Below are 284,962 nucleotides of genomic sequence, written 5' to 3' on the forward strand. Positions count from 1 at the left end.
GAGCAAATGAACAATAAAACCATTTCAGTGCAAAGGTGTTCAAAGGCTTTAAGATCAACTTCAGATGTGGTCAAATTGTTAAGAACATTTGGTTTGGACTTCTACTGGAAATCTGCACTAAAAATATCTACAAATGAATACGATATTTTGAAACCTCATTAGCATGCTGCATACAAAATGTAACCTCTTACTGCTCTGTGATGTACTGGTCAAGAGCACTGGTACGTAAACGGGTTGTCTCACTTCAGCAAAGGGCATTTATCATGTAGACAAAGTTAATACAGGGCACTTACTATTGTATTGTGATTGCCCATATTGCTTCCTTTGCTGACTAGATTCACTTTTCCATCACATTATACACTGCTCATATCCAGGGGTTACGACCACCCTGTAATCCATCATTAGTGGCTGTGCTTGCACACTATAGCAAAAAGCATCGGCCTCTCTCGTGGCTGGCACCATGGGAATAAGCATAGAATGTCACTTGCTCTGATAGTGTGCAAGCATGACCATGGCTGCTGGATTTCAGGCTGGTCATAAACATGGAAAAGAGCAGTGTATAATGTGATGGAAAAATGAATCATGCCAGCTAAGGAGGCAGTATGGACAATCACAATACATTAGTAAGTGCCTTGTATTAACTTTCTCTACATGATACATGCTATTAGTGGAAGTGAGACAACACCGTGCTCTAATAGCATATCATAGTGATAATACAGGCACAGGAGGTGGGCCTGCGCCATCGCTTGTGGGTGCCATCTTGCTCTCACTCTGATGCTTGCAGTTTAACCCCTCAGATGCCACTATCACAGCATCTGAGTGATTAGACAGAGGGAAGGGTGCTCTGTGTCCTCCAATCGGCATCTCACAAATGCAATTGCTGGGTCCCAAGTACCTGGTATTGCGGCCAGGGCCCTTCTGATGGACCCCAGACGTGACATGTCTTAGTTGCTAATATATCCTGTTTTTGCTGCAGCCACAGCGATCCAATCTATTAAAATATCCTATTTTTTTACCCACAGGACAAATGCCATAAAAAAAAACTCCCAATGATGGAATTGTTGTTTTTTGGACCTTGCACCGATGTTGTACACAAGACTTTTAGCACAAAGGGGCAAGTGCAGTCAGGAGCTCTGCATTGCAAATCGTTGCTCCTGCCTGTGCCCATTCCACTGAAGCCTGACATAGTATATTGGATGCCAGGCTTTGGTAGCCTGGAGGGCACAGGCAGGAGCAGTGATGTGTGCTCCTGCCTATACAACGCTCATTGCAGCCCTACAGTAGAATCCGACATGTCAGCGGTGTACAGTTGTAAGGATTCCAAATCGCATCACATCAGGTGCCTATTTTGTAAGGAAAAACTTAGGAGGTTATTTACTTACAAATATATGTCTATATTAGGTGTATTTCTAGCGCAGATTGTGGAGCAAAGGTTCTTTATGATGCAATCTGCAACTTTTCCCCACTCACATGAGGTCTCCAAAATTGGGCGTGGGCGGGGAAAGGGCAAGGGCTGACAGGCCTGTCTCATTCATCATTTTCTATGCCTGTTTTAGGCGTAGAAAAATGTGTAAATCTACGCCAGCAAGGGAGCTGGCATTTGGAAGCAGCAGTGGATCCGCTGAAGTTATGTAGAGGCGCCGGCCTCTACATAACTTCCGCGGATCCATCGCCAGCACAGGGCCTTGTTAAGACCGGCGTCTAAAACGCCCATCCTAATATCTGACCCCCTTAGTATTTTACCCCAAAAATTTTTTAGGGCATTTTGAATAGTTTAAATAATGTTATTCAAAAGTTTAAGTACACTTAAAGTTAGGAGTATCAGAATATGGCGACCCAAAAGCAATCTTTTTTTTTTTTATAGAAAGAACATTTTAAAACATAACAAAAATCTTATAAATTTGCCATAATCCTACTGACCTGTAGAATAAAGATAAAATGTCATTATTACAGAGCAGTGAACATCGTAAAAAGAAAATTCTAATTACAATAGTGAAATTGTGTGTTTTTTTTTTTTTTCACACTGTCACTCCCCAAATTTTTTTTTTAAAAGCTATACACTTCAACTAATGCAGCCAAAATGATGCTATTAAAAAATACAACTTGCCCTGCATTAAACAACCCCTGACATGGCTATGGCTAGTTTCACACTAGTGTTAAAGCAATCCGGCAGGCTGTTCCAGCAGAGCCGGATAGTGTCACTTGCCCATCAGGCCCCATAAACCAAAATGGGATCCGTTAGGAATCTGGACGCTTCCTGGCATAAATGTCAGGATTCGGTCAGACAAAAGTCATTGCACATTTTTTATCTGGCTGAATCCCAGCATTTATACTGGGGAGTGGCTGGTTCCCATTATAGTGAATGGTCATATCCAGCTAAGCCAGATCCAGAGAACTCCGTCAAGATGTTCCTTTGCAGAACATCCTGCGAGATTGTTTTAGCGCAAATGTAAAAGTAGCCTATGTCAAAAGAAAAATAAACAAGTTAAGGATTTTGAAATGCAAGATAAAAAAAAATTACAAAAATTGACAGGCCCTAAATAGCAAACTAGGCTAAAACGGAACCTACCTGTCATGTTGTCCTATCCGAGGGTGAACCATTGATATATACAGTTGTTTTTCAGGAAACAATTCAGCATAACTTGTATTTTATTCCTTGAAAGCCCTGCTCCATATATGTCCAGTGAGCGGTCCCAATAAGTGATTGACAGATATCTCTTTATGCACAATCAAACAAGGAAGGCTGTCAATCACTTAACAGGACTGCCTACTGGACTCCTAAAAACAGAAGGAGCATAAATTCAATGAGCAAAGTCAAAAAGGGTCTTTTCCAATGCTCAACCTGAGCAGTTCCAAAATAGATCATTAAATCAGCAGCCAATTGCAGATTTCTTGTGGAAAGTAAGCTCTCACTTTGTTACCGATTCAGCATGCTGACAAATGCACGTCCTGCTATCACATGCAAAACGGAGGACCAGAAAAATGTCAGTATCCCTGAATGGAAATCAAACTCCTAATGTACTAATGTGAGCTACAATGTCATTTTGTGCCTTACTGATGTGATATGCTTGGTGTAGATTTATCAATGTATTTGCTGATAATGCAAAAATCAAACACAAAATACCTCATTAGCTGTTTTAAGTAAAAAGACATTGTATAAATCGGAATGGGATGAGGCAGAACCTCAATATGTTGCTGTATCCTAAAGGCCAAAGTCAGCTAAGGCCAAGACGTTAAAGCTTTTTTCTACAGGTTAAGGTAAAATCTATGCTATGCTTCTCAGGGTATACAATAAAAAAGAGTGTAGCTGGTGATGCTGGTGCTTGAGCCCCTGCTGCTGGATACCACGGGGAGGGTGCCTACAAACCCTTAGCAATATTTAGACATAGGACTAGTGCAGGAAATTAAATCTTTACAGGTGAAGAAAGCTCTTTTGTTTTCATTTCATATTGTTAGATCACATCAAATTTGCCACAAACTTGTTGGGTGAACATGAGTTTGGTATTTAATCTCTGAGATCTCTAAAGGGATTACATCTATTAGTATTTTGCATACTTGAAGGGGTATTCCTACTGTATGTCAAAAAGTGATTGCAAATCTGGAGCCCCCAATGATCCTGAGACTGATCCTGATTGGGGCTGGAGCACTGATTTAGTGATGCAGCCCCTTTATTATAGCTGTGTTGGGAGCTGCAGATGGCCCTAATGAAGCAGTGGTCCGGTTCCCCTACACAGCGGGTAGCCAGGGTGCCGCTGGACAGGGGAAGACTGTGAAGGGGCTCAAAGTTGAATTGGGCGGCAAACCCTTCATTCTCAATATTGGCGGGGATCCCAGAGGTTGAACCACTCCAGGTGATAAAATGATGGCATTTGCTAGTGATATGCCATTACTTTATGATATAGGACTTCAACTTTAAAAACAATCCGTTTATGGTTGGGTAGGTCATATTACAAGTGTAATCCCTAGTGTGGAGTAATGTTATGTGGCTTTATGTAAAAATTCCCTTTCATGGGCTTCCTCCATTCCTTTCTGTCTTTTTGTACTGTGAACCTTATTCCTTCTTTTGGAAAAACAATAAATATTAAAATATCCTTTAAATATCCAAAATAAAGAATTTTGACATTTGCCAAAATGATGATTATCTCTTTCTTTTACTTGTTCGAAATCAGAATCTCAGTATCCAATTGAATTGTCAGAACTTTCCTGTATATTGTGAGCATAAACTCAAATACATTTGCTATAAAAAAAATAAACATAGGCATTATATGTAATTACCATGGTGGTCCATGTCATCACATTCCAGATATATACCATGATTGTGATTGGTGAGGGTCTCAGCGGAGGGTCTCTCTTAACGGAATACCCATTTACGCCAGTGGTTTGGTACACATCCTGCCTGCGCAAAATTATTTAGGACCTTCTTGGATGTTTTGCACCCTGCAGTGGGTGCAGTGAGGCAGTGAGCAGCGAGAGTGGACGGTGTGGGACAGAGCACAGCAGGCTCCGTACATTTATTAGAATTTAGACCAGAAAACTGCCGGAGTAGTTTTCAGTTTTGGCACATGGACCTGTACAGATGTGCCACAATTATTAAATATTGTGGTTCATCTGACGCCAGTAGGGATATATTAGGAAGATAATTTATTATGAGGGTCATTTTTGAAGTCATTTTATTTCAGTGGCTGCTGTTGGCTGTGATATTTTTGTTGCAACAAATTTAAAGGGGTTTTCCTGGCTCCTGATGACCTATCCTCATAATAGTAATAGAAATATTCAGAGCAGCACTCAATACCGTGGAGACAAAATCTGGAATGCATCAGCACATCACGACCTCAAATCCACTTTGGTCCTCCTATCAATGAAAAAAAGCAAATTGATAGCAGCATCTCCAGAAGTGAAATTTATTCACAGTGGGTCCATAAAAAACATGTGCAAAAATCGTCAAAAAGGTGCAACGTTTCGACTAGCAAGTAGTCTTTATCAAGCATACATATAGAGTGAATCAGGACAATATATATATCCTACATAGTGCCGCCTCTGAGCGACATCTACCAATAGTGATTTAACATTTTTCAGACAAACACCTGTTCATTAAAACTCACCAATATGGTGTATCTTTTATGTGTGTGTCACATAAATTACCCAATGAAAAAAACACAATTCATTACCTGAAGGTGGAAGGTAGCTTACGGAACACCTGCATCATGCACATCCACGCTAGCGTTTCATTGATCCAAATGCACATGCCTGAATTGTCCTCCTATTCCCGCGAGGATGCGTAATAGTCACATGTCCCGATCGCGGTCACGTGACCGAACACATCATCAAAACATAATCACATGACTGGACATGTGTCCGAATCACGTTATTTATCACCGCTCATATGACCGCAAGATGCATCTCTATTACTATAGAAACCAACCATGAATGTTAGGCCTCATGCACACGGACGTTTTTTTTTTTTCACGGTCCGCAAAACGGATTTCCGTTGGTCCGTGATCCGTGACCGTTTTTTCTTCCGTGGGTCTTCCTTGATTTTTGGAGGATCTACGGACATGGAAAAAAAAGTCGTTTTGGTGTCCGCCTGGCCGTGCGGAGCCAAACGGATCCGTCCTGACTTACAATGCAAGTCAATGGGGACGGATCCATTTGACGTTGACACAATATGGTGCAATTGCAAACGGATCCGTCCCCCATTGACTTTCAATGTAAAGTCAGGAGTCCCTATTATACCATCGGATCGGAGTTTTCTCCAATCCGATGGTATATTTTAACTTGAAGCATCCCCATCACCATGGGAACGCCTCTATGTTAAAATATACCATCGGATTTGAGTTATATTGTGAAAAAAAGTGATGGGGACGCTTCAAGTTAGAATATACTAAGAACTGTGTGCATGACTGCCCCCTGCTGCCTGGCAGCACCCGATCTCTTACAGGGGGCTGTGATCCGCACAATTAACCCCTCAGGTGCCGCACCTGAGGGGTTAATTGTGCGTATCATAGCCCCCTGTAAGAGATCAAGTGCTGCCAGGCAGGAGGGGGCAGACTCCCCTCCCTCCCCAGTTTTAAATTCATTGGTGGCCAGTGCGGCCCCCCTCCCTCCCCTGTATTACATTCATTGGTGGCCAGTGTGCGGCCTCCCCTCTCCCCCCCTCCTAATTAAACCCCCCCCCATATACTATGGCCCCAGTTGTGCCCCCATCTTTATATTATGGCCCCAGTTGTGCCCTCATACATATACTATGACCCCAGATGTGTCCCTATACATATATTATGGCCCCAGTTGTGCCCCCATACATATATTACGGTCCCAGTTGTGCCCCCATACATATATTACGGTCCCAGTTGTGCCCCCATACATACAGTTGTGTTCAAAATTATTCAACCCCCAATGCTGTAAAGGGTTTTAGGGAATTTAGTGTACATTTGTAATTGTGTTCAGAATGAAATCTTACAAGGACTTTTTAAAGAACCAAATGCAACTAAAATGACATCAATTGTTTTTGTAATACAGCATTAAATGTTTTTTTTGTGATTTCTTCATTGACACAATTATTCAACCCCTTAAAGACTACCACTCTTAAGAACAGGGGTTTATTCAAGTGTTTTCGATCAGGTATTGAAAACACCTATGGATGTCAAGGAGCAGCAATCAAGCATAATAAGCACCAATTAGGCAGATGTAAAAGGACTGTGATACTCAACTCCTTCTAGACATTTACTGGTGTGTTTACAAACATGGTGAAGTCAAGAAAATGGTCCATGAAGACAAGAGAAGAGGTGATTTCTCTTCACATGAAGGGAAATGGCTATAAGAAGATTGCAAAGATGTTAAACATACCAAGAGACACCATAGGAAGCATCATTCGCAAATTCAAGGCAAAGGGCACTGTTGAAACGCTAGCTGGTCGTGTCAGAAAGAAGATGCTGACTTTGACTGCTGTGCGCTACCTGAAGCGCAAAGTGGAGAAATGTCCCTGTGTGACTGCTGAGGAACTGAAAAAAGATTTGTCAGATGTGGGTACTGAAGTTTCAGCTCAGACAATAAGGGGCACACTGCGTAATGAAGGCCTCCATGCCAGGCGCACCCCCTTGCTGTCTCCAAAGAATAAGAAGAGTCGACTGCAGTATGCCAAAAGTCATGTGGACAAACCACAAAAGTTTTGGGATAGTGTTCTGTGGACTGATGAAACTAAATCCATGTTTGGAGGAGGAAGAACAAGGCCTATGAAGAAAAGAACACCTTGCCTACTGTGAAGCATGGCGGGGGGTCAATCATGCTTTGGGGCTGTTTTGCTTCTACAGGTACAGGGAAGCTTCAGCGTGTGCAAGGTACCATGAATTCTCTTCAGTACCAGGAGATATTGGATGAAAATATGATGCAGTCACAAACCTGAGGCTTGGGAGATGTTGGACCTTTCAACAGGACAATGATCCCAAGCATACCTCCAAGTCCACCAGAGCATGGTTGCAGATTAAAGGCTGGAACATTTTGAAGTGGCCATCGCAGTCACCAGACTTAAATCCGATTGAGAACCTCTGGTGGGACTTAAAGAAAGCAGTTGCAGCGCGCAAGCCTAAGAATGTGACTGAACTGGAGGCTTTTGCCCATGAAGAATGGGCGAAGATACCCGTAGATCGCTGCAAGACACTTGTGTCAAGCTATGCTTCACGTTTAAAATCTGTTATAACTGGAAAAGGATGTTGTACTAAGTACTAAGATTGAATGTCACTTGGGGGTTGAATAAAACTGATAATGATGTGAGCACATAAAATACAATTGTGGTTATTTCATTATAAATGTTATGTTATATTTGTCTGACTTACAAGTGCCTCTTTGATTTAATTGTAAACAAGATGACTGAAATGATCAAAATTAATGTCAAACTGGCCAAAACACTCAATTTCAGTGGGGGTTGAATAATTTTGAACACAACTGTATTACGATCGCATCTTTGGAAGTACAGATACAAGAACTTTTGGGGGTGGACGACTTTGCCAAATATAGAAATAAGATCGTACAACACACTCAGCGACATAAAACTGAGGTGGAAAGAACCAAAAGAGATAAGTGGCAGCGGGATCTAGTAGATTACCAGACTGGCAAAATATATAATTGGCACAATCCTCAGACCCAAGGTAGACCTAGAAAGAAGAGGAACAGGAGATTTGATCAAGACCATTTTGGGTTTGGGTTATCCACAGATGAATCATCAACATCTACTTTTTTAGGCATAAACAAACAAGTCAAAGGAGGAAATGTAGAAGGGCCGGAAGGAAACACCATAGGGTTCAGAAAGGAAGTGTCCACAATGCCCTTTCCAGGACGAATGAAGGACACACAGGGAAGGACAACGAGACGGAATCAGAAGAAATAAAACATCTAGTTGTCAATATCTTGATTGCGTTAACAGATGTACAGATTGATTTATTAAGTAAGGGCTTGACATTCTGTCCCTCCACACTGATTGACTGGTTTGATATTGAACTTGATTTACAGAGGTTCTTCAGGAGATTACGTTTAAAGGGATACTTTTCAAATAATGTAAACGAAGTTATAAAATTAAATGAGCATGATAACATGATATGTCTCAGGGATTTTGATCTCAGGAAGAAGAGTAATTTTTCTCTTCCACAGAATAATCATGTAATTGAATCTTACATTTCAATTTGCCTAGATACAATAGCAATCATAAAAATGCAAGATAACAAGAATCTCACATATAATTTAACTAAATAAGAAAAAATGGCCCTGAAAGATCTAGAGTCAAATAAACAGATAACTATCAAGCCAGCAGATAAAGGGGGAGCAGTGGTGGTCATGAGTACAAATGATTACATTGGTGAGATAAAAAGACAGTTAGAGGATAAAGGGTTATATGAAGAACTCCCCAGAGATCCCAAGTTTGAGGTGATGAGAACTATAGGTGAGATTGTGGAGAAGGCGATCAAGGACAAGGTGATAGTTAAGGATTTGGGAGAATTTTTGAGGATACAACATCCAATTACTCCTTTATTATACACATTACCAAAAATTAATAAGAAGCTGAACGACCCCCCAGGTACACCTATTGTCTCGTGGAGGGGCTGGGTATTCAGCACGATTGCAATCGCCTACTTCGCAGATTTCCTATGGTGGCCCCTTCTTATATTAGGGACACAAGTCATTTTTTGCTTAAATTAAGAGAGATTAAATTGCCAGATACATTTTATTTGGTGTCCTTTGATGTAGTCTCCCTGTTCACATCTATTGAACATGAAAATGGACTGAGATCTGTTGGTGTGGTGCTGGCTGGCTCAGGGCTCTCTCCAGAGGGTGCGTAGCTTGTCTTCCAGCTTTTGGAGGTGGTCCTGAAGAGGAATAATTTCTTCTTTGGGGACACCTTCTATCAGCAGAGGCGCAGGACCGTGATGGGGTCCAATGTGGCCCCAACTTATGCTAACATCTATATGGCTGAGGTGGATGGCTGAGGTGGAGGACAGGCTGGTGTACCAATCACCATTCATGGAAAGGGTCCTGTGTTGGTGGCGCTACATCGACGATGTCTTTCTAATAAGAGTGGTACGGATGAAGAGTTGGAGACATTTCACCAATATATGTGGAGGATAACTGCCTCATGACTGCCTCAAGCAGTCATCCTCGACGTATGGTTGAGTCACTTCCATGGAGCCAACTTCTTAGGGTTAGGAGGGTGGTTTCGGATGATGAGAGATTTGATAACCGAGTGAAATAAATGTGTGACAAATTTGAGAATAGAGGTTATCCCCGTAGATTGTTACATAGATCCTTGGATAGGGTAAAGGGGTAGACAGAGAGAGTATTCTAGAGACGAACCCCAAGAAGAATGACATAACAAGGATCCCATTTGTGTCCACTTATGGCCAACACAGTGGCAGAATAGGGGCGATATTTAAAAAAGAGTGGGACATTCTACAGAAACACCTATCTTCTATTAGTGAATTTGGGGTCCCTCCACTCATGTCATTTAGGAAAAACAGTAACCTGAGAGACAGACTCATTAAGACGGACATTGGCAGTGAACGAGGAAATAAACAAACATAACTTGCTCCTCAAAAAAAGGGTAATTTCCCCTGTTTGGGATGCTGCAATTGTGGTAATATTATCAAAGGGGAGACTTTTTCACACCCATACACCGGATAAATGTACAGGGTTAATGGATATTATACATGTAGATCCCAGGACGTGATCTACATGATACATTGTCCATGTAGTTTGACGTATGTTGGGGAGACAACCATGGAAATAAGGGAGAGAATTAATAAGCATAAAAGTTCGATTCGGAAAAAAAGGCTCGACAAACCAGTGGCCAAACATTTTGTGGAGAGTGGCCACTCAATCAATCAATTGAGATTTCGAGTGCTTGATTCAGTGGGCAAACTGAGGGGAGGTAGTGAAAGGAAGATGTTTTTAAGAAAGAAAGAATTAAGATGGATCTATACTTTAAGAACATTACAACCCCATGGTTTGAACATAGAATTTAATGTAAGTGGTATTGATTAAATGTCATCATCAGTATATAGCCAATTAAGTATAATTGAGTTGATCTTAATTTTATTGTATTTTTCTCTTTTATATTTTTCTCTTTTAGATCGGGGAAGTGGCATTTGGAACACCTGTCATGCACGGGTTAACTTGTTACTGCGATGCGAGTTCTAACATTATATTTAATATGTGCCCCTAGACCGCTCAACATATGCCCAAGGAGTGGCTTAACAATGTTTGATCTACCGACCATTTCGGTATAGATGCTTTGCTATGATTCATGGTTGGTTTCTATAGTAATAGAGACGCATCTTGCGGTCATATGAGCGGTGATAAATCACGTGATCCGGACACATGTCCGGTCATGTGATTATGTTTTGATGACTTGTTCGGTCAGGTGACAGCGATCGGAACATGTAAATATTGTGCATCCTCGCGCAAATAGGCGGACAATTCGTGCATGCGCATTTGGATCAATGAGATGCTAGCATGGATGTGCATGATGCAGGTGTTCCGTAAGCTTCAGGTAATGAATTGTGTTTTTTTGGGGGGAGTAATTTATGTGACACACACATGAAAGATACACTGTATTGGTGAGTTTTAATGAACAGGTGTTTGTCTGAATAATGTTGGATCACTATTGGTAGATGTCGCTCAGAGGCAGCACTATGTATGATGTATATATTGTCTTGATTCATTCTATATGTATGCTTGATAAAGACTACTTGCTAGTCGAAACGTTGCACGTTTTTGACGATTTTTGCACATTTTTTATGGACCCACTGTAAATAAATTTCACTTCTAGAGATCCTGCCGTCAATTTGCTTTTTTTCATCTATCCTCATAATAGGTCATTAATACCTGATCAGTGAATGTCCGACATCCTGTCCCCCCACTCATTAGCTGTTCCCTGCAGCCTAAGGTGTTGGAACTTCCACAGGAAGAACAGCTCCATTCAAAATGTAGTTACTGCAGCTCAGCTTCTGTTGAAATGAATGGGTAATGAGCTGCAGTAATCCAGCATGGTCACTTCACTTTGAATGGAGCTGTTCTTCCTGTTCCATTCATAGTGCTAGTTCGAGCACCAGGGGATGCAGGGGCTGATCATGGGGGTGCGGGGTGCCTGACCCTCACAGATCAGATACCATGACCTAGCCTGAGAATATGAAAAGTGAAGTAGCGGGGCACTACATAGTGTGAGGACCACCAGTAAAACAAATGCTCAGAAGACAGTAAGGATTACCAGATGAGGTTGGGCATAATCCGGCACAATACTGCTCAGCACATACAGGTCTGAATGAGAACAGATACCAACCAGGTGCAGCTCCACTCCACGGAAACAAGGATTCCAATAGAATTGGGATTATGGCAAAAGGAAGATTCAAGAGCGCTACTCAGGTTAACTAATTTATATAAAAAATTTAAATATATATATATATACAGTATATATTGTGGGGATTCACTCTGGTAGACAGGACAAGCGGACGCAGTATGGAGACAAAGACCAGTTTGTAACTCAAAAAAACTTCAGTGTTTTATTCACACTTATGGCAACAAAACAGTACGACAGTCCATTTGCAGTTTTGGTGTTCGTTCACACCTAGACAGTTCATACAGCAACACAGTCACCTGTTATCCTAGGTGTTAGTTCACACCCGAGCGGCATTGCTCAGGACAGAGCAGACCTCCCAAACTCAGGCCTCCAGCCTAGCACACGGCTTAGATCCCAATCCAGTGATTGCCAGAGCTCCTCTGTCAGAGATAGAGGTAATCACACACCCAGCTGACACTGCTGGCTGGGTTTTTTATAGGCCAGTCAAGACCCGGCCTAGAACGTGGGGAGTAGACACCCACCCAGCACTTTGACTACTCCAAGTAAGAGCCATCCCGGATCAGCTATACAGCTATACAAAATAGCTAGGTGTCAAACAGCAACAGCTGCTGACACCTGAATACTGGCTCTTACTCCACCGAGGCCAGGAACCTCGTGACACATACCTTGCACCTTCCTACAATATATATAAATATATATATATATATATATTGTGGCAATGTGAACATTAAGGTGTTGTTTCCCCAGGTTCCAGTCCGGGACTTAGGGCATGCTCATGTCCAGGGATGCTATTTAATCCTGCTAATGGATCCTGGGTGGGTCTCACTCTGGAGAGTGTGCAGACAGAGGCCTGGTGAGGCTCTGTCAGTGTGGTCTCAGCTAGGCAAGGCTGAGGGGCCACGAGGCTATGCAATAGCCTGGACTGTGGGGGACTCAGCGACACCCAAGAACAAGCATTGAAAGGTCAGAGTCAGGAGGACTGCTAGACCACAACCCCCTCCAAAGGTAGTGCATTTGTTACAGCCTGAGGGCTGGTGGACCATATGTCTGGGGTAAGCCGCACCTGGTTCCATGTGTGAACGTTATCGTATAGCTGAGTTAGGGATACGATGTTTATTATGTTTAGGTAGAGCCCAGACGGGCAGGCTTTTGTTTTATGCCATGTTGTGTATGAAGAGTGTAAAATAAATTGCACTGTTTGGACCTGAAACCCAGTGGTTATGAAGATCCTTGTGAGAATGACCCCCGAATAAGAGGCGATCCCTTACATATGGTGGAGGATGCGGGCAATAACAGCAGGTTGCTAGGGGCAACGACCTGACGGAAAAGAGCAGGTGCTGCTGAATGTTGCCAAGGAATTGCTGTGTTTCTGTGCAGTGACTTAAAGGGCCGGAAGCCTGCTTGTTCGCTGGAGCTGGAGCAGGTGCTGCTGGAAAACTGCTGGTTAATCTGGACTTTATTTTTCTGAGGTGTAAGGTGTGCAGGGATTTAAAGGGCACAGTAAAAGAAACTGACCTGTGAAAATGGCTGCCAAATGGTGGAGCGCGTGGGAAAAGTCCTGTGAGATGGTGATCGGGGGGATCCCGCTGCTGGTTGTACTAGACTCCCGCCAACAAGTGTCTCAGGTCCTGCCCGTAATTCTGGACTTTCTGGAGAGAGGGCCAGAGACAGATGTCACCGTGTCTCTGACCTTTATAACAGACTATGGCCCTGTGCAGTGGGAGCTCTTAAAATGGGAGACCCTGGAAGTGGAGTTTGTGCTTGGCAAAGACTTCCCGTTATTTTGGCAGCTGTGGAGAGGAGAAAATGCTACAAATTGTGTACCTGGAGAATCCGATGAACAGCAGATATGTGCCGTTGCCAAGGGCAACCGTCGGGAAGACAAAGAGGTGGAGAGCGGTGCGGTTCTCAGGAGTGCATATCTTCCCTGCGACTGTGTCCGGAGTCCTGGAGAGGAAGTGCGGAGGTGCAGTAAAGCTGTTGCTAGGAGCAACCACAACCTTGATGAGTCCGCGGGAGAGAATGGCACTGCTTTACCAGAATGGTTTATTACAAAGGGTAAGACTGTTCCTGTTATTAACTATGTGGCAGACCCAGTGACAGTGAGCCGGCGGCAGGGGATACCTGCTGGTCCGGTAGGTAATAAGTCACACAGAGAAAAAACTGTGTCTGAACAGGCGGATAAGCCTGCTGTGATTGCTCCCTCGCAGAAACCTGCAGGGGAGAAGGTTTCTGGGTCGCCCAAAGAGCCGGTGATCAAAGCTAGATTTGGGGTGGTGAAAGTCAGAGATCCCATGCTAGCCCAGGTAAGAGGTAGCATGATGGCCGCCCCAGAGACTGGTAGAGTGTTACATGTTCGGGACAATTATGTGAATAATACGGACTCTCAGGTGGTTCTCACTGAGAGTGAACCTGATGTTACAAATACGCTCATACATGAGGAAATGGTGGGCCGTAATTTCCCCTTATGCTTGGAGGTTTTAAGTAATGGAGACATTTCTGCAGAGAGTGACAAAACTCCTGCAGAACCTGTACCTGTCCCTTTAAATGATAATGTGAAGGAGCTGCACATTGAGAACAAGGGTGCAGATAAGGTAAAAAGTGATGGTACCATGTTTGACGAAATGCATAATGGAAATGTGATGTCATGTGAAATATGTGATAATAATGACAGGCCTTTTCCTTTGCAGGCTGTCATTGGGGAAAAAGCTAACCCTGTTGGTAAACATGTTTCTGATATAAAAGTGTTGATAAATGTTGAAGAAACACCCCTAGGAGACCCCATTGTAGACAATGTGGCGGGGCTAGAGGGTGTACCACACGTACCAGAGGTGGATGTGCAGTCTCCACAGGTTTCTATGATTAATAAAATGTCCCAGGTGGGGATTGACTCATGGGTGCCCCTAGAGGTCAGGGTTAATAATGACACAAACAGTATAAGTGGCGTATGTGCCGTGACAGTTAGCAACTCCGAGAGTGAGGCTACCATGTCAAGACCCAGCAAAAGTAAAGTGGTTACTAGTAGCGAGTCTAGCGACCAGATGACAGTTATATCTGACGAGACGAGAGTTCAGTCGGGTGACAGCCTAGTGTCTGAAGCTCATATCCTGACAGTTGTAGATGACCTGACAGGACAGTACAGCTACAAACTTGAAGATGTTTTCTCTCGCTCCGCACAGTCGCTAGATACACTAGAAATGAAGCTAGCGGTTCTAGCAGAGCAACTGCAGGAGTCTCCAGAGGAGTCACAGAAAGAGATGAATGAACTGAAGGAACTAGAGTCACTAATAGAAGCGGAAATTCTCCAACTTCAAGAGGAACTTGCAGCTTCTGAGCGATCAAGACTTCATACAGAGCAGGAAAGAGATGAGTTGGCTGATGAGGTTCTAGACAGCGCCTCAGAAAAATCTGCTCTCTTGGAGGAGAAAAGTCATTTGGAAGCCAGGATGGCTCAACTTGATCAAGAGTTGCGTGTTCGGATGGTAGACCTGGACCACCAGAAACAAATTGTGTCTAAATTGGAGAAGAAACATAAGATGTTGGACAAGCTCCTGGCTGAAGAGAAAACCACCTCGGCCAGATATGCCGAAGAACGTGACCAAGCGGAGACTGATGCTCGAGAGAAGGCGACCAAGGCCCTCTCCTTGGCTAGAGCCCTTGAAGAAGTGCTTGAGGAGCGAAATGAATTAGAGAGGCTGAACAAGCAACTCAGAGCAGAGATGGAAGCTCTCATGAGCTCAAAAGATGCCATCTATGAGTTGGAGAAGCCTAAGCGTGCTGCTGCACAGCAGGTGGAAGAAAATGAGAAACTGGAAGAGGAAGATCCTCTGGAAGGTGCCAAGAAGTCAGAGCCTGGTAAAAGTGGGTCTGGAGATGGTGGTGCCGGGGTGCTGGCCAAGGCAGAGAAGGTGGAAAAGGTATCGGCTGAACCAGTTGATGGGGCTGATGTGCATGCAGAGGCCAAGAGTCTCATGACAGTGTGTAACCAGGACCAGGTTGCAAAAGACGTCCCCTCTGCCTACAAGGTCTTCCAAGTAGCCAGCAGCCTGCTGGGGAAGAGATATGAGGAGATGGACGACCAGTTTGCAGATCCGGGCTATTACGATGGGCTGTCTCTCCTGACTCCTCCCCAAAAGGAGTCCAGTATCTTGGGTGAGCCTCTGGAGAAAACGCCAGAAGACAAGGAGTATGCTGAAGACCCCAGTGCCTCCAACCTTGATGCGAAAGGGAAGGAGGAATTAAGAAAGCAAGGATATGATGCCATGTCCCTGAATGGTGAGAAGGCTAATAAAGTAAAGGAGGACACCAAAGAGACCAAGGCCAAGGAAGCTAAGGCCGAGCTCTTGAAGTGGGAGAAATCCTTGGATGTTCCAGAGATCAAGGGTAAAGCCGAAGTGGGGAGAGGCAGTGAAGAGGCAGAAGACCCTGAAACTGAGGCACCATCTGAGGAAACCACTGCTGGAAAAGAAGCGAGCGGGGGCAAGCCAGCTCTGCTGACGGAGCTTCGCAAAGACAAGAAGAAAAGGCCTAAGCGTCTGCAAGAGCCAGCGAAGTCAAACAGAGAGTCGGTCGTTTGCATAAAAATATATTCTGAAGGGAGTTCCAGAAGCCGAGATCGAAATTCTAAGAGTAAAGGAAAAAGAAATGTACGATCTACTGTTAAAATAAAGAGACAAAAAGAGGCAAGTCATAAGAAGCGTGCTCGGCTGAAGCAGCTGTGTAAGTCAAAGAGCGAGAAAGATAAAAAAATAAAAAGAGAGGGTCTGCCTGTCACATGGACATGGGAACATTGTAGACAATGTCTCTTGGGCAAGATGTCAGTGTGGGTAACAAACCAAGCACTGATGGCATGGGTCTGGCAAAATAAAGGGAAGCCTCTGACCCTGACCACATCTTCCAGGGGGAAGGTTGAGCCAGGCGATGGCAAGAAAATGCGGATGCCCTGTCACGAGCATCCAGTTGGTACATGTGTTCACCCCCACAGTTTTGAACAGAGGGGGGGGATATGTGGCAATGTGAACATTAAGGTGTTGTTTCCCCAGGTTCCAGTCCGGGACTTAGGGCATGCTCATGTCCAGGGATGCTATTTAATCCTGCTAATGGATCCTGGGTGGGTCTCACTCTGGAGAGTGTGCAGACAGAGGCCTGGTGAGGCTCTGTCAGTGTGGTCTCAGCTAGGCAAGGCTGAGGGGCCACGAGGCTATGCAATAGCCTGGACTTTGGGGGACTCAGCGACACCCAAGAACAAGCATTGAAAGGTCAGAGTCAGGAGGACTGCTAGACCACAACCCCCTCCAAAGGTAGTGCATTTGTTACAGCCTGAGGGCTGGTGGACCATATGTCTGGGGTAAGCCGCACCTGGTTCCATGTGTGAACGTTATCGTATAGCTGAGTTAGGGATACGATGTTTATTATGTTTAGGTAGAGCCCAGACGGGCAGGCTTTTGTTTTATGCCATGTTGTGTATGAAGAGTGTAAAATAAATTGCACTGTTTGGACCTGAAACCCAGTGGTTATGAAGATCCTTGTGAGAATGACCCCCGAATAAGAGGCGATCCCTTACAATATATATATATATATATAGACAATGAAAGTCCGCAGCACTCCTTGAAAAATAAAATGTGCTATTTATTCACACATATCAAGTGACAACGTTTCGGTTCTCTCACAGAACCTTTTTCAAGTCAGGTGAAACATAAAGTGCAATAGTGCTAATATACAGGGTGGGCCATTTATATGGATACACCTTAATAAAATGGGAATGGTTGCTGATATTAACTTCCTGTTTGTGGCACATTAGTATATGTGAGGGGGGAAACTTTTCCAGATGGGTGGTGACCATGGCGGCCATTTTGAAGTCGGCCATTTTGAATCCAACTTTTGTTTTTTCAATAGGAAGAGGGTCATTTGACACATCAAACTTATTGGGAATTTCACAAGAAAAACAATGGTGTGCTTGGTTTTAACGTAACTTTATTCTTTCATGAGTTATTTACAAGTTTCTGACCACTTATAAAATGTGTTCAATGTGCTGCCCGTTGTGTTGGATTGTCAATGCAACCCTCTTCTCCCACTCTTCACACACTGATAGCAACACCGCAGGAGAAATGCTAGCATAGGCTTCCAGTATCCGTAGTTTCAGGTGCTGCACAGCATAGACGATTGCCTTCAGATGATACGAGATGTGCAGCACCTGAAACTACGGATGTTATATTCATAACATCATGACAGTGATATTAATTACAAACTTTCCATGATAATAGTGCATGTAATAAAGTGCACAGTGCGTTAAAACCATGTACATAAAAATGTACCTTGCTGGGAGATTGGACTTTATGTGTAGCAAACAAGGAGGATGGCTTCTTAACTCGCGGAGATGCACGCTGGTTCAGCGCATCTACCCCTGTCCAATGCGCATGTGTCAACCCTTACTCCTCCTATTGGGTGGTACATAACTGCTGCACGTCACCAAAGGCGGAGACCAAACACCACAGCGTCAGGTATCAATGCAGTGTCGGCACGCTCAGCACGCCTCACGTGCCCGCGGACATGTCGTCACCGCTACCCGCCGTGCTTCTTTTGCCTTTTCCACCATTTTATCTAAGGGCAATCTTTTGGGCAGTGTATATATCTGTCATCCTCCTTATTTACACTACTTTGTATGAGACCAATCTACAAAGCAGCATATCGACTTCCTGATTATTCACTTATATCACACAATAATACAAAAAATCACATTGTGGCATAATTAGTCTGGGTAACTTCCACTGGATCCACCTAGCACAGCATTCTGGACATACATAGACATGAGCAATAGAGGACAGGGCACTAACCCACCATCCCCCCAGTTACCCTAAATTCAACATTTAAACCTTTGGGCTTCAATGTATCTAAATGAAAAATCCATCTGAGCTCATTTTTCTTTAATATCGTTAACCTATCGCCCCCTCTTTCTAACGGTTTTACATGGTCTAAAATCATGAATTTCAATTCATTTTCTTTATGATTTTTTTCCACAAAGTGTTTTGACACCGGCAAGTCTTTTCTTTTGTTTCTGATGGATTGTCTGTGATTGTTTAACCTGGTTTTCAGGTCACATGTAGTTTCACCTACGTAAAGCATTTTGCACGGGCACCATAATACATATATTACCCATAATGAATCACATGTAAGGTAATATTTAATGTTAAAAGTTTCTCCTGTGTCTGGATGTGTGAATACTGATCCCTTATGCATCAGTTTGCAATTCACACATCCCAAACATGGGAAACTCCCTGTACGCCTCATTTTCAAAAATGTTTGCCTTAACTGGCCTTTTTCAGGCAATCTTGAGTGTACCACTTTGTCTCTGACATTCCCTGCTCTTTTATATGCCATCATAGGAGGGTCTCTAAAGGCCGCTATTGTAGGATGGCCACTTCTAAGTAGCCCCCAATGTCGCCTCACTATACGTTCAATGCTTGGGCTCAACTCATTATAAAATGACACAAAAGGTAACCTTTCACTTGCCTGCTTCTGTTTTGTAATTAACAGTTCATCTCTAGATATTTTTCTTGCTCTATCAGCATGTCTATGGACCAGGTTTCTAGGGTAGCCTCTGTTCACAAATGACTGCTCCATATTTTTTAGTGCCTGGTTCATATTATCTTCCTTATCTACTATCCTCCTCACTCTCAGCATTTGGCTGAATGGTAAAGAATTTACCATCCTCCTCGGATGTCCACTTGCAAAATGCAATAGTGTGTTCTTATCAGTTGGTTTAATATTCAAATCCATATGTATTTGCTCGTCCTCTATATATATCCGAGTATCTAAGAACTGCACCCTGTCTTCTGATGCCGTTAATGTAAATTGGATCTCCTTATCAATGGAGTTCAAAAATACATGAAAGTCCACAAGTGCCTCCATGGTGCCTGTCCAGATGAGGAAAATGTCGTCTATGTATCTCCACCATGTCAAAACCTGGTTGAAGTGGGGAGATACATAGACAAGACGCTCCTCAAATGACCGCACAAATATGTTTGCATAGGTACACTGCCCAAAAGATTGCCCTTAGATAAAATGGTGGAAAAGGCAAAGGAAGCACGGCGGGTAGCGGTGCCGACATGTCCGCGGGCACGTGAGGCGTGCTGAACGTGCCGACACTGCATTGATACCTGACGTTGTGGTGTTTGGTCTCCGCCTTTGGTGACGTGCAGCAGTTATGTACCACCAATAGGAGGGGTAAGGGTTGACACATGCGCATTGGACAGGGGCAGACGCGCTGAACCAGCGTGCATCTCCGCGAGTTAAGAAGCCATCCTCCTTGTTTGCTACACATAAAGTCCAATCTCCCAGCAAGGTACATTTTTATGTACATGGTTTTAACGCACTGTGCACTTTATTACATGCACTATTATCATGGAAAGTTTGTAATTAATATCACTGCCATGATGTTATGAATATATGTAGGACGTTTTGTCGTCCCTGTTCACATTGACATGGTGCAAATGAATGAATTGTAACATTCCTATAAAGGGGAGTGCACGTTTTTTATAGGTTGATTAACCACCTCCGGACCGCCTAACGCAGATTCGCGTTCCGGAGGTGGCAGCCCTGCGCAGAGTCACGCATATACGCGTCATCTCGCGCGAGCCGAGACTTCCTGTGAACGCGCGCACACAGGCGCGCGCGCTCACAGGAACGGAAGGTAAGAGAGTTGATCTCCAGCCTGCCAGCGGCGATCGATCGCTGGCAGGCTGGAGATGTGTTTTTTTTTAACCCCTAACAGGTATATTAGACGCTGTTTTGATAACAGCGTCTAATATACCTGCTACCTGGTCCTCTGGTGGTCCCCTTTGTTTGGATCGACCACCAGAGGACACAGGTAGCTCAGTAAAGTACCACCAAGCACCACTACACTACACTACACCCCCCCCGTCACTTATTAACCCCTTATTAGCCCCTGATCACCCCTGATCACCCCATATAGACTCCCTGATCACCCCCCTGTCATTGATTACCCCCCTGTCATTGATCAACCCCCTGTAAAGCTCCATTCAGATGTCCGCATGATTTTTACGGATCCACTGATACATGGATCGGATCCGCAAAACGCATACGGACGTCTGAATGAAGCCTTACAGGGGCGTGATCAATGACTGTGGTTATCACCCCATATAGACTCCCTGATCACCCCCCTGTCATTGATTACACCCCTGTCATTGATCAACCCCCTGTAAAGCTCCATTCAGATGTCCGCATGATTTTTACGGATCCACTGATAGATGGATCGGATCCGCAAAACGCATACGGACGTCTGAATGAAGCCTTACAGGGGCGTGATCAATGACTGTGGTGATCACCCCCCTGTCATTGATTACACCCCTGTCATTGATCAACCCCCTGTAAAGCTCCATTCAGATGTCCGCATGATTTTTACGGATCCACTGATAGATGGATCGGATCCGCAAAACGCATACGGACGTCTGAATGAAGCCTTACAGGGGCGTGATCAATGACTGTGGTGATCACCCCATATAGACTCCCTGATCACCCCCCTGTCATTGATTACACCCCTGTCATTGATCAACCCCCTGTAAAGCTCCATTCAGATGTCCGCATGATTTTTATGGATCCACTGATAGATGGATCGGATCCGCAAAACGCATACGGACGTCTGAATGAAGCCTTACAGGGGCGTGATCAATGACTGTGGTTATCACCCCACATAGACTCCCTGATCACCCCCCTGTCATTGATTACACCCCTGTCATTGATCAACCCCCTGTAAAGCTCCATTCAGATGTCCGCAGGATTTTTACGGATCCACTGATAGATGGATCGGATCCGCAAAACGCATACGGACGTCTGAATGAAGCCTTACAGGGGCGTGATCAATGACTGTGGTGATCACCCCCCTGTCATTGATTACACCCCTGTCATTGATCAACCCCCTGTAAAGCTCCATTCAGATGTCCGCATGATTTTTACGGATCCACTGATAGATGGATCGGATCCGCAAAACGCATACGGACGTCTGAATGAAGCCTTACAGGGGCGTGATCAATGACTGTGGTGATCACCCCATATAGACTCCCTGATCACCCCCCTGTCATTGATTACACCCCTGTCATTGATCAACCCCCTGTAAAGCTCCATTCAGATGTCCGCATGATTTTTATGGATCCACTGATAGATGGATCGGATCCGCAAAACGCATACGAACGTCTGAATGAAGCCTTACAGGGGCGTGATCAATGACTGTGGTTATCACCCCATATAGACTCCCTGATCACCCCCCTGTCATTGATTACACCCCTGTCATTGATCAACCCCCTGTAAAGCTCCATTCAGATGTCCGCATGATTTTTACGGATCCACTGATAGATGGATCGGATCCGCAAAACGCATACGGACGTCTGAATGAAGCCTTACAGGGGCGTGATCAATGACTGTGGTTATCACCCCATATAGACTCCCTGATCACCCCCCTGTCATTGATTACACCCCTGTCATTGATCAACCCCCTGTAAAGCTCCATTCAGATGTCCGCATGATTTTTACGGATCCACTGATAGATGGATCGGATCCGCAAAACACATACAGGCGTCTCCCTGGAGCCTTCCAGGGGGGGGTGATCACCCCATTCAGACTCCCTGATCACCCCCCTGTCATTGATCACCCCCCCCTGTCATTGATCACCCCCCCCTGTCATGCTGCACTCAGATGTCCGTATGATTTTTACGGATCCACGGATACATGGATCGGATCCGCAAAACACATACGGACATCTGAATGGAGCCTTACAGGGGGGTGATCGATGACAGGGGGGTGATCACCCCATATAGACTCTCTGATCACCCCCCTGTCATTGATCACCCCCCTGTCATTGATCACCCTCTGTAAGGCTCCATTCAGACATTTTTTTGGCCCAAGTTAGCGGAATTATTATTTTTTTTTCTTACAAAGTCTCATATTCCACTAACTTGTGTCAAAAAATAAAATCTCACATGAACTCACCGCACCCCTCACGGAATCCAAATGCGTAAAATTTTTTAGACATTTATATTCCAGACTTCTTCTCACGCTTTAGGGCCCCTAGAATGCCAGGGCAGTATAAATACCCCACATGTGACCCCATTTCGGAAAGAAGACACCCCCAGGTATTCCGTGAGAGGCATATTGAGTCCATGAAAGATTGAAATTTTTGTCCCAAGTAAGCGGAACGGGAGACTTTGTGAGAAAAAAATAAAAAATATCAATTTCCGCTAACTTGTGCCAAAAAAAAAAAAATTCTATGAACTCGCCATGCCCCTCATTGAATACCTTGGGGTGTCTTCTTTCCAAAATGGGGTCACATGTGGGGTATTTATACTGCCCTGGCATTCTAGGGGCCCCAAAGCGTGAGAAGAAGTCTGGTATCCAAATGTCTAAAAATGCCCTCCTAAATGGAATTTGGGCACCTTTGCGCATCTAGGCTGCAAAAAAGTGTCACACATCTGGTATCTCCGTAATCGGGAGAAGTTGGGGAATGTGTTTTGGGGTGTCATTTTACATATACCCATGCTGGGTGAGAGAAATATCTTGGTCAAATGCCAACTTTGTATAAAAAAAATGGGAAAAGTTGTCTTTTGCCAAGATATTTCTCTCACCCAGCATGGGTATATGTAAAATGACACCCCAAAACACATTCCCCAACTTCTCCTGAATACGGCGATACCACATGTGTGACACTTTTTTGCAGCCTAGGTGGGCAAAGGGGCCCATATTCCAAAGAGCACCTTTAGGATTTCACAGGTCATTTACCTACTTACCACACATTAGGGCCCCTGGAAAATGCCAGGGCAGTATAACTACCCCACAAGTGACCCCATTTTGGAAAGAAGACACCCCAAGGTATTCCGTGAGGGGCATGGCGAGTTCCTAGAATTTTTTATTTTTTGTCACAAGTTAGAGGAAAATGATGATTTTTTTTTTTTTTTCATACAAAGTCTCATATTCCACTAACTTGTGACAAAAAATAAAAACTTCCATGAACTCACTATGCCCATCAGCGAATACCTTGGGGTCTCTTCTTTCCAAAATGGGGTCACTTGTGGGGTAGTTATACTGCCCTGGCATTCTAGGGGCCCAAATGTGTGGTAAGGAGTTTGAAATCAAATTCTGTAAAAAATGACCAGTGAAATCCGAAAGGTGCTCTTTGGAATATGGGCCCCTTTGCCCACCTAGGCTGCAATGATATTCAAACTATGGAGGGAGGGGGGTCTGCCCCCTGCTGCCTGGCAGCACCCGATCTCTTATAGGGGGCTATGATATGCACAATTAACCCCTCAGGTGCAGCACCTGAGGGGTTAATTGTGCAGATCACAGCCCCCTGTAAGAGATCGGGTGCTGCCAGGCAGCAGGGGGCAGTCATGTACACATTTCTTAGTATATTCTAACTAGAAGCGTCCCCATCACTATGGGAACGCCTCTATGTTAGAATATACTGTCGGATATGAGTTTTCACGAAGTGAAAACTCATCTCTGAAAAAGCTTTTATGCAGACGGATCTTCGGATCCGTCTGTATGAAAGCAACCTACGGCCACGGATCACGGACGCGGATGATAATCTTGTGTGCATCCGTGTTCTTTCACGGACCCATTGACTTGAATGGGTCCGTGAACCGTTGTCCGTCAAAAAAATAGGACAGGTCATATTTTTTTGACGGACAGGAAACACGGATCACGGATGCGGCTGCAAAACGGTGCATTTTCCGATTTTTCCACGGACCCATTAAAAGTCAATGGGTCCGCGAAAAAAAACGGAAAACGGCACAACGGCCACGGATGCACACAACGGTCGTGTGCATGAGGCCTATGAGTGTATGAAATCTGTTCCAAAATAATCAATTGAAGGTCTGATATTTCTTTATTGTGAACTGACAGAAAGTGTCTTGAGACACTGTGATTTGTGACACCCTATGTTTTATCTGTGTTTATTCATGTGTAATTGCTTTCTCTGTATCACATACTGGAGGCTGCACAAACATTGCAGGAGATAAATTACAAAAGTGCTAGAACAGTTTAAAAAACTTTTTTTCAGATAAATTTCATCTGCGGACTAGGAACAAAAGGAGGTATCACCATGGCTAATGTTAAAACAACTCAGACATGTTAAAAAATAATCCAGCAGCAGTGGCCGTGCTTGCACACTATAGGAAATAAGCAGTAGCCTATGTGCACTCCCATGATCCTGGCCACCAGAGAAGCTGCTGCTTTTTCCTATAGTGTGCGAGCACGACCACCACTGCTGGATTACAGGGTGGTTGTAACCATGTGGTTGTAACCAGGGGCGTAGCTAGAAATGCATGGGCCCCATAGCAAAAGAATTTTATGGGCCCCCCCAGCCCCCACATATCTATCGGGCCTCCCACCACCCCTTCCAGAGCTCCCACGCAAACACGCAATTCACCTACCGCACCCACCTCCTGTGCATACAGTAGATGTTTTTTTACCTTATTTTTCTTTTCATGGGAATGGGTCCAGGCCGCCAGGAAGGGTCGGCCGGGGGAGGGGGGAGAAATGTGACACACAATAGGCTATTTCTCCCCCCCCCCGCGCCCGGACGGCTCTGGCCCCATCCATGATCACATCATTACCCCCTATTGTGTCATATTTTACACACCTCATTCCCATGGCACATCATTCCCCCCCTTCCCCCCGGCCGGCCCTTCCTGGCGGCCTGGCCCCATTCCCATGTCACATACAGTGACATACTCAGAGTACAGACATTTACATTGTGCCCCCCGGCCCTTCCTCCAGGCTCCATCATGTCAGTGTCACGGTCACACAAACTAGCGCCAGAGCAGAGGCGCTCAGGATTAGCACGGCATCAACCCCCCCCCTAAAAAAAATTTAACACATTATTGATGCTGTGCTAATCCTGAGCGCCTCAGTGTGTGCGCTAGCTAGCCTAGCGCTTTGCGCTCACATGGCCCTGGCGCTCATCTCATCATTTTGAATAAATTTTAAATCATATGATCATATTAATTATTATAAAATAACATTCAAAATTCAATTGGAACCTACCCTAACAAGTCCTGACCCCTGTCCAGTCCTGAAAGCCTGCCGAGTGCCGTCTCCTGCGCTGCTGCTGCTGCTGCCAGAGTGCCAGTGTGCGTCTGTCCGAAGGTCTGACTGACTCTGCTGAAGCCTGAATATATATGACTGACTGAAGAATCATGATCTGATCTAATCTGACGATAATTCTGATTCTGATTCAATTTCTTAGCGGGCGCGGGCAGCGGCTGCCGTCTGACTCAGACAGCAGAGTCAGACCTCAGACGGCAGCTGCGGCCCGCGCCCGCCAAGAAATTGAATCAGAATTATCAGATTAATCTGATTAGAGCTGCCTGTGTGACTGTCTACTCACGCGCCCCTGTGCAGGTCAGGTGACTTGAGTTGTCACTAGTAGTGGCAGCCAGAGCGGCGCGCTGCTGAGCCAATGAATGAATATCTATCATTCATCTGTGATCATCTAGCTCTGCCTGCCTAGCTGCTGCTGCTATGTTGCCCTGACTACGAGTACGGCCGGGCGGCCCAGCCAGCACACAGCCGCACTCGCTCACACAGGCTGGGGGGTGATATCTGTTGCCCTGACGATAGCATAGCTGCATAGTGCCGAATCTGACTGGCGCCAGTGCGGCCGGCGGGACCACTCCCTCCCTAGTCCCTTCACAACAGGTACCCCCCCACCCCCCCCCCTGGCCCGGCCCCGCCCCCTCCACCGCCTGAATCCGCCTCCTGAGTCCTCCCTCTAGTTACTAGGAGCCGGAGGAAATCTTTCCTGCACTGCGGCGCTGGTGCCAGCCTGGCTCCGCCTCCGCTAAGCCCCCGTTCCGGCCCCCTCCACCGCCTACCTCATGTTCTTCTTGTGCGGCAGTGCGCCCCGGGCCCGCCTGCTCCAGGCCTACAGTACTACTCCTTCCTTAGTTCCTTGGCTTCCCCCCAGCCAGGCCCGAGCCGCGGACCGCCCACTACACTGGGCGGCCGGTCGGGCCTGGCTGCCTGTGTGTATTAATAAAAAAAAAAAATATTTTTTTTAAAAAATGATGCGGTCTGGACGGGCCCCCAGTGGCGTAGGGCCCCATAGCCACTGCTATGGTTGCTATGGCGATCCCTACGCCACTGGTTGTAACCATGTGTTGTTAGGACTCAGTTATGATGAATATTGATGAACGATGATGGCAGCAATCCTCGGTTCTGTTCCAGAGATGAAGCTTTATTCCGATTATCCTGGAAAGTGGATTGGTCGTCGTGGGCCAGTTGAATGGCCCCCAAGGTCTCCCGATCTGACCCCCTTAGAGTTTTATCTTTGGGGTCATCTGAAGGCAATTGTCTATGCTGTGAAGATACAAGATGTGCAGCACCTGAAGCTACGGATACTGGCCGACTTCAAAATGGCTGCCATGGTCACCACCCATCTTGAAAAGTTTCCCCCCTCACATATACTAATGTGCCACAAACAGGAAGTTAATATCACCAACCATTCCAATTTTATTAAGGTGTATGCATATAAATGGCCCACCCTGTATTTATTACCAACTGATTAAATGGCCTCCAATGTTAGATCCATGTAATGGCCATGTGTCAATATCGTATATCATACATATATAAAAAATATGTAATATACCATTACCATAGAAACGAGCAGTGTATAATGTGAAAATTCATCAAGCCAGCAAAGAAAGCAATATGTATAATAACAATACACTAGTAAGTATCTTGTATTAATTTTGCCTAATATTTACATAATAAATGCCACTTGCTGAAGTGAGACAACCCGTTTAAACTTCTAGCAAGAGTAGCAAAAAGAAAGGCACAGCTAGAGATATATGAAAAGATGCTCTAGAATTGTTATTACACGGAGAATGCTATTAGCTACTAAAACAGACAGCTGCTCTTTAATAAATGTCCTCCTGTGACTTTTGAAAAGGTCACACAAATTGTTGCAATCTTATTTCAGTAAAGGGGTGTCCTAGAAAGTGGAGTAACATCTTAAGACAAATGTGTTACACTTAAAGATGCACCAAATGTATTAAACATCCCGTGACATTAGATAAATTTGGCACAAATCACGGCAACACAGATTCCTGAAAAACTGACTATAAAAATTCCCCTTACGATATATATCACTCTGTAAGTTTTCATGTCATTTTTGTCTGACTGTACTGTTTTTTACTAGTAACCATTCACCACATGTTTGTGTCACCGTTCTCTAGCTTGGAGTGAATCACACAAATAGTATTTCTTCTAGACTGCACCTTCCTCATAATTCTTCTGGCGGACGGCTGAGGAAAAACACTTCCTTTTTACCAGAGAGTGGCTTTTACTTTATCCTACTTGTATTGTAAGTATTTTTTATAGATAGTTATTTTCTTGTTCTTAGCCTAAGGCCTCCTTCACACGAACGTGTGCGCCCCGTGGCCGTGTTGCGGCCTGCAAAATGCGGGTCGAAATGCACGAACACAGACCCTGGGGCAGCCGCAACGGATCGCGGACCCATTCACTTTAATGAGTTCGAGATCCGCCCGTTCCGCAAACAGATAGGACATGTTCAATCTTTTTGCGGAACGGAAGCACGGGACGAAACCCCACGGAAGCACTCCGTAGTGCTTCCGTAGGGTTTCATTCCGTGCTTCCTTTCTGCACCATTCCGCATCTCCGGATTTGCAGACCGATTGAAGTGAATGGGTCCACATCTGTGATGCGGAATGCACATGGAACGGTGCCCGTGTATTTACGGTCGTGTGCAGGAGGCCTAAGATATAGCTTTTAAGGTTTATTAAATACTTTATTTACAAGTGCCTATACAGGCATTAAACCTATCTTGCCCCAGGAAAAATTTTAATTAAAACGTCACTTTTAGGCCTCATGCACACAACAGTATTTTTTCACAGTCCGCAAAACGGGGTTTCGTTGGTCCGTGATCCGTGACCGTTTTTTCGTCCGTGGGTCTTCCTTGATTTTTGGAGGATCCACGGACATGAAAAAAAAGTCGTTTTGGTGTCCGCCTGGCCATGCGGAGCCAAACGGATCAGTCCTGACTTACAATGCAAGTCAATGTGGACGGATCCGTTTGACGTTGACACAATATGGTGCAATTGCAAACGGATCCGTCCCCCATTGACTTTCAATGTAAAGTCAGGAGTTAATATACCATAGGATCAAAGTTTTCTCCAATCCAATGGTATATTTTAACTTGAAGCGTCCCCATCACCATGGGAACGCCTCTATGTTAGAATATACCATCGGATTTGAGTTAGATCGTAAAACTCATAGCCGACAGTATATTCTAACACAGAGGCGTTCCCATAGTGATGGGGACGCTTCAGGTTAGAATATACTACGAACTGTGTACATGACTGCCCCCTGCTGCCTGGCAGCACCCGATCTCTTACAGGGGCTGTGATCCGCACAATTAACCCCTCAGGTGCCGCACCTGAAGGGGTTAATTGTGCGTTTCATAGCCCCCTGTAAGAGATCAGGGGCTGCCAGGCAGCAGGGGGCAGACCCCCCTCCCCTTCCCAGTTTGAATATCATTGGGGCCAGTGTTCGGCCCCCCCCGCCCCCCCCTCCCTCCCTCTATTGTATTATCATTGGTGGCCAGTGTGCGGCGCTCCCCCCGGCCCCCCCTCCCTCTATTGTATTATCATTGGTGGCCAGTGTGCGCCCCCCCGCCCCCCCTCCCTCCCTCTATTGTATTATTTTCATTGGTGGCCCAGTGTGCGGCCTCCCCTCTCCCCCCCCCTTCCCGATCATTGGTGGCAGCGGAGAATTCCGATCGGAGTCCCAGTTTAATCCCTGGGGCTCCGATCGGTAACCATGGCAACCAGGACGCTACTGCAGTCCTGGTTGCCATGGCTACTTAGCAATATTAGAAGCATCATACTTACCTGCTGCGCTGTATGTGACCGGCCAGGAGCTCCTCCTACTGGTAAGTGACAGGTCTGTGCGGCGCATTGCTTAATGATCTGTCACTTACCAGTAGGAGGAGCTCCCGGCCGGTCACAGACAGCGCAGCAGGTAAGTATGATGCTTCTAATATTGCTAAGTAAGGGGAGGCCGCACACTGTGCCACCAATGAAAATAATACAATAGAGGGAGGGGGGGGGCTGCACACTGTGCCACCAATGAAAATAATACAATAGAGGGAGGGCAGCTGGGGGGGGGGCGCACTGGCCACTAATGAAATTAAAACTGGGGAGGGAGGGGGGTGTGCCCCCTGCTGCCTGGCAGCCCCTGATCTCTTATAGGGGGCTAGGATATGCACAATTAACCCCTCAGGTGCGGATCACAGCCCCCTGTAAGAGATCGGGTGCAGTCATGTACACAGTTCGTAGTATATTCTAACTAGAAGCGTCCCCATCACTATGGGAACGCCTCTTTGTTAGAATATACTGTCGGATATGCTCTGAAAAAGCTTTTATGCAGTCTGTATGAAAGTAACCTACGGCCACGGATCACGGACGCGGATGCCAATCTTGTGTGCATCCGTGTTCTTTCACGGACCCATTGACTTGAATGGGTCCGTGAATCATTGTCCGTCAAAAAAATAGGACAGGTCCTATTTTTTTGACGGACAGGAAACACGGATCACTGATGCGCTGCAAACCGGTGCATTTTCCGATTTTTCCACTGACCCATTGAAAGTCAATGGGTCCGCGAAAAAAAACGGAAAACGGTACAAAGGCCACGGATGCACACATCGGTCGTGTGCATGAGGCCTTATTGTCACTTTAATTAGAAATCTGAACATATAGTTAGTACCTATATTTTGACTTTACTTATTGAACCAAAATAAAAAAGAGTTAAAAAATACAGTCACCACTCCACTGTAATATACAAGTGTGGTCAATGGATCAAGAGGGAGACCAGTGCACTATCTCGCACCTCTGTCACTCTACTGGCAGTATGCTGCCATTAGCCCGCTTCCAGTGCCACTGTCACTTTAACTGAGTTGTGGGAGCGCGGTGCTGTCAGCCCACTACGAACACAGCACTCTGCATGTGCCAGGTGCTATCATACCAGTATGTGTCTCATTGTCAGTGACCACTGTAAACAGACCAGTCACGGTTTTTGATACCGTATCTAGCTGCTAAAAGATTCTAGTAATGATAAGTAGGCCAGCCGGACTACTGCTAACTAGCTTGCAGTGGAGTGATTAACTGACTTAAAAACAGAGTCTGCCCCCCGACATGTTTCACCAGATTTCTGGCTTCTTCAGAGGATTGGGCAGCAATGAGTAAACCTAGCCCACTGGAGATATATATACGTCATATTGTGATTGACAGGCTTTGCATCCTATGGACTGCGTGATACAATACCTGACAGCAGGTAGCGTCAACGATCCCACCCCCTAAATGGGGGGTGTAGCACCAATCGGTACAAACTACCTGATCTCTCGTCACAGGAGCGCCGTCATGAAGCAGGTCGCAAGCTGAGGACGTCATCAATGACATTCTGCCCACCCGATAGTTGCGCCAACACTCAGAGTATAATGACTGGTTTTGCTGAACTGCGCATGCGTGCGGACAGAGACTCCAGTAAAGGAGAGTACTGTCCGATCTGCAGCTGCGCAGACACTTAGAGCAGGAGATCTTGAACTACTGGACTGCGCTTGCGTACAGACTTTGCCTTTCTCATGCATGCAGAACTGAACTGCGCATGCGCACAGACTTTGAATCCAGCCGGAGAGAGTGTGTGCTGCACTTTGGACTAGGCACATACAATATATGTAGGTTAAGCCCTATAGTGAACTGCGCATGCGCGGACCCACTTCATCCATCATATTCCTCTTTGCCATCTCACACAATCCTGAGGGTGCCTAGTGCCATATGGCAGCTTTCCTTTCTAGTGTTCCGTCCTCAAACTTTAACACCACAGAGGCAGCACAAGTGTTCTCCACTGGATGTCTACCTATCAACACTACTGACATACAAGTAGCGTTTAGAGAAATATACAAAACTTACAAACAGTATGTGAGAGCCCAGTGGGAAGTTGCAAGTTTCGATACGTACCAACAACAGGGTTTGGTGTTTAGGGGCATGCGAATCAACATAGTCCCACATTCGCACCAAGACGATGCGACCTTTATAAAAGGTTGGCAACAACTATTAACAGAAAACTCCTTGCGGATGCAACAATATCTGCTGGAGTATGAGAAACTAGCTTTGACCAGAACAGCTAAACAATTGGAGCTAGAAATATCCCAGATCCAGAACCTCAGGTCTAACTCAGAATTTGTAACACAGGAATTGCGTCTGCAGAAGCACATTGAATCGTTTCAAACTGAAATAAAAGAAAGAAAACATAACAAATACATCAGAGACAAAAGGGACTTTGATATGGGTCAGATTTATCTCTATAAACCTAATACTGGTAATAGTCAAGCCAGAAGATATAACACCAATAGGCCGAACCCCTCTCAATCGGATTATTCCGAGTCGGACTGGTCAGGGTCAGAGAATCGTCCCAGTAAGAATCCAGTGGGGACCAAACGCAAATACAGAGCGAGAGGAGCGCCTAACCAGAGGAAGGCACCCGCCCCACAATCAGGCACAGGGACTCAAGTGGGTCAAACATGGCAGGGCCCCCAGAGATTATTCCCAGTACAAAATGTGGCTCTGACAGCGCCGTCCCCCGTCTCAATAGCCAATTCCCAACAGTACACCTCGACCTCTGGAGGGCAATTGTTACCGCCTGCACCATCTGGTGCTTTCTGTGCACCACCCATGACAATGTCCTCTGCAGTGGCATCTACGCCACTCCCCTCTTTTTTAGGCCAGGGCCTAGCCCTGAGAGACAGGGAGAAGTGGGCATACAATGTAAGGACATAGATGATCCATTGAGAGTGATCAATCTTTCCAGTTTTTTGCTGGAACCCAGGCACCTTAAGATACTTAGTAAAGGTTTATCCTTCACTCCCACTCCATCATTTGAATGTTTTGACTGGGTTAAGGACATTAATTTGTTCGCGAGAAAACTCACCCTCCATAAATCCTTTAATCAACACTCCAGAGATTTCCACCGGATGCAGGCCAAAGAAAAAGAGGCCCTGGCAATTTTAGAATCATTGGATACACACAATGAGGATGCCCAAGATCTGGTTGAGGCACCCTTGTCATCATTAAAACCACAATCCAAATATACGCCCTCATTTTCTCAATATGGGAATATAGACACCTTCGTCCAATTAGTGACAAGGGATCTTAAAACCCTTAACACTAGAATATCCACCATGCAGCGTAATTTTGAGGAGGATGAATTATAGGCGTTAGACAAACTCAGTAAAAATGATGACTTAGTAATAAAGCCCTCAGATAAGGGTGGAAATGTTGTCCTTATGGACAAACTGGATTATAAAAAGATGGTTGAGGATCTGGTCAAACAAACTGATACCTATCAAATGTTGGATCAGAATCCAACAGACAAATTTCTGGGTGACCTGAAAGTGATACTCTCTGCAGCAAAGGAAGAAAAACTCATTTCTAAAGAGGAATTTCAATACCTCTTTACAATGCATCCAACTACTTCTACCATCTATGCTATTCCAAAGGTGCATAAGCAAAGGCGACCAGTGCCAGGCAGGCCGATAGTTTCTGGCAATAATAGCATGACTGAGAATATCAGCCAATATGTGGATGACTTTATAGCACCATTTGTACCCAGTTTACCTTCATACATCAGGGATACCAAGGATGTGGTCATCAGGCTCCAGGATATACAGGTCACATCACAGACTAAGCTAGCAAGCCTCGATGTTGAGGCTTTGTACACCAATATTAGGCACGACTTAGGGATCAAAGCAGTCTCTTCCTTTCTTTCCACCAAGAGCACACAATTTAGGGCACATAATGAGTTTATTTTAACTCTCCTTAAATTTCTACTTACGCACAATTATTTTCTTTTTGACAGGCACTATTATTTACAAGCGGTTGGTACCGCGATGGATAGTAAATGTGCACCAAATTATGCTAATTTGTTTTTAGGGTGGTGGGAGGACACTATTGTCTTTACACATGATTTTTTGGACTTCACACAGCATATACTTTTCTGGGGTAGGTACATCGATGATGTACTGATACTCTGGAAAGGTACCACTGATAAGTTTCACCAGTTTGTTTACAGTCTCAACAGTAACTCTATTGGTATGACATTTGCCTCTGAGATTCATGATAACACAATCACGTTTCTGGATCTCAAACTGTTCCTGGACCCTGATGGCCACATCCAATCTGAGATTCATCGGAAACCCACAGCGACGAACAACTTACTACAGTGGAGTAGTTATCACCCGAGACCACTTAGAAAGGGGATACCTGTGGGACAGTATATTAGAGCCCGCAGGAATTGTTCGGACGATGCCAGCTTCATTAAAGAGTGTAACACTCTATATGATCGGTTCCGAGCAAGGGGATACCCTAAAAAGGTTTTGCACCAGGCATATGCCAGGGCAAGCAACATCAATCGGACGGAACTACTGAATGTAGCACCCAAGGTTTCTGGCGCACACGTTGTCAGATGCATTGGCACTTTTGACGTTCAAAACAATCGTGTGTTCCGAATCCTGAAGAAACATTGGCATGTCCTGTGGGCGGACAATGATCTAAGGACTGTCATCACGCAGAATCCCAGCGTTACCAACCATCGAGGTAGGAATCTGAAGGACGTTCTGGTCCATAGTTTCTATCGCCCTGCACCGCAAAAAAACATATGGCTAACATCTAAAATAGTGGGCACTTACCCGTGTGGTGACTGTGTGTTTTGCCCTCTTGTGAGAAAATGTCGAACATTCACCAAGCCTGTAGATGGAAAAGAATACCACATTAGACAATATATCAATTGTAAAACCAAAGGCATAGTATATGCCATCCAATGCTCGTGCCCCAAGATCTATGTTGGTAACGTCTCAGGAGTTTAGGAGAAAGATCTGCCAGCACATCAGTAGCATTAACACTAAGGCAGACACGTCCATCTCTAGACATGTAAGGGCCTGCCATGATGGAGATCATAAGGTGCTCAAATTCTGGGGAATTTGTAAAAAAAAACTAGGCGTCAGAAAAGGTGATCTCGATGCTATCCTTCTGAAAGAAGAAACTAGATGGATTTATTGACTTGATAGCCTTAATCCAAAAGGGCTAAATGAGGGATTTGCATTTACTGCTTTCCTCTGAGAATGAGGAAGAGGATTTGTGTGGCGAGTACAATATATTTACTTATCCTCATCTGTATTATTTTTCCAGTTTTCAAGTGACAGATGACACATATACATATAGAGCCAAAATTTTGAGAACCTAAACCACTGGATTTGATTATTTAATACGTCTCTTTTTGTGAACCTATTGTGCGTCATTTTGTTCTTATCACATCAGTAACAGCAACATGAATGCATCCTTCCAGTAATAACCAGTATGCTTATTATACCGATTAACAACGCCAGTTTTTTAAGTATGCAGTCGCGCTCTATATAGCATATCTTCATGGCAGGAAATTACTTATATATCATATAGCTGAAGGCATGCAGCAGGTACTGTGTTGTAATAGGGGTACTCGTGTCATACCATACTCAAATAGAGGATGACACGTAAACATCATAGGTGTATATGCAATTTGTAAGCATAGTACATATCCAGTTATGGATTTGTACGGCTAATTACCAATTTATTCTTAATACATTATATATTAGTAAATCAAGAGTTTTATAGTCTGTAGCATTTGCACCCATAAGTACATCACCATTCTCACATATTATAGCACAACCACAGGACATAATCACACGTATTGTCCGTGCCTAGTTTCAAATGGTTGCGCAGAATTCGATCGCGCAGCAGATTCTCTCCGGCTGGAGTCAAAGACTGTGCGCATGCGCAGCTCAGCAACACTGAAATATAAGTCTACACGCATGAGACTGTCAAAATATGTACGCTAGCGCAGTTCAGCAGTATTAGATCTTCTGCTCTAAGTGTATGCGCAGTTGTTGATCATATAGCACTCTCCCTTACTGGAGTTTAAGTTTGTGCGCATGCGCAGTTCACTATAGGGCTTAACCTACATATATTATTTGTGCCTAGTCCAAAGTGCAGCACACACTCTCTCCGGCTGGATTCAAAGTCTGTGCGCATGCGCAGTTCAGTTCTGCACGCATGAGAAAGGCAAAGTCTGTACGCAAGCGCAGTCCAGTAGTTCAAGATCTCCTGCTCTAAGTGTCTGCGCAGCTGCAGATCGGACAGTACTCTCCTTTACTGGAGTCTCTGTCCGCGCGCATGCGCAGTTCAGCAAAACCAGTCATTATACTCTGAGTGTTGGAGCAACTATCGGGTGGGCAGAACGTCATTGATGACGTCCTCAGCCTGCTACATGACGGCACGCCTGTGACGAGAGATCAGGTAGTTTGTACCGATTGGTGCTGCACCCCCCATTTAGGGGGTGGGATCGTTGACGCTACCTGCTGTCAGGTATTGTGTCACGCAGTCCATAGGATGCAAAGCCTGTCAATCACAATATGACGTATATATATCTCCAGTGGGCTAGGTTTACTCATTGCTGCCCAATCCTCTGAAGAAGCCAGAAATCTGGTGAAACATGTCGGGGGGCAGACTCTGTTTTCAAGTCAGTTAATTACTCCACTGCAAGCTAGTTAGCAGTAGTCCGGCTGTCCTACTTATTATTGCTAGAATCTTTTAGCAGCTAGATACGGTATCAAAAAACGTGACTGGTCCGTTTACAGTGGTCACTGACAATGAGACACATACTGGTATGATAGCACCTGGCACATGCAGAGTGCTGTGTTCGTAGTGGGCTGACAGCACCGCGCTCCCACAACTCAGTTAAAGTGACAGTGGCACTGGAAGCGGGCTAATGGCAGCATACTGCCAGTAGAGTGACAGAGGTGCGAGATAGTGCACTGGTCTCCCTCTTGATCCATTGACCACACTTGTATATTACAGTGGAGTGGTGACTGTATTTTTTAACTCTTTTTTATTTTGGTTCAATAAGTAAAGTCAAAATATAGGTACTAACTATAAGTTCAGATTTCTAATTAAAGTGACAATAAAAGTGAAGTTTTAATAAAAATTTTTCCTGGGACAAGATAGGTTTAATGCCTGTATAGGCACTTGTAAATAAAGTCTTGATAGTTGAAGGAATACTTGATAAGTGAAGTAGTGTATACAGTAAGTACATGCCAGGTCATGTTTATTGTGGAGCTATCTAGGAATCATTCCCTATGTAGCTTGCAGGCAGTGGCGTGCCAAGAGAGGGGGGCAGTCTGCCCCAGGTGCCAGCTCAGGAGGGTGACGGATGTAATGAGCGATTCCATCAATACAGATAGAAGCGCTCAGTGCTGGAGTGCAGGGGAGCTTTCACTTACTGACGCTCAGCTCCCCACGCTCCTTCCCTCCTCTAGACCGGTGCACTGAATGGTGAAAGAGGGAGCCGTCTCCTCTCTGCTTCTCCAGTCAGCCCTGCAGGCACAGATCGCGCTGCTTGCCTTTGCATAAGGAGCCTGGGAATCTGCCTGTGCACTTCTCCTACACAGTTTTTCTTATTTTATTAACAATGGGGGGCACAGAGAGGCAGGGCCGGTTTTAGACATTCTGTCGATTCTGGCCCTCCCTCACATATTTACACCCCATAAAGCTCCTCACACAGTTTTTCACCCTCATGACCCCAGAATACGCCACATGCCCCCTTCCCTCACAGAAATCAGTTCCCCTCACTCACGGCATCTGAGAGTTTCAAAAACCGGAATTGTGGCCTTCCTCTTCAGGAGGCTTTGCCCCAGCGGAGATCAGGGATAGCACCCTGTTCTAAAAATGAACCACAGCCTGAACTAGGCTTCCAGGCTCATTGTTATTATATCCCAGTTCAGGCCACTAAATGGCAGCACTGAACTGTGATATAGTCATTTCTATACAGACTAAAATGGAGCAATTTCCATAATTCTGTATAAGTTGCAATCTGATAATTGCAAGTTGTGGTCCACTTGGGGACCTAACAAAAACTAATAAAAAAAAAAAAAGGTAAAAAAAAAAAGGTTTGAAATTATAAAAAAAAGTTAAAAAGTAAAATCACCCTACTTCCCCAAAATAAAAATAAAAAATAAAAAAACATTATGGGCATCGCCGTATGTGAAAACGCCCGTACTATTAAAAAAAAGTTAGCCCATATGGTGAATGGCGTAACAGAAAACAATAAAAAAAAGGATGATTCGCCATTTTTTCATCACTTTATCTCCAAAGAAAATTCTATAAAAAGTGATCATCATACACACCCCAAAATGGTATTGTCAAAAACGACAGCTCGTACAACAAAAAAAAAGCCCCCACACCTCCGTAGACATAACTATAAAAAAGGGTCAGAATATCGCGATGATGATAAAAAAATAATTTGACAAAGTGATTCCTGATGAGGCTTCCTGAGGCTGACCTTGCTGCAGTGAGTGGCCCTGAGACTGAAGCAAGGGCCCCTTAGAGGATCAAGGCCCTGAGCAATTGCCCTGTTTGCCTTCACCTAACGCCAGCCCTGCAGAGAGAGTATTACTACTGTGAAAGGGGCACAGAGAGGGCATTACTACTGTGAAGGGAGCACAGAGAGGGCATTACTACTGTGAAGGGAGCACAGAGAGGGCATTACAACTGTAAAGGGGGCACAGAGAGGGCATTACTACTGTGAAGGAAGCGAAGAGAGGGCATTACTACTGTGAAGGGGCACAATGAGTGCATTGGGGTCCAACGCTACGCCGACCTATGCAAACATATTTGTGCGGTCATTTGAGGAGCGTCTTGTCTATGGATCTCCCCACTTCAACCAGGTTTTGACATGGTGGAGATACATAGACGACATTTTCCTCATCTGGACAGGCACCATGGATGCACTGATGGACTTTCATGTATTTTTGAACTCCATTGATAAGGAGATCCAATTTACATTAACGGCATCAGAAGACAGGGTGCAGTTCTTAGATACTCGGATATATATAGAGGACGAGCAAATACATATGGATTTGAATATTAAACCAACTGATAAGAACACACTATTGCATTTTGCAAGTGGACATCCGAGGAGGATGGTAAATTCTTTACCATTCAGCCAAATGCTGAGAGTGAGGAGGATAGTAGATAAGGAAGATAATATGAACCAGGCACTAAAAAATATGGAGCAGTCATTTGTGAACAGAGGCTACCCTAGAAACCTGGTCCATAGACATGCTGATAGAGCAAGAAAAATGTCTAGAGATGAACTGTTAATTACAAAACAGAAGCAGGCAAGTGAAAGGTTACCTTTTGTGTCATCTTATAATGAGTTGAGCCCAAGCATTGAACGTATAGTGAGGCGACATTGGGGGCTACTTAGAAGTGGCCATCCTACAATAGCGGCCTTTAGAGACCCTCCTATGATGGCATATAAAATTGCAGGGAACGTCAGAGACAAAGTGGTGCAGTCAAGATTGCCTGAAAAAGGCCAGTTAAGGCAAACATTTTTGAAAATGAGGCGTACAGGGAGTTTCCCATGTTTGGGTGAATTGCAAACTGATGCATAAGGGATCAGTATTCACACATCCAGACACAGGAGAAACTTTTAACATTAAATATTACCTTACATGTGATTCATCATGGGTAATATATGTATTATGGTGTCCATGCAAAATGCTTTACGTAGGTGAAACTACATGTGACCTGAAAACCAGGTTAAACAATCACAGACAATCCATCAGAAACAAAAGAAAAGACTTGCCGGTGTCAAAACACTTTGTGGGAAAAAATCATAAAGAAAATGAATTGAAATTCATGATTTTAAACCATGTAAAACCGTTAGAAAGAGGGGGCGATAGGTTAACGATATTAAAGAAAAATGAGCTCAGATGGATTTTTCGTTTAGATACATTGAAGCCCAAAGGTTTAAATGTTGAATTTAGGGTAACTGGGGGGATGGTGGGTTAGTGCCCTGTCCTCTATTGCTCATGTCTATGTATGTCCAGAATGCTGTGCTAGGTGGATCCAGTGGAAGTTACCCAGACTAATTATGCCACAATGTGATTTTTTGTATTATTGTGTGATATAAGTGAATAATCAGGAAGTCGATATGCTGGTTTGTAGATTGGTCTCATACAAAGTAGTGGAAATAAGGAGGATGACAGATATACACACTGCCCAAAAGATTGCCCTTAGATAAAATGGTGGAAAAGGCAAAGGAAGCACGGCGGGTAGCGGTGCCGACATGTCCGCGGGCACGTGAGGCGTGCTGAACGTGCCGACACTGCATTGATACCTGACGTTGTGGTGTTTGGTCTCCGCCTTTGGTGACGTGCAGCAGTTATGTACCACCCAATAGGAGGGGTAAGGGTTGACACATGCGCATTGGACAGGGGCAGACGCGCTGAACCAGCGTGCATCTCCGCGAGTTAAGAAGCCATCCTCCTTGTTTGCTACACATAAAGTCCAATCTCCCAGCAAGGTACATTTTTATGTACATGGTTTTAACGCACTGTGCACTTTATTACATGCACTATTATCATGGAAAGTTTGCAATTAATATCACTGCCATGATGTTATGAATATATGTAGGACGTTTTGTCGTCCCTGTTCACATTGACATGGTGCAAATGAATAATTTGTAACATTCCTATAAAGGGGAGTGCACGTTTTTTATAGGTTGATTAACTAATTGGTAACGACCATACTATGTATATATATTAGCACTATTGCACTTTATGTTTCACCTGACTTGAAAAAGGTTCTGTGAGAGAACCGAAACGTTGTCACTTGATATGTGTGAATAAATAGCACATTTTATTTTTCAAGGAGTGCTGCAGACTTTCATTGTCTGATTTCCGTCCTGAATCGAGGGATTACCGCGGGCACCCTACACTTCAAAACTTCAAGGGAGTGCTGCCAGACCTTTTCTATGGATCTATATATATATATATATATATATATATAAAGTGCAAACAGTGATATGCGTTTTGAGAGTGGATCTCTCTTTTCCTCAGACACATGTCAAACAAATCCAATGTGATTAAATACAGCATGACAGTAAGTGTCATAATTGCAAACACCAGATGGAGTGATGATTTAACACGATCAATGGTTTGCACAAAGATTGCAGGAGATAAATTACAAAAGTGCTAGAACAGTTTAACCCCTTAAGGACCTAGGACGTACCGGTACGCCCTATTTCCCGAGTCCTTAAGGACCTAGGACGTACCGGTACGCCCTATTTCCCGAGTCCTTAAGGACCGAGGACGTACCGGTACGTCCTGACTTAAAATCGGAACTCCGGCGCCGCAGGGGTTAATCGGAACGGGATTTCGGCTGAAATCATTCAGCCGGCATCCCGTAACAATGCAGGGGGGGGTCATTTGACCCCCCCGTATCGGCGATCGCAGAAAACCGCAGGTCAATTCAGACCTGCGGTTTTCTGCGTTTCCGGTCCATTCGGGTGTCCTGTGACCCGATGAACCGGAAAAAGACTGCGATCGGTGGCGTAATTATACACCACCTATCGCAGTCCGAGGATTTGGAGAGGCGGTGCTGGCCCTGGTGCTGAATGCCGCTGTCCAGGGTGCTGATTGGTGCAGGGGAGAGAGGCGCGAGATTCAAACTTCCTGCGCTCCTCTCTCCCCTCCTCTTCCTGTCCAGCACCCTGACCGTGCAGCACCGTCCAGAACGAGCTCCTGTGTCCCCCTAATCGGCATCCATCACCCTCCTGCACCCATCGCCACCCAGGTAGGTTAGGGTCAGTGAGGGAGAGGCACCGTTAGGCAGGGAAAGAAGGGAAAAGTAAGTTAGAAAAAAAAAAAAAAAAGTACTTTTATTCCAAACTTCCAAACTTCCATCTAACCCTAACCCAGACCCCTCCTGCCACTTGCCCCCCCCCCCCCACCTGCCTCCCCCCCCCACCCACCCCCCACCAGCACCCCCCACCCCCCACTCACCACCACTTTTTTTTTTCTGCGTGCGCTGACTGGCCGGCACTTTTTAGCGTCCGTCCACTGTTAGCGCATCGCCCGCCCCACCACCCCACCGACCGCTGATCAGCGTTGTACCGCTGATCAGCAAGTTTTAACTTTTTTTTTTTCTAACACTTGCCCATTTTTTTGCCTGGACTTTTTAGTACGCGAACACCCGTTGCCCCCACACACACGCACATATAATAAAGTTTGCCACACACGCACACCTACACGCACACACACCCATGGCCCACCGGATGTTCTCGGCCGAGGAGGCATACGCCCAGATTGCCTCCGACTCTGAGAGCCCCAGTGAGGATGAGGATGACCCCACATTCCTTTTGTCATCCGCATCCTCCTCATCATCATCTGATGACGATGAGCCACCAAGGCGGCGGAGACGCCGCCAGGCGGAGCCAGGGGCCCCACATGCTAGGGATCCTGTGGCCCACCCTAGTACGAGCCGCCCTGGGGTTCGTACTGGTTTCCCGGCCCACCAAATAAGTCCACCGGAGCCCCCTGCCGATGAACTTAGCTGGTGTCCCCCAGTGGACTTTGAGCCTGAGATTCCGGATTTTGCTGGCAATCCTGGAATCCAGATTCCCACAGTGGGGTTTACTGAAATAGACTATTTTAGTTTTTTTTTCAGTAACTCACTGGTGAATTTGATGGTGGAGCAGACGAATCTGTACGCCCAACAGTTCGTCGCTCAAAACCCAGGCTCAGTTTTGGCTAGACCCGGTGGCTGGACGCCGGTCAGTGCAGCCGAAATGAGGACATTTTGGGGCCTCGTGCTGCATATGGGTCTAGTCCAAAAACCCAGTGTCAGGCAATACTGGAGTGGGGACATACTCTACCAGACCCCACTGTACAGTATGGTCATGACACGTCACCGGTTTGAGGCCATCCGGAAATGTCTGCATTATTCCGATAATGCAGCATGTCCCCCCCGAAGTGATCCTGCCTATGACCGGCTGTATAAGATACGGCCGGTCATCGATCACTTTGGGGCCACATTTCAGCAGGCCTACGTACCTGGAAGGGAGGTCGCGGTTGATGAGTCTCTCGTTGCGTTCAAGGGGAGACTCAGTTTCCGCCAATACATTCCCACAAAGCGGGCGAGGTATGGCGTGAAGCTATACAAAATTTGTGAGAGTGCCTCAGGGTACACTTACAAATTTCGTGTGTACGAGGGGCGAGATTCCCGTATTGAACCCCCAGAATGTCCCCCCACTCTGGGTGTTAGCGGGAAACTCGTGTGGGACCTTATGTACCCACTGCTGGATAATGGTTACCACTTGTACGTGGATAACTTTTATACCAGCATTCCCTTGTTCAGGTCCCTTGCCGCCAGATCCACGTTCGCTTGTGGGACCGTGCGGAAAAATCAACGCGGCCTCCCTGCCTACCCCCTCCAGGTACCTATCCCCAGGGGTGAGACCCGTGCCCTTACCAGTGGAAACCTGTTGCTGGTCAGGTATAAGGACAAGAGGGATGTCCTTATGCTGTCCACAATCCACGGTAACGGCACCACCCCTGTCCCTGTGCGAGGTACCGCGGCAACGGTCCTCAAGCCCGATTGTATCGTCGACTACAATCGGTATATGGGAGGAGTTGATCTCTCTGATCAAGTCCTCACGCCATATAACGCCATGCGCAAAACCCGGGCATGGTACAAAAAAGTTGCGGTCTACTTGGTACAGGTTGCCATGTACAACTCTTTTGTACTATCCCGAAGCGCTGGCAGCACAGGGACATTCCTCCAGTTCTATGAGGCAGTCCTCAAAGACCTGATCTTTTCGGACCGGGAAAGAGCAGGCCGGAGTACCTCGGGAATTGGAGGCGCCCGGATCGTCCCTGGCCAACACTTTCCAGGTGTGGTCCCCCATACTGGAAAGAAGGGACGAACCCAAAAAAAGTGCAGAGTGTGTCACAAGAGGGGGATACGGAAGGACACCACTACTCAATGTGACACTTGCCCCGATCATCCGGGCCTCTGCATTATCAATTGCTTCAGGGAGTATCACACTTCCATGGAGTACTAAATTTTTATAATCCTCAACAGTCCACTAGAGAACATAAAACACTATGGCTCTCAGACTTTGGAGACACGGAAACCATTTTTCTTTCCCCAAAAAATATTAGTTTTAGAGCAGGCATCCTCAAACTGCGGCCCTCCAGATGTTGTAAAACTATAACTCCCAGCATGCCCAGACAACCTACAGCCATCAGCAGGGCATGGTGGGAATTGTAGTTTTACAATATCTGGAGGGCCGCAGTTTTAGGATGCCTGCTTAGTGTCTCCAAAGTCTGAGAGCCATACATATTGGGCATCGTCGCGTGCGTAAAAGTCGTCGCTATAAAAATAACTTTTGACCAAACGCCTCGGATGAACGGTGTTAAAAATATAAAATAAAAACTGTGCCAAAACACCAATTTTTGGGCAAAATTTCAATTTGAATCCATTTTGCCGGTAATAAAGCAAGGGTTAACAGCCAAACAAAACTAAATATTTATTGCCCCGATTCTGTAGTTTGCAGAAACACCCCATATGTGGTCGTAAATGGCTATATAGCCGCACGGCAGGGCATAGAACGAAGGGAACTCCATATGGTTTCTGGAAGGCAGATTTTGATGGACAGTTTTTTTTTTGACACCATGTCCCATTAGAAGCCCCCCCTGATGTAGCCTAGACTAGAAACTCCAAAAAAGTGACCCCATCTAAGAAACTACACCCCTCAAGGTATTCAAAAGTTACTTTACAAACTATGTTAACCCTTTAGGTGTTCCACAAAACCAAATAGTGAATGTAGAAACTATTTTAGAATTACATTTTTTTGTTACATTGCCTCAAAAAAGACTAATATAGAGCAACCAAAAATCAAATTTACCCCAAAAATAGTCCCAAAACAACAACCACCTTATCCCGTAGTTTCCTAGATGGGGTCACTTTTATGGAGTTTCTACTCTAGGGGTGCATCAGGGGGCTTGAAAGGGTACATGGTGTCAATAAACCAGTCCAGCAAAATCTGCCTTCCAAAAATGACGTTCCCCTTCTTCTATGTCCTGCCGTTTAGCCAAATAGTAGTTTACGACCACATATGGGGTGTTTTTGCAAACTACAGAATCAGGGCAACCCATTTTGAGTGTTGTTTGGCAGTTAACCCTTGTTTTACTCCTGGAAAAAATTGATTATATTGGAAAATTTTCCAAAAAATAGAAATTTCAAAATTGTTTCTCCATCTGCCATTAACTCTTGTGGAACACCTAAAGGGTTAACAAAGTTTGTAAACCCAGTTTTGAATACCTTGAGGGGTGTACTTTCTTAGATGGAGTCACTTTTTTGAAATTTCTATTCTAGGGGTGCAACAGGGGGCTTCAAATGGGACATGGTATAAACAAAACCAGTCCTGCCAAATCTGCCTTCCAAAACCCATATGGTGTTCCCCTCCTTCTATGTGCTACCGTTCGGCCAAACAGTAGTTTATGACCACATATGGGGTGTTTTTGCAAACTACAGAATCAGGGCAACCCATTTTGAGTGTTGTTTGGCAGTTAACCCTTGTTTTACTCCTGGAAAAAATTGATTATATTGGAAAATTTTCCAAAAAATAGAAATTTCAAAATTGTTTCTCCATCTGCCATTAACTCTTGTGGAACACCTAAAGGGTTAACAAAGTTTGTAAACCCAGTTTTGAATACCTTGAGGGGTGTACTTTCTTAGATGGAGTCACTTTTTTGAAATTTCTATTCTAGGGGTGCAACAGGGGGCTTCAAATGGGACATGGTATAAACAAAACCAGTCCTGCCAAATCTGCCTTCCAAAACCCATATGGTGTTCCCCTCCTTCTATGTGCTACCGTTCGGCCAAACAGTAGTTTACGACCACATATGGGGTGTTTTTGCAAACTACAGAATCAGGGCAACCCATTTTGAGTGTTGTTTGGCAGTTAACCCTTGTTTTACTCCTGGAAAAAATTGATTATATTGGAAAATTTTCCAAAAAATAGAAATTTCAAAATTGTTTCTCCATCTGCCATTAACTCTTGTGGAACACCTAAAGGGTTAACAAAGTTTGTAAACCCAGTTTTGAATACCTTGAGGGGTGTACTTTCTTAGATGGAGTCACTTTTTTGAAATTTCTATTCTAGGGGTGCAACAGGGGGCTTCAAATGGGACATGGTATAAACAAAACCAGTCCTGCCAAATCTGCCTTCCAAAACCCATATGGTGTTCCCCTCCTTCTATGTGCTACCGTTCGGCCAAACAGTAGTTTACGACCACATATGGGGTGTTTTTGCAAACTACAGAATCAGGGCAACCCATTTTGAGTGTTGTTTGGCAGTTAACCCTTGTTTTACTCCTGGAAAAAATTGATTATATTGGAAAATTTTCCAAAAAATAGAAATTTCAAAATTGTTTCTCCATCTGCCATTAACTCTTGTGGAACACCTAAAGGGTTAACAAAGTTTGTAAACCCAGTTTTGAATACCTTGAGGGGTGTACTTTCTTAGATGGAGTCACTTTTTTGAAATTTCTATTCTAGGGGTGCAACAGGGGGCTTCAAATGGGACATGGTATAAACAAAACCAGTCCTGCCAAATCTGCCTTCCAAAACCCATATGGTGTTCCCCTCCTTCTATGTGCTACCGTTCGGCCAAACAGTAGTTTACGACCACATATGGGGTGTTTTTGCAAACTACAGAATCAGGGCAACCCATTTTGAGTGTTGTTTGGCAGTTAACCCTTGTTTTACTCCTGGAAAAAATTGATTATATTGGAAAATTTTCCAAAAAATAGAAATTTCAAAATTGTTTCTCCATCTGCCATTAACTCTTGTGGAACACCTAAAGGGTTAACAAAGTTTGTAAACCCAGTTTTGAATACCTTGAGGGGTGTACTTTCTTAGATGGAGTCACTTTTTTGAAATTTCTATTCTAGGGGTGCAACAGGGGGCTTCAAATGGGACATGGTATAAACAAAACCAGTCCTGCCAAATCTGCCTTCCAAAACCCATATGGTGTTCCCCTCCTTCTATGTGCTACCGTTCGGCCAAACAGTAGTTTACGACCACATATGGGGTGTTTTTGCAAACTACAGAATCAGGGCAACCCATTTTGAGTGTTGTTTGGCAGTTAACCCTTGTTTTACTCCTGGAAAAAATTGATTATATTGGAAAATTTTCCAAAAAATATAAATTTCAAAATTGTTTCTCCATCTGCCATTAACTCTTGTGGAACACCTAAAGGGTTAACAAAGTTTGAAAAAACAGTTTTGAATACCTTGAGGGGTGTAGTTTCTAGAATGGGGTCATTTTTGGGAGGTTTCTATTATCTAAGCCTCACAATATGACTTCAAACCTGAACTGGTCCATAAAAAGTGGGATTTTGAAGATTTCTGAAAATTTCAAAATTTGCTTCTAAACTTCTAAGCCTTGTAACATCCCCAAAAAATAAAATATCATTCCCAAAACAATTCAAGCATGAAGTAGACATATGGGGAATGTAAAGTCATCACAATTTTTGGGGGTATTACTATGTATTACAGAGGTAGAGAAACTGAAAATTTGAAATTTGCTAATTTTTCAAAATTTACGGTAAAAATTGTATTTTTTTATGCAAAAAAATTAACTTTTTTGACCCAATTTTAGCAGTGTCATGAAGTACAATATGTGACGAAAAAACAATCTCAGAACGGCCTGGGTAAGTCAAAGCGTTTTAAAGTTATGAGCACTTAAAGTGACACTGGTCAGATTTGCAAAAAATGGCCTGGTCCTTAAGGTGAAAATGAGCCTGGTCCTTAAGGTGAAAATGAGCCCGGTCCTTAAGGGGTTAAAAAACTTTTTTTCAGATAAATTTCATCTGCGGACTAGGAACAAAAGGAGGTATCACCATGGCTAAATGTTAAAACAACTCAGACATGTTAAAAAAAAATCCAGCAGCGGTGGCCGTGCTTGCACACTATAGGAAATAAGCAGTAGCCTATGTGCACTCCCATGATCCTGGCCACCAGAGAAGCTGGTGCTTTTTCCTATAGTGTGCAAGCACGACCACCACTGCTGGATTACAGGGTGGTTGTAACCATGTGTTGTTAGGACTCAGTTATGATGAATATTGATGAACGATGATGGCAGCAATCCTCGGTTCTGTTCCAGAGATGAAGCTTTATTCCGATTATCAGGCCCAGATTCAGCAAGGTTATAGCTCTTAAGATGAATGAACATACTTATACCCAGAATGATGTTGCCTCAGTTCATCCATCTCTAACCTTCCCTCAGCCTTTCTTCTTATACCATTTTTACCCATTGACTAACATGTGGATGACATATTGGCTAGTACAAAATTCCTACCCTGATCATAAGTCTATTGGCCGTTTTAAACTAAATTGATATTCTGATAGGTTGATTGTCTAATTCTGTTTTAGTGGTGGCAGTTGTATAACTTAAAATGTGGAGGGAAAATTCTTGTCTGGCCACTTCTGTTTACACCCTAGGTGACATACAATAGTCACCTTTACTGTAAACAGAAGTTCCTCTAGACCAGGGGTGCGCCACATGCGGCCCTTGATACCATTCTGTGCGGCCCCCAACCATCTGGTAACAGACATGTATGCCTATGTCTTGTGGCTGCTTACATGTATTTCTGCCATTAGATGGGAGTCCTTGAAGTGTAACTAGACATTAATGGTATATAATGTGTGTTCAATATGCCATAAGTACAATATTTCAGTTGTTAATACACCTTTAAATTTTAATTTTGGCCCTCGTCATTGGTTCATTCTGGCAATGTGGCCCCCAACCAGGAAACGTTGTGCACCCCTGCTCTAGACAGAAACCATTATCCATTGTTCTCACAGCTGGAGAGTTTGCACTGGCCCAGAAAACCCTGAGATCTACATATTTAAACAAAAGGATTCTAATCTCACCTGTAGACATCACCTAGGAGTTGTAAACAGCTTCTGACTGTAACTATTTATTACCAACTGATTAAATGGCCTCCAATGTTAGATCCATGTAATGGCCATGTATCAATATCGTATATCATACATATATAAAAATATGTAATATACCATTACCATAGAAACGAGCAGTGTATAATGTGATGGAAAAATTCATCAAGCCAGCAAAGAAAGCAATATGTATAATAACAATACACTAGTATCTTGTATTAATTTTGCCTAATATTTACATAATAAATGCCACTTGCTGAAGTGAGACAACCCGTTTAAACTTCTAGCAAGAGTAGCAAAAGAAAGGCACAGTTAGAGATATATGAAAAGATGCTCTAGAATTGTTATTACACGGAGAATGCTATTAGCTACTAAAACAGACAGCTGCTCTTTAATAAATGTCCTCCTGTGACTTTTTAAAAGGTCACACAAATTGTTGCAATCTTATTCCAGTAAAGGGGTGTCCTAGAAAGTGGAGTAACATCTTAAGACAAATGTGTTTACAGTCAAACACACGTGCTTGAAATTATGATATGGGAGGGGGTAGTAGGAACAGACATCCTGGGGAGTGGGACGGGGGGGATAGGGGGGGAGTGGGACAGGGGGGATAGGGGGGGAGTGGGACGGGGGGGATAGGGAGGGAGGGGGGAGTTTGTCATTGATAATATTTTATTGGTTTGTTTTCTGATGTACTCATAACATATACTCATATTATATGCATACATATGTGACATGCTGAGATAATGACATGTAAGATGATACATTTTGAATAAAGATATGTTTCAAAAAAGACAAATGTGTTACACTTAAAGATGCACCAAATGTATTAAACATCCCGTGGCATTAGATAAATTTGGCACAGATCACGGCAACACAGATTCCTGAAAAACTGACTATAAAAATTCCCCTTACGATATATATCACTCTGTAAGTTTTCATGTAATTTTTGTCTGACTGTACTGTTTTTTACTAGTAACCATTCACCACATGTTTGTGTCACCGTTCTCTAGCTTGGAGTGAATCACACAAATAGTATTTCTTCTAGACTGCACCTTCCTCATAATTCTTCTGGCGGACGGCTGAGGAAAAACACTTCCTTTTTACCAGAGAGTGGCTTTTACTTTATCCTACTTGTATTGTAAGTATTTTTTATAGATAATGTTATTTTCTTGTTCTTAGCCTAAGGCCTCCTGCACACGAACGTGTGCGCCCCATGGCCGTGTTGCGGCCTGCAAAATGCGGGTCGCAATGCACGAACACAGACCCTGGGGCAGCCGCAGCGGATCGCGGACCCATTCACTTTAATGAGTCCGAGATCCGCCCGTTCCACAAACAGATAGGACATGTTCTATCTTTTTGCGGAACGGAAGCACGGGACGAAACCCCACGGAAGCACTCAGTAGTGCTTCCGTAGGGTTTCATTCCGTGCTTCCTTTCTGCACCATTCCGCATCTCCGGATTTGCAGACCGATTGAAGTGAATGGGTCCACATCCGTGATGCGGAATGCACATGGAATGGTGCCCGTGTATTTACGGTCCTGTGCAGGAGGCCTAAGATATAACTTTTCTTGATAGTTGAAGGAATACTTGATAAGTGAAGTAGTGTATACAGTAAGTACATGCCAAGTCATGTTTATTGTGGAGCTATCTAGGAATCATTCCCTATGTAGCTTGCAGGCAGTGGCGTGCCAAGAGAGGGGGGCAGTCTGCCCCAGGTGCCAGCTCAGGAGGGTGACGGATGTAATGAGCGATTCCATCAATACAGATAGAAGCGCTCAGTGCTGGAGTGCAGGGGAGCTTTCACTTACTGACGCTCAGCTCCCCACGCTCCTTCCCTCCTCCAGACCGGTGCACTGAATGGTGAAAGAGGGAGCCGTCTCCTCTCTGCTTCTCCAGTCAGCCCTGCAGGCACAGATCGCGCTGCTTGCCTTTGCATAAGGAGCCTGGGAATCTGCCTGTGCACTTCTCCTACACAGTTTTTTTTATTTTATTAACCATGGGGGGCACAGAGAGGCAGGGCCGGTTTTAGACATTTTGTCGATTCTGGCCCTCCCTCACATATTTACACCCCATAAAGCTCCTCACACAGTTCTTCACCCTCATGGCCCCAGAATACGTCACATGCCCCCTTCCCTCACAGAAATCAGTTCCCCTCACTCACGGCATCTGAGAGTTTCAAAAACCGGAATTGCGGGCTTCCTCTTCAGGAGCGCTTTGCCCCAGCTGAGATCAGGGATAGCACCCTGTTCTAAAAATGAACCACAGCCTGAACTAGGCTTCCAGGCTCATTGTTATTATATCCCAGTTCAGGCCACTAAATGGCAGCACTGAACTGTGATATAGTCATTTCTATACAGACTAAAATGGAGCAATTTCCATAATTCTGTATAAGTTGCAATCTGATGATTGCAAGTTGTGGTCCACTTGGGGACCTAACAGAAACTAATAAAAAAAAAAAAAAAAAAAAAAAAAAAAAAAAAAAAAGGTAAAAAAAAAAAGGTTTGAAATTATAAAAAAAAAGTTAAAAAGTAAAATCACCCACTTTCTCCAAAATAAAAATAAAAAAACATTATGGGCATCGCCGTATGTGAAAACGCCCGTACTATTAAAAAAAGTTAGCCCATATGGTGAATGGCGTAACAGAAAAAAATAAAAAAAGGATGATTCGCCGTTTTTTCATCTCCCAAGAAAATTCTATAAAAAGTGATCATCATACACACCTCAAAATGGTATTGTCAAAAACGACAGCTCGTACCGCAAAAAAAAAGCCCCCACACCTCCGTAGACATAACTATAAAAAAGGGTCAGAATATCGCGATGATGAGAATTTTTTTTTTTGACAAAGTGATTCCTGATAAGGCTTCCTGAGGCTGGCCTTGCTGCAGTGAGTGGCCCTGAGACTGAAGCAAGGGCCCCTTAGAGGATCAGGGCCCTGAGCAATTGCCCTGTTTGCCTTCACCTAACGCCAGCCCTGCAGAGAGAGTATTACTACTGCGAAAGGGGCACAGAGAGGGCATTACTACTGTGAAGGGAGCACAGAGAGGGCATTACAACTGTAAAGGGGGCACAGAGAGGGCATTACTACTGAGAAGGGAGCGCAGAGAGGACATTACTACTGTGAAGGGGCGCAATGAGTGCATAACTATTGTGAGGGGGCACAGTGTGAACATAACTACCATAAGGGGGCACAATATGGGCATAACTATTGTGAGGGGGCACATTGTGGTCATAACTACTGTGAAGGATTGCATTGAGGGCATAACTACTGTGAAGGGGCACAGAGAGCATTACTACTGTGAAGGGGCACAAAGAGGGCATTACTACTGTGAAGGGGGCACAAAGAGGGCATTACTACTTTGAAGGAGGCACAGAGAGGGCATTACTACTGTGAAGGGGCACAAAGAGGGCATTACTACTTTGAAGGAGGCACAGAGAGGGCATTACTACTGTGAAGGGAGCACAGAGAGGACATTACTACTGTGAAGGGAGCACAGAGAGGACATTACTACTGTGAAGGAAGCGCAGAGAGGGCATTACTACTGTGAAGGGAGAACAGAGAGGGCATTACTACTGTGAAGGGAGAACAGAGAGGGCATTACTACTGTGAAGAGGGCAAAAAGAGGGCATTACTATTGTGAAGGGGGCACAGAGAGGGCATTACTACTGTGAAGGGGCACAATGTGGGTATAACTACTGTGAAGGGGCGCAATGAGGGAATTACTACTGTGAAAGGGTACAATGTGGGAATAACTACTTGAGGGCATTACTACTGTGAAGAGGGCACAAAGAGGGCATTACTACTGTGAAGGGGTGCAATGAGTGCATAACTATTGTGAGGGGGCACAGTGTGGACATAACTACCAAAAGGGGGCACGATATGGGCATAACTACTGTGAGGGGGCACATTCTGGGCATAACTACTGTGAAGGGGCACAATGTGGGTATAACTACTGAAGGGGCGCAATGAGGGCATTACTACTGTGAAAAGGCACAATGTGGGCATAACTACTTGAGGGATTTACTACTGTGAGGCGGGCACAATGGGGGCATAACTACTGTGAGGAGGCAAAATGTTTTAAAGTATGGGTGGGTGTGTGTAAGAGAAAGGACCCACCTCGGATGCCAATCACCTTAGGCACACCACTACTTGCAGGTAAATGCATTGCATCACTAGGACTTCAATGCTGGAAGAAAATTTGTCGTAATTACAGAATATTCTTGCTTTGAATTTTGCATGAAATAATAGAACATCACATAGGGCTTATGCACACAGCTGTAATATAGCGCTATTTTACATTGCGCTATAAAAGTCCCACTGAGGTACACTACACAAGGCCTCTACTGTAACGCTCCATGTCTCTGATTTCATATGGAGGTATACAGAGGTTTTTTTGTTGAACAGAAAATGCATGCTGCATTTGAGTCTGCACAACCTGAGCCTGTATGGCATCACAGGATGCCTGCACAGCTCCATACTAAAGGGGCCGTGTGCAGGCGCCATGGACTGCAGTACAGCCTCTGTTCCAGTGTGTATGAACTCTTATGCTTATATTATGCACATGACTGCAAAGGTCAACTATTGCCCAAACTAAGCTTCTGTAAACTGAAACTTCCTGCACACAGGACAGCTTAGTAGTATCCAAATCCAGGCTGTAAATTATGATTTAGTTTGTGTACAGCTATTTGTATGTCTAAAGATTTTTGGGGAGTCTATGCTAATTACAGACGAAGCTATATTTCCAAGGTGTTGCTGATAGGAGACAATGGCCCAGATTCACCATTGACTCTGAGCCTCGAATTTGTATAGAATTTTGGTACAAAAAATAAATAAAGATGTCTTAAAAGGCATCTGTCAGCAGATATGAAACTGGATGACCTGTTCCATGTGCGCTTGGCAGCTGAGGACATCTGTGTTGGTCCCATGTTCATATGTGCCCACATTGCTGAGAAAATTTATGTTTTAATATATGCAAATGAGTCTCTAGGAGCAATGGCGGTGTTGCTGTTACACCTAGAAGCTCTGCTCTCTCTGCAACTGTCGTACCCTCTGCACTTTGATTGACAGGGCCAGGCAGTGAAAAAGTCATCACACCTGGCCGTGTCAATCAAAGTGGAGAGGGTGTGGAAGTTACAGAAAGAGCAGAGCCTCTAGGTTTAACGGCAATGCCTCCATTGCTCCTAGAGGCTCATTTGCATATATTAAAACATCATTTTTCTCACCAATGCGGACACATATGAACATTGGACCAACACAGATGCCTTTATCTGCCAAATACACATGCAACAGGTTAGCCAGTTTTGTTCTGCCCAGCAGGGTTAGAGAATCATTACAGTTCACTTTCTGCCTCATATCCGGTATTCAGATGTTGAGGTTATAGCACCATCTACCTGTGTTAAGTTGTATTACACTTTGTTTTTCCTGTTACAAAGACTACTGCTTTGTGGGTGGTGCACTGCATTGTGGGAGTGCAAAGCATTCTGGGAAAGAGAAGTCCTATGCATGTCTCCTTCTCAAACTCCACCATCCTTGTAAAAGCATATTCTTTTTACCAATCAATCAAACATATACAATCAATCAATCACATATGTATGACCTGTTGACCAATAAGCAAGTTAGACTACAAAGAACAGTCCTCTTATTTGGAAGATAGGAATGGTTTATGCTGAATGTCAGACTGCACACTGTGTGAATGTGTAAGAATGCAGAACAAGTTTCATAGATACAAATCTGCTGACAGATGCCCTTTAAACTTTTAGTCAGGCAGTCTATAGATGCATCATATTTACTTACCTCCTCCTACTCCTGGATATGGTGGGACAGTTCCGGATTTTAGTGACTGTCCCAGGATCCTAGGACAGTTGTGGCATGTCGCGATTTCTACAGTATCTGCGTCTTAGGCCACAGATACAGTGGAATACAATGGTGAAGCAGGGAGTCATCAGTTCTATGCTCCACCATTCCCCGGCCTCTGCACTCCCCAACAGCAGGAGTGATGCAATGTGGTGACATCATCACACCTGATTAGCTGAAAATGTACAGGCCCCCCTGTATTAAAACTAGAGGGCCTTCACTATACTAAGGGGGGCACTAAAGGCGCAGCACTTCTGTAAGGGGGCACTTGTTATGGACTATTGAAACAGTATGGATACTTGCTTGTTTTATACACTTGCATCACACTGCTTAGACACCGCTTAGTAGAAAAATCCTGCTTCCTGGATGTACCACCAGGCACACACACAGCTTTCCCACTATCTTGAAGATGGGAGGGGGGAAGGAATGCATTCCAGAGCCCTAGGTACATGTCAATGAGGGGGCTGCGAAGCTGCGTGATTTCGATGATTTCTTAAGTCAGCCTGATGAAAAATAAGTGTAAGATTAACACATTGAATGCTTTCTAATGCTTCCCAGTAACCAATAAATTGCACCACATTTAGTCACCTCCCACCGGGAGGGTATATTCTGTGTGAACACTTAAATAAACTTGAGATTTTTACTTTGACTCCAATGGGTGTGTCAGAGTTTGATTTCTCTGTGCACGTTAAGACAATTTTCTACTAATTTGGAGCAGTACATCAACCTACCTGGTGCCTTGACCAGATCCAAAACATTTGGCTGCCCAGCGTGGGGCTCGAAGGACATGACCCCCTGATCTAGTACCCCTGATGACCAGACGAGGAGGACCTCACTAACGGACACAGGGACTGCAGCCCGTGATAAGAGGTAGGAGTTACCTTACCTCTATGTGTCCTTTGGTGTAGTACATCCGTGCCTGTCTGAGGGTGGGGTGCCGTGTCAGCTTGGGGCGTCCTCGAGGGCATGAAAGTAAGAACCCCATGTGTTTTAAAGTCTTGATGTACTGTGTTCAAAAACTGTGAAGACTCTGTTGACAAGGATCACTGACTGAGACAAAGAGTTCTCCTATTTGCCTGTATAGGAGCGCAGAGTGTGCTTGTCCGGGACTTAATGTTTCATCAGGTCCAGTGATTACTCTATACAGAGGTCTATAGATGGCTCCAGTAGGTGCGAGAGACAATGGGACATAACGCAAGTGTCCCAAAGGGTTACTGCTCACCTGTGCAGTATGTGTTGGACAGGAGAGGAAAATTATTTATGAAAAGTCTGAGCAAGCTAGAGAAAGGATATGGTATATGTAAAGGTGGTACTTTGTGTTATACAGCATGGCAAACTTTGCTGACAGAAAAGAAAGGTAGATTAGAAGATGAGAAGTTACTGGATACAGTCTGAGTGTGGCTAGACTCTAGCAAGGAATTTGAAGAGACGGGAGCAGAGCAAAATCTTGATGAAGCTAGTGGCAGATATTATTGTAAACCTCGTAATCTTGTTGGGCTGGGGCAGCCACCGCCCTATAATGGCGCTGAGAAGAAAGGAAGTGGGTGGGTCTGTAATGTATGTTGTCAGCAAAATCCCACCTACCGAGAGACGTGTTTTGCCTGTGGTGCTATACGCCCACATAGTCACACCCCTGTAAGCCCCAGGCATGTCTTCAAAGTCCCTGCTACGGTGCCATCTTATTCCCAGCCGACACCCACAGCAGGACCATTAATCTCCTTCATCCCTGATCCTCCCGTCGCCCCTGTAGTCTCACCAGCGGCTCCGTTATATCTCATGATAAATCCAGACGGCACGTTTATGGCCCCTAGCAATTCACCTTCTGCCTCAATCATAGGAGAACAAGAGAATACAGACAGTGTTGCTGGTACTGTAAACTCAAAAATACAGACCCCTAAGCGACCACCCCCAATAGACTATAGTGGCTCCGGCACCCAACCCTTGAGCCGCCCACACCAACTCTGCTCTAGTAACAGATTAATGAATTACAAAGGAATATGCAAGCTTTAGAAAGGGGCAATTTTGAAGTTGTAAAGGAAGCCCTAGTTCTTAGTCGACCACAAGGACCTCCAAAATATGTGTCCTTTACCCCGCAGCAGTTATTCACTATAGTGAACCTGCTGCCAGAATCTGAAACCCATCCCATGCCCTTTTTCAGGAAACTGTCACAGGTACATCAAATGTATGGATGTACATGGTCAGACCTACAGAGTATTGTGGAAAACAAGACAGGGGAGTATTCTTCACTAATAATGGACCATATCCCCACCCCTATCCTAAGGGGTCTGACCTTCAACCCTCGAGATGGCAGGGAAGGAACTCTCATTCCTTGTAGACACTGGTGCAGCCCGCAGTGTTTTGTGTGAGACTGCCGTACCTCCTTCTTGGCTCACTGACATTCAATTACCCTGTTCTGGACTAGAAGGGGTCGTGCAGCATAACCCCCTTACCAAGCCACTCTCAGTCACTTCCCCTGGATTCTCCCAGACCAAAACCCCTCGGCTCAACCTTCCAGCAGGAGTCATGTCGCAATTTGTTGTCAGCCAAACATGCCCCTTCAATCTGTTGGGCTCTGATCTTCTTCAGAAAATCCAAACTAACATACAGTTCAGAGAGGATGGGACTACCACCCTCGTTACAGCCCTATACCCGGAAGAAACTTGAATCCTCATGGCATTAAAAACTCGGATACGTAGAACTACAGGTAACAGCACTCTGCTAGTCAATTGCGCAAACATATAAGCAAACACTAAAAGAATAAATGCTTGGGGGTCATACTTACTGCAAATGCAGCTAGAAGCTTTTTGCGAATATAATTGATCAAAAATATTTCGGGCCCATCTACCGGTCGTCAAGGTCGCTTCTAATCAGATGGGTCCTACTCTGACATGCCTCTCCTGGGCTTACAGCCTACAATCTGGGCAAAGTAGTACCAAGCTGCATCCTACACATGCCTCTCCCAGGTTGTGAGCCTGCAGTATGGGCTGGGTAGAATACAGCTGTACAAGCTATCTAATTAAAAGCACATGGTAAATGGGCTGGTGGTGCACGGTTCAATCTCACCACCAGGGGGAGCCACTCCCCTAGTGGCAGTGACAATGGGGAAAAAATAAACGAACCAGCACCTCCACAATAAGTGAATATAAGAACGCAGGTGCACGCTACCTTGGCTAAAACACACTTGGATACGTAGAACTACAGGTAACAGCACTCTGCTAGTCAATTGCGCAAAGATATAAGCAAACACTAAAAGAATAAATGCTTGGGGGTCATACTTACTGCAAATGCAGCTAGAAGCTTTTTGCGAATATAATTGATCAAAAATATTTCGGGCCCATCTACCGGTCGTCAAGGTCGCTTCTAATCAGATGGGTCCTACTCTGACATGCCTCTCCTGGGCTTACAGCCTACAATCTGGGCAAAGTAGTACCAAGCTGCATCCTACACATGCCTCTCCCAGGTTGTGAGCCTGCAGTATGGGCTGGGTAGAATACAGCTGTACAAGCTATCTAATTAAAAGCACATGGTAAATGGGCTGGTGGTGCACGGTTCAATCTCACCACCAGGGGGAGCCACTCCCCTAGTGGCAGTGACAATGGGGAAAAAATAAACGAACCAGCACCTCCACAATAAGTGAATATAAGAACGCAGGTGCACGCTACCTTGGCTAAAACACACTTGGATACGTAGAACTACAGGTAACAGCACTCTGCTAGTCAATTGCGCAAAGATATAAGCAAACACTAAAAGAATAAATGCTTGGGGGTCATACTTACTGCAAATGCAGCTAGAAGCTTTTTGCGAATATAATTGATCAAAAATATTTCGGGCCCATCTACCGGTCGTCAAGGTCGCTTCTAATCAGATGGGTCCTACTCTGACATGCCTCTCCTGGGCTTACAGCCTACAATCTGGGCAAAGTAGTACCAAGCTGCATCCTACACATGCCTCTCCCAGGTTGTGAGCCTGCAGTATGGGCTGGGTAGAATACAGCTGTACAAGCTATCTAATTAAAAGCACATGGTAAATGGGCTGGTGGTGCACGGTTCAATCTCACCACCAGGGGGAGCCACTCCCCTAGTGGCAGTGACAATGGGGAAAAAATAAACGAACCAGCAGTGTGTTTTAGCCAAGGTAGCGTGCACCTGCGTTCTTATATTCACTTATTGTGGAGGTGCTGGTTCGTTTATTTTTTCGGCATTAAAAACTCTTCAGGTTAACTGATTCATATGAGCAAGTGATTAAATGGCCAAAGAGAAAAGGGGAGAAGGCGCTCATAGGTGGTGGTTGACAAGTTATGTTGTTGTTTGCTCCTAGCCAGGGTGAGTGGGTTCTACTCACCTTGGTTTGGTTGTACTTTTGGTAGTACACTTCGGGTGGAGGTAAAATCGTAGGGGTGATATGGGTTGGTGCAGCCGATTATCGTCCAAGTTGACCATGGGCGGGAGCCAAGCCGCCACTTTGGTGTGAATTGTGGTATATGGGGGGAGCTCGTCTGCACTGGGTTCGTGCAGTGAGCGGATGGACACAAGGCACAATTCACAACCCAGTTGAGGATACAAATTATTTTTTATTAATTTTTTGGTTAGCAAAGACGACGCGTTTCGGGGTACGCAGACCCCTTTATCAAGTCTGTATCCTTGTCACCGTAGGCTAATTGGAGGTCACTCTTGTTGGAGGTTCCTTTTTAGGGGGTGTATGGCGGTCCGCACTGCTTAGTGATGCGGCCGTGAGTGTCCTCCTGTGGTAGCGCTTCTGCACGTGTACCCCGAAACGCGTCGTCTTTGCTAACCAAAAAATTTATAAAAAATGAACTGGGTTGTGAATTGCGCCTTGTGTTCATATGAGCAAGGGGATTTGCTGCAAACCATATTGCACCTCATCCCCAATACCCTCTGGGCCAAAGGACCCCAGGATATCAGACTCCTTAATGTCCCACCAGTCACTGTGACCCTGAAGGACACCAAGGTCCTGCCATACAAAGCGCAATATCTGCTTTCTGTCTCACAACAGGATGCTATTACACTCCAAGTGCAGGCCCTCCTGCAGAATGGGGCAATCAAAATCACTACCTCTCCCTGTAACTCGCCCCTTTACCCAGTCCGGAAGAAGAGGGAGAAGGGACAACCTTCTATTTACTGCATGGTTCAGGATCTCCGAGCTGTCAACGAGACCACTCTCCTCGAGACACCTATTGTCCCCAACCCGCACACCCTCCTCGCTGGCATCCCACCCACCGCCACTACTTTCACTGTCATTGATCTGGCCAATGCATTCTTTTCTGTTCCCTTACATGAGTTCTGTCAATTCCTTTTTGCTTTCACTCATGCTGGCAAACAGTACACCTGGACTGTTATGCCTCAAGGGGCGCAAAACAGCCCTTCCTGCTTCAGCAAGGCTATGTCCTCTGTTCTGCAACCCTGGCAGTCCGACCACCCGGAAGTGGAACTCCTGCAATATGTGGATGACCTACTCCTCTGTGCCATTTCTCCGCAAGTCTGCCTATCCATGTCTGTTTCCCTTCTCCAGTTACTGGCTTCTGCAGGCTGTCGAGTCTCAGAAGCAAAATTGCAGCTGTGTCTCCCCATAGTTGCCTTCCTAGGTCATTGTATCTCTCAAGGTAGCAAGCACCTAACTGATGCCAGGAAAAAGGCCATCTCTGACATCCAACTCCCGGAAACCCCTCATCAGCTGCAAACCTTTCTGGGACTCATCTCCTACTGCAGATCCTGGATCCTTGATGCTTCAGTCCTAATGCAGACCCTAGATGACTGTATACCCCACAATGCTACTACTCCTTTCCAGATGACAATGGAGACCAGAGAAGCCTTTCAGTCATTGAAGGCCGCCATTGCATCTGCCCCTGCTCTGGGCATCCCCAACTACAACCTTTCTTTCCGACTGTATATCATGGAACGTCAGGGCCACGCGACTGGAGTCCTTACTCAAACTCATGGTGGCCGCAATAGACCCCTGGGTTACTATTCTAAGCGCCTTCATACCGTAGCCAGAGCCGCCCCTTCCTGTGTCAGAGCTGTCCATGCTGCCAGCTCTCTTCTGGACGTCACATCTGACGTTGTGCTTGGTCACCCCCTCACTATTCTGGCTCCCCATGACATTTTTGCCATCCTCCAGCAGACTCAACCTAAACACCTCACTGCTCAGCGCCACCTCTGGCTCCAGTGTAGTCTGCTCCTGCCAGATAATGTCACCATTCAGAGATGCCACATCCTCAACCCTGCTGCACTCCTTCCTCTTCCAAGGAGGGAGTATACTGGAGATTCTGAAGATTTTATCGGTCTACTTGCTGAAGAGGATCTTCAGGAAGATGAACTATGGGCCTCAACCAACTCTCTTTACAAGGAACGAGATCATGATTGCATCACAATGATGGAAGCTGAAGTAGGGACATCACCATCAGTTCAAAACACTCCTCTGACCAATTGGACTCTCTTTGTGGATGGCTCAAGGTATGCCGATGACAAAGGGAAGTTCCATACAGGCATGGCAGTCACTAGTGAGCATGAGCTGCTGTGTGCAAGACAATTGTGCCCAGACCAGTCAGCACAGGAACTCATTGCCCTCACTGAAGCCTGCCTCATAGCAAAAGACTCTACCACCAATATCTACACAGACTCTAGATATGCCTTTGGAGTGGTTCATGACTTTGGAGTAATATTGAAAGCCCGGGATTACATCACAGCCGCAGGAACCACAATCAAGAATGCTTCAGCAGTAGTGGTTCTAATGGCCCACTCAAGTGGCAGTGATCAAGGTAAAGGCCCATACTCAAGCTGACACCTCTGAGGTCAGACAAAACACCCTAGCTGACCAAGCAGCCAAGAAAGCAGCAGTGGAAGAGAAAAGAGTCCAGTAAGACCAGATTATGGTAGCACAGGAAGACCTTGAACAGAAAGAAGTCACAGGGACCTACTGAAACAAATGCAGAAACAGGCCACTCCCATGGAAAAGGAAACCTGGTTGAAAGAGTCAGCCCTCGAAGAAGAATCTGGACTCTGGACACAAGGAAAGAGAGTGTGCCTACCCAGAGCCCTCTATCCCTTAATAGCCTCAGTGGCCCATGGGCCCACCCACCAATCCAAAACCATCATGAAAGAACTAATTGACAAAATATGGGTGGCCTCAGGAATCACCCCAGTCCTGGTAAGACATACCCAGTCTTGCCTCATTTGTGACGAGTGCAACCCAGGCAGGACTGAACCCACGTCCACCAAGTGCCTTTCCAGAGCTCTGTGCCCATTCCAAAGGATACAAATCGACAACATCCAGATGTAAATATGCCAAGGGTTTCAATATGTGCTAGTAGTAATAGTATTAATTAAGAATCACAAAAGGTAATCTTCAATTGGAATACTTTTATTTGCTGAGTACATTAAGAAGACATGTGGCAGTTTGTGTGTTAACATTTTCGGCGTGTAGGCCTTCGTCAGACACTGTGATTTTAATAGAACAAAATTCATCAAGACAGAAAAATTTATGAGAAATAACTAATAATTCATATACAAGACTGATGTAATTTAAAAAATGTCTGTCTACTTCGGAGCAGGTATTATTCTGGAGTGTTCACAATCTAATAAACAGTCACAAGTTTTCAAAATTGTCACATATTCATTGGTGGGTCATAGTGGATACCCCTAGCCAGCTGTATGTCCAGCAGGCTATATCACCACAGGCGAGAAAACACAATTGCAAGTTCTGATGCTGAGTACATAATGTGCTGCAAAACCAGAATGCTGAGTACATAATACACGGTAACAATAGAATGCTGAGTACATAATATGTAACACAGGACGCTGAGTTATACGATATAGGGCAAAGGTAGAATGCTGAGTACATACTACATGTTAAAGTCAAGGTGCTGGATACATACTATAATGTGGAACTAAGATACTGTGATCCTAATCGCAGAATAGGACCTATATGCCGGGGTGTTGACTGCGTTATTTAAGGTACCATAACTACAGTGACCATCCGGTGGTCGCCCAATCAAATTTTTAGGTACACAATATACAGTAATGGTGGCAGCTGGATCCGTGTTCGATGGAAGACCATTAAGGAAGAGGACACTTCTCCCACTTCAATATTATATATGGAACAGCAGAGACAAACAATACACCTCAATGGCAATGCTAACCTAGCAGGCAAGTGCAGTGAAGTAGTCAATAGAACTAAAAATAAAGACCCAATTAGATGTGGCGTATCCTGTTGTCCCTGATAATCTACTAAGAATTTCGTATGCAGGCCATTATCCCAATTGGTAAGACTTACCTGTGCCGCAGTCGGTAACCAGAATAAGGAGGGTGTTGACACCAAGTAGAATGGTGCATATAGCACCTAAGGAAGAAGGGTGTACCAGGCAACTGCCTGGAGCCTGCTTTATACATTGTGTGCTTACATGTTGCTCAGGTGGCAGTATCCACCTGAACGCATGTTGAAGGCGATGCGTTCCACCTACCGGAAGTGGGTCGGGCGGTGGAATGCATCAAGACTGGAAGTGCGTTCCATCCAGGCCGGAAGTGCGTTCCACCGGCTGGAAGGGGACCGTCCGTGGAGCGCACTGTGAGGCTTTGTGGCAGGTTCAATGTAGAATGAAAGGGTAGAAGGGTAAAGACCCTATAAGTCAAAATACAGACAAAGCCCATGGACAGGACAGAGATACATAAAGGGCAAAAGAGATATAAAGGATAAAAAAGAAAGAGGTGTTTAGTAGAGTGATTAATAGTCCACACTAAGGACCAGTGTAGAAAGGGGATAAAAGAATACCAGAGGATAAGAGGATACCCAAAGAAAAAGAAAAGAAAAAAGATAGGAGGTCCCATTAGAAGGATGTGTACCCAAGAGCTGGATAAAGGATACTGATATGCAGCACGTAGTCAGGAGGGAGATCAGGGGGCCTGTAAAAAAAAAAGGGGGAGAAAAACATTGTCAAAATAAATATTAACGTGAAGCCAAATCAAATGTAGAAATGAGGAGGGAGAAAGATGTTGTTATCACCAATGAAGTTACAATTACCTTGTCAAGTAGTGAGCTATGGTTATCGTTTTGTATCTAAAGTAGACTCTGTATCTCGTAATCTCTATTCATGCCCTTGGGAGTCAGGGTTTGTAGTGTGTGAATCCAATAAGCTTCCCTGCTTTTGAGTGTCTTGATCCTGTTACCTCCCCTCCGGGGTGGCGGGACTTGTTCTATCACTTGGTATCTCAATTGGGCTATGGTATGTCTGGCCTCTTGGAAATGTGCCGGGACTGGCAGTAGCAGGTGTTGATGTCGGATCGTGGACTTATGTTGACAGATCCTGTCTCGTACTTTCTGGGAAGTTTCTCCTACATATGCTAGGCCACATGGGCATTTTATGAGGTATACCACGTAGTCTGAGTCGCAGGTGAAAAAAAACCTAACTTCTATTGTTTTACCTGTGTGTGGGTGGGTTATGACAGAACCTTTCTGAATATTAGAGCACTGGAAGCAATGAAGACATGGGAAAGTGCCTCTCTTCCGAGTTTGTAGGTACACTTGTTGTGGTAAGTGTGTGCCCGGGCCTATGTCTGCTCTCACTAAGGCATCCCATAAGTTCTTTAGTCTACGGTTGCATGGTAGTATGGGATTACTGAATTCTTCCACTTTTGGGTACGCTTTTTTCAAGAGAGGCCAGTGGCTGTGGATGATGTTGAGAGCCTTCACTGTGCTAGGGTGAAAGGTATGTGCAAATGGAATTCGTTTTGAAATGTTGTACAGTTTTTGTTTCTTTTGTGGAATCTCTAAGACGTGTGTTGGATACCCCCTGTCCTTGAATCGTTGTTTCATTTCCTCTATTCTCTTTCTACAGGTTGATGGATCCTCGACTATTATGTGTACCCTTTGGAATTGGGAATTGGGAAGAGATTTCTTGGTCGCAGGGGGATGGAAGCTACTGAAATGTAATAAGTTGTTTTTGTCGGTTGGTTTATGGTACAGGTCTGTTATCAATTTGCCTGAGGGGTGTTTTGTGACTAATGTGTTCAGAAATTCAATGGAAAGTTTGTTATGTTGAATGGTGAATTGTAGTTCGGGATAAATTCTAAAGATTGTGGAAGGCCAGCAATCTGTCCTCTGGTCCTCTCCAAATACAAAATACATCATCAATGTATCTCTTCCAAACTATGCTGTGGGTCTTAAATAACTCATTAGGGTAAATATATGTCTCCTCAAAATCTGCCATGAAACAATTAGCGTAGGGCGGGGCCACATTAGACCCCATTGCGGCTCCCTGCTTCTGTAAATAAAATGAAGCATAAAGAAGTTGTTGTGTAGAACTATTCTTAGGAGACTTGTTCTCTGGGTGGCCACAAGCCTACCCCATCCGAAACCAGATAGCAACCACCACTGTTAAGAAACTAATGCAGGAAACTGTTTGTAGGTTCGGGGTACCTAAGGTCATTGAGAGTGATCAGGGCCCAGCATTCACTGCTAGTCTAACCCATGAGGTCTGGAAGATGGTAGGGTCACACCTAGCGTTTTACACCCCTTAACGACCCTAAAGCCGCGGCAAAGTTGAAAGACTGAACAGGGTGTTGAAATCAAAAATGCTGAAGATGACCAGGGAGACAGGGCTTAATTGGGTTCAGTGTTTGCCTATAACACTCTTTTCAGTTAGGCACACACCAAGGCCCCCACACAAACTTACCCCATACGAGATCCTATTTGGGACAGGGCCAAGAATGGGACAGTATTTTCCGCAGCAGCTACAAATGCATTATGAATCTGTTGCAAAATATGTCATAGCATTAAGCAAAAATTGTCTAACATACAGTACATGCACAAGTTCTCTCTTCCCTTCGAGATCCAGACTCCCTAGAAGGAAGCCACACTCTGAAACCTGGAGAGTGGGTGGTAGTCAAGAAACACATCAGAAGCATCCTCGAACCACGATAGGATGGACTTTACCAAGTGCTGTTGACTACCCCAACTTCCGTGAAGCTCGAAGGGAGACCCACCTGGATCCACGCCTCACATTGTAAAAGAGTAAAGTAAAGGCCGTCCTGACGACCCTGGAACAATAAGCCATGAGGAAGAACAAAAGGAAACGCCATTCAACACGGTTCCCCCTCCCAGCTATGATGCCGTGCAGAGATAGGGTAAGATGAATCCCGGGGTACTATCATAAGCCTTGAAATCGGGAGCTTATCTATTAGATATAAGTTGTCGCCACTGCAGGTGAAGAGGATACGAAGGGTATGCCCAGTGAATTCGTTAGACTTTAGGGATAGCCAACAATCAAGTTTCCAAGGGGGGACTGTTATGGACTATTGAAACAGTATGGATACTTGCTTGTTTTATACACTTGCGTCACACTGCTCAGACACCGCTTAGTAGAAAAATCCTGCTTCCTGGATGTACCACCAGGCACACACACAGCTTTTCCACTATCTTGAAGATGGGAGGGAGGAAGGAGCCTATTCGAAAGCCCTAGGTACATGTTAATGAGGGGGCTGCGAAGCTGCGCTGTTAGATGATTTCTTAAGTCAGCCTGATGAAAAAGAAGTGTAAGATTAACCCGTTGAATGCTTGCTATTGCTTCCCAGTAACCAATAAAAATGCACCACATTTAGTCACCTCCCACTGGGACGGTATATTCTGTGTGAACAATTACAATAAACTAGAGATTTTTACTTTGACTTCAATGGGTGTGTCAGAGTTTGATTTCTCCGTGCATGTTAAGACAATTTTCTACTAATTTGGAGAAGTACATCAACCTACCTGGTGCCTTGACTATATCTAAAACACACTAAGGGGCATTATTACTGTGTGGGGCCAATAAGGGTGCATAACTACTGGGTACTACGGATGCATAACTGTTGTGTGGGGGAACTAAGGGGACATAATTAGAAATGTGGGGGCACTAAGAGAGCATCACTGCTGTGAATGAGGTACTAAGGGGGAATAACTAAAAGTGTGGGGGCACTAATGGGGTATTCTACTGTGTACGTGAACTAAAGTGGCATTCTACTGTAAGGAGCACTAAAGCATACCCAGTGTGTGGGGGCAATAAGGGGACATAACTAAAAGTGTGGGGGGCACTGATAGCATTGCTGCTGTGAAGGGGTACTTAGGAGGAATAGATACTGTGTGGAGGGAACAAATGGGGCACAACAACTGTGTTGGGGCACAAAGGGGACTGCTGTAAAATGACACTGGGGAGAATGTATCATGATGGAACATTGATAGAAGTCCGTTTTGCATTGACTTTGAATTGGCAAAAGGTGCTAAGATTTATCAAACGTCGCAGGATCTTTCTTAAGTTTGGAGCATCTTTAAAGGGGTTTTGCCATCACAGACAATGGGGGCATATCGCTAGGATATGCCCCCATTGTCTGATAGGTGCTAGTCCCACCTCTGGGACCCGCACCTACACGGAGAACGGAGAGGGAAAAGTAGTAGAGGGCGCACTGCGCATGCGCAGCCTCCCTTCATTCATTTTTATGGGGCCGCCGAAAATAGCCGAGCACTGGCTCTACTACTTTCCCCGCTCCGTGTGGGAGCAGCGGGGAGCAGCGCTTGGTGGACGGACAGACCCTGGAAACCCTGGGTCCTCCAACCACAACTCTCCGGACACCGTTCTCTTTGTAGGTGCCGGTCCCAGAGGTGGGACCCGCACCTATCAGACAATGGGGGCATATCCTAGCGATATGCCCCATTGTCTGTTATGGGAATACCCCTTTAACCCCTTAAGGACTCAGCCCTATTTCACCTTAAGGACTTTTTGCAAATCTGACCAGTGTCACTTTAAGTGCTGATAACTTTAAAACGCTTTGACTTAACCAGGACGTTCTGATATCGTTTTTTCGTCACATATTGTTCTTCATGACACTGCTATAATTGGGTCAAAAAAGTACATTTTTTTGCATAAAAAAATTCCAAATTTACAAAAAATTGGGAAAAATTAGCAAATTTCAAAGTTTCAGTTTCTCTACTTCTGTAATACATAGTAATACCCCCAAAAATTGTGATGACATTACATTCCCCATATGTCTACTTCATGTTTGTATCATTTTGGGAATGCCATTTTATTTTTTGGGGCATGTTACATAGCTTAGAAGTTTAGAAGCAAATTTTGAAATTTTTCTGAAATTTTCCAAATACCACTTTTTATGGACCAGTCCAGGTCTGAAGTCACTTTGTGAGGCTTACGTAATAGAAACGACCCAAAAATTACCCCATTTTAGAAACTACACCCCTCAAGGTATTCAAAACTGATTTTAAAAACTTCATGGCAAATGGACAAAAAATTTTTTTTTTTTTTCCAGGAACAAAGCAAGGGTTAACTGCCTAACAAAACTCAATATGGGTTGCCCTGATTCTGTAGTTTGCATAAACACCGCATATGTGGTCCTAAACTACTGTTTGGCCAAACGGGAGGACATAGAAGGAGGGGAACACCATATGGTTTTTGCAAGGCAGATTTTGCAGGACTGGTTTTGTTTATACCATGTCCCATTTCAAGCCCCCCGTTGCACCCCTAGAATAGAAATTCCAAAAAAGTGACTCCATCTAAGAAAGTACACCCCTCAAGGTATTTAAAACTGGGTTTACAAACTTTGTTAACCCTTTAGGTGTTCCACAAGAGTTGATGGCAGATGGAGAAACAATTTTGGAATTTCTATTTTTTGGAAAATTTTACATTTTAACCCTTACTTTATTACTGGAAAAATGGGTTAACTGCCAAACAAAACTCAATATGGGTTGCCCTGATTCTGTAGTTTGCAAAAACACCGCATATGTGGTCCTAAACTACTGTTTGGCCAAACGGGAGGACATAGAAGGAGGGGAACACCATATGGTTTTTGCAAGGCAGATTTTGCAGGACTGGTTTTGTTTATACCATGTCCCATTTCAAGCCCCCCGTTGCACCCCTAGAATAGAAATTCCAAAAAAGTGACTCCATCTAAGAAAGTACACCCATCAAGGTATTTAAAACTGGGTTTACAAACTTTGTTAACCCTTTAGGTGTTCCACAAGAGTTAATGGCAGATGGAGAAACAATTTTGGAATTTCTATTTTCTGGAAAATTTTCCATTTTAACCCTTACTTTATTACTGGAAAAAATGGGTTAACTGCCAAACAAAACTCAATATGGGTTGCCCTGATTCTGTAGTTTGCAAAATAACCCCATATGTGGTCCTAAACTACTGTTTGGCCAAACGGGAGGACATAGAAGGAGGGGAACGCCATATGGGTTTTGGAAGGCAGATTTTGCAGGACTGGTTTTGTTTATACCATGTCCCATTTCAAGCCCCCCGTTGCACCCCTAGAATAGAAATTCCAAAAAAGTGACTCCATCTAAGAAAGTACACCCCTCAAGGTATTTAAAACTGGGTTTACAAACTTTTTTAACCCTTTAGGTGTTCCACAAGAGTTAATGGCAGATGGAGAAACAATTTTGGAATTTCTATTTTTTGGAAAATTTTCCATTTTAACCCTTACTTTATTACTGGAAAAATGGGTTAACTGCCAAACAAAACTCAATATGGGTTGCCCTGATTCTGTAGTTTGCAAAAACACCCCATATGTGGTCCTAAACTACTGTTTGGCCAAACGGGAGGACATAGAAGGAGGGGAACGCCATATGGGTTTTGGAAGGCAGATTTTGCAGGACTGGTTTTGTTTATACCATGTCCCATTTCAAGCCCTCCGTTGCACCCCTAGAATAGAAATTCCAAAAAAGTGACTCCATCTAAGAAAGTACACCCCTCAAGGTATTCAAAACTGGGTTTACAAACTTTGTTAACCCTTTAGGTGTTCCACAAGAGTTAATGGCAGATGGAGAAACAATTTTGGAATTTCTATTTTTTGGAAAATTTTCCATTTTAACCCTTACTTTATTACTGGAAAAAATGGGTTAACAGCCAAACAAAACTCAATATGGGTTGCCCTGATTCTATAGTTTGCAGAAACACCCCATATGTGGTCGTAAACTACTATTTGGCAAAACGGCAGGACATAGAAGAAGGGGAACGCCATATGGTTTTTGGAAGGCAGATTTTGCTGTACTGGTTTATTTACACCATGTACCCTTTCAAGCCCCCCTGATGCACCCCTAGAGTAGAAACTCCATAAAAGTAACCCCATCTAGGAAACTACGGGATAAGGTGGTTGTTGTTTTGGGACTATTTTAGGGTAAATATGATTTTTGGTTGCTCTATATTACACTTTTTTGAGGCAAGGTAACAAAAAATTTACCGTATTTTTCGTTTTATAAGACGCACTTTTTTCCCCCTCCAAAGTGGAGGGAAAAAGTCACTGCGTCTTATAAAACGAATGCGATGCAAATTAGGTGGCCATTAAACTGTTGGGTGGACTGGCGGCTTCACTGAAGGCTTCTGCCTCCAGCCCGCGCTTTCTTAAAAAGACCGCACCAGGGATGGGCAGGCTGGCGGCTTCACCTATTATGCTCCGCTGCCGCCAGCGCCTGGGACGGGAGCCCGCAGCTCCAGTAAGTGAAAGTGTTTTCCCCCTGTCCCCTCCCTCCAGCAGCCAGCCCGCACGTCCGGTGCGCACCCGGCACCGGAGTCCTCAGTTCCTGTAAGTGAACATTTTTCCCCCATTCCCCTCCTTCGGCCGCTAGCCCGCACGTCTGGTGCGCACCCGGGACCGGAGCCTGCAGCTCCAGCAAGTATAATTTTCTCCCCCCTGTCCCCTCCAACTGCTGCCGGGGGCACTGACCTGAGCTCCAGGGTCCCGGTCTTCTCGTCTATGTGCTGGATGCCTGTCACACTGTGCGCTCCAGCGACTCTGTTATTGTGCCTGCCAGCCCTGCTTCTCTCTGCTCATACATCTCCCATGTACTGCAGTGTATGAGTGGATTCCTATGGATGAGGGGGGTTATAGTATTTAATATAAACACTGTCCAGGGACTGTTCTGTAATTGGCATGTGTTTATATTAAATATGACTATAACCCCCCTCATCCATAGGAATCCACCCATGTACTGCAGTATATGAGTGGATTCCTATGGATGAGGGGGGTTATAGTCATACTTAATATAAACACAGGCCAATTACAGAACAGTCCCTGGATAGTGTTTATATTTAATCTGACTATAACTCCCCTCATCCTTCAGAATACACCAATGTACAGTACATCAGTGTATTCTTTAGGATGATGGGTGTTATAATCACATAAGTGTCATCCACAGATCCCTCATAACAGTGTGTCATCCACAGATCCCCCATAACAGTGTCATCAACAGATCCCCCATAACAGTGTCATCCACAGATCCCCCATAACAGTGTCATCCACAGATCCCCTCCATAACAGTGTCATCCACAGACCACCAATAGTTCAAAACCCAACAAAAGCACACTTTTTGGTTGAAAATATTTTTTTCATATTTTCCTCCTCAAAAACCTAGGTGCGTCTTATCATTAGGTGCGTCTTATAAAGCGAAAAATACGGTAAATTCTAAAATTGTTTCTACATTCGCTATTTAGTTTTGTGGAACAACTAAAGGGTTAACAAAGTTTGTAAAGTAACTTTTGAATACCTTGAGGGGTGTAGTTTCTTAGATGGAGTAACTTTTTTGGAGTTTCTAGTTTAGGCTACATCAGGTTCTTCTGACGGCTTCTAATGGGACATGGTGTAAATAAACCAGTCCATCAAAATCTGCCTTCCAGAAACCATATGGCGTTCCCTTCGTTCTATGCCCTGCCGTGTGGCTATATAGCCATTTACGACCACATATGGGGTGTTTCTGCAAACTGCAGAATCAGGGCAATAAATATTTAGTTTTGTTTGGCTGTTAACCCTTGCCTTATTACCAGAAAAAAAGGATTCAAATGAAAATTTTGCCCAAAAATTGGTGTTTTGGCACCGTTTTTATTTTATATTTTTAATGCTGTTCATCCGAGGGGTTTGGTCAAATGTTATTTTTATAGGGCAGATTCTTTTGGACGCGGCAATACCTAATATGTCTACATTTTAAAATTTATTTAGATTTTACACTATATTATCATTTTAGGAACAAAAAATAAATATTTTAGTATCTCCATAGCCTGGGAGCTACATTTTTTATTTTTTTTGTTGGGCGACTATCTAACGTAGCGACTATCTCATTTTTTGCGGGATGAGATGGCGGTTTTATCGGCACTAATTCGGGGTGCATGTGACATTTTGATCGCTCGCTATTACACTTTATTTTTTTTACACGTTTTTCTTCTTTCTTTTTTTTTGCAGCAGTACCTCGAACAGGGACAGGGGTGATGCGGTTACTGTGGATTGTGGACAGTATAAGGACATCCCTCTTGTCCTTATACCTGACCAGCAACAGGTTTCCACTGGTAAGGGCACGGGTCTCACCCCTGGGGATAGGTACCTGGAGGGGGTAGGTAGGGAGGCCGCGTTGATTTTTCCGCACGGTCCCACAAGCGGACGTGGATCTGGTGGCAAGGGACCTGAACAAGGGAATGCTAGTATAAAAGTTATCCACGTACAAGTGGTAACCCTTATCTAGCAGTGTGTGCATAAGGTCCCACACGAGTTTCCCGCTAACACCCAGAGTGGGGGGACATTCTGGGGGTTCAATACGGGAATCTCGTTCCTCGTACACACAAAATTTGTAAGTGTACCCTGAGGTACTCTCACAAATTTTGTACATTTTCACGCCATACCTCGCCCGCTTAATGGGAATGTATTGGCGGAAACTGAGTCTCCCCTTGAACGCAACGAGAGACTCATCAACCACGACCTCCCTTCCAGGTACGTAGGCCTGCGCAAATTTGGCCCCGAAGTGATCGATGACCAGCCGTATCTTATAGGCAGGCATTTCCGGATGGCCTCAAACAGGGGGCGTGTCATGGCCATACTGTAGAGTGGGGTCTGGTAGAGGACGTTCCCACTCCAGTATTGCCTGACACTGTGTTTTTGCACTAGACCCATGTGCAGCACGAGGCCCCAAAACGTCCTCATCTCGGCTGCACTGACCGGCGTCCAGCCACCGAGTCTAACCAAAAAGGAGCCCGGGTGCTGAGCAACGAACTGTTGTGCGTACAGGTTCGTCTGCTCCAGAGTCGTCTTTAATATTGAAGAAAATTTACTTAGGCCCCCTGGATCCCGCCTTCCCACACCTTAGCAGGCAATCATGCCCTCCACCACAACACACACACAAAAAATCCACACATCTGGTAGAGTACAGTGAATGACTGTAAATACTGCCAGTTCTGAAGACTCCAGCGGCTCAGGATCAGTGCTCTGGGCAGCTGGGCTCAGGCTGGAAGTGGGCACCGCTCTGCAGGAAGGAGACCAGGGCTCGGCTCACCCTAGCGTTACAGTGCACCCCAGCACCCCACAGTATGCAGTATAGCACCCTATAGTATACAGCAACCCACAGTATGCAGTATAGCACCCTATAGTATACAGCACCACACAGTATGCAGTATAGCACCCCACACTATACAGTACCCCACAGTATATAGTAGAGCAGTATAGCAGCCCACAGTATACAGCACCACACAGTATGCAGTATAGCACCCCACACTATACAGTACCCCACAGTATATAGTAGAGCAGTATAGCAGCCCACAATATATAACACCTCACAGTATACAGTAGAGCAGTATAGCACCTCACCGTATACAGCACCCCAAACTATACACGATACAGCCCCCCCACAGTATATAGCCCACCACAGTATACAGTACAGCAGTATAGCACTCCACAATATACAGCACCCACAGTATACAGTATACAGCCCCCCACAGTATACAGTACAGCAGTATAGCACTTCACAATATACAGCACCCACAGTATACAGCCCCACACACTATACAGTACAGCAGTATAGCACTCCACAATATACAGCACCCACAGTATACAGCCCCCCACACTATACAGTACAGCAGTATAGCACTCCACAATATACAGCACCCACAGCATACAGTATACAGCCCCCCACAGTATACAGCCCCCACAGTATACAGCACCCCACTATACAGTAGTTTACAGTATATTAGCATAACAGCCACTGTCACCTTTTTCTGATGTAATCTTCACAAAAAAAGCTCCACAGTTAAGGCAAACTTCTACAGCAACACTCCTGGTAGAAAGGACCTTGATGACCTCATATTGCTAGGTTACTGGTCACATGGTGATGATGTCATCTAAGGTCCTAGAGAATCACAACTCTAACAGTACGTTGAAAAAGGGGAGAAGACCCCAGGAGTGCCGAAAGGGAAAAGGGGGTGGTGCTCACCCAATGTATTCACAAAGACACCCCTGAGAAATAACTCGGCACAAGCTCCCGAGTACAATGGCAGAACAACAAAGAAAAATGGAGCTCAAGGTGCCAAATGGTAAATGTTGTAAATATTAAATTTTATTGTAATATAACAAAACATAATTAAAATTGCAATTACATGCATGTGATGCCAGAAGACAGGGGACAAAAGGAAGTAGGGAAAGGAAAAGACAGCGCCACCCTGGGAGGAACACAACGGTCAGAGATGCAAGAATGTATGGGATCAACGGAATGTGTATGGTATAATAACCTACCCACAGATCACATATGTATACATAGTAAATGGTGAGTCGCAAATCAACTGCAAAGACCAAACACGGGCATAGAGTAAAATATGTGGAACAAAGAGCTGTCCCTTCTATTCCTGCCTAATCGTGCCTCTCCCTCACTGACCCTAACCTACCTGGAGGGTGATGGGTGCAGACGGGGGGTTCGCAGGAGCTGGTGCAGAACAGTGCAGGTGCAGCAGCAGGAAGAGGAGGGGAGAGAGGAGCGCCGGGAGTTTGAATCTCCCGCCTCTCTCCCCGCACCAATCAGCACCAAGGACAGCACCGCCAGCACCAAGGACAGCACCACCGCCCCCAAATGCTCGGACTGTGATTGGTGGTGTGTGATCACACCACCGATCACCGTCCACCGTCCTTTTCCGGTTCATCGGGTCACAGGAGATCCGAATGGACCGGAAATGCAGCAAACTGCTGACAGGATGCCCGCTGAATGATTTTAACGTACATCCTGTTCCGATTAACCCACGCCGCGCCGCAATGTAGTTTTAAAGTTAGGACGTACCGGTACGTCCTGGGTCCTTAAGGACTCGGGAAACATGGCATACCGGTACGTCCAAAGTCCTTAAGGGCACAGCTGCACGGGACTGAACATACAGTGGAAAACCATGAAAAAAACTAGGGAAAAAATGCATGTACCAAATGCAGTTTTACGGCTCATGCACACGACCACATGGCGGTGGTGCCCATATTGCGGACTGCAAACAGTGGGTTCGCAATATATGAGCACCAGCCGTGTGAGCTCTGTATCACAGATGCTGACTCATTGACTGGAATGGGTCCGCATTTCGCAAGATACGGAGCGGTGTGGAGCAGAGGCATGGATCGAAGCCAACGGAAGCACTGCGAAGCCTGTGTACCATTAACAACCACCCTCTGTTTTCTATCACTGAGCCAGTTACTTACCCAAAAACAGACATTTTCTCCCAGTCCGAGCATTCTCATTTTATATACTAACCTTTTATGTGGTACAGTGTCATACGACATCCATTGATTCGCCATGGTCCTCATAGAAACTGATACAGCATTTTATTCTTATTTTCATTGGGATACTCTAGAATAGCATCTCTTGGAAAACCTTCAAACAGTTTACCTACGATAGATGTTAAACTTACCTTCCTATAGTTTCCAGGCTCGGTGTTTGACCCCTTTTTCAATATTGGCACCACATTTGTTAAGCACTAATCCTGCAGAACACCCCCTGTCATTATAGCCCTTAATTATCAAAAACAAGGGTCTGTCTATGACATTACTTAATTCTCTTAGGATACAGGGGTGTATGCCATCTGGTCTCTGGATACCTGCACTTTTTCCTGGGTCAGACAGGCCATTTTTAATGGGGTATTTGCTTTAACACTCTGCTTTTCATCTAACAGTTTATTTTGCTCAGTAAATACAGTGGAGAAAAAAAATATTTAATAGATTTGCTTTCTCCTCATCTCCTGTCTACAACTCCCTCATCACTCTGCAAAGGACCAACACTTTCAGGTTTAAACGTTTTACCATTTATATAATTAAAGAACATTTTAGGGTTAGTTTTACTCTCTCTAGCAATGTGGACTGAAAAAACATGGACTCAGGCATCCTTAAGACCTGGGTACAATGTCCAAACAAGTGGCATCATAAGAATAAAGATTCCAGCTCTGCAGAGCTCTTGTAGCCCAAGTCTGTGTTCTCTTGAATGAATGTGCCCCTTTATGCCTAAATTTTGTGCATTTTAAATGAAAAATGGCGCATCTTAAGCCACTCTCTTTTCCACTAAGCCACATCCCTTTCCCATTAAACCACACACCTCAATGGTGAGGCACAGTGGCTTATTCTTTTTTTGTCCCATTTGCTTCATAAATATGTCTAAAATGAGAGGAGACATTTTGCTCCAGATTTTGGGGCACAGTAGCTTAGTTGCCCATAGCAACCAATCAGAATTAACGTTTCATTTTTCAGAGATCCTTTGGAAAATGAAAGGATCACTCTGATTGGTTGCTATGGGCAACTAAGACAGTTTTCCTTTGCACTATTTTTGATAAATCTCCCCAAATAAACCATGATTATGGCAATGTGGGTCACTGAATGTACACAGATTATTTTAGTCACAGACTGATTCCCTATCACCTTAGCTCATTTGTATTAGGGCTCATGTGCACAGCTCAGTAAGGTGGCACACAGTGTCCTGATGTATAGGCCCATAGCAAGGTTAGGGTGCCATATTGCAGATACATACCACAGGGATCTGTAACTTAGCCATGTGCATTGGGCCCTTCTGCCGTTCTTACCAACTTCTTAGTTGGCAACAATCCCAGGAAAGAGGCGAAAGTGGGAGGAAGGGGCTGGTTGTGGGAGTTTCCTGGGAATTTCAGGGACAGACCTGGGGGCTTAAATGTTTCAAATTATGTATTTGTATATTCCAGGACGCTCCAGAAGAAAACTGAGACCTCCTGGGAGTACAGGCTGACCTCTTTTTTGAGAAACTACACTACTACTTCTCAGCTGCAAGTAATCAGCAGTAATCTTTTTTTAGGTAGAATGGTTCATCAAAACAAATGTGAAAACTATTTCCTTCCTTATTGACGAGCAAAGTACTGCTACTTGGCCCTCCTGTTTCCTGGAGGCGTCACGTGTGAGTTCTGCCATCCTCCAGCACTTGATACTGTCAGTGTTACTGGCAGGAGCACATACAGTATGTATAGGGTGTGGACCTGACGATACACGGCTGGAATACCCTGCAGTGAGTATATCTAAGAGTGCCTGGTCATTCTGACTGCTGACTACATATCCTGCACTAGCACATACGGCACAAGTGAAACCTGTATGCCGAGCCATACATTTATCTACAGTGTTACCGTACATGCAGTGTCTGTAGAAATAAAACTCATCTGTAACCCAAACGTGTCAAGAACAATCTTTGTGCTTTTTTGAGGAATGATTGATTCTTTCACTTGGGATACTGATATTAGAGGAATCACTTATGTTAACCCCTTAATGCTGTGGCTAGTTTTGGCCTTTATGACACAGCAATATTTTTTTGAATCTATTTTTATCACCACCATCCAAAAGCCATAACGTTTTAATTTGTTTCTCTCTTTCTAGGGGAATGAATAAATAACAACTGTGCAATGTTTTTATTGACCATTGCTTTTTATTCAGCTTTCTGGGGGGATAGGCAAAAACAGCAGTTGTGACAATAATAATTTGCAGGGTTTTTTGTTACATTATAAAACAGGAAAGGGGTTTTGTGTTTTTTTATTATAACTTTTATGTAACTTTATTTTACAATTATTGACATGCAATTTCTTGATCGTTTTTGTAATACGTGCAATACTTTTGTATAGCCTGCTGTCAACTTGCATCCTAATAATGGCAGATCTGGGGGGCCATTGAGAGGGCCCCTAGCTGCCAAAGCATCCATTGTGGTGCAAGGCAGGCAATGGGTTAACTGAAGGGTCCCCTAATAACTAAGATACTGCAGTCACTATTGACTGTGGCATCCAAGGGGGTTAAATGGATAGAACTACATGTAGACTTTTACATATTTTGCTATAGACTTTAAAGAAAAATCTGGCTGCAGTGTTTTTGACCATAAAAAACTAGTGAAAAATGCATTAAACTCTTTGTGTTAACCCAGCTTAAATATAATTTTGACAGTTGTGGGGACTTTGCTGTGGTTTTGACAAATTAAGTAAGTAGTTAGGCCTCAGCATTGTACTATTACGATCACTCTTGGTCGCCAACTCTATTACACAGCTGGCACCGCACTCACTTTGCCAGGGTCGCGCTACATCTGATCCTGACATTTTAACCCCTTAGATGCTGCACTGAACGGCTTCTCCTATTCCTTACATAGTGTAAATTCATTGCATTTTCCATCAGCCACCAGTAGGGGAAACTCAGTGCACAGAGATTGTACAATTTTTATTGTTTTCAATAGTAGCCAGATAGTGTGTTTACATAATTAAGAACTGATTGGTTCTGATTGGTACTGATTATATCACCTTTTATATTCTTTGCAATGTAGTGAGTTAGGAATAGTTACACATATAAAAACAAAACTATTGTGCTGAGAAGGCTTCATTCCTGAGTGATTATCTCAGACATATGTGCTGCACACTGGATATCCTTAAGAGGAGGGGCAGAAAGGTATAAACTTTTGTGCACAAGAACAAAGTGGAACTCACCCGAGAACATCATCCAAGTAGGATGTTGTAAGGTCTCTATCTCTCTCCATGGGATGTTGGCCATATTGTATTGTGTTGCAGGCCAGTGATTGTTATTTACTTTTACTACTTTGTATGTGATTTGTCTGTTTTACATTTTTATCACATTTAGTAAAAATATTTATTCACTTAGCCCGTGTAACCTTATTTATCGTCAAATCTTTTGAATTCACGTTGAAAGAAAGAGTTGTAAGGCTAGGTTCAAATATGTGGTGGAGGATCTGTTAGGATCCTCTATGACAGAATCCAGCAAAAATGCCTAAACACTGCAGCATTTTGCACTATTTTGACTGTCACCATAATGGAAACCAGATGGACCACATTATAGTGAACTGAGTCCCTCAGATCATCATTGGTGTCCCATCTATGTTGGATCTAGTGTGTCTTTTTCTCTCTCTCTGAGACCGGAACAGAAAAGGCTAAAGTCAACTGGAGATGTAAATCTAGCCTAAAATAAGTTTTCTTTTTGTAAATTAATTAACAGGGAGAGACGTGTCAATGTTTCCAAGCAGGGTGGGAAAAGGAGCACAATGGACTCATCTCCCTGTTCCTGGCTCATTTCTTTAAACTATGGGCCAGATTTATCATTAGCTCAAGTCAGAATAATAGAGTGAAAAAGTCGCAAAAAAATGCGCAAACGCTAAAACTGCGCACAAATTTGCGACTTTTTTCTGCTTTGCACTATGCTAGCCAGTTTTCTGAAAGTGGGTGTGTTTTCTTATGTAAATTAATCTCTAGACAGATTTACTATTGGGACTATTTAAAAAGTCGCAAAATGCGCAATTTCACTCCAGTGAGTACCATGCTTATCTAATGAGACTTTAGAACATGCGACTTTTTCGTAAAAACATGCGACTTTTTTAAAGCTGCTTACTGAAGAATAAACTGCTACCGTCAAACCACATTTATTACAGTCTTAAAGGGCCGATCATAAATCTGACTTGGCTAAAACTGACTTTAGCCATATGTGAAAGTGGAGTGAGCTGTCAGAGTAATGATAAATCTGGCCCTATGTCTTCTCTGAAATGCTGCTGTGCTTCAAAACAGAATATAACTCTCTATCATGTGAATTCATGCTGCCCATGGTTCAATGCCAGGGTTTTTTCTGAAAGTTCAGTATTGATGGCTTGTTCTCAGGATAGGTCATTAATATCTAATCGATGTGCATCTGACCACAGAGCACATCATCATACATTGTACAACAGATGTTGTACAACAAAGTCATTGAATGGGACTGAGCTACAAATAAACTATGGTGAGTGAGTGGCTTATTACGCTTTGGCCAAAATGTACACCAATGCCTCATCCAGCATAGAGGCAGGGCAGAATGCTGGTTGCAGAGTGCTATTGCATTTGTATTTTGCGTTTGTATATGTATTTCGCCATAGCGATGTGCACCTGCATACAGGGTTGTGCTGACTGAATCATCCACATTTTTTCTTTGTAGTATATATTGGAGGCGTGGCGATCTCCATGCAGTCATGCACACCTGACCAGTCAATCTGTCCTGGAGGCTGGTTTTAAAGTCAGTATAAAACTGAGTCTGCTTATATAGCACCTACCAGTAGCCATTTGGCTCCAGGAGAAGTATATAGTGGGCTCAGCATGCATGTTGGTACTTGCATCCCTGGATCCGATGAAAGCTGTAATGGCACCGGATGGGGTTAAAAGCAGAGTGTGCTTGGCGTGCATGCTGCACCTGCATTCCCTGGACTTTGTGTGGCTGTCATGGCCCATAAACAGGTAGGAACTAGTGTTAGGAACCACTCCATAGAGGCGACCTTGACGTGGTGAGTGGCTTATTACGCTTTGGCCAAAATGTACACCAATGCCTCATCCAGCATAGAGGCAGGGCAGAATGCTGGTTGCAGAGTGCTATTGCATTTGTATTTTGCGAAACTATGTAAGATGTGACTAATAAATGTGACATCACTGGCCTAGGAAGAGGCAGCAACGCTTTCTAGAGCACTGCACCCCCTTCAAAAAGCTGATCGTGGGTCGTCAGGAGTCATACCCTCATCTATCAGATACTTATGACCTATCCTGAGAACTGGCCACCAATATCGAACTCACAGAAAACCTGTGACTTAGGCCTCATGCACACGACCGTAGTTATGGTCCGCATCCGAGCCGCAGTTTTTGCGGCTCGGGTGCAGACCCATTCACTTCAATGGGGCCGCAAAAGATGCGGACAGCACTCCGTGTGCTGTCCGCATCCATTGCTCCGTTCGGAGGCCCGCAAAAAAATATAGCATGTCCTATTCTTGTCCGTTTTGCAGACAAAAATAGGCATGTCTACAATGGGCTGCCCGTTCCGTTCCGCAAATTGCGTAAGGCACCCGGGCAGCTTCCGTTTTTTGCGGATCCGCGGTTTGCGAACCTCAAAAATCGTGTGCATTAGGCCTTAGGCAAGGTCTACAGAGCTAGTCTATAAGAAAATCTGTGCAGATCTTGACACATATTTACAGCACAATCCACACCGTGTTGTGGATTTGAATTTGCAAAAATGATCCGCATGCTGGTAAATAGGTAGTCATAGCTGACTCTACACATTCCAAGTGGTTGGACCATAAAATAGACAATGTAGAACAAAGGTTTCCACGTATGTGTGTACGCCTCAGGCAACTATGACTTATCACTTTGTTTGAACAAACAAGATTGCTTTTTTAGTGAAGGAAAAAAATTCCTTCACAACTTCAATCAGGCAATCAGAATAACTTCCTGGATTAACGACCCTTCTCCAGAAATTGTAACCTGTAATATTATTACACTCCAGAAATACATCCAGGCCCCTCTTGAACTCTTTTAGTGAATTCACCATCACCACCTCCTCAGGCTGAGAGTTCCATAGTCTGAGGATGAGGATGTCCCCTCATCACAGTCCTGGGTATAAATAAATGATGGGAGAGATATTGGATGCAGTGACTATATTTACACAGAATTTGATGGAAACCAGATAATTAGTACTTCGGCTACAGATATATTACAGCCCACATTCATAGTATAATGAAGAAAGTTATTTCTGATGACTGGTATTATAAGAAAGCATGAAAACAAATGTATACCCTTAAAGGGGTTGTCTGATATAATAAAAAAATCACAACATGCCCCTGAATGGTCTAAAATAAAAATAATGGCAAGCTTACCACTTGCTCCCACACTGAACTCTGAATATCTGTGTGAACATACGCTTAAAGGGAACCTGTCACCAGTTTTATGGTGTTCTAACTAAGGGCAACATAAATAAGTGACTGATTCTCTTAGCAAAATGCTGGGTCACTTTCTTTAATTGACCCAGTCAATCTGCCAACATCTTGTATTGAAAAGCTCCAGCTGATAATGATGAGTCCTGAATATTCATGAGCTCCTGACTCTCCCCGCCCACCTGCTGCTGAATGACAGTTTTTTCCATATGAATCTGCAGCAGGTGGGCAGGGGAGTGGCTATAGCTCTGAATTAAATATACACTGGACTCAATGACATCACGCTGGACTCAAATTAGCTTAATCAAATTAGCATGCGGCATCTTTGTGTGTATATTATGTGGTAACCATCTGTCACACCAGTAAGTGAATACATCTCTGATACTTTTTAGTAGTTAATAATTGTATATAATTAGTTAGATTATAATCAAATATCCACATGACAGGTTCCCTTTAAGCAATTTAAGGCCTTAAAGGGAACCTGTCACCTGGATTTTAGATATTGAGCTGAGGATATGGGCTGCTAGATCGCTGTTAGCACATCCGCAATATCCATTCCCCATAGCTCTCTGTGCTTTTATTGTGTCAAAAAGGTTTTATATATATGCAAATGAGGCTACTAATGTTTCCGGAGCCCAGCCACGCCCACTGTGAAGGAGCGCAGCACCGCCCCGCATACTCCAAATCTACTCCTTGCTCCCTGACGTCACAAATCTAGAGCACCTTAATCTCGCAATGCGCAAGCTAGCGCATGCGCAGTGTCAGCATAGTGTTCTTTCCCTGTGCTGGTATCAGCCTCAGGGAACGAACTGTGCATGCGCTAGCTCGCGGATCGCGAATTGCGGTGCTCTAGCTTTGTGACATCAGGGAGTAAGGAGGAGATTCGGAGGATGTGGGGTGGTGCTGGGCTCCTTCACAGTGGGCGTGGCTGGGCTCAGAGTCAGAGAACGCTGGACTCATCTCACAAGCATGGAGGAGACAGGAATCATCTAAGGTTAATTTACATATCTATAAAATCGTTTTTTTGACACAATAAAAGCACACAGAGCTATGGGGACTGGGTATTGCGGATGTGCTAGTGGCAATCTAGCAGCCCATGTCCTCAGCTCTATACCCAAAATCCAGGTGACAGTTTCCTTTAAGTTAATGTTAGCGTTCATAATTGCCCAATCAGGAGGACACTAAACAACAATGGTGTGCATGTCAAGACTTAAAGGAGAAAGCCACTGTTCTCCAAAAATATAATTGCTACCCATCTCAAGTTTACGTTTTGAACCTTTAAAGTATAACTGTCGTATTTTTTTTTTTTTTGGAGTATTGGATTGTGGTGATTAATATCACTTTGGTGGCCCTATTTAAACTTTTCACTGTGTATTCAATTACCCCTTAATTCCACATTTTTGTTCCCTGTACTGCCTACTTTTACCTCTGCTTAAAATAAGGTTGCTAGGCATGGTCCGTCTATCTGTTGAAGGACGGAGGACGCAGAAGCAGGCTGCGTGCAAGGTCAGATTACTGACAGCCAGGGACTGTAGGTAAATGATTAAAGCCAGGTCCTCCCCAGCAGCTGATAACAGTGCCTGGGCTGTGTGCACTTCTCCCTGTCCCTGTGCTTGGCAGACACTCCCTCACTCAGCAGAGCTGGAGAAGTAGAGTTGAAGCAGCGCAGACCAGGGAAGGGAGATCTGCCATCTGCTCAGTGTATAAATGAAAGCAACATGTGGTAAGAGGACCCCTCTGTGCTGCAGGAGATTAACCCTTTAGGGGGGAGGGCTCTGGTTACTGACACTTTTGGGGGGCTATTGTTACTGGCTAGTGAGGGCAGGCGGGATTAGCCTCAGAGTGAGGGCAGTGGCGGCCATCTTAACTGAATAGTGAAATTGCAGTTTTATGCAGACTGGTTGCTAAGGGCTGAATCTTATTAAATATGGGGTAAGTCAGTCTAATAGTAACTGATTCTGGAATATCATGTTATTAGTAACTACATATATGAAAATTGAAATTAGGGTCTAAGTGTGACAGTTATCCTTTAAAGAAATGTGAGTTCTGTTGCATGTACAAACTGCAGACACTCGCTGTCTCAGTAAAATCAAATAAACTACTCTATGATAGACCTAGTAGAGATGTTCCCCCATATAATTAATGGAAATGTTCAGTACAAAAGGTGCTATTTGGGTGAACTTTCCCCTATTAATTGCTTTGTTATTTTCTGTGATGTTGCCATGGCCGCCTATTGCTAGAAGATGTGTTTCTAAATACTTCTCTTCCTGTTTATAAATAACCGCTGTATTGGAAACCACATTCCAATACTTGAGATTCCGTAAAGGCCTGGAAATTGTTCAACAGCGACACCTACAGCCTAGGAGAAGGAGACGCCCAGCAGAACAAGGGCAGTCTCCTCCTACTATAACCAAGTCCCCGAACATACCGGAGGACATAACGGGAGAACAGAGCAGCGCCCAGGGATAATAGTAAGTGCAGTGAGATCCCTGGGCGCTGCTGTATATGTCATGATACTTAGTTCACAATGTTTGAACCGATAAAAGGTCCTCTTTAATATAATTTTATCTATATAAGTTACAGTATTATAAAAAAGTACTGTATCCTTCAGGGTAATTTTTCAAGGAATTTTATCTAGCCAGTATTCATCTCTAGTGCCCAGAGTACAGATTATTATTACTATTATTATTTTTTTATATAGTCCATTTATTTATTTTCTTGGTAATATTAAGGGTACTGTACATGCACACAGTGCCTATTATGTGTGGATTTTTATGCCAAATACAGTTTCAGTGAAGTAGATAAGATTTTCAAAAACACAGTGCAGAAATTTTCCACTGAGACATTAACCTGTGGGACGGATTGTGAAATCCAAAGCATTTCCAGTTAGGGGTCATGCACACGAACGTTCATGTGCCGGCCGTGCCCATATTGCGGCCCGCAAAAAGCAATACACGGGCACTGGCCGTGTGAACACCATATTACAGATGCGGACCCATTCACTTGAATGGGCCCGCAATCCAAAAGATATGGAGCGGAGGCACAGAGAGGAAGGCCACTGAAGCAATACGGAGTGCTTCCATGGCATTTTAGTCCGTGCCTCCACAGTGCAAAAAAATAGAACTTGCTCTATGTTTTTGTGGTGAGGAAGGATCGCTGACCCATTCAAGTTGAATGGGTCTGCATCAGTCAGCGCAGGCCACGCGGACGGTGCCCGTGCATTGGGGAAAAAATCATTGAAGAAACACAATATGTCCCTGGGGATAACCAAACAAAAAAAATCACTGAATTGTAATAATTTCCCCTTAAAACTTTACTTTTATTTGATCTATAAAAAATCCCACATATAAATAATAATGAATGTCAAATTACAAAAAGATAATTCCACCTTGGGACTTGTTAAACATAGAAATACAAGTGTTGATGCATTGCCACCATGTGGCTACTCACGAAAGAGTTGACCACGGAATAGTTGATAATTGATCATAAGAAGTTGGACCAAAACGATATCAGTATCTCTCTTTGGTGGTGAGCCGATGAAAAACTCTGTTGCCTTAAATCAAGGAGAAAGATCCAATAATTCCCCTTTTAGGCAGTTGGGGATCTGAGCCTGTCCCTATCCATCTACGCTCACCCTGCCTAAAAGTGGAGTAATCGCCACGAAAGGGGCAGCCCTACTTATCGGTGGCTGTACCCTAATCTGTATTTCCCTTCCTAATTGATTCCCAAACAGAAAACAACTGCCTAAATGTCCTAGATGTATTATTGGAAAGTTTGAGCAGGAAGGCAAACAATCAGATCATATGGAAAATAAGTACTTCTCCAAAAATGTGAGTAATGAAAGGAAAAAGTCCCAGATGATACGAGATAATAAACACTTTGTCCTGGCGCGTTTCCCCAGTGGCAGGGGCGTTGCTATGGTCTCAAAAGATCCGGGGCCCAAGACCCAATTCTCGAAGTCAACCAATCGCCCCCTTCCCCAACCCCTCCCTCTGCAAACACTAGCACTGAAGACATTTTACTGTACTTGCTATACAGCTATACAGCAGCACGTACCATTCACATCCAGTGCCTTCCAGGTGACGTCTCCTCTGATGTAGATCTTCTCTGTCATCATCTTCTCCATTAGGTCCGGACAACTTCTTTCAGCCGCGCCCCGTCTCTGCAGAGTGTGAAACACAGACATCTTAGCTTCCTCACTTTATCTACCCCAAATACTATCCTGAAGAAAAATGAGTGCTCCCATAGTAATAGTACTCCTCATAGTCCCACCAATAGTAATTCCCTTCTAGAATGCCCTCATTAGTAATACTGCCCCCTACAGTGCCCCCAACAGTGATAGTGCTCCCCAAGAGTGCCTCCATTAGTAGAAGAGCCCTCCGGTATTAATAATGTCCTTACAGAGCCCCTAGTAGAAATAAGCCCCCCCCCCCTATTGTTATCCCAGCGGTAATAAAGCTCTCTACAGACCCCTCAGTTGTAATAAGGCCCCCCATAATGCTCTTAATAGAAATAATGTGGATCTATAAGTCCCTCCTTTAGAGCCCCCAGTAGTAATAAGAACACTTAATGTCCCCTGGATTTAAAATGTCCCCACAGTGCCCCCAGTATTTATAATACCCCCTACTGTTATAATGCTCACCCTGAAGTGCCCCAGTATTTATATCGCCCCCTACTGCTATAATGCCCATACAGTGCCCCCAGTATTTTTATTGCCCCCTACTGTTATAATGCTCCGTTTACTGTCCTCAGAAATTATAATTCCTCAGCCCCTCCACCATACAGTCCCATGTAAATAATATTATTTCCCTCCTCCGCCATAAAGTCTTATGTAAATACCATCACACCATCTCTCCAGCCCCCTCCAATAAACAGTCCCATGTAAATAACATCCCTTTCTATCTACAGCCCCCTCCAAAATACAGTCCCACGTAAATGACATCACCCCCTCCCCAGCCACCTTCAACATACAGTCCCATGTAAACAACATCACCCCTCAATATTCAGCCCCATGTAAATAACATCACTCCACCCCACTGTCCCACGTAAATAACTTCAGCCCTAACATACAGTCCCAGTTAAATAACTACAACTCCCAACATTGCTCTGCCTTTCACACTGAGTAATCTACCCCTTCATATACCTCTCCTCATGTAGCAGACCTCACCACAGCTTCTTCCCAGGACTTCTCTTCACTGCTGAGCCGTCCTCTCCTGCATTGGTCACATGATGGTGACATCATCACAGGTCCTTTCAAGCTACTGCATTTAGAACTGATCACATGGACTGTGATGTCATCACAGGTCCTTCAGCTCTTGCAAGGCATTAGATTCAATTGTATTGCCATCCTGAGGATGGCAATACAGTTGAATCTATCTGGCAGGCAGTACATTCGGGGCCTGGGACAAAACATCAGGGGCCCAGGCCCCGAATGTTTTAATCTACCAATGCCCCTGCCCAGTGGTATAAAATAGGTTCATCAGGGGACCAATTCATGTATGCACAATGGAATTATCTTTTGTAATTTGACATTTATTATTATTTATAAGTGGGATTTTTAATAGATCAAATAAAAGTAAAAGTTTTAAGGGGAAATTATTACCGCACATTGGTGACCGCAATTTGCAGTCCCCAATGCACGACACGGACGGCCATTTGTGTGCATGAGCCCTTATGCAGGTTTTCAGTTTCAATTTCACCCTTTGCAATGCAAAAGGTGAGATCTGAGGCAAATCCACATCATAAACTGTAAGAAAATCGGAAGTAACAATGAGGATTTTGGTGCAAAAATGAGTGAAAACCACCCGAACATCAGTGCAGAAAATCCACATAAGCTACACTGCTGTGTGCATATATCCTAAGGTCTCTTTCACACATGTGAGTTTTCCATCTACATGGGATGCGTGTAGTAAACACATAGAATTCAAGCTGAATCCTGATCCATTCTTTTCAATGGATCTGTACACATGAGCAGTGTTTTTCATGCATCATCTTTGCTTTCAGGAATAATTGCAGCATGTTCTATATTGTGTGTTTGCAAGTAAGTGCTCAGTTTTCTATCCCTTTCTATCTGTAGCCAGTTTAGCATCTACTGTCCATCCAGAGAAGATTTTAGACAATATTGGAGGACTAGCATATGAGTTTATATGAAAACATATGGGGGAAGGCCATATAAGACCTTATAATGCTATAATTTAGTAGTCACTATACTGTATATAATTTAGTAGTGCATTATGGCCATAACTGGGTCCGGAAGTATAATAACCTAACTCAATGTTTTCTTCATTTACAGACAGAAACCCAATGTGATCAGCATGACCGACTTTATTAATCTGTTGCATGAGATATGCAGTCAGCTGGAATCTAGCAACATTAGCGAGCTGACGTTCTTGTGCAAGGACCTTATCCCACTAAAATTTTGTAATGGAAAACAAGACACTGATCTCTTTATCATTTTATATGAAAGGTGCTATATAGATGAGAACAATACAAGTCTTATTGAGGAGCTGCTATTCTATTTAAAGCGATATGACCTACTTCAAAAACATTTTAACGTGTCAACTAACACAATGGTTGAAAGGCTGAAGAACCCAGCAATGGCAAAAATTTCCCCTTACAGGTGAGACATACAAAGATCATCTTAAGTGTTAATTCTCTAGTTCTTTAGAATGACAGCAGACATCCACAACATTCACCAATAAATGACTATTTACAACAATATCTAACATGAAATAGAACAATCTAGTATTATGGAATGGTATGCGGGGTGACGGAGAGAAACAAGAGAATGTGCTGTGTGCAAAATGAACAAAGTAGGAGCACAAATTAAATACAATCAAGGAGAGAAATAAATAAAACACAATGAAATTGTCTGTGGACAGGTAATATAGTGACATTTTGTTACCACCCCAGACCATTTCTAACTGTTCGTATGGCTCTAGCTCTGTTATAGCCCTTTTCAAATATACCTTTATGTCCAGAACAATGTCCTGCTCTTTCCCCTCCATCTCTCTCCACTTTCTAGCTGCGGCAATGTCCTCATGTTTCCGCTTTAAGGCCCCTTTCACCCGGGCGAGTATTCCGCGCGGATGCGATGCGCGAGTTGAACGCATTGCATCCGCACTGAATCCTGACCCATTCATTTCTATGGGGCTGTTCACATGAGCGGTGATTTTCACGCATCACTTGTGCGTTGCGTGACAATCGCAGCATGCTCCTCTTTGTGCGTTTTTCACGTAACGCAGGCCCCATAGAAATGAATGGGGTTGCTAGGAGACGATCGGGATGGGGACCCGATCATTATTATTTTCCCTTATAACATGGTTATAAGGGAAAATAATAGCATTCTGAATACAGAATGCATAGTACAATAGCGCTGGAGGGGTTAAAAAATAAAATACAAATTATATTCACCTTAATCCACTTGCTCGCGCAGCCCGGCTTCTCTTCTGTGTTCTTTTTTGCTTTGTGCAGGAACAGGACCTGTGGTGACGTCACTCCGGTCATCACATGGTCCGTCACATGATCTTTTACCATGGTGATGGATCATGTGATGATCGGAGTGACATCACCACAGGTCATGTTCCTGCACAGAGCAAAAAAGAAAACAGAAGAGAAGCCGAGCTGCGCGAGCAAGTGGATTAAGGTGAGTTTAATTATTTGAAAAAAAAAAAATTATCCCCTCCAGCGCTATTTGACTATGCATTCTGTATTCAGAATGCTATTATTTTCCCTTATAACCATGTTATAAGGGAAAATAATAAAATCTACAGAACACGATCCCAAACCCGAACTTCTGTGAAGAAGTTCGGATTTGGGTACCAAACATGCCGATTTTTCTCACGCGAGTGCAAAACGCATTACAATGTTTTGCACTCGCGCGGAAAAATCGTGCATGTTCCAGCAACGCACCCGCACCTTTTCCCGCAACGCCCGTGTTAAAGAGGCCTAAGGCTTCTTTCACACTGGCGTTAGGCTGGTCCGGCAGGCTGCTCCGGCAGGGAAACAGCCTGCCGGATCCGTACTAACGTTTGTAGTGATATGTCACAAATGTTGAGATGGGAAAACCCCTTTAACAGCCTCCGGACCGCCTAACGCAGGATTGCGTTCCGGAGGCGGTCGATTCATTCCTCTTCGACGCGCCAAGACGCGAGATTTCCTGTGAACGCGCGCACACAGGAGCGTGCGTTCACAGGAACGGCAGGTAAACTAGCTGATCTACAGCCTGCCAGTGGCGATCATTCGCTGACAGGCTGTAGATGCGATTTTTTTAACCCCTGAAAAGTATATTAGACGCTGTTTTGTTAACAGCGTCTAATATACCTGCTACCTGGTCCTCTGGTGGTCCCTTTTGCTTGGATCGACCTCCAGAGGACACAGGCAGCTCTGTAAAGTAGCACCAAACACCACTACACTACACCCCCCCTGTCACTTATTAACCCCTTATTAACCCTTGATCACCCCATATTAGACTCCCTGATCACCCCCCTGTCATTGATCACCATCACCCCCCTGTAAGGCTCCATTCAAACGTCCGTATGTGTTTTGCGGATCCGCGGATCCACGGATCAGATCCGCAAAACACATACGGACGTCTGAATGGAGCCTTACAGGGGGGTGATCACCCCATATAGACTCCCTGATCACCCCCCTGTCATTGATCACCCCCCTGTAAGGCTCCATTCAGACGTCCGTATGTGTTTTGCGGATCCACGGACACCGCGGATCCACAAAACACGGACACCGGCAATGTGCTTTCCGCATTTTGCGGATCCGCACATTGCCAAAACTATATAGAAAATGCCTTTTCTTGTCCGCAATTGCGGACAAGAATAGAACATGTTCTATAGGCTCTACAAAAAACGCAATGTTCGCCCGATCAGGCCTGATCTTGTGCGCACACTTGCGTTCAGTCCGCCCCACCCCAGTGACAGAATTTTTTTTTTTTCTGATCACTGCAAAAACACCATAAAATCGCTGCGGCGCTATAAAAAGATCACTTTTGAGGGGCATGGCGAGTTCATAGAAGATTTTTTTTGTCACAAGTTAGCGGAAATTGATTTTTTTATTTATTTCTTCTTACAAAGTCTCATATTCCACTAACTTGTGACAAAAAATAAAATCTCACATGAACTCACCATACCCCTCACGGAATCCAAATGCGTAAAGATTTTTAGACATTTATATTCCAGACTTCTTCTCACGCTTTAGGGCCCCTAAAATGCCAGGGCAGTATAAATACCCCACATGTGACCCCATTTTGGAAAGAAGACACCCCAAGGTATTTAGTGAGGGGCATGGCGAGTTCATGTAAAATTTAATTTTTTGTCACAAGTTAGTGGAATATGAGACTTTGTATGAGAAAAAAAAATAAAAAATTCTGCTAACTTGTGCCAAAAAAAAATATTCTAGGGAACTCGCCATGCCCCTCACGGAATACCTTGGGGTGTATTCTTTCCAAAATGTGGTCACTTGTGGGGTATTTATACTGCCCTGACATTTTAGGGGACCTAAAGCGTGAGAAGTAGTTTGGAATCCAAATGCGTAAAAAATGCCCTGTGAAATCGTAAAGATTTTCATTGGAATTTGGGCCCCTTTGCGCACCTAGGCTGAAAAAAAGTGTCACACATGTGGTATCGCCGTACTCAGGAGAAGTAGGGCAATGTGTTTTGGGGTGTATTTTTGCATATACCCATACTGTGTGTGAGAAATATCTCTGTAAATGACAACTTTTTAAATTTCTTTATACAAAGTTGTCAATTTACAGAGATATCCCACTCACCCAGCATGGGTATATGTAAAAATACACCCCAAAACACATTGCCCTACTTCTCCTGAGTACGGCGATACCACATGTGTGACACTTTTTTTGCAGCCTAGGTGCGTAAAGGGGCCCAAATTCCAAAGAGTACCTTTAGGCTTTACAGGGTTGCTCACAATTTAGCCCCGCCCAAAATGCCAGAACAGTAAACACACCCCACAAATGACCCCATTTCGGAAAGTAGACACCCCAAGGTATTCGCTGAGGGGCATATTGAGTCCATGAAAGATTGAACTTTTTGTCACAAGTTAGTGGAAAGGGAGACTTTGTAAGAAAAAAAAAAAAAAAAACAATTTCCGCTAACTTGTGCCAAAAAAAAAAAAATTCTAGGAACTCACCATGCCCCTCACGGAATACCTTGGGGTGTCTTCTTTCCAAAATGGGGTCATTTGTGGGGTATTTATACTGCCCTGGCATTTTAGGGGACCTAAAGCATGAGAAGTAATTTGGAATCCAAATGCGTAAAAAATGCCCTGTGAAATCCTAAATGTGCTCTTTAGAATTTGGGCCCCTTTGCGCACCTAGGCTGCAAAAAAGTGTCACACATGTGGTATTGCCGTACTCAGGAGAAGTTGGGCAATGTGTTTTGGGGTGTCTTTTTACATATACCCATGCTGGGTGAGAGAAATATCTCTCTATAATGACAACTTTGTATAAAAAAAATGGGAAAAGTTGACTTTTAGAGAGATATTTCTCTCACCCAGCATGGGTATATGTAAAAATACACCCCAAAACACATTGCCCTACTTCTTCTGAGTACGGCGATACCACATGTGTGACACTTTTTTGCAGCCTAGGTGCGCAAAGGGGCCCAAATTCCAAAGAGTATCTTTACGATTTCACAGGCCTTTTTTTTCTACGCATTTGGATTCCAGACTTCTTCTCACGCTTTAGGGCCCCTAGAATGCCAGGGCAGTATAAATACCCCACATGTGACCCCATTTCGGAAAGAAGACACCCCCAGGTATTCCGTGAGGGGTATGGTGAGTTCATGTGAGATTTAATTTTTTGTCACAAGTTAGTGGAATATGAGACTTTGTAAGAAAAAAAAAAAATAATTCCGCTAACTTGTGCCAAAAAAAAAAAAATTCTAGGAACTCACCATGCCCCTCACGGAATACCTTGGGGTGTCTTCTTTCCAAAATGGGGTCACTTGTGGGGTATTTATACTGCCCTGGCATTTTAGGGGACCTAAAGCGTGAGAAGTAATTTGGAATCCAAATGCGTAAAAAATGCCCTGTGAAATCCTAAATGTGCTCTTTAGAATTTGGGCCCCTTTGCGCACCTAGGCTGCAAAAAAGTGTCACACATGTGGTATTGCCGTACTCAGGAGAAGTTGGGCAATGTGTTTTAGGGTGTCTTTTTACATATACCCATGCTGGGTGAGAGAAATATCTCTCTATAATGACAACTTTGTATAAAAAAATGGGAAAAGTTGACTTTTAGAGAGATATTTCTCTCACCCAGCATGGGTATATGTAAAAATACACCCCAAAACACATTGCCCTACTTCTTCTGAGTACGGCGATACCACATGTGTGACACTTTTTTGCAGCCTAGGTGCGTGAAGGGGCCCAAATTCCAAAGAGTATCTTTACGATTTCACAGGGCATTTTCTACGCATTTGGATTCCAGACTTCTTCTCACGCTTTAGGGCCCCTAAAATGCCAGAGCAGTATAAATACCCCACAAGTGACCCCATTTTGGAAAGAAGACACCCCCAGGTATTCCGTGAGGGGTATGGTGAGTTCATGTAAAAAAAAAAAAAATTGTCACAAGTTAGTGGAATATGAGACTGTGTAAGAAAAAAAAACAAAAAACATCATTTTCCGCTAACTTGTGCCAAAAAAAAAAAAATTCTAGGAACTCACCATGCCCCTCACGGAATACCTTGGGGTGTCTTCTTTCCAAAATGGGTTCACTTGTGGGGTATTTATACTGCCCTGGCATTCTAGGGGACCTAAAGCGTGAGAAGTAATTTGGAATCCAAATGCGTAAAAAATGCCCTGTGAAATCCTAAATGTGCTCTTTAGAATTTGGGCCCCTTTGCGCACCTAGGCTCCAAAAAAGTGTCACACATGTGGTATTGCCGTACTCAGGAGAAGTTGGGCAATGTGTTTTGGGGTGTCTTTTTACATATACCCATGCTGGGTGAGAGAAATATCTCTCTAAAATGACAACTTTGTATAAAAAAATGGGAAAAGTTGACTTTTAGAGAGATATTTCTCTCACCCAGCATGGGTATATGTAAAAATACACCCCAAAACACATTGCCCTACTTCTTCTGAGTACGGCGATACCACATGTGTGACACTTTTTTGAAGCCTAGGTGCCCAAAGGGGCCCAAATTCTAAAGAGCACCTTTAGGATTTCACAGGGCATTTTTTAGGCATTTGGATTCCAGACTTCTTCTCACGCTTTAGGTCCCCTAAAATGCCAGGGTAGTATAAATACCCCACAAGTGACCCCATTTTGGAAAGAAGACACCCCAAGGTATTTCGTGATGGGCATAGTGAGTTCATGGAAGTTTTTATTTTTTGTCACAAGTTAGTGGAATATGAGACTTTGTAAGAAAAAATAAAATAAAAAATAAAATCCGCTAACTTGTGACAAAAAATAAAAACTTCTATGAACTCACTATGCCCATCAGCGAATACCTTAGGGTGTCTACTTTCCGAAATGGGGTCATTTGTGGGGTGTTTTTACTGTCTGGGCATTGTAGAACCTCAGGAAACATGACAGGTGCTCAGAAAGTCAGAGCTGCTTCAAAATGCGGAAATTCACATTTTTGTACCATAGTTTGTAAAAGCTATAACTTTTGCGCAAACCAATAAATATACACTTATTGCATTTTTTTTTTTATCAAAGACATGTAGAACAATACATTTAGAGAAAAATGTATATAGAAATGTAGTTTTATTTGAAAAATTTTACAACTGAAAGTGAAAAATGTCATTGTTTTGCAAAAATTTCGTTCAATTTCGATTAATAACAAAAAAAAGTAAAAATGTCAGCAGCAATGAAATACCACCAAATGAAAGCTCTATTAGTGAGAAGAAAAGGAGGTAAAATTCATTTGGGTGGTAAGTTGTATGAAGGAGCAATAAACCGTAAAAGTAGTGTAGTGCAGAATTGTAAAAAGTGGTCTGGTCATTAAGGGGGTTTAAGCTAGGGGAGCTGAGGTGGTTAAATGACACATTCCCTTTAATACTGCTTACCCTATCACTTCATGTCAAAAAACATTTTTAATGCATAAGCAAAACCACATACTGCCACACATAGAAGTGCACATACAAAGTTACAAAGCATGTTACCATAAATATAATACTACCAATCATAAGTAACAGTATCACCCACACTATTTATAAAATAATAGCTAGAGGTAACAGCAGCCATGCAGGAACAATCACAGGTTTATTAACATGTCCAACACATTACTGCTACGTTTTAACCCATACAACCCAAAATGCAGCTGCTATGTGTTGAATGTGTTGATAATTATTCTGATTTTTCCTGAATGGTGGCAGGAATTTTAGTGACTTTGAATCCCATTAAAAGTATGTCAGCCCTTGCTTGAAAGTGCGCTGCTATCTCACGCCATTTGTATTAAAAGGCAGCTGACAGCGCACCGCCTATAGTTCGCATATAATAGTACAGCTAATTGCCGGGCCGATTATCAGGAACTAAAGTTATCATATACACTCGTTCCAATTAATCAGCCAGTGTAAATATTCAACTGATCACCCGAAGAGTGAGCAAAACACTTGTTCATTGTCTGAAATGATCTTTCGTGTAACACATTAAATCATTGTTTCTGGGCAGCAGATAGTGCTGTGTGAACAGAGATCTACTGCCCAGAAATGATGAATTTGTATGAGGATGAGTAATGACAGTAGCCATCGCTCATCCCTATACAGTGGAGGTGATTGCTACAGGTAAATGCATCTCTTTACCTCCAGTGACAAGCAGGCAATTATCAGGAAGCAACTATTCCTTCCCAATAATTGCCTGGCAGGCCTGCCATGCAAATCCAGCGGTTAGCAAGCAATAATTCAAACTGTGACACTAATGGCAAAAAATAATGAAAATCAGCAATAACTCTTAAGCTGCATTTATACAGTGCACAGCAATCGCCTCCACTGTATAAGGACAAGTGATGGCTACTGCCCAGGGGCGGACATACCATATGTGTAACCTGTGCAGCTGCACAGGGGCCCAGAAGGTAGGGGGGCACACTGTCACCTTAAAATTTGCTTTCTGCTGCTCTCGCGTTTGGCTTTCCGTTTGTGAGATCCATTATGGGCTCTCACAAGCGGTCCAAAATGAATCAGTTTTGCCCTAATGCATTCTGAATGGAAAAGGATCCGCTCAGAATGCATTAGTTTTCCTCTGATCAGTCTCCCTTCCGCTCTGGAAGCGGACACCAAAATGCTGCCTGCAGAGTTTTGCTGTGTGCCTGACGAAGCATAGCCAAAAGGATCCGTTCTCACACACAATGTAAGTCAACAGGCACGGATCCGTTTTCTCTGACACAATCTGGCACAATTGAAAACGGATCCGTCTTCCTTTGACTTTCAGTAGTGTTTAAGACGGATCCGTCTTGGCTATGTTACAGATAATACAAACTGATCCATTCATAACAGATGCATGCGGTTGTATTATGGTAATGTATCCGTTTTTGCAGATCCATGACGGATTCGCCCAAAACGTGAGTGTGAAAGTAGCCTTATACTGTATATAATGGACTGAGCTAAGGAATTTTATTCTCAGTCATCTGTAGATGGCTAGACATCAAACGTCTCTCAAACATAAAATTTTTGTTTTTTAACCGTCTCTCAAACATAAAATGTAATTCAACCGTCTCGACGACAATTATGAGAAATTTATCAGATGATTATATAAAATAAACCCAACAATGATTAGGGTAGATACGAACCCTTGCTCTGCTCAAACTATAACCAATCTCTGATATCAGGTAGTATTGCTACACAAATTAGAAATTATCAAGCCTGATACAGACTATGGAATTGAAATGTTCCAATCAGAGATTCTCTCTGATATCAATATTGGATATTTTATTCAGTAATATGGATCTTTACTGAATAGTGATAATATTAATGTAGTATATCTAACATTACACATCAGCAATAAAGCGGGTATTTTCCTAAATATCAAGTTAATTAATTCAATAAATACTACATATAATAAAATTATACGTTACCCGAGAGTGCAAATGATATGCAGAGTCTAAGGGAAGTCAGCTCTAAAGTCTGTTCTCATCATTGGGATTTTCTCCTGGGGTATGCTTCCTTTCTTTGTTTCTCTGTGTTTTTGTGTCTTCTGACGCTCTCTGTTGTGGTCCTCCTCCCCTTCATGTGTGTGTGGTTTATGATCACAAACTTATCAGTTAGACACACCTTCCTAACTTGGAGTTTTCCAATCATTGTCGGTTAGGCGTGTACATATGATAATGACTGGGATGTCACTATATCACCCAAAATGCATTTCAGCTGTTGGTACAATGTTACCTATTCATAACTAGGTGGCACTATTGCATAAGCTACTAGCATAATCACTATTAAGGTCCAGGTCTGATTTCTCTTACATTCTATACACATAATATATGGAATCCTAAATCAGAGCTAAGGGATTATTTTTGACACATAAACCAACTTAAAAAACAGAAATTTGGGTACCATTTGAGACGTTTCTCAAGCTACTAAATTTACGGTACTGATAAGAATATAATGGACCTTGTACTCTCACAGAAATTTGTGTCTCCTCTGTTACTCCAATGGTTGATTGATTGATTGTTAGTTAAAATAACACTATCTCACTACAAAGTTTACACTTAAAATTCTTCTCATCACGCTTTAGGAGTGTATGCGTTCCTAGTGAGAAATATATAAGATAATATATGCATTGACGTATTATGAAAACATAATATTCAATAATATAATACAATACATGTGTAATACAATACATATGTCCTATTGATTATCTTATACTAAAACTAATGTTCATTATATGTATACATACATCACATATTTTCTGCTTCATCAATAGACATTAAACCGTAGGGGTAATTAGCACCAGAGAGTCTAGAGAATATCCTTATCTCAGTAATAAATCTGTAAGGAGACAAGAATGACTCTTCTCAGACTGGTACATCTACAGAAAAATTATATGAACTGTGTCCTTTCCATGAACCTCTTTCGGCCTACTTTAAAATACATACGAAATGGTGAATATAACACAACATGGCCTATTATATATCAAATCCACTATAATTAGGATATTTAGATATAATGTTATGTACCTATGAAAAAGCACAACACTATTAATCCATAAACAACTACGCTGGGAGGTAAAAGACTTGGCTGTTGATTCAGAAGGCAGATATGTCTTTGTTCATGCTCTGATTGACAATGTACAGTACACACTATTAGGTATATGTAACCCCCCACCTGGTTCTATGCAAGTACTACACCTAGCAGTCACCTATGAAGCTGCTTACCCACACTCTAGACTAATCTGTATGGGAGACTTAAATATGATGTTAGACCCCTCACTAGATCGATCAATAGACATAGCAGACCCGATAAGTGCAGGGAGTCCATCGAGGCTTAATCGTTTTCTATCTGAGTTTAGATGTATTGACCTTTGGAGGGCCAAGTATCCTGGGGACAGGGTGTACTCCTGCCATAGCGGGGGTCACAACTCCCTATGTCGACTTGATTATATGTTAGGCAATGATATGGCGATATTAAATCTCCGCTCCATATTGTACTTATCCAGAGGAATATCAGACCACTCGCTAATGCTAGGCACTCTGTTGCGTGGCAAGTCGTCAGTAATGTATCGGATGAATATACATCCGTTTTGGCTGAATCTCATGGGCTCAGTAGAGGGGACATCTTACCAGTTAAAAGAGTTCCTGGAAATACATGCGAATGAACCCAATAAAGCTCTGGTATGGGATACTTTAAAGGCTTTCCTCCGCGGGTACTTACACGCTAGCATCTTATACATAAAAAAGGATACCAGCCGCTTGGAGATGGAGATGGAATATCAGTGTAATGCACTGGAACAGCAATATATCCGTCACCCGACAGACTCTAAGAATTGCATGGCTCCAAGCAGGTAGGAGATACTTAACGATACACAGGGACAAAGCGGACAGGAAAATGTTTTTCCTCAAACAGACAGCTTTTGAGCTTGGAAATCAATCAGCTAAATTACTGGCTCAATTAGTCCGTCATAATTCACCCTCCTCAACAATATTGGCAGTCTGGGGCTCTACTGGTCAAAAATCCCGCACTCAAGAAACTATCCTTCAGACCTTCACACAATTATACCAAGAGTTATATAGATTTAGTATAACCAAATTAGAATCAGAGATAGTCACGTACCTAGAGAATATATACCTTCCTACACTTACAGCATCACAAAGTGCCCAATTAGACCTACCAATTAGTCTAGAAGAAAAAACACAGGCTATATCAGACCTTAACAACGGGAAGTCGCCTAAAGAAGTTTATGCTAAATATTCAGAGGATCTAGCCCAATAATTATTATCCACCCTCCATGCAGCCCTTAAGACAGGACGCCTGACGGAGTCTTTTATGGAGGCCACAATCATACTATTACTCAAACCTGATAAAGACCCCATAGAATGTGGTTCATACAGACCCATCACATTGTTGAACGTAGACTACGAAATCCTGACTAGGGTCTTAGCTACACGGCTGAACCGGGTGATTCTGGCATTGGCTCACCCAGATCAGACAGGATTTATGCCTGGAAAGTCCACTACTTAAAACATCAGAAGGGTGCAGGTGGTCACACAACTTGGGCATTCCCTAAATACAGATATATAACCTACATAGAAAATGCCAGACCGCTTATACTAAATTAAATCCTTTATTATAAAAATCTAAATTAATTACAAACATGATTAAAAGAAATTGGTGCAGGAGATAAAAACGACATCACTGGAGGAAACATACAGTGGATACAAGTCCATATTCATCCGACATGATTAATCATTCATTAAAGTGCATATGCGAAGAATTGGTAAATATAAAGAACATTGGACAATTACCCATACTGTGTCTCCTCCAGGGTTGGCGCCATCCTGGAGGAGACACAGTATGGGTAATTGTCCAATGTTCTTTATATTTACCAATTCTTCGCATATGCACTTTAATGAATGATTAATCATGTCGGATGAATATGGTCTTGTATCCACTGTATGTTTCCTCCAGGGATGTCGTTTTTATCTCCTGCACCAATTTCTTTTAATCATGTTTGTAATTAATTGTGATTTTTGTAATAAAGGATTTAATTTAGTATAAGCGGTCTGGCATTTTCTATGTAGGTTATATATATTTTGATGGCTGCCACAGGCTTAATCAGTTACTTGAATAAGTAATCATTGCATGATTGGGGTATATATCGGATGTTGTTATTCCCTAAATACAGATTGGGCCTTGGCCTCATTAGACGCAGCCAAGGCATTTGATTCCATAGAATGGACCTATTTGCTTCAATGCCTAAAGAGATATGGCTTCGGTCCACTGTTTCTCAGATGGATTAATCTTTTATACAGCAATCTGAGAAGCAGTTTACTAATAAACAGGGAATTATCAGAGACTATCCATCTACATAGAGGCACAAGACAGGGATGCCCCCTATCACCACTCCTGTTCGCCCTGGCTATTGAAACATTGGCCGTTAGAGTTAGAAGCAGCAATGGAATTATTGGGGTGACCCTGGGTGACAAAGAAGCCCGCGTAGGTCTTTATGCAGATGACATGATTCTATATCTTTCTTCACCCAATACTTCTCTCAGAGGAGTAATAGAATTGATAGACAAATTTGGGGAGTTCTCATGCATCAGGATTAATTGGGGGAAATCAGTGTATATGCCCCTGGGCAGAGCAAACTAGTCATGCCCTTCTCATGTGGAGAGACTGAAGGTAGTAGACACTTTCAAATATCTTGGGGTAAACATCACTAAAAACACTCTCAGGCCTTATCACTTAATATTTATCCTCTGATTGGCCATATATGGAACAAACTTCAAAACTGGAAGGCACTACCTATTTCAGTGGCAGGATGCATTAACTTGATCAAAATGATTATACTCCCCAAGGCCCTCTATGCTTTGCAACACTCAGAGGCACATATACCCAAATCAGTATTGAGAGACATAGATTCTCTGACCAGGATCTTTATCTGGGCCAGATCCCGAGCTAAGTTAAGTCTTGACACATTAAAACGTCCTAAAATCGATGGGGGTATGGCACTGCCAGATTAATATATATATATTATCTGGCAGGCCAGTTAAGGGTCATTAGCACCTGGTTCACATCTGGTGACCTGCCTATTTCAGAATATTTTCTAAAACATTACCTTAAATGTTGCACACTATGGTCAGTATTAGAAATGTCCTCTAAATTTCAAAGATCGTTGCTGCCACTGCACAAGTTGGAACAAATTACATGGAGGGACGCCAAATCACTAACCAGTTTCACTGAGGTGGTTTCTGACATACCTGTATGGTCTAATCAATGGTTACCACAGATACAGGCGGTTATGGGGGCGGAGAGATGGCAGACAGCTGGAGTTAAAACCTTGGGAGATCTATATGACCAAGGGGTGTTTATGACATTTGAAGTATTGGCCCAGAAATACCACATCCCCCGAACCCAATTTTTTTCCTATTTACAACTTCATTCAGCTATACAGAGTAAATTTCCAAGCACCAACACCATAATTGCTAAATATCCACTTATAGGGGTTGTTAGAACCCAGGGACCCAGAGGACTGGTATCGGCAATTTATTCCCATCTCATGCAAGCAAAAGTCAGTGCTAATCCTCTTGCGATAATAGATAAATGGAAAAGACAGATACCCACACTTACAGAGGAATCAATTACAGATTTATTAGAATCGCATTTACAAGTGTTGCCAGCAGCTAATAACAAAATGATACAATTATACATTATCCATCAAACATATCTCACACCAACTAGGCTGTACAGAATGGGCAGAGTGTCCTCCACGGCATGCCCAAGGTGTGGGGAGCTGGAGGCGGACTTCTGGCACATGATGTGGAGATGTAATCCGATTGCCACATTTTGGAAAGAAGTGACGTTCTTTCTATCAAGCTTATTGCCGATCCCAGTAGCATGCAATCTAGAGATATGCCTAATGGGAATATTAAACGAGGATAGTTGGGACCATTACACAACAACCTTTTTAAGGGAGTCGTTATTTTTGGCACGTAAATGCATTGCTTTGAGATGGTATAATCCCAATACGCCGAACATGTCTATGTGGAAGCAGCAAATAAACCATATTCTGCCATATATTGTATTGGTGTTCAAGCACCGTAATAAGCCACAAAAATTTGAGAAGGTGTGGGGTCTGTGGTGCGACTCCCCTCACACACAGTACCTCGAGACTACGACAAGCCATTTTAACAACTAGAGATTCCACAGGTCAGTTGGCTTAATGGGAATACCTGTAAGTATATTCAATGTAAGGCATTAAATAAATAAGGAGGCAGCATCAATGCAATAGGCAACTGAGTTAATCACAGTTTATAGGCAAATGTATGTTTTGCTTTATCTTTTGTACTAAGACGTGTATCAATAATGTATATGTCAATGTACTTCTTTTTTTGTTAATAAACAAGTTTAAAAAAAATATGTTAAACATACACTGAAAAGGGTAACAATATTTTGAACTTTTCACTTTCAGGCTCCATATCTTTCTATCCACTACAGCTTCGAACATAAGACTTCCATCATTTTATAGACAATCATCTTAGCTATTTCATATATAAATTGGACTTGCAACTATTTAGCATATGCAGGGCCGGCGCTACCATAGAGGCAAGGGAGGCAATTGCCCCCGGGACCCCGATCCTTAGGGGCCCCCGGCCCCTAGCGCCGGCCCGGCCGCAACTACTATTATATTATCTATAATTGAATAATTGATTCTCTTGTCTTGTTAGTGTCACAGTGTCTGGACTCTGACGGGCCGGCGCCGCGCAGCAGTAATGTAATTAATAAATTAAAACTAACTGGGCTGGAGACTGGAGTGTCTGGAGTCAAGTCTGGAGGGGCCCCCCGCCGGGCGCCGGCGGCCGCTGACTGTGCCTGCGCTGCGCTGCTTGTCTCTTTAAGAGATTCAAGACTGGAGCAGCAGCGGCATGCACGGCACAGGCAGGCACGTCTAGCGTCTGGCTGACGTACGTTGCCACAGGCTCCGCCTCCCCCCACCCAGAGCAGAGAACTTGGATTATTGTACTACTGCTTAAGGAGGCATGAGGCAAGGAGCAACTAGCAAAGCAAGCAAGCGGATACCATTGGCATTTGGCAGCCAGCCACAGCCCCGCCCAGAGAGCCCAGTCTGACACTCTGCCAGCAGCGCCAGGGAAGGCCCGCCGCCCACAGTCAGAAGGTAGCCAGCCCCCAGCCAAGTTCCAGTCTGGTAGGTTCTTAATTCATTGGTTATATTGTTTTGTTGTTGTTAATTGAACTGGATCGGATCCATGATCCATCCATCCCCAGTGTTTCCCACTCACTGACTTACTTAGTCCAGCGTCATCTCACCTGTCCGGGCCGTCCCAGTGTACTACTAGCCCGCCCCGCGGCCCTGGTTCTGTTTGTGTTTGGAGTCAGTTGGACTGGAGAAATGTGCATTGGGGGGGGGGGGGGGGGTAGTTACTGGTACTACCAGTAACCGCCCCCCCCCCCCCCCAAAATGCACATTTCTCCAGTCCAACTGTCCAAACAGAACCAGGGCGGGCTAGTACACTGGCACTGGGATGGGTGAGATGGTGCCTGGGATGGATCCGACCCAGTTTAATCAACCAACCTACCAGTAACTGGCCCCCTCACACCCCCCAAATGCATATTTCTCCAGTCCAACTGTCCAAACAGAACCAGGGCGGGCTAGTACACTGGCACGGGTGAGATGGTGCATTGGATGGATCCGATCCAGTTTAATCAACCAACCTACCAGTAACTGGTTGGTTGATTAAACTGGACCGTGATCCATCCCAGTCTGGTAGGTTGGTTGATTAAACTGGATCGGATCTATCCCAGCCACCATCTCACCCGTGCCAGTGTACTAGCCCGCCCTGGTTCTGTTTGGACAGTTGGACTGGAGAAATGTGCATTTGGGGGGTGTGAGGGGGCCAGTTAATGGTAGGTTGGTTAATTAAACTGGATCGGATCCATCCATCCCAGGCACCATCTCACCGTCCCAGTGGGGGGGGGCCCTTGTGGGTGGGGGGGGGGGGCCCTTATTGTTTTCCGCCCCAGGGCCCCATTTCACCTAAAACCGGCCCTGAGCATATGATTAGTTATTCAGAATCTTGTCATGTAACTGCATTGTTATTGTTTTGCTCTAAAAATCTAAATTTACATTTTTTGTTAGTATTATAAATCCACCTTTGGCTTTGAACACTGCCTGAATCCTTCTGGGCATGCTCTTGATCAGATTCAAGCATGTCTCGGCCGAAATCTGTTCCAAGGTCTCTTCTACACATTCCCAATGTTGGTGCGTACTGGTTGACTCATTTGGGTACGAATATACAGGTGAAACAAAAAAAATTTGAATATTGTGCAAAGTTCCTTTATTTTAGTAATGCGACTTAAAAGGTGAAACTAACATATGAGATAGACTCATTACATGCAAAGCGAGATATTTCAAGCCTTTATTTGTTATAATTTGGATGATTATGGCTTATAGCTTATGAAACCCCAAAGTCACAATTTTGAGGTACCCTTTGCTCAGGGGGTATGGATTAATTAAGCTGACACTTTGAGCCTAGAATATTGAACCTTTTCACAAAATTCTAATTTTAAGCTGCATTAATGCAATTCCATTTAATTTACATTACTGAAATGAATGGACTTTTGCACGATATTCAAATTTTTCGAGTTTCACCTGTAGCTTTTTCTTCAACTCTACCCACAAGTTTGCGATTGGGTTGAGGTCTGGGGGCTGTGGGGGCCAATCCAACATGTCCACTTCATTGTCTTTAAACCATTTCTTCGCCAATCTCGATGTATGCTTTGTCCTGCTGGAACACTATGTCGGCTTTTTCATACCCATAGTACTCGAGCGTACCAAGTAACTCGTCTTGTAGGATACTCACATATAGCTCAGCATTGAGACCACCATCGATGCTGGTCAAGTATCCAACACCTTTGGCTGTTAAACAACCCCATATCATCAGGCTTCCTCCATCGAACTTGACAGTTCCTTCAATTTATCAATCTGTTAGCCCCCTTTTCCTTTGGTTCTTCCAGACCCATTTGAACTCATCAGAGCCCAATGTATTGTCTTTCGTATCATTGCTCCAAATTACCTGTGTCCAATCTTCTACATTCAACTGTTCGTACTTTTTTGCAAACTCAAGCCGACACTTCTTATGATGAAACTGAAGTAGAGACTTCACCTTTTTTCAGGCCACCATTCTAGACTTGTGTAATGTGCGTCGCACGGTGCTTGCATGGACGTCTGTGATCTCACAATTACGAAGCATACGAGCCACCTCCACTGCTGTCACGACAGAACTGATAGATCTTGTGATGAGCTGACTTGTTGACTCCAATATTTTGCCTGAATATCCACCTCTTGGCTTTAAAATGGATAGATGGACTTCATTTCATATTCTTCCATGGCACATGATGCAGTTTGTCAATTTACTTGGCCGAGATACTGCTATCGATGAGCTGTATGCTGCCGTCTCTCTTTTCTTGGGAAATCTACTTCATGGCTGCTCCTGGATTCGAATCACGACCTTTCATTTGGGAATCAAGAACACACTGAGCTACTAGGGAATGTGAGAACAGGTTGGAATTTGTAGTATACAAGAAGAAAAAGATTGTTCCACCACCAGGAGAAAAACAGTAACAATGCAGTTACATGACAAGAGTTTACATATCTAATCATATGCTAAATATTTGCAAGTCCAATTTATGTATGAGCTAGCCAATATGATTGTCTATAAAATGATGGTAGTCTCATGTGCAAAGCTGTAGTGAATAGTAAGATATGGAGCCTGAAAGTCAAAAGTTAAAAACATTGTTACTCTTTTGCTCGTCAGTGTATAGCGCAAGAGGCTAATAAACTGTATACCCCATGTGGCCAGAAGTCACAAGCAGCAGGACATCTTATACATGCAGTCAACCACATGTAAATAAGGCGCAGTTTTCACAACTTTGAAAGAGCCAGGTCTATCTCCGAAACCTATTTTTTCATTAACTTCTATTAGTAAAAGAGATGCTGGCATTCCTAACCACATCATGCTCACATCACAACTGTGCCTTGTCGTAATACTTCTTAATATAGTGCAACTTTCTTATGCGCCCCAGATTCAGTCACTAAGTTTCTTCACAAGAAGCTCCTGATCACGACAAGCTTCATTTTGTGATAATGTTATTACATCCATTGTTCTAAATGAAAATTCTTCCAACTAGAAAAATTCCTTTTCTTCATTGTTTTAGACATTTGCTCTATGAGCTTGGAAACCTTGTATCAAACAGCAAACTTGTGGAAGTTAAACGGAATTTTACAGACATTCTTCCTAAAGTTACACTGGAAAAAGTGACGGTAAGTGCTTAATGTTGATATTTTGCTTCATCACTGTCACTTAGGGCCAACTATTCATATCAGCCTTCTTACTCAAATAAAACCACAAAAATGTTATTGACAATGTCTCTTCTCATGTTAAAATTACTTGGCGACTTTAAGCATGCCATTTTCAAAATGTGTGTTAAACACACCCAGGTCATATAAATTCCCCCCCGTCCCCGACAGCACAGTGCTTCATCCATGAAATGGTCGCAGATGGAAGGACAAGAGACATCTGTCCACAACCTCGGATGAAACCCACTGTGCATGCACTAGTTGCCTCAGCACTTGGAGCAGCTCCAGGACAGATGAGATAAAAGCGATCTAAAGATCACATAGTCTAGCCTCCTAGGGGAGCTAAAAAATAGGTTTTTTTTAAGTTTTAAAAAGTTTAAAAAAAATGAATTTTTTTTAAAAAAAAATCCCTCTTTCCCCAAAATTAAAATTAAAATAGCTGAACAATAAAAAAAAACCCATAAAGATCATGGGCATCACTGCATCACAAAATTCCTGAACAATTAAAGTATAAAAATATTTATCCCATAGGCGAATGGTGTAATGAAAAAAAATCATTTCTTTCATCACTTCACTTACCAAAAAAAAAATTGAATGAAATGTTATAAAAAAGTCACACACACTCCAAAATTATATCAATAAAAAGTACAGATTGTCCCACAAAAAAATGAGCCCCACATAGCTCCGTAGACATAACTATAAAAAAAAAGTTATGGGAGCCAGAATATGGCGATCAAAAAAAAAAAAACGTTTTTTTTCAGTATTAAAACACAAGAAAAACTATATAAATAAAGTATAGTTATAATCCTGCTAAGGCCTCATGCACACGACCGTTGTGTGCATCCGTGGCCGTTGTGCCGTTTTCCGTTTTTTTTCGCGGACCCATTGACTTTCAATGGGTCCGTAGAAAAATCGGAAAATGCACCGTTTGGCAGCCGCATCCGTGAGCCGTGTTTCCTGGCCGTGAAAAAAATAGGACCTGTCCTATTTTTTTCACGGCCAATGATTCACGGACCCATTCAAGTCAATGGGTCCGTGAAAGAACACGGATGCACACAAGATTGGCATCCGTGTCCGTGATCCGTGGCCGTAGGTTAGTTTTTATACAGAAAACTCAAATCCGACAGTATATTCTAACACAGAGGCGTTCCCATGGTGATGGGGACGCTTCAGGTTAGAATATACTAACAGAACTGTGTACATGACTGCCCCCTGCTGCCTGGCAGGTGCTGCCAGGCAGCAGGGGGCAGCCCCCCCCTTGTATTTAACACATTGGTGGCCAGTGCGGCCGGCCCCCCCCTCCCCTGTAGTTAACTCATTGGTGGCCAGTGGGCCCCCCCCTGTAGTTAACTCATTGGTGGCCAGTGGGCCCCCCCCCTGTAGTTAACTCATTGGTGGCCAGTGCAGCCGGCCCCCCTCCCTCCCCTGTAGTTAACTCGTTGGTGGGCAGTGGCCCCCCCTCCCTTCCCATGTAGCAGTTTAATCGCTGGGGCTCCGATCGGTAACCATGGCAACCAGGACGCTACTGCAGTCCCGGTTGCCATGGTTACTTAGCAATTTGTAGAACCATGATACTTACCTGCGAGCTGCGATCTCTGCGTCCGGCCGGGAGCTCCTCCTACTGGTAAGTGACAGGTCTGTGCGGGAGCTCCTCCTACTGGTAAGTGACAGGTCATGTCACTTACCAGTAGGAGGAGCTCCCGGCCAGACGCAGAGATCGCAGCTCGCAGGTAAGTATCATGGTTCTACAAATTGCTAAGTAACCATGGCAACCGGGACTGCAGTAGCTTCCTGGTTGCCATGGTTACCGATCGGAGCCCCAGCGATTAAACTGGGACTCCGATCGGTACACTCCGCTGCCACCAATGATAGGGGGGAGATTTTAATTAGGAGGGGGAGGGAGGGGAGAAGGCCCACTGGCCACCAACGAGTTAACTACATGGGAAGGGAGGGGGGGCCACTGCCCACCAACGAGTTAACTACAGGGGAGGGAGGGGGGCCGGCTGCACTGGCCACCAATGAGTTAACTACGGGGGGGGGGGCCCACTGGCCACCAATGAGTTAACTACAGGGGGGGGGCCCACTGGCCACCAATGAGTTAACTACAGGGGAGGGGAGGGGCCGCACTGGCCACCAATGAGTTAACTACAGGGGAGGGGGGGGCCCACTGGCCACCAATGAGTTAACTACAGGGGAGGGTGGGGCCCACTGGCTACTAATGAGTTAACTACAGGGGAGGGGGGGGGCGGCCGCACTGGCCACCAATGAGTTAACTACAGGGGAGGGGGGGGCCGGCCACCAATGTGTTAACTACAGGGGGGGACGGGGGGGTCTGCCCCCTGCTGCCTGGCAGCACCTGCCAGGCAGCAGTCATGTACACAGTTCTTTTAGTATATTCTAACCTGAAGCGTCTCCATCACCATGGGAACGCCTCTGTGTTAGAATATACTGTCGGATTTGAGTTTCACAATGTAACTCAAATCCGACGGTATATTCTAACATAGAGGCGTTCCCATGGTGATGGGGACGCTTCAAGTTAAAATATACCATCGGATTGGAGAAAACTCTGATCCGATGGTATATTAACTCCTGACTTTACATTGAAAGTCAATGGGGGACGGATCCGTTTGAAATTGCACCATATTGTGTCAACGTCAAACGGATCCGTCCCCATTGACTTGCATTGTAATTCAGGACGGATCCGTTTGGCTCCGCACGGCCAGGCGGACACCAAAACGACAAATCAACAAAGACCCACGGACGAAAAAACGGTCACGGATCACGGAAAAACGGAACCCCGTTTTGTGGACCGCAAAAAAATATGGTCGTGTGCATGAGGCCTAACCCAGAGAATGAAGGGCACAGGTCCGTTTAACCACATAGGGAACGCTGTAGAGATAAAACCTGAGAAACTGTGGCAGATCTGCTTTTTTTCCAATTCCACCCCATGTGGAATTTTTCCCTGCTTCCCACTACATTGTATGTAATATTAAGTGGTGCCATTAGAAAGTACAATTTGTCCCACAAAAAAACAAGCCCTCATACAACTATGTGAACGGAAAATTAAAAAAAGTTATGGCTCTGGGAAGACAGGGAGAAAAAATTCAAAAGCAAAAATGAGAAATCTTCTGGGACTCAAGGGGTTAATAAAAGTTTCCATAGGTAAAAATGAAAACAAGTGCATAATGTGTAATTTACATTAGTGTCACAATTATCATATAGAAACAACTTATGTAAATCAATGATGGAAATCCAATATCCACCGATCATGTAGGATAAGAATAAGTACTAGAAACATATATCAAATCTATGGAATCTATGAACATTAGATCTAGATTTTAACTGCAAAATGATTATCCAAAATGAGCATACACTTTCATACTGTCACAAAAGTTAAAAGAAGTCGCCCAAGACACCTTTCATACTGAATTGCAGTCTTCAGTTGCTGGAAGCTCCATATTCAGCTGACTTCAGTAGAGAGCTCATGGACTATGGCAACCCTGTCGTGTCTCCATTCTAATGGCCATGTGTATTAGACCTAAGCAGCTTCAAAAATGATCTCAGCAGTGACAGATATTCTGAGATCAGTGAAACCCATACCTAAGGCGTCATTCACACTGCCATAGCCGTTTCTGCGGTCATCAAACTGCGGATCTGCAAAACACGGATACTGGTCGTGTGCGTTTCTGTCCTCTGTTAGAACTGCATATTCTTGTCGGACAAGGATAGGACATGTTATATTTTTACTGCAGGGAGGAGTGGCCCCATTAAAGTGACTGGGTCTCCATTCAATCTGCAAAAAATGCGGATCGGATGCAGACTAAGGCCGAATGCACACGACCGTGTTCCACGGCCGAGAGCGGTCCGTGGTAACTCGGCCGGGATTCCTGCTGACAGCCGTGCGCTTCATGCCGCTGCTGCCCTATAGTAATACACTCGTATGATCTATACGAGTGTATTACTGTACAGCAAGGAATCCCGGCCGGGTTGCCACTGACCGCTCTCGGCCGTGGAACACGGCAGTGTGCATGAGGCCTAAAACCATGGTCGTGTACATGAGGCCTAAGGCTGTCTGCTCATTAGAGTTAATAGGGTACGACCACATGGTTTGTGCATGCAGTTTTGGAAGCCAATATTAGAAGTGGATCATAAAAAGACAGAAAACATACAGGGCAGATACAACTTTTTTTCATTTTTTTTATTTACTCCTGGCTTTGGCTTCCAAAACTGCATGCAGAAACCTGACTGTGTATCCTAGGGCTACCAGCACATGGGTGCGGGTGAACGCACATAATATCCACCAGAATTTCTATGCGGATTTATGTGTGTTTCTGCAGCATATTCGCACCAAAATCCACAATGTCACACAGCAGTTTTGGTGCAGATTAGATGCGTTTTTTCTGCAGATCTAACCCCTCCATTGAAAAGGATGAAATCCGCAGCTAAAACATAATTGAAGTGCTATTTAACCCCTTAAGGACTTAGGACGGCATGTACCGGTACGGCATGTTTCCCGAATCCTTAAAGAGGACCTTTCACCGATTCTTACCCTATGAACTAACTATACAGACATGTGGAGCGGTTCCCGGGGATCTCACTGCACTTACTATTATCCCCGGGCGCCGCTCCGTTCTCCCGTTATGCCCTCCGGTATCTCCACTCACTAAGTTATAGTAGGCGGAGATACCAGTCCCTAAGTTATGGTAGGCGGAGTCTGCCCTAGCGCTGGCCAATCGCAGCGCAGAGCTCACAGCCTGGGAGGTTATTTTCTCCCAGGCTGTGAGCTCTGCAATGCGATTGGCCAGCGCTAGGGCAGACTCCGCCTACCATAACTTAGGGAACTGAGATACCGGAGGGCATAACGGGAGAACGGAGCCGCTCCACATGTCTGTATACTTAGTTCATAGGGTAAGAATCGGTGAAAGGTCCTCTTTAAGGACCCATGACGTACCGGTACGTCATGTGTATTTCCGATGACTGCCGCCCGGCAGGCGGTGATCAGAACCCGGTGCCTGCTCAAATCATTGAGCAGGCACCTTGGCTAAATGCGCAGGGAGCAGGCACCTTGGCTAAATGCGCGGGGGGGTCCAGTGACCCCCCCGTATCGGCGATCACTGCAAACCGCAGGTCAATTCAGACCTGCGGTTTGTGGCTTTACCTGCAGTTTGCAGCGGCGTGTGGCGGTGCCATCGGGTCCCCATTCGGCTGTAGGGGGGACCCTATGGCATGGAAGGCAGCGCGATGCCTAAGGAAGGCATCGCGCTGCCTTCCGGTGACGAGCCTGTGAGATACAGCCCGCTGGATCTCACAGGCCGGAAGCTGTATGAGTAATACACACAGTATTACTCATACAGCCAATGCATTCCAATACAGAGGTATTGGAATGCTTTGTAAAGGATTAGACCCCCAAAGTGGGACAAAAAAAAAAGTGGAAAAAAAAGTTTTCCCCAAAAAATTAAAAGTTTCAAGTAAAAATAAAGAAAAACGTCATTTTCCCCAAATAAAGTTAAAAAAATTGGTAAAGAATAGGGGAAAAAAAATGGATACATATTAGGTATCGCCGCATCCATATCGACCAGCTCTATAAAAATATCACATGACCTAACCCCTCAGATGAACAGCGTAAAAAATTTAAAATAAAAACTGTGCTAAATAAACAATTTTTTGTCACCTTACATCACAAAAAGTGTAATAGCAAGCGATCAAAAAGTCACACGCACCCCAAAATAGTGCCAATAAAACCGTCATCTCATCCCGCAAAAATCATACCCTACCCAAGGTAATCGCTCAAAAACTGAAAAAATTATGGCTCTCAGACTATGGAAACACTAACACATGATTTTTTTTTGCTTCAAAAAAGAAATCATTGTGTAAAACTTGCATAAATAAATATTAGGTATCCCTGCATCCGTGACAACCTGGTCTATAAAAATATCACATGATCTAACCTGTTATCTTGCCTCAAAAAGTGTAATATAGAGCAACCAAAAATCATATGTACCCTAAACTAGTACCAACAATACTGCCACCCTATCCCGTAGTTTCTAAAATGGGGCCACTTTTTTGGAGTTTCTACTCTAGGAGTGCGTCAGGGGGGCTTCAAATGGGACATGGTGTCAAAAAAAACAGTCCAGCAAAACCTGCCTTCCAAAAACCGTATGGCATTCCTTTCCTTCTGCGCCCTGCTGTGTGCCCGTACACAGGGCCGGTTCTAGGTGAAATGGGGCCCTGGGGCGAAAAACAATAAGGGGCCCCCCCCCCCATGACACTTGATGACTTTTACAGAAGAAACTGTATATTTTGGGGCACAGTGGAGGCTATATGTGTATAACATAAACATATTTCACATGAACACTTACAGTTACCTGACCCTTGGGGATCTCGGACGCCACTTCCACACTTTGGCCGGGGGCTCGGCGGAGCTGATGTTGTGCTTTATCCTAATGAGAAAGATTTCATAATAAGGATTTGGAGAAGGGGCAGAGGGATAGCAGAGCAGGGAGAGGATGGCGCTGCTACTAGGGGGTCATACCATGGGGGAGTAATAAAGCCCATCATAATGCCCCCCCAGTAGAAATAATTCTCCTTATAATGTGCAAAAAATACCCCCTTGTAATGCCCCCAGTTGAGCTAATGTCCCCAAAGTGCTCCCATAATGTGCCAATGTAAAATACCCCTATATAGTGACCCCAGTAAATGCCCCCATAGTGCTCCTCTCCCCCCTAGTGCCCCCCATAATGTACCAGTATAAAATGCCCGATATATAGTGCACCAGTAGATGCCCTCAGTGTCCCTCATAATTTGTAAGCATAAAATACCCCTTCTCAGTGCCCCCGTAGATGACCCCATAGTAGTCCTCTCCCCCCTTCCCCATAGTACCCACCACAATGTGTCCCAGTATAAAATGCCCCTATACAGAGCCCCCCATATAAAATAACCGTTCTTTGTGGCCTCAGTAGATGCCCCTATAGTGTCACCAATAATGTGCCAGTAAGAAGTGCCCCCATAGATGTCCCCCAATCATGTGCCAGTAGCCTGAGCCCCCATCAACATGTGCCGGTAGCCATAGGCGCCCCCCCCCCTATCATGTGCCAGTAGCCATAAGGCCCCCCTATCATGTGCCAGTAGCCTGAGCCCCCATCAACATGTGCCAGTAGCCATAGGCGGCCCCCCTATCATGTGCCAGTAGCCATAGGGCCCCCCCTATCATGTGCCACTAGCCATAGGGCCCCCCCTATCATTTGCCAGTAGCCATAGACGGCGCCCCCCCCCCTATCATGTGCCAGTAGCCATAGGGCCCCCCCCCCATCATGTGCCACTAGCCATAGGGCCCCCCCTATCATGTGCCACTAGCCATAGGGCCCCCCCTATCATGTGCCACTAGCCATAGCCCCCCCCTATCATTTGCCAGTAGTCATAGGCGGCCCCCCCATCATGTGCCACTAGCCATAGGCGGCCCCCCCTATCATGTGCCACTAGCCATAGGGCCCCCCCCCTATCATTTGCCAGTAGCCATAGGGCCCCTCCCTATCATTTGCCAGTAGCCATAGGGCCCCTCCCTATCATTTGCCAGTAGTCATAGGCGGCCCCCCATCATGTGCCACTAGCCATAGCCATAGCCATCCGCCCCCCCAGTATTGTACAGAAAGAAAAAAAAAGAAAAAAAACACTTATACTTACCTCCTTGGCAGCGATGCGATGCAGGCCTCTTCCGGCCTGTGTCCCGCGCTGTGTACGGCTCAGGGGTCAGGCGGCGCGATGACGTCATCGCACCACCTGCGCCGGCCTCTGATAGGCTGCCGGTCTAGTGCCTGCAGCCTATCAGAGGAAGGGAAAGGGACACACCTCTCCCTCCCCTGCCGCACAGCCATCTGTATCGCTGTCCTGAGGACTGCGATACAGATGACTGGGGATGAGCGCTTTCACAATGGAAGCGCTCATCTCCTACTGACTGTCCTGCCTGTCTAAAGTTAGTTGCGGGCCGGCGCGAGGGGGCCCCTAAGGACTCGGGGGCCCGGGGGCAATTGCCCCCCTTGCCTCTATGGAAGCGCCGGCCCTGCCCGTACAGCTGTTTACGACCACATATGGGGTGTTTCTGTAAACTACAGAATCAGGGCCATAAATATTGAGTTTTGTTTGGCTGTTAACCCTTGATTTGTTACTGGGAAAAATTGATTAAAATGAAAAATCTGCCAAAAAATTGAAATTCTGAAATTTCATCTCCATTTGCCAATAACTCTTGTGGAACACCTAAAGGGTTAACAACGTTTGTAAAATCAGTTTTGAATACCTTGAGGGGTGTAGTTTATAGAATGGGGTCATTTTTGGGTGGTTTCTATTATGTAAGCCTCGCAAAGATTTGCTTCTAAACTTCTAAGCCTTGTAACATCCCCAAAAAATAAAATATCATTCCCAAAATGATCCAAACATGAAGTAGACATATGGGGAATGTAAAGTAATAACTATTTTTGGAGGTATTACTATGTATTATAGAAGTAGAGAAATTGAAACTTGGAAATTTTCAATTTTTTAAAATTTTTTGATAAATTTGGTATATTTTTATAAATAAAAATTTATTTTTCTGACTTCATTTTACCAGTGTCATGAAGTACAATATGTTACAAAAATGACCTGGATAAGTCAAAGCGTTTTAAAGTTATCACCACTTAAAGTGACATTGATCAGATTTGCAAAAAATGGCCGGGTCTTTAAGGTGAAATAGGGCTGAGTCCTTAAGGGGTAATTTGAAAACCACAATGCAGGTCAATTTCCACACACGGGAATCCATGGTGAAAAACCGCACATATTCCGCATCGTAGGTGGCCTAACTGGGAGGTAGTTCTGTTGAAAGTGCTGAAAAAAATATGTGGCCTCTGTTCACACAACATTTGTTGTGTGTATGCCTCATATACATATGCCAGGATGTCCCAGGTGTACACACTAATGGGGTCATTTATCAAACTGGTGTAAAGTAGAACTGGTTTAGCTGCCCATAAAAACCAATCAGATTCCACCTTTCATTTTTGACAGCTCCTTTGGAAAATGAAAGATATTTAAATGAGTAATTGGTCTGAGCTGACTCCTGAAGAGAACATTTACATGTACCATTAGCGGTTGGACATGCAGCCACATTACTACTGCACAGGTAGGTTTTAATGCCATCTAAAAAACATTTTTACTTCAAAAACGAGGTTGTTAGACATGTTCCTAAAACTGCTTATTTGACATTTATGCATTTTTCATTTTTCTCACTCTGACAAAGTATATTATGTTCTCTTTTTCCCCAGAGTTTATGGGATCTTTTCATAGAATTCGAAAAAAAAGATATGATCAGGAAAGATAATCTTGACTACCTGAAGCAGATGTCCGAATATATTGAAGATGAAAATTTTAAGGAACTCATTTTATCATATGAAAAGTCAAAAGCAGGTAAACATTGTGATATTTGTGTATATACACATATGAGACACAGTAAAAGGCTTCAATGTGTTAGACTGGATAGCAGTTAGAAATGGGACATGGTTGGGGGTCCCATGTGTCCAGGTCTGTTGAGGAAACAAAATGAAGGTTTTGCACGCAAGTGCAGTCAGTTTTGTCTGCTATTGAAGAATAACAATCTACATCTCCCAGCAATGCAATGCGTTTTTCACGGACACCCCATTCATGGGACCAGGGCTGCGTTAAAAACGCATAATATAGAACATGCTGCGATTTTTACGTAAAGCAGAGTTGATGCGTGAAAATCCACGCTCATCTACACAGACCCATAGAAATAAATAGGTCAAAATTCAGTGCGGGTGCAATGCGTTCAAGTCACACATTGCACCCGTACGGAAAACTCACTCGTGGCAAAGGGGCTGTAGTTACTAGGCAGTTATTGGCCTTAGTGACTAAGATTTTTTTTTTACTTTTTCTCATTATCGCCTTCCAAAAGCTATAACCTTTTTATTTTTTCCATTGATGTAGCTGTATAATGGCTTATTTTATGCGGGACAAGTTGTAAATTTTCATGGTGTCATTTACGGGTACACATAATTTACTTTTTATTAACTCATTCTGGGAGAGGGTGGGAAAAAACTATAATACTGTCACTGAGTTTTTACTTTATAAATTTTGCGTTATTAATAGCATAATAATTTTATTCTCTGGGTCAGTATGATTACAGTGATACTAAATACAGATATTTTTTTTATTTTATGTTTTTCTATTTTTGCACAATAATACCCTTCTTTTTTTTTAAACATCTTTTTATTGCTTTTTATTTCCAAATAGATGTATATTAATACACAAATAAAGCGATCCAATAGTCAACACAATGTGTGCTCTTCATTTGGATATAACAATTCCAGAATTACCCCTCATAACTCCCACACCCGCCCTCCCATCCCTCCCAAAGAAACTATTCCCTATGCAGCCACTCCACAAGCCTATCTCTTTTCTAAGATATTATCCCATTACGTTTCTATAAATTTTCCCTATACGATGGTTTTTCTCAGCACCAAGGGACTTAACTAACCTTTAGTTTCCGCAAGGTGCCTTTCAGATCTTCTAACAAGTACCAGGTCAAAAGTTTAAAGGGTCCCAACAGCCTTGGGTATTCCGAACACGAGACGTATTCTAGCATAAATTGTTTCGATGTTTGGAACAATTTTTTTCCAAGTATCTCTGGTTGTTTGAGAGATTCAAGCCATTTGAAATGAAAGATATGCCTGAGTTGCCCAATCACTACATCCATGTTCGGAATAACCAAGGTCAGCCACTGTGCCAACAGAGATCTTTTGGCTATCATCAGCAACTTGTGTCCTATTGGGGGAAGGCCCCTATTCCCCCTGCCCCATTTCCATGCTCATTCACATCCTCCTCTACATGTAGGATAGCTAAGGATGGTGTAATAACTCCTTGGAATCTGCTGACCCTATTCAGTATGTGTCCCACTTGCATCCAATACCCATACAGTTTTGGGCAGCTCCATAGGCCGTGATACAAGTCAGAGTTTGACAGTGTACATCTGGGACATGCTATTAGCTTATCTGGTTTCCCGTCAAATCCATAAATTGTGTGGTGTAATATTTTAATATGAGTTTCCCTCCAGTTCTCATTTATTATTGCTTTATATAAAGCCGTAAGGCCTTTACGGATGAGGTTTGTAACCTCTGTGATGCCTAGTATCTGTCTCCATTTTTTAAATAACTCTGGTCTCTAGTCCTTATCCTGGTGCTCAATGTCTGATATAATGATGTTATAGATAGTCTGCCAGTACATTTAAGAAAGGAGTCAAAATCATTAGGAGACCACTCCCGAGTCATGTCTCTGACTAAGCTTCTACCGTAATTCCTAACCTGTAAGTAGAGGGAATAGTTGGGACCTCACAGTTCCCACTTCTTTTCTACCTTGGGCAATGTTGGTTCTTTCTCATGAAATAAGTCTCTCATTTTTCTAACTCCTTTGCTCACCCAATGGCTGAAGATCTTACTATTTCTTCCAGGCTCAAAGGCTGGATTGTTTGTCAAGGGGAGGTGCTTAGAGAATTGATATGGTAGGCGAAAATGCTTGCTAATTACTTTCCATGTAATTATGGTATCTCTGAGAACTAAGGATCTCTTAAGAGGGGGCGGTGTGTAGTAGGGCCACTAAATTCCATGGTCTGGCCAGTTGTTGTTCCAGTTTTAGGTTTGAATAATATGAGGTATTGTTAACCCAGTCAAAGATATGGCGACTAATACATGTTAAGTTATAACCCAATAAGTCGGGAAAATTTAGCCCACCATGATCCTTTTTCAGTTTTAGCTTCTCCAGTGAGATTCTTGATCTTTTGCCATTCCAAATAAATCTAATAAATCTACTCTCCAACAATTGTATGTCTGCATGACGTAAGAGCAGTGGGACAGTCTGGAGGGGGTATAATAATTTGGATATACACATCATTCTAATTAAGTGACAGTCTGGAGGGGGTATAATAATTTGGATATACACATCATTCTAATTAAGTGACATCTTCCCGCTAGCGAAAGCGGCAGACTTTGCCACCTGTCTAAATCCTTCAGGATTTTGGATATCAGGTTTGGAAAATTTAGCTGATATAAAGAGTGTGGTGATCTCCCTACTTTAATACCAAGATAGGTAATGTGGGATCTAACCTGTGAAACAGCAAGGTGAGATGCCAGTTTAATTGGTCGTTTATCACCTGAGGCTAGGGACATCAGCTCACATTTAGAAGTGTTCACCCTATAGCCTGAGTAGTCACTAACACTAAGTAGGGTCTCAAATATCCTCCCTACCTGCTCCTCTGGTTTCACCAGAAATATCACTACATCGTCAGCAAATAATGCAGCCTTAACCTGTCTGTTTCCTACCTTTACTTTTCAATTATTTTTATTGAAGTTTTACAGGATATATCATACAAATAACATAACCTGCCAATGTCATAATGCATGCTTAGTAACATTATGTACTGGTACATGAAATTAGTCATATAGACACTCTATATTTTAATTTGACGTTAAGCATGACATGAGCGGTTTAGCACCATAAAGTGGCGCAGAACCAAATATAAAACAAAATATATATATACATATATAACAAAACAAAACAAACATGAGTCTTGGATATGTTCAAATTGCTAGATTTTGCGTAGTTGACGTATTCGGAGACATATCTGTCAGCCAGTTTCCCCAATGCCGTAAGAATTTGTCAATAGTGTGTTCCCTATAGGCCATAATTTTTTCGTACAAGCAGTTATTATGAACTCTAGATCTGATTTTTGCTGTTGTAGGAACCGTAGTTGACTTCCAATATTTGGTAATTGCCAATTTTGTTGTCAAGAATAAGCGGGCCACTGGGGTTAGACTATGGGCCGGTATGGTAAGTATCCTTGTAAAGAAAAGGGCCTATCGTGTGGACATTTCAATGTTAGAGCCACAAAATTTAGACGCTATGCTAAATATCTCAGACCATAATGATGACACCAGTGAGCATGACCATAGCAAGTGTAAAAGTGTGCCTCTACAACCACAACCCCTCCAGCAAAGATTTGTGACACCAGGGTATATTCTACTGAGTTTGTCTGGGGTATAGTACCATCTTAGACAGGTTTTAATTGCAGCCTTGTATAAGGAGGTTCTGCGGAAGGTGGTTGTGAGAAATTTAAATGTGGCTAACCACTCCACTTCAGGAATTGTCACTTGTAGCTCTCTGTCCCAATCAAGGAGTGGGGTGGTTTTAAGAAAAAGTTGCTTTAGATCCTAGAGCCATATAAATGGCCTAATACCTAGTTTGGTGGTAGGCTGTGTTAGAGTGGACCACAATTCAATACACTCCAAATTGGCACCACTTGATGAGGAAAATTAGATTGTAACAGATGTCGTACCTGCAAGCATTTGAAAAAGTCCCTCTTGGGGATCTCAAATTCCTATTGGAGGTCCTTAAAGGATTTAACAATACCATTATTATATAGTTGTTTGATATGTTGAATTCCTAAGGATCACCACGGACTTAGATCAGTGTTTGGGAGATACAGTTCCACAAGTTGTAAGGGGGAAATATCTACTGTAGGGATATGTTGATGTTTACTATTTTGGTGGAAAGTGCGCCAGTGGTGAACTGCAGCACTTAGTAGTGCTGGTAAGGAGGGTGTTTTGAGCGGAGAGTCACTAATGCAGTTAATAAAAATGGCTTTAAGATCTTTCGTTGGAGCTATTGCAGATTCAATTTGCACCCACAGGGTTGTAAAATCTAGTGTCCACCATTTCTTAAGAGCCTGTGTTTGGACCGCTAGTAAATAATCTAGCAGATTTAGGAGGCCTAGACCTCCTTTAGTTTTAGCTTTTGTGATGGTACCCGCTACTATCCTAGGTTTGTTCCCTGCCCACACAAAGTTGTTAAGCAGGCCTTGTGCTTTCCTGAAGAAGTTATTCTAATAGGAACGGTCCTTAAAAGGAAAGTTTTGGTAGGATTAGCATTTGGAAAGTTGCTAGTCAGCCTAACAGAGAAATTTTATATTTGCCATAGAGTAGGGTGTCTTGTTTAATCATTTCTAATAGTGGTACATAATTGAGATGGTAGAGCCTTAAAATTGATGAGGAAATAGCGATTCCCAGATACTGTATGTTATCCTGCCTCCAGTCAAAGGGAAAATCTTGCTTTAGGGATTGGAGCAAGTGGTTTGGAATATTGAGAGGGAGAATTTACGATTTAGTTTTGTTAACTTTGTAGTAGGATAGGCGACCATATTCCTTCATAAGGAAGAGGGCAGCTGGCAACGTGGTCCACGGGGAGGAAAGGGTCAAGAGTACGTCATCCGCGTACAAAGATATGCAGTGTTGTCTACCTTCTATGTGTATGCCCATAATGTCCGGGTGAAGTCTTATTGCCTGTGCTAGGGGTTCTATAGCTAAAATAAAGATCAGAGGTGAGAGGGGGCATCCCTGACGTGTGCCGTTAGTCGAGGGGAAGGACGGTACCAGAACTCGTTAACAAATACCAGTTCACGTCCAGTTCAGGCGGTCAAACGCCTTCTCGGCATCTAAAGTAACCAGTAAGGCTCCCCCCCCCCCCCACTCGGTTAATATAGTCTATCAGGTTTAAGGCCCAGCGGGTATTGTCTGTTAATTGTCTACCTTTGACAAAACCTGTTTGATCAGAATCATTTAGAGAAGGCAATACTGTAGCTAGTCTAGTTGCTAGGATCTTGGCATATATTTTTAGATCTGTATATAGAAGGGAAATGGGTCGGAAGTTTTGGGGCTTATCAGTTGGCTTTCCTGGGTTTGGAATGGCTATAATAGTGGCTTCAAGCATTTCGGCTGGGAAAGAGCCTTCACGGAATGCCTTAATAAATACTGTTGTTAGATGAGGTGTCAGTTGGTCTTGGAAGGATTTGTAATATAAGTTGGATAGACCGTCAGGGCCTGGGGATTTATGCAGGGGGAGAGAGGTAATGATTTTTGCCACTTCAGCCTGAGTTATAGAGTTAGACAAAAGGTCTCTCTGATGAGATGATAGAAACAGGAGATTTAAATTCTTTAAATATGTGCTCATTTCTGAAGCAGGTGCCATATACGTTTCAGGTGAGCCCAGGAGATTATATAATGCAGAGTAGTACTCTACAAACTGATCCGCCATTGCCTTTGGATCATAAATTCTGGTGCCACTGGCTGGGTGTATAAGGTGGGGGATTCTGGACTTTGCCGCGCGCATTTTAAGGCGACGAGACAGTAATTGTCCAGCCTTATTATCCTGTGAATAATACCGGGCTTTTATTGTTCTCAAGTTTTTCTCGTATCTAAAACTGAGGCATTCCCTGAGTTGTGTTCTGAGGGAGTGAATTTGGGTGGCTCTGTCAGAGGAGAAGGAGTTTTTGTTTAGGGATTCTAGTGATTGAAGTTGAGAAAGGATGTTTTGCAGCTTTTGTTCTCTTTGCTTTTTTGCCTGATGACCCAGTTTAATAAAAATCCCTCTGATAAAGGCCTTATGGGCGTTCCAAAGACTATAGGGGTTTGAGACAAAGTTGCAGTGCAAGCTATAATACTCCTTCAAAGCTATAGCCAGTTCTTCCTTATATACTGTGTTTGAAATTATATAGGGGCTACAGCGCCATAATGTATCTCTAATGTTATAGTTTTCTTGAATAGAGAGAGACACGGCGGCATGATCAGACCATTTAATATTCCCAATGGTGGATTTAATGGCCAGTTGCAGGAGTGATCTGCTGACTAAAAATAAATCAATGCAGGAATAAGTCTTATGCACAGGTGAAAAAAAGGAATATGACCCTCTGCTACTTGCAGTAGAGTCCACTTCTGCATCAGGCACTAAATTTAAATCACCGCACATTATTAGGTTGCCTTTTTGTACTTTTCTAACCTTAGCTAATACTTTATTGAGAAAGTAAATTTGATGTTTGTTTGGTGTGTATATGGCAGCTATAGTATATGGTATGTTATTCACCATACACACCATAATGCTATATCTACCATTAGTATCTAATATTTTTGTACTCGGTGAGAAAGCAATGGAGTTACTAAAAGCGCTAGAATAACACTCTTTGCTTTTTACGGTAGTGGGATTGTACGACATGAGGATATAGATGGTGTCGAATTCTATGGGCATCCTTGCTTACAATATGTGATTCTTGCACACATAACATGTCAGCTTTTTGATGTAGCGCCTCTGACCACATATAAGATCTTTTTTGAGGGCTATTGAGGCCCTTGGCGTTCAAGGAGATCACATGAAGAACCATGAAACATTTTTGAAATGCTTAGATCTATGAATAAGCTACTCAGGGTATACAGTCGTGGCCAAAAGTTTTGAGAATTACATAAATATTGGAAATTGGAAAAGTTGCTGCTTAAGTTTTTATAATAGCAATTTGCATATACTCCAGAATGTTATGAAGAGTGATCAGATGAATTGCATAGTCCTTCTTTGCCATGAAAATTAACTTAATCCCAAAAACACCTTTCCACTGCATTTCATTGCTGTCATTAAAGGACCTGCTGAGATCATTTCAGTAATCATTAACTCAGGTGAGAATGTTGACGAGCACAAGGCTGGAGATCATTATGTCAGGCTGATTGGGTTAAAATGGCAGACTTGACATGTTAAAAGGAGGGTGATGCTTGAAATCATTGTTCTTCCATTGTTAACCATGATGACCTGCAAAGAAACGCGTGCAGCCATCATTGCATTGCATAAAAATGGCTTCACAGGCAAGGATATTGTGGCTACTAAGATTGCACCTCAATCAACAATTTATAGGATCATCAAGAACTTCAAGGAAAGAGGTTCAATTCTTGTTAAGAAGGCTTCAGGGCGTCCAAGAAAGTCCAGCAAGCGCCAGGATCGCCTCCTAAAGAGGATTCAGCTGCGGGATCGGAGTGCCACCAGTGCAGAGCTTGCTCAGAAATGGCAGCAGGCAGGTGTCAGCGCATCTGCACGCACAGTGAGGCGAAGACTTTTGGAAGACTGCCTGGTGTCAAGAAGGGCAGCAAAGAAGCCACTTTTCTAAAAAAAAAAAAAAATCAGGGACAGATTGATCTTCTGCAGAAAGTATGGTGAATGGACTGCTGAGGACTGGGGCAAAGTCATATTCTCAGATGAAGCCTCTTTCCGATTGTTTGGGGCATCTGGAAAAAGGCTTGTCCGGAGAAGAAAAGGTGAACGCTACCATCAGTCCTGTGTCATGCCAACAGTAAAGCATCCTGAGACTATTCATGTGTGGGGTTGCTTCTCATCCAAGGGTGTGGGCTCACTCACAATTTTGCCCAAAAACACAGCCATGAATAAAGAATGGTACCAAAACACCCTCCAACAGCAACTTCTTCCAACAATCCAACAACAGCTTGGTGAAGAATAATGCATTTTCCAGCACGATGGAGCACCGTGCCATAAGGCAAAAGTGAGAACTAAGTGGCTCGGGGACCAAAACGCTGACATTTTGGGTCCATGGCCTGGAAACTCCCCAGATCTTAATCCCATTGAGAACTTGTGGTCAATCCTCAAGAGGCGGGTGGACAAACAAAAAAACAAAAACCCACTAATTCTGACAAACTCCAAGAAGTGATTATGAAAGAATGGGTTGCTATCAGTCAGGAATTGGCCCAGAAGTTGATTGAGAGCATGCCCAGTCGAATTGCAGAGGTCCTGAAAAAGAAGGGCCAACACTGCAAATACTGACTCTTTGCATAAATGTCATGTAATTGTCGATAAAAGCCTTTGAAACGTATGAAGTGCGTGTAATTATATTTCACTACATCACAGAAACAACTGAAACAAAGATCTAAATGCAGTTTAGCAGCAAACTTTGTGAAAAGTAATATTTGTGTCATTCTCAAAACTTTTGGCCACGACTGTAGATTGACCAGCCTGCCCCGCTTGTATCCCTCCCCTCCATATCAACAACATCCAAGACTACATGGTGGAAAAATGTATACAACATTAAGAGTAAATATTAGAACAAATAAAACAGAAAAATAAAATGTAACGGACAGAATACTTAGATACGGAGTATGATCGGTTACCCGAGGGGATATATAATCCGGACAAGAAGGACTATAGGGGGTAAAGTCCTGGTTGTTGCCAAGCACTGAGAACAGGCGCCATGGCACCTAAAGAACTGCCAATGTTCAGTGTTTGGTTCCTCTCTTTGCACTGACTGTGTGCCACTCAGAAGTCAGATGTGGTGGAGGAGAGTGGTGGATATCCTCTACAGATGGTACTGGAATGTTCCATGATCCCAACAGACGGCGGACCTCTTCTACGGAGACAATGCTGTACTGTTTGCCATTATGGTTAAGCATCAGCTTTACTGAAAAGCCCCATTTGTACATGATTTTGTGCTCTCGTAGGGCTATGGTAACTGGAGCTAACAGACGCCTCTGTCGTAGTGTTGCAGCGGAGAGATCCGTGTATAATTTCACTGACTGATATGGCACTGGCATCTCTGAGAACTGGCGGGCCGCTGATAGGACAGCTTCTTTGGTTTTGAAAAAATGAATACGAGCCAGAGTATCCCTAGGTGTCGTTTCTGTCAGATGTCTGGGTCTAGGGATCCTGTGGGCCCTATCTATAATCAGGTCATGGGTAGAACAGGATGGTAGTAGCTACTGCATTAGGGACCGTAGGTATTCCATAGGGTCAGAGGGGCCAATTTCTTCTGGGATCCTAAATTTTATATTATTCCTCCTGGAGCGGTCCTCCGGGTCGTTTATTTTAGCTTTGATGCGATCTATCTCTGCAGAGTTCCTCCTGGTTATCTATAAGTTGGTTGTGAGATGTGGTAAATTCTCCCATTTTAGACTCGACATGTGAAATTCTGGCGTGAAATAGAGGATTTTAGCGGAGGTAGAAGAGAGGAGAATTCCTGGTGCAGAGACGCGCCAAAAGCCACTAGCATGTCCCTCAGTAGGTTACCTGAGGCCGGCTGCTCAGAGGTGGGGAACTCCTGCAGTACAGATGAAATCGAGTGAGTAGCAGGGGACTCCAGGCTTAGCTCCTCTGATGTCTCATATTGGAACCTGGGCCACAGTCGGGAGGTGAGTTGCGGGAACCAGACTTGTTCTGGGGGATCTCCCTTTGCACAGGCGGAGAGGCCACATGCACCGACCCAGGAGATGATGATTGCGCACACGGCGACGCAGCTTCAGTCTGTGCGGTGTCCACTCCATTCTCAAAATAATAGTCCAGTCTGCCTTGCTTGGCATGGACTCGTTTACCTCGGGGTATTGTGGGGAGGTTTTTAGGAAGGATCCGGGCACAGTTTCCTTTAGTATAGCGGCTGGAAAAGAGGGGAACTTGCCTTAAAGGGGTTGGCCACTTTGTTAGCACTTATTACAACTGTAAAGAAAGTAGGGAGATATTACACTTACTAATATATCTTCTTAACCACCTCAGCCCCCAGTGCTTAAACACCCTGAAAGACCAGGCCACTTTTTACACTTCTGACCTACACTACTTTCACCGTTTATTGCTCGGTCATGCAATTTACCACCCAAATGAATTTTACCTCCTTTTCTTCTCACTAATAGAGCTTTCATTTGGTGGTATTTCATTGCTGCTGACATTTTTACTTTTTTTGTTATTAATCGAAATTTAACAATTTTTTTTGCAAAAAAATGACATTTTTCACTTTCAGTTGTAAAATTTTGCAAAAAAAAACGACATCCATATAGAAATTTTGCTCTAAATTTATAGTTCTACATGTCTTTGATAAAAAAAAATGTTTGGGTAAAAAAAAAATGGTTTGGGTAAAAGTTATAGCGTTTACAAACTATGGTACAAAAATGTGAATTTCCGCTTTTTGAAGCAGCTCTGACTTTCTGAGCACCTGTCATGTTTCCTGAGGTTCTACAATGCCCAGACAGTACAAACACCCCACAAATGACCCCATTTCTGAAAGTACACACCCTAAGGTATTCGCTGATGGGCATAGTGAGTTCATAGAACTTTTTATTTTTTGTCACAAGTTAGCGGAAAATGATGATTTTTTTTTTTTTTTTTTTTTTTTTTTTCCTTACAAAGTCTCATATTCCACTAACTTGTGACAAAAAATAAAAAGTTCTATGAACTCACTATGCCCATCAGCGAATACCTTGGGGTCTCTTCTTTCCAAAATGGGGTCACTTGTGGGGTAGTTATACTGCCCTGGCATTCTAGGGGCCCAAATGTGTGGTAAGGAGTTTGAAATCAAATTCAGTAAAAAATGACCTGTGAAATCCGAAAGGTGCTCTTTGGAATATGGGCCCCTTTGCCCACCTAGGCTGCAAAAAAGTGTCACACATCTGGTATCTCCGTACTCAGGAGAAGGTGGGGAATGTGTTTTGGGGTGTCATTTTATATATACCCATGCTGGGTGAGAGAAATATCTTGGCAAAAGACAACTTTTCCCATTTTTTTATACAAAGTTGTCATTTGACCAAGATATTTATCTCACCCAGCATGGGTATATGTAAAAAGACACCCCAAAACACATTCCTCAACTTCTCCTGAGTACGGGGATACCAGATGTGTGACACTTTTTTGCAGCCTAGGTGGGCAAAGGGGCCCATATTCCAAAGAGCACCTTTCGGATTTCACTCCTCATTTTTTCCTGAATTTGATTTCAAACTCCTTACCACACATTTGGGCCCCTAGAATACCAGGGCAGTATAACTACCCCACAAGTGACCCCATTTTGGAAAGAAGACACCCCAAGGTATTCCGTGAGGGGCATGGCGAGTTCCTAGAATTTTTTATTTTTTGTCACAAGTTAGTGGAAAATGATGATTTTTTTTTTTTTTTTTTTTTCATACAAAGTCTCATATTCCACAAACTTGTGACAAAAAATAAAAACTTCCATGAACTCACTATGCCCATCAGCGAATACCTTGGGGTCTCTTCTTTCCAAAATGGGGTCACTTGTGGGGTAGTTATACTGCCCTGGCATTCTAGGGGCCCAAATGTGTGGTAAGTAGGTAAATGACCTGTGAAATCCGAAAGGTGCTCTTTGGAATGTGGGCCCCTTTGCCCACCTAGGCTGCAAAAAAGTGTCACACATCTGGTATCTCTGTATTCAGGAGAAGTTGAGGAATGTGTTTTGGGGTGTCTTTTTACATATACCCATGCTGGGTGAGATAAATATCTTGGTCAAATGCCAACTTTGTATAAAAAAATGGGAAAAGTTGTCTTTTGCCAAGATATTTCTCTCACCCAGCATGGGTATATGTAAAATGACACCCCAAAACACATTCCCCAACTTCTCCCGATTACGGAGATACCAGATGTGTGACACTTTTTTGCAGCCGAGGTGGGCAAAGGGGCCCATATTCAAAAGAGCACCTTTCGGATTTCACAGGTCATTTTTTACAGAATTTGATTTCAAACTCCTTACCACACATTTGGGCCCCTAGAATGCCAGGGCAGTATAACTACCCCACAAGTGACCCCATTTTGGAAAGAAGAGACCCCAAGGTATTCGCTGATGGGCAAAGTGAGTTCATGGAAGTTTTTATTTTTTGTCACAAGTTAGTGGAATATGAGACTTTGTATGAAAAAAAATAAAAAAAAAAAAAATAAGCATTTTCCACTAACTTGTGACAAAAAATAAAAAATTCTAGGAACTCGCCATGCCCCTCACGGAATACCTTGGGGTGTCTTCTTTCCAAAATGGGGTCACTTGTGGGGTAGTTATACTGCCCTGGCATTTTCCAGGGGCCCTAATGTGTGGTAAGTAGGTAAATGACCTGTGAAATCCTAAAGGTGCTCTTTGGAATATGGGCCCCTTTGCCCACCTAGGCTGCAAAAAAGTGTCACACATGTGGTATCGCCGTATTCAGGAGAAGTTGGGGAATGTGTTTTGGGGTGTCATTTTACATATACCCATGCTGGGTGAGAGAAATATCTTGGCAAAAGACAACTTTTCCCATTTTTTTATACAAAGTTGGCATTTGACCAAGATATTTCTCTCACCCAGCATGGGTATATGTAAAATGTCACCCCAAAACACATTCCCCAACTTCTCCTGAGTACGGCGATACCAGATGTGTGACACTTTTTTGCAGCCTAGATGCGCAAAGGTGCCCAAATTCCTTTTAGGAGGGCATTTTTAGACATTTGGATACCAGACTTCTTCTCACGCTTTGGGGCCCCTAGAATGCCAGGGCAGTATAAATACCCCACATGTGACCCCATTTTGGAAAGAAGACACCCCAAGGTATTCAATGAGGGGCATGGCGAGTTCATAGAAATTTTTTTTTTTTGGCACAAGTTAGCGGAAATTGATATTTTTAATTTTTTTCTCACAAAGTCTCCCGTTCCGCTAACTTGGGACAAAAATTTCAATCTTTCATGGACTCAATATGCCCCTCACGGAATACCTGGGGGTGTCTTCTTTCCGAAATGGGGTCACATGTGGGGTATTTATACTGCCCTGGCATTCTAGGGGCCCTAAAGCGTGAGAAGAAGTCTGGAATATAAATGTCTAAAAAATTTTACGCATTTGGATTCCGTGAGGGGTATGGTGAGTTCATGTGAGATTTTATTTTTTGACACAAGTTAGTGGAATATGAGACTTTGTAGGAAAAAAAAAAAAAAATTCTGCTAACTTGGGCCAAAAAAATATCTGAATGGAGCCTTACAGAGGGGTGCTAAATGACAGGGGGGTGATAAATGACAGGGGGGTGATCAATGACAGGGGGGTGATCAATGACAGGGGGGTGATCAGGGAGTCTATATGGGGTGATAACCACAGTCATTGATCACGCCCGTGTAAGGCTTCATTCAGACGTCCGGATGCGTTTTGCGGATCCGATCCATCTATCAGTGCATCCGTAAAAATCATGCGGACATCTGAATGGAGCTTTACAGGGGGGTAATCAATGACAGGGGGGTGATCAATGACAGGGGGGTGATCAGGGAGTCTATATGGGGTGATCACCACAGTCATTGATCATGCCCCTGTAAGGCTTCATTCAGACGTCCGGATGCGTTTTGCGGATCGGATCCATCTATCAGTGCCCCAGTAAAAATCATGCGGACATCTGAATGGAGCTTTACAGGGGGGTAATCAATGACAGGGGGGTGATCACCACAGTCATTGATCATGCCCCTGTAAGGCTTCATTCAGACGACCGGATGCGTTTTGCGGATCCGATCCATGTATCAGTGCATCCGTAAAAATCATGCGGACATCTGAATGGAGCTTTACAGGGGGGTGATCAGGGAGTCTATATGGGGTGATCACCACAGTCATTGATCATGCCCCTGTAAGGCTTCATTCAGACGTCCGGATGCGTTTTGCGGATCCGATCCATCTATCAGTGCATCCGTAAAAATCATGCGGACATCTGAATGGAGCTTTACAGGGGGGTAATCAATGACAGGGGGGTAATCAATGACAGGGGGGTGATCAGGGAGTCTATATGGGGTGATCACCACAGTCATTGATCATGCCCCTGTAAGGCTTCATTCAGACGTCCGGATGCGTTTTGCGGATCCGATCCATCTATCAGTGCATCCGTAAAAATCATGCGGACATCTGAATGGAGCTTTACAGGGGGGTAATCAATGACAGGGGGGTGATCACCACAGTCATTGATCATGCCCCTGTAAGGCTTCATTCAGACGACCGGATGCGTTTTGCGGATCCGATCCATGTATCAGTGCATCCGTAAAAATCATGCGGACATCTGAATGGAGCTTTACAGGGGGGTAATCAATGACAGGGGGGTGATCAATGACAGGGGGGTGATCAGGGAGTCTATATGGGGTGATCACCACAGTCATTGATCATGCCCCTGTAAGGCTTCATTCAGACGTCCGGATGCGTTTTGCGGATCCGATCCATCTATCAGTGGATCCGTAAAAATCATGCGGACGTCTGAATGGAGCTTTACAGGGGGTTGATCAATGACAGGGGGGTAATCAATGACAGGGGGGTGATCAGGGAGTCTATATGGGGTGATCAGGGGTGATTAGGGGTGATCAGGGGCTAATAAGGGGTTAATAAGTGATGGGGGGGGGTGTAGTGTAGTGTAGTGGTGCTTGGTGCTACTTTACTGAGCTACCTGTGTCCTCTGGTGGTCGATCCAAACAAAGGGGACCACCAGAGGACCAGGTTAAAAAAAACACATCTCCAGCCTGCCAGCGAACGATCGCCGCTGGCAGGCTGGAGATCAACTCTCTTACCTTCCGTTCCTGTGAGCGCGCGCGCCTGTGTGCGCGCGTTCACAGGAAATCTCGCGTCTCGCGAGATGACGCGTATATGCGTGACTGTGCGCAGCGCTGCCACCTCCGGAACGCGATCCTGCGTTAGGCGGTCCGGAGGTGGTTAAGCAGATCTGCCTGCTTTTCCTGCTATTGGCAGCCACGCCCCCTCCTGTCCTGCTCTCACCACGCCCCCTCCTGTCCTGCTCTCACCACGCCCCCTCCTGTCCTGCTCTCACAGCTGCCTGTCTCGTCCATAGCTGCACGTGCCATGGAGGAGCAAACTCGTCCATGCCTGTAAGGAGTGTGCTGCTCCCTGGGTCCTAAAGCACCCTGCTTGTATCAGATGTGCTTTCCTTCTGTGACTGGCACTCCTGGCTGTGCTGGGCTGGAGGGGCTTAGCAGGAAGATTCAAGCAGAAAAAAAGAAACTTTAGCAGGAGAAAGGGAGACTGACTGTGAGGAGAAGCTGTGATGGCTGATGGAAGCTGACTGTCTGTAGACTCCATCCACTCTGTCTCCTGTACTGAGAGGCTACTGCTGTATGTGAGGATGTAGCAGAGCCAGGAAGGTGCTGTGGAACACAAACTGTGAACAATCCCAGTGTCTGTCCTGTTTATGGCCCCTCTGCTCTGATCTTATCACAGACATATTTATTACAGCCAGACCAAGAGTTTAACCCCTTCTGAGCTGTTGATATAGCTGAGGTCAGTGATATCAGCAGCAGTCACTGGTCTCATCTGTAAATGTGTGCCCTCTCCTTCCTGCACACTGTATATAGTGATATGTGACCCCCCCCCCCCATACAGTGATATGTGACCACCCCACCACTGTATATAGAGATGTGTGACCCTCTGTATACTGTATGCAGTGATATATGACCCCCCCACCACTGTATACAGAGATATGTGACCCTCTGTATACTGTATGCAGTGATATGTGACCCCCACCACCACCACTGTATACTGTATATAGAGATGTGTGACCCTCTGTATAGAGTGATATGTGACCCCCACCACCACCATTGTACACTGTATGTAGAGATATGTGACCCCCACTCCCACCACTGTATACTGTATATAGAGATGTGTGACCCTCTGTATACTGTATGCAGTGATATGTGACCCCCACCACCATCATTGTACACTGTATATAGAGATGTGTGACCCCCTGCACTGGAGGATCTCATTATTATCATAATACTCAGTGTACAGGGAAGGGGGTGTCTCTATATACAGTGTACAGGTAGGACACATACAACTATAGACTGTTTATAAGGTACCAGTGTACACTGGAAATTTGTGACCCCCTTTATACTGTATATACAGATGTGTGACCCCCCTGTACACTGTATACAGAGATGTAGGACTACAATCATTTCTCTTTTTCTCCAGGTAAAGGGTAATCCTATATTCATAGATGATTTCTAGGCTGTCAGCTGGGAGAAAGTCGTGTGATGATAGACAGGATGCTCCTCGCTATGTGAGCAGATCGATTTGTACTTCTGGCTTCATTTGAGTCAGAAAACTGGCGAAAATGAACATAAATTTGTTGAGGCGACTGGTCACGCCCCCTCCTGGTCATTGTCACCCCCCCCCCCACCTTTTTTTTTTTAAAGTCACAGTTGAAAAGTCGCAAACACATAGTTTGCAACTTTTTAATGCCACATTTCAGAAACAAGGCAAATGATAAATCTCTCCCTCTATTCATTCTGTTCATGGCTTACATCCAGTGGCACAACTAGAAATTACTAGGCCCCACAGCAAGTTTATGAACAGGGTAACTCCCCCAACAACAAATGTGTGATACATGGTAGTGACTGTATGGGACGGGTAGTGACCTCTCTTTACTGCTGGGACTGGGGTGTTCTTCCTATTACTATGTCTGCAGTTATTCACTGATGACTGAGATATTTATAATGTCGAAGGGGCTCTTGTCTCCATGGGAACACAGGTGGGTGGGGATGTCATGTGACTGCTCCTCTGAAGATATTTGCTGCAGTGCATGCTGGGATTTTTACTTTCACTTTACAGCTGCTCCTCCCACACAGGCTGTCTGTGGAGCTCCTCCAGGGAAGTGTGCCATGGTGAACAGGTTAGAAAAAGGACATATAGTCAGTACATTTCACATGATATAAATAATTCATGGTTTTGGCTATTGTCTGGGGCTTTTTGGATTTTTGATACTATGGGTGGCCAACCCCTTTAAGGCTACTTTCACACCTGCGTTAGGTGCGGATCCGTCTGGTATCTGCACAGACGGATCCGCACCTGTAATGCAAACGCTTAGATCCGTTCAGAACGGATCCGTTTGCATTACCATGAACAAAAAAAAATTTTTTTTTTTTTTTGGTTCATGATAATGCAAACGGATCCGTTTTGACTTTACATTGAAAGTCAATGGGGGACGGATCCGTTTGAATATTGAGCCATATTGTGTCAACTTCAAACGGATCCGTTTGCCTCCGCACGGCCAGGCGGACACCCGAACGCTGCAAGCTGCGTTCAGGGGTCCGCCTGCTGAGCCGAGCGGAGGACAAACGGTGCCAAACTGATGCATTCTGAGCGGATCCGCATCCACTCAGAATGCATTAGGGCTGGACGGATCCGTTCGGGGCCGCTTGTGAGAGCCTTCAAACGGAACTCACAAGCGGAGCCCCGAACGCTAGTGTGAAAGTAGCCTAACTTGGTCGCTCAGTGCCAGAGCTAAGAGTTCATGCAGCCATTCCGCTCAGCTGCCAAGCCACGCCCCTGTTTCCTACCTTTGTTTCCTACCTTTATGCCCTCAAACGGGTTAGATTGGCACAGATGTCTGTCCAAAGGCTCCAGGGCCAAGTTGAATAGCAAGGGCGATACTTGGCATCCCTGCCGAGTTCCCTTTTGAAGATGAATGGGCTTTGAGAGAAAGCCCTGAGTGCATACTTGTGCCCGAGGATTGCTATACAGTTTGGATAAGAAAGCCCTAAATGCACCTGCAAACCTCCATTCTATCTAATACCGCATCCAGCCAAGACCATCTGACATTGTCAAAGGCTTTCTCTGTGTCCAAGGTGAGCAGAGCTGGTGTCTCACTCACCCCCGGGAGGTGTTGTACTCGATCTAGAACCGACAGGACTGTTGGTTACAGGACAGGACTATTGGTTACAGCTGACCGCCCCTTAACAAATCCCGACTGCTCTGGGGCTATCAGAGATGGCAATATGGTCGCCAGTCGATCCGCCAGTATTTTTGTGCCAACATTGATGAGTGATATCAGCCTATAAGATCCTGGCTCTAGAGGGTCTTTCCCGGTTTTGGGGAGCAGCTTAAAATAAGAGAGATTGTCTCTATCAGGGGGTGTATTACCTCTCAGTACATCATTAAACAACAACAACAAGGCTGGAGTCACCTGGGTCAAAAGAACTTTATAATATTCCCCGGTGAATCCATCAGGACCAGGGGCGTTTGAATTTCCCAGTTGCTTAATAACGGACTGAAGTTTCTCTATGGTGATCTCTGCGTTTAGGGACTGGAGTTGCTCAGAGCTGATTTTAGGGAGAATCACATGTTCAAGAAGAGTATCTATCAACTTGGCCCTGGAGTCGTCCCTATAAAGGGATTCAAAGAAAGTTCCCAGAATGTAGTTAATAGCTGCAGGGTCGGTGACTATTCTGCCCTCTGTATTCCTCAGACTAGAGATGAATTGTGTCTGTCTTTGTCCCTTTGCTAAGTTGTCCAGCAAGCGCCCTGATTTATTGCAATATTTATGCAGACTCGCCTCAAATAGTGTGTGTCTTAGAGATTCTCTTTCTTTTTCACACTGGTCAAAAGCCCGGCGAGCCTCTACCCAACCCTCCTTGTTTTCCCCAGTGGGAGTGTTTGTAATGGCCAAATTGGTTTGTCTGACTCTTTGACTAGCCTGTTCCAGCTGAAACGGTGTCTTTTTTTTTCATACCATAAACATAGTTCATGATTCTACCTCTCAGGACTGCTTTGGAGGCAACCCAGAATAAATCAGGGGATTCTAGGTGGGCCTCATTATCACCTCGGTATTCCTCCCACCAACCTATTAACTTATTCACGAAATCTGTCTTCGAGACTAAGTGTGACGGGAAACGCCACAAGTAATCTGAACCACTAGGATAGGTGTCATTCAGTTCTAGTGTTACTGGGGCGTGGTCTGAGATGACTAAATCGCCTATTTCAGTGTGGTCTACTTTGCTCTGTAAGGAATAGTGAACAAAGATATAATCAATTCTGGACCATGAACCCCGTGCGTGTGAGTAAAAGGTGTAACTTCTGTCATCTGGGTGTAACAGATGCGATGGATCTATCAGGCCTTCACTCTCCATCAGTGGGCCTAAGGCCTTGTCTTGAGGCCCTATGTCTCCCGTTGTATGTGTAGATTGTCTGCTATCCTCTTTCCTTTGCACCATCGAGTTAAAGTAACCCCCAACAATTTTATGAGCACAAGAGTCTGCTAGTAAGGTTCCTTCCAAGTCTTGAAAGAATTGAGTATTAATAGAGTTAGGACCACATATGTTATAAACACTGTATCGGGTCTCCTGAACCTGCAGAGATACCTGTGCCCCTCGTCCCTGACCATCAGCAGAAGATCCTAGAACTTGACAATTTAACTGTCTATTAATCAAGATTAGCACTCCTGCCCTCTGCTTAACTGAAGCCGCCCCCAACATCTGTCCCATCCACAATTATTTCATGCAGTCAAAATCTCCAGATTCCAAATGAGTTTATTGTAGAAGAACTATATCGGGTTTTTTAAGATGTCGAAGCACTATCCAATCTCTTATGTGGGGACCTCAGGCCCTTAACGTTCTAGGAGATTACTTTCAGAAAGCAGTAAATATATCTGGTGTATGATCGCACTGGGAAAACCTGGATATAACCTGAAACTCCGGAGAGGCTGCAAACCTTCTAAATAAAACCCCAAAACTTGTAAATTCTTCCCTCCCTCCCCCTTTTTAAACATAACCTCCTCCCTATAAACATCTCCTCTTCTTCTTCTTGTTTTCTCTCTTCTCTTTTTTTTATTTATTTTTCCTGACTTCCTTTTTTTATGAGCTGCAGGCTATGCCTCTTCACTTGACCTTTTTTCTTTTCGTCTATTATAGTATACGTTACAGTTATCATACATATCTCATTCCGATTCCTCAAGACTCTCCATAATTTTAACTCTCCCATGGTTACAATGATACTAGCTGTAGAGACATATATTGCTTTAAGCTAACCTATCTAACTGTTTGCTCTCTCAACTGTTATTCACAACATTGACACACCTTCCTCCCAATTGGTAAGCTAACCCACCCCCGCCTGCATATACAGTTGCAAGAAAAAGTATGTGAACCCTTTGGAATGATATGGATTTCTGCACAAATTGGTCATAAAATGTGATCTGATCTTCATCTAAGTCACAACAATAGACAATCACAGTCTGCTTAAACTAATAACACACAAAGAATTAAATGTTACCATGTTTTTATTGAACACACCATGCAAACATTCACAGTGCAGGTGGAAAAAGTATGTGAACCCTTTGATTTAGTAACTGGTTGAACCTACTTTGGCAGCAAAAACTTCAACCAAACTTTTCCTGTAGTTGCAGATCAGTCGCACAACGGTCAGGAGTAATTCTTGACCATTCCTCTTTACAGAACTGTTTCAATTCAGCAATATTCTTGGTATGTCCGGTGTGAATCGCTTTCTTCAGATCATGCCCCAGCATCTCAATCGGGTTGAGGTCAGGACCCTCGGCCACTCCAGAAGGCGTATTTTCTTTTGTTTAAGCCATTCTGTTGTTGATTTACTTCTATGCTTTGGGTCGTTGTCCTGTTGCAACACCCATCTTCTGTTGAGCTTCAGCTGGTGGACAGATGGCCTTAAGTTCTCCTGCAAAATGTCTTGATAAACTTGGGAATTCATTTTTCCTTCGATGATAGCATTCCGTCCAGGCCCTGACGCAGCAAAGCAGCCCCAAACCATGATGCCCCCACCACCATACTTCACAGTTGGGATGAGGTTTTGATGTTGGTGTGCTGTGCCTCTTTTTCTCCACACATAGTGCTGTGTGTTTCTTCCAAACAACTCAACTTTGGTTTCATCTGTCCACAGAATATTTTGCCAGTACTGCTGTGGAACATCCAGGTGCTCTTGTGCAAACTGTAAACGTGCAGCAATGTTTTTTTTGGACAGCAGTGGCTTCCTCTGTGGTATCCTCCCATGAAATCCATTATTGTTTAGTGTTTTACGTATCGTAGATTCGCTAACAGGGATGTTAGCATATGCCAGAGACTTTTGTAAGCCTTTAGCTGACACTCTAGGATTCTTCTTCACCTCATTGATCAGTCTGCGCTGTGCTCTTGCAGTCATCTTTACAGGACGGCCACTCCTAGGGAGAGTAGCAGCAGTGCTGAACTTTCTCCATTTATAGACAATTTGTCTTACCGTGGACTGATGAACAGCAAGGCTTTTGGAGATACTTTTATGACCCTTTCCAGCTTTATGCAAGTCATTAATTCTTAATCGTAGGTCTTCTGAGAGCTCTTTTCTGCAAGGCATCATTCACATCAGGCAATGCTTCTTGTGAAAAGCAAACCCAGAACTGGTGTGTGTTTTTTTTATATGGCAGGGCAGTTGTAACTAACACCTCCAATCTCATCTCATTGATTGGACTCCAGTTGGCTGACACCTCACTCCAATTATCTCTTGGAGATGTCATTAGTCTAGGGGTTCACATACTTTTTCCACCTGCACTGTGAATGTTTACATGGTGTGTTCAATAAAAACATGGTAACATTTAATTCTTTGTGTGTTATTAGTTTAAGCAGACTGTAATTGTCTATTGTTGTGACTTAGATGAAGATCAGATCACATTTTATGACCAATTTGTGCAGAAATCCATATCATTCCAAAGGGTTCACATACTTTTTCTTGCAACTGTATACAGTTAGATATATATATATATATATATATATATATATATATATATATATATATGTATATCTATCTATCATCTTCAAAATACAATGATAAGAATATCAAGAGCCCCTCCAAGATAGGGCAATGGAAAAACGTCAGCGCTGCTTATTGAAAGCCCTGCCATTTCTAGACGAGCGTCTTTCCCGAGATTGTCTTCCACTCAGATCTGCTCCCTTCTTGTCTCGTCGCTGTTCTCCATTCTGGGCTTTCGGCAGGATCTTGCCGTGATGCAGTTCCATACAGTATCAGTCCTGGGTCTGAATCATCCCCATTGCCCAGTAGTGATTGTAGCAAGTCCTCTGCCGCTGATGGGTCATGGTAAGTTGTCGCTGTTCCATCCCTGTTGATTACCCTCAACTTGGCTGGATATTGTAGCTTGTCGTTGGCCAGAGAGGCAGGGCGGGAATCCGCCATCTTGCTAAGCATGGTGCTTACGGCCGTACCTTTGCTGCTCAATATCTTCTGGCTTCCGCTCCGTAGGAGATACCGATCCATGGACCTAGGTGTCCGGTGATGCAGGTAACAGATTCCCACTTGGGGGATCCCCTTACTGTCGATTGGGCTTGAACGGAGCCAGGTTTCATAGAGGGAAGCACAGAGCTTCTTCACTATGCGTCCTGCATCCCAGCGCCGGAAACGGCAGTCACAAGAAAATGTTTTTTGCATCACCACATGCCAAAACCCAGAACTTTTTTAATTAAAATTTCTACAGAGCTGTGTGAGGGCTAGATTTTTTCTGGACCACTTGAGGTTTTCATTGGTATCATTTTGGTTTACATAAAACCTTTGATCGATTGTTATTCAGATTTTTGGTGGCAAATAAGCAAGAAGAAGCTATTCTAGCATTTTTTTCCTATGGTGTTCACTATACGGAATAAATGGGGTTGAACAGTTTTTTTTCAATAGAAAAAGGTGTGTATTTTACTTTTAATTTTTTGTTTAATAAAACTTTTAGTTTTATAACCATTTAATAGTCGCACAAGGGGACTATAATAGGTTAACTTTTGATAGCTTCTAAAATACATTGCACTGTTCATGCAGTGTAATGTATTTTATTGTGAGTGCCATACTGACAGAAACACAAAACCTAAGGCCCCTTTCACACGGTTGAGAATTCCGCGCGGGTGCAATGCGTGAGGTGAACGCATTGCACCCGCACTGAATCCGGACCCATTCACTTCAATGGGGCTGTGTACATGAGTGGTGATTTTCACGCATCACTTATGCGTTGCGTGAAAATTGCAGCAAGCTCTATATTGTGCGTTTTTTCACACAACGCAGGCCCCATAGAAGTGAATGGGGCTGTGTGAAAATCGCAAGCAAGTGCAGATGCGGTGCGATTTTCACGCATGGTTGCTAGGAGACAATCGGGATGGGGACCCGATCTTTATTATTTTCCCTTATAACATGGTTATAAGGGAAAATAATAGCATTCTGAATACAGAATGCTTAGTAAAATGTCCATTGAGGGGTTAAAAATAATAAACAAATTTAACTTAACCCATCCACTTGGTCACGTAGCGGATCTCCTTTTCTTTCTACTTTCTTCTGGACCTGGCTAAAGGACCTTTGATGACGTCACTGCGCTCATCACATGGCCCAGCACATGGCCCATCACCATAGCGCAGTGACGTCATCAAAAGGTCCTTTAGCCAGGTCCTGAAGAAAGTAGAAAGAAGAGGAGATCCTCTACACGACCAAGTGGATGGGGTGAGTTAAATTTGTTTATTATTTTTAACCCCTCAATGGACATTTTACTAAGCATTCTGTATTAAGAATGCTATTATTTTCCCTTGTAACCATGTTATAAGGGAAAATAATAAAATCTATAGAACACCTAACCCAAACCCGAACTTCTGTGAGGAAGTCTGGGTTCGGATCTGGGTACCAAATATGCCGATTTTTCTCACGCGCGTGCAAAACGCATTAAAACGCTTTGCACTCGCGCTGAAAAATCACGCATTTTCCCGCAACGCACCCGCATCTTGTCCGACCCTCAAACGTGACGCCTGTGTGAAAGAGGCCTAACAAAATAATAGTGGAATTGCTGTGCTTTTCACACCATTACTCCCCAAAACGATAAATGTTATATGATACATTGGATGTACTCCACAATTATGCCATTAAAAAATATAACTCATTCCTCAAAAAAAGAAAACGTCCCCATACAGTTATGTTGATGAAAAAACAAATAAGTTATGGCTTTTGAAATGCTCAGATGAAAAATCTAAAATAGTCATCGTGTCCTAAAGTACCAAACTAAGTTGCATCCATCTCAGATGGATGTTGTCATGTTCTACTATTTTTGGTAAGAGTCTATTTTTTTCCTGATTCTAGTAAGGCCTCCTGCACACGAAAGTTTTTTTTTTCCCGTTTACATTCCGGTTTTTGCATACCATATACGGACTGTATACGTTACCTTTAATTTCAACGGATCCGCAAAAAAAAACAGAAGGTACTCCGTATGCCTTCCTTTTCCATATTTCCGTTCCTTTCAAACATAGAACATGTCCTATTATTGTCCGCATAACGGACAAGGATAGTACTGTTCTATTAGGGGCCAGATGTTCCGTTCCGCAAAAAACTGAATGCACACGGATGTCATCCGTATTTTTTGTGGATCCGTTTTTTGCGGACCGCAAAATACTGAAAAATCCATACGGTCGTGTGAAGGAGGCCTAAGAAATATAAATGTTCGGAGTGTGCTGTGGACTTTGCTTTTTACTTTCCTCAACACAATCCCATTTCAGAGGACTACAGACAATTCCTTGGACTTAATTGCTTTATGTAGCTTTGACATGCACTATTAGGGCCCTTGCACACGACTGTATGCCCTCCGAGACATACAGTCTGTGAGCGGCATTGATCGTGTGCAGGGGAGCACACAGCATCATAGGTTACAATGATACCGTACACATTAGGCCGCCTGCGGTGCTATTGTCCCACACTTATATGATCTAATGAGTGCAGGACGATAGCACACCGCGGGCGGCCCGACGTGCACGGTATCATTTTAACCTATGATGCCGTGCGCTCCCCTGCACATGATCAATGCCGTTCTGGGATATTTGACCCGCTCACGGACCGTATGTCTCGCAGGGCATAAGGTCGTGTGCATTTTTTTTTTCTCTGCAAATTTTAATGAAATCACTGCAAAAATGCAAATCTGACTATGACCTGAGTACAGCCTTTTAACCCCTTAAGGACGCAGGGCGTATCGGTACGCCCTATTTCCCGAGTCCTTAAGGACTCAGGGCGTACCGGTACGTCCTAACTTGAAATCAGTATTCCGGCGCCCGAGGGGTTAAACGGAACGGGATTTCGGCTGAAATCCTTCAGCCGGCATCCTGTGACAACGCCAGGGGGGGTCATGTGACCCCCCCGTGTCGGCGATCGCAGCAAACCGCAGGTCAATTCAGACCTGCGGTTTGCTGCGCTTTTTGCAGTTTCTGATGCCCGCGGTCCCTGACCGCGGGGATCAGAAACTTTTGAGTGCCTATAATCTATATTTTTCACCCCCCCCCCTGCACCCCTGCACGATTTTATGCCGGCGGGTGGTGCGGGGGGGGTGTCGCATGCGGTGGGGGCGTTGCGGGAGGCGGGCGGTGCGGCAGGCGGGATCGCGATCCCCCGCCCGCCTCCCCATGAACGATCGTTGGCTTCTAGTGGTTATACCAGGGTGCCAGCACATTGCTGGCACCCTGGTATAAACGGCTGACATCTGTGCAGATGTCAGCCGTTTAACCCTTTCCATACCGCGGTCCGTACGGACCGCTGTATGGAAAAAGTTAACTGTCGTCGGTCAGGGAGCTCCCTCCCTCTCCATCGGGGGGCTGCTGTGCCTTTGCAGCCCCCCGATGGAGAGGGAGAGAGCTCCCAGAGAGCCCCCCTCAGCCCCGTGCTTACCCTTCCCCGTCTGCGAAGTTCTGAGCAGACGGGGAGGGTTCCCATGGCAACAGGACGCCTGCTCAGGCGTCCTGCTGTCCATGGTGCTGAACAGATCTGTGCTAAAAGCACAGATCTGTTCAGTGTAAGTAAAATACAGTACAGAACAATATATATTGTTCTGTACTGTATTATACAGACATCAGACCCACTGGATCTTCCAGAACCAAGTGGGTCTGGGTCAAAAAAAAAGTGAAAAAAAGTGAAAAAAGTTAAGATAAAAAAAAAACATTCATCACTGAATAAAAATTAAAAAAATTAAATACACTACACATATTAGGTATCGCCGCGTCCGTAACGACCTGATCTATAAAACGGTCATGTTACTTTCCCCGCACGGTGAACGCCATAAAAATAAAAAAATAAAAACTATGAGAAAATTAAAATTTTGCCCACCTTACTTCCCAAAAAAGGTAATAAAAGTGATCAAAAAAGTCATATGTACGCCAAAATAGTACCAATCAAACCGTCATCTCATCCCGCAAAAATCATACCCTACCCAAGATAATCGCCCAAAAACTGAAAAAACTATGGCTCTCAGACTAAAGAAACACTAAAACATGATTTTTTTTGTTTCAAAAATGAAATCATTGTGTAAAACTTACATAAATAAAAATAAAGTATACATATTAGGTATCGCCGCGTCCGTATCAACCGGCTCTATAAGAATATCACATGATCTAACCCCTCAGGTGACCACCGTAAAAAATAAAAAATAAAAACGGTGTAAAAAAAGCCATTTTTTGTCATCTTACGTCACAAAAAGTGTAATAACAAGCGATCAAAAAGTCATATGCACCCCAAAATAGTGCCAATTAAACCGTCATCTCATCCCGCAAAAAATGAGACCCTACTCAAGATAATCGCCCAAAAACTGAAAAAACTATGGCTCTTAGACTATGGAGACACTAAAACTTTTTTTGGTTTTAAAAAGGAAGTTATTGTATAAAACTTATATAAATAAAAAAAATTGTATACATATTAGTTATCACCGCGTCCGTGACAACCTGCTCTATAAAATTACCACATGATCTAACCTGTCAGATGAATGTTGTAAATAACAAAAAAAAAAAAAAAAGTGCCAAAAAAGCTATTTCTTGTTACCTTGCCGCACAAAAAGTGTAATATAGAGCAACCAAAAATCATATGTACCCTAAACTAGTACCAACAAAGCTGCCACCTTATTCCGTACTTTCTAAAATGGGGTCACTTTTTTGGAGTTTCCACTCTAGGGGTGCATCAGGGGGGCTTCAAATGGGACATGGTGTCAAAAAAACCAGTCCAGCAAAACCTGCCTTCCAAAAACCGTATGGCATTCCTTTCCTTCTGCGCCCTGCCGTGTGCCCGTACAGCGGTTTACGAACACATATTAGGTGTTTCTGTAAACTACAGAATCAGGGCCATAAATAATGAGTTTTGTTTGGCTGTTAACCCTTGCTTTGTTACTGGAAAAAAAATATTAAAATGGAAAATCTGCCAAAAAAGTGAAATTTTGAAATTGTATCTCTATTTTCCATTAAATCTTGTGCAACACCTAAAGGGTTAACAAAGTTTGTAAAATCAGTTTTGAATACCTTGAGGGGTGTAGTTTCTTAGATGGGGTCACTTTTATGGAGTTTCTACTCTAGGGGTGCATCAGGGGGGGCTTCAAATGGGACATGGTGTCAAAAAAACAGTCCAGCAAAATCTGGCTTCCAAAAACCAAACGGCGCACCTTTCACTCTACGCCCCGCTGTGTGGCCGTACAGTAGTTTACGGCCACATATGGGGTGTTTCTGTAAACGGCAGAGTCAGGGCAATAAAGATACAGTCTTGTTTGGCTGTTAACCCTTGCTTTGTTAGTGGAAAAAATGGGTTAAAATGGAAAATTAGGCAAAAAAATGAAATTCTCAAATTTCATCCCCATTTGCCAATAACTCTTGTGCAACACCTAAAGGGTTAACAAAGTTTGTAAAATCAGTTTTGAATACCTTGAGGGGTGTAGTTTCTTAGATGGGATCACTTTTATGGAGTTTCTACTCTAGGGGTGCATCAGGGGGCTTCAAATGGGACATGGTGTCAAAAAAACAGTCCAGCAAAATCAGCCCTCCAAAAACCAAACGGCGCACCTTTCCCTCTACGCCCTACTGTGTGCCCGTACAGTAGTTTACGGCCACATATGGGGTGTTTCTGTAAACGGCAGAGTCAGGGCAATAAAGATACAGTCTTGTTTAGCTGTTAACCCTTGCTTTGTTAGTGGAAAAAATGGGTTAAAATGGAAAATTAGGCAAAAAAATGAAATTCTCAAATTTCATCCCCATTTGCCAATAACTCTTGTGCAATACCTAAAGGGTTAACGAAGCTTGTAAAATCAGTTTTGAATACCTTGAGGGGTGTAGTTTATAGAATGGGGTCATTTTTGGGCGGTTTCTATTATGTATGCCTCGCAAAGTGACTTCAGACCTGTAGTGGTCCCTAAAAATTTGTTTTTTGTAAATTTCTGAAAAATTTCAAGATTTGCTTCTAAACTTCTAAGCCTTATAACATCCCCAAAAAATAAAATATCAATCCCAAAATGCTACAAACATGAAGTAGACATATGGGGAATGTAAAGTCATCAAAATTTTTGGGGGTATTACTATGTATTACAGAAGTAGAGAAACTGAAACTTTGAAATTTTGCAAATTTTTCAAAATTTTTGGTAAATATGGTATTTTTTTATGCAAAAAAATTTACTTTTTTGACCCAATTTTAGCAGTGTCATGAAGTACAATATGTGACGAAAAAACAATCTCAGAACGGCCTGGATAAGTCAAAGCGTTTTAAAGTTATCAGCACTTAAAGTGACACTGGTCAGATTTGCAAAAAATGGCCAAGTCCTTAAGGTGAAATAGGGCTGAGTCCTTAAGGGGTTAAATCTTTCCAATTAACTGAATTTAACACAGGTGAAATCTAATTTAACCCATTAGGGAATGCCCATATGTGTTTTTATGGAAGCCACTAATGCACTGAAGACCTGCACATATGCTTCGTGTGTCTTGTACTGGAAGAAGCAGGTTTCAGGCTGTCTAATGATGACTATACTGGGTGCCAATGCCTTTACATGGAAGCAGGGGACTAATGAAGGCCCCCAAATATGCCTTCTGTAAATGCCAGAGGCACAACCTAATAGATTGCATAGATAGTAGTATATATTTGATATTGCTGTAAACGTACTCAGAATAAAACTATCATGTTGTTTATGTCACTAAGTTAACATCGCAAAATTTGAAATGTAATAAATCTATGGCAAAAGTGCAGTTTTTTTGTATTTCCCCCAAAAGGAGTCAATAAAAGTTAATCAATGAGTTTTGTGCCATTAAAGACAACAATGTGTCCTGCAAAAACCAAGCCCTCATATCTTCACTAATGGAAAGATTAAAAGAGATCTTAGAATGCGACACTGAAAAAATGAAAAATATGCTTGGCCCAAAACAGGCTGGTCACTATGGGGGTTAACGGAAAAATGTCATCAGAAAATGGCCTGTTTAAGCCCTCAATCACACCTACGTGGATTTTCACGGCCTGCCGTCCTGCTGAGTGCACAGCGTCATTGGTTGCTATGACACTGTGCGCTTCATGCTGCCGCCGCTGTATTACTGTACAGCGGCATGAAGCGCACAGTGTCATAGCAACCAATGACGCTGTGCGCTCGTGCACTCAGAAGGACGGCAGGTCAGGTTTTCACAGACCGTGGATGTGTGAATGAGGCCTAAATCAAGTTTTACATATTTTTAAGAATGTTTTGTTATTTTTTTGTTAATTTTTCCATGTCACAAATTATATTAAATAAAAATCCTGCAGTTTCACACTGGAGACTGAGCTTAGTATTATGCATTGTGATAAAGGGCACAGTAGAGGTATGGTTGGGGGTGTGTATCCAACTAAAATCCAGATATGGTGCTGCTTCAGCAAGGACTGGGAGACAGGTTGGTAGTGGGAGTCTCTCAGTCCACACCCGTCTAGTACACGTATTCCCTTTACCTGAGGAGATCACAGGGTGTTTACAAGCTAAACTCAATCTCTGTGCTCTTGATTTTATTTATTTTACTTGCTTACATCGCACCAACATATTCCACAGTGCTTTATCATCACTTTCTTTCTCCAGTGGGGCTCACAATCTAAATACCCTATCAGTATGTCTTTGTAGTGCAGAACTACAAACAACATGATCTGGAGAGTCACGAGATATCTATCCTATATGTGTCTACGTACAGCCACCCAGTGGTTGTTTTGTGGATTGCAGCCTGTCAATGGTTTTGCTAGCATGTTTCAATATTATATTTAATTTGTTTCATGAGAAATTGAAGATTTTAACCAAATTAGAGCCAAATTATTTATGGACACATCTGATATCTTCCCCTGCTGCTGCTGAACTTGGACAATACTCATTACAAGCTACACTGAAAGGAGCTTTTTTTAAGTGGCTGGAAATTGAGTTTGGGCCATGAATACAACTGGGCGTATCAGCTCTGTCACATACCTGCTCATTTTAATATCAAATGGAAATAAAAAAAAAAAAGGATTATATAGCTATTATGACATGGATTTTCTAAGTAAGATCTATTTAATAATATATGCAGTTTGTACTGCGGAATCTGGTGATAGATCCTCTTTAACCCCCTGAGAATGCCAATAATTATGGAAATTGCTTTTTTTTTTTTTTTTCTATTGAACTAGCCATATTATTCTTTTGCAGGACAAGTTGTACTTTTTGAGGGCACCTAGGGTTTCTACCACCTCGTTTGGGCATATTTAGCTGTCAGACACTAGCGATCCGTTAGTGTCTGCTCTACCTAACCATGCTATTATAATAGCTTTTTGTGCAGCCGTTTCCATAAAAAACAAACTTTTATCGATATGCTAATGAGCCTCTAGGTGCTATGCGGGCGTCTTTTCAGCACCTAGATGCTCGGTCTACCTTCACAAAATGCCGCCCAGCGCGTCCCTCCAGCCCGCCCATCTCCTCTGGAATGCGATCCTCCCTCTGAGTCAGCGGACAAATTCTCCCGCATGCGCCGTGTGCGTCTGTCTTCGGCGCAGGCGCAGTTAATGTCTGACCGCTTTCTGCACAGACATCTCCACTGCGCCTGTTCCTCGGAGCACTATGACGTCATCGGCGCAGGCGCAGTGGAGATGTCTGTGCAGAAAGCGGTCAGACATTAACTGCGCCTGCGCCGAAGATAGACGCGCACGGCGCATGCGCGAGAATTCATCCGCTGACTCAGAGGGAGGATCGCATTCCAGAGGAGATGGGCGGGCTGGCGGCATTTTGTGAAGGTAGACCGAGCCTCTAGGTGCTGAAAAGACGCCCCCATAGCACCTAGAGGCTCATTAGCATATCGATAAAAGTTTGTTTTTTATGGAAACGGCTGCACAAAAAGCTATTATAATAGCATGGTTAGGTAGAGCAGACACTAGCGGATCGCTAGTGTCTGACAGCTAAATATGTCCAAACGAGGTGGTAGAAACCCTTTAATGTTTCATGTAATGTATTGTGAAACTGTAAAAATTGTAGGGTGAAAAAAACAGCACCATTGTTGTTTGGGTTTCATTTTTACACCTTTCACTATTCAGTAAAAATGACATGACAACCTTAATCTGTGGGTCAGTACAATTACGGCAATATCAACTACCATTAAAAACTTAAAAAAATGCTTTGTGTCCCCATAAAATCCATGTATTATTATTTTTCTTCGACGGAGATGTAAAGAGGGCACCATACACAGAAACTGACACCACTTTTAGGTTAATATCATACACAGCTTTTATTGTAAAGAGCCATAGTTTTTGTGGCAGCTTTTGAGCCAAAGCCAGAAGTGGATTCAGTAGGCGTGGTAAATATAAAAGGAAGGATTTCCTGCTAGATCCATTTCTTGCTTTGGCTCAAAAACCGCAGTGGCTTGGTGAAAAGAAAAGAAAAACATACTATGTGTGAAACCACCCTTAGGCCTCATGCACACGACCGTTGTTGTGTTCCGTGTCCGTTGTTCCGTTTTCCGTGATTTTCTGCGGACCCATTGACTTTCAATGGGTCCGTTGAAAACTCGGAAAATGCACCGTTTGTCATCCGCATCCGTGATCCGTGTTTCCAGTCCGTCAAAAAAATATGACCTGTCCTATTTTTTTCACGGACAACGGTTCGCGGACCCATTCAAGTCAATGGGTCCGTGAAAAAACACGGAGGCACACAAGATTGTCATCCGCGTCCGTGATCCGTGTCCGTTTTTTTCCTATCATTTTCAAGGCAAACTTGACTTAGATTTTTTTTTCACTTTTCATGTCTGGTGATCGTCTAAAAATCAAGGAAGACACATGGAAAAAAAAAACGGACACGGATCACGGAACAACGGAACCCCATTTTGCGGACCATGAAAAAATACTGTCGTGTGCATGAGGCCTTACAGGGTTTATATGAGATTAGAAAAAGGATCTCCATTTCGTCCAAAAACAGCGCCGCTATTAATTAAATGGAGCTAATCTGCAATACCAAACACAGCCATGGACAAAAAATTTTTTCCTAAAAATCTCATAAATCTATTTAGGCTAGGGCTACATGGCGATTTTGGGTGAGACAGGTGACATGCGGCCAAGTATTGCGGTGTAGCAGTACAGTCAAAGAAAGGAATGATATATCTTTATATGGCCTCATGCACACGACCGTTGTGTGCATCCGCGGCCGTTGTTCCGTTTTCCGTTTTTTTTTTCGCTGACCCATTGACTTCCAATGGGTCCGTGGAAAAATCGGAAAATGCACCGTTTGGCTTCCGCGTCCGTGATCCGTTTTTCCAGTCAGTGAAAAAAATATGACCTGTCCTATTTTTTTCACGGACAACGGTTCACGGACCCATTCAAGTCAATGGGTCCGTGAAAAATCACGGATGCACACAAGATAGTCATCCGTGTCCGTAATCCGTGTCCGTTTTTCCTATCATTTTCAATGCAAACTTGACTTAGTTTTTATTTTCACTTTTCATGTCCCTGGACCCTCTAAAAATCAAGGAAGACCCACGGAAGAAAAAACGGTCACGGAACAACGGAAATCCGTTTTGCTGACCGCAAAAAAAAACGGTCGTGTGCATGAGGCCTAAGTCTGTTAAAGTTCTCAGTCATCCAGGTCATGGTATATCAGTAGTAATAAGGCCTCATGCACATGACTGTATTTTGGATCCACATTTTTTGTGGATTGCACATGGACTAATTCATTTCTATGGGTCTGCAAAAAAAACGGACAGCACACAAATGTCCTTCGTGTGCTATCTGCATCCATATGTCTGTCCCACAAATTATGGAACATGTCCTATTCTTGTCAATTAGAATGAAGAACTAAAACAGTTCTCTTCGAGAGAGCCAGTTGGATAACTAGCAAAACATCTTGAAGAGAAAATACAGAAAGTCCAATTGCTCTGACTTATTACTACTGATAATTTATCTGTATATAATGTTTTTAACCTCTATTTTAACATCATTTTACAATTCAGTAAAAGAAAATTGTTACTATTTTCTAGTAAAGAGGACCTCACTTCAACCATAACAAAAGTAAACCATGAACTGAGCCAAAAACGAAGGTCTAAAAAGTTATCAGGTCTACTGGAAAACAGATGCCACAGCCATGAACTACCCTGGTACACTGGACTTCTGTTAAAATGGTCTTCTGTTAGTCAATCAATGTTTACAAGAATTGAGAATAGTTTTGGAAAATTGTACACCCAACCGCGGTTGGGATGATCCTTCCACCACTACTTTGTCTTCACTATTTATTCCATGACTATGTGGAGTTTGGAAATATTATTGGAAAACAAATCACTGTTGATAAAGGTACCGGGTTTACATTCCACAACAAATAACAAATCACTGCCTCTTATATAGATTGTATGTGTATGTGTATATATATATATATATATATATATATATATATATATATATATATATACATACATACATACATACAGACACACACATAAAGCAGGAACTGGCACCATTTTGTTCAATTCTGGTGACCAGGGAATGCATATTGCACTACTTGTACACATGGAATTATGAGAACTGTTAGGTTAGATACATATGTGGCATCACAAGCAAGACTCTTAGGCTGTGCTCACACGGGCGAGTATTCCGCGCGGATGCGATGCGTGAGGTGAACGCATTGCACCCGCACTGAATCCCGACCCATTCATTTCAATGGGGCTGTGCACACGAGCGGTGATTTTCACGCATCACTTGTGCGTTGCGTGAAAATCGCAGCATGCTCTATATTCAGCGTTTTTCACGCAACGCAGGCCCCATAGAAGTGAATGGGGTTGCGTGGAAATCGCAAGCATCCGCAAGCAAGTGCGGATGTGGTGCGAATTTAACGCATGGTTGCTAGGTGACAGTCTATTCACTGTATTATTTTCCCTTATAACATGGTTATAAGGGAAAATAATAGCATTCTGAATACAAAATGCTTAGTAGGTGATCAATTGAGGGTTAAAAAATAAATAAAAATTAACTCACCTTCTCCTCTTGATCGCGTAGTTCCCGGTCTCTTCTTTACTTCTTTAATGATGAACTACCGGCTAGGACCTGTGGTGACGTCAGATCACATGCTCCAATCACATGGTCCATCACCACGGTGATGGATCATGTGATTGGAGCATGTGATCTGACGTCACCAAAGGTCCTTTAGCCCACAGCTCATCAGAAGAGACCGGGAACTACGCGAACGAGGAGAAGGCGAGTTAATTTTTAATTTTTTTTTTAACCCTCAATTGATCACCTACTAAGCATTCTGTTTTCAGAATGCTATTATTTTCCCTTATAATATAAGGGAAAATAATAACATCTACACAACACCGATCCCAAACCTGAACTTCTGTGAAGAAGTTCGGGTCTGGGTACCACAGTCGGTTTTGTATCACGCGCATGCAAAACACATTGCACCCGCGCGATAAAAACTGAACATCGGAACGCAATCGCAGTCAAAACTGACTGCAATTGTATTCCTACTCGCGCGGGTTTGCCGCAATACACCGGGACGCATCCGGACCTAATCCAGACACGCTCGTGTGAACCCAGCCTTACAACAGCAATATGATAACTGGCCCAAAGAGTTTCACTGTGAAGTTAGGAGTCTGAAAATCTGTTCCATTCATCTGATGGGGGTTCTTTTGGTGGCTAGCACATGGATTTTTTGCAATCCCAATCAATAGAACTGACTTTCAATTTTAGTAATTTCTGCAAGAAAATCTGAAGGCAACCTAAGGCCTCCTGCACACGACAGTGAATAATGGCCGTGTGACGGCCGTCTAAGTAACGGCCATCACACAGCCATTTTTAGCAACAATGAAAGTCTAGGGGGCTATTCACATGGCCGTTCTTTTAACGGCCAGAGAATAGTGTCTGTCCAAAAATAGGACATGTCCTATTTTTGGCCGTTTCCACGGGCAGACGGACCCCATTGAAATCAATGGGACCATTTTTAACGGTCAATTGACAGGAGTGCACCCATCTAACAGCCGTTAAAAACGGGTACACTTTATCTATATAGCCATTTAGGGGTTAAGAAAAAAAACTTACCTCATCCACTTGCTCGCGCTGCAGCAGTCTCTTCTCTCTTCATTGAGCAATACCTGCCGAAGGACCTGCGATCTGCGTGGGAGCGCTCAGTGACATCATCGCGCACATCGCAGGTATTTTGGCAGGTCCTGTTCAGTGAAGAGAGATCAGACTGCTGCAGCGAGAGCAAGTGGATAAGGTGAGTTTTTTTCTTAACCCCTAAATGGCTATATAGATAAAGTGTACCAGTTTTTAACGGCCGTTAGATGGGTGCACTCCTGTCAATTGACCGTTAAAAATGGTCCCATTGATTTCAAGGTGAGTTTTTTTTTTTTTAAGGTGAGTTTTTTTTTTTTAATCAACACAAAAAAAAATAAAAATTTGCGGTGGGCCATTATGGGGGCATTATATAAACCATGGGGAACAATATTTAAGATGGGGTCTTACATTGGAGGCATTATTAAAGCTGGGGACATTGAAAAAAATCATTTCTATACTATGGGGTACATAATTTAAGATGGGGGCTTACATTGAGGGCATTATTAAAGCTGGGGGCAGCAAAAAAAATTCCTACATTATGGGGGGCATTATTAAAACTGGGGGCACTATAAAACATTATTTACATTGTGGGAGACATTATTTTAACTGCGGACAAAATAGGGGACATTATTAAAGCTGGGGGCAGCAAAAATAAATAAATAAAAAAATTCCTACACTATGGGAGACATTATTTTAGCTGGGGGCCTACATGGGGGCATTATTAAAGCTGGGGGCACTATGAAAAAATTATTTACACCGTGGGAGACATTATTTTACCTGGGGCCAAAATAGGGAACATTATTAAAGCTGGGGGCAGCAAAAATAAATAAATAAAAAAATTCCTACACTATGGGGGACATTATTTTAGCTGGGGGCCTACTATCCTGTGGGTGTTCTCAGAAGGGTGGGTCTAGAAATAACTGCCAATCAAATTCATCAATTTTTCATGTCAGTTTTTAACGCAAAATTAACATGAAATACGGACACACGGCCAGAAAATGGATGCACACACTGATGCAACTTGGCCATGAAAAACTGACAGTGTGTCCGTTTTTAACTACATTTTTTTTCACTGTTGTGTGCATGTAGCCAAGACGTGACCTCAAAGCTCCTGTGCTGCTAGTTTCTTTTTCACCTGGTAGTAGAAACATTATATTATCTGATGTAGAAAAATGACTTATTTGATGCTATATTGTAGAAGTAAAAAATTGAATCAGAAGGAATATTGCTGTAAATTGGAAATCTCATCAATACCCTTGCAGAAAGCGGTTCTGAATCTTAGAGATGTCTGACATTTTGAACCCATAGTAGCAATATTAGAGGGCACAGTACCATACTATAAGGCTCCATTCACACGTCCGCAAAATGTGTCCGCATCCTTTCCGCAATTTTGCGGAAAGGATGCGGACCCATTCATTCTCTATGGGGACGGAATGTGCTGTCCGCATCCACATTTGCGGATCCGCACTTCCGCATCCGTGCTTCCGTTTCCGCAAAAAAATAGAACATGTCCTATTCTTGTCCGCAATTGCGGACAAGAACAGGCATATTCTATTATGTCGGCAATGTGCGGTCCGCAAAATGCGGAACACACATTGCCGCTTTCCGTGTTTTGCGGATCCGTGTCTCCGTGTATCCGCAAAACACATTGCGGACGTGTGAATGGAGCCTCAGGCCTTCGGTTCTCAATGGCATGGGCTTTTTAACTTAGTATCGAATCTCTTGCCCAGCCAAGGGTATATTTCCCTGTGACATAATGATTCTTTGGCTAGCTGTCCTCAGTTTATTTAAAGCAGTCATTGACCTGTTTACAGGTGTATTCTATACTTTTTGATTCAATTTATGTTTTTTATCTGTGATAACCTCTATCTCACTCTCTCATACAATGTACTGGTATATCTAGAGATGTACATGCAGATACCAGTACATTACGCATGAGAATAATACCATTACAGTTTTAAGTAAGAGAAAATCCATCCATTGACTACAGTTAAAGGGGTTGTCCGGGTTCAGAGCTGAATCCAGACATGACCCGTTCTTCACTCCTGCTGCCCCTCTGAGTGGAGCATCGGAGCATTTCATGTTCTCCCTTGCCCTGCGCTGCATATGTCCAGATTCAGCTCTCAACCCAGACAACCCCTTTAAAGGGCTTCTGTCACCCCACTAAAGTCTTTTTTTTTTTTTTGGGCTAGTTAAATTCCTTATACTGCGATATATGAAAATATAATGGTCTTACTTACTTTCCTTCAGCAGTTTCTTATAAAAACAAAGTTTTATGATATGTAAATTAGGTCTCTACCAGCAAGTAGGGCGTCTACTTGCTGGTAGCCGCCGCAAAAAACCGCCCCCTCGTCGTGTTGATTGACAGGGCCAGCCGCGATCTCCTCCTCCCAAAAAAACGCCCCCTCGTCGTGTTAATTGACAGGGCCAGCCGCGATCTCCTCCTCCAGCCGGCCCTGTCAGCATTTCAAAAATCGCGCGCCTGTGTTTATTCGGCGCAGGCGCTCTGAGATGAGGAGGCTCGCCTCCTCAGAACTCCCTCAGTGCGCCTGCGCCGATGACATCACCGAATAAGAAGACGTCATCAGCGCAGGCGCACTGAGGGAGTGCTGAGGAGGCGAGCCTCCTCATCTCAGAGCGCCTGCGCCGAATGAACACAGGCGCACGATTTTTGAAATGCTGACAGGGCGGCCGGAGGAGGAGATCGCGGCTGGCCCTGTCAATTAACACGACGAGGGGGCGTTTTTTTGCGGCGGCTACCAGCAAGTAGACGCCCTACTTGCTGGTAGAGACCTAATTGACATATTATAAAAGTTCGTTTTTATAAGAAACTGCTGAAGGAAAGTAAGTAAGGGCTCTTTTACACCTGCGTTCTTTTCTTCCGGCATAGAATCCTGATCAGTTTTATCCTAATGCATTCTGAATGGAGAGAAATCCGTTCAGGATGCATCAGGATGTCTTCAGTTCCGGAACGGAACGTTTTTTGGCCGGAGAAAATACTGCAGCATGCTGTGCTTTTTGCTCCGGCCAAAAATCCTGAAGACTTGCCGCAAGGCCGGATCCGGAATTAATGCCCATTGAAAGGCATTGATCCGGATCCGGCCTTAAGCTAAACGTCGTTTCGGCGCATTGCCGGACCCGACTTTTAGCTTTTTCTGAATGGTTACCATGGCTGCTGGGACACTAAGGTCCTGGCAGCCATGGTAAAGTGTAGTGAGGAGCGGGGGAGCAGTATACTTACCGTCCGTGCGGCTCCCGGGGCGCTCCAGAGTGACGTCAGGGCGCCCTAAGCGCATGGATCACGTGATCGCATGGATCACGTCATCCATGCGCATGGGGCGCTCTGACGTCATTCTGGAGCGCCCCAGGAGCCGCACGGACTGTAAGTATACCGCTCTCCCGCTCCCCAATACTACTATGGCAGCCAGGACTTTAATAGCGTCCTGGGTGCCATAGTAACACTGAAAGCATTTTGAAGACGGATCCGTCCTCAAATGCTTTCAGTACACTTGCGTTTTTCAAAAAATATGACTTTAGTGGGGTGACAGAAGCCCTTTAAGCATGTGCCTTAACTGGTAAGGTTTCTACCTCCCATCCAGCAGGTTCTGGGTTCAAGACCTATAAGGGACAATCTGCCCAAAAAAAAGTCAGCATGCTGATTTTGGGACTCCATAGAGAAGAGGGACTCCTTACGTGGTTGAAAGGTTCAGCCCTGGTGGGCCCTATACCAATTGCATGTTCTGCCTCCATTGATGGTATGCCACAGCAGAGATGGAGATTTTGTGTGTTATGCAAAAGAACTGGTTTCAGCTAATGGGCACATGTATCATTCTTGAGGTGATGGTTTTTTAATTTAATATGAATTTAAAAATGTACAATTAATAAAAGTTATAAAAACATCTCTCATGACCTTTGACTTGTGTTTCTGGGAGGAATATTGATCAAATGCTGTATAATCATTTATGTCATTTATAGTTTTAAGGTAAAGAACCATACCATTGCATGCCCTTGTCTACACGGTGATTAAAGTAACCATTCAGTGATCTTTAAACTGAAACAAGATGGTTTAATAGCATCTTCTTGGTTTAAGGAGAGTAAGACTGTACATGGATTACCAAAGGAATTTTCAACCCATTAGGAATGAGAAGCTCCAAAGCAGTATCTGTGATGTGCAGGACGCAGCAGTTCGATAATAATCCATGATCTTTAGCTTCCAGTGAAGTCTTTGTTTCTTTGACTGAAAAGTTGTTCACTTTTAGCAATAAGTTTTCGCCTAAACAAAGTGAAACAGCAGAGTAAGAAAAAGCAATATTGTCAGAAACCGATGACTACAGAGATGAGCTGCACTACGTAGCTGCTGCCCTCATGCCTTGCAGAAGCAGTCTATCACAGATAGAAGTTCCTTCACCTGTGCCAACCACTGACTGACCAACATGAATTGCACTCTCTATATTTAAAAAAGTGGTTCTTCAGCAAACCTGCTTTCTTAAAAGAATGAGGACATTGGATATCAATCAATCAATGATGGACATCCAACATACCAGAGGATTCACTGGTGGATCCATACTCTGATACCATAGCAAGCCCCAAAGATCCAGATTTTTTTTGGGCGTTGCTCTTGAAGCCCACAAGAATCTATTTGATTTAAAACCTAGATTAGACTATTGATGATATAGGGATTGGGCCCCAAGAATAATTTCCTCAAGTGGATCTAAGGAATCCCAGTCCAAACACGGCTTGCCTCTTTTTTTCCACATGGTCATCAGTACTAAATGTATATCTCTGAGCCTGTAGGGACAGACTGCCTGGTACCCTACAATCAGGGCCGGCGCCACCCATAAGCAGAGTAGGCCATCGCATAGAGCGCACTCTGCCTGAGGGCGCCGACACTCTGGAGTCCGAATCCCAAGCAGTTGCACCCGGCAGCCGCCTGCTCCCCGGCCCCTACTTGTGATCCATCTGACATCATCTCCTTGACTCCTTCCTTCTGTACCTGTACTTGCCGGCCGGATGCACTGCGAGTGCGAGCCTGCGCGGGCATGAGTTTGTTCAGTCACTTCAGGCAGAGCGAGCGGCACGCAGCTGACACACAGCTACGAGACCCTGGTGTATTTAAATCTCATTTAGAAAAGTTTCTCCTGGGATTCGAACTCACGACCTTTCACATCAGAGGCAAGGCATTTATTCACACAGCTATGAAAGCTACATAGCCAGTTACTTAAAAAAAATATATATATAAGACTTCTACTGTAGGTAACTTTGATACACATGACAGCTGTCCCAACACACCCAGCTCTGCTACATCCATACACAGTGTACTGGGGCAGCTGTCATGTGTATGGATGTACACTAGGTATCAAAGTTATCTACAGTAGAAGTCTTATTTTATTTTATTTTTTAAAGCAACTGGCTATACAGCTTTCATAGTTGTGTGGGTAAATGCCTTGCCTCTGATATGAAAGGTTGTGAGTTCGAATCCCAGGAGAAACTTTTCTATGGATGTACACTAGGTATCAAATAGGTGGCTGAAAAAAGGGCGGGTAAAAGGGTGTGGTCAAGGGGGTGGCAAAAATCCTTGTACCAAGTAGACATGTCCTTATATCATGTATGGCTTTAAAAATTTTCTCTGAAAAGAAGAAAATTGTACTTCTCACAGGGCTGCCTACAGGCAAAGGACTACAGTTCAGCTAGGCACATCCTATCTTGGTGCTCATGGTAGTCCTCAATGATTGCTAATATTCTCAGAATTTACAGTAGGCAGTAAACTAATCCATGTGTAATGGATACAAGTGTTTATAGATAGAAACAAAATTACCTTAAATCAGCATTTTCATTCATCATAGACTGAATCCTGTGTTTGTATCTTGACTCCACTTTGCTGACACTTTGGTCAAAGCTTTTCTCTATTTTGTCAATTTGACTTTTCTTAAAAATAAAACATCAGAAATAAATGACATGACAGTTTTGTCTTTATAGATTGTACCATTTCCTTGAAGGCACTGGAAGATCTGTTCAGATTTTATCACCAAACACAAGTATGGATCCCAGGAGTGAGCAACGCAAAGTTGTGTGAATGTTTTTCTATGCCCCCATCTCTAAGCAGACAGATCTCAATTCTAGCCAGTTGCAATCACAACCTTAGGCCTCATGCACACGACCGTTTTTTTTTTTACGGTCCGCAAAAACGGGGTCCGTTGGTCCGTGATCCGTGACCGTTTTTTCGTCCGTGGGTCTTCCTTGATTTTTGGAGGATCCACGGACATGAAAAAACTGTCGTTTTGGTGTCCGCCTGGCCGTGCGGAGCCAAACGGATCCGTCCTGAATTACAATGCAAGTCCATGGGGACATATCCGTTTTACGTTGACACAATATGGTGCAATTTCAAACGGATCCGTCCCCCATTGACTTTCAATGTAAAGTCAGGAGTTAATATACCATAGGATCTGAGTTTTCTCCAATCCGATGGTATATTTTAACTTGAAGCGTCCCCATCACCATGGGAACGCCTCTATGTTAGACTATACTGTCGGATATGAGGTTACATCGTGAAACTCATATCCGACAGTATATTCTAACACAGAGGCGTTCCCATAGTGATGGGGACGCTTCTAGTTAGAATATACTACAAACTGTGTACATGACTGCCCCCTGCTGCCTGGCAGCACCCGATCTCTTACAGGGGGCTGTGATCCGCACAATTAACCCTTCAGGCCTTAGGCTGAGTTCACACAGGCATTGCGGGAAAAATGCGGGTGCATTACGGAAACACCCGCGGTTTTTCCGCGCGAGTGCAAAACATTGTAATGCGTTTTGCACTCGCGTGAGAAAAATCGCGCATGTTTGGTACCCAAACACGAACTTCTTCACAGAAGTTCGGGCTTGGGATCGGTGTTCTGTAGATTGTATTATTTTCCCTTATAACATGGTTATAAGGGAAAATAATAGCATTCTGATACAGAATGCATAATAAAATAGCGCTGGAGGGGTAAAAAAAAAATTAAAAAAAATATTTAACTCACCTTAGTCCAGTTGATCGCGCAGTCCGGCTTCTCGTCTGTCTCCTTTGCTGAACAGGACTTGTGGTGAGCATTCATTACAGGAACAGGACCTGTGGTGACGTCACTCCCGTCATCACATGATCCATCACCACCATGGATCATGTGATGGATCAGGTGATGACCGGAGTGACGTCACCACATGTCCTGTTCAGCAAAGGAGACAGAAGGAGATGCCGGGCTGCGCGATCAAGTGGACTAAGGTGAGTTAAATAATTTTTAATTTTTTTTTAACCCCTCCAGCGCTATTGTACTAAGCATTCTGTATTCAGAATGCTATTATTTTCCCTTATAACCATGTTATAAGGGAAAATAATAATGATCGGGTCTCCATCCCGATCGTCTACTAGCAACCGTGCGTGAAAATCGCACCGCATCGGCACTTGCTTGCGGATGCTTGCGATTTTCACGCAACCCCATTCACTTTTATGGGGCCTGCGTTGCGTGAAAAATGCAGAATATAGAGCATGCTGCGATTTTCACGCAACACACAAGTGATGCGTGAAAATCACTGCTCATGTGAACAGCCCCATAGAAATGAATGGGTCGGTATTCAGTGCGGGTGCAATGCGTTCAACGCACGCATCGCATCCGCGCGGAATACTCGCCAGTGTGAACTCAGCCTTAGGCCTCCTGCACACGACAGTTTTTTTTCCCCGTTTACTGGCCGTTTTTTGCGTTCCGTATACTGAACCATTCATTTCAATGGTTCTGCAAAAAAACCTGAATGTACTCCGCATGCATTCCGTTTCCGTATTTCCGTTTTTCTGTTCAAAGATAGAACATGTCCTATTATTACCCGCAAATCACGTTCCGTGGCTCCATTCAAGTCAATGGGTCCGCAAAAAAAGGAACACATACGGAAATGCATCCGTTTCCGTTCCGTTTTTTGCAGAACCATCTATTGAAAATGTTATGCCCAGCCCAATTTTATCTATGTAATTACTGTATACTGTATATGCCATACGGAAAAACGGAATAGAAACGGAAAAACAACGGAAACAAAAAATGGAACAGCGGATCCGTGAAAAACGGACTGCAAAACACTGAAAAAGCAGGAGGCCTTAAAGGGATTGTCTTACTTCAGCAAATGGAATTTATCATGTAGAGAAAGTTAATATAAGGCACTTACTAATGTATTGTGATTGTCCATATTGCGTCATTTGTTTGCTCGATTCATTTTTCCACCGCATTATACAATGCTTGTATCCAGGAGTTACGACCACTCTGCAATCCAGCAATGGTAGCCATGCATGTGGGACCGTGGGAGCATGGATAGGCATGCATGCACAGAATCTGCCATCCCCCATCCCAGCCACCTCGTATCTGCGCTGCAGCGGTGGCCATAACCACTTCATGTATAATGAAGAAAAGTCATGTATAATGAGAAGGAAAAATTAATCAAGCCATGATTTTTTTTTTATTAACCAGAAGAAATTTTTATTAAAAAAATTGTAATAAACAAGTCTCTTGACCCCACCCACTTTATCTGACTTCTGTATTGGAAAAAGTGGAACAGGTGCATGTAAAATATGGTGCTAAGAATATGGCAGTAAATTTCTCAATGTGTTTAAGCCAGACAAGTGGTATAAATACATTGGTAAATTGTCCAGCTACCACTAGGGGGAGCTCAGTGCATAGGAGTTTATACATTATTTAAAAGAAATCTGTCAGCAAATCTAATTATATGTAACCCAGTCATGGGATACATAGTGCTGCCTAACACAATGCAGAACATACCTGTCTTAGTATTCTGTGTATTTTCGAAGTGCAGAAAATGAACTTTTATTCGTATGCAAATATGTTCTCAAGGTATGGTGTCAAGGTGCCCAGCGGGGTGTGCATAACTGTTATAGGAGCCCAGGCACACATTCAGCCGGAGCCCAAGCCGTCCTCTTCACTTGTTCCATGTACCTCTCCTGGCTCCATCCCGCCCGCACCTTCCACTGCGACATCACGATCCACCTTTAGGCTACGTCTACACAACGACATTTGTCGCGCGACAGATAGGGCACAACTACACTGCAACATTTGTAGCGCAACATTTTGTTGCACTAATGTCGCGCAACAATTTTTATAATGGCAGTCTATGGTGTCGCGCTGCAACATGCAACATGCTGCGACGCAGTCGCAGCATGTTGCAGTGCGACACCATAGACTGCCATTATAAAAATTGTCGCCCGACATTAGTGCAACAAAATGTCGTCGTGTAGACATAGCCTTAGATCCGGCCAGCTCGGCGCATGCGCACTAAGTACAGGAAAAAGCCCACCGCAGGAGCGCCGCCCGTTGACAATGCACACCAGTCGGCTGGTGTTCCGTGAAATTTGCCTACCCATGAAATTTGCCTACCCTCGTCAATTCCTGTTGTGACGCGGCCGCAATGGACATGACGTTCCCAGCTTTGGAAGGAGGTGTGCCGCGCAGACGCACAACGACGGGGTAGGGACATTTCACACCAGAGTTGGGGAGAAGGGGCCACCTAATGCGCTTGCGCCTTACCTCTCAGCTGGCTCTAGATGATCAGACACCGCGTGTGCGCAGTGAGTGGTAGGGAGACTTAACAGAACAAATGGCCATCAGATCTCCCTACCCCCACACTGCGCAGGCGCAGTGATCGGATGGATGTTCAGTATAAGAGATCTCCCTGTCCGCTGGTGCGCATGCGCGGTGTATCCCGACGGGAGTAGTTAGCCGCGCTTGTTGTGAACCTGCGCGGCGCGGCACACCTCCTTCCAAAGCTGGGAACGTCATGTCCGGTGTGGGCGCGTCACAACAGGAAGTGACGAGGGTAGGGAAATTTCACAGAACACCAGAGCTGAAGGAGGATTTTGGCGTCGAAATGGAGGGGGCGAGCTGGATGGAGTCACAAACTGCAATGTGTGAACTTGTGTTTGTATTTGATGTCATTAGGGTTGAGGAGCATTATTCAGATATAATCCAATATTTTTTCTTTGTCATTAGTGCACTCCACCAAGCACGTAACCACAGAAGTTAGAACACATCATACATGGTCACTTACCAACTTGCCAATTTCCAGATGGGCATGTTGTAGCTCTGCATTAAGCGAAAGGACAGTTTGATTTTTCTCTGCATTCTCAGCCTGCAAATGCTACATGGAAATAATCCAGTGTTTAATTAGCAGCTTTCTTAGTAGAGAAGAATCCTTTACATTGAATGTAATCCTGAGCTAAAGAAAATGTTGCAGCATCTAAAAACTGAACATGTTGTATTCTCAATGTTGTGAAGAACCCTATAAACTTTTACCAAATGGTCACTTTTCAAACAACTTCTTCACAAAGGTCACTTTAGGTGATCCTGAACAAATCTGTAATCACTTTGATTAAAAATGTTCATCATGTTCACCCTAAAAATGCTTCTGCCACTAGAGGTCTCCCTTCTAGACATTTTGCTGTCCACTTACTATTACAAGTGAATCCTAGCAGAATAGTGACTGAAAGAATTGGGTATGTCTTTCTTCATTGGCTGGCTCCAGAGCTCATTGAGCATCTGAGCTCAGTGCAGAGGCCCTTTCACCATCCAGGGCTCAGACAGTGCTTGAACACTGCAGAATGCTCAGCATCTCAGCCTGCAGTTTTCTGTGTATGAAAGCCACATCTTCCCTCCAGCACATAGTAAGTGCATTTCCTACTCCAGTCATAATATAATTCATTTATAAAGTTTTTGAGTGCCTCTGCATGTGCTGGTTTTAGTTTATTAGGCAAGATCCATCACTGGACTGACTCTGCATAGTCCTTGCCTGTCTGTGCTATAATCAATAGTGTCTCTGTTCTCTGGATGAAATGTGTTCTGTGACCTGCTTACCCTCTCTGTGCTGTGCCTGACCCCCGGACGAAGGCACGCCGAAACGCGCGTTGGGGTAGCGCCATCCTGGGTGATATAGCACACAGTCTTTTTTGGTGAGTCTTTGCTTTCCTTTTTTACCTATACGGCATTTGATTCAGGTTATTTCATACCTAGTCATTATTGAGGTTTGCTCCTATTTCTCGCATGAAAACCCTGTTCCATTTTTGCCGTGTAGGTTTTCTTTTGATTGCTGACTCAACTGTTAACCATGCTGCATTTTTTGGTCAATGGCTGGTCATTGTACCGTATATAATTAATTCCATTGATCATTATCTTTTATATTTGACACGTGTGCTATCCCAGGGTGGCGTTCTTTTTCTGCTTCCATTCACTTTTTAACGGCATATCACTTATTGCTTTATATTTTAATCATGTTACAATAAAATTATATTTTTACATACGGTACCATGAGCTCCGTTTTCTTGTTTTTTAGCTTGTTTTACTCGGGAGCTACAGTAGTACCGAGTTACAACTACGGGTGTCCTTTTGGTTGTATTGGGTGGACACTGTTTTCCAATTGGCCACCTTTGGTCTTTATTGTTTTTTGCTATAATACATAGTAATACCTCCAAAAATAATTACTACTTTACATTCCCCATATGTTTACTTCATGTTTGGATCATTTTGGGAATGACATTTTAGTTTTTGGGGACGTTACAAGGCTTAGAAGCAAATCTTGAAATTTCTCATAAATTTTCAAAAACCCATTTTTTAGGGACCAGTTCAGGTCTGAAGTCACTTTGTGAGGCTTACATAATAGAAACCACCCAAAAATGACCCCATTCTAGAAACTACACCCCTCAAGGTATTCAAAACTGATTTTTACAAACGTCCTTAACCCTTTAGGTGTTCCACAAGAGTTAATGGCAAATGGAGATAAAATTTTAGAATTCAGATTTTTTAGCAAATTTTCAATTTTAATCCATTTTTTCCAGTAACAAAGCAAGGGTTAACAGCCAAACAAAATGCTATCTTTATTGCCCCGATTCTGTAGTTTGCAGAAACACCCCATATGTGGCCGTAAACTACTGTACGGGCACACAGTAGGGCGTAGAGGGAAAGGTGCGCCGTATGGTTTTTGGAAGGCAGATTTTGCTGGACTGGTTTATTTACACCATGTCCCATTTGAAGCCCCCCTGATGCACCCCTAGAGTAGAAACTCCATAAAAGTGACCCCATCTAAAAAACTACATCCCTTAGGCCCCTTTTACATGGGCGAGTATTCCGAGCGGGTGCAATGCGTGAGTTGAACGCATTGCACCCGCACTGAATCCTGACCCATTAATTTCTATGGGGCTGTTCACATGAGCGGTGATTTTCACGCATCACTTGTGCGTTGCATGAAAATCGCAGCATGCTCCTCTTTGTGCGTTTTTCACGTAACGCAGGCCCCATAGAAATGAATGGGTTTTCACGCACGGTTGCTAGGTGACGATCGAGATGGGGACCCAATCAATATTATTTCCCCTTATAACATGGTTATAAGGGAAAATAATAGCATTTGAATACAGAATGCATAGTAAAATAGGGCTGGAGGGGTTAAAAAATAAATAAAAAATAATTTAACTCACCTTAATCCACTTGTTCGCGCAGCCGGCATCTCTTCTGTCTTTATCTGTGAGCAATAGGACCTTTGATGATGGATCATGTGATTGACCATGTGATGAACGCAGTGACGTCATCAAAGTTCCTATTGCTCACAGATGAAGACAGAAGAGATGCAGGCTGCGCGAACAAGTGGATTAAGGCGAGTTAAATTATTATTATTATTTTTTTTAACCGCTCCAGCCCTATTGTACTATGCATTCTGTACTCAGAATGCTATTATTTTCCCTTATAACCATGTTATAAGGGGAAATAATACAATCTACACTACAACTAACCCAAACCTGAACTTCTGTGAAGAAGTTCGGGTCTGGGTACCACAGCCGGTTTTTTATCACGCGTGTGCAAAACACATTGCATCCGCACGATAAAAACTGAACATCGGAACGCAATCGCAGTCAAAACTGACTGCAATTGGGTACCTACTCGCGCGAGTTTGCCACAATGCACCGGGATGCATCCGGACACGCTCGTCTGCAAGGGGCCTTAAGGTATTCAAAACTGATTTTACAAACTTTGTTAACCCTTTAGGTGTTGCACAAGAGTTATTGGCAAATGGAGATGGAAAATTTGCCAAAAAATTTAAATTCTCAAATTTCATTTTAATCAATTTTTTCCAGTAACAAAGCAAGGGTTAACAGCCAAACAAAATGCTATATTTATTGCCCCGATTCTCCATAAAAGTGACCCCATTTTGAAAACTATGGGATAAGGTGGCAGTTTTGTTGGGACTATTTTTAGGGTACATATGATTTTTGGTTTATTTATATTACATTTTTGTGAGGCAAGGTTACCAAAAATAGAAATTCTGAAATTTCATCTCCATTTGCCATAAACAGTTGAGGAACACCTAAAGGGTTAATAAAGTTTGTAAAATCAGTTTTGAATACCTTGAGGGGTGTAGTTTCTTATTTTATGGGGGGCTTCAAATGGGACATTGTGCCAAAGAAAAAGGCCATCAAAATCTGCCTTCCCGAAACCATACGGCGTGTGCCTTTCCTTCTGCGCCCTGCCGTTTGGTCATACAGCATTTTACGACCACATATGGGGTGTTTCTGTAAACTGCAGAATCAGGGTAATAAATATTAAGTTTTGTTTGGCTGTTAACCCTTGCTTTGTTATTGGAAAAAAACGGATTAAAATGGAAAATTTGCCCAAAAATTGCTGTTTTGGCACCGTTTTCATTTTCTTTTTTTGACCGTGTTCATCTGAGGGGTTAAGTCATGGGGTATTTTTATAGAGCAGATTCTTATGGACGCGGCATTACCCAATATGTCTACTTTTTTAAAATTTATTTATGTTTTACACTATATTATCTTTTTATAAACCCCAAAAAAATATTTTTGTATCTCTATAGTCTAAGAGTAATTTTTTGTTTTTGTTTTTAGCCGATTATCTTAGGTAGGGGCTCATTTTTTGCGGGATGAGAGGACGGTTTTATTGGAACTATTTTGGGGGGCATATGACTTTTTCATCGCTTGCTATTACAATTTTTGTGATGTAAGGTGACAAAAAAAACTTTTTTTGCACCGTTTTTATTTAATTTTTTTGACAGTGTTCATCTGAGGGGTTAGGTCATGGGGTATTTTTATAAAGCAGATTCTTACGGACGCGGAGATAGCTAATATGTCTACTTTTTTTTTTACTAAATAATATTTTTTTGACTTTTTTTTTTCGTTTTAGTGTCTCAAGTCTGAGAACCATAGTTTTTTTATCCGATTGTCAGTGGCTAAATTGGGATATAAATTTAGTACTCCATGGAAGTGTGGTACTCCCTGAAGCAACCAATAATGCAGAGGTCCGGATGATCGGGGCACGTGTCACACTGAGTAGGGGTGTCCTTCCGTATCCCCTTCCTGTGACACACTCTGCACTTTTTTTGGGTCCGTTCCTTCTTTCCAGTATGGGGGAGGGGGACCACACCTGGAAAGTGTTGGCCAGGGACGATCCGGGCGCCTCCAGTTCCCGAGGTACTCCGGCCTGCTCTTTCCCGGTCAGAAAAGATCAGGGCCTTGAGGACTGCCTCATAGAACTGAAGGAAATGTCCCTGTGTTGCCAGCACTCCGGGACAGCACAAAAGAGTTGTACAAGGCAACCTGTACCAAGTAGACCGCAACTTTTTTGTACCATGCCTGGGTTTTGCGCATGGCGTTATATGGCTTGAGGACTTGATCAGAGAGATCAACTCCTCCCATATACCGATTGTAGTCGACGATGCAATCGGGCTTGAGGACCGTTGCCGCGGTACCTCGGACAGGGGTGATGCCGTTACCATGAATTGTGGACAGTACAAGGACATCCCTCTTGTCCTTATATCTGACGAGCAACAGGTTTCCACTGGTAAGGGCACGGGTCGCACCCCTAGGGATAGGTACCTTTAGGGGGTAGGTAGGGAGGCCGCGTTGATTTTTCCGCACTGTCCCACAAGCGGATGTGGATCTGGCGGCGAGGGACTGGAACAAGGGGATACTAGTATAAAAGTTATCCATGTACAGGTGGTAACCCTTATCTAGCAGTGGGTGCATAAGGTCCCACACAAGTTTCCTGCTAACACCCAGAGTGGGGGGACATTCTGGGGGTTGAATACGGGAATCTCAACCCTCGTACACATGAAACTTGTAAGTGTACCCTGAGGTACTCACAAAGTTTGTACAGCTTCACGCCATACCTCGCCCGCTTAGAGGGAACATACTGGCGGAAAAGGAGTCTCCCCTTGAAAGCAATGAGAGACTCATCAACCACGACCTCCCTTCCAGGTATATAGGCCTGTACAAATTTGGCCCCAAAGTGATCGATGACCGGCCTGATTTTGTACAGGCGGTCATAGGCAGGATCACCTTGGGGGGGACATGCTACATTATCTGAATAATGCAGGCATTTCCGGGTGGCCTCAAACAGGGAGCGTGTCATGGCCGTACTGTAAAGTGGGGTCTGGTAGAGGACGTACGCACAAAAAAAAAAAAGTTGTGGGGGGGGGGGGGGGGTTGGAGGCAAGCTGCAGCACCCCTGGGGGGTCTAGGGTCACACAGTGTGACAGTGCTGTGGACCCCAGACACTCGATTTAGGGTGATGCAATCAGAAACGTTTTTGTTTTTTTCTTCCACTAACTTTCCCTGAATATCCCTGCCTAACCTAACCTTTCCCTAAATACCTGGGTGCACAGATGGGGGTGCCTGGGCACAGATGGGGTGCTGGATGACGATCCTGAGCTCTGAACAGATGGGGGTGCTGGCTGGAGATCCAATGCAGCGCTCCTCTCTTCTCGGCTCCCGGACTGAAAAGGAGGAGGAGAGGAGCGCTGATGTAATTTGAAATGCCCGCCCGCCCAGCCGACCAATGAGAGGCGATCCTGAGAGGTGATGTTACATCACCTCTCAGGATCGCAGGATGGTGATTGGTGGTGTATTATCACACCACCGATCACCATCCTGTTCCGGGTTATCGTGTCCCCAGAGACCCGAATAACCCGGAAACGCAGCAAACCGCAGGTCTGAATTGACCTGCGGTTTGCTGCAATCGCCTACACGGGGGGTCACAGGACCGGGTTACGATCACCGCCCGCCGAGCGGCGGTGATCGGAAATACATAGGACGTACCGGTACATCAGGGCGTACCGGTACTCCCTATGTCCGGAACAGGTTAAGGTGGTTATCCCTCAAATTAAAAAAAAAAATATCTGGAGTAATGTACACCATTATTTTAACTACATCAATGCAAGAAAACACTGCTCTCCGGCGTACTTTCACCCTTTCTACATTTTAGGAGCTCTAGTCTCTTCACTTTCTGTAGGTGGGTAGCAGCTCGTCATATGAGACAATCAAACACCTGCATTACCGACAAGTGCAGTCAACTCTTGTTAAAGGAAATCTGTCACCAGGATAATCACTATTGAAGTAAAGCCATGGCCTAATAGCACTTAGTACCTTATTTCCAGATGTGCCTTTTCTTCAGCAATAGATGTTTTCTATCTTCTGAAAATCCAGTTTATTTGGTATGCAAATGAGCCACTAAGGTGTCCAGAGGGGCGTCACTCTTGCAGGAAGGAGCCCAGACACGCCTCCTGCTAGTGCCCAAGCCCACCCTCATGCCGGGAGCAGGGAAAAGGGGGGCAGAGTTATGGCTTGAATGTGATGTAGGGGGGGGGGGGGGGCACATTGTGGCAGGAGGCATGCCTGGGCTCCTTCCTGCAAGAGTGAAGCCCCTCTGGGCACCTTACATCTATTGCTGGAAAAAAGGCACATCTGGAAATAAGGTACTAAGTGCTGTTAGGCCATGGCTTTACTTCCATAGCGATTATCCTAGGGACAGATTTCCTTTAAATCCTTCCTCCCCTGCATAGAAAATAGTCCCTCACACACAGCCCCAGCGACTCCACTAATAAATATCACTATTATTACTACACTGCTCAAAAAAATAAAAGGGAACACAAAAATAACACATCCTAGATCTGAGTTAATTAAATATTATTCTGAAATACTTTGTTCTTTACATAGTTGAATGTGCTGACAACAAAATCACACAAAAATTAAAAAATGGAAATTAAATTTTTTAACCCATGGAGGTCTGAATTTGGAGTCACACTCAAAATTAAAGTGGAAAAACACACTACAGGCTGATCCAACTTTGATGTAATGTCCTTAAAACAAGTCAAAATGAGGCTCAGTAGTGTGTGTGGCCTCCACGTGCCTGTATGACCTCCCTACAACGCCTGTGCATGCTCCTGATGAGGTGGCGGACGGTCTCCTGAGGGATCTCCTCCCAAACCTGGACTAAAGCATCTGCCAACTCCTGGACAGTCTGTGGTGCAACGTGACGTTGGTGGATAGAGTGAGACATGATGTCCCAGATGTGCTCAATTGGAATCAGGTCTGGGGAACGGGCGGGCCAGTCCATAGCATCAATGCCTTCGTCTTGCAGGAACTAACTGACACACTCCAGCCACATGAGGTCTAGCATTGTCTTGCATTAGGAGAAACCCAGGGCCAACCGCACCAGCATATGGTCTCACAAGGGGTCTGAGGATCTCATCTCGGTACCTAATGGCAGTCAGGCTACCTCTGGCGAGCACATGGAGGGCTGTGCGGCCCTCCAAAGAAATGCCACCCCACACCATTACTGACCCAATGCCAAACCGGTCATGCTGGAGGATGTTGCAGGCAGCAGAACGTTCTCCACGGCGTCTCCAGACTCTGTCACGTCTGTCACATGTGCTCAGTGTGAACCTGCTTTCATCTGTGAAGAGCACAGGGCGCCAGTGGCGAATTTGCCATTGGTGTTCTCTGGCAAATGCCAAACGTCCTGCACGGTGTTGGGCTGTAAGCACAACCCCCACCTGTGGACGTCGGGCCCTCATATCACCCTCATGGAGTCTGTTTCTGACCGTTTGAGCAGACACATGCACATTTGTGGCCTGCTAGAGGTCATTTTGCAGGGCTCTGGCAGTGCTCCTCCTGTTCCTCCTTGCACAAAGATGGAGGTAGCGGTCCTGCTGCTGGGTTGTTGCCCTCCTACGGGCTCCTCCACGTCTCCTGATGTACTGGCCTGTCTCCTGGTAGCGCCTCCATGCTCTGGACACTACGCTGACAGACACAGCAAACCTTCTTGCCACAGCTCGCATTGATGTGCCATCCTGGATAAGCTGCACTATCTGAGCCACTTGTGTGGGTTGTAGACTCCGTCTCATGCTACCACTAGAGTGAAAGCACCGCCAGCATTCAAAAGTGACCAAAACATCAGCCAGGAAGCATAGGAACTGAGAAGGGGTCTGTGGTTACCACCTGCAGAACCACTCCTTTATTGGGGGTGTCTTGCTAATCGCCTATAATTTCCACCTGTTGTCTATCCCATTTGCTTAACAGCATGTGAAATTGATTGTCACTCAGTGCTGCTTCCTAAGTGGACAGTTTGATTTCACAGAAGTGTGATTGACTTGGAGTTACATTGTGTTGTTTAAGTGTTCCCTTTATTTTTTTGAGCAGTGTATATAATGCCACCATCCACCCCAATTTCATTTTCCACTGTCTAGGGAGAGATAATGGTACCTAATTCTCTGTCCTCCCCTAATCTCCTTCTCCACTGTCTATTGTACAATACAGTATACAATTTGCTTGAAAAGCCCTATTGATTGCAGAACAATACATTTAAAGGGGTTTTCCAGCAGCCTGCCTCCTGAAGCAGAAGATTCATACTTGAGTACTTCCTGCCGCTTCTGCTGTGTCCATCTTCCGGTCCCTGCACTTTTTACATCCGGCAGTGCATGGGCATGGTCACATGCTCCACTGCAGCCAATAACTGGCTTTAGTGGTGATGTGGCCACAAGGAGCACGTCACCACGGAAGCCATTAATTGGCTGCAATGGAGCATGTGCCGTGCCAATGCACTGACAGGTGTAAATAGTATGGGGTCGAAAGATGGAGGCAGCAGAGGCAGCATGGAAGACTAGAGAGCAGGGAGCATATAAGTATGAATTTTCTGTTTCAGGAGGCAAGGTGGGCTCCGCTGTTTTCGTAACTACCATAGCAGTGAATGGGAGCTACGCAAAAAAGCCATCCTTGTTATTCTGGAGTTATGGAAACAGCATACCTTCAGGTGCTTACTGTGGTTATTCCCATCTTGGCCATGAAAGGCCTAGACAGGACAACCCTTTAAAAAAAAAAAAAAATGCTGCAATTATGTGTCCTGAAGTCAGAGCTTGAGCATTATTATTATCATACTGTATATTTATACTTTTAAGTGCCCTTCTACATGTGTAATAACCCATTAAAGGTGTTGTCCATGGCCTTTCCCCAGGATAGGTTATCACTATTTGAATGGGGGGGGGGTCCAACACCTCACATCCCCACTGATCGACTGTTCTGCAGTAGTTCAGATGCCAGAACTCAGCTCTGTCCACTGCAAAATGGACTGAGCTGTGTAGGCCATCACTTGTAAAAGTTTTTGGGAAACTTTATAGACGGCCCATTTTAGACTTTGATGGCATATCACTGGGATATCCCATCAAAAACGGATAGGTGTAGGTCTCACCTCTGGGACCTGCTCCTATTTCCAGAATATAGCTCTTGAAGTAAAAGAGAATGAACACTATAGGAGTTCTGAAAAAAGTTGAGCATGGGATCCTGGTGATATGCCATCAGTGTCTAAGGTGAGGCGACCCCCTTAAGGAGAACACATTTATTTTACCTTTTTTAATACTTTAAGCATCTTTGTTTCCTGTGTGGCTTCTTTGTATTTCTTCCAGGCATCCTACAACAAAGCAAGACTTAATGGGGAAGATTTATCAAAAAAGAACAGTAAAAACAAAACAAAAACAATGACCCACATTTATTAATAATGGTGTATTAAATTGGAGAAGGTAGTTGGGCCTAATTTAGCAAGGGTTTATTACATGAAAATTTCAGTATTACTAACTGTTCCTAAATTATTAATTTCTGTTTTACTCACTTCAGTTTGTGCCTGATGGCTCTGCTGGATCATGGCCTGTTCTTCCAAAGTTCTCTTGTGGATTTCTTTTTTTTCTGCCTCAAATACGTCCAACAATGACTGCCCTGTGAAGTAAAGTATGGTGAATGTTTGTTACAATAATGCATATGTGCATATGTTGGGGCAGCATTTATGAAATTCAAGATTGATGCGGTTCATAGTTGATAGATGATCAGCAGAAGAAAGTGGCAGCAGTGCCAGGTAAGTACCATGTTTCTTCTCCTATCTTCACCACATGGCTTTCACCAAAGGGCCGCATGGTCTGCTTGTGACTAGACAGGGCCAACCATGCTGCCTCAGAGAAAGCTTAGCAGAGCCGTTGCTTTCCAATTGATGCTGCCACTTCATGCTAGTAAAATAGGGGGGTCAAGTGTGGTGTCCATAAGCCAAGATGCTCATGTACAATTCAACTGCAGTGGACTGAATCCTTGCACCTAGTGAAGGAGACCTAGCTACACCTATGGTTAGCTTGATATTCTTACAATATATCGTTTCTCAAACTGGGCAGATCTGCATAAAATACAACTTTCTATGCTCTTACTTTGCCTCTCCATGTCTATTAGCCTCTGCTCTTCAAACGACTCCTTTAACCTGGTCTCTTTCTGCAGCCATGCGTCATTCATCTCTTCTGACAGGCTCTCCTGCAGAAAATCATACACTATTACAGAAAAACCTCTGTAAGGACATACACGAAAATGTACATATCTGCATCAAAGTATTTTGAAGAACATTTAACTCTTAGAACAAATCAGCCACGTGTGAACATTTCCTAAAGACTACTACTTCCATCATTGACTAACCAATAAATCTTTGTTTTCTTAGAAGAAGCACAGCTAGGAACAGCATTATTGTGTGAATCAAAAAATCAAGATGTGACAGCATCCAAGTGTAGTAAAAGGCAGTGATTTCTTCACATGTTCCAAGTGATGTTTCGACCCACACAGGCTCTTTTTATTCGGGCATCCAAATTTGTTTTGGGTGGTGGAATTTGTCACCCTGCAGCTCAGCTATAACTTTGTTTGTTTCTATAGCATTTTTTGTGTGAGTCTGGGTTTGTCTGTGTCTTACCTGGTAGGTCTTAAAAGAACTTTTGACCAGACTGAGTTCCTTATATAGCTCATCTATGCACGGAGACACAAAAACAGTCTTGTTTTAGGTATCATATGGAGTATTCATTGCTAATTACAGCTATATGTACTTGTAGACATCCAAATATAAAAATGTAGAAAACAGAATAATTCCATCTTAAAGGGGTTTTTCTGGGAGGCAGCAACCAGTTCTCATTATCTCTAATGAGTAGCCATTTTTTTTTTATTGCAGCCTATTGCCCCATCCGAATTATACTAACAAATCCGGTCTCCCTCCAACTTCCGCTGATGCCTCGTCCATTTGCTTTATTACAGGGAAAGATGACCCTCCTGTTCCCCTGTAGTGAAGAGAGCTCAACAGCGCATGCGCTGGATGTTTACTGCTTTACTACAGGAAAATGGAGGATTGAAGGGACACATCTACTCCCCACTTGTGCTAATCAGATGGCATTCATGCTCCAGAACACAGCATAGATGAGAAGACCTGGCTGCAAGCAAATGGACGTGACGTCAGTTGGAGAGAGGAGGAGTGCATTCCGAATCAGGCGATATGGGTAGAAATGGTAAATGCAATGCACTGCAAAGTGAAAGATGCACATTAGACTAAAGAGCATTTGTCAGCATGATCAACCCTATTAAACCAGGAATATTGTCTGGTAGGGTTGATCATTCTGATAAAAACTATACTTTTACTATGACTCTCCGTTATTGAGAAATTATTTATATGCAAATGACCCAACTGGGGCACTGAGGAGCTGTCCAGAGTCCTCGGAGCACCAGGTTTTTACACCCCCTCCAGCTTCATTCCCTCCCCTCTTCCCCTGGATTGATAGGGTGACTGCTGCTCTCCTAGTGCCAAGACCCATATTCTCCTCCCTGCACTGTATCTTCTGGAAGATTCTGCCCGATTACCATATTTGTTTTCATCTTCTTTTCTCTCCTCTTCCAGTCTTGCACTGTCCTCCTGTTGAAGGCTTAGCAGCTCAGCAGCGTGTTTCTCCTGCAGAATCCTACACATGCAACACGATTAGCTGTAATATCTCACATATACCCGTGCGTAATAAACTGTGATGTCAAATCAATCATTCTGCCTGCACTTGTGCGGATGTATACTAGATGGATATGCACAGTGGTGCATTATATATTTCATTACACTGCTGACTGTGTGTAAAGGGGTTTTCTGCTGTGGATATATATATATATATATATATATATATATATATATATATACACAGTTGCAAGAAAAAGTATGTGAACCCTTTGGAATGATATGGATTTCTGCAAAAATTGGTCATAAAATGTGATCTGATCTTCATCTAAGTCACAACAATAGACAATCACAGTCTGCTTAAACTAATAACACACATAGAATTAAATGTTACCATGTTTTTATTGAACACACCATGTAAACGTTTACAGTGCAGGTGGAAAAAGTATGTGAACTCCTAGACTAATGACATCTCTAAGAGCTAATTGGAGTGAGGTGTCAGCCAACTGGAGTCCAATCAATGAGATGAGATTGGAGGTGTTGGTTACAGCTGCCCTGCCCTATAAAAAACACACACCAGTTCTGGGTTTGCTTTTCACAAGAAGCATTACCTGATGTGAATGATGCCTCGCACAAAAGAGCTCTCAGAAGACCTACGATTAAGAATTGTTGACTTGCATAAAGCTAGAAAGGGTTATAAAAGTATCTCCAAAAGCCTTGCTGTTCATCAGTCCACGGTAAGACAAATTGTCTATAAATGGAGAAAGTTCAGCACTGCTGCTACTCTCCCTAGGAGTGGCCGTCCTGTAAAGATGACTGCAAGAGCACAGCGTAGACTGCTCAATGAGGTGAAGAAGAATCCTAGAGTGTCAGCTAAAGACTTACAAAAGTCTCTGGCATATGCTAACATCCCTGTTAACGAATCTACGATACGTAAAACACTAAACAATAATGGATTTCATGGAAGGTTACCACAGAGGAAGCCACTGCTGTCCAAAAAAACCATTGCTGCACGTTTACAGTTTGCACAAGAGCACCTGGATGTTCCACAGCAATACTGGCAAAATATTCTGTGGACAGATGAAACCAAAGTTGAGTTGTTTGGAAGAAACACACAACACTATGTGTGGCGAAAAAGAGGCACAGCACACCAACATCCAAACCTCATCCCAACTGTGAAGTATGGTGGTGGGGGAATCATGGTTTGGGGCTGCTTTGCTGCGTCAGGGCCTGGACAGATTGCTATCATCAAAGGAAAAATGAATTCCCAAGTTTATCAAGACATTTTGCAGGAGAACTTAAGGCCATCTGTCCACCAGCTGAAGCTCAACAGAAGATGGGTGTTGCAACAGGACAACGATTCAAAGAATAGAAGTAAATCAACAACAGAATGGCTTAAACAGAAGAAAATACGCCTTCTGGAGTGGCCCAGTCAGAGTCCTGACCTCAACCCGATTGAGATGCTGTGGCATGACCTCAAGAAAGCGATTCACACCAGACATCCCAAGAATATTGCTGATCTGAAACAGTTCTGTAAAGAGGAATGGTCAATAATTACTCCTGACCGTTGTGCACGTCTGATCTGCAACTACAGGAAACGTTTGGCTGAAGTTATTGCTGCCAAAGGAGGTTCAACCAGTTATTAAATCCAAGGGTTCACATACTTTTTCCACCTGCACTGTGAATGTTTACATGGTGTGTTCAATAAAAACATGGTAACATTTAATTCTTTGTGTGTTATTAGTTTAAGCAGACTGTGATTGTCTATTGTTGTGACTTAAATGAAGATCAGATCACATTTTATGACCAATTTGTGCAGAAATCCATATCATTCCAAAGGGTTCACATACTTTTTCTTGCAACTGTATATATATATATATATATATATATGATAAAATAAATTTTAGAGCTTTTCCTTGTGGGGGGGCCATGCTTAGGATTTTCTGAGGATTCACAATGACTATATATTACATAAAGGACCACTGATGTCACATATGACACTAGATTCCCCAGGTATGTGTAGGTGCTGCATACTGTGATGACAGCTGATCAGAAAAAAACAAAGGGGGGTACTTATTATAGTATTTAAGCCACTTTTTGGGTGTAAAAAAGTTGCACATTTTGGCACACACCATGACATTTCCCCCTTCTCACCACTTTCAGAAGTGGCAAAAAAAGGGGTGTGACGAGGGTGGGAGGGAGCGTGGCAGCAGGCCTGGCACATTTATCTGCAAAAATGCAATTTTTCTGTTGTACATTAAGACAGAAGTCTACGGCAGCTAGGAGGCTGCTGTAGATTTTAGTCTGTCGCACGTCCAGTGGAAGTATGTGCCAAGTCTATGAGAGGCCTGGCACATCCTTAGACTGCACAGGGAATCAAGACTGGCAAAGAAAACACCAGTCTTGATAAATGTCTCCCTTAAAGTTTACTAAAAGGCAGAAGGGTGAATATTTCAGATCATTATTTTTTATTCATTTCCTAAAAATCCTATAAATGTATAAAACTTAAAGGATGAACATGTAAGTGGATCATTACAGCATACAATCAGCTCCAACCTGTCAGCATTCAGTATTACATTGCAGGGACACATATCTCTCAGTTCTTTATTGATGACTAACCTAGAAACCAGGAACTAGTTAAGAAGCCATTATTTCCATCATATGGCTACAGACTATGAGGGTTTCATCGCCTAAGATGGTACATACTCGGTATTTCATCATCCTTTTTAATGTGCGCAGCCTTGTCTCACTTCAGCAAATGGCATTTATCATGTAGAGAAAGTTAATACAAGGCACTTACTAATGTATTGTGATTGTCCATACTGCCTCCTTTGCTGGCTGGGATCATTTTTCCATCACATTACACACTGCTTGTTTCCATTGTTACGACCAGGACCGGCTCCAGGTTCACGTGGGCCCTTGGGCGATAAAGCCTCCGTGGGCTCCCTTGTGGCATTTTGCACAACAGACACGGCAATGAAGCTGCATGTGTTATAGATGTTGGCAAATACAATAGACAGAACACGCTACAGAGCGGATATTGGGAATCAATCCTTATACCCCTACTTTTTAATCCCTCAGGTTTACTCAGTATTCCGTTTTTACTGTACACCCGCTAAAGAGAAACAGACATTGACTATGAAAATAAATTTCAATATGAACGCTGATAGCAATATGCTGCTGCTTGCCCCTGTGCACCCAATGCCCAATAAATATCAATATGATTATATTTTAATTTGGAGCACAGCAGGGCAGGGTGCAGCAGACTAGGGTTGTCACGATACCAAAATTAGAATTCGATTTCTATACCATAAAAAAGTATTGCGATACTGGATACCATTTGATACCACGAGAAAAAAAATAAAACACCAAAAAATCCGGGTGTATTCCGCATTTTATGGAACGTCTGGCCCATAATCGAACAGTCCTATCCTATTTTTTGGGGGGACAAAAAAATGTTGAATCACACAGTTTTTATTTATTTTTGTTTCTGTTACGGCGTTCACCGCATAGGAGATATTTTTGATATTTTAATAGTTTGACTTTTCAGACGTGGCGATATGTGATATGTAATATGTTTATTTATTTATTGTTTATATATTTTATATTGAATATTGGGAAAGGGGGTGATTTATACTTAATATTTAGGTGTTTTTTTTAACTTTTTATTTAATAACTATTTTCCCTCTTAGGGGCTAGAACCTGGGATCTTTTCATCCCTTCTCCTATTCACCCTAATACCGGTCTATTAGGGCGAATAGGACTTCACACTCTCCCTGCTGCCCTGTGCCTAGTACACGCAGCAGCAGGGAGATTACCATGGCAGCCAGGGCTTCAGTAGCGTCCTGGCTGCCATGGTAACCGATCGGAGCCCCAGGATTACACAGCTGGGGCTCCGATCAGAAGCTGCCACTGCCACCAATGAGGAGGGGGGGAGGGGACCCTGTGGCCACTGCCACCAATGATTTTAATACTGGGGGGGTTTGGAGGGGATGCACTGCGCCACCAATGACTTTAATACTGGGAGGGGGCGCACTGCGCCACCAATGTTTTTAATACTGGGGTGGGGGGGGAGGGTGCACTGCGCCAGCAATGATAATTAACCTTTAATACAGATATGGGAGGCGGGTGCAGCAGAATCACATAGCCGGCACCCGACCTCTGACAGGGAGCTGCGATCAGCAGCAGTTAACCACTCAGGTGCCGCACCTAAGGGGTTAACTGCCGCTGATCGCAGCTCCCTGTCAGATGTCAGGTGCCGGCTATGTGATTCTGCAGCACCTGCCTCCTGTATCTGTATTAAAGGTTAATTATCATTTGCTGAAGTGAGACAATCCCTTTAAATGTCCTGTACGACTCTAGATGTTCCGTCTGCTTTATCAATAAATTATGTGACATCAGTCAAATGAATAAGCAATAGTCATACTCCAAGATTTTTAGTGGTCATTAATGTGTTAATATTGAACAACATTCAACCTACACATATGTAGCAGAAAGAGACATACCTGATCTCTTCTTCTTTTTCGATTTTTAGTTCCATAACCTTCTTCTCCAGTTCTTTGGCTAGCTAGAAGAACACATACAAAACTGCATGGGTAATGAAAAGAAGTGATAATGTGCAATTATTACAGAGGTAATGGACTGCGGATGAAAGGCGTTTTCCAGGCTCCTGATATTGATAACTTATCCTCAGGATAGGTCATTGATATCTGATCATTGAGGTTCTGACACCCTGCGCCATGCCTCCCAAGTGTCCCTATTTTGGAGGGACAGTTCCTCTTTTTGATCCAAGTCCCTCTTTGATCCTTAAATGTCCCTCTTTTTGACCTGGGGAATTAATGCATAATTGTGCATTAATAAATTTACTAAATTGCTCCTTACTAAACCATCTGTATGGTTTCTACCTGTATATTAGACCATAACTTCATTATTTGGTGCAATTTGGACCTTAAAATATCTATAATCTGATGATTTATGAGCTAATATTTAAATGGATATTGAAGCGCAAGAAAATAATTGTCCCTGGGGCTCCACTTGCTGTAAAAAAATAAATAAAAGGAACTTATACTCACCTAACCGATCCCCAGCTACTGCAGAGTCGGTGATTATACTCTGGGCGGAGTTAGAGGCGTGGCCTAGTATGAAAAAAATGGAAGTGATGCGCACCGCACATATTGTCCCTCTTTGCAATCTAATGTTGGGAGGTATGCTGCACCCCCGACACTCAGCTATTCCCTGCAGCCTCCAGTCCCGGAACTAGCACTGTGAATGGAACTGAATTCACTTTAATGGGAGATGACTGCAGCAACCCAACACGGCCACTACACTTTGAGCTGTCCTTCCTGTTCCAGTGCTAGTTCCAGTGATGGAGGATGCAGGGAACAGGTAATTGGTGGGGGTGCAGGGTATCAGACCTCAACAATCAGATGTTTATGACCTATACTAAGGATAAGTCATCAATATCAGGAGCCTGGAAAAGTTATATGGCCTCATTTGGCATCCCTCTACAGTATATACAGTATGTGTTTTTAAACATTTTTAAAGGGGTTGTCCAAGATGAGACATAATCTATCCAAGGGCTGTAAGTAGTTTAAAAAAAAAAGTTTAAGCATTTACAGTTAAATCGCTTGACAAGCTTTATTTACTTGCTAGCAGCCATGAAGTGCCCATCTACACATGTGACCACTGCAGCCAATCACTGGTCCCAGCATTCTAGAGCTGTACACCGCTGAGGCCACTGATGGGCTGTAGTGGTCATAGGTGTAGATGGGCACTACATAGGCACTTCATGGCTACAAGCAAATAAAATAAAGCTTTAAGGTGATTTAGCCCATGAGTATTGGGTATTTTTTTAAGATTCATACTTAGCTGCTCAATGCTGCTCTCTCCATCTTCCAGTCCCGGCACTATTTACATCCGGCTGGTTATGAGCATGGTCAAATACAGTGCTCCAGCCAATGACTGGCTTCAGTGGTGATGTGTCCGCAAGCGGCATGTCACCGCTGAAGCCAGTCACTGGCTGAAATCATGCTTGTGACCATGCCCATAGCTTGCCTGATGTAAACAGTGTTAGGACCAGAAGATGGAGAGAACAGAGGCAGCCCGAAGGACTGGAGCAGCGTGGAGCAGGTAAGTAGGAATCTTCAGTTTCAGGGGCCATGTTGCACCAAATTGTTAAAAAATAATTTTTACTGGAAAACCCATTTAAATGCTTATTAAAGTCAGTGGTCTCTCAAAAATGCAACCATAGAGGCTAGCCTAGATTCATCTTACTTGGGACAGGGTGGCAAAAACCTACACAGGATTCGTCTCTAAAGGAACTTTATTGTGGGTAAAGGAAAAGTCATGGAAAGGCCATGGAGGGGCACATTTTCATAATTAGTTCTATGTGCACCGCTACCAAAAAATTATTTAGTTGCAAAATTCCTTAAACTTTTTTAGAACAATATTGGCTCTTCACACATACAATTTGTGGTGTTGCTATTCACATCTCCTTTTCAGACAGTATTTTATAGGTTAATAGAACCGTAACTGTAAGAACTGTCAAAGGGAATAAAATCATACCTTAGGTTACAAAGGGAAGTACGGTATAAACTAAAGCCACATGTTTTTATAGAACTATAAATGACGAAGTCATGGAGCATATGAACACTCCCAGGTATAGTGTAACGTACAGATAACAAATTCTTCTGTGTAGCTCATCAATACCTACAACTTAAAGGGGTTTTCCAAGCATTCAGTATTGATGAGCTACCCTTAGGATAGTTCATCAGTATCTGATCTGTGGGGGTCCAGCTCCTGGCACCCTCACCGATTAGATGTTTGAGGAGGCCGTGGTGCTCTAGGCCACTGATATCCCATTCATTGGTCACATGGCCTATTTGCAGCTCAGTCCCATTCAAGCAGTGATGCCATAGAAAAAGAAAACTACAGCACATATGACCAACAGCTAACATTTAAATATGGGAGGGAAGGAACCAAAAGATCATGTAATAAGTATGCAGTGACTGCTTTGTTTTGGGGGGCACTGCAGTTGGCACTGCTGGAGGAGCACAGTGGCTTGATGTAACTGTATAAGGGCATTTTTGGATGGCGCTGTAAAGGGACCACACAGCAATACATACCTGCTAAAGGACAGTTTGAAGATGAAGAGGGTGAACATTAGAAGTCACCCAAGAGTTCCATGACCTACAGTATATAAAGGCTTTTCCTTCACCCTTGTATATTCATGTAGCTTCTGGATTACAGATATTCTCTAATTTACAGTGAGCGATGAGGATACATTCCATGGAGCTGAACGTTTACTCACTCTATTCCGAGTTCTCTCATGTTCTGCTATTTCTTGCTCCAGCAGCGCAGTTAGTTTAGCAATTTGCTCCTGTAAATCTTCTACAATATTTTCTCTGCAAGAGAAAGGATCAAAGTGAAAATATGAAATTTCCAACTTTCAAGTCAGGACGATAAAACCTGGGATTTATTCACTAAAACCAACCAACACTACATCTCATTCCATACCATGGGCATCAGGCTCGGACTGGCCCACCGGGGAGGTGGGAAATTCCTCGGTGGGCCCCTGCACCGCAAGTGAGCCGTCATAATTGAAAGCTCACTGTCACTAAAACTTTTTCCTTGAACTGCAGGCAGGTGGAGGTCAATGAGCTGCGTGGAGGGGCCTACCTCCTGTCTTCATGGGCCCCGCCCTTTAAACATATCCATGATCCCCTGCTGCAATCTACAAATATGTCAACCACTGGGAGGCCCACCATGCTGCCCCAAGCTGTAGTAGCTAACAAGCTTATGTCCACATGTTCTGATTTTCACAAAAATCGCGGCAAAATGCAAATTTTTTGCCACGATTTTTGTGAAAATCAGAACATGTGGATATAATCTTGTGGACAGGAAGTGCTGGCTGCACCCCTGTTAGTTCATTTTGCGTTTTTGTTTTTCACTCCCCGCTTTCCCATAGTCCTAACTTTTTTTCCGTTCACATAGCCTTATGAGGGCTTATTTTTTGAGGGACAAGTTGTACTTTCTAATGGCACCATTTATGGTTGCATACCATGTAGTGGTAAGTGGTAAAAAAATTCCAAATGGGGTAGAATTGGGAAAAAACAGAATTCTGATAAAGTTTTTTATTTTATTTTTTATTACACTGTACACTATGCGGTAAAATTGACCTGTTATCTTCATTCTCCAGGTCAGAACGGTTCCAACGATACCACACTTGTATAATTTTTCTTGCCTTTTAATACTGAATTTTTTTTTTTTAAACCTTTGAGAAAAAAAATACATTTTATAATCATATTCTGACCCCTATGACTTTTTTGTAGTTGTGTACGGGGCTGTGTGAGGGCTAATTTTTTGCGGGACGATCTGTTCCTTTCAGTTATACAAATTTGAAGTGTGTGCGACTTTTTGATCACTTTTTATAAAAAAATTATTGGGTAGTTGAATTGACAAAAAATGGCAAATTGGCTGTTTTAATTTTTTTTCCCATTACGCCATTTGCCTTAAGCCCTTAACATTGCTATATTTTAATAGAATGCGTATTTTCGCACGCGGCGATGCCCATGATGTTTATTTTTTTTATTTGTTAAGTATTTTTATTTTAAGGAAAGGGGGATGATTTGAATTTTTATATTTGTAAAAACTTTTTTTTACATTTTTTTAAAAACTTTTTTTTTAAGTCACCTTGGGTGACAATAACTGGCAATCATTAGATTGCCCCTTGTGTTCACTGATGCCTAAAAAACCATCATTGTACACTTAATTTGGAATATAAAAATACAATGCTGCCACCTAGTGGCCTGTATTGGTATATTCCTGAAATGGGCACCGAAGCCTGCTTGAGGCTTTGGTGTATTTCAGCGCAGTAACAGGTTTCCCGATCTCAGCCGGGGAACGCTGTTACCGGACCGGAAGCGTGCGACTTCCGCTTCAGGACTGATCAGATGCCGTGTTCCCATTTGACCACAGCATCTGAAGGGTAAAATGTATGCGATCAGCCTTATGTCTGATCGCATACATGTGCCGTGGGTCTCTGCAATTTAAAATAGCAGAAACCCCGCGGCTATGGCGCCCGTTGCTCATGCGATCGGGCGCCATGTTTAAAGAACGGACCGATGACGTACATGTACGTCATCGGCGTGAAGGGGCTCTGAGTACTCACAGGCTCTCCTCTGCTTTATCAGCCTTCCTATTCAGTATGGAAGCACTGCTGACACCACTTTGGAGCCCTGCTGCTATGAGAGGAGGACACAACAGGCTGCTGCAGCCACAATACACATGCCAGATAGGGCCACCATATCAAGTAGGTAAGGGAACTCTATACTGTCCAGTATGTAGTGCAGGGTTAAAGGGTGCCTTTATATGTAAACGTGTGTATAAAACCATGCCTTCTTGTGTAAAGGGTTCCTGCCTGTGAAGTGTGTTAGGGCTTGCGCTACACACCAACTTTGGCTCACAACACACACTGTGCGGCCAAAAATTCCAGCAACACAATGTTACATTGTAACTAATCAAAGTGAAAGTTGTTGTGACTGGAACTTCATTTACTTAACTGTAGCACCGCATTGCTGTGTCACAGGCCAATGATGCTGTCTATGTGGGTAAAAACGCCTGCCTGTGCATGTTGTATATAAAAGTGTGCCTTTATGTGTAGAAACATACATGCACTTCCATAAAATAGTAGTGTGCTACACTGGTTTTCCAAGTTATATTTATTTTTGGGGCAATGGCAGGAACATCAATAAAATAAACTCACCTTCCCACTCCTCTCCAATCCAGCACTACCACTTCTTATTCTTCCCCAGGCTACAACACTTATATACTGTTGTGGTTGCAGTGATGACGTCCCATATACTGCTGCAGCCAATCACTGGTCTCAGTGGTGTATGCCATTTGACAGCTGCAACCACAACAATACGTCATCACTATTGCAGCCTGGGGAAAAATACAAATTATTGCATATAAATGTATGCTTGTGTGTAAAAAAAAGAACATAAAAGTTGCTTGTGTGTGTGAAAACATGCCTCAGGCCTCATGCACACAACCGTATTTTTCATTCGTGTGCTAGCCTCAATTTTTTTGCAGATAGCACACAGACCCTTTCATTTACACAGATGTCATCTTTGTGCTGTCTGCATCCCTATGTACAGTCCGCAAATTATAGAACATGTCCTATTCTGTTATGTATGTACACACTGAAGGGATCTGTATTTTGCAGTTCTGTAGTTTGCGGGACGAAATATGAATACAGTCATGTGCATGAGGCTGTGTGCGCTATTGTCTGTGTGCCTGGATGGAGAAGATCCTATTAGGACCCTGAGAGATCCGTTCTTCCCTACATCACTCTAAATCAAAAAAAGCATCTAAGTGTGACTCAAAGGGGAAAGGAAATGTTCACTAATATTTTCTTAGGAATGGTTTCTCTTTTTCTTAGGAGCATTCTCTATAAAGCGCCGGCCATGTGCGGTCCGCAAGATGCAGAACGCACACGGCCGGTATCCATGTTTTGCTAATCCGCAATTTGCGGACCACAAAACACTTACGGTCGTGTGAATGCACCCTTACAAACACACTGCAGTCTTCCTTTGGATCTAAAAACATGTAAGGGAAAACAATCTCCCAAATGTGAAGCAAAAGGGAATGTACAGGGTGGGCCATTTATATAGATACACCTTAATAAAATGGGAATGGTTGGTGATATTAACTTCCTGTTTGTGGCACATTAGTATATGTGAGGGGGGAAACTTTTCAAGATGGGTGGTGACCATGGCGGCCATTTTGAATCCAACTTTTGTTTTTTCAATAGGAAGAGGGTCATGTGACACATCAAACTTATTGGGAATTTCACAAGAAAAACAATGGTGTGCTTGATTTTAACGTAACTTTATTCTTTCATGAGTTATTTACAAGTTTCTGACCACTTACAAAATGTGTTCAATGTGCTGCCCATTGTGTTGGATTGTCAATGCAACCCTCTTCTCCCACTCTTCACACACTGATAGCAACACCGCAGGAGAAATGCTAGCACAGGCTTCCAGTATCCGTAGTTTCAGGTGCTGCACATCTCGTATTTTCACAGCATAGACGATTGCCTTCAGATGATACGAGATGTGCAGCAGCTGAAACTACGGATCCTGGAAGCCTGTTCTAGCATTTCTCCTGCGGAGTTGCTATCAGTGTGTGAAGAGTGGGAGAAGAGGGTTGCATTGACAATCCAACACAATGGGCAGCACATTGAACACATTTTGTAAGTGGTCAGAAACTTGTAAATAACTCATGAAAGAATAAAGTTACGTTAAAACCAAGCACACCATTGTTTTTCTTGTGAAATTCCCAATAAGTTTGATGTGTCACATGACCCTCTTCCTATTGAAAAAACAAAAGTTGGATTCAAAATGGCCGACTTCAAAATGGCCGCCATGGTCACCACCCATCTTGAAAAGTTTCCCCCCTCACATATACTAATGTGCCACAAACAGGAAGTTGATATCACCAACCATTCCCATTTTATTAAGGTGTATCCATATAAATGGCCCACCCTGTATTTTGGGGATAGACAGAAGCTGCATGCAACTTAGTGATTTCATAAGAAACAAAACTGTATATGAGTTGCATGGAACAGCTGACAAATTTCCCATCAAAATTAGAAATTTCTGTGGCAGTTGCCTGCAATGTAATAGAACACATGTAATCACTGCAGTATCACTATTTTTTAATGTGCTGGTTGGTGTGAATGTGTACATATTTAAGACTGACTTCTGTTGCTTTATCTAAATGAGTTTTGTTCTGTTACTGTGTCGAAGCACAGAGCTTGATTCCATTACCGTATGCATGCAGAGGCTTGGTCCTTACTGTATCTATGCACAGATCTTGGTTCTGTTACTGTATCTAGACACAGATCTTGGTTCTGTTACTGTATCTAGACACAGAGCTTGGTTCTGTTACCGTATCTAGACACAGAGCTTGGTTCTGTAATTGTACCTAGACACAGAGCTTGGTTCTGTTACTGTATCTATACACAGATCTTGGGTCTGTTACTGTATCTATACACAGAGCTTGGTTCTGTTATTATATCTATACACAGAGCTTGTTCTGTTACCGTATCTATACACAGAGCTTGGTTCTGTTATCGTATCTATACACAGAGCTTGGTTCTGTTATCGTATCTATACACAGAGCTTGGTTCTGTTACCGTCTCTAGACACAGATCTTGGTTCTGTTACTGTATCTAGACACAGAGCTTGGTTCTGTAATTGTACCTAGACACAGAGCTTGGTTCTGTTATCGTATCTATACACAGAGCTTGGTTCTGTTACCGTATCTAGACACAGAGCTTGGTTCTGTAATTGTACCTAGACACAGAGCTTGGTTCTGTTACTGTATCTATACACAGAGCTTGGTTCTGTTATTATATCTATACACAGAGCTTGTTCTGTTACTGTATCTATACACAGAGCTTGGTTCTGTTACTGTATCTATACACAGAGCTTGTTCTGTTACTGTATCTATACACAGAGCTTGGTTCTGTTACCGTCTCTAGACACAGATCTTGGTTCTGTTACTGTATCTATACACAGAGCTTGGTTCTGTTATTATATCTATACACAGAGCTTGTTCTGTTACTGTATCTAGACACAGAGCTTGGTTCTGTTACCGTCTCTAGACACAGAGCTTGGTTCTGTTACCGTCTCTATACACAGAGCTTGGTTCTGTTACCGTATCTATACACAGAGCTTGGTTCTGTTATCGTATCTAGACACAGATCTTGGTTCTGTTACTGTATCTAGACACAGAGCTTGGTTCTGTAATTGTACCTAGACACAGAGCTTGGTTCTGTTACTGTATCTATACACAGAGCTTGGTTCTGTTACTGTATCTATACACAGAGCTTGGTTCTGTTACCGTATCTAGACACAGAGCTTGGTTCTGTTACCGTCTCTAGACACAGATCTTGGTTCTGTTACTGTATCTATACACAGATCTTGGTTCTGTTACCGTATTTATACACAGAGCTTGGTTCTGTTATCGTATCTAGACACAGAGCTTGGTTCTGTAATTGTACCTAGACACAGAGCTTGGTTCTGTTACTGTATCTATACACAGATCTTGGGTCTGTTGACTTATCCAAGTACAAAGCTTAGTTATGATGCCATCTGTTAGTATATGTTAGTTCTGAGCATGGTTCTGTCAGCATTTCTCAGTGCTCAGCTTGGTTCAGATATTGTATGTTAGTACTGAGCTTGGTTCTATTACTGGGTCTAAGTACTTGGCTCTTCTGCCATATCTATGTTTAAAGCATATTTCTGTTACCATATCTGAGCATATCGTATTGCTGAGCTTAGTTAGGTTAGCATTTCTAAGTAGCAGCTTAGGATAATATAGATAATTTAGTGTATATATCATATGGATAAGTTGCACGGCCTTAACTTTACTAAAATGTACTCCTTTCAAAGACAGTAACTTATATGTACCTCAAAATGGTGGTAACAAAAACTGTAACTCGTCTTGCAAAAAAAAAAAACAAGCCCTCATTCAGCTATACATCTAAAAAAATAAGGTTATGGCTATGGAATACAAAGACATAAAAATTACTCTCTCCACAAAACATGCTTTTACAGTTCAAAATTAGTAAAACATGAAATAATCTATACAAATCTTTTTAATAATGTTATTTATACTGCACTGTTCATGCAATAAAAAGCCATGTAATGATAGCAGTTTTACTATTTAAAAAGTTGTGTCCTGGGATTCTGTGTAAAATTGCTGTGTCATAAAGGCCTAACAATGAACTAGCAATATTTGCATGAAACTGTAGGGTGGGCCCCCAAAGTCACTTCCACTGGGGGCCCTAGGGTTCCCAGTCCGACACTGATGGGCTTTGAGTCTTCTACCATTCACCCCTTTGCTGTTTTAAAAGCCAGCAGTGTTGCAGTGCCATTTGGCTTAGAGGCACACATAGGCTGCTGGCGCCATGATCGGCATCTTGTGTTTGCTGGTAATGGCTCTTCAGTGCCTGCCATAGCTCCTGCTCAATCACATTGCTAAGAGAAGCATACATATTAAAGGAGTTTCAGAGATTTATGCTGCTAACGCTTTATTTTTTTAACACAGTTTCGCAACGAGGACAGAATTTTAAGGATTGGTGGAGTCCCAGCAGTCAGACCCCCACTAAGTGATGGCATATCCTACATACACAGCTATACAGTATATTAGAACATGTGCATGTTATCCTATAACAGCTAAGGTCGTTGGTCAATTGCACGGATTCAATTTTATAGAAACCTTCCTACCTTCCCTTCAGTGATTTCTCCCTCTTTTTTGGCTTCTGCATGCTTGCTTGTTCGGTATATCTGTGGAAGTCACAATTAGCATTTGGACCATACACTAGATTACAGTAACTGGCTATATATTTCACCTAGGCCAGAGAAGATGGCCAGCTGGACCCAAAGCTGTGATGTTGATTTTTAAGTAAGTAATGTACTGCATCTTATTTTTATTCAACAGGATGGAAATTGACCAGAGAAGAGAATAGGGTGAAACACCAGCAAAATACAATATGGCAAAACGTACGTATGTGTAACTCCTTGGATTATTTTGGCTATTCATGAATAATTGCATTGAGTAGCAACGACATTTATGACTCAAGGTGCGTTCACATGTGATGTCTTCATGCCGTTTTTAGGCAGTTTTAGGCAAAAAAAAAAATAGGAGAGTGGATTAAAAAGAGAGAGAAGTAGAATCTTTACTATACAATCCCCCTCCTTTACTACCACTGCTTGCTTTGTGAAAAATAAAATAAACAAAACTGCAAGAAAACAGTACCCTCACTGAGTGCATGCCAAGTTACTTAACCACTTCAGCCCCCAGTGCTTAAACACCCTGAAAGACCAGGCCACTTTTTACACTTCTGACCTACACTACTTTCACCGTTTATTGCTCGGTCATGCAACTTACCACCCAAATGAATTTTACCTCCTTTTCTTCTCACTAATAGAGCTTTCATTTGGTGGTATTTCATTGCTGCTGAAATTTTTACTTTTTTTGTTATTAATCGAAATTTAACGATTTTTTTGCAAAAAAATGACATTTTTCACTTTCAGTTGTAAAATTTTGCAAAAAAAACGACATCCATATAGAAATTTTGCTCTAAATTTATAGTTCTACATGTCTTTGATAAAAAAAAATGTTTGGGTAAAAAAAAAATGGTTTGGGTAAAAGTTATAGCGTTTACAAACTATGGTACAAAAATGTGAATTTCCGCTTTTTGAAGCAGCTCTGACTTTCTGAGCACCTGTCATGTTTCCTGAGGTTCTACAATGCCCAGACAGTACAAACACCCCACAAATGACCCCATTTCTGAAAGTACACACCCTAAGGTATTCGCTGATGGGCATAGTGAGTTCATAGAACTTTTTATTTTTTGTCACAAGTTAGCGGAAAATTATGATTTTTTTTTTTTTTTTTTCTTACAAAGTCTCATATTCCACTAACTTGTGACAAAAAATAAAAAGTTCTATGAACTCACTATGCCCATCAGCGAATACCTTGGGGTCTCTTCTTTCCAAAATGGGGTCACTTGTGGGGTAGTTCTACTGCCCTGGCATTCTAGGGGCCCAAATGTGTGGTAAGGAGTTTGAAATCAAATTCTGTAAAAAATGACCAGTGAAATCCGAAAGGTGCTCTTTGGAATATGGGCCCCTTTGCCCACCTAGGCTGCAAAAAAGTGTCACACATCTGGTATCTCCGTACTCAGGAGAAGGTGGGGAATGTGTTTTGGGGTGTCATTTTATATATACCCATGCTGGGTGAGAGAAATATCTTGGCAAAAGACAACTTTTCCCATTTTTTTATACAAAGTTGTCATTTGACCAAGATATTTATCTCACCCAGCATGGGTATATGTAAAAAGACACCCCAAAACACATTCCTCAACTTCTCCTGAGTACGGGGATACCAGATGTGTGACACTTTTTTGCAGCCTAGGTGGGCAAAGGGGCCCATATTCCAAAGAGCACCTTTCGGATTTCACTCCTCATTTTTTCCCGAATTTGATTTCAAACTCCTTACCACACATTTGGGCCCCTAGAATACCAGGGCAGTATAACTACCCCACAAGTGACCCCATTTTGGAAAGAAGACACCCCAAGGTATTCCGTGAGGGGCATGGCGAGTTCCTAGAATTTTTTATTTTTTGTCACAAGTTAGTGGAAAATGATGATTTTTTTTTTAATTTTTTTTTTTCATACAAAGTCTCATATTCCACTAACTTGTGACAAAAAATAAAAACTTCCATGAACTCACTATGCCCATCAGCGAATACCTTGGGGTCTCTTCTTTCCAAAATGGGGTCACTTGTGGGGTAGTTATACTGCCCTGGCATTCTAGGGGCCCAAATGTGTGGTAAGTAGGTAAATGACCTGTGAAATCCGAAAGGTGCTCTTTGGAATGTGGGCCCCTTTGCCCACCTAGGCTGCAAAAAAGTGTCACACATCTGGTATCTCTGTATTCAGGAGAAGTTGAGGAATGTGTTTTGGGGTGTCTTTTTACATATACCCATGCTGGGTGAGATAAATATCTTGGTCAAATGCCAACTTTGTATAAAAAAATGGGAAAAGTTGTCTTTTGCCAAGATATTTCTCTCACCCAGCATGGGTATATGTAAAATGACACCCCAAAACACATTCCCCAACTTCTCCCGATTACGGAGATACCAGATGTGTGACACTTTTTTGCAGCCTAGGTGGGCAAAGGGGCCCATATTCAAAAGAGCACCTTTCGGATTTCACAGGTCATTTTTTACAGAATTTGATTTCAAACTCCTTACCACACATTTGGGCCCCTAGAATGCCAGGGCAGTATAACTACCCCACAAGTGACCCCATTTTGGAAAGAAGAGACCCCAAGGTATTCGCTGATGGGCATAGTGAGTTCATGGAACTTTTTATTTTTTGTCACAAGTTAGTGGAATATGAGACTTTGTATGAAAAAAAAAATCAAAAAAAAAATCATCATTTTCCACTAACTTGTGACAAAAAATAAAAAATTCTAGGAACTCGCCATGCCCATCACGGAATACCTTGGGGTGTCTTCTTTCCAAAATGGGGTCACTTGTGGGGTAGTTATACTGCCCTGGCATTTTCCAGGGGCCCTAATGTGTGGTAAGTAGGTAAATGACCTGTGAAATCCTAAAGGTGCTCTTTGGAATATGGGCCCCTTTGCCCACCTAGGCTGCAAAAAAGTGTCACACATGTGGTATCGCCGTATTCAGGAGAAGTTGGGGAATGTGTTTTGGGGTGTCATTTTACATATACCCATGCTGGGTGAGAGAAATATCTTGGCAAAAGACAACTTTTCCCATTTTTTTATACAAAGTTGGCATTTGACCAAGATATTTCTCTCACCCAGCATGGGTATATGTAAAATGACACCCCAAAACACATTCCCCAACTTCTCCTGAGTACGGCGATACCAGATGTGTGACACTTTTTTGCAGCCTAGATGCGCAAAGGTGCCCAAATTCCTTTTAGGAGGGCATTTTTAGACATTTGGATACCAGACTTCTTCTCACGCTTTGGGGCCCCTAGAATGCCAGAGCAGTATAAATACCCCACATGTGACCCCATTTTGGAAAGAAGACACCCCAAGGTATTCAATGAGGGGCATGGCGAGTTCATAGAAATTTTTTTTTTTTTGGCACAAGTTAGCGGAAATTGATATTTTTAATTTTTTTCTCACAAAGTCTCCCGTTCCGCTAACTTGGGACAAAAATTTCAATCTTTCATGGACTCAATATGCCCCTCACGGAATACCTGGGGGTGTCTTCTTTCCGAAATGGGGTCACATGTGGGGTATTTATACTGCCCTGGCATTCTAGGGGCCCTAAAGCGTGAGAAGAAGTCTGGAATATAAATGTCTAAAAAATTTTACGCATTTGGATTCCGTGAGGGGTAGGGTGAGTTCATGTGAGATTTTATTTTTTGACACAAGTTAGTGGAATATGAGACTTTGTAAGAAAAAAAAAAAAAAAATTCTGCTAACTTGGGCCAAAAAAATATCTGAATGGAGCCTTACAGAGGGGTGATCAATGACAGGGGGGTTGATCAATGACAGGGGGGTTGATCAATGACAGGGGGGTTGATCAATGACAGGGGGGGTTGATCAATGACAGGGGGGGTTGATCAATGACAGGGGGGGTTGATCAATGACAGGGGGGTTGATCAGGGAGTCTATATGGGGTGATCACCACAGTCATTGATCACGCCCCTGTAAGGCTTCATTCAGACGTCCGGATGCGTTTTGCGGATCCGATCCATCTATCAGTGCATCCGTAAAAATCATGCGGACATCTGAATGGAGCTTTACAGGGGGGTAATCAATGACAGGGGGGTGATCAGGGAGTCTATATGGGGTGATCACCACAGTCATTGATCACTCCCCTGTAAGGCTTCATTCAGACGTCCGGATGCGTTTTGCGGATCCGATCCATCTATCAGTGGATCCGTAAAAATCATGCGGACATCTGAATGGAGCTTTACAGGGGGGTGATCAATGACAGGGGGGTGATCAGGGAGTCTATATGGGGTGATCACCACAGTCATTGATCATGCCCCTGTAAGGCTTCATTCAGACGTCCGGATGCGTTTTGCGGATCGGATCCATCTATCAGTGCATCCGTAAAAATCATGCGGACATCTGAATGGAGCTTTACAGGGGGGTGATCAATGACAGGGGGGTGATCAGGGAGTCTATATGGGGTGATCACCACAGTCATTGATCACGCCCCTGTAAGGCTTCATTCAGACGTCCGGATGCGTTTTGCGGATCGGATCCATCTATCAGTGCATCCGTAAAAATCATGCGGACATCTGAATGGAGCTTTACAGGGGGGTGATCAGGGAGTCTATATGGGGTGATCACCACAGTCATTGATCATGCCCCTGTAAGGCTTCATTCAGACGTCCGGATGCGTTTTGCGGATCGGATCCATCTATCAGTGCATCCGTAAAAATCATGCGGACATCTGAATGGAGCTTTACAGGGGGGTGATCAGGGAGTCTATATGGGGTGATCACCACAGTCATTGATCACGCCCCTGTAAGGCTTCATTCAGACGTCCGGATGCGTTTTGCGGATCCGATCTATCTATCAGTGGATCCGTAAAAATCATGCGGACGTCTGAATGGAGCTTTACAGGGGGTTGATCAATGACAGGGGTGTAATCAATGACAGGGGGGGTGATCAGGGAGTCTATATGGGGTGATCACCACAGTCATTGATCACGCCCCTGTAAGGCTTCATTCAGACGTCCGGATGCGTTTTGCGGATCCGATCTATCTATCAGTGGATCCGTAAAAATCATGCGGACGTCTGAATGGAGCTTTACAGGGGGTTGATCAATGACAGGGGTGTAATCAATGACAGGGGGGTGATCAGGGAGTCTATATGGGGTGATAACCACAGTCATTGATCATGCCCCTGTAAGGCTTCATTCAGACGTCCGGATGCGTTTTGCGGATCCGATCCATCTATCAGTGGATCCGTAAAAATCATGCGGACATCTGAATGGAGCTTTACAGGGGGGTAATCAATGACATGGGGGTGATCAATGACAGGGGGGTGATCAGGGAGTCTATATGGGGTGATCAGGGGTGATCAGGGGCTAATAAGGGGTTAATAAGTGACGGGGGGGGGGGTGTAGTGTAGTGTAGTGGTGCTTGGTGGGACTTTACTGAGCTACCTGTGTCCTCTGGTGGTCGATCCAAACAAATGGGACCACCAGAGGACCAGGTAGCAGGTATATTAGACGCTGTTATCAAAACAGCGTCTAATATACCTGTTAGGGGTTAAAAAAAACACATCTCCAGCCTGCCAGCGAACGATCGCCGCTGGCAGGCTGGAGATCAACTCTCTTACCTTCCGTTCCTGTGAGCGCGCGCGCCTGTGTGCGCGCGTTCACAGGAAATCTCGCCCATCGCGAGATGACGCATATATGCGTGACTCTGCGCAGGGCTGCCACCTCCGGAACGCGATCCTGCGTTAGGCGGTCCGGAGGTGGTTAAAGGGCATCTGTCAGCAGATTTGTACCTATGACACTGACTGAGCTGTTCCATGTGCACTTGGCAGCTGAAGGGATCTGTGTTGGTCCCATGTTCATATGTGTCCGCATTGCTGAGAAATCTGAAGTTTTAATATATGCAAATGAGCCTCTAGGAGCAACGAGGTGTTGTCATTACACCTACAGACTCTGCTCTCTCTGTACCTGTCACACCCTCTGCACTTTGACAGGAACAGGCAGTGTAAACGTGATCACTCCTGCCTGGCCCTATCAATCAAAGTGCAGAGGGCACAGCAGTTGCAGAGAGAGCAGAGCCTCTAGGTGTAATGACAATGCCCCTGGTGCTCCTAGAGGCTCATTTGCATAAATTAAAACATCATATTTCTCAGCAATGTGGACACATATGAACATGGGATCAACACAGATGCCTTCAGCTGCCAAGTGCACATGTAACAGGTCAGCCAGGGTCATAGGTACAAATCTGCTGACATATGCCATTTTAAGGGACACTACCATCAAACCTTTATCACTTTTTAACAGCCTATATGTGAATATTCCATGTAATTTAATAAAAAAAAAAAAATTAAAACATGAGGGTGGTTTTCTGGAAGTGACTATGTATTCTACTTCCTGTCCTGGCTCTTTAAAGGGGTTTTCCAAGATTTTAATACTGATGACCTATCCTCTGAATAGGTCATCGGTATCTGATTGGTGGGGGTCCAATCCATCAGCTCTTCAAGAAGGCAGTGGTGATTGCAGAAGTGCCACAGCCTTCTCTCTGCTTTCCCTAGACCAGTGACAACTTGATTATTGATCGCATGGCTTAGGAGCAGCTCAGCCCCATAGAAGTGAATGGAGCTGAGCTGCGATACCAAACATAGCCGCTATACAATGTAGAGCGCTGAGCTTGGTAAGCGCAGAGAAGGCCATATCACTCACAGGAGCATTGTTGTCTTCTCAAACAGCTGATCTGTGGGGATCCCGGGTATTGGACCCCCACCGATCAGTTACTGATGACCTATCCATTGGATCATCAGTATTCAAATCTCGGAAAACCCTTTTAATTTCCTCTTTTGTTTGGCTTTGCTTCACTTTCTTCATCAGACCATTCACTCTGATCAGTGGCCCTTCTGTAGGATCACACATTCTTACACTGATAAGTGCAATGATCTTCTGTGAGAAGCTAGGCCTATCAAGAGAACTCTAGAGCTGTCATGCTATTATCCTAATTCTACAGTCTACTGTTATACTAACAGATAACCTCTACCCTTCACTGCAGCAGTAAAATAACAATAGGTTACTCATTTGTACAGGAGTCTTATCTCTCTATGCCGACTGTAAAAGGAGGATAGTATTTTGTATTTCATTTTCAATGGTATAGTACTGCTGAAATAAAAAAGGAAATCAGGCAAAGATTATAAAAAATATAAATTTTTATGAATATTGAATTAAAAAAGTACCTCTTTCTGATAGAGGTGTCCCTTTAAACATAATGTAGGTAGGCCATTGAAATCAGGAATATAGTACGCAAGGGAATTCTTTATTATTACAGTGACATGATTATGTCATTCTATACATTGGTATATGAGAATATTAGCTGAGGTTGCTGTCCTCTTATAGATTTGGCCAGTATTTTTAAGCTAAACCTTTTCCAATTTTTTAACATTACCTAGTCTTGGGAGGCAGCTCTGCATCTTCTGGTGTCTCAACTCTTCTAAAAACCTGCTCTTCAAGTCTGACTTCAATATAGTCCTTGGAGCGCTTGATGCTATAACCGGGTGATATGACCTGGTATTTGTCAGTCTAAAAATGGAGGAAGCGTTCTAGATAAATCCTTACGGATTAAACATGAAAAACATCTGGAAAATCTTTCAAAATGATCCTCCTGTTCTTATAAAACGTATAATCGTAATTTAGTAATACAAGAACTTTAGCAATCTGGCAAACAATAAGCAACTTATTCATACAAGATATGTATACAAGGAAGTGCATCACCAAACAGCTCATGTTATTGTAATGGCAGGTTGCATAATTGGGCATACAATGAGTTGCCACAGCAATGTAATTACATTTCTACCTTCTTGACTGGCACTGGTCTGGGTACACACACATGTAGTTATTATGTGAAATACTGCACTGTTTCTACATAATAAACATACAGAAATCTCAGCGTGCTCCAATTATTCCTATTATAAATAAGGTTGCAGCACAGTAACCGTCTCCTTATCACTATAAAACTATATCATGTGTCTGCAGGTATGCAGGGTTAAGACATACCAGTCTGACATCAGTTCTGGCAGATCCAATTCTAACAACAAAACCCTAATAATAACCCTTTTCCGTACAATTTTTGATCTAAGAAAAAGGAGGAACATTTCCTAATACTTCCATTTTCAGGAAATGTTGTCCCTTTACAAGCAGCAGATCTCCTGAACTTGATGTATAGAGATATATTCACACAGTATATTGGAAAAATCCCCAGCAGAAATCTGACATTGATTTCTGCCACAGATTTGCAGTTGTACATGTTGCGGATCTACACACTAATTTAGTCCTATAGACATTGGGTAGAAAAGCAGGGCACTTGCTCGTCCACTGCTAGTGATCAATGGTGCCCCAGAAATCAGACATCTATCTACTATATTGTCAAAGGCTATGTACACCTTTGGGGGCAATTTTTTTAAAATTAATGCATTGTATTCATTTTGAGCTAAAAATCATTTTTTCAATTGGTCTTTATATATTTTTTTTAAATGGAGTCTTTTTTCTGTACATAGATGAGATGCTCTACTATCAGCCTTTGGATTTTCTCTCTTTTCAGGTGGGGAGCAGACAGGCTCCTTATCTCTGCTCTCTGACATTATGAACAATCATTATAGCTCAGTTCTTATCTTACTGATAAGAATGTGGCCTAAATAAGTGTTAGTGGTTTACCTCTTAGTAGTTTAGAGATAAGGTTTATTAGATGAGCGATAGTGAAAGTACCAGTCACACAGCTAGAAAAACAATTAACTCTTTGTGACAGAACAGCTCAAAAGCCAATTGAAAAAAAAAAAGATTTTTAGCCAAAAATGAGTAAAATGCAATCAAAAACAACAAATTGCCTCCGAAGGTGTACATAGACTTTAAATGTCCACTTGTAGGAAACCCTATTAACCCATTTTTTGTGAGCTGTAGGGAAAGAGGTCCGTGATCATACTGTATTGCTGAGTAGGAGTAATCAAACTAACTTCAGGGGATCCCCGACTTTTAGTTCTTGTGCACGTCCACTTTCTGCGTAAAGAAATAATGAGAATAAGAACCTTTACAACATGAACAAATTAGCAAATGTATTTGAATTTAAAGCAAAAAAGTTAAATGTTACAGTCTGTTCACACTGGCATCTTGGCTTCTGTTTATGAGGGTAGCCATGATGCCGTGCTGGATATGTCCTGTGACTGAGCTCTACAGCCCTCTTAATGACCCTCGGCAAAATGCCCAAGCGCAGAAATGAACATAGCCGTATCTATCAAAAATCAACTGAACAATAATCAAATAATGCAATTAGCTAAAGTACTGGACGTACTTGCTATGAGAAGATGATTTAGCAGACAACTGATCTCTTCCAGGATCTCTTAATGTAGAAAATGTGGGAGGAGATGTCCTTCAGAAAAAGATTATTATAGATTCAGAAACAGTTTATAGATATGATATGGATTTCTACTGTATACTGAATATTATTAAGTATTTTTGTCAAGATGCCTTCTAAAAGTAGACAATTAAGTGTGCCAATATAACCATATGTCGGGAGGGTGGCATGACAGGCTATAGATCCGCACTCCCCTCCACAGTGTTCTTGTAAAATATTTGTATGAATCCCCACAAAAGGATGAAGAAAATCTCAAATTGCAGTGTTCTGTTAGGGTCCATTCACACATCCGTATGTGTTTTGCTGATCCGCAAAACACAGACACCGGCAATGTGCGTTCCGCATTTTGCGGACGCACATCGCCGGCACTCATAGAAAACAGTGGTGGTCAGTTTGCAGTGTTTGCCAGCGAACACATGCGGGCTGCCATCTTTAGTAAGGTAGACTCACCCATCCGGCAATGCTCAGGTGAGCCCTTACCTGTGTCGGGAGCCGGTCTGAGGTTAAATGCAGTCACTGGGAGTAGGCAGTTCCGAGAACAGCCGCAGGGGGCCTTCATCGGGCTGTTCTTGGAACTGCCTGCTCCCGGTGACCGCATTTGATTTCAGACCGGCTTCCGGCACAGGTAAGGGCTCACCTGTGCATCCCTGGACGGGTGAGTCTACCTTACTAAAGATGGCAGCCCGCATGTGTTCGCTGGCGAACACTGCGAACTGACCATCACTGATAGAAAATGCCTTTTCTTGTCAGCATTTGTGGACAAGAATAGGACATGTTCTATTTTTTGGCGGAAGAGAGGTGTGGATTCGCAAATGCGGATGCAGACAGTACATTCCGGCCCCATTGAAAATGAATGGATCCGCACCTGTTCCGCAAGATTACAGAACAGATGCGGACGTGTGAATGGACCCTAAAAATAAACCAACATGATGTACTCTAGAGGCCATCATTAGCAAACAACTGGAAAGAAGTCATAGGCCTCATGCACACGACGTACATATTTTGCAGTCAGCAAATTGCGGATCTGCAAAATACAAATAACGTTCGTGTGCCATGTACATTTTTCATCAGGTGCTAAACAACATAACAGTTTAATGTTATGTTGTTTACTACCTGAAGAAGGGACCGGTACGACCCCAAAACACATTGCAGAGACAACCACTAATAAAGTGTCACATTGCTGATTTCAAGGCTGTACTGTCTATGGAGGTAGTGTCGCTCCAGAGCTCCCCATTTTTCTATTGTTCCTTGATAAAGTTATCAGAAGAGATTCAGCAGTAGTACATAGTCCTCCTTAGACCTATAATGGAGCCTATAAATAGACTTCACAAAACCCATATCTATATTTGATTTATTACCGTGGTCTATGTCTGCTCCCACTGTACATTTCCTTAGGAGAGCTTCCATTTGTAGACCCTGAGCTCAAATAATTGAACGGAAATCCAGTATAGGTGGCCATGGTACTGTCAGCAAATAAGAATTAGGATGTATAGTAAAGATGGACATACAACCTGTGAACAAGAGATATGATTATTGTATTAATATATATTATATTCCAGTCCTAATTCAAATCTTTTCTTTTGGTTGGGAACCTTGATTGTATGAGTTAAAAAAAAACATACAAACTATTATCCATTCCTTGCATGTTCCGTATCCTGCTGCTCTTAAAGGGGTTGTCCCACGAAAAATATTCTACAGTTTTCAAACCAGTACCTGGATCTTAATACTTTTGTAAGTACATGTAATTAAAAAATTTGCATAGCCACTGAGTTATTCAATAAAATACATCTCTATAGAGCCACCTGCAGTTTGTTTGTTTTCTTATTTCTTTGTCCTGCTCACTGAGAAGGCCGCACATGCTCAGTTTCGTCCTTCAACTGCCTCCTGAGCTGTGATAGGGAGAGCTAAGACACACCCCCTTAGCTCCAGCAGAAAAGACACTCTCCTTGAGCTTTCAACTTGATATTAATCTAGCAGAGCAATGAATGGGGAGATCTCTGGATCCATATGAGGAACAGGGCCGGCTCTAGCGTTGTTAGAAAGAGGTTGTCGTGTACTATATCATGGGATAACTCCTTTAAGTGTCCATGAAGGACAGATACAACTTCTCCTCTTTTTCAATTCACTCCTGGTTTTGACTTCCAAAACTGCATCAGGAAACATGTGTCACAGTCAGTGTGGGGGGAAAACTCCACACTGAACACAGGAGGGAAGGGTAACAGTAACTGGGCCTGGAAACAACCCTAATCTGGGCCCTAACTACTTATCAATATGAATAGACCTTGAAGGTAAAAATATTCATATGCAGTATACCTAGGCCCTTATTTCCCTATAAGGCCCTGGAATAAGGTTAGGACCAGAGACAACCCATTCCTCCCCAGATGGACGAATGGAAGTCTCTGGCCCAGATACAAACAACAGGGAAAATAACAAACACAATACAATAAGAAAAGACAAGATTTAGCTTAAAGTAGAAAACTGGCAACTCCAGAAGCACCAGAGAGTACAACTGACCAGCTAGTAAGAAGACAGGAAGAAAATCTATAAACCGCACCTCCAAGAGTGAGAAGCGGCTACTTATGGGGAAGGTAAATTACCAACAAGCAGCACCCGAAGCAAGGGGAGTGGCATTCACCAAAACATAGACACAATAAGAGCCACACAGAACTTGTCAATTTAACCCACGTGTTGCCAGTCTCTCTGATCTTCTGGTACCTGCCACGGGAGTGTCCGTGACACCATGTGACCATACCCTAAGAGAGCAGATGAGCTTTTTGGCTAAATGATGGCCAATGGTTGGCAGAACAAACGTTTCTGCGATCATTCAGTACTGATCTTCAGCCCAGCCGCAACAGGGGTTTAAAGAAAGATTATAGGGAGCTTTTGGCCCAAAGAGAAAGTATGGAGCTGAAGTAAGTGAGGCTTGTGCCTCTATCGTATAGCGCTGCTACCTCATGGTATGGCGTATTTTTAAAAATGCTATACACCGGAAGGAACGGGGTCCCGGGGTGGGGGAGCGAGGGACACACTATAGGTATAGTAAAGATCGCAGCAGGAGAAGCTCGGCACGGATACAGGGACTGTAGTGTCGGCGTGTGGGGAATAGGATATTCAAAGATGGACAGCGCTGCACAGAAGAGTCAAAGAAGGACTCAAAACTTAGATCTATGTGTAGAATGGATGGGCTATGTGTAGGGAAAGAGAAAAGGGGGAGGCATGGTAGTGTGGAGAAGAAAGAGAGAAGGATATTAGTTGGGAAAGAAAAAAGATGGGAAGAAAAGAGGAAGAGTAAAGGATGGAAATGGGAATATAAGTGAAGCCAGGCAATAGTGATGAAAGAAAAGGGTGAAATATAGTAGAATCGTGTAAAATAGAATAAGATAAAGTAGAAAATAGAAAGCTAGAAAACGTAAAGGTCAGGCTCCTTATTCCAGGGGAAGGTGACTTAAATATCCACAGATGGGATGCCATGGACTGGAACAAATCAGGGAGCACACGCTGCCCCTTTGAGAGTCAGCAAGAGCGTGTCTGCTCACCCTAAGGACATAGTAGGGAGGAACCTTGCTGGCAGGAGCAGGAAGATGACATGTGGGGCTGGAGCCTCGGGATTCTGGCAGCAACACCGCTGCACCAAACACCGCCATAACATATGCCATTACTTACACATCAGTGGTGGTCCAACTGCAGTGGTTTCTACTGACCCTTAAATTTTTTTTATTTTTAGGTAAACACCTACACATGGGAGAAAATACCATCTGTTTTGCTGTTATTTCAATGTACAATGCATGCATCAAGCTATGAAAAAGAAAATATAATATGCACCCGAAGATCAGAAAGTATTTTCTCGGTCACTCACATATAGCATTGTGTATAACACTGAAAAGAAAACCTAATTAAAACACTATTTATGAATGCGCTCTAATCCAGTGGTGTTTTAGGGATGAGCGAACTTGTGTATTCAAGTTCGGCGTACAAGGTTCGGGTTTGCTAAGAATTCCTTTATGGATTCTCCAACCATGGACCATAAGTTATCCTGTAACATTTTGGCAGGCTGCAGGGGCAGAATGATAAAGGAGTTGTCTATTTTGGATAAGTTTTTTTTGACATCAAGAGTCATCTATTAGAGAACCCCAATGTGGGAGAAAATTTTAGCATCAAGCGCTGCAATACACAGATAAGGCTGCTGTCACGATGGGGAGTGGGGGAAACCCCCCACCGTGCGGTGTCAAAGGGTAAAAGGGGATCAGCCTGGCCAAAAGGAGTAATAAGGGAGCAGGTCACCTCCTACAGCGTCCCTAATCCTCTCCCTGACTCCTCACTGTATGAGCAGACCCCGATGGAAGGACGACTCTTACTCAGGATTCCTAGAGACCCTAAGTCGCCCTGGTAATCCCTCACTTAGGAGCAGGGAAGAGACGACCTGTTCATCTCAGTAATGGCGGAACAGGCGTCTCTATCTGAGGCCAAGCTGCAAGTAGAGGGGAACACATACAGCATAAGGAGATGACAGGTAAGCGAGACCAGTAACACACTTACCTGCCACAGACACATTGACTGGAACCCGTGCACTAGTGCTGCTGTCCACACCAACATTAAAGGACACAGCACACACCACACAGGAACCCAGGACACCATGGCTGCAATAACATGAGACTGGGGAATGTCTAGTAATCATTGCTGGACACCAAACACCACCAGACATACAAACACCCTGAACATAACCCACTCCATACAAATAAGGACAGGAAGAGAAGGAGACACCAGGATAACATTGATAACCACAAGGGTGGCCCTCACTGGACAGATGGAACACCCTGGACTGGAGCAGAGCACCAACGACAGCTGAAGTACAACTGACTCCAGCCAGGAAACCACAGAAGATATAAGCCAAGTGACCACACCCAGTCAGGGAGTTAACCCTTACAGCACCAGACAGAGGGAGGCTACACACAAGCATACCAAACACGTAACCACTGGCAACAGCATGTGTGGCAACCATGTCACGACAATCACCCAGAAGGCCGAGACACTGCCACCGCATGTTCTCACAGCAACACGTTGCCGCGGGCAACGCAAGTGTGGCAACAGTGTCACAGCGTACACCAAGGCTGCGCTGCAATACACAGATAAGGCTGCGCTGCAATACACAGATAAGGCTGCGCTGCAATACACAGATAAGGCTGCGCTGCAATACACAGATAAGGCTGCGCTGCAATACACAGATAAGGCTGCGCTGCAATACACAGATAAGGCTGCGCTGCAACACACGGATAAGGCTGCGCTGCAACACACGGATAAGGCTGCGCTGCAACACACGGATAAGGCTGCGCTGCAAGACACGGATAACCCTGCGCTGCACTACACCGATAAGGCTGCGCTGCACTACACAGATAAGGCTGCGCTGCACTACACAGATAAGGCTGCGCTGCAAGACACGGATAAGGCTGCGCTGCAAGACACGGATAAGGCTGCGTTGCAAGACACGGATAAGGCTGCGCTGCAAGACACGGATAAGGCTGCGCTGCAAGACACGGATAAGGCTGCGCTGCAATACACGGATAACCCTGCGCTGCACTACACAGATAAGGCTGCGCTGCACTACACAGATAAGGCTGCGCTGCACTACACAGATAAGGCTGCCCTGCAATACACAGATAGGGCTGCTCTGCAACACACGGATAAGGCTGCACTGCAATACATGGATAAGGCTGCACTGAAATACACAGATAATGCTCCAGTGCAGCCTTATCCGTGTATTGCAGTGCAGCCTTATCCGTGTATTGCAGTGCAGCCTTATCCGTGTGTTGCAGTGCAGCCTTATCCGTGTGTTGCAGTGCACTCAAAGGTCGCAATAACGCTTGTACAAGTGTCATAGATGCCTGTTCAGGTCATTTTACTCCCTGGAAAAAGATTCATGAATATTTTTACGCATGGTCTTTTTCAGTAGCGCTGTATCAGAAGCTGCCAGGTCCGGCACACATGAAGCCCCGCTTCTCACGGACATCTATCTCACCAGGAACAGCTCCAGAGTCTGGACTAAACACTACATTGTGGTTACAGGACCTGTGGTGATGTCACAGTCTCTGTGTAGGACTGTGCTGGTGGAGAATGCAGAGGTACTTTATGTATGGAAGGTGGGTATAAAGCAGGGCTATGTCGGTGTAACCAGTCTATTGTACAGTTTTCTGTGTGTAATGTGCACACAGTAGTTCTATCTAGGCATTGTTCACATCACCGTTCAGCCTTTCTATTCTCCTGCTCCGTTTCAGCGAGCTGAACAGAACCTAATGACCCTAAAGACTATAATGGAGTCTGTTAGGTTTCCATTCAGAAGAAGATTTTTGAAGGGGAGACAAAAGTCCTGCATGTATACCTTTTGTCTCCGCTCCAAAATCATCTTCTGAGCGGAAACCTAACGGACCCATTATAGTCTATGGGGTCCGTAGGCTCCGTTCGGTTCAGTTATGTGCCAAATCCGTCCTTTCCGTTCTCCTGCTCCTAAATGGAGCAGGAGAACGGAAAGGCTGAACGGTGATGTGAACGAAGCCTAATGGACATGTAGCAGAGCTGTGTGTGCAATGTGTATATAGTGAACTATCTGTGTAATGGGCATGTGGTAGTGCTGTGTAGGTAATATGTGTATGGCAGCAGTGGTCTTATGTTTAGCGTATGATGTTTGATAAAAATTGTCTACATTTATTTCTGCATAGGAGACTAGCAATGGTTTCCCTGCAGAAATATCAGCCTCATAACGTTATGTGGGCCTATGCATTATATATATTAATTACCGCAAAATAAGGCTGCGCTGCAATACACGGATAAGGCTGCGCTGCAATACACAGATAAGGCTGCGCTGCAATACACAGATAATGCTGCGCTGCAATACACAGATAAGGCTGCACTGCAATACACAGATAAGGCTGCACTGCAATACACAGATAAGGCTGCGCTGCAATACAAGGATAAGGCTGCACTGCAATACACAGATAAGGCTGCGCTGCAAGACACGGATAAGGCTGCGCTGCAATACATGGATAAGGCTGCGCTGCAATACATGGATAAGGCTGCGCTGCAATACACGGATAAGGCTGCGCTGCAATACATGGATAAGGCTGCGCTGCAATACACGGATAAGGCTGCGCTGCAATACACGGATAAGGCTGCGCTGCAAGACACGGATAAGGCTGCACTGCAATACACGGATAAGGCTGCGCTGCAATACACGGATAAGGCTGCGCTGCAAGACACGGATAAGGCTGCGCTGCAATACACGGATAAGGCTGCGCTGCAAGACACGGATAAGGCTGCGCTGCAAGACACGGATAAGGCTGCACTGCACCGTGTGCTGTCTGCATCAGTATGTCCGTTCCGTACCCCCGCAAAAAAAATAGAACATGTTCTATTCTTGTACGTTTTAGGCATTGTTACAATGGATCCGCCAAAAAAAAAAACAATGGCATACAGATGACATCCGTTTTTTTTTTTTGCGGATCTGCAATTTGCGGACCGCAAAACACCTATGGTCGTGTGCCTGTAGCCTAAGGCTGCGCTGCAATACGCGAATAAGACTGGGTGTGCGTACTGTGTATCCATTCTATCCAGCCAGCTGCTTTATGTCAGACACATCCGATGAATGCATATGTAGAATTTACTGCACTGCTCATCATCCATAGCCTAAAACTGCTAGGCGTCAAAAGTGAAGCGCAGGACGCCATGATGATCCCATGAAGAAACTCTACTACACCAGAGGGAAACTATATGGGTGAAGCCGTCCTAATACTGGTCCTTCAGTTATCGCCAATGACCCTTTTTAGATATTTGGCTTATGACATTATAATAAGGAATCACAGTAAACACAAAAACCTAATAATTTTTGCCAAGAAAAAAACAACATATTTTACCAATGAATAAGGTGCACTGCAAATATGTAGCAATGGCTATAATAAATCTATGGGTATACTGTACAGGACTCACCGCGGCCCCGGGTGCACGCCCTTCTCCTGGACAAGGAACCTGCTGTCTGGTTGTTAAGATTTCTAAAGCCACTTAAGCAGCTTAGGTTTACATGATCTCCATAGGAACAATAAGGCCCCACCTGACTGGCCGCATCGTCACACATGGCAAACCACTTCACGGACAGCAATTTTAACCTTTTGTGTGCCAAGGTGTGGCCAAGCAAATGAACAGTACTTTACATTGTTATGGAAGCATTAAAACATTGCTCATGGTTATGTTCAGGAACGTAAAAAAAAATGTATTTTTTAAATTAATTTAGTAATTTTTTAAATCACTTTGAATTAAGTTATTGGCGTAGTAGTAGGTTGGCAACCAGATAAGAAATGAATATTGTCATCATGGGGCGTTATATTAAAATGTTGGATTTATTTTCTTCAGGGTTTTTTTTCTGAGCTGAGCTTGGGAAAGATGCTGGGAGCCGGTTGCGCTCACCAGAGCTCGGTAAGGGCAGCAGTTTCCCGTAACAGCTTTTCGGCGACGGTGCTGGGACTCAGAAAAGTCATCATCATGTATTACTGGATAAGTCCTTTAAAGGGGTATTCCGGTTATAACACGTTATCCCCTATTCATAGAATAGGGGATAACTATCAAATGGGTGGGGGACCTACTGCTTGAACACCTACCGATCACAAGTACGAGGGCGCCATGCTTTGTGCAGCTCCCTGAAATGGAGGGAGCAGCCAGTTGGAAATGCGCGCTGCAGCTCCATTTATTTCTATAAAAATAAATGAGGAGGTGGCGGCGTGCATTTACAACCAGCCGCTCCGTCCATTTCAGGATAGATAACTTGTTATAACCGGAATACCCCTTTAAAGGGGTTGTTCAGAGTGTTTAATACTGATGATGAATCCTCAAGATAGTTCATCAGTATGTGATCAGTGGGGGTCCAGAGTCCGGGACCCCTGCTGATCAGTCATTTGAAGAGGCTGCATGCTCCTCTCAGCTTACCAAGCACAGCGCTGTCCATTGCATAGCAGCTGTGCTTGGTAGTAAAGCTCAGCCCCATTCATTTGAATGGGACTGAGCTGCACCTAGGTCATGTGACTGATGACCGTGACATCACTGGCTAGGAAGAGGCTGCCGTGCGCCGTGATGATGGGTCATATCCAAACTCGATTCTTTTGAAAACTACCTTAAGAATATCGGTTCCGTCCTACCGTAAAATGTATGTATTACTGTGCCAAAATACGAAGCTTTATTAATAAGGCACAAATCCGAGTTCGGTTTAGTATTTTTTGGTAATTTATGCAAATAAACCATGTGACACGTGATCGAGGTGAGACTAGGTAAGTCTCACGATATTTGCTGAAACTTTGGAAAGACCTCCGCGGAGACCATACATTTTACAGTAAGATGGAGCCCATATTCTTAATAAAGTTTTCAAACAAATCGGGTTCGGATACAGCAATCCGAATTCGATTCGCTCAAGCCTAGTCATGAGTATTAAAGGGTTTCTGTCACCAGAATTAACCCTATTAAACTGGCTGACATTAGCTGAACGGAGCCGCTAGGAGCAGGAGCAAGAGCAACGCCCTACTCCTTCCTTTAAAAAACTCATCAGAGACCAGCCAGCATCATGAGTGGTGTCTGACAGCAGCAGGGTAGTGGGGGCTATCTTCTCTGCAGGAGGTGAGGAGGTGATGCAGGGTTAGGAGAACGCAGTAAGTGAAAGCCATCATAATTTGTTCTTGCTGTTCAACATTACTTATGAGCCCTGCTCCACCTTCCATTAAAGGGGTTCTGCACTTTGTTTTAACTGATGATCTATCCTCTGGATAGATCATCAGCTTCTGATCGGAGGGGGTCCGACACCCGGGACCCCTGCCCATCAGCTGTTTGAGAAGGCAGCGGCACTCTAGTAGCGCCGCGGCCTTCTCACTGTTTACCGCCGGCCCACTGATGTCACGACTAGTATCAACTAGCGTGGGCGGGGCTAAGCTCTGTTCACTTGAATGCTTAGCCCCGCCCACGCTAGTTGATACTAGTCGTGACGTCTGTGGGCCGGCAGTAAACAGTGAGAAGGCCGCGGCGCTGCTGGAGTGCCGCTGCCTTCTCAAACAGCTGATCGGTGGGGGTCCCGGGTGTCGGACCCCCGCCGATCAGAAGCTGATGATCTATCCAGAGGATAGATCATCAGTTAAAACAAAGTGCAGAACCCCTTTAAGTTCAGACTCAATGGGGGAGATTTATCAAAACTGGTGCAAAGGACAACTGCCTTAGTTGGCCATAGCAACCAATCAGAAGGAGCCTTTCATTTTCCAAAGAAGCTGTGAGAAATGAAAGGTGGAATTTGATCGGTTGCTATGGGAAACTAAGTCAGTTTTCCTTAGCACATGTTTTGATCAATCTCCCTCACTGATCTCTACTCATAACAGCCTGTCATTCTCCAAACTACTCTGGTCTGGCCACCAGGTATAAATCATGACAAGTAATTGCTGTGTGCTCTGAGGCCTCATGCACACGGCTGGCGGCCCGCAAACATCACGGATGCGGACCCATTCACTTGACTGCAGTTGCGGTCCCCAGTGCACGGAACGGCTGCATAATGGCCATGTGCATGAGGCCTCACATGCGATGATCTCCTCCAGAGTATGGGGAGGAGTGTTCGCTAATACCATCGTTCTTCTACATAAAGACTCGTTGTTTGCCGGCAGCAGATCGTGTTTACATGGCACATCTGCTGCCGTTAAATGATAATTTTTTCATTTCGCTCGTTCATTAAGTAATTGGCGGTACATTTACGCCGCACCCAATCATCGCTAACGAGCGTTACTATCAATAATAATCAGCAATAATCTGTGCGATTGTCTAAAGGGCCCTTAACCCCTTTCCGCCCAGCGCTGTAATAGCATGGCGCAGCGGGAGCTGACTTGCGCCCAGGCCAGTACTATTACGGCGCGCTGATCGGGCGAGTGCAGCTGCTGCACCCGCCCGATCAGAGGCAGAGGTCCGGCAGTCACTGATAGCCAGACCAGGGCTGTATGCGCCGGCATCGGTGAAAACACAGATGCCAGCACATTAACCCTTGATGTGCCGCGGTCAGCACTGACCGCGGCACGTGCAATGTATGGAGAGGGAGAGAGCTTCCATTGGTTCCCCGTTCTGCTGTGACGGGGACCTGATGGCAGGGAAGGCAGCCCGTTGCCTTCCTTAGGCATCGTGGCCGCCTTCCGTGACAGCATATGAGATCCAGCCCCCTGGATCTCAAAGGAAGCAGGCTGTAAGTGTATTACAGTGTTTAATACACTTACAGCCAATGCATTACAATACAGAAGTATTGTGATGCATTGTAAAGGGGAAGTTCCAAAGTGGAAAAAAAATAAAGTGGAAAAAAAAGTTAAAAAAATAAAGTTTTACAAAAAAAATTTGTTTCAAGTAAAAGAAAAAAGTGTCCCTTTCCCAAATTAAAGTAATATTTATATTTTTTAATATATGTAAAAAAACGGGCACTCAGATCATAAGTTGTTGCATCGGAAAAGTTTATATAAACATACCATTATACATTTAAAATAACGTTTAAAAATAACATTAAAACATATTTGTATAAAAACAAAATTCGATAAATTTTCAATCGACTTTGATGGTATAAATCGATGTAATAATCGACTCTTAGGACTGATGTGAATTAGTCAGTTGAAGTGTTCAAAAGAATCGATCTTGAGGGCATCGACTATTTGAAAAGTCTCAAGAGTATCGATAATTTGAAAAAGGCCACAAAGGATACTGGAGAAGCAGCAAAACACAGAAGCTTTAGATGACTTTAAAGCAATCTTTTCAGATAGTGTTCCCAATGTTTAGCATGTAAAACCACTTATATTTTCTTTGTTAGCAGGTTGATGAACATATGGGAAAAGGTATGTAAGCAGTCTCTGTCACAACCATGGTCATGGTCGTGACTCTTTGGTCACATGCTGTTGTCAGCGGTTTCCTTTTGTTGTCAATCACAGGTGAGGGCTCTGTGTATGTTGCCTCACGTGTGGTTGCCGCTGGCAACATGATGTGGTCGGCAGTGAAGCAGCTGGAGCTGGTGGCTAGGCTGCTCGCTGTCATAGCATGCGGTTGGCTCTGGCAACGTGTGGTTTTAGTGTTCACTTTTTATGTTTGGTGAAAGGGAGTTTGATGTCTGTACACTTACCCTTTAAGTGACACTTACCTGGTTTGGTGATGGAAGGGTTAAGCTCCTTTCCTAGTGTGTGTGTGGGTGTGGCCGCTTGGGTTATTTAGCTTCCTGCTGGATGGCAGAAGCTTGAGGGGTACTCCAGGCATGTTGCTGGAGTCGTCCTCCTGGTATCCTGTGACCATCCTTCCAGTAAGGGCCACCCTTCCGGTCATAAATCCAAATCCCTGATGTTTAGTTGATGTCCTATGCTTTTGGTTTTTATTGCAGCTATGGATGTCCTGGTTCTTATGTGTGTGCTGTTTGTCTAATGTTTGTGTGGACAGCGTTTCTGAGCACAAGTTCTAGTCAGCAAGGCTGTGGCAGGTTAGTGTGGAACTGTTTGGTTCACCTGTCATATTCATAGGTCTGTTCTTGTTCCCCTTCTCCCTGCTGCTTGGCCAGTTTAGACTCCTGTTTCTCCGCATCCAGGAGGAACAGGTGGTCTACCCAGCTCCTAGTTCAGGGATCGGCAGAGGGTCAGTAGGGATCCGAGGTTCCTGAGCATGAGCCCTCCTACCTTCAAGGTCGGCTCATGCAGCTAGGAGTCAGGGTCAAATTAGGGAAGCTATAGGAGGTGACCTGCTCCCGAATTCTGTCCTCCTGGCCGAGTAGCGACCGGACATCTTCAGAATATCGCACGGCTGAGGGTTTCCCCCATCCTCAGCCGTGACAGTCTCTTTGTTATGTCTTCACCACTGCCAGTGGTTTTTGTTCGACAAAATAGACCGCACGCTTAATCAGCGATATTTTCTTTTTCCATTAGTTTGAAATGGATATAGGCTTCAGTTGAAACTCTCAAAGCTTTTGAATGATTATCCGAATTTTTCAAATGGTAATCACGTACCTGGTGGCGTCTTCACGTGGCATCCCACGTGATTTCTATACGTCACCTCTTTACAGATTGCAGCGAACAAAAACCACTGGCAGTGGTGAAGACATAACAAAGAGACTGCTTACATACCTTTTTCCATATGTTCATCAACCTGCTAAAGAAAATATAAGTGGTTTTACATGCTAAACATTGGGAACACTATCTGAAAAGATTGCTTTAAAGTCATCTAAAGCTTCTGTGTTTTGCTGCTTCTCCAGTATCCTTTGTGGCCTTTTTCAAATAATCGATACTCTTGAGACTTTTCAAATAGTCGATGCCCTCAAGATCGATTCTTTTGAACACTTCAACTGACTAATTCACATCAGTCCTAAGAGTCGATTATTACATCGATTTATACCATCAAAGTCGACTATAAAATCGATTGAAAATTTATCGAATTTTGTTTTTATACAAATATGTTTTAATGTTATTTTTAAACGTTATTTTAAATGTATAATGGTATGTTTATATAAACTTTTCCAATGCAACAACTTATGATCTGAGTGCCCGTTTTTTACATATATTCACTTTTAGTTTGTTTTTGGGGTAAACATTTACGTGAGCACCTAATTCCATTCGGATTGGAGGTGAGCCGCCTTGTTTCTATTTTTATATTTTTTTAAATAGGGAAAAAAAGAAAAGTAGACATATTAGGTATCTCATGACCTAACCCCTCAGATGAATACCGTCAAAAAAATAAAATAAAAACAGTGGTAACAAAACATTTTTTGGTCACCTTACATTACTAAAAGTGCAACAACAAGCGATCAAAAAGGCGTATGTCCCCCAAAATAGTACCTATCTAACCATCACCTCATCCTGCAAAAAATGAGCCCCTACCTAAGATAATCGCCCAAAAAAAAAAAAAATGGCTCAGACTATGGAGACACTAAAAAAAGGTATCGCCACGTCCATAACAACCTGTTCTATAAAAATACCACATAACCTAAACCCTCAGATGAACACCGTAAAAAAGATAAAATAAAAACGGTGTCAAAAAAGCCATTTTTTGTCACCTTACTTCACAAAAAATGTAATAGCAAGCAATCAAAAAGTCATATGCACCCTAAAATAGTGCCAATCAAACCATCATCTCATCCCGCAAAAAATTTGACCCTACCTAAGACAATCGCCCAAAAATAAAAAAAAATATGGCTCTCAGACTATGGAGACACTAAAACATGATTTTGTTTTGGTTTCAAAAATGATATTGTGTAAAACTTAAATAAAATAAAAAAAGTATACATATTAGGTATTGCCACGTCCGTAACGACCTGCTATATAAAAATATCACATGACCTAACCCCTCAGGTGAACACAGTAAAAAGTGTAATATCAATCAAAAAGTCATGCGCACCCCAAAATTATACCAATCAAATCATCATCTCATCCCGCAAAAAATTAGACCCTACCTAAAACAATCGCCCAAAAAAAATAAATATATATGGCTCTCAGAATATGGAGACACTAAAACGTTTTTTTTGTTTCAAAAATGCTGCTATTGTGTAAAACAAATAAATTTAAAAAGTATATATATTAGATATCGCCGCGTCCATGAGAACCTGCTGTATAAATATATCACATTACCTAACCTCTCAGGTGAACACCGTAAAAAAATAAAAATAAAAAGCAATTTTTTGTCACCTTACATCACAAAAAATGTAATACCAAGTGATCAAAAAGTCATATGCACCCCAAATAGTACCAATCAAACTGTCATCTCATACCGAAAAAAATTAGCCTCTACATAAGACAGTTGCCCAAAAAAAACCTAAAAACTATGGCTTTCAGAATATGGAGACACTAAGGCCGAGTTCACACGAACGTGTGTGATCTGTGGCCGTATTGCGGCCCGCAAATCGCGGGCCGCAATACACGGCCACAGTTCCGTGTGAATTCCGCATCACGGATGCGGACCCATTCACTTCAATGGGTCCGCAAATCCGGAATCGCGGAACGGCCGCACGGGACGGGACCCCTCGGAAGCACTACGGAGTGCCTCCGTGGGGTTACGTCCCGTACTTCCTTTCCGCTAAAAGATAGAACAAGTCCTATCTTTTAGCGGAACGGCCGGATCGCAGACCCATTAAAGTGAATAGGTCCGCGATCCGATGCGGCTGACCTACGGCCGGCGATCGTGCATTGCGGCCCGCTAGTTCGTGTGAACTCGGCCTAAAAAAACTTTTTTTTCAAAAATGCTTTATTAGGTAAAACTGAAAGAAACAACCCAAAAATTTGGTATTGTCGCGTCCGTAACAACCTGCTCTATGAAAATACCACATGATCTAACCTGTCAGATGAACACTGTAAATAAAAAATAAAAATGGTGCCAAAACAGCTATTTTTTTGTTACCTTGCCTCACAAAAAGTGTAATATAGAGCAACCAAAAATTATATGTACGGAAAATGCAAATGTGATCGCACACTACATCCAGCACTCTGCCCTCCATGCTGGATGAGACATTGGTTTATATTTTGGCCAAAGCATAGTAAGCCACTCACCGCGTCAAGGTCGTCTCAATTGAGTGGTCCCTAACTCTTGTTCCTACCTATTCATGGGCCATGACAGCCACATAAAATCCAGGGAATGCAGGTCAGCATGCAAGCCAAGTACACTTTGCTTGTAACCCCGTCCGGTGCCATTACAGCTTTCATCGGATCCAGGGATGCAAGTACCAACATGCATGCTGAACCCACCATATACTTCTCCTGGAGCCAGATGGCTAATGGTAGGTTCTATATAAGCAGACTCAGTTTTATACTGACTTTAAAACCAGCCTCCAGGACAGATTGACTGGTCAGGTGTGCATGACTCCAAGGAGATCGCCACGCCTCCAATACATGCTACAAAGAAAAAAAGTGGGGGGTTGAGTCAGCACAACCTGCCTGCAGGTGCAGATCACTATGGCGAAATACATATACAAACGGAAAATGCAAATGTGATCGCACACTACATCCAGCACTCTGCCCTCCATGCTGGATGAGACATTGGTTTATATTTTGGCCAAAGCATAGTAAGCCACTCACCGCGTCAAGGTCGTCTCAATTGAGTGGTCCCTAACTCTTGTTCCTACCTATTCATGGGCCATGACAGCCACATAAAATCCAGGGAATGCAGGTCAGCATGCAAGCCAAGTACACTTTGCTTGTAACCCCGTCCGGTGCCATTACAGCTTGTTGGTACTTGCATCCCTGGATCCGATCAAAGCTGTAATGGCACCGGATGGGGTTACAAGCAAAGTGTACTTGGCTTGCATGCTGACCTGCATTCCCTGGATTTTATGTGGCTCACGGATCACGGACGCGGATGGCAAACGGTGCACTATTCATATTTTCAACGGCTCCATAGAAATGAATGGGTCCGCACCTGAAACGCTAAAATCGGCAGAACGGACACGGAAGCAAACAACGGTCGTGTGCATGAGGCCCTACAAAGTGGTACTATTTTTGGGTACAGATGATTTTTTGATCATGATTAAAACACTTTATGGGGCAAGGTGACCAAAAAATTGGTTGTTTTAGCACAGTTTTTATTTATTTATTTTTACAGCATTCACCTGAGGGGTTCAGTCAAGTGACATTTTTATAGAGCAGATGTATACTTTTTCTTATTTATTAAAGTTTTACACAATAATAGCATTTTTGAAACAAAAAAATTATGTTTTAATGTTCTAAGAGCTATAGTTTTTTTATTTTTTGAGAGATTTTCTAATTGTAGGGGCTCATTTTTTGCGGGATGAGGTGACGGTTTTATTGGTACCATTTTGTGGGACATATGACTTTTAGATCACTTGGAGTTGCACTTTTTGTGATGTAAGGTGACAAAAATTTCTTTTTTTGACAGTTATTTTATTTTTATGATGTTTATTGGACTGGGTCGATTATGTGATATATTTATAGAGCCGACCGTCACAGACGCGGCAATACCAAATATGTCTATTTTATTTAATTTTTTCTATTTTTAACATTTTTTTTTATTCCTTAATTGGGGAATTTTTTTTTTTTTACATGTAAAACCTTTTTCTTTTTACATGTGAAACCTTTTTTTATTTTATTTTTTTAACACTTTATTTTTTAGTTTGTACTTTTCGTCCCCCATAAGATCATACAAGACCTCTGGGGGACATTTACTTCACTTTTTCTTTTTTTCACGGTTGATTTCTCCTGTAACTGGGGCTGACATAGTAGCCCCAGTTACAGGAGAAATGCACCCCCAGAGAGGCTGTACAGCGCAATACAGCCTCAGTGCAGGGCTGATCGAGGTCTGTGAAAGACATCACACAGCTCCTGCACTCTCTGGTAGCACATAGCGCTTCTTGCTCTGCATACACAGCGCTCGGTGAGCGCTGTGTATGCAGCGATCCAGAAGGCAGGGACACCTGGGCACTGTCCATGCCTTCTTTTTGGGTTGCCCTGCTGTCACTGACAGCGGGCAACCTGATCAGCAGCTGCACGATTAGCGTGCAGCTGCAGTTTCTGAACGGACGTTCTGGAACGTCCATTCAGAAATAGAGAACCACCTCCCGGATGTTTATAGTCTATGGGCGGACGGGAGGTGGTTAAGAATTTAAATTTTTGGGCAAATTTTCCATTTTAATCCATTTTTTTCAGTAACAAAGCAAGGGTTAACAGCCAAGCAAAACTCAATATTTATTGCCCTGATTCTGTAGTTTATAGAAACACCCCATAAGTGGTCATAAGCTGCTTTATGACCAAACGGTAGGGCGCAGAAGGAAAGGAATGCCATATGGTTTTTGTAAGGCAGATTTTGCTGGGCTGGTTTATTTACACCATGTCCCATTTGAAGCCCCCCTGATGCACCCCTAGAGTAGAAACTCCATAAACGTGACCCCATCTAAGAAACTAAACCCCTCAAGGTATTCAAAACTGATTTTACAAACTTTGTTAACCCTTTAGGTGTTCCACAAGAGTTATTGGCAAATGGAGATGAAATTTCTGAAATTCGATTTTCTTTTTTTGGCAAATTTTCCATTTTATTCCAGGGTGTTTCTCCTAGCAACCAGGAGGATGACCATTGCAGGAAGGATGGGAAAAGGAGTGCAGCAAAGGTCAGCCAGATGCTGGTAGTAGGGGACTCTTATTAGAAGAACAGACAGGGTCATCTGTCGCCGAGACCGTAAATGCCAAACAGTGTGTTGTCTGCCAGGTGCTCGTGTTTGGCATATTGCGGATCGGATTGACAGATTGCTGGGTGGGGCTGGGGAAGACCCGGCGGTCATGGTACATATATTGGCACCAATGACAAAGTCAGTGGGAGATGGAAGGTCCTTAAAAACTATTTTAGGGAACTAGGTGAGAAGCTCAAGTTCAGAACCTCCAAGGTAGTGTTTTCCAAAATACTACCAGTGCCACGAGCGTCACCAGAGAGACAACGGGAGCTTAGGGAGTTAAATAAGTGTCTCAGAAGCTAGTGCAGGAAGGAAGGGTTTGGGTTCATGGAGAACTGGGCCAACTTCTCAGTCATTTACAGGCTCTACAGTAGGGACGGAGGGTGCAACTGCCCTGGAGGAAAAAATGGTTAGACGGCTGGAGGAGATTTTAAACTAGGATCTGGGGGGTGTGGGGGGGGGGGGGGTCATACTAATAAGGGGGTAGATAGTGTAGATAGAGAGTGGGTTATAGAAGGGGACAGTGGGGATTTAGTGGGGGCTGGGGTTAGCGAGGAAAATAGGGAGAAGACTTGGCATAACTATACATTTATGAAAAATAGAACTGCTGGTAACAAGAACCGGTTACATACAAAAACCAAGGTAACCAAAAAATCCTAGATATTCACTTTACAGGTAATAGTAATTTAAAATGTATTTTCACAATGCCAGAAGTCTAGCTAGAAAAATGGGGGAGCTGGAGGCTATGGTACTAGAAGAACACATAGATGTAGTTGGTGTGGCTGAGACATGGTTGGACTCTTTGCATGACTGGGATGTTAATATTGAGGGTTTTACACTATTTAGGAAAGACCAGGTCAATAGAAAATGTGGTGGCGTGTGCCTGTATGTGAGTAGTGATCTGAAGACAAGTGTGAAAGACATTTGTGGGTGTGGATGGTGAGGATGTGGAAACCTTATGGGTGGAAGTTCAAAGGGATATAAAAACTGAAAAAATAATACTTGGTGTAACCTATAGACCCCCTAACATCACAGAAGAGATAGAAAAACAACTGTATAACCAAATAGAGCGGGCGGCACAGGCTGGTACAGTGGTCATAATGGGAGATTTTAACTTCCCAGATATTGACTGCCTCAACCTCAAAGGGGAGAAAATTCCTCAACTTGCTGCAGGACTAAGTTATGGGCCAGTTTGTAGAGGCTCCTACTAGGGGCGATACTCTGTTGGATCTGGTAATTTCTAATGATGCAGAGCTTGTTGGTAATGTTACTGTTCGAGAAACACTAGGTAATAGTGACCACAATATAATTATATTCCCCCTAAACTATAAAAAGCAAACTCTGTCAGGCAGAGCAAAGACACAGAATTTCAAAAAGGCTAATTTCCCTGGGTTGAGGGCAGCATTTCAGGGCATAGACTGGGAGCAGCTACTGTCACAAAATAATACAGAGGATAAATGGGAGAGCTTCAAATCCACATTGAGTAATTGCACAATTTTTTTTTATCCCTTTAGGTAACAAGTATAAACGGCTAAAATTAAAGGGCTTCTGTCACCCCCCAAACAGCAATTTTCAGTATTGGACTTAATATAATTGCTAATGTACGCAGAGTCCATATATACCCCTCTTACCTCTGGCTGTGCTTTAAATTCTTTAAAAATAGTACTTTTGTGATATGCAAATTTCTTCACTACCAGCAAGTTGGGCAGTTACTTGCTGGTAGCCGTCACATCCTCGGTCTAAAAAAACACCCCCTTCTCCACTTGATTGACGGGGCCAGCGAGCGCTCACGTCCTTCCGCTGGCCCTGTCTGCTGCTGAAATCCCACGCCTGCGCGTGGCTGCTCCTTCCTCAGTGCGCCTGCGCCGATGACGTCAGCTCTACACCCAGAAGAGAAGACGCCGGCATATAATTAATAAATATATGTGATATATATATATAAATAAATATATGTGATATATATATATATATATATATATATATATATATAGATGAAAAAATGAGCAGCACTCCGGTCTTGTGGTAAAAAATAGGTGATGTTTTATTCATACCCAAACGCAATGCAGCATTTCAGCCCTCTCAATGGAGCCTTTGTCAAGCTAGTGAATACAGTGCTCTCAATACATTATATAGGTGAAGCTCATTACAATAGCATAATTGCTCATTAAGAACATATTCAGTGAACAAGAGTATAAAACAGTGAAAATATGGTTCTTTCTTCATAAAATATTACAATGTGTCAATATATGTGGACCATCATAATGGCCACATATTATACATATATGCGAGTCAGTTATAAATCAGTGTTACATACATAATTAGTGTTACTCCCCACATATAATACAGCTGTGCAAAGCAGTGTTAATTATAAATTAAAAGAGGGACAAACCCACGCTACGAAATCCCATAGTGCGATCCGATATTGGCGTCTTCTGGTGTGTACTACGCAAGCGCCGGCTTACATCAACGGATCGCGAGAGTCCGCAACATCCCGCGCATGCGCACAACACAGAGCGCCAATGCTGGGATGCTTCCAATGTTCGCGGCTTCTCCCCAGATCCCGCGGTATCCCGCGCATGCGCACAATACAGTACGTCAGTACTGGGATGCTTCCAAAGTTTGCGGCTTCTCCCCAAATCCCGCGCAAGCGCGCACAGCTTACTATGCATGATCAGGAGGTTAGAGACCTATGTTGTCACAATGTGACCATGGTAACCGTGCTGTCGCGAGGTATAAAGGATCAGTAAATGCATGGAAAACGTTGACTGCAGTCAGATCCTTAGGCCGAACCAGACCCAGGTTCCGATCACTGCCCCTCCGCTTCCAGCAATATTAGACGGGGGTAGTGAGGATGCCGGTGTTACACACAGGACCCGCAATCATTTCTGAGTGCATGGACCTATGCGGAACAGTGGACCGTGACATTCTCATGTCCCCCTCTGACCCATACAAAAACCCCACATTGTTCCAAAACTGGATATTGTTATATTTACAGGTCTCAAGTCCCCTTAGCATGTCTTATAATAATTGGACATAGGGAGAAGTCCACAAGGTAGATAATATAATATGGGCACAGACAATATATGTAGATCGCATAGGGATTTCATATCGGGCGATGTCCTCTCAGTTAAGACAATGATCTCCATTGAGATGGTCAATGACCCTGAAGCGTAGGTCCTTCTCAGTGTGTCCAACTTCTGCGAAGTGTTTTGACACCGGTAGATCCAGTCTCTTCTTCCTAATTGAGTATCTATGGTTATTTAATCTTGTCTTGACGTCCCATGTCGTCTCTCCCACATAGAGAAGACGACAGGGACATTCCAATAGGAAGAATCACAGGTCACATGATGTTTAATTGTATATTCTTCTCCTGTCTGAGGGTGTGTGAAGGAAGTCCCCCTTAGCATAAGTGGGCAGTTCACACATCCATGGCAGGGAAAGCAGCCTTTTCTGGATGCACCAAAATATGTGCTAAAGGAGATCTTATTAGTCCCGATGTCTGCCCGTACTAGCTGATCTTTAATGTTGCGTGTACGTCTATACGACATCATTGGGGGATTGGCAAATTCGGGAATGCATTTGAAGTTACTACCCAATATGGGCCAATGCCCCTTCAAAATGTCACCAATTTTGTTGTTGTAGTACGGGCAGACATCGGGACTAATAAGATCTCCTTTAGCACATATTTTGGTGCATCCAGAAAAGGCTGCTTCCCCTGCCATGGATGTGTGAACTGCCCACTTATGCTAAGGGGGGCTTCCTTCACACACCCTCAGACAGGAGAAGAATATACAATTAAACATCATGTGACCTGTGATTCTTCCTATGTAGTGTATCTATTGGAATGTCCCTGTCGTCTTCTCTATGTGGGAGAGACGACATGGGACGTCAAGACAAGATTAAATAACCATAGATACTCAATTAGGAAGAAGAGACTGGATCTACCGGTGTCAAAACACTTCGCAGAAGTTGGACACACTGAGAAGGACCTACGCTTCAGGGTCATTCATTGACCAGGTCACCATGCCACGACGAGGGGGTGACAGGTCACTGACACTGAAGCAACGGGAACTATATTGGATCTATAAATTACAAACTTTGAAGCCTCGTGGACTTAACGTTGACTTTAGGGTGACTTAATCTTGTACCAGTGGGATCTTTTGACTTTTATTTGAAAGTGTGTAGGATAAGATTGTGCTCTTTATTTATCCCTTTTTTTCATCTTTTTCAGATCATCATTTTTTCAGACTCTCTCAATGGAGATCATTGTCTTAACTGAGAGGACATTGCCCGATATGAAATCCCTATGCGATCTACATATATTGTCTGTGCCCATATTATATTATCTACCTTGTGGACTTCTCCCTATGTCCAATTATTATAAGACATGCTGAGGGGACTTGAGACCTGTATATATAACAATATCCAGTTTTGGAACAATGTGGGGTTTTTGTATGGGTCAGAGGGGGATATGTGATGATGTTAGATGGGAGAGCGAGGGACATGTGACATGAGAATGTCACGGTCCACTGTTCCGCATAGGTCCATGCACTCAGAAATGATTGCGGGTCCTGTGTGTAACACCGGCATCCTCACTACCCCCGTCTAATATTGCTGGAAGCGGAGGGGCAGTGATCGGAACCTGGGTCTGGTTCGGCCTAAGGATCTGACTGCAGTCAACGTTTTCCATGCATTTACTGATCCTTTATACCTCGCGACAGCACGGTTACCATGGTCACATTGTGACAACATAGGTCTCTAACCTCCTGATCATGCATAGTAAGCTGTGCGCGCTTGCGCGGGATTTGGGAAGAAGCCGCGAACTTTGGAAGCATCCCAGTACTGACGTACTGTATTGTGCGCATGCGCGGGATACCGCGGGATCTGGGGAGAAGCCGCGAACATTGGAAGCATCCCAGCATTGGCGCGCTGTGTTGTGCGCATGCGCGGGATGTTGCGGACTCTCGCGATCCGTTGATGTAAGCCGGCGCTTGCGTAGTACACACCAGAAGACGCCAATATCGGATCGCACTATGGGATTTCGTAGCGTGGGTTTGTCCCTCTTTTAATTTATAATTAATTAACACTGCTTTGCACAGCTGTATTATATGTGGGGAGTAACACTAATTATGTATGTAACACTGATTTATAACTGACTCGCATATATGTATAATATGTGGCCATTATGATGGTCCACATATATTGACACATTGTAATATTTTATGAAGAAAGAACCATATTTTCACTGTTTTATACTCTTGTTCACTGAATATGTTCTTAATGAGCAATTATGCTATTGTAATGAGCTTCACCTATATAATGTATTGAGAGCACTGTATTCACTAGCTTGACAAAGGCTCCATTGAGAGGGCTGAAATGCTGCATTGCGTTTGGGTGTGAATAAAACATCACCTATTTGTTACCACAAGACCGGAGTGCTGCTCATTTTTTCATCTTCCTATATCTACACTGCTCCCTGTCCAGGAGTATTTTGGGATTTGCACCTGGCACATCAATAGAGTGCTGCTGACCATCCTTTTTTTCTATATATATTGTAGCGGGATTAGCTCACAGGACCGCCGTCTCCTGGGATAGACGGGCGCTATAGGCACATAAAACACAGTCCAGTCCAAGCAAGTATGGTGCAACTGGCCTCAGCCAGTTTTATTGATTTTTGCAGAAAAAGAATTAAACAAAACAGTTCAAAACAAATGAAATACCTGGCCGTCTGGCCACTACTTCTAAACAGGCAGTAGTCCCTAACTACATGAAACTGAGCCTGTGCCCAGCTCCATCAACAAAACACACTGTTGTTTTTCACTCACCCAGCAGGGTTCTTCCCAGGAGCAGAGAGATCAGCTAGTGAGCTGTTTGCCCTTTTATAGCACACTCAGGTTCCAAGGTGATTAGCCACAGTTACCCTGAATACCTGGAGTGGCTAATTGGAGCAGGGACCCACCCAACTCTCCCTGCTCCAAGCAGCCAGGCCCTTCTAACCAGGTTTTATAACAAAACCCTTGCAAAGAGAAAACCTAGTTTTCCTTGCTGTCAATTCCCTGGCTGCTTTTTTAGAACGTATAGGACAGGAACCTAGGTGAAATGTAGACTCCTTCTACCACTTTCCCCCTGGTCCTGTCACATATCCTCCCCCCCTGTTTCGACCTTGGGGTAGGAACACTCTGTGCCCTTAAACAGTACATCCTGGACAGGGCATCAGCGTTTCCAAGCTGACGCCCGGGCCTATGTTCAACTGTAAAACTATAATCTTGAAGAGACATGAACCATCGGGTCACTCGCCTGTTTTTCTCACGGTTTTGGCACATCCATTTAAGGGGGGCATGGTCAGTTACCAGTTTGAATGTTCTCCCTACCAAATAATACCTGAGAGCTTCTATCGCCCACTTAACTGCCAAACACTCCTTTTCTACAATGGAGTATTTCTTTTCATGTTCATTTAACTTTTTACTCAAGTACACTACAGGATGCTCTTCCCCAGCCCTTACTTGCGACAACACAGCCCCTATACCAACATCCGAGGCATCTGTTTGCACAATGAACTCCTTTTTAAAATCTGGTGTGACTAACACTGGGTGGGCACATAGAGCCTGCTTCAGGTTCTGAAAGGCCTGTTCCGCTTCCGTGGTCCATTTGACCATGGTTGAATCCTTCCCTTTTGTAAGGTCTGTTAAAGGGCTCGCAATGCTGGCAGAATTTTCAATAAAACGCCTATAATAACCAGTTAAACCTAGGAATGCTCTGACTTGTTTTTTGTTCAAAGGCCTTGGCCAGCTCTGGATGGCTTCCACTTTGTTTATTTGAGGTTTTATAACTCCTCGCCCAATCATGTACCCCAAGTACTTTGCCTCTTCTTGCCCAATGGCACATTTTTTGGGATTCGCTGTCAACCCTGCTTCCCTAATAGAATTCAGGACGGCTTCTACCCTGGGTAGATGACTTTCCCAATCCGTGCTATGGATTATCACATCGTCTAAATAGGCAGCTGCGTATCTACAATGTGGTCTTAAAATTTTGTCCATCATCCTCTGAAATGTGGCCGGGGCCCCATGCAAACCAAAGGGAAGGACTACATACTGAAAATGGCCATCAGGGACACTAAAAGCAGTTTTTTCTTTGGCCCCCTCAGTCAACGGTACTTGCCAGTAACCTTTTGTAAGATCTAATGTGGTAAAGAACCTAGCATTACCAAGCCTATCAATCAGCTCATCCACTCGAGGCATTGGGTAAGCATCAAACTTTGAGACAGTGTTCAGTTTCCTGAAGTCATTACAGAAACGTATGGTGCCATCAGGTTTGGGAACCAAGACTATAGGACTAGACCAGTCACTATGGGACTCCTCTATAACCCCTAACTGAAGCATTGTTTGGACTTCTTGGGAGACAGCTTTACGTCTAGCCTCAGGTATTCTATAAGGCTTTTGGTTGACTCTGACCCCTGCTTCGGTTACAATATCATGTTTAATTATATCTGTTCGACCAGGTAGCTCAGAAAATACATCTTTATTTTTCTGTACAAACTCCTTTGCCTCTTGGGTTTGAGATCCCGACAAAGTGTCTGCAATTTTTACCTCTGGTATCTCAACGCTACATTCCTTTTTCCCACTGCTGTAAGCTGCTAACACCTCTCGGTCCTTCCAGAGTTTGATTAGGTTCACATGATAAATTTGGTAGGGCTTACGTCTACCTGGTTGGTGAACCCGGTAATTCACCTCTCCGACCTTCTCAACTATTTCATAAGGTCCTTGCCATTTGGCCAAAAATTTACTTTCTACTGTGGGGACAAGGATTAATACCCTATCCCCAGGGTTGAAGTTTCTTACTTTAGCCGACCTGTTGTAAACCCGGGACTGACTCTCCTGGGCCTGCAGCAAGTGTTCTTTTACAATGGGCATTACTTTTCCAATCCTTTCCTGCATTTGGGACAAGTGTTCAATCACACTTTTGTAGGGTGTAGCCTCACTCTCCCAGGTCTCTTTGGCAATATCCAAAAGACCCCGAGGGTGCCGACCATACACTAACTCGAACGGAGAAAATCCGGTAGATGCTTGAGGCACCTCCCGTACAGAAAACATAAGATATGGTAAAAGACAATCCCAGTCTTTCCCATCCTGTGCCACCACTTTTCTGAGCATCCCTTTTAAGGTTTTGTTGAACCTTTCGACTAATCCATCCGTTTGGGGGTGATAAACTGAGGTACGCAAGTGAGTTATTTTCAACAGTTTACACAACTCTTTTGTAACCTTTGACATAAAGGGCGTCCCCTGGTCAGTGAGTACTTCTTTAGGTATGCCCACTCTAGTAAACATCTGGAACAACTCCTTGGCTATCACTTTTGCAGAGGTTTTCCTTAGAGGTATTGCTTCAGGATAGCGGGTAGCATAATCAAGGACAACCAAAATGTATTGGTGACCTCTGGCAGACTTAACAAGAGGTCCCACCAAATCCATTGCAATCCTCTCAAAGGGAGTTTCAATAATCGGGAGTGGCACTAACGGACTCCTAAAGGTCGCTACCGGGTTGTGTAATTGACACTCTGGGCATGAATCACAGTATTCTTTTATCTCTTTATGTACCCCGGGCCAATAAAACCTCTGCAAAATCCGGTCTTTGGTTTTTCCATAAGCCAAGTGCCCTCCTAGCACATGTGAATGGGCTAGATCCATCACCTTTTGGCGATGCGATTTTGGGACCACAAGTTGCTCCACAACTTGTCCATTTTGCTCATCAACTCTATATAAGAGTTCATTCTCTATAGAAAAATGGGGAAATATTTTCTCTACCCCAGTATCTTGAGGTACCCCATTGACCACTTTCACATTTTGCCATGCGTGGATTAATGTAGGGTCCCTGAGTTGAGCTGTCCCAAAGTTATCATTGGAGACTGGCAAGTCAGGGAGACCAATTTCCGGGACATCATCAGTATCACCTGCAAGCACTGCTAAGGGAAAATTCTCGGTTTCTCTCTGGGTCACCCCTACTGTTTGCACATTTTCAGTCTCAGCCAGGGGAATGGGATCTACAGCAGACCCACTTAAACACTTATCAAGCATATTCCACATTTTCCAAAACAGAGGAAAATCACACCCCACAATGACAGTATGCAACAGACTGTTTACAACCCCCACTTCATGGGTTACTTTCCCGCACGGGGTTTCAAAAGAGACTATAGCAGTGGGGTACTCTTTTGTATCCCCATGTATGCAGATGACCCCCATCTGTCTCTTTTGCAGCTTCCTAGTGTCCACCAGGCTGCCATGCACAAGAGTCACTAGACTACCAGAGTCCAACAGAGCTTGAACTGAGTGTCCCTCAATCACCAAGCTGCAAGTTTGTCGCTCCATATCTGGGGTCGGCAAGGCAGAGTAGGCAAGTCCCGCAAACAATGACCTCCTCCGCCCACTGTCACACTCCATAGGCTCATCAGCCAAAGGACAGTTGGCAGCCACGTGGCCCAGTCCTTGACATCGCCAGCAAACAATGTTTTTGATCGCCCAAGGCTGTCTAGGGCTAACTGGCTTAAGAGGTCTGGCTAATAGGTCAGTCTCAGTTCCTACTTTACGGCCCTCCCTCGCCCCCTTTAGATTAGGAACAGTCTTACCGCGATCAGTAGACTTCTGGCTCCCTGGGGCCGGCCAAGTAGGAGAGAGGTCTTGGAGATACTCCTCTGTGTTCAGATACCGCTCCACTAGGGCGACGAGTTGATCCACATCCCTGGGGTCTGCTTGTCCCACACAGCGCTGTATCCGAACTGGTAGAGCACGAACAAACCGGTCCAGGACCACTCTTTCCACCACCTGAGTGGCTGTAGATACCTCTGGCTGTAGCCATTTTTTAGCCAGGTGAAAAAGATCATACATTTGCGACCTCGCTGGTTTATCCAATTGGAAAGTCCAGTTGTGCACCCGCTGGGCTCTGACTGCAGATGTTACACCCAAGCGAGCGAGAATTTCTGCTTTCAGTTTTGGGTACTGTCTGGCATCCTGCTCACTCAAATCATAGTAGGCTTTCTGTGGCTCCCCACTCAGAAAAGGAGCAAGGGTGTCTACCCACTGTTCGGCTGGGAGTTTCTCTCTTTCAGCGGCTCTTTCAAAAATGGTGAGGTAGGTCTCCACATCATCCCCTGCTACCATTTTTTGAAGGGAAGCTTTCACTCTCCTCCCCACAGAGATGGATTCCTCCTGGACATGGGGCCTTTCAGCCAGCACCGCTATCTGCTCCACCAGACTTTTATTAAGCGATTGCTGTTCTCTGAAACCAGCTTGCGTAGTCTCTATGAACAACCAATTGGTTTCCTGCTGGTTAGCATTCGCCTTTTGGAGCTGTATGTTAGCCTGGATCAGCTGTTTCAGCACTTCCTCCATATCTGCACTGTTTGTTTTTTTCAGAACAGCAGACTTAACCCAGGACATAAAACTTGCTGGATTTTTGTGCCAGCGCAGCCTCCACCATATGTAGCGGGATTAGCTCACAGGACCGCCGTCTCCTGGGATAGACGGGCGCTATAGGCACATAAAACACAGTCCAGTCCAAGCAAGTATGGTGCAACTGGCCTCAGCCAGTTTTATTGATTTTTGCAGAAAAAGAATTAAACAAAACAGTTCAAAACAAATGAAATACCTGGCCGTCTGGCCACTACTTCTAAACAGGCAGTAGTCCCTAACTACATGAAACTGAGCCTGTGCCCAGCTCCATCAACAAAACACACTGTTGTTTTTCACTCACCCAGCAGGGTTCTTCCCAGGAGCAGAGAGATCAGCTAGTGAGCTGTTTGCCCTTTTATAGCACACTCAGGTTCCAAGGTTATTAGCCACAGTTACCCTGAATACCTGGAGTGGCTAATTGGAGCAGGGACCCACCCAACTCTCCCTGCTCCAAGCAGCCAGGCCCTTCTAACCAGGTTTTATAACAAAACCCTTGCAAAGAGAAAACCTAGTTTTCCTTGCTGTCAATTCCCTGGCTGCTTTTTTAGAACGTATAGGACAGAAACCTAGGTGAAATGTAGACTCCTTCTACCACTTTCCCCCTGGTCCTGTCACAATAAATATATATATATATATATATATATATATATATACACATATACATACATATACACACACACACATATTTATATACAGTCGTGGCCAAAAGTTTTGAGTGACACAAATATTAGTTTTCACAAAGTTTGCTGCTAAACTGCTTTTAGATCTTTGTTTCAGTTGTTTCTGTGATGTAGTGAAATACAATTACACGCACTTCATACGTTTCAAAGGCTTTTATCGACAATTACTTTATCGACAATTACATGACATTTATGCAAAGAGTCAGTATTTGCAGTGTTGGCCCTTCTTTTTCAGGACCTCTGCAATTCGACTGGGCATGCTCTCAATCAACTTCTGGGCCAATTCCTGACTGATAGCAACCCATTCTTTCATAATCACTTCTTGGAGTTTGTCAGAATTCGTGGGTTTTTGTTTGTCCACCTGCCTCTTGAGGATTGACCACAAGTTCTCAATGGGATTAAGATCTGGGGAGTTTCCAGGCCATGGACCCAAAATGTCAACGTTTTGGTCCCCGAGCCACTTAGTTATCACTTTTGCCTTATGGCACGGTGCTCCATCGTGCTGGAGAATGCATTGTTCTTCACCAAACTGTTGTTGGATGAAGTTGCTGTTGGAGGATGTTTTGGTACCATTCTTTATTCATGGCTATGTTTTTGGGCAAAATTGTGAGTGAGCCCACTCCCTTGGATGAGAAGCAACTCCACACATGAATGGTCTCAGGATGCTTTACTGTTGGCCTGACACAGGACTGATGGTAGTGCTCACCTTTTCTTCTCCGGACAAGCCTTTTTCCAGATGCCCCAAACAATCGGAAAGAGGCTTCATCGGAGAATATGACTTTGCCCCAGTCCTCGGCAGTCCATTCACCATACTTTCTGCAGAAGATCAATCTGTCCCTGATGTTTTTTTTTTGGAGAGAAGTGGCTTCTTTGCTGCCCTTCTTGACACCAGGCCTTCTTCCAAAAGTCTTGACCTCACTGTGCGTGCAGATGCACTCACACCTGCCTGCTGCCATTCCTGAGCAAGCTCTGCACTGGTGGCACTCCGATCCCGCAGCTGAATCCTCTTTAGGAGACGATCCTGGCGCTTGCTGGACTTTCTTGGACGTCCTGAAGCCTTCTTAACAAGAATTGAACCTCTTTCCTTGAAGTTCTTGATGATCCTATAAATTGTTGATTGAGGTGCAATCTTAGTAGCCACAATATCCTTGCCTGTGAAGCCATTTTTATGCAACGCAATGATGGCTGCACGCGTTTCTTTGCAGGTCACCATGGTTAACAATGGAAGAACAATGATTTCAAGCATCACCCTCCTTTTAACATGTCAAGTCTGCCATTTTAACCCAATCAGCCTGACGTAATGATCTCCAGCCTTGTGCTCGTCAACATTCTCACCTGAGTTAACAAGACGATTACTGAAATGATCTCGGCAGGTCCTTTAATGACAGCAATGAAATACAGTGGAAAGGTTTTTTGGGATTAAGTTAATTTTCATGGCAAAGAAGGACTATGCAATTCATCTGATCACTTTTCATAACATTCTGGAGTATATGCAAATTGCTATTATAAAAACTTAAGCAGCAACTTTTCCAATATTTATGTAATTCTCAAAACTTTTGGCCACGACTGTAGGTATATGTAGATGATTATCGCGTTTGTCATTCAATGCGCAAAATCCACAAGAAGAATGAACGTCATTTTGTCCATGCCATAGACAGAAATACACTCAGGTTTTTTTTTTGTGGAAAATGTGAATAGGTTATAAAACATCACATTCGCTTACAATAGATGCAGAGTGTTTAGTCTGCGCCTCATTTTTGTCCATTACAGACCTCTGGTGACATGAAGGATCCAAACTGCTGCAATGTTCTTCATAACCCCAGGCTGTTCTTCCCCAAGAATAGAGACTGGTGGATACATACTTTGGTCCATGTACAAACTCAACACTTGTTATATAGAGTAGAAGACAACTGCCATGAACGTAGGGGTTGTTCTTAAATAAATGCACCGCTCTATCCAATATATAAAGAAAACAAATATAAAGATGCGGCTATGTCACAAATAATATGCCAATATAGATATAATTGGGCATATTTACTAATCCTGTAGATGGTGTAAACTTGAGAGGTCTGGATATGCACTTGACTTTTCACAGTGGCTCAGGTTGGATAGAATCTAACTCCAATAGAAATCTGAAGTTGTCTGAACTACCCCTCATGCCCAATGCTGGTGTTCTCTCATGCCTGGTCTACAGCACTGCTTGGTTAGACTGGTAACCATTTATAGGCACAATTACCAGAAGCTCGCCATCAAGTCAGTGTATTAAAGGATCTCCATATGGGTGCATTCACACAACCTTATGTACCTTGCAAAAATGACGTCCGTGTTGCATCCTTTTTTTTTTTTTTGCGGACCTCTTAACAATGCCTATCCTTGTCTGCAAAACGGGCAAGAATAGGACATTCTTTTTTGTGGAACTGCGGAACGTAAATACGGATGCAGACAGCACACAGTGCGGACAAATGGAAATGAAAGGGTCCATGTGCAATCCACCAAAAAATACGGATCGGATGTGGACCAAAAATACGATCGTGTGAATGGGGTCTTACTAATTGCTACCATACATAAACTGAGGCGATACATTGTCAGTTAGGGGGGATCCAAGGGCCTGAGTTTAACCATTAATTATAATAATGTTATACTTTATAATACATGCATTGTTTAAAAAAATCTGCTCAAAATCTGTTAAAAAGTACAAAGATTGAAAAGGTTTATTGGTGATAACATAAAAACAATGAATACAATATTATATGGTGCAATGAGGCTTATATACATAAATACAAGGAATTAAATATAGATTTAAAAACAGATCGGTTTGTCTTCAGGATAAATAATTGGATATATTTTTCTTTTTTTGTTAATTTTAAGAAATATTTGTCTATTGCTAGGCCCTCAGGCTATGTCATGGCAAATATACAGGATGACAATCAAAGGAAAAGAACTCTACTTTGGAATGGTTATATCACATTGTCTCTTTTTCTCATTTTCAGCAACAGATTAATATGGGGTTGATTTTAAAATAATTAGGACACTTGCAGAAAACTGAAGCCTACAAACAAGATAAAGTGAAATGATAATCACCCATATCAGAAAGCTTCTCCACACGCATAAAAGGTCCTGCAGTAATGGTGTACCGGTAATTACATGTGAGCAGCTAATGTACAGGGCTAAGGAGGATCGGTCATCTTGCCTAACATGTCTGTTTAGGGCCTCTTTCACACGGGCAATATTTCCATCTGGGCGCTGTCAGAGTTTATAATGGGCAGCACCCGGACTGAACCCTGACCCATTCAAATGTAAGGGTATCTTCATGAGCGATTTTCTGCAAGGACTTCCAACATGACTCAATCACTCAATTGAGTGGTTCTGCGAGAAAACCAAACCCCATAAGGACACCATCCATGGGTGGTCTCCATGTTCATCGTCCAGAACACGGACAAGTTTCCTATCATTCATCCGAAAGGGGACTTATGGGGACTTTTATTCCTCATGTAATGATGCTCAGGGCATATTTTCTTAGAACTCCTCCTAGAAATGTATGACTAAACTGATACTTGGTTCTTGTCAATTTGGTGCATCCTTACACACAGTACTAACATTAAACTGTGTAGGGACACAGTCCGTTGACATGAGAAATGGTAACATACTTATTCATACATTTCCAGGAGCAATAACAGAGGAATGGTACAAGAGTTCTAAGAAAAGATACTCCAGCATTTCTCTTTTATGGGAATTGCAAGTATTTACTAAAACAGGCATGTCACGAGCGCTGAAAGGTCCTCCTTATTTGAAGTGAAGTCTAAAAATCCAAGAGCTGGCATCAGTCCCAGAAAGGCTGGTCAATGAGCCTGAGACAGGACTGGTATGAGACCAGTGCCATGCCGGACAAGGGGATCTCCGCGTCTGTGTGCTGCTGTGGCATCTACTATTGTCCGAAGCATTGAAACTATATAGTAGGTGACATGTTTCAGCCACTCAGGTCTGGATAGTGGTTGTCTGCAGGAAAAAGCTAAGGATGTATCCAGCCCTACTATACCACTAAATGGGAAGTTCAAGCAGTAAATGGTAAAATGTTGCTTCACAAAGACAAAGAGACCAATATCTACAACTACGTGCTATGTTACAGTTAGCTCTAGCTTTACTTCCTCATGAATCTACAGCGTCCCCGAAGGATAACGGCAAAACTGTTGGCCATTTAGCCACTTTTAGGCTAAACTTTGAAAACATATGTTCACATGTGTGATGGTGGCCCTTTAGTAGCCCCCCCCCCCCCCGTCACACATTCAGTCAAACAGTCAAAACAGGGCAGCATCATGGCACGATTTTCTCTGGTAAAATGGCGGACACCATGATGGAAAACTGACTGATCCCACTGTAGTCAACAGTGTCCTTTGGCCATGTGACAGATTTGGGCACTGCTGTTATTTTCATTGTTCTGCTCCTATGGCAAACAGAACAACTAAAATAAGAATGCAGGTGTGAACCCAGCCCTAAAGAGCTTGTCCATGACCGTATTGTTTTTTAATTTCCACCCCTTCACCGTCGGACCTGTAAGGAGGCATACTTACCGCCTTGGTTCCGTCCAAGACTTGGCTGCACTTTGGCACCAGTGTGTAAACGTCGGGTACGGAAGGGGGGGGGTCACATGGGCTGCTGTAGTTAATGACGTGTCCTTAAGCCATTGGCTGCAGAGGCACATGTGACTCTGTCCGTGCTGTAAGTTCACATAGGGTTCCAAAGTGCAGTGAAGATGGCCTAGGACAGAACTGAGAGGCGGCAGCAGGTAAAGGTAGGGAGGGGGTGAAATGTAAAAAACTATTTGATCCTGGAATAGCGCTTTAAGAGATTTAAATATTAAAAGCAACAAAACAAAACAAAAAAAAAAAAAAAAAACATAAAAAAAATCCTTCATTATTATTATTAGTGCAATTCTTTTTTTTTTCTTAAAACATAGCCACTGAAAGAAAAAAATATTTTTTTTTCAGGGGAAGAAAAAACAAACAAGTAAGTAAGTATGCATTGAGCCTTGGTCATACAGGAACATATTGCCCAGTACTATTTTTCAGAAGCAGTAACAACCTGATATTGCCTAAAGACTATAAGCTATTTTATGCATAAGCCCCTGTGTGTGTTCGTTATCTCCTAAGCCATGTCCGGACTAAAATCACTAAATTGGAAGAAGTGACATATGCAGAGACTGTATCTGCCCTCACTAACGCCATCTGGTTGGGCGGAGCTCAATAGCAACTAGCGCACATCACTTACAAGCAATATTGCAAGATTTCGCCATGTGCTGGTACAAGAACAGTACGGCGTAATGTCTAATGGCACACAGACTGGCTCACATGTGAATGGTTTCTAAAAAATATTGCACGGAACCAGTTTTGCACCAGATTACAAGTGGCACCACTGGTCCTACAGATGACTCTACCTGGATACGTTTATTACACAGAAATACCTCATTCCCATTGTGCCACCACATAGTAAAGCAGGGATTTTCATTCCCATGTATAAAATATTCCTTTAGTTATCCTTTTTTTTTTATATATAAAAAAACACCCTTATTTCATTAAAAGTTTGTGCTTTTTAGTTAGAAAACCACATCTTACCTAAAGATCCATACTTTCAGTAGAACGCCTGTCAAGGTCCATTATTAGGCAGTTGAACCAGTTTCGTTGGAACTTGTTTGGAAATGATAGCTAACCTAAAGGGTTATTCCTATTTGGACATTTATGGCATATCCAAGGGCTGTGCCACAAACGTCCAAGATGGGACCTGAATCTGTCTTGAGAATGGGGCCCCACCTCACCGACACTGTGAATGGACAGGTGGCCACGTATGCATGGCTCTCTCTATTCACTTCTATGGGAGTTCACATCACCATTATCTTTCCCTTCTTCTGATCCATCAGAAGAACAGAAAAATAAAGAAAAAACTGATCCCGAACATCAGCTATGCACATTTGGCATCCATTTGAGCCATTTCCTTCAGAGAAATGGTGATGTGAACTCAGCCTTCTTGACATTTTTCAGAACTCCCATAGAAATAAATGCAGAGGGCTTCACATGCATAGCTACCTCTCCATTTGCTGTGGCCATGATATGGGGCCCCATTCTCAAGACAGGTGCAGGTCCCCACCTCGGAGACTGATGGAATATCCTGTGGAGATAGGAATACCCATTTAAGCTGGCCATACACAAATGTATATCTGCCGAACATCTAATGTATAGGAGGGCCTTCTGACTTTTCCCCAACAACAGATGATAGAGGACATGTGGCTAGGGCTGTTAAGAGTTCAACATGCCTGAACCTTTTGTTCTCAGAGAGATGAGCCGCAGAGGTGTCTGGCACCAGAATTCTCCCTATTCAGAACACTTGCACACATGCTTGGTCCAGTCAAGGATGCAGGTGCATGGAGGAAGTAGAGAATCTTATGTGTATGGCCAGCCTTACCTAAATTATCTGAAGCTTTCAGATGTGTTAAAATGGACTACTAGTTGGACTCTTATGACTAGTATATAACTCAACGAAGTGAGATTACTTAAAAACTAAAGTGCTCAAAAATTAAGTATCCAGGCCTATACGATCTTTTGGAGGGAAAATATCCTGGACAAGTAAAACCAAGCCCTACATTTTAGGGACATTTTGAAATCAGACTCTTCTGGTCACGGTTTATTCCCTTATAAAGCTCGCAGATCTAAATAAACTGGCACAAAGGTCATTCCATATATATATATATTTAAAGCTGGCTGGAATATCCAATATTATATACATTTCCCCTTATTGATCATTAACACTTTATGTAACGTGCCAAGCTTTAATTCCTCCTACACTATATATAGTGGTGTTAGTCTTCTACACATATGTATGGTGCTCAGTCCTTCATACAGCTCTGCATTATAGCCAAAAACATTTTAATGGCGGCAGATAAAGCTAGCTATCTGAGGGTACTTCACACATTTCAAGTTCAAAATTGACTTAAAAATAATTTTTAGCTTGGTTTCATAAGAAGCCAACAGCAACCGGTCAACATGCACTTCTCCATTTCTTATACTTTCCAAACACATTCTAAATCCTTCAACTCAACCTCTCATTTAACCATTACTCTTCTCTCCTACACAACATGCTCAGACCTTCAACAATTTGTACAGAAAACTTGCTAACATTCCTTCTTCACACAGTTAGTTGCAATCCCCTGTTTAGTCTTCTTTTAAGCTACCCATTTTTGGAGACGATGTGTAAACAGGAGCAAGTCCACCAATAATGGCAGGAAGACTCTGGTTCCTCCTTAATCCGCCCATGAGACTACTGCTTGTTGCAACAAACATGGCAGACTCTTGTTGTTTAAGCCCATTGTTTAATGCTGGCCTTAGCGTTTGGTCCCCTGTACTTGGTTGACTGACTACTCTTGCGATCCCTAAACGTTTCAACCTCTCCACCAAGCTCATCTTCATCTGCCCCAAATCGTTTTGGCTCCGCGCAGACTTTAAGCCGTACATTTCTTGAAGAAAGCTCTCGGCTGGTCTTGAAACTGCCAAGAAGTTTTCCGAGGGATTTGCTCGTGGTTCAAAAGTCTGAGGGGATGCACACGGAGAACGGGAAGGAGAATTGGGTGGGGTGGAGGGAAGGAGCAGATTCTGTGGACGTGAAGGTTTCTCTTGAACACAGGTACTGTTGACTTTTGCAGATATCCCTTGTTCTTTCAGCAACTTGGCTAAAGTGCTGCTATTATTTATGGAGGGATCAGACGCTTTCCCGAAATATTCTCCAAGGCTCAAACGACAGGAAACGGAACTCACAGACGTGCTGGTTGAACAAGAGTTTCCACTTCCAAAGGACGATGTAGTGTACTTAGAACTGATAAAAAAAATATAACAAAAATACAAGAAATACTTGAGCAAAACTGAACAGAACTGTATTGCAATCACACACACAGAATAAAAAAATAAGGAATACAAGGGTGTCATAAGGTTTTTTCCTTTTGTTAGTGCATAGATGCTAGAGATTACCTCCCGCAGCAGCAGATCCAGACAAACCATGTATTACATGTACTGCCCCTATATTTAAATGGATACCATTAAATATTCATTTCTCCTGTAGTGCCACACAATGTTTAACCTACTGAAATGACTCCACTGTGGGTGGCCACACAATCCACAAGATACCAGCCTGACAATGTGTCCTCTAGAGAAAGCCGAGCAGGCCCGACAGGAGACGGAGAAGCATAGGGCCAGATTTATCATTAGCTCAAGTCAAAATAATGGAGTAAAAAAGTTGCAAATTTTTGCGCAATCGCTAAAACTGACTTTTATTGGCTCTGCGCTATGCTCGCCAGTTTTCTGAAAGTGAGCGTGTTTTCTTATGTAAATGAATCTCTAGACAGATTTGCGATTGTGACAATTTAAAAAGTCGCAAAAAATTGTGCAATTTCACTCCATTGAGGACCGTGCTTATCTTATGCGACTTTTTAATAGAACATGCGACTTTTCCGTAAAGACGTGCGACTTTTGTAAAGCCGCTTACTGACGGATAAACTGCTACTGTCAAACCACATTTACCACAGTATTAAAGGACCATTAATAAATCTGACGTAGCCAAAAGTGACTTTGGACATATGTAAAAGTGGAGTAAGATGGAAGTGTAATGATAGATCTGGCCCATAGTGTTTTACTATACCACTGCACCCTAGTTCGAGCAGTAATTGGGGGCTACACCATAATGTGTCAGCTGTATCTGCACATCTCTGAATGTTTTCATCGCAAGCACAGAAGAGGATGTGTCCAGGGCAGGGGTCACGTGGGTTAACCATGTGACAGCCATCATCATGAACGCCTCGGATGCAGCCAACGCCCACTGTTTAAAGACCAGATACACCTGCAGCGGTGGCACACTGAACCGGTAAGACACGAGGGGGTTTGGGGGTTTCTAGGCTAGTGCCTAAAAGGTAAGGGTGCTATAGAAATTATTTCAGAAAAAGGCCAGCCCCTTTAATGCCTCACCTCGGGGTAACCTGAGTGATGTCAGAGGGATGCAGGATCCTGCAAGTGGTAAAGGTAAAGGTTGAATTTGTGCTGCCAAGGCACTTTCCAGGGTTTGAGGCTGCAAGACAGAGAAAGGTGATGTTATTTGCACAGTACAAACTAAATGCCTTCACAAAGTTAGTTAGTTTATAACATATCTACGAGCCCCTATAGAAAGTGTGCACAAACCACAAGCTTTATTCTAGCGTTATTCAGAGGAATATATGCAGATGGCAAAAGCCACACAAAATAAGATGCAAAACTACTAGAAGTAAAAACCATAAAACCACTAACCAGAGGTTGTGGCTGGTGCCAGGCTTATGGGTGGCAGGAATATACTTGGGGAGGATTTTGGCACATCACCATCAACTCTTTCATGAACTTTAAAAGTTATGCCACCGTCGTCGTCGTCGTCCTCATCAACTTCTTTTTCATCCTCTTCCAGATCACACAAGCGATATTCAGCATCTTCAGGCAGCGGTTTAAAACCTTTGGTTAGTACACCAGGACGGGGGTCCAAAATGGTACCCAGGTTGGGCTGTGCCAGCTGTTGCCAGTGATGAAGAGTCTGGGAACCTAATGAATGCATTATAAACAAATTAAAACCAGATCTCAGCACACCAAGGAATTCTTATTAAAATATTTGGCTCCAGGATGTTACAGTGCATAAAACTACAAAAAAAACAAAAAAATTAACAAGACCTACATGAATTGTACAGTCACAGCGCTCCCATATATGTATACTGACTAGAATGAAAATTAGAAATCCATTTTTGTTCACAGAATTCCAATAGTTTAATATTTACAACCACATTTCACAAGTCAGAGCAAATTGATAACTGCACATTCAAGATTTACCATGTATACTGACTTTATGTTTAGCACAGGAAAGCAAAGCTGAGATTTTACCATTGTGAATAGATGTATAAAACATAATACATACATGATGCATCATATTAAAGGGGTTGTCCGAGTTATGGAAAAAAAAAAGATATAGCACTGTAAATCTGATGGTCAGCGATATATACCTAAGCTAAGCAAGTTTTAGGCAAAAAAAATATCTATTTCCTCATTTCCCTGGTTATCTTCTGCCCTGAGTGACATGTCTGCCTGTTGGGAGACAGCAGCATGTTGTATATGTAGGACTACAAGTCCCAGCTGTATAATGACACTGCTAAGGGAGTGAATACAAGAGCTGCCCTGAGTGACATGTCTGCCTGCTGGGAGACTTAGCATCATGGTGTATGTATAGAACTACAAGTCCTAGCTGTACAATGACACTGCTAATACACACAGGATCTTCCCCCTACCTGCAATGCTCTGCTTTCAGCTCCTATGCCCAACATTTGTCTCCTCACTGCCTGCAGTTACTCAGTAAAGCCTTCAGCCCTGAGTCTGTGCAGCTGAAGGGGTTATGAATCCTGGGAGAGAGCAATAAGCAGCAGCCAGCAGTGCAGGGGGGCGTGGCCAGCACAGTGACGTCTGGTGTACAGGTCTCTCAGGCTTGTGCACGAACATTATCAGAGCAGGGAGAGAAGCTGACATCACAGGTCATGTGACCCTCGGTGAAATCTGAGAAATCAGCCACTGGAGATAAGGTGAGTTAATTAGAAAGCTGTTACATTTGCCTAGTTAGAAACATAGAAAGAATAAAAAAAATAACTCGGACAACCCCTTTAGGCCTCTTTCAGACGGGCGTTGCGGGAAAATGTGCGGGTGCGTTGCGGGAAAATGTGCGGGTGCGTTGCGGGAACACGCGCGATTTTTCAGCGCGAGTGCAAAACATTGTAATGCGTTTTGCACTCATGTGAGAAAAATCGCGCATGTTTGGTACCCAAACCCGAACTTCTTCACAGAAGTTCGGGCTTGGGATCGGGGTTCTGTAGATTGTATTATTTTCCCTTATAACATGGTTATAAGGGAAAATAATAGCATTCTGAATACAGAATGCATAGTAAAATAGCGCTGGAGGGGTTAAAAAAAAAAATATATATATTTTTTTAACTCACCTTAATCCACTTGATCTCGCTGCCGGCTTCTCGTCTGTCTCCTTCTTTGCTGAACAGGACCTGTGGTCAGCATTCATTGCAGGAACAGGACCTGTGGTGACGTCACTCCAGTCATCACATGATCCATCACCATGGTAAAAGATCATGTGATGACCGGAGTGACGTCACCACAGGTCCTGTTCAGCAAAGAAGGAGACAGAAGAGATGCCGGCAGCGCGAGCAAGTGGATTAAGGCGAGTTAAAAAAAATTGTATTTTTTTTTTACCTCTCCAGCGCTATTTTACTATGCATTCTGTATCAGAATGCTATTATTTTCCCTTATAACCATGTTATAAGGGAAAATAATAATGATCGGGTCCCCATCCCGATCGTCTCCTAGCAACCGTGCGTGAAAATCGCACCGCATCCGCACTTGCTTGCGGATGCTTGCGATTTTCACGCAACCCCATTCACTTCTATGGGGCCTGCGTTGCGTGAAAAATGCGGAATATAGAGCATGCTGCGATTTTCACGCAACGCACAAGTGATGCGTGAAAATCACCGCTCATGTGAACAGCCCCATAGAAATTAATGGGTCGAGATTTAGTGCGGGTGCAATGCGTTCAACTCACGCATCGCATCCGCGCGGAATACTCACCCGTGTGAAAGGGGCCTTAATCTCCCCTCCAGACACTACTTCATGACTGCCTGTAATTATTATTTTTTAATCAGATAATTTTTATTGATTAAAAGATTTTCTTTTTTTATAAAACAGTGCTCCAGACTAAAAAAAATCCTGAACAATTTAGGAGCCAAATCGAAACTGATCGGCGTAGGGTTGTTTGAATACCAAAATTTTGATTCGCTTTCGTCACCATAAAAAAGTATTGCGATACTCAATACCACGCAAAAAAAAAAAAAGCCACGTGCATTTCGCATTTTATGAAACGTTCGGCCCATAATAGAACAGTCCTATCCTATTTTTTGGGGTGACAAGGTGACAAAAAAAAAGGCAAATCGCATGGTTTTTATTTATTTATGTCTGTTACGGCGCTCACCGCATAGGAGATATTTTTTAATAATTTAATAGTTTGGACTTTTCGGACGCAGCGCTATGTAATATGTTTATTTATTGTTTATATATAAAATTGGGAAAGGGGGGATTTGAACTTTATATTTTAAGGTACTTTCACACTAGCATTTTTCATTTCGGGCATAGAGTTCCGTCACAGGGGCTCTATACCGAAAAAGAACTGATCAGTTTCATCCCCATACATTCTGAATGGAGAGTAATCCGTTCAGGATGCATCAGGATGTCTTCAGTTCAGTCATTTTGACTGATCAGGCAAAAGATAAAACCGTAGCATGCTACGGTTTTATCTCCGGCGAAAAAAACTGAAGACTTTGCCTGAATGCCGCATCCGGCATTTTTCCCCATAGGAATGTATTAGTGCCAGATCCGGCATTCAAAATACCGGAATGACGGATCCGTCCTTCAGGTCTGCGCATGTGTAAAAAGATACAAGACGGATCCGTCTGTCCGCATGACAAGCAGAGAGACGGATCCGTCCTTGCAATGCATTTGTGAGACGGATCCGCATCCGGATGCGTCTCAAATGCTTTCAGTCATATCCAGATCGGCGGATCCAGCAGGCAGTTCAGACGACGGAACTGCTTGCCGGATGACACTGCCGCAAGTGTGAAAGTAGCCTTAGTGTTTGTGTTTTTTTTTTACTTACTATTAGCCCCCTTAGGGGCTGGAACCCTTGTCCTATTCACCCTTAGGACCCTTTCACATGGGCGAGTTTTCCACACGGGTGCAATGCGTGAGGTGAACGCATTGCACCCGCACTGAATCCGGACCTATTCACTTCTATGGGGCTGTGCACATGAGCGATGATTTTCACGCCTCACTTGTACGTTGCGTGAAAATCGCAGCATGCTCTATGTTGTGCGTTTTTCACGCAACGCAGGCCCCATAGAAGTTGATGGGGCTGCGTGAAAATTGCAAGCATCCGCAAGCAAGTGAGGATGTGGTGCGATTTTCACGCATGGTTGCTAGGATGAAAGTCTATTCACTGTATTATTTTCCCTTATAACATGGTTATAAGGGAAAATAATAGCATTCTTTAATACAGAATGCATAGTAGAAGGTCAACTCACCTCCTCCAATTGATCGCGTAGCTGCCGGTCTCCTGTTCTTTCTTCAGGACCTGTCAAATGACCTGTGGTGACATCACTGTGTTCATCACATGGTACATCACATGATCCATCACCATGGTAATGGACCATGTGATGAGCTTAGTGACGTCACCACAGGTCCTGAAGAAAGAACAGAACAGGAGACCGGCAGCTGCGCGATCAATTGGAGGAGGTGAGTTAATTATTATTTTTTAACCCTCATTGGCACTGCGCCACCAATGTTTATTATACTGGGGTGTTGGGGGGCACCACTGAACCAATGAAGATAACTGACCTGTTAATACAAATACAGGAGGCGGGTGCCGGAATCAAATAGCCGGCACCCGACCTCTATGACAGGGAGCTGCGATCAGCCGCAGTTAACCCCTCAGGTGCCGCTCCCTGTCATAGAGGTCGGGTGCCGGATATTTGATTCAGGCACTCGCCTCCTGTATTTGTATTAACAGGTCAGTTATCTTCATTGGTGGCGCAGTAGCCACAGCCCCCCCCTCCTCCCGTCTCTCTTCTTATTGGCGGCGGCAGCACAAAGGGGAGGGAGAGACTCCTCCTCCTCTGCGCTGCTGAGAAGAACATCAGCAGCGGGGCAGAGAACTATTAGCTCCTGTGCCCCGCCGCTGTATTCAGAGCTGCGGCAGCGGGTCTAGTCGCAAATGGCGACAAGACTAAAAAGTCTTGTCGCCATTTGTAAATTCTAAGTCGCATTGGCGACCATTTTGGTCGCCATCTGGAGCCCTGTAAAACATGTACAAAACAAGAGCACTTCAGATCACAAGATCAAGTCATGTGGATTCAAATAAGACATTGTGTAGACAATTCAATCATAATTAGTTAAAGAATAAACCGGGAGTGCAATCCCCAACAATAAATCCCTCTCCCCTGAGACGGAAAACATAACAATCTTTAGCCAATATAACCGCTACATAAATAGCAGCAGGCTAGAAGAGCATACATTTCTTTGTCAGTTAATGAGAAAACACGGGCGGTGGCGCCCCTTAGGGGCAGCATTCCATCAACAGCCTCCACTCATTTAACACATTGAGCAATGTGATCCCATAATGCGTACCATGCCTCTATCAAGAGCCAGCCAAGGACTACTTACCCTGGATCTGTGTGGAAAGGCAGTTTAGTTTGAGATATACCCCCCTTTCCGATCGAATCACTACATTCAGCCTAGCAATAAACTCTGCTATAACTGGGGGAAGCGACTGAATCCACTTCGCTGCCAGTGTTTTACGTGCCTGGTATAGTATTCTATTAATACCTATAATAATAGGCGGCTGTAAGCTGTCCGCATCCAAAATACCAAGCAGACACGCACTGTGGGCCAGATTTATCATTACTCTGCAGCTCACTCCACCTTCACATATGGCTAAAGTCAGTTTTATGATCGGCCCTTTAAGACTGTAATAAATGTGGTTTGACGGTAGCAGTTTATCCGTCAGTAAGCAGCTTTACAAAAGTCGCACGTCCTTACGAAAAAGTCACATGTTCTATTAAAAAGTCTCATAAGATTAGCATGGTCCTCACTGGAGTGAAATTGCGCATTTTTTTGCGACTTTTTAAATAGTCCCAATAGTATATCTGTCTAGAGATTAATTTACATAAGAAAACACGCCCACTTTCAGAAAACTGGAGAGCATAGCGCAGAGCAGAAAAAAGTCGCAAATTTTTGCGCAGTTTTAGCGATTGCGCAAAAATCTGCGACTTTTTCACTCCATTATTCTGACTTGAGCTAATGATAAATCTGGCCCTGTATGTTTTATTTGTATACCTTCAGGTTATCACAGCTCCACAACATGTGAAATAAGTCAGCCCCTGCCTCCCCACACTTCGGACAGCAGGAATCAGTTCTATATCCAATTTTATAGAGAGATACTGGGGTTTTATATACTCTATATAGTATAATCAGCTGCGATAGCCTAGCTGCTTCACTAAGGGATACATCGAGCACTTCTTCCCACTGGGTGTCCGCAATTGTTCCCACATCCTTTTCCCATTTTGCTTTAATCTGAATTGGGAATTTTTTCAAGTAGTCCTCATGCAATGAAAAATCGACTTTTGAGATGGCTCCTTATACAGACCCTGTTGCCACCACAGCATCAAGCGTCTGATTAGTCGTGGACTGTAGCGAGGAAAGCCTGGATTGTGCGTCCAATGCGTCCCTCAGCTGCAAGTATTTATAGAAGTGCGTGGAGGGGGGGGGGGAAAACTCCGAACACAGCTGCTGGAACTGCTTTAGAAGTCCCTGGGAGTATAACTGGCCAATATTCCAAATTCCATTCCTTCCCCATTCCGAGAACCCCGTTAATTGGGACAATTCAGGTAACAGAGGATTATTCCACTGTTAACGGTGAAATGGGACGATAAGAATCTACCCGTGTAGGATCCTTGCCTAGTTTAGGAAGCACTACCTCATCGAACTGGGTAAAGTACCTGCCCGATATGAGTCCATAAAAACATTAAGTAGGTGCGGGAGAAGAAACTCCTGGTGCTTCTTATAAAATTCCACCGGCAAGCCACCCCCCCCCCCCCCCCCCAAATATCTCAATGCCAGCTCAAGTTCCTCCATCCAACAGCTCTCTATGCTCCACAGTTAAAATGGGCAAGGAAATATCCATCAAATACTTCTCTCTATCAGTTGGGCTGACTGTCAGTCTAGAGTAGACCGATAGATGTCCTTAAAGTGAGCATGGAATACCCCCAAAATATCCTTACCCCCGGTAATTAAGTCCCCATGTACATCCTTAATAGAAGTTACACAGGAGGGGCCAGATTGTGCTTTAATAAATGACCAGCACTCTCACCTTCCATAAAATACCTCTGGGTCCTAAAAAAAACGTTTTTTTCTATTAGATGTCCCATTAACAGCCCTTGCGCCTCCCTCCAATTAGCTGCATTTTCCTGCGTTGGGTTTGGTATATATCTGGATTCAGTGGTCAGTACTCTATTGGATAGCTCTACAGAGAGAGCCCTAATACTCTTAATATAGACACCTCTTATATATGGCCTTCATTGTATCCCATATAGCGGCAGTCCCAATATTAGAAGTGAAAAATTCCACCAGTGCATTAGAGATGGTACCACCAGTATCCTCGAGCTGAAGCCAGAATGGATTCAAACGCCACATAGGTCTTCAATTTTGCCCCAGGTTTCCTAAGACTGCATGTAAATTACTTAAAATCTAGGTCCCATATATACTTGGGTTTTGGCATCTTTTAGGTAGGACAAAATTTAAAAACGATCTAAAAGATTGAGCTACTTACCTTCAAGGGGCTTAACAATCTGTAATTTCTCCGGTAGCAGACTGCGCAAGGAACTAGAAGTAGCAGAAAAGTCGGTGCAATCTGAGAAGTGGGTTGCCAGAGACCTGACGCTCCCTGTCGGAGTGCTGCAGCCACTGAGATCTCGCTCGTCCTCCAGACGTTTTAGTTTTCGCTCACACTCTTCCCTGAAGAACTGCTTCTCACTTAGGTAGTTTTGGCGCCGGAGGTGCAGCCTGTGTAGTGCAGTTTCTAAACTATCATCTAGGATTTCAGACCTTATGTGTTCCCTGAAACAGAGAATATACAACGGTTATGTCAATTCTTTGCGAACAGAAGATGATAAATGATGAAAGCTCCCAGTATAAGTGGTCCCAAAACATCCCCAACTGGGGTGAGAATATACAGGTAACTGGTATTAAAGGGATCATGTTAGGCTCTAGTCACATCTGCCTCAACAACTCTATTCCTAACAAATCAGTAATGGGTCAAAACGGAAGCATAACAGATCTTACTGAGTATGAGGCTGGGTTCACATCACGTTTTTCCCATCCGTTTAACGTATACAAAAACCGTATCTGTTAAGCCTCATTCACACGTCAATGTTTCACGGACGTGTGCTGTACGTGTTCTCCACGGACAGTACACGTCCCCATTCATTTTAATGTGTGTATTCACACATCAGTGTTCTAGCACAGTCCATGGGTCCGTGTTTTTAGCACGGACGCATGCTCTATTTTGTCCGTCAAGCCCATTGAAAACCACGGGTGCCATCAGTGTTTCACGAATCATTAAGAAGAGATGCTTTGAAAATTATTTTTCATCTGTTCGGTGTCAGTGAGACAAGGATGCAACACGGACAGCAAAAAACGGACACACGGACCCAACTTGAATACATCACTGACTACCTGCTCACGGATTTGAACACTGACATGGACGTGTGAATGAGGCTTTAAACAGATGCTTCAGACTGATGCCATATAGTGGAGAGTATCTGGCATCACAAAAATCCTACTTAAATCAAGACATGTGAAATGGGGCAATTCTTTATGGTTTTCTTTGAAAATGACAGAATATCCAAGGGAAAAACAGTAATGAGAACCGGCCTTAAAGAGGACCGGTCACCTCAAAATGCAGCACAATCTGCAGGCAGCAGGCTAGAGAGCAGGAGAAGCTGAGCTGATTGGTCTGTAGCTTTGTGGGAAAAGATTCAGTAACATTTTTTCTAACGTAAGACCACCTATGTGAACAGCACTCTGTACACATCAGTGATTGATAGTATTCTCTGTGTAAGTGTGTATACAGAGACAGGGATGGACTGGGACAATAAAGTGGCCCTGGACTTCAGCCAGACCGGCCCACTTTATTTTTCCCAAACACACTCAAAAAAGGGGTTATGTCTCTTCAGCAAGTGGCATTTATCTTGTAGAGAAAGTTAATACAAGGCACTTACTAATGTATTGTGATTGTCCATATTGCTTCCTTTGCTGGCGGGAGTCATTTTTCCATCACATTATGCACTGCTCGTTTCCATGGTTTTGACCACCCTGTAATCCAGCAGCGGTGGTCATGCTTGCACACTATAGGAGTAGCCGGGATTGTGGGAGTGCACATAGTTTGGTGCTTTTTTCGACCACCAATGCTGGATTACAGGGAGGTCGTAACCATGATGACGAGCCATGTATAATGTGCTGGGAGACATTTTGTCTCTATGGCACTATCTGCCCTAATAGTGATACAGTGCCCACATAGAGCACGATAGTGCCCTCCTATTCACAGAAAAATAGCGCATTTGTACCCATATAGTACCTACCTAGGTGCATAGAAAGTGCCATACTTTGGCTCTATGTCGGCACTGTATGACTGTGGCCAAAGTACTGTAGGTTTTCACTTTAGGTAGGTACTGTATGGCACCATAAGCAAGAAATACACCATTTATCTGTGCATAACATGGCGCTATCTGAGCACTGTATGACCGTGGGAAGACCTGGGCATACTATGCTCAGATAAGTTGTGTATTTAGTGTCTACAGTGCCCACAAAGTGCCATATCATACCTACCTAGAGCTAAAACGTGGGCAGAAAGTGCCATACTTTGCCTATAATTATACTCTGTCTACACAAGTATGGCGCTTTCCGAGTATGGGTTCTATATGGCACTATGTGGGCACGACAGGCACTAAATGCGCCATTTATCTGTGGATAGTATGGCACTATCTGCCCACAATCATACAGTGCCCACATAGAACCAAATATCGCCGTACCGTACCCACACTATTATATGGCAGTGCCCAGAGCGCCATATGTTGACTATGTGGGCAGATAGTGCCATACTATGCCCAGATAAATAGTGCCCTTAGTGACTGCAGTGCCACACTGTACCCACCTAGAGCCAATCTGTGCACAGAAAGTGCCATACTTTGTCCACAGTGACAAAGTGCCCTTTCTGTGCACAGTCTGGCACTGGCTCCAGGTAGGTATTCTACTACACGTGGGGGCACAGCGCTCATCTCTTTAGTAAAGAGTCTTTACTACCTTACATATTCAGCTCCCGCCTCCAGCCTCCAGTAACAAGTGCGGGCGGCAGCGCTCACTCACTGACGTCACGCGCCTGCGCCGCCTAGTGGGAGGAGCAGGCGTGTGACGTCAGTGAGTGAGCGCCGCCCCCACACTGCCTGCTGTTACTGGAGCTTTACCCCCCTGATGCCTGGCGGCCCTGGCCGGCCCATAATTCGATCGGCCCACCGGGATTCTCCCGGTACTCCCGATGGCCAGTCCATCGCTGTACAGAGATAGCTGGCAGTCACTGATAGCACCTCCCCAAGTGATGCACAGCATAGATAAAATTCATCCAATTAGTTTGACTTCTTTATGTACGTACGTCTGCGTTATTTCTGGTCAGAAAGGATTTCAAAATATAATGCCCATACTGGGTTTTTTCAGAGAATTGTCATGCATAGTTGTAAATGAATGTTGGGGGAATACGGAGGACTATAAAACCGGTTTGGTTTGTAGTGTACAAGTTCTACTTGAAGGTTCGGTGATGACATCTGAGCAGTTCCGTCAGAGCAGGGTATTTATTTTTTAACTCCTTTATAGAAAAAAATAAATAACAATAACAAATTTATATATATATATATATATATATATATATATATATATATATATATATATATATATATATATATATATATATACATACATACATACATACATACACACATTTTAGAATTTTTGACAGTATTATACCACTGAAGATTAAATACAAAATATTCTCCTTCTGTAGCAGCACTGAGAGCTAAAACTTCTATATAGATGGGGATCACAATGTTTAGTTTACTGCTGCTGTGAGGGAAAGGGTATCTGTTAGTAAATCAGTATAAGGCCGCTTTCACACAAGTGAGATGTACACTCTGGACTTGGCGCGTGAGAATACGACAGCTCCCGTCCTGACCTCCTAGCACTGCCGGGGTCACATAGCATTATAGCAATTTATGATGCTATGTAACCCTTACAGTTCTGGAATGTATTGGATAACAGAGACATAATGCTGTCACTGTTATCTAATACATTCCAGGCCTCTAAGGGTTACATAGCATCATAAATCAATATAAGGGTCTAGTCACACATCCGTATGTGTTTTGCGGAACCACAACACACGGACACCGGCAATGTGAGTTCCGCATTTTGCGGACCGCACATCGCCGGCACTATAATAGAATATGCCTAATCTTGTCCGCAATTGCGGACAAGAATAGGACATGTTCTATATTTTTTCGGGAACGGAAATGCGGACCCAGAAGTGCGGGTCCGCATTTCCGGATCTGGGCAGCACAAAATGCGGAACAGAATTGCAGATGTGTGAATGGACACTAATGCTATGCAACCCCGGCACTAATGTCACTACAAATGAGGATGTTAAAGGAAATATTTCAATAAGAAAATGAGCTATTGTTTAAGGGCTGTATTACACTAGACGATAATCCCTCACGAACGCTTGCATGGATGCTCGTTGGTGTGATACTGTTTCCTCGTTCCTCAGGCTATTCTGATTTTTAAGCATGCTTAAAAAAAAATCTGCACTTGCCAATGGCAGATCGTGCTGTCTAATAGTGATCTGCCATCGGCAAACCACTATACATCATGGGGACGAGCAATGGCATAACGACTGCTACTCCCCCATGCTGCGGAGGAGATGGCTGCATGTAATAGCAGCGGTCTCCTCCACTAGCTACCAAGCAATTGTCGGGGGGGAACACTTCCCTCCTGACAATTGCTTGCGTAATGCAGGCTTAAATCACGTTTTTATTTTCATCATATTTTTTTGATGATGTTATTTTTAATTTTCCATTCTCTAACTTGGTTTCCGACTCTCTGGTCGGAGTCTGAGTCAAGTGAGGGTGTTTGCGGGGCTAGAAGTCCAAACAAAAAAAAACTGAATGGGAAGTAAAATATATGGAATGACTTAAAAAAATTATAACCAGAAAACCATTGACCTGTTTTTGTTTTTTGTTTTTAAACAATTATATACACATGTAGTATGTTAGAAAAAAATTTGATGGCAGTGTCCCTTTAAGGAGACAACACAACTGCCTGCTCCCCCCAAAAAATCCTTCCTTCCTTCCCCACCTCTGTTTGTAAATACATTTAGTTCGATCATGTGACCCTTGAAAAGACTTGCTGGATCTCCATTCCTATCAGAGCCTCGATGTCGGCCTAATTGGGATGAATAGAAAAAATGACTTCCTGTGTCGGGGATGAGCGATCTTGTGTTTTCAAGTTCAGCGTATCTAAGAATTCCGTTATGGATTCCGCTACCACGGACTATAACTTATGGTCCGTGGTAGCGGAATCCATAAAGGAATTCTTAGATATCCCGAACCTGAACCTTGTACGCCGAATCTGAAAACACAAGTTTGCTCACCACTAATCCTGTATCACAGCAGATGCTGTAGGATCCTGTACTTTTCTTTGGGATCACATAATCAATCTGCCAAAAGTAACGAAGGCTAGAAATGCATCAAGAAATAAATCCAGATATAAGAATGCCTGTTTAAGAGAGAAATGTTACACTATAAACCATAAGACTGTACACAGTTCCGAGCAGCCTCTGGGGCACTGAACAGCACTGTATGCAGATTCATATTGGTTAATAAGTGACAGAACAAGTAGGGCAAAAGTCTAAAGGCTGCATAAAATGACCACAACAATACTGGGACCTAGCGCCTGTACTCCAGATATAGCCAAACTCTGCAGGCAGGGATACACTGGGCTCCTTTGGAGAAGTACAGATATGCATCGTGAACACCACATAGAGAATTCAGATTAAATGCAAACTATACTTCATAAAAAGATCATAGGCTTCGCTAGTAGGTAATTCTAGTCTTCTTGCACAGGTTTGGTACTAATGGACCTTCAAAACCTTGTCTGATATGATATAGAATAGGGTCCCATTCAAAGAGGCAACCTTGTCGCGGTGAGTGGGCCTAGGCTTTTTGATCAAATTGTATACTAATGCCTGATGTACGCATGCAGCATAGGGGTAGGTATACGATAAATTACGCTGAGAAGCGATGTTCATTGTGCTGAGAAGCAGTTCGATAAACGCACAGTATTGAGGATGTGCGATCCAGTGCTGTTTCTTGTATTTCACATTCTGATGTAAATGTTCTGGAGCCAGGTATTCATTAGAATGGCCACAGGCAATATTACAGAACTGTATAGAAAGTGAATGGGCACTCTGATAGAATGAAATAAAATAAAATCAATGACAAGTTTATTTGTATCACACAATATTATATCACTATTAACTATAAAAATCCTGACATAAGTAAGAAACAAAAAAAAATGACATATACATATATAATAGAATGGGAATAAAATGTAATCAATATAAGAATATAAGTAATGGGTTTCCTCTCATCGGATCCGGATGGGAAGCTAACAATTAATAACACATTGTAAAAATGATACTATTAAATCGACACAATTGTATTCTATGAATGCCATATAAACTGTTGTTATCAGTGTAGAGAAATCTCGAACAGATGTTGAATTATGTTGACAGTACTTGACAGTACTATTTGCTGTGGGTGTATCTCCAGGGCTATTTTAGTGCCAGTTAGAGAACAGATTTGGTGATACCTTGTATAACGATTGCAAGATCACCTTAGATCCACTTTTAAGGAACTTTGGACTTTTTGATTGCATATGTACGAATATTAACCATATATTGTCTCAACACATCAGAGGTCTTTTCAATAGATTCCCATCAAGAGCATATATAACAATTGTGTCGATTTAATAGTATCATTTTTACAAGGTGTTATTAATTGTTCGCTTCCCATCCGGATCCGATGAGAGGAAACCCATTACTTATATTCTTATATTGATTACATTTTATTCCCATTCTATTATATATGTAGATGTCGATTTTTTGTTTCTTACTTATGTCAGGATTTTTATAGTTTTTTATAGTTAATACTAATAGTGATATAATATTGTGTGATACAAATAAACTTGTCATTGATTTTATTTCATTCTATATGTGACTCCATCTACCAGAGTGCCCATTCACTTTCTATACATTTGTTTAATTTGGTGAGTAGGGTGTCGCACTAGATTGGAGCACCTATACATCACCACCATAGGGGTGAGCCGTCCTATACCTTTGTTTCAAATATTACAGAACTGACCCTATATACCTGCACAGGAGAGTGTGATTTCCTCTACTTAGGATGGACGTAGCTCTTCATCATCAGTTTATGTACAAAAATGAGAATAATAATCCTTAGTAAATCAAACCAGATCTCTCTATGAAATCTCCTGTTTTAGCTGGCTGTAGAATACCTGCGATTACTGCATACTTACTTCAAATCTTTTTCCTTGAAATCTTCTTCGGTTGAGCAGGTATTAGTTTTCTTCTCTTCATTGTTTGCCTCTGATTCAAAAGGTAGAGCGGTCATCACTAACCCAGAACGGTTTGACCCAGGTATTGCCAAAGATGTAGAAGAAGATCGACTGCGCAGTTCATTTGCTACTTTGACAGTATCAAACACACGCTTTGGATGCTTTCTGAAAGCAGAAAAAAAAAAAAGTCCATTGACCGCCAATATAATAACATATGTAATACACAACAAACATATCAATCCTAATCTAATCTATCTATATGCATGTACCTAAATCAATTTATCTATATTCATCAAAAAACTCCATGGCACCCAGGAGACGTGTTCAATAGTAGTGTCCTTCATTTACCCATGCATATCTATTCACCTATCCAAAAATGAAATGTTTCGATGCTCATGTCAGAGGGGCTGAGTGGGGGAAGAAGGGGATATGTCCGGGTTCAGCTCTAAGTTTATTTTATTCACTTTAATAGCACTGACACATTCAGCAGCACTTTACAGACGGTATCGTGGCTTCCTGCTCCAATGGGGCTCACAATCTAAGTTCCCTTATCAGTATGTGTCTTTCGAGTGAGGGAGGAAACCACACAAACATAAGGAGAACATACAAGATCCATACAGATGTTGTCCTTCGTTAGATTCGAGTCTAGGACCAGAGGGCCACCATGCTGCTGTTCATAAGAAAGTTGATTAATGTTTGATTGCTGGGGGCCAATCACTCCCACAGAGGTGGAATGGAACAGCATGCTTGCCCACCACTCCGTTCAAGGCCTTCAGCGATCAAACATTTGTCACCTATCTTGGGCAAAGGGGATAAACGCATTTCATGGAAAAATCCTTTAGGACAAGGATCAAAGCAGAAGTACACAAGGACAGCACTATAGCTGGTTCTTTGCACCGCAAGATTAAGGAGATATACTAGTAAAGGAAAATCTTACTTTCGTTCTCCAAAGCTTGAGTCTTCTTCCAGGCTCAACTGTCTCCTCATGGTTCCCTCAATCTCAGCTGCTAAGGAATCCTATATGGGGACAGACATCACATTTCTATGGCAGTTCATCAATGTATTGGCTCCATGTTCGGTAGTTAACATTACTTACCACAGGGAACACACTGCATGACTGAGGCCGCCTAAGAAGGGCTGAGGGGCTGGCTTTACAGCGCATCATTTTCAGTTCATCCTGAGCTTCCTGCAGCATCCCTTGACATTCTGCATCGCGATCCTGTAAATCGTGAAGCTGAAAACCCAATTATAATTAGTGGACGAAACAATAAAATAGAGCACAAAAACAGTTAACCCCTTCAATTACTCAGTGGGAGGTTCAATAGCCGCTCCCTTGAGGTTTCATATCCACGGTACAGTACATCCCAGAAGGAATTTGGGAGCCTTGAGAATAGATCCTGGTTACAGGTGTTCTCTAGTGGCTGGTTATTGGGAGGTTATTTCCTGGGGGCGACGGCCTTGCACGTGGGGCTTACTTTTGCACATATGAAAAAATTAAATCCCAAAAAGTGCTTAAAAAAAATAAATAAAAAATACCAGAAGTATTTTATCCAATCAACACACTGAAAATTGTAATTGAACTTTTTCATAATGTGGACTCCACAATATGGTCTAAGCTTAATGATTAACGTAAGGGCTTATTCACACGACCGCAATACACTGGCGCCAGCATGTGACTTGAATTGGTCCACTATCTGCAAAATATGGCAAAAGATAGGACATGTCCTATTTTTTGCGGAGCGGAGGCATGGATCGAAAGCGCTTCTGTGGGCTTTTGGGTCCCTGCGTCCACACTGCAAAAGATAGGACATTTGTGTATACCCAGAGCACAGAAGAGACGCTCTTACCTCAGCAGTCAGCTGCCTCTGAGCCTCTTTAGATGCCTGCAAATGAATTCTCAGCTCCTCTTTCTCTATTGCGCTCTGTTAATTCGAAAATAATAGGATATTTTCTAATGAAGTCCAATTCTTGCCTGGTGGTCTATACAGATCAATCTCAATAGATTAAAATAGCATAATTTAAAGAGCATCTGTCAGCAGATTTGTACCTATGAAACCTGTTACATGTGCGCTTGGCAGCTGAAGGCATCTGTGTTGGTCCCATGTTTATATGTGCCCCGTTTTATTGTATGCAAATGAGCCTTTAGGAGCAACGGGGGCGTTGCCGTTACACCTAGAGGCTCTGCTCTCTCAGCAGCTGTCGAACCCTCTCCACTTTGATTGATCAATGAAAGTGCAGAGGGCACAGCTGTTGCAGAGAGAGCAGAGCCTCTAGGTGCAAAGGAAACGCCCCTGTTGCTCCTAAAGGCTCATTTGCATACAATAAAACATCTCAGCAATACGGGCACATATAAACATGGGACCAACACAGATGCTGTCAGCTGCCAAGCGCACATGCAACAGGAACAAATCTGCTGACAGATGCCCTTTAAATAAGTATTTATTCAAATTAAAACATTTTGGTGGTTTTAAAAGAAGTTCTGAAATCCTGCAGTTTTCACGATGACCACTAAGTCTCACAATAGGCTAACTCATATCTGCTCTGAAAAGATCACTTCTCAGCAGTCATCACATTATCATAAGATAGATTACAATGAAGGGTAACAGCTCGATGATAAAACTGGAGGCAGAAACATAGCCTCACAGAAAGTGATAGTCACAGCTCCCCTCCTTTCCCTCTCCCTGCACAGGTCACATAGAATGATCACAACCATCTTGCATAGAAATCCCATAGTCATCTCCAGACTACACTTTCTATGTGTATGTGACTTATAAAGAAAAGCTCTGAAACACTATTAAGAGAAGAACAGCAGCTCGGGCAAGATGGCCCCTTCCATAATCATGGGCAGAAATAAAAAAATTAAAAATCTACAATCAGAAAACAAAACACATCATCAGTATCTGATCGGTGAGGTCTGACACCCAGGACACTCGCCGATCAGTTGTTTGTGAATGGGACTGAGCCGCAATACCACGCACAGCCGCTATACAATGTATGTCGCGGTGCTTCATAAGCTGTGAGGAGGCAGCTGATCGGCGAGGGTCCCAGGAGTCGGACCTCTGCCGATCAGATACTGATGACCTATCCTGATAGGTCATCAGCATAAAAAAGTTGGAAAACCCTTTTAATGATGTCCTGCTTCAACCTGCATAAAAAGATCTTGAGATGAAGACAGGCCAGCTAAGATACATACCTCCCTCATCTTGTGCTGCAGATCAACCATCTGAGACAACACAGTGGATATCTCCTCCTGGTATTGGACAATCTCATCAGACTTACGTGACAACTCATCAGTAAGTCGACCGATTTGGGCATTGGATTCCCCTGGAAAGAAATTTTTTAAAAACTTCAATACAGTGATTCGACAAAACCATCATTAATAATTTTCGATAGGGATAATGTTTTACAGCATGTAAAGTGGTTGAAAACGTACAAAACCCCCATTCTGTGGTCATAGATTATAGTAAGAAGACAAAAAATCGTAAACAGACAAAAACATAATGGTTAAAAAAAACATTGACTAAAAACAGAATCAAGAATTTAAAGGATCACTAGAGACATATCAAAAGTTTAGAACGGTGGAGGTCCGAGTTCTGAGACCCCCCACGATCTCTAGAATGAGGAGACAGGAGAGCACATATTGAGCCCTCTCTCCTTGCGACAGAGGACTGAATTGAGACTGACCCATAGGCATCTAGGGAACCTGTCTATTGCAGTGTGGAGAGAGTGCGTTTTGTGGCAGAACCCCTTTAAGAACATATTCCCTTTATATTTAATGTACTGGTAAAAAAAACAAAAAAAAAAATCAAAATAAATTAAAATCAAAACCAACCAGTGTCAGCACATAGTCAGCTATAGCCATATTGGTGGTAGGTGAGGCCAATGTAAAAATACAGTGGAATACCCCTTTAAGACAACAGATCAGACCTCCCCAATCCTCATGAGGCACAACCATTTCATACCTATAGAGCACTATAACTGTATATAGAGCCCCAGAAAGAGATATGGTGCACTAACTATATATACAGCCCTAAGGTGATATATGGAACAGTATTATTACATATACAACCCTGCAGTAGTACATAGCACCCTATTGTGGGGTCATTCATCCAGAGTCAGAGCTGCTTGGAGACCAGGGGGACCGAGGGGTGCGCTCTGAGAACACAGAAACTTCTGTCCAGACCAGGGGTGCGCAAACAAGGGTGTCCCCCTTACTCTCTAAACTGCTAGAAACCAATGCATGCAAATTGAGGGGGGGGGGGGGGGGGGGGGGAGGTGGGGTCTACAAAGTCAGGATCAATGGATAAACGCAAACCTATTAACAGTATGACGAGTGCTATTTTATCATGTTACCAGGCAGAGATTGAGGCGCGTGCATAGACTGTGCAGTATTATAATTGTATATTAGTTATGTAATGTCTGCACGGATAAGGCGCAGAACGAGTGATACCGCACAAATGGTCCAGCAATCCTGAAAATCTTATTCCGCGGTATTAAAAATATTGTTAGCAGATCCCCAAATACAACTGATGCGTTTTGAGCATCAGGGGCTCTTATTCATACCTGATGCCACACAGAGTACTGGCTTATGGGTCTACAGAGACACACAGGCCCAGAATACTGAGCTACTAAATCGTTTTTGGTGGTGGGCGGCCATGTGACGTTACAACCTGACCAGCCACCCAGGATTTCTCCAGGTAGTGGGCAATGGTCAGGCCAACCCTGGCTGACACCGCACCTTATGCAGGTAACAGATTACTAAAAAGGTGCTGCTGCAAAGATCATGTTCACAAGGGTTGTGTCGATAACATTTTAATTCGATACATTATCGGGGGCATTTATCAAACTGGTGTAAAGTAGAACTGGCTTAGTTGCCAATAGCAACCAATCAGATCCATTTTCCAAAAGGAAATGTAGAATCTGATTGGTTGCTATGGGCAACTAAGCCACTTCTTCTTTAGGGTACTTTCACACTAGTGTATTTCTTTTCCGGCATAGAGTCCCGTCCTGGGGGCTCTATACCGGAAAAGAACTGATCAGTTTTATCCCCATGCATTCTGAATGGAGAGCAATCCGTTCAGGATGCATCAGGATGTCTTCAGTTCAGTCTTTTTGACTTTTCAGGACGGAGATAATACTGCAGCATGCTGCAGTTTTATCTCCGGCCAAAAAAACGGAACACTTGCCTGAATGCCGGATTCGCCATTTTTTTCCATAGGAATGTATTAGTGCCAGATCCAGCATTCAAATTGCCGCATTGACAGATCCGGTATTCCGGTCTGCGCATGACAGACCTTTAAAAATGTGAAAAAAATAAATACCCGATCAGTTTTGCCGGATGACACCGGAAAAAAGGATCCAGTATTGCAATGCATTTTTCTGACTGATCAGGCATTTTTCAGACTGATCAGGATCCTGATAAGTCTGAAAAATGCCTGATCAGTCAGAAAAAATGACATGCGTTTGCATACAGTTTGCCTGATCAGACAGGCAGTTCAGGTAACGGAACTGCCTGCCGGAATCAGACAACGCAAGTGTGAAAGTAGCCTTACACCAGTTTGATAAATGACCCCTTTGTGTTTCATGCACAGAAAGTGCGCATTGTCAGGGCAAGAAACACGTAGGGTATATTGAATAAAAACACTTTTATCCATGTATCCCTTGTCTTATTATGTGTAATATTTAAGTTTCATTTTTAATCACTTACGAATTTCCTTCACGCAGTCAATGACCAGTTGTTGCTCCTTCTCTTCATAAGTTATGGTCTCTGATGTCAGGTGAGAGGCCTGAAGCAGAAGAGGCAAGGAAGACGAACACTTGTCATTGCTTACCGGAATGTGAAAATCTATACATACAGTAGCCATACTGTCTTATCACCGTAGGAACATGAAATCTGGGAAACGCACACAAATCCAAGCATCTCGTCTCCTACTCCGTTCTTTATAGTCATGTTAAATACACAAAAGACTCCACATGGGACAACCTAGCCCTTAGTTACCTCCTCTACTGTTTTTGGGTAAGGTGAGAAGGGAGGGGTATATGGGTCATAAGAAATCATTGATTTAAAAAAAATTAAAAATTTAAAATGAAATTTATACTTTTAGCATATAACACTTTTCACTAAATTTTATGCAAAAAATATTTCTACTGATAAAAAACACACACACACACAAGAACACCCACTATTTTTAAAGGGTATGTTATTTTTTTAAATTTACTGTTAGATATATACATCTATGCATCGGGAGAGGCTCCGGTTACACTACGTTGTAGGCTGATTTCTGTGTTCATTTTATTTTTAAGACAGATTCTCTATCATACCTGCTTGCAAAGCTGCAATTTAAGGGCTCGGTGGGCATTCCCTATGAGGAATTCTAGTTTTCTGTCCCTCCATCATTTCAAAACTTTAGACTAATGGCCACATTTATATTTATGTGGCGTGAAAAAGTCCCAAACTCCACATTTGCGTCTTCCTAAATGCCACCCCCTTGCAAAAAGAGGGGTGTGTGGTGAGGGCGGGGCCGGTGGTCCTGACACATTGGTCATCTTCTAGGATGAATCTCCCCCTATATGACGGTCACCGCCCTGCTCCCTTTTTCCCACATCTGAGACACTATACAGCTTTGAAGCCTTCTCCCTGAAACAGAACATGCGGTGTGTGAATAATACTGCACTGGACAAAGACCTCCACGGTGCCCAAGACAAGGTTAGCGAGAAAGAGGGAACTAATGCAGGAGACTACACTATCACACAAAGGCCCTGCGCAGCCGCAAGAGGCAGGTCATTTATGACCAGGCGCAGGCTCATCATAAATTACATGCCTCTTCTGGTAGTCTGTAGCCCAGTCTGAAATCTATGGCAGTTACGAATGGAAAAAGTGACAATGACATTTAAAAAGTTGCAAAACCGGGTTTTGTGACTTTTTAATGGCAACAAAAGGCATAGGAGAAATGATATATTTCCCCCAAAGTTAATTTGCATAGGACAGGGATCAGCAACCTTCGGCACTCCAGCTACTGTGAAACTATAACTCCCAGCATGCACACCTACTTCCCTTTTCTTGTAACTCCCACAGAAGTGAAAAGATGATTCTGGGAGTTGTAGTTTCAGAACAGCTGGCAGGTCCGAGGTTACTGATGCCTGGCACAGGAGTAATGCCATCATTCATTGTATACAATCAGAGCGATTTGCAAAGTTGCTTCATTCTTTTTATTTTGAATTAACAGATGGGCACAAACATGCCCACTATACTGAAATGTGAAACACACCGATACCAGCTGACATTCTGCTAATCCGACTCCACATTTAGTAAGTGTTCACACCTGTACCTGAGAACGTAGAGAAAGATTCTCCTCTTCCAGCTCTCGCAGTTTGACGTGTAGGTTATCCAGCTGCAGCAGCCCGTGTGTGAGGGTAAAGGAGTCATTGGAGCGCAAGGGGGTAGAACAACTGGAATCCGTCTCACTCTCTTCTGAGGCAATGGAAACCACCCTAAGCAGGTCATCCTTCTTGGTCAGCTCATGCTGGAGCTGATTCACCTATACAGAGGACAAGGAGTTTTCGTGGATCAATAAACTGATGAGCAATAAGGCATTAATGGGATTTAATTGGACTTGTTTATTTTACACACACAGTAAAAAGGTTTTAAAAGGGGGTTTTCCCAGAAACTACTGATGACCCATCCTTAGGATAGGTCATCAATATAAGAACAGTGGGGTCCAACTCTCGGCACCCCCGCTGATCAGCTGTTTTCACAGACCCCTGAACCATGCACTGGAACTACACAGCCTCATCCACTATGTAGTGGCCTTGCCTGGTCACTGCACATACATACATACCAAGTCCCCGAAACTCTGGCTCCATTTGGCGATCTTCTGGTCTCTGGCCTGTTTACTTCTGGCAGAGTATGGATGGGGTCACGTGTGCCACTGCAACCAATCACTCCCACTACTGGGTCACATGCTGCTAGGAAACATGTCACTGCTGAGGCCAGTCATTGGCTGCTGCAGCATCACACAACATGACTGTACTCCAACTAGTAGTAATAAGGCTGCGGATCAGAAGACTGAGATATGGAGCTATATTGGCAGGGAGCCGGTATGAATTTTAATTAGGTACCACAAGCTCCAGGGGCTAGGTAAAAATGGCCATAGTCCTAGAAAACCGCTGAGATTTAGTTTCCCGTTACCAAAAATTAAAGGCAACGTATAAGACTAGGTTCACACCACTTTTCAAACATGTATCATAGAGAGTCATAACAAATCCTGTATAACAGGCTAGGACACTAGTATGGACAGTCAGTATACTGTAGGCCCCAAAATGGAAGTTGAAGCCGTGGATAATACTTAACCAATGTAATAGAGATTTATGGTTGCATTTTATAGACTTCTAAACACTCACATGATCTAATGCCTGAGACAGCTGTTCTTCCAAGGACTCATTCTGCTCCGTCAAGATGTGGTTCCTTTTCAGAAGGGCCTGTCCGATGCGAGCAGCCAACTCAAGGTCTCGGTCTCTCTGTACAAAATAAAAAAAATATATAAAATTTAGCTTTTCTACCTTTACTCAACAGAACGCCTTTTATCTGTGTTACAATGCTGGACAGGCATATCATCCACAACACATATATACTGGATTCATACTGTGGATGGACATACATGCCTTGGCCAGTGCATAAAGAGTACTATATACACACACATACGGTACATGCATATACTGAACCCAACGTCAGTTCATTCCTTACCTTTAGAGAAGCCAAGGTATCACAAATACATGGTAAATGATTTCTACATGTTACATTACGCCTGGATACATGGTTACCATTCTCCTATTCACAAAAACGAGATTTTTGTATAACTTACCAGTAAAATCTCTTTCTCGCTCTTTCCTTGGGGGACACAGAAGACCTTGGGTATAGCTCATCTCCCTAGGAGGCGTGACACTAAGTGAAGACTGTTAAGCCCCTCCTCCACAGCTATACCCTCAGCCTGGAGAGAGAGACTGCCAGTTGCGTGTCCAAGTAGTGAGAAAAGGCAAAGTCGAAAAAGTGGAACCAACAAGCCAACTACCCAAAGGGTAAAACAAACTCGGAAACAGTCAGAGAAGAACAAAGAATGGGTGGGTGCTGTGTCCCCCAAGGAAAGAGCGAGAAAGAGATTTTACTGGTAAGTTATACAAAAATCTCGTTTTCTCGCCCAGTTTCCTTGGGGGACACAGAAGACCTTGGGACGTTCAAAAGCAGTCCAAAGGGGGAGGGACCACAGCACCAAGGCGAAGCACCCGAAGGCAACAATAAACCGCCGCCTGCAGACCAGGCGGCCCAAGGCAGCATACGCCGAAGGCCGAGTATGCACCCTGTAGAACTCGGTAAGGTGTGCAAGGAAGACCAGTGACCACCTTACAAATGCATGGCCGAAGCCTAATGCCTCCGGCCCAGGAAAAACCGACAGCTCTGGCAAAATGAATGGTGACACCAAAAGCAGAACCCTGCCCTTGGTGCGACAACCACAGCAAGAGCCACACTGAGAAAGCGGAGGAAAGCCACCCTGGAGGCCCTCAACCCTTTGCGCGGACCTCCTGGGAACACAAGAGACCGAACGTCGACAAGAGTCGGAGATCTCCAAGTAAAAAACTGCAAGGCCCAAACAACGTCCAAATCGGTGAAGTGTCCGTTCCCGGGGGTGGAAAGGGGAGGACGACTGCCTCAATGAAATGAAGGACAAACACCACCTTCAGAAGGAAGGAAGAGACGGAATGGAGAACAGCCCTGTCCTGGGGGAAGACAGAAGGCTCGGAACAAGAAGGGCCGCCACTCAGGCACCAGTCAGAGACACGATGGCTACAGAAACCCAACCGTACAGGACAGAAGGAGTAGAGAGGACTTCTGCAACGGCTCCAAGGAAAAATTGGAGCGCCAAGAGCCCAGTATGTAGTTCCCAGGACGGTAACGGAGGGCAGTACAAAGGAACCCCAGAGCCGCTCCATGGAAGAAGTTCCTGACAGGCCCAGAGGGTCGGGGAACATTGAAAGAGGAAGGACAGGAACGACACTTGATACCTCAAGCAACGGAGTCCCAGCCCCAGGTCCAGGCCGGGCTGGAGAAAGACAGAACCATGGAGAGAGAAAGGCAGAGTGGGGGAACGCCCAGCTTCCCACAGAACCCCAGGTAAAGTCCTAAGTCCTACCACAGATCCTGGACGAAAACTCGGCTAGAAGCGAACACTAGCGAGCTCACTAGAGTCGCCTGGGCAAGCGGGCGAAAACCCAATGATCAGTAACACGGGCAGAACGGTCGGTAGAACTGGTCCCGTCGGCCCCGAACAATGTTGTCCCGTATCCACCCGGAGTGGGGGAGCAAACGGACAGGAACCGAAGGGTCCGCCCAGCAACCGCCCAAAGCCAGGACAAGACAGGCTAAAGCCCAAGCCGATGTAGCCACCACAGGAAGACGGACTAAATGGTAGTCCTCCCAAGTTACCGAGAAGGTAAATCCATAGCAGAAACATTGCCTAGAATGGAAAAAACGCAATCTGCACCCAGCGGGAGGACAGAACGCGGTAGACCCGTTAGATAGGTACACAGCTAGTACAGTCAGTGTGGACAAGACACCAGAACCATCCACCTGAACAACCATGCTCTTCCCAGAGGGGAGGGCAGAGAAGGAACATCCTCTGAAGCGTGGCCGGAACAGAAGCCACATCGGAGAGATCCGTACCGAGTGGGAGCCAAACAGAACCGGCGAGAAAAGGCAGTCGAGACAGAGGCCGGGATAACACCCTCCAAAAGAAAGGAGGAGTGGGCATAAAGAAGCCATAGGACAGCTCAAAAGCAGAATCCCGCTACACTGAGACGCCCGGTTCACCGCTTCGCAGAAGGCGAATATCCTGAAGAACTCAAGGTGGATGTCCTCCGGACCTGGGTAAGCGAGCACCCAAGAGAAGTTGGGTGACCTTCCCAAGAAGAGCGGCCCGAACCTGGTTAGAAGGAAATAGTAGTAGGCGAGGGGACCGTAGTCCCGCCAGAGCCAACATAGAATGCGAAGGGCGCTGCAGACAGCACTCTCGACCATGTGACCACTAGCGCAGGGAAACAATGCTGCGGGAAGACGAATGGGTACGTGTCTAGGAACCACGAACACTCCCCGGCGGAAGGGCCAACGAAATGAATGAGCACCGCCCAGCTCGGAGCAGTAGCGAGCAGGTAGAGGCCGTCTACTTATATATAAGGCATTCATTTATTGTTTGTTGGACAACACCTTAGGCTTACACAGGTGGACAGAATGATCTCTTTAGAGAATAGTGCAAGGCTTGCTGCAAACACCATCTCCCAAGAGAAAAAAATATGTCGCAGGAGGAAAGGAGGGATACGTACGAGTAGCCCCGTAAGCAGTGAGAAGGCCAACCCACCTACGGGACGAGAAGGTATACACGGCCCAAACAACGCACAAAAACGTCCACTCACTGCAAAAATATCACTCAGCGAAGGCCAGCCAGAGTGCCACAGTATCTACGGAAGTGCAAAGTGCAAACTGAAAAGGAGTTATGCACAAGACTAGTATGGTATGCGATGGAACGCAAAACTGACCGCCCCGAAAGGGGGGAAATGTACCTGGCAAATTGCAGTCGGCAAAGGTGCAAAAGCCCGCCCCAAAAAAAGGGGGGAATGCCCAAGGCCGTACCTACGTCAGAGAAGTAGGGCATACCATACTTCGCCCCGAAGGGCGCCATGCACATAGCCACACAGTATCCAGCAGGAATGCAGGAGGTCCACCTAGTGAAAGGGGGACATGCACAGGGCTATCCTAGCATTAAGTGAGTGTGCAACAACTCACCCAACACCGAAACTTCGTGAGAGTGTAACTACTCCCAATGAAGGGGAACATGTGCAAGTCCAATACGGCACATACAAGGACAGCCTTGGATCTCGTGAGCGTGCAAAATTCCGCCCATGGAATGAGGGGTGGTCACGCACAAGGCCAGCACGGTATCCAATGGGAGCGCAAGCGATCCACCCATGTTAGAGGGCCATGCTCAAGGCCAGCAACGTATCCGGTGAGAGTGTAGTATGCCGCCCAGAAAAGAGGGGGGGGGGGGGTCATGCACACGGTCAGCATCGCATCCAGGGAGAGTGCGATCAGTCGGTGAGAATGTGTGCATGTCACCTGAAGGAGGCGTGCCCATGGCCGGCAGCGAATCCAGTGAGAGTGCGTACACCGCCCACGGAAGAGGGGTCATGCATATGGCCGGAAGCGGATCCAGTGAGAGTGCAAGCACCCCGCCATGTATGGGGTTCATGCACATGGCCAACAACGTACCGGCGAGAGAACATCACCGACCGAGGGAGTGTATGTATGCCGCCACAGGGAAAATCCAATGAGAGTGCATCATACCACCTATGGAAAGTGGTCATGCACATGGCTGGCAGTGAATCCAGTGAGAGTGCCAAATGCCGTCCACGGAAGGGAGTCATGCCTATGGGCGTCAGCGAAATCAGAGAGTGCAGCATTCCGCCTATGGAAGGGGGTCACGCACATGATCGGCAACGAATCCAGTGAGAGTGCAGCGTTCCACCAATGGAAAGGGATCGTGCACATGGCCAGCACCGTATCTGGTGAGAGTGCAGTATTCCGCCTAAGAAAAAGGGGTCATGCACAGATCGCAACGAATCTAGTGAGAGTGTAGCGTTCCGCCTATGGAAGGAGGTCGTGCACATGGCCAGCACCGTATCCGGTGTAACTGCAGTAGTCCGCCAATGAAAGGGGGATCATGCACAAGGCCAAACCGTAGCCAGGGAGAGTACAGTATCCCGCCCAGGAGGGGGGTCCCGCACATGGCAGTACCATAACTGAAGAGGGTGACGAATGCTGCCTACAGAAAGGGCCGCATGCACTTGACCAGCGCCGTATCGTGAGAGAGGGCTAGGAGGGTAAAATGACCCTGGCAGCGCCGCAGCCTGGGAGTGCGACATGCCGCCTAGGGAAGGGGGGCATGTACTGACATGAGGCTGCAGCGTCCTGCGCAGCCCACAAGTTATATATATAAAAAATTTTTTTTTTTTTTTAATATATATATATATATATATATATATATATATATATATATATATATATATATAACAGAAAGGGGAGCCACCTACAGGAGCACTGGGGGGTTCCATACAGGCCCATCTGAAGCCGGCCTGTACCCAAAGGGTTAAACAGGGATCCGGCCAGGAGGGCGGCGCTGCGATCCCCTGGGGGCAGCCATACAAGCCCATCTGAAGCCGGCCTGTACCGCGGCGCTGCGATCCCCTGGGGGCACCCATACAGGCCATCTGAAGCCGGCCTGTACCCAAAGGGTTAACAGGGATCCGGCCTGGAGGGCGGCGCTGCGATCCCCTGGGGGCGGGGGAACCTCCCGGCGGGAAGAATTCCCGCCTGGAGAAGTTCCAGCCCCCTCCAACAGAGGCCGGAATTTTGCGGCCTAGTAATTGTAGGCCGTGAAGCCGGGGCCTAAATTATTAGCGGTGCCCGGCTGACCGGGGCCGCACAGTATTCAAGTACCGGCCGGGGAACGAAGCGGCGCATGCACATGCCGGCCGCGGGTGCCCACCCCGCGGGCCGGAAGAGCCGGGGACCCGGATAGAGCGCCTGGATCGCGGCCGTAAAGCCTGCGGTGCCCGGCCGACCGGAATGTTCCGACGGTCGGCCTGGGGCTGATGAAGCATAGCGCTCATATTGCAGGCCGCGGGTGCCCACCCCGCTGCCCAGAAGCGAGGACCCTGCGCTCGGCAGCCATTTTACCCATGGAGCGGGCCCTGGCTTATAACAGCGCACCATGTGGCCAACAGCCACAACCACCTTGCCCTTGGGCCGGTGCCCGTGAGGGCAGAGGAGGGTCAGGAGCAGCAAGGCTCTGGCCCTGAAGCAGTAGCCGGTAAGAGGGAGGGGGACCCTGAGACCGGGTGCCTGTGAGGGTGGGACGCCTGCATAACCCCTTTGTCAGGGGCAGCTAGTTGCGGACCTCTGCAGCTCCCCAGGCATTCTTCTTGTAGGGAGAAGGGTGCCAATGACCTATGGAGGCCAGGAGAAAGGGAGCAGAATGTCGCCCTGCGGCAGCCCAGGGGCCAGCCTAGGTCTAGCAGGGACAGAAGGGTCCATAGGCCCAGTATAGGGTCAGGCACGCAGGAGACCGGGGGGGACGGGGACGTTGGGCTGGAGAAGCCAATCTCTCACCATAGACGTCTTCACCCTCGGTCCGTTCCAGCAGGGTCGCCCCTTCAGCTACTGGCACCGTAGTGGCAGGACGCTGGAAGGGGGACTTGGCGTGCGGGCGACCCTTGCGCTGGCGGGATGTAGGGGAGCTGGGCTGCCCTGATCCACCTTGCCTTCTGTGGGGGAGGCAGCCGTGCGGGTGACCGGCACTGGCGCAGCTCAACCCCGGGAGAAACAGAGAGGTCTAGTGCGTCTCTGTTGTCCCTGATGATCTGGAACAAAAAGAAAAGAAAAAAGTAAAAATCTAAAATTTAAACAAGGAGAAACCAGCCCTGCAGAGCAGGGAGTGTCTTGCCTCCTTGGACACTAAGCAAAAAACTGGCAGTCTCTCTCTCCAGGCTGAGGGTATAGCTGTGGAGGAGGGGCTTAACAGTCTTCACTTAGTGTCACGCCTCCTAGGGAGATGAGCTATACCCAAGGTCTTCTGTGTCCCCCAAGGAAATAGAAAATGTATTTCTTGGCAGTTCACTTTTAAGTACGGATTTTGGAATTCTCTGATTACTTCGTCGGGGATGAAGGTCGTTTGCCTACCCGGTCTTTAAATAGACTGCATGATATGTGCAGTCTCCAAAAAACCTGCAGCTGCTGTGTTGGAAGTCCTGTCCCTATAATGTTCAATGACCTGCTATAATATGATAAAGAGGTATTATACCTACTATGAATGAAATGCCACCTTGACGCCTGGTAGATGGGCCCGACACCCGTTTGAAAAAAAATAGAAGCTCTTTGCACACATTTTTGATCATTTATAGTAGGTATGATACCACTTTAATTTAGTATAATCCCTATTTCCCAGGTTTATTGTTTGCATGTGAAATGTTGTGCTGACATACTTGTTTCTGTTTGCAACTCTGTAGCAGGTCATGGAAATAATGCTGCTGGCTGTAAATGCAAGATTTTTAAATCCAGATGATAACCAAAGGATTGCAGTCAAAATCAAGTACCCGCATCGTTCTCAGACTATGCATATGTGTCCTCCGGACCGGAACGATGTGGTATGTGCCTTGTACAAGAGCCTCACCTCTGTCAGCAGATGGGTTAGCATGTCGGTATCATTGTAACTTCTTGTCATCTGTTCTATTCGTTCTGAACCAAGAACTGAAATATTAAATGGAACAGAAGGTTAGGTTCACCACGGAAGGTGTTCATCAGACACAGAGAACATGCTAACAATTATGCATCAATATACTTCAGAGCGGTCCGCAGAGTCACGGGGCAGAACATGATCTACCTGCAAACAGCTTTCACTTTCCCATATTCTGCAGACAACTGATAAGACAAATGAAATAAATTCCTAGTGGATCAATCAGCAGACGCCACATTCACTTTCACCTGTCCATTTGGCACAGCCGGTCACATAAATTTCAAGCTGCCTCCCTTATAATACAATGAGAGCAATCTTATAAGTAAAGCCTTAAAAGCCTTTTCAGAATTACAAGAAAACTCCTCCAGTGCCCCCAAATATGATAAAATAGTAATGACCACAGGCCTCAACGGAGCGGGCCAAGTGGTGAGAATGTTCTTTTACTGTTTTATCATGTTTTTGGAGGCACCAGGAAAATGTTCTTACAAACTTTTAAAATTTCTGTCCAGTTTATTAGAGAGCATACTTTAGTCACTTAAGGGGCAACCAATTTTTATGTTTTCCTCCATGCCATACCTTTTTTTACTTTTCTTTTCACAGAGCAGCATGAGGGCTTGTTGTATTTTTAATGGACCTTAAAATTTACCATAGCATGTTTTGGGGAGAGAAAAAAAAAATAAAAATAAAATTCTTTGTTGGGGAAAATTGAAAAAAATATTCCACCATTGTTTTTTGGGCATTGGTTTTATGGGGTTCTCTAAGTGCTAGAAATGACATGAAGAATTTATACTGTAGGTCAGCAGGATTACAGCGATCCCAAATTTATGTAGTTTTTATTGTATTTTACTACTTTCATAAAAAAAAAAAAAAAAAAAAAAAAAAAAAAAACACTTTTGAAAGAAACATTCTACAGATCTATTTTTAATTCCAGGGTGAGCTGTAGTTTTTATTTCTACCGTTTTGGGGTACATATGACTTTTGAGCATTTTTTACTTCATAATTTTTTTTCAATTATGGCATTTACTGTATAGGATAAATGCTTTTATAATTTAATATTCCGAGGAAGCCCCCTCCCTCGAACCTCTCAGATGCCAAAGTTGCAACTTGATCAAGGCATCTTAACGTTTAAATGACCAGGATCGGAGTTCTCTCTGATCCTGGTCATTGCCAGTGGGCGTCAGCTGTATTATACAGCTGGCACCTGTCATGTATGGAGCAGGTTCAGCAATGAAAACAAAAATTTTATGGATGTGTCGACACAACCTAAAGTTGAAAGTATCAGGACAGTGTAACGTCCCTGCGGATATCCTATTCACTTGAGACATGTGAACTGGACCACTAGAACTGCATCCCTTATCCACATCACTAGTTTGTGGACTGTTCATCTCCGTCTGGGATGTTACATTAAAAACCTGTGATCTCTGATAATGAGATTCTAGAAATAACCATGATAACAATGTTTCTTTCTTTTCATTGCTTTCATGTTCTACTGGCCTACAGTGCAAATCAAAGTGAAGAAACAATTACCTTGCGTTCCTCGACTTGCTTTACAAGAATCATCATATGAAGAGGAGGGAAGTTCAACAAAAGCTTAGAAAAGACAGCAAAATAGAAAGAAAGGAAACACGGGAGATAAGTAGAGAAGTAGAAAAATGCTTGAAAAACAGATACTGTTAGATGTACTAATAAGGGGAAATATCTCAGACTGGCATTTTACGCCAGTCTTGAATTCCCCTGCACTACCCGACGACGAGCCTAATTTATGACGAGGCGCAGGTCTCTTCATATATTAGGCACATTGTCCGGAAAGCTGCCATAGATTTCTGTCTTCATTTGCACCTGACAAAAGTCCCCTTCTCATGTAGTGTCGAGGGCAGTGCAGAAATAGCACTTGTGACAAAATATGTTTCTAGTGGTGTGTAAGAGACTTTTTTATGCCACTATATCACCCCCTAAGTGCAGTCTATTAGAAGTCTTGTAGGGGCAGTTCTCATCAGGTTTATCCCTGCTGAGCGGGATACGTTTAAACAGTATTCATATACCTGAAAACAGTATTCATATGTCTTAGTGACTATTGTGCCCACCAAAAAAAATAAAAAAATATTGTAAAACAGACGGAAAGTCAAAAGTCGTTTAATATTTTGGGCTCAGTTAATGTGAATGGATCTGCAGAGGGCTATGTCTGAATATTGTTTTCAGGTAAGCAAACGTATCTCCCCTGCGGAATGCTCAGCGGAGAGCGAATACATGATAGAGTAATACGAACATAGGAAGAACAGAGAATAGATTGTAGTCAGCCTTTCTATCCAAATAAATCCGAACCCGGGCATTATTCTGTGAATATTAAAACGGAATAAAATTATTATAAATGTTAACAATTTTTATGAACGAAATTCCAAATGAATGTTGGAGATCCCAGTCCACAATTATTAATGTTGGGGGTCAGGATCTTCAGCAATGAACGTACTGTGATCTATATGAAGTATCATTAAAATTGGGGCATCGCTAAGGGACACCCAGACAGCTGACCTAGTGGGTACCCAACACACTGGTGCTCTTTATGTAGACGCCTATACAAAGTCCTCCACCACACGACAGCAGCTATAGTACTAGAGAATAACCCTCATCATCACTAATCATGCGATATACATACAACACACTCACCCCGCAGACTGACAGTATTGAAAATGTCCTCGTTATGATTAAAATCCGGCTCATCGGTGTCCATTATTTCGGAGCACAGTGCTTTGTGTTGTAGAACCTAATTTCTGTGTGGTTAGTAAGGTGCTGGGAGATACCTATATACAGACTAGTGTACACATTCCCTCCGGCTATAAAAATGAGCCCAACCCAGTTCTGAGGAAAAACATCAATAACAGTCTGCGAGAAGATATGCCTTTATTATCGGCTACCACTGTAGATCATTTATTCACCATATTTATTACAGAGATTATACTCACAATGCACTGCTCATCTCCCCAGAAAACATAGGGTTAAAGGACTCCCAGCAGTGCCTTATCGGAACATTTACTAGTTCACTTCTAGTCGCACTAATCTGAAGATTTCCACTTCACTTGCTGAGTTACATGGTTAGAACATGAGGTGCAAGATTCTTTAAATATCTAGACACCGTCCGCATGAGAAGTACTTCCAGGGCTACCATTTTTAGAGAACCACTCAAGGTATAGCAGGGCAATAGAGGTATATTCAATATACATATGTATTCATTTGGCATACTTAGGGGTCATTTAAGAAGCTAAAATATGCCTAAATTGGGCATATTTCAGGCGCAGATGGCGGCGCAACGGTAAGTTGCTCCGCTATCTGCGATTTCGCCCCGCTCACACCAGGTCTAAAAGTTGTGGGTGTGGCGAGGAAGGGCCGTCAGGCCTGTCTCATTCGCCATTTTTTACGCCTGTTTTAGCTGTAGAAAATGGTCTAAATGTAAGACATCGAGGAAGCTGGCTTACATTTAGACTGGTGCTGGATGTGCCGAAGTTATGGATAGGCCTGCGCCTCTTTATAACTTAGGCGATTCCTTTGCCAACTTTGGGCCTTTACTAAGATCGGTGTCTGAAACGATGGTCTTAATAAAGGTGCCCCTTAATGTTTATTATTCAATTCTAGAAACCAACCAAACTACTGGAAATAAGAGCAAAATTGTCCTTAGGCTAGCTTGGAGCACATATACTACTTACTATTAGTGGTGAGCCATCCCTCTGCTGCATCCAAATTATGGGAGAAAGGGTTTTATGCAGACTCTCTTTTATTCACTGTTAAAAGTGGTTGTCTCTGATGAGACAACCCTTTTCAGAATGCGTCCCCCTGGGGTGATCAGTTAACTTCTCCCACTCCTCAGCCAACCAGGCATTGGTACTTTTACATGGCAGACATTCAGATGAATCGCATTCACAAGGAAAGCTCAAGTCCAACAAAACAGAGGCGATACCCTGATTTTTGGTCATAAAAGGGTTCCCAAGCACGGTGACCTCCATCTCATGGTTCATATGGCCTAAAAAAGACAGGGGTTGCCTTGATAAAACAAACCCTTTAACGATGGTCACCTTTTTCTATAAACTTAAAGGGGTCGTCTTCTAAACAGTAACTCTGTAGTCCTATTCTGGAATAGGGATGTCATAGAGGTCCTGCTCGAGAGCCCATCTACAGGCCAGGGCAGAGAGTGACTCCCATTCAGGCCTAAAGTATCTACAGTCCCTGACAAAAGTCTTGTCGCTTCTCTATTTTGTAGAAACTCCTGCTATTAACCTGACTTTTAATTAATCAATTGGTGTTAGAAATAGCTCATATGAAAAGCTAAAGCCCTCCCAAATGATGTTTAATGCACTGAAATAAATTAGTTTCACTGAAAAAAGATTTATCATTTAATCAAGACAGAAAGGTCAAATTTTGGCAAGACAAAAGTTTTGTCGCCTATACAGAAATTGAACAACTTTACTGCAAATCCAAAAATATGTCAGCAAATTAAGTAGTGGTGCTGTGAGATCCAAATTTAATATCTTGTATGACTTCCATGAGCTTGAAGGACAGCATCCATGCGGTTTGGCAAGGATTCATACAATTTATTGATGAAGTCATCAGGGATAGCAAAGAAAACAGTCTTGCATGCCTTCCAGAGTTCATCAATATTCTTTGGTTTCGTCTTCCATGCTTCCTCTTTCATCCTACACCACATATGCTCAATGATGTTCATGTCTGGTGACTAGGCTGGCCAATCCTGGAGCATCTTGATCTTCTTGGCCTTAAGGAACTTTCATGTGGAGATGGAAGTATGCGATGGAGCACCATCCTGCTGCAGAATTTGGCTTTTTTTATGGTTGGGAATATAAGAGGTAGCTAAGATTTCTTGGTATTTTAGACTATTGATGTTGCCTTCCACCCTGCAGATCCCTCGCACACCCCCATACTGGATGTAACCCCAGACCATGATTTTTCCTCCACCAAACTTCACTGTTTTCTGGGTAAATCTCGGCTCCATGCGGGTTCCAGTAGGTCTCCTGCAATATTTGCGGCGACTGTGGTGTAATTCAACAAAAGATTCATCTGAAAAATCCACCTTCTGCCACTTTTCCAGTGTCTATCCTTTTAGCAGGCTGTGGGCCTTGGCAAATGCCACACGGTTTTTCAATTGTCTTTTGTTTAGTGCTGGCTTATGGGCACTGATTCGACCATGGAGGGCATTTCTAATCAGAATCCGACAAACTGTTCTGGTTGACACAGGGACTTCAGGTGACCAGGTCTCGTGGAGCTCTGCTGCAGTGGAAAAAGGGCTGGCCTTGGATTTTTGAGCCAACAAACGGTCCTCTCGAGCAGTTGTCTTGCGGGGTCGGCCTGACCTGGCCTTGTCCAAAACGTCTCCAGTCTCTTCAAATCTTTTTTTTATCCTCTGAACTTGACGCTGAGACACATTGAAGGTGTCTGCCACATCAGCAGTGGATCTGGTCTTCAGCCTCTTGATAATCAACACTTTAGTCTCCGGGTGAATCTTAGGCATGTTTGCAGAGGTCTAGTTGCAGTTGATGTGAAGGTCTAGTGTACTGGGGTTCTTTTTATACACACCTGAGACCTAATTGATCCATTATTAGTCACAGGTGAAGCTCATATAACAAGGCAACAACACTTATGTCTTGGCAAAAATTGACTCAATGGGCTTTACCAAGCTTTGAATATTAGAATACTTTTTGTCAGTTTCGTTTTGCACTGAAACATTATTACAAAAGCTGTTGGGATTAAAATGACCCATTTCTTTTAACAAAATCTTGATGAGAAATATATTTTAGTGGCACTTCAGGTCAATTTGTACACAAGTGACAATACTTTTGTCATGGACTGTATATGTATTACATGGTTTATTTCGTATACTTTTCCTAAGGGTTTTTATACGTTCACGTATAAACTTGGTGATCAAACCAAGCTACCCACTGGACTGACTGGGGACGAGAAAGGAGGTTATGGGCATGTACTTCTTTGTGTTTAACTACTGTTTGCCAAGCTGCACAGGGCAGTAAAATAAGTAATATGTGCAACTAAGGGCTCTTTCACACTTGCGTTGTCCGGATCCGTCGTGCACTCCATTTGCCGGAGGTGCCCGCCGGATCCGTAACAACGCAAGTGAACTGAAAGCATTTGAAGACGGATCCGTCTTCAAAATGCGTTCAGTGTTACTATGGCAGCCAGGACGCTATTAAAGTCCTGGCTGCCATAGTGAAATGGGGAGCGGGGGAGCAGTATACTTACAGTCCGTGCGGCTCCCGGGGCGCTCCAGAATGACGTCAGAGCGCCCCATGCGCATGGATGACGTGATCCATGCGACACGTGTCATCCATGCATGTGTGGCGCCCTGACGTCACTCTGAAGCGCCCCGGGAGCCGCACGGACGGTAAGTATACTGCTCCCCCGCTCCCCACTACACTTTACCATGGCAAACAGGACTTTAGTGTCCTGGAAGCCATGGTAACCATTCAGAAAAAGCTAAACGTCGGATCCGGTAATGCGCCGAAACGACGTTTAGCTTAAGGCTTAATGCGGATTAATGCCTTTCAATGGGCATTAATTCCGGATCCGGCCTTGCGGCAAGTGTTCAGGATTTTTGGCCGGAGCAAAAAGCGCAGCATGCTGCAGTATTTTCTCCGGCCAAAAAACGTTCCGTTCCGGAACTGAAGGCATCCTGAACGGATTTCTCTCCATTCAGAATGCATTGGGATAATCCTGATCAGGATTCTTCCGGCATAGAGCCCCGACGACGGAACTCTATGCCGGAACCCAACAACGCAAGTGTGAAAGAGCCCTTAAACTGGATTTACACAGGACGATTCTGCAGCCGATTGTTGGTAAGGAAGTGTCGGCTGCTCGTTCAGTGAAGGTGACCGTGCATTTACATGCACCGATCACCTTAACTGTATGAGGACAAGGGATTGCTATTGCGATCCCTCGTCCTCAGAGATTCATGGTTTCTGAGGAGCAGATCACTGTTTAGACCACACGATCTGCTGCCCAGAAACTATGATCGGTGGTGCCTTCACGAATGAATGGATCACCCATAGGGTGATCGGCTGCACATTTACAAGGGCAGATTGTCAGGAACGGTCGTTCACGATTAGCTGCATTTATTGTCCAGACTAACAGCCATGTCTGAGATCCATAACATATGACAGCTCCAACGTCTGGAAACCACCATCCAGGAAGTTCTTACAATATACACCAAGTCATGGTTGGCTAAGAACAGAAATCAAGCCTGACTCTTACTCATGTAACGGAAAGTCTCCTCAGCCAGGACAGGAGAAAGGCTGCCAAGGCCATTGCTTTGATGTGTTGGGGAGTGTTGGAGCCAGTCTTGGTGACTGTAGAGATACAAGGAGTCCACTCGTAACTTGTATTGAGGGAGTTGGTCTTCTAGCAAGTTAACCAGTTCCACTTCAGGGGCATCTGGACTGTGATAGACATCTGTGGAAAACAGTTAAATAAAATATAGAGAGAGAAGCGGATAAGGCAAAGTCAGTCCAGCTCGCCGCCTGCTAGGATGCACGGAAGCGTGGAGGAAACACGCAGAAATACTGATGAACAAGAGAGAAATCCAGCATCTGATACAACAGAGATCTTTATTGAAAAACAGGACAGCAGAGCGTCTCCGCATTTCAGATCTATACATATGGATCCTCTCATGAATATATGTACAGATCCGAAACGCGTAGATGTTTCTACTTCATATTATCTAACTTGTTAAGTAATAACATTATAATGATAGCAAAGTTCTCATTCTCAGTCACAAGATCAATATATGCAGTAGATAAAAAGCGAATTAACATCGCGTAGTGAAAGAGGGCTGGTCTCTTCTCTCTGATGACACATATGTCAAGAGGTCACCAAGGGTAATCTTGGAGAATTAGTTCTGATTCACTTTCTATTTTTCAGACTTACCAGTGCCAGGAGCGGAGTCTCCACAGTGGATATTCATGAGTGGAGGTGGATATCAGCATCCACTCCGATTATAGTCAAGGAGGAGACAGAGATTCTGCCACAAAGTCACCTGAACAGCCAGGATTGGATCTGCGGAGCCGTTTTCTGCTTCAGGGCATCCCTGGATCATGATGGGAACCTTCTCACTTCACCTTCCTTTCACACTCTTCATATCCTCTAAAAAAGGACATAAAAAAAATATATAATAAAACAATCAATTGCTATATGAACAAGCTCCCTGTGAACAAAGATTGGCAAACTGAAATGCGGGAGCCCGTCAAAAGGCTAGGAGAAAGGTTATTATGTCATAATGCATGTTTTCTGGTTTAGCCGACCAGACAATTTATTCATTTATCGTTTGCATATTATGTGCCTTTTGTACACTATGCAGAACATGGAACTGAGGCTATGAGCCCTATACAGACAGCTAAAGGGGTTGTCTGGATAGATCATTACAGGGCATCTGTCTTCAGATTTGTACCTGTTCCATGTGCACTTGGCAGCTGAAGGCATCTGTGTTGGTCCCATGTGCCCGCACTGCTGAGAAAAATGCTGTTTTAATATATGCAAATGAGCCTCTAGGAGCAACGGGGGCGTTGCCATTACACCTACAGGCTCTGCTCTCTCTGCAACTGCCCTGTCCTCTGGACTTTGACAGGGCCAAGTGTGATGACGTTTAACTGCTTGGCCCTGTCAATCAAAATGGAGAGGGGTTGGCAGCTGCAGAGAGAGCAGAGCCTCTAGGTGTAACGGCAATGCCCCCATTGCTCCTAGAGGCTCATTAGCATATAGTAAAACATCATATTGTCAACTGACAAGCACACATAGAACAGGTCAGCCAGCGTCATAGGTACAAATCTGCTGACAGATGCCCTTTAATGTCTGATCGGTGAAGGTCAGACTCCTGTAACCCCCCCCCCCCCCCCCAATCTTCTGTTTCAAGAGGCCAGTGATGTCACCTTCACTAGTCACATGGCCTATATGCATCTTATGTCCATTCAAATAGTGCCAAGCACATCGCTCATCTGAGCCCTGCAGCCCTTCAAACAGTTGATCGTGGTGCCGGAGTTGGACTTCACCCATCAGGTCTTGATAACCTATTCTTAGATCTGTATATCCTATCTTATGGAAAAATGTCAGCACCAGAGAGCTGGGCTGGATATTCACTTTTCAGTATAACCTGTAGAGGCCCCTTCACCGAGCATTGGACAGATCATTGAATGCTCATTAGCGATTATCGGGCGGTGTAAAGGTGTCGCCGATTTCCTGATGAACGATCGAAACGCTCGTCCGCTGGGTAACAGGATTGTCGTTCGCGTGGACACCGAAATCATCGTTTGCCGGCAGCAGATCGTGCCGTCTAAACACGCTCTCCTGGCGGCATACAGCGATTCTGTATGGGGATGAGTGATGGTATTAGCGATCGCTCCTCCCCACACTGTGGAGGAGATCGCTGCATGTAAATGCAGAGGTCTCCTTCACTGACAAGCAGGCGATTGCCGGGAAGGAACAACCTTCTACTCAGTTGAGCAGTGAAGAGGGACCTTAGCTTTACCTTAGAGCTGGAGGCTCAGTTATCTCACTAGTTATCATTACTTACTGCAGAGGGCAGCGGCCGATATTAAACCTACAATAACTGGTGCACTGCAGCCAACATCTGCAGAAAGAATTCACTGGTTTTCTTGGGAACGTTGTGAACTTAATGTCATAAAACAGGTATTATTTTAATCAGCAGGATCAACTATCAGGGAGTAGACCTGGTGTAACAGGATTAATTCTGCTGATAGGTAACATATGCTAATCAGATCCTGACTGTAATGTTGCTGCATCTAATTAATAAAGGGAGGTGCACTGCTGCAACTACTTTGAAAAGTTTGGCATTAAAATAATCATTTATGAACAGGGGCGTACATAGAAATCATTTTAGGCCCCATAGCAAGAATGTACAGCAGTGTACGGATATGTGAGGTATGAGGTATAAATTACAGCTCGTACCTCACATATCAGTACACTACTATATATACTATACACACTGCATCTATTATACCTCATCAGTACACAGCTGTATATACCATATATCTGTACACACTGCATCTATTATAACTTGTACCTCACATATTAGTACACTATTATATATACTATACATCTGTACATACTGCATCTATTATACCTCATATCAGTACACAGCTGTATATACCATATATCTGTACATAGTGCATCTACTATACCTCGTATCTCACATCTGTACACTGCTGTATATACTATATATCTGTACACACTGCATCTATTATACCTCATATCAGTACACAGCTGTATATACCATATATACACACTGCATCTATTATACCTCATATCAGTACACAGCTGTATATACCATATATCTGTACACACTGCATCTATTATAACTTGTACCTCACATATCAGTACACTATTATATATACTATACATCTGTACATACTGCATCTATTATACCTCATATATCAGTACACAGCTGTATATACCATATATCTGTACATAGTGCATCTACTATACCTCGTATCTCACATATCTGTACACTGCTGTATATACTATATATCTGTACACACTGCATCTATTATACCTCATACCTCCCATATCAGTACACTGCTGTATGCACTGTATATCTGTACACACTGCATTTATTATGCCTTGTACCTCACATATTCGTACCTTGCTGGGTATACTATATACCTGTGTCCACTGCATCTATTACACTGTACACTCACCTAAAGAATTATTAGGAACACCTGTTCTATTTCTCATTAATGCAATTATCTAGTCAACCAATCACATGGCAGTTGCTTCAATGCATTTAGGATTGTGGTCCTGGTCAAGACAATCTCCTGAACTCCAAACTGAATGTCAGAATGGGAAAGAAAGGTGATTTAAGCAATTTTGAGTGTGGCATGGTTGTTGGTGCCAGACGGGCCAGTCTGAGTATTTCACAATCTGCTCAGTTACTGGGATTTTCACGCACAACCATTTCTAGGGTTTACAAAGAATGGTGTGAAAAGGGAAAAACATCCAGTATGCGGCAGTCCTGTGGGCAAAAATGCCTTGTGGATGCTAGAGGTCAGAGGAGAATGGGCCGACTGATTCAAGCTGATAGAAGAGCAACGTTGACTGAAATAACCACTCGTTACAACCGAGGTATGCAGTAAAGCATTTGTGAAGCCACAACACGCACAACCTTGAGGCGGATGGGCTACAACAGCAGAAGACCCCACCGGGTACCACCCATCTCCACTACAAATAGGAAAAAGAGGCTACAATTTGCACGAGCTCACCAAAATTGGACTGTTGAAGACTGGAAAAATGTTGCCTGGTCTGATGAGTCTCGATTTCTGTTGAGACTTTCAAATGGTAGAGTCCGAATTTGGCGTAAACAGAATGAGAACATGTATCCATCCTCTGATGGCTACTTCCAGCAGGATAATGCACCATGTCACAAAGCTCGAATCATTTCAAATTGGTTTCTTGAACATGACAATGAGTTCACTGTACTAAAATGGCCCCCACAGTCACCAGATCTCAACCCAATAGAGCATCTTTGGGATGTGGTGGAACGGGAGCTTAGTGCCCTGGATGTGCATCCCTCAAATCTCCATCAATTGCAAGATGCTATCCTATCAATATGGGCCAACATTTCTAAAGAAGGCTATCAGCACCTTGTTGAATCAATGCCACGTAGAATTAAGGCAGTTCTGAAGGCAAAAGGGGGTCCAACACCGTATTAGTATGGTGTTCCTAATAATTCTTTAGGTGAGTGTATAATACATGCAGTGTTGCAGTGTGTGTGTATATATGGAATAGGGTATAAAGCAGGAGGACCTCCTCTTACCACTCCATTCTATTCTATTCTCAGTGGAGAGCTCATCCTGCATTTCTTCTCCATGCTGATGGGGGTTGAAGGACCTGTGATGACGCTCTGTGCAGTTCCTTTACTAGATGTACAGGCCCTGTGATTATGATGATATCATCACAGGTCCTGGCAGATGCTCCTATCTAACCTGAGAACTACACCATTCTTTGTGCAGTTCCTTTACTAGATGTACAGAACCTGTGATGACATCATCACAGGTCCTTTAGCTTTCCCCACTGACGATAGGGATACTGAAGCTGGACAGTAGAGGGCAATTAGGGGGCAGGGCCTTTGGTTCACTGCAGGCCCCTTTTCCCCATGGCCCCATAGAAGTTGCGTGGTCTTCACCTATTGGAGGTACGACACTGTTTATGAAGGTAGCTGTAATTGTGCAATATATTTTGTTTACTCTTATCGCTCCTATCTTCCGGGCTGTGGTCACATGACCATGTCCATGCAGCTCTTTCTTATTTCCTGTAATGTCCATAGAGGTGCAGAGATCGGAAAGTAGCTATGTAACTAGCTGGTTGGGAGGAGCTATAAGCTAGCTGGACAGTGTTAGGGGCGGGGCTGGTGCTGTGGCAGAGACAGGAGAAGTGCATCATGGGTTTGGTTGGATACAGCAACAGGATGCGCTATATACAGGGGAAGATCTACTGGAGATAAGCATCTACATGAACATGTCTATTAAAAAAAAATATATAGTATTAGTAATCCCAGAAAACCCCTTTAATGGGAAATTTTGATAGTAAGATCAAGCAAATGTGTGTGAATGAGATCACTTGATGTCATTGTAATTAAAACAAGACCAGTTACCTGACCACATAACTACAATCTCAACTTTATTGCAATATCTAATAAATCACTGCATGGAAAGACACCTGTACAGACATTGGTGTTTCCGCTAGTGCACTGTGCCGCCGAAGGTCCGCTCCAGCCCTATTGACTATAAGCCCCAGTTCACACGAACGTGTGTGATCCGTGGCCCTATTGCGGGCCGCAATACACGACCACATTCACTTCAATGGGTCCGCAAATCCGGAATTGCGGAACGGCCGCACGGAACGGGACCCCCAGGGCTTCAGATGGCGACCAAAACGGTCGCCAATGCGCCTTAAAATTTGCAGATGGCGACAAGACTTTTTAGTCTTGTCGCCATTTGCGACTGTACCGCCGCGATCCTGCGCAGCCCAAGTTCTCTTCAGTAGCACACCGCACAGTGGAGAAGGAACGAGTCCCTCCCTCTCCACTGTGACGCTGCCGCCACTACCACCAATGGGGAGATAACAGGGAGGAGGAGGGGAGGAGCTGTCGCCACTGCGCCACCAATGAATGTAAAACATAAGTGTCGGCAGCGGTATCACAGACCCGGCACCCGGCCTCAATAACAGGGCATGCGATCCGCGGCCATTAACCCCTCAGGTGCCCCAGATCGCATGCCCTGTTATTGAGGCCGGGTGCCCGGTCTGTGATACCGCTGCAGACAATTGTATGAAGGAGTCAAAGAGGACCTTTCGTGGGTCCAAAGAATATGAACTTAGTAGCAGGCTGCATAAAGCGGCGCCCAGGGATCTAAGTGCACTTACTATTATTCCTGGGCGCCGCTCCGTTTGTCCGCTGTGGCCCCCGGTATTTTCAGCATTCAGAGGAAGGAAGAGGAGACGCCAGTGTCTCTCCGTCTCCATGACAGCAGCGCTGTCCAATCACAGCGCAGAGCCAGGGAGGTTTTTTTTCTCCCTGGCTCTGAGTTCTGTGCTGTGATTGGACAGCGCTGCTGTTATGGAGACGGAGAGACACTGGCGTCTCCTCCTCCTTCCTCTGAATGCTGAAAATACCGGGGGCCACAGCGGACGAACGGAGCGGCGCCCAGGAATAATAGTAAGTGCACTTAGATCCCTGGGCGCCGCTCTATGCAGCCTGCTATTAAGTTCATATTCTTTGGACCCACGAAAGGTCCTCTTTAAACATTCATTGGTGGTGCAGTGCGCTCTCCCAAAGCCTCTCCCTCCCCCCCCCCCCCATTATCACTGGCCACAAGTCGTCCCCGTCTCCCCCCCCATTGTTATATGGTGGCCACAGGGTCCCATCCCCTTCATTGGTGGCAGTGGCAGATTACACTGCTGGGGCTCAGATCGTTACCATGGCAGCCAGGACGCTACTGAAGCCCTGGCTGCCATGTTCAGCTCCCTGCTGCTGTGTGCACAGAGCCCAGGGCAGCAGGGAGATGTGAGCTCCTATTCACCCTGATAGAGCTCTATCAGGGTGAATAGCACAAGGGATGAAAAGATACAGGTTCTAGTCCCTAAGGGAAGAAATGGTTATTAAAAAAACAAAACAAAACAAAAAAAAAACACCAAAATACTAAAAGTTTAAATGGCCCCCTTCCCAGTTTTACATATAAAATTTACAAACAATAAAGAACATATTACATATCGCCACGTCCCAAAAAGTGTGAGCTATTAAAATATTAAAAAATATTTCCGCTCGGTGAAGGCCGTAACAGAAAAAAAAACTCTAAACCACGCAATTCGCCATTTTTAGTCACCTTGTTCCCCAGAAAATGTCCCTGGATGTGAGAGGCATGTGGTGCTGTTTTCTCCTATATGTAGTGCACCTGCGTCTCATCTTCTCAAAGTCCTTTTTTTTAAATTATATGCATTTTAAATTTGGCGACTAAAAAATGTAATTTGGCTCCTAAATTTTTTAGTTTAGGAGCCAATGGCTCCTGGTCATTTTTTTTTGTCTGGAGCACTGACCCCTCTGAAGCACTACGGAGTGCTTCCGTGGGGTTGCGTCCCGTACTTCCGTTCCGCAAAAAGATACAACATGTCCTATCTTTTTGCGGAACGGGCGGATCGCGGACCCATTAAAGTGAATGGGTCCGCGATCCGATGCGGCTGACCTATGGCCGGCAATCATGCATTGCGGCCCGCAATTTGCGGGCCGCAGCAAGGGCACGGGTCACACGCGTTCGTGTGAACTCGGCCTAATGTCGTAGTTTTATTCTGGCTGTCTCTCGGCATGTTTGCCGTGCTGTGGCCGGACCTTATAGTTAACGGGGCCGGAGCGGACCTCCGGTGGAACGGTGCACTAGCAGCAACACGGATCCAGCAGGCTGCCGCTAGTGTGAAAGTAGGCTAAATCGCCGAACTGTTCACATTATGGAAGCACGTAGCGCCCCCCCACCCACATGGGAACAGCAGAGAGAGGTCACAATTCAATACAGTATTTTGAGAAGTAGTAAGACATAAAATGACAGATCCTTTCAAGATGTAAACAGCAATATGTCCACAGTATTAACTACTACAAACGTTATCACCCTGACACACCGGGCACATAAAATCCACTTTATGACAGTATTGTGTTATTGTGCGCTGTATATCTGCATGGTTTTACAGATTATTGCTCATCCCCACAAGCAATATCAGATCTGCAAAGTTGTTAAATCAGAAAAAAACATTATAGAAAGTTAAATATTAAACACCTAACCGGTACTTACATTCCACATGAAAATAAAATCGAACAAAAATCCTGCATTTAAAAAAAAAGACACTGGATAAAAAAAAAAAAAAAAAGCCGCTGTATCTATCCACATTTTTTATTTTATTTATTTATTTATTATTATTATTATTTTTTTTTTTTTAGGTACAGTCACAACCCCCCCCCCCCCCCCCCCCCAAAAAAAACACGAATTGAAACAAAAAGGCTAACAATGTTAAGGTCTGTCATTATGAAGACAACTGCAAACAGCTAAGCCTGTGTAGAAAAACACTTAAGGCTCTTTCACACTTGCATTGTCCGGATCCGTCGTGTACTCCATTTGCCGGAATTACACGCCGGATCAGGAAAAATGCGTAAGAACGCAGAATTTTTTCTTTCCGGATGCGTCTTTCTGGCTTTTTTGGTAACAGACTGATCCGGAAATCCTGAAGCCAACATCAACTTATTTTTCCGGATCCGTCATACGGATCCGGTATGGGGCCGGATCTGTACGACGGATCCGGGAAAAAAAACTTTGATGTTGGCTTCAGGATTTCCGGATCAGTCTCTTTTCGCGCCAGCCAAGTCCTTCCTACTTCCTGGCGCAGGCGCAACTTCCGGATCCGTCATTGCGTCGTAACAACTGAAGATGTTAGGACGGATCCGGAATAATACATTTCAATGGGCTATTATTCCGGATCCGTTGATGCGGCAAGTGTTCAGGATTTTTGACCGGAGCAAAAAGCGCAGCATGCTGATATTTTCTCCGGCCAAAAAACGTTCCGGTCCTGAACTGAAGACAACCTGAACAAATTTCTCTCCATTCAGAATGCATGGGGATAACCCTGATCAGGATTTTTCCGGCATAGAGCCCCGACGACGGAACTCTATGCCGGAAAAGAACAACGCAAGTGTGAAAGAGCCCTTATTAGGGTACTTTCACACTAGCGTTTTTCTTTTCCGGCGCTGAGTTCCGTCCTAGGGGCAGTTTTATCCTAATGCATTCTGAATGGAGAGTAATCCGTTCAGGATGCATCAGGATGTCTTCAGTTCAGTCTTTTTGACTGATCAGGCTTTTCAGAAAACCGTAGCATGTTGTATTTTTACCTCCGGCCAAAAATCCTGAACACTTTGACTGAACGCCGGATCCGGTCTTTTTCCCATTGACATGCATTAACGCCGGATCCGGCGCCGTGTGTTCAGTCAAACCGGATCCAGCTTTTGCATGTTAAACACGAAAAATGTGAAAAAAAAGTTAAAGTCCATAATGGCGGATCCGTTTTTTCCAATGCATTTTTTCATTGTGATCAAAATCCTGATCAGGATTCAAATGTAATCCGTTTTCACACGTTTTTCCGGATCCGGCGGGCAGTTCCGGTGTCGGAATTGAACGCCGGATGTAAACAACGCTAGTGTGAAAGTAGCCCTAGACAATTATAAAAATACTGGTATTCCCACCAAACAAATGGTGTATCATGCTTATAAGCAGGGGTGTCTGGTGAAGTGGGGTGAGGAAGGAATACAAGAGGAGAGAGAGAGAGAGAGAGAGAGAGAGAGAGAGAGAGAGAGAGAGAGAGAGAGAGAGAGAGAGAGAGAAATACCCAAATTTACTCTTGAGTTCACACACCATAAATAATACCGTACTTTCTGGCTGCTATAACAACCAGGTTAATGCCACTTAGTTCCTGGGTAAATGCTGGCCAACATTTCTAATTATCATTTCCCTGCTAAAAAACAAACTGGCATGCCACCATCTTTCACACACACACCAACACCTATCCCTGCAGTGCTGTGGGAAAATGTTTGAAGGACTCTTAAGGGACTATATACAGGAGTATGTGATTGTAAATAATATTATACCGTATTTTTCGCCCTATAAGACGCACCTAGGTTTAAGAGGACAATAAGAAAAAATATATTTGCCATTACACCTCAGGTCATACCAGCAATCAGACCCCCAGTGTCAATCAGAGCTCAGCTTACAGCCCCAATCAGAGCCCAATGTTAATCAGACTTCAGATCAGACGCCCAAATGCCCTACAGCAACCTTCAGCCATCTATCAGCCCTCACGTCAGCCCCCACATCAGCCCCAGCCCAAATAAATAAATAAAAATAAAAAACACTTACCTCTCCTACTCCTGGACACCACCGCTCCTCATCATCGCGATCCTATTTATACTGCTGTCGGCTGTGCTGTGAACCGGCGCGCACAGCGTGAGGTCACAGAGCACCCCCACGCTGTGCACAGCCCTGCACAGGCAACAGCCGAGGACCAGGAAGCGGTGAGTACAGAGCCTTCACCGCTTCCCGATCCTCCGGTACTAATGAGCGCTTCCATAAGAGGGGGAAAAAAGTGCGTCTTACAGGGCGAAAAATACAGTAAGTGATAACCAGCATGGGTTTACCAAGGACAGAAGTTGTCAGACTAACCTGATTTGTTTTTATGAGGAGGCGAGTAGTAGCCTGGACAGAGGGGCGGCTATGGATGTAGTGTTTCTGGATTTTGTAAAGGCTTTTGATACTGTCCCTCACAGACGCTTAATAGGTAAAGTAAGGTCTATAAGCTTGGAAAGTATAGTCTGTATTTGGATAAAAAACTGGCTGAAGGACCGTGTCCAGAGTTGCAGATGACACTAAGCTGTGTAGTACTGTACGGTCTATGGAAGAGGTCCATAAACTACAAGCTGACTAGAACACACAGTGATTGGGCATCAACTTGGCAAATGAGGTTCAATGTGGACAAATGTAAAGTTATGCATCTTGGTAGTAATAATCTCTGTGCTTCATATGTCCTAGGGGATGTAGCACTGGGAGAGTCACTTCTAGAGAAGGATTTGGGTGTCCTTGTGAACATGTCAATGGGCTGCTTCTAATGCTATTGCAGTAAATTGGCATGTATTGAACGAGGCATGGACTCGCAGGGCAGGGATGTAATATTACCACTTTACAAAGCTTTGGTGCGGCCTCATCTTGGATATGTGGTTCAGTTATGGGCACCAGTCCATAGAAGGGATGCCCTGGAGCTGGAAAGAGTACAGAGGAGAGCAACTAAACTGATAAGGGGCATGGAGGGTCTTAGTTATGAGGAAAGATTAAAGGAGTTATTCAAATGCTAAAAGTTCCCCCCCCCCAATGCCCAGGCCCCTAGTATATATTATACTTACTTGCTCCCTGGCACCCGCGTCCCTCCGGATACCTGCATGGCCGCCGCTGCATCTCCCCATCGCGCGGATCAAAACATCCGACGACAGGGTGAGAAGCCAATAGCAGGCTGCAACGGGGCTGCACCTCATTTTGGCTGCTCCCCCCAGGTCGCCAGATGTTTTGATCCAAGCAATAGGGAGATGTAGTGGCGGCTGTGCAGGGATCAGGCGTGAGGCGGGTGCCAGGGAGCAGGTAAGTATAATGTATACGAGTGGCCAGGGCATTGGGGGAGGGGGGAAATCTTTTAGAATTCAGATAACCCCTTTAAAAGAATTAAATTTAAACTTGAGAAGAGACGTCTAATGGGGGACATTATTAACCTATATAAATATATAAATGGTCCGCACAAAAAAATATGGTGAAAAGATGTTCCATGTAAAATGCCCTCAAAGACAATGGGGCCCTGCCTCTGACTGGAGAAGAAAAAGCTCAGTCACCAGAGGCATCAAGGCTTCTTTACTGTAAGGCCTCATACATACAACCGCTGTTTGGGTCACTTCAATTGAGCCGTAAGAGATGCGGCCTGCACTCCGTGTGCTGTCTGCACCTGTTGCCCCGCAGCCCATAATAGAACAGGTCCTATTCTTGTCAGTTTTGCAGACAAGAATATGCATTTCTAATATAGGCTGCTCGTTTTGTTACGCAAAACACGGCGTGGTCGTGTGCAGGTAGCCGAAATCTGTTCTACCTCAGGACGTGGTCACAGCAGGAACCGTGGGCAGTTTTAAGAGAGGCTTAGATGAATTCTTAAAATGAAATAACATTAAAAGGGATTGTGTCACTTCAGCAAATGGCATTTATCAGGTACAGAAAGTTAATACAAGGCACTTACTAATGTACTGTGATTGTCCATATTGCCTCCTTTGCTGGACTGATTCATTTTTCCATCACATTATACATGGCTCGTTTCCAAGGAGTTACGACCACCCTACAATCCAACAGCGGTGGTCGTGCTTGCACGCCTCTTGATAAATTAGGTCCATCCTCCTGCAGTCTGTGGGCCTAAACCGTAATCTGCAACAGTTCAGAGCTGCTTAAATTTCTGGCTTCATGTGCACCAGAAATCTGGCGTAAATTAAGATAATTTTGTCGGGGCCGCTGTCCGCGCTGCCTTCAGGGAAAGTGGCGAGGGCGATGTAAGTTTGCAACTTCTTAATGCCACTTTTCAGGCACAAAGGAGATGATAAATCTCCCCCATTCTGTCATATTCTTTACCCCACTTAGTACTTACTCAAAGGGGCTGTCCCAGACCCTGAAAAAAAAAATTGGGGGATGCCTGGCAGTTCCGGAAGTGTTGTGCAGGGAGTCAGCATGTCACACTTCCTGTCAAGTGGGGACTGGCAGCAGCAGGGATGGAGCAAGGGTGTAGGAACCCAGGACAACCAGACTAGATGAGTGGGGTTTTTTCCGATATTTTTTTTTTTTTTTTATTCACACACCTTGAATGGCTATCCCAAAATTTTTTTCTTTTCCCCATCATTGTTTTTAGAGTTACTACTGTTATATTAACTGATAACCATATTTTATGACGCCTTGCACTGTAACTTCTTTTAAAACTGTAACCCAATGTGTCACCCAATTTTTTTATGCTGGTTAAAATCAGATAGTGATACATATGCTTTTGCCTGAGCTGTTAGCAACATTTAGAGATATGTTTTACAGCAGTCACCATGGACCATGGACACAACGGATAGGAAGGGACCTCATTGACCTTTATGGTAGAGTTTTCTAGACACTGACCTATGGAGAGGTCAGAAGGGAGTAGATAAGCTGTGATATCACCTATTGTAAATGATTGACGAGTATCCTCTTTCTAATCTTTCATGTAATGATAAGCAGATAACTGCAGTAAAGTGAA

The 284,962-nt window shown here is 43.8% G+C and overlaps 3 protein-coding genes and 2 long non-coding RNA genes across 8 annotated transcripts in view; 2 read left to right on the forward strand and 3 right to left on the reverse strand.

Annotated features, from left to right (window-relative positions):
- Positions 1 to 76,821: 76,821 nt before the first annotated feature.
- On the forward strand, positions 76,822 to 149,037 carry LOC121008066 (caspase-8-like). Its single transcript, XM_040440356.1, has 5 exons — positions 76,822 to 76,909; positions 87,891 to 88,217; positions 105,953 to 106,058; positions 115,382 to 115,523; positions 148,719 to 149,037. Exons 2-5 carry the CDS (start codon positions 87,913 to 87,915, stop codon positions 148,742 to 148,744), a joined length of 579 nt encoding a protein of 192 aa, XP_040296290.1. The 5' UTR covers positions 76,822 to 76,909; positions 87,891 to 87,912; the 3' UTR covers positions 148,745 to 149,037.
- On the reverse strand, positions 131,924 to 151,594 carry LOC121008067. The gene is made up of 3 exons (XR_005780511.1): positions 151,584 to 151,594; positions 134,835 to 134,842; positions 131,924 to 132,056 (listed from the first exon to the last, which is right to left on the reverse strand). It is a non-coding gene; the product is annotated as an uncharacterized LOC121008067 (long non-coding RNA).
- Positions 151,595 to 154,343: 2,749 nt separating this feature from the next.
- On the reverse strand, positions 154,344 to 198,065 carry LOC121008686 (UPF0430 protein CG31712-like). Of its 2 annotated transcripts, XM_040441383.1 has the most exons (15): positions 197,917 to 198,065; positions 196,496 to 196,573; positions 196,161 to 196,203; positions 194,600 to 194,733; positions 187,166 to 187,225; positions 180,178 to 180,271; positions 177,374 to 177,435; positions 172,793 to 172,890; positions 171,861 to 171,913; positions 171,334 to 171,433; positions 170,754 to 170,857; positions 170,493 to 170,555; positions 160,864 to 160,953; positions 156,602 to 156,711; positions 154,344 to 155,059 (listed from the first exon to the last, which is right to left on the reverse strand). In XM_040441383.1, the coding sequence occupies exons 1-15, from the start codon at positions 198,015 to 198,017 to the stop codon at positions 154,993 to 154,995; spliced, it is 1,257 nt and encodes a 418-aa protein (XP_040297317.1). In that variant the 5' UTR covers positions 198,018 to 198,065; the 3' UTR covers positions 154,344 to 154,992. The 2 variants fall into 2 exon arrangements, with proteins under 2 accessions (XP_040297317.1, XP_040297318.1); XM_040441384.1 differs by lacking the exon at positions 196,496 to 196,573.
- Positions 198,066 to 206,143: 8,078 nt separating this feature from the next.
- Positions 206,144 to 230,721, forward strand: LOC121009015. The gene is made up of 3 exons (XR_005780665.1): positions 206,144 to 206,154; positions 213,196 to 213,200; positions 229,182 to 230,721. It is a non-coding gene; the product is annotated as an uncharacterized LOC121009015 (long non-coding RNA).
- A 128-nt stretch (positions 230,722 to 230,849) lies between these two features.
- The window catches only part of TRAK2 (trafficking kinesin protein 2), a 79,478-nt gene continuing 25,365 nt past the window's right edge, over positions 230,850 to 284,962 (reverse strand). The window contains exons 2-17 of one of the 3 annotated variants that reach the window (XM_040441889.1): positions 272,501 to 272,716; positions 271,829 to 272,026; positions 266,093 to 266,155; positions 264,503 to 264,579; positions 257,631 to 257,747; positions 256,559 to 256,768; positions 254,938 to 255,016; positions 252,424 to 252,554; positions 251,078 to 251,152; positions 250,327 to 250,464; positions 250,168 to 250,247; positions 249,192 to 249,395; positions 242,326 to 242,612; positions 235,167 to 235,448; positions 234,852 to 234,951; positions 230,850 to 233,709 (exon numbers count right to left, since the gene is read on the reverse strand). In XM_040441889.1, the coding sequence (XP_040297823.1) occupies positions 233,052 to 233,709; positions 234,852 to 234,951; positions 235,167 to 235,448; positions 242,326 to 242,612; positions 249,192 to 249,395; positions 250,168 to 250,247; positions 250,327 to 250,464; positions 251,078 to 251,152; positions 252,424 to 252,554; positions 254,938 to 255,016; positions 256,559 to 256,768; positions 257,631 to 257,747; positions 264,503 to 264,579; positions 266,093 to 266,155; positions 271,829 to 272,026; positions 272,501 to 272,537 (2,736 nt within the window). In that variant the 5' untranslated portion in view covers positions 272,538 to 272,716 and the 3' untranslated portion in view covers positions 230,850 to 233,051. Of the gene's footprint in view, positions 233,710 to 234,851; positions 234,952 to 235,166; positions 235,449 to 242,325; positions 242,613 to 249,191; positions 249,396 to 250,167; positions 250,248 to 250,326; positions 250,465 to 251,077; positions 251,153 to 252,423; positions 252,555 to 254,937; positions 255,017 to 256,558; positions 256,769 to 257,630; positions 257,748 to 264,425; positions 264,447 to 264,502; positions 264,580 to 266,092; positions 266,156 to 271,828; positions 272,027 to 272,500; positions 272,717 to 284,962 lie in introns of those variants that run through there. The other 2 variants (XM_040441890.1, XM_040441891.1) reach the window with 2 other exon arrangements.

The sequence above is a fragment of the Bufo bufo genome, chromosome 7, assembly GCF_905171765.1.
Source record: "Bufo bufo chromosome 7, aBufBuf1.1, whole genome shotgun sequence".
NCBI classification, from domain to species: Eukaryota; Metazoa; Chordata; class Amphibia; order Anura; family Bufonidae; genus Bufo; species Bufo bufo.

Coding starts and splice junctions, on each gene's coding strand:
- LOC121008066 (XM_040440356.1), top strand. CDS start 87,913: ATGACCGACTTTATTAATCTGTTGCATGAGATATGCAGTCAGCTGGAA. Junction 106,059..115,381: donor TTACACTGGAAAAAGTGACG/GTAAGTGCTTAA, acceptor CTTTTTCCCCAG/AGTTTATGGGATCTTTTCAT. Junction 115,524..148,718: donor ATATGAAAAGTCAAAAGCAG/GTAAACATTGTG, acceptor ACTATTTTCTAG/TAAAGAGGACCTCACTTCAA.
- LOC121008686 (XM_040441383.1), bottom strand. CDS start 198,017: ATGGCCACCTATACTGGATTTCCGTTCAATTATTTGAGCTCAGGGTCT. Junction 177,436..180,177: donor ATGAGAGAACTCGGAATAGA/GTGAGTAAACGT, acceptor GTGTTCTTCTAG/CTAGCCAAAGAACTGGAGAA. Junction 170,858..171,333: donor AATAGACATGGAGAGGCAAA/GTAAGAGCATAG, acceptor TTTACTTCACAG/GGCAGTCATTGTTGGACGTA.